The sequence below is a fragment of the Dasypus novemcinctus genome, chromosome 2 (assembly GCF_030445035.2).
Source record: "Dasypus novemcinctus isolate mDasNov1 chromosome 2, mDasNov1.1.hap2, whole genome shotgun sequence".
Classification (NCBI taxonomy): Eukaryota; Metazoa; Chordata; class Mammalia; order Cingulata; family Dasypodidae; genus Dasypus; species Dasypus novemcinctus.
The window spans coordinates 73388071-73676428 of NC_080674.1; the positions used below are offsets into that span (position 1 = coordinate 73388071).

General features: G+C 39.5%; 3 protein-coding genes, 2 long non-coding RNA genes and 3 pseudogenes across 10 annotated transcripts; 6 read left to right on the forward strand and 2 right to left on the reverse strand.

Moving 5' to 3' along the window:
• Window positions 1-4073: 4073 nt before the first annotated feature.
• FCHO2 (FCH and mu domain containing endocytic adaptor 2) lies at window positions 4074-198008 on the forward strand. Of its 2 annotated transcripts, XM_071208560.1 has the most exons (27): window positions 4074-4245; window positions 44788-44879; window positions 51732-51806; window positions 57788-57929; window positions 58021-58173; window positions 80447-80551; window positions 86169-86267; window positions 87059-87155; window positions 109151-109195; window positions 111741-111813; window positions 115051-115075; window positions 143588-143645; window positions 143933-144108; window positions 145012-145023; window positions 145409-145433; window positions 147573-147606; window positions 157711-157802; window positions 163242-163345; window positions 168593-168722; window positions 170289-170348; window positions 177669-177780; window positions 187316-187471; window positions 188223-188355; window positions 191184-191383; window positions 192091-192155; window positions 195043-195207; window positions 195524-198008. In XM_071208560.1, the coding sequence occupies exons 1-27, from the start codon at window positions 4213-4215 to the stop codon at window positions 195544-195546; spliced, it is 2484 nt and encodes an 827-aa protein (XP_071064661.1). In that variant the 5' UTR covers window positions 4074-4212; the 3' UTR covers window positions 195547-198008. The 2 variants fall into 2 exon arrangements, with proteins under 2 accessions (XP_071064661.1, XP_058166061.1); XM_058310078.2 differs by lacking the exon at window positions 170289-170348 and having other exon boundaries at window positions 4075-4245.
• On the forward strand, window positions 66170-66283 carry LOC111761098 (U6 spliceosomal RNA; annotated as a pseudogene).
• Window positions 198009-199297: 1289 nt separating the features above from the next.
• On the reverse strand, window positions 199298-210975 carry LOC105744870 (uncharacterized). Of its 2 annotated transcripts, XR_009188616.1 has the most exons (6): window positions 210614-210975; window positions 208794-208866; window positions 208290-208350; window positions 207256-207385; window positions 202619-202702; window positions 199298-200027 (listed from the first exon to the last, which is right to left on the reverse strand). It is a non-coding gene; the product is annotated as an uncharacterized lncRNA (long non-coding RNA). The 2 variants fall into 2 exon arrangements; XR_002794555.2 differs by lacking the exon at window positions 208290-208350.
• Window positions 210976-211170: 195 nt separating this feature from the next.
• On the forward strand, window positions 211171-217646 carry LOC131280919 (uncharacterized). Of its 2 annotated transcripts, XR_009188624.2 has the most exons (4): window positions 211171-211334; window positions 215305-215354; window positions 215644-215799; window positions 217258-217646. It is a non-coding gene; the product is annotated as an uncharacterized lncRNA (long non-coding RNA). The 2 variants fall into 2 exon arrangements; XR_009188623.1 differs by lacking the exon at window positions 211171-211334 and having other exon boundaries at window positions 215109-215354.
• A 2978-nt stretch (window positions 217647-220624) lies between these two features.
• TMEM171 (transmembrane protein 171) lies at window positions 220625-234261 on the forward strand. Of its 3 annotated transcripts, none has more exons than XM_004480243.5 (4): window positions 220625-220715; window positions 225896-226604; window positions 231221-231362; window positions 233971-234261. In XM_004480243.5, the coding sequence occupies exons 2-4, from the start codon at window positions 225965-225967 to the stop codon at window positions 234116-234118; spliced, it is 930 nt and encodes a 309-aa protein (XP_004480300.2). In that variant the 5' UTR covers window positions 220625-220715; window positions 225896-225964; the 3' UTR covers window positions 234119-234261. The 3 variants fall into 3 exon arrangements, with proteins under 3 accessions (XP_004480300.2, XP_023440908.1, XP_023440909.1); XM_023585140.3 differs by having other exon boundaries at window positions 233974-234261; XM_023585141.3 differs by having other exon boundaries at window positions 225896-226556.
• On the reverse strand, window positions 224800-225966 carry LOC111761096 (riboflavin kinase pseudogene; annotated as a pseudogene).
• Window positions 234262-273501: 39240 nt separating the features above from the next.
• Window positions 273502-274227, forward strand: LOC101418475 (ribosome biogenesis protein NSA2 homolog pseudogene; annotated as a pseudogene).
• Window positions 274228-282136: 7909 nt separating this feature from the next.
• On the forward strand, window positions 282137-284300 carry TMEM174 (transmembrane protein 174). Its single transcript, XM_004480244.3, has 2 exons — window positions 282137-282827; window positions 283007-284300. The coding sequence occupies exons 1-2, from the start codon at window positions 282202-282204 to the stop codon at window positions 283110-283112; spliced, it is 732 nt and encodes a 243-aa protein (XP_004480301.1). The 5' UTR covers window positions 282137-282201; the 3' UTR covers window positions 283113-284300.
• Window positions 284301-288358: the final 4058 nt, after the last annotated feature.

The following is a 288358-nucleotide window of genomic DNA, read 5'->3' on the forward strand; positions in this document are numbered from 1 at the left end:
TCTTTCTGTTTTGCATAAAGTTTTCCCTTTCAATATGTTGCTGTCAAGTAGGGAAAAAGAAGAGAATATCAAACCTCAGGGATCTCCCGGTTTCTCTTCCTTTTAATGGAGCTCGGCTCTTTTATCACTTATCATCAAGTATAAGATGAGTATAGAGAAGGACCATACCATCTGAGAAAGGATGCTTCTCCTTGAAAAAATCAGCAGGCGGAAGTGGATTTGGCCCAATGGATAGGGCGTCCACCTACCACATGGGAGGTCCAAGGTTCAAACCCAGGGCCTCCTGACCTGTGTGATGAGCTGGTCCATGAGCAGTGATGATGCGTGCAAGGACTGCCCTTCCGCGCAGGAGAGCCCCACATGCATGGAGAACTCCAGGAATGGCACTGCATACATGGAGAGCTGACGCAGCAAGATGACGCAACAAAGCGAGACAGATTCCGGGTGCCATTGACAACAATACAAGCGATACAGAAGAATACACAGTGCATGAACACAGAGGGCAGACAACTGGGGGGAGTGTCGGGGAAGGGTAGAGAAATAAATAAATCATAAAAAAAAAATTAGCAGGAAATGATGTTTGTGTGGTGTTTTTTTTTAGTAGGGGATCCTCTGCCAGCCTTATCTAGGAAATAAGTGGAGAAATATTTACAAAATTATATTGGAAATAAATGGGAAAATGTATTTTACTTTATAGCCAACTCTTCTGGAACAGAACTAGTTTCAAATGAGTTATGAGGAAATGGTGCTTGTGACCACATGCTGACTAATAAGCTCTGAGCTGTGAACCCAGGACTGGAAATAGGAGGTCAAACTTAGCAAAGAAAAGGGGAAGTTCTCTAGATGCCTTGCTTCAGAGAATGGGCCCTCAAATCTTTGAAACAAGTCATATTTTGGAAAACAGAGAATCTAGGTTTATGTTATTTTCACTCTCTTAATTGCCACTAGTTGTCAAGTTATGCTTTTACAGTCCAGGTGTGCTTTGGACTGTAATGTACATGCTTGGGCCAGAGTTTAATGGGAAGAAACAACATCCCTTAGAAACCAACATAACGTTGACAGCCATAATTAAAGAGAGCTCCTAAGAGAAAGATAAATCTAGGGAGGTGTCACCCAAAAATTAAAGGCCAGCAATTTTTTAGTGATCCCTTCCTAACAGGAGATCACCTGCTGAGCCAATCTTGAATATTATTATTTCAAATTTATTTTATTGCTATTACAAAAGGTAGCCTATCCTGTAAGAACTATATTCAAGTCCCAAAGAATTCTTTTGAAAGTATTTAAAGTCATATGAGAAAATTAAATCAAATACAATTTAAATAATGGATTTTTAAAAATAGGCTCTAAGATATAGTACCAATTAAGGAATATGGAAAAAAGGAAGAACTAAGTTATTGCATATCTAAAGTTTTATTCAGCTTGATTTTTTTTCTGTGGGAGGCTCAATTGTTAGTCACTTTTTCACTGAACATTTTGTGAGTAACTATTAGGTGCCAGGTATTATAGGTAGATAGTTGAACACTGTTGTCTATGCCAGTTTTTAATAATTCCAAAATGTGTTTGGATAAGCAAAAGCTAAGCATGGCACAAAAACTTTAAGGCATATGGATAGTTACCCACTTAGGGCACCTTACCAGAGAGTATGTGTATCCCTTGAAATCTCAGCAGAGAGGATAGAGGTTGACTGACACCACCTACATTCTTCCTGTATTACACCATCTCATCTGAAATTTAGTCACCTTAAACACTATTTACTATAAAGTTCCACAACTTAAACACAGGACAATTATTGCATATGGTATTTTGGCCTTAATGAGCACTGCAAATACCTGAAATACACAGAGTATTTATCTTCATGGCTGGCCTGTCCTTGATATTTAAGAGATCATGGGTAAGAGTACAAATGGAGGTCAGGGTACCATGTGAAACTATTGTGAATACTATAGTAAATTATAAATGTAACCACAAAGTAGAACACTAAGAGAAGGAAATTCTATGTGTGACAATAGTGGGAAATGATATATCGTTAGGCAAGAATCCATTACATTCAAGCTGAGAGGAAGGATTTGACAAGATAACTAATTTATCATTTTTCTTATCTAAGTGCTTCTGCTTTTCAGCTTCTGCCTGAATTCCAAAGGAGTCTTTTTCTGGTATCAGCAACTGTTTCACCCACAAAGTTTAACTGCAAATAAGTCCACCTTTTGTTTTAAGGACAGAAGGCAAGCAATATGAAAAAGGTTTTTCTTGGGCTGAATGTTATTGGTCATGGGAGAGGATATTTAGGGTTATGGATTATAATGAACCAGTGTTCAGCACCAGATCATGAGTAACAGAGGCACCCAGGTGTTTTTAATAAATTAATGCATGTGTGCTTGATATGTATGGCCCTTTAAAGCATGGAGCCCAAAATAGGAACCTCTTGTGCCCCGTGTAAGGGTGGTTAATGCTTAGTGAATACTAGGAATTTAATGCCAAGTTCATTTGCATGATGCATCTTTTAAGAATTTCTTCAGCTTCAAGAAGAGAGAGCACTAGACTGATGATTTAGCAAGCACTGTAGCATACATATATCTAAGCTTGACTTCCCAAATACTAGGTATGAAGACTTTTTATATAAATAAAATAGCATTTTCCAAGGCAATTCAACAAACATTGAAAAAACACAACCCTTTATCGTGAAAAATTTCAAACATTAAAAGAAAACAGTACAATGAACCACCATGTTTCCAGCATCTAGCTCTAACAGTTTTTAACTAATGGCCAATCTTGTTCCTTCTCTACCCCTACTCTTCTCTCCTTCCTCAATGAATTTTGAAGCAAATTCTCAATGTCTTAGGGTTGCATCCTATTTAGCTCTAAAAGATATTCTTTATCACAATTATTCCCAATTTTCAGCCCTTTTCAGGTTCATCTTTGTGATAGGTACTGCTTGGTTTTCACTTTTGGGGATGAAAATATTTTCCCTTGAAGAAAGTGTTATTTTATAGTGTTCATCATGCTTGAAATCACCAAATCTGAGGAGATGTGGTGTGTATGAATAAAGCTACAGTAAATCTATTTGTGGGGCTTCGCTTCAAGAAATGCAGATTGTATTAGCAATGATGTATTAGCATTTGATAGAACTAGTTTTTCCTTCACCTTTGGCAACAATCAGGTGATAGTTTGAGACCTCTGTAAATTTTTTTTTATTAGAGAAGTTCTAGGTTTACAGAAAGAGCAGGCATAACCCTATTAATAACTTGTTACTGTGGTACACTTGTTACAATTTGTGAAAGGATATTTTATTATACTAGTACTTATAGTCCATCATTTAGTATGTTGTACTATCTTAAGTTTTGTTTTTTTTTTAAATAAATTTTACTTTTAGCCAAGTTTTATACTTACATTTACAGAAACTTTCACCGAAAGTATAAGGAATTCCCATATAATCCCACACCCAATAAACTGCCTGGGTCAGGAAAAATGGTTTGTTTCAGGTCAGTTCCTCCTCTCGGCTGTCCCGGCTGGTTTGCTCCAGCCAGCGGCTCTGGTCCGCCTCAGTGCCTGAGTCACATGCAGTACCAGGGGCTCTCAGGCGTTTCCTCATTTTCCGGCCTTGGAAAGGACTGCTTTGGTTCTTAGTTCCCCGTCAAGGAAAGGCACCCTGTTGACCAAAGTTTCTTAAGCGCAGCTCCGGATGGCCAGCGGCCAAGTTTCCTCCAACCTAGTTTGCCCAGACTTTGGTCCGTTCGGGATCCTCGAAGGCCAGTGCAGCTAGTCTTGTTCAGGAGGCCAAGCTGCCGCCGGCCCCACCCTCTCATCGTTCCGTCCCTAGGCCAGTAACCGTCTCAAGGCCAGAGACTGCGGGCAGTTTCCCCGGTGATCCTTCAGGGACCCGACTTTCCACCATTCCCAAGAGAACCCGGAATCTAGCCGCGCCCGGGCTGGTAACACGGGAAGGCGAGCCAGACCCGAGCAGGCAAGCCAGACCCGGGCAGAGGGCCCGCGGCGCATGCGCCTAGCGAAGCCTTGGAGTCTAAGTCTTCGCTCAGCGGGAGCAGCCGCTAGGTGGCGCATGCGCCCTGGTGGGTGTGGGCCGGTCTCAGGAAAGAAGGCGGCGGCGGCGGCGGCGGCAGCGGCGACAGGCGGGGGCGCCGTAAGGGTCCGGCCGGTGTTTACACAGCGGCGGACGGGCGCGGACGCGGAACCTAGCGCGGCGGCAGCGGCACGATGGTCATGGCGCATTTCGTTGAGAATTTTTGGGTAAGAGGACGATTTTGGAAATTTTGCGGGTTTCGGCGTCGGACACTTTCAGCGCCTGACCTCGGCCTGCGTGCGCTTCGGGCGGTAGCGGCAGCAGCGGCGGTAGCGGCAGCTCCTGGGGTCCAGCGAGTGTCCTCGGACCGCCGCCTGCTGGGTCCCGCCTGGCTGAAGCCGGGTAGGCTGCGGGTCGCTGGTGGACCGGGACGCTCAGGCTTGTAGACTTTGCCGGGGGCGGGGGCTGTCAGCGCGGCCCGGAGCCTGCGACGGGGCCGCCAGGCTAAGGACAAAGCGCCGGATGGGGCGGGAGACGGGATCTGGCCCCACCGGAGGCTTTGGGCGCCGGGCGCGCTCCCCGCGGGGCGTGCGGGGCGGATCGGACGCGAAGGAAGTGCGGGTGGCGCGGCCGCCTCCCACTGTACACTGCCTGGGAGCGCCGACCGGAGCCGAGTGGAGAAGGCTCGCTTGCTTTCCTCGCCGTAGGCCCCCATTTTGCCCCTTTGCCCCCCACCATTTCCACACGGAATCCCGTGCGAGGTTGGGCTGGATAAGCATTTCCTTTCGGCCTCGCAGCTCGCCTCGGTAGTCTGCGCCCAGGACTTTGCCTCTGGGCCTGTTCACAAAGCGTCTAAAAGTTGAATTAAATATATCTGAATTGCTTGGGCTTAAATGCTTCGAGACTTCCCCCTTGTCTCCTGTGCTTTCCCCCCTTCCTCATTCTTTCCACACCCATAGTCTTAATTTAGGATTAGATTTTTCTTTGAGAATGGCCTCTCAGTCTGCCTGTGGAGTATTTTTCTGCAATTATTGTTTGTTGTACTGGGAAGTACAGTTCATCCATGCATCAGAAAGTAGCAGGCTTACTCAGGTATCTTGGGTGAATCTCATGTTTATGTTCTGACAGTTTCAAGTACTACCATTCCATCTTAGTTAAGATTTTTAAATATTTAAAGGGATAATATTTTCATAAGGGATGTTTCCTAAATTCTTAATTCTAAGCGTCTCAAGCATGGACTCGTTTGGTAATCAGATCAGTTCAGAGCTGTTTGCCATTGATTTTCCTTGTTTTCCACAATATGAGACATTAGGGTTTTAAAAGAAGTTATATAGAGATACAATTTACCTGCCATACAATAAACCCATTTAAAATGTAAATTCATTGGCTTTTTGTTTATAGAGTAATGCAATATTAGAACAATTTCATCAACTCAGAAACCTGTATGCATTGGTTTTTACTCGGTGTTCTTTCTTCAGACCCTGGCAACCACTAATCTACATTCGGCCTCTATAGATTTACCTAAGCTGGACATTTCATATAAATGAAGTCATAAATGTTCTTTTGTGACTGGCTTCTTTCACATAGGTTAATGTTTTCAAGATTTATCCATGTTGGAGAATATATCAGTAATTCATTCCTTTTTATTGCTGAGAAATATTTCATTGTATGGCTATACCACACTTCATTCATTCATTGATGGAAATTTGGATTTTCCCACTTTTTCATGTGTAGTGCTGTGACGTACATTTTTGTATAAGTTTTTGAGTGGATAGATGTTTCCAATCCTGTTGGGAGAAGAATTGCCGGGTCATATGGTAACTCCATGATTAACATTTTGAAGAACTGCTAAACTGTATTTCCAAAGTGGCTGCAGCATTTTACAGTTCCACCAGCAATATCTGAGGATTCCAGTTTCTCCACATGCACACCAACACTTATTGTCTGTCTTTGTGTGTGTTTGGTTATATATACATAAAACAAAATTTCTCATTTTAACCACTTGAATTTATATTATTCAGTAATATAGATTATATTCACAATATTGTACTACTATCACCACCATTTATTACTAAAATTTTTTTTCCCCAAACAGAAAGTCTTCCTATGAAGCAATAACTACTGTTCCTTCCTTCTCCCCAGCCTCTGGTAACCTATAATCTAGTTTATCTCTCTGAATCTGCTTGTTCTAGATATTTCAAATAAGTGAAATCATATAACATTCTTTTGTGTCTGGCTTATTTCAATCAGCATGATGTCTTCAAGATATATTCATGTTCTAGCGTGTATCAGAACTTCATTCCTTTTTAGGACTGAATAATATTCAATTGTTTGTATATACCACTTTTTGTTTATCCATTCATCAGTTGGTGGATACATGGGTTGTTAAATAAGCTTTTGGCTCTTGTGAATAATGCTGCTATGAACATTGGTGTACAGATACCTGTTGGAATTCCTGTTTTCAATTCTTTTGGGTATATACCTAGAACTAGAATTGCTTGGTCATATGGTAATTCTATTTTTAACTTTCTGAGGAACCACCAAAGTATTCTCCACAGTGGCTGCACCATTTTTTTTACATTCCTGTCAACGACATGGACATAAGTTCCTCTTTCTCCGCATCCTCTCTAACATATATTTTCTTCATTTTCTGATTTTAAAATAATAGCCATCAAGGTGGGTTTGAAGTAGTACCTCATTGTTATTTTGATTTACATTTCGCTAAGGACTAAGGACCCTGAGCATCTTTTTATGTGTTTATTGGCGTTTTGTATGTCTTCGGAGAAATGTTCATTTTATTTTATAGTGGTATAGTGGATGTACCAGAATTTATTCATCCACTCTTCTGCATATAGGCACTTAGACTGTTTTCAATAGCTTGCCATTACATTTGTGATTGCATTTTATATATATATTTGTATATCTTCTTTGGATAAATGTCTCTTCAGATCCATTGCCCATTTTTAAATTATGTATTCTTTATATTTTTGAGTAGTGTTATTTATATACTCTGGATTCTGGATACAAGCCCCTTATCATATATAGGATTTGCAAATACTCTTTCCCCTTCCCTGCCCCCCCCTGCCCCCACCCCCTTTTTTTTTTTAGCCATATCAGGGTCCATGGATTGAACCCAGGACCTTCCATATGGGAGGTGGGAGTTCATCTGCTTGGGCCACATCTGCTCTGTTTTTTACTTTCTTGATGGTGTCCTTTGAAACACAAATTTTTATTTCAAATCTTGAAGTCCAGGTTATCAATTTTTTTCTTTTATCACTTGTACTTTTGGTGTTGTATCTAAAAAGGCTTGACGTTTGCCTAACTCAAGGTCTCAAAGATTTACTTCTTTGTTTTCCTCTTTAGGTTTTATAGTTTTAGCTTTTATTGGCCTGTGATCTACGTAGAGTTCATTTTTGTTTATGCACCAGGAAGAGTACAACTTATTCTTTAGCATATGAATATCCAGTTGTGCCAGCATCATTTTTCAAAGACTGTTCTTTCCCCTGTTGAATTGTCTTGGTATCTTTGTTGAAAATCAGTTGACCATAAATATGGATTTATTTCTGGACTCTAAATTTTCTCTATGCAAAGATCACACTATTTTGATTACTGTTGCTTTGTATAGTAGGTTTTAGAATCAGGACTTGTGAGTCTTTCAACTTTGTTCTTTTTCAAGATTATTTTTTCTATTAATATTTTGAGTCCCTTGCATTTCCATATAAATTTGAGGAGCAACTTGTTAATTTCAGGCCTTAGGTTTTATAATAGCAATTATGAAAACTTTTGTAAAGACCATTTACTTCAATTAAATTGACATTCTTGTAAATGTTTTACCTCATTTTTTGATTCATGAACATGTTTTTGAAGTTCTCTAACTTAATTCCAAATTGCATCTTAACATTACAAGGTTATATTTTATTTTCTGTTAATTGAGCTTTGAGCATACCTTTGAAGTTTTTGGCTATTATGAATAATGCTTCTGTGAACATTTTTGTACAAGTTTTGTGTGTCTCTTTTTGTCCCTGTTAATAGAGGAACTTGGATATCTGAAATCTGGAAAGAATTTCCAAATCTCATTTATGCTTCAGTTTTTGCCTTTACTCCTATTAAATATTTTATTTGAACTGAAATAGAGTACAGATAGTAAAATAGACTTCATATTATCTTACTTTCCAGTCTGGAATTGGGGCTGAAATCTCTATATTGGAGTGTTGTTTTTAAAAAAAATTTTTTTTTCAGGCAGAGAAGTTGATTAGATTACTGGCATGGTGGGGGTCTGAAGTGAAACTTCAGCCTAAATTGGCATGTACAAATTTCTAAGGGAGGGTTAAATGAGCTAGTAAAGTCTAGGAACTAGTTACTTAACCAGCTTCTGAGAATTTGACAGTTATCTGTTTAAAACAACTTAAAATTTACATACTTAAGGATCATTTATAAAGCAATTACTAAAATAAAAACTTATAATATTAATTTCACATTTTTCCTAATATTTAAGGTGGCACTACCAAAATGAAATAAAACTTATCAAAGTAAGGTAGTAGAAACCCTTAAAATCTCAGGCTTCTAACTGAACAGCCTATGAATTGTCTTTATCCCCCACACATAAAAAGCAAGCTTTTTTGTTGTGGCATTTTGTTTGAGGAAAGTTTAGATCAATCAAACGCTCTTCAAGCTCTTTTAAAACCAAGCCAGCACATCCTGCCTTTTCCTTTAAAGTATAGTTTTACTAGCTAAAACCTAATGCTAAGTTACAAATCCCTTTACTTAATACTGTACTCTGAAGAGAAAAATGTATTAAAAACATCCTATGCCCTGAATGACATTACAATGAGAGATACAGGCCATTATTTATCTTGCCATAACCTACATTATGAGTGGGAGAGAGTGTAAACTATAATCTGTGCTTAATGGCAATGCTCCAAAATGTGTTTTTCAATTACAAAGAATGTACCACACTAATGAAAGATGTTGCTAATGTGGGAAAATGTGGGAGGCATGGGGACCAGGGATATGGGAATTTCCTGTATATTCTATGTAACATTTATGTAATCTAAGTATCTTTAAAAAAAAAAAGGAAAAAAAACCAAAAACGTCCTATGCAGATAGTCGGTTTCTGCCACAAAGCTGAAATGTTTTTCTATTAAAATATGACTGCAAAAATTTATTTATTCAGTTAATTATTGGGGATTGAACATGAGAAGCGAGTGCTCAACCACTGAGCCACATCTGCTCCCCCACAAATATAATTTTGATAGCAGAAATTCCCACCATTGCTTTTAATATGTAAAAACAGTTAGTCAAAAGATGATGTAACTTTAAAAAGGTATCTGCAAGTATTACAGTGAAGTATGTGTATGTGCTGTTTCTCAGAGTTAAGTAGTAGTTTTAATGTCCTTGAGATTATTTATGTCACCATTGCACTATAGTAAAACTAAAATTGCTTTATATTTTTATGTAAGCCTAGATTATTATTTTTTTCTACTTAATGAAGTTTTAGATTATATAAAAGTTACATTGAAAATATAGGGGAGAAGCGGATGTGGCTCAAGCAGTTGGGTGCCCATCTGCCACATGGAAGGTCCTGGGTTTGCTTCCCAGTGCCTCTTAAAGAAACAAGCAAGACGGTGATCTGATGCCGCAAGATGATGCAGTGAAGAGACACAGCAAGGAAACGTATTGAGAGACACAACAAGCAGGGAGTGGAGGTGGCTCGACTGATTGGGTGCCTCCTTCCTACATGGGCAATCCAGAGACAGCATACAGCAAATGCAAGCAATGAAGTGGGGTGGGAGAAATAAATAAATGAAATAAATCTTAAAAAATATGTAAATGTATATAGGGGATTCTCATATACCCCACTCCCTCCCCCATTAAGAACATCTTTCATTAGTGTGGTACATTTGTTAAAATTGAACAAATATTGAAGCATTGCTACTAAGCTTGGTCTGTAGAATATATTATGGTTTACACTTCACACTGCCCAATTTTAAAGTTTTGACAAAATGTATAATGTCCTGTATCCATCATTGTGATATCATGCAGAACAATTCCTATGTCCCAAAAATGCCCCATATTACACCTATTCTTCCCTTTCTCTCCCCTCAGAACCACTGATGACCACTGTGTTTATATCAATGTTACAAGTTCTTCCATTACTATAATAATAATAAGTTTACTTTGGTCTGTAATTTCTCCTTATGTTTGTTCATTCCTTGATCTTGAGCATTTTGGGATGATGATGCCTACTCTGCTTCTGTTTGAGAGGAGGCCTAGATCCCATGGGGCAGATGGATGGAAGTATCTTGCTTGTAGTTGTAGATACTCTTTTTTGGTATGACATTGTCCATCATCATTCTTTGATTGGTTGTCCTGGGTGAGTCTAGTGAACTGGCTGCAACTCTGCTGACATTCGGGGCTCAACCAGCATGTGAAGATACCAAAGATTTAAGTCTTTGGGACATGTTTAAGGCATATAGTGCTAAGTAAAGTTTCAAAAAGAGGGTCAGAAGAGCCATGTGTAGGAAAATTATAGATGAGTCTGTTACATTGGGAGATAGTTTATCATATATTCCAAGCTAAGGCCCATTGACAGGGTACCTATTTCCTGGGGTTGTCTGCCCTGCCTATAGTATCCATATGTCTCTAGAGCCCTCAGGAGTACCTCTGCTTGAGGCATTGTTTACCGTCGCAGTCAGTGAGATCCTCCTGAGAGGAGCGTAAACCTAACCTCTGGAATGACCTTTCGACTCTGAAATCTCTTATCTGTGAAAACATTTGTATTTCATATTCACTTCATTTGGTCAAGGTTTTCTTCCAGATGCATCACTAGTTGGCTCTTGGTGATAATCCTTTGGTGCCAGAGTAGTCCAAATCTGGGATTCATGTCCCATGATGGGTGGGGGGAGGAGAGCAGAGTGTTTATATGCTGAGTTTGGAATAAAAAAATTTTTTTAAGAAATAGATTTCATAGAGGATAGTTATTTAAGAGAAAAGATAAGTGAGCACAGCACACTTGAATACCTTTAAACCTCATTTTATGTAATAATCCCGGTCTCTTTAATCTATGAAACATTTATCCAAAGGCCCCAACTATTCTTTTGCAGTCATATTGTAATGAACTGACTTTTTAATTTAGATGACTTTTTCCAGAGGTCTATCTCTAGTCAGCATGTTAAAAATGAACAAACAACAGTTACGTTAGGTGTTTTTTTTTTAACCTGAAAATTTTCCTTATTTCTCTACTAACCTGTACAAAAGTTTCATTCCGTTTGTGTATTGATTTCACTGGTATTGTTTTACTTTAATATAAATGGAACACTTGCTTATATATCCAAAAATTGATCTTTTATAACATGGATAATATTTTAACATTTAAAATTTTTTTTAAAAATCCAGAATTGCTATTAATAAGAGTTGGGTTGCAGAACATTATTGTATTTTTGCTTAATTATCTAATCTAAATTTAGCATTCTGGACTAGAGATTAACAACTATACACACACACATATTCTTTGGAGTTATTTGTTCATATGAAAATATAAAAAAATAGCTTAAGAAAATTTAGTTTTGGTGATCATAGAGACCCAGAATATAGGCTGTTATTTTGTTACTTGAAATTTCCAAATATTGTAGTTTTGAATATCTGTCAAGAATATGATCCCATCAGATGATATACTAAAATGATAAAAAAATATTAGCAGGTTTGCAAAATTTACATGGTTCAGAACTCAAAAGGCATGAAAGGGAATGCAATATAAAATCGACTTCGGTTTCTCCAGCCATCTTTATTTCCCCAAAGGCAGTCATTGTTATCAGTTTCTCATGGAGTTTTCCAGAGATAACCTATATACATACAAGTAAATAACATATACTAAATTAAAAGATATTATAGTTTAACTGTTAGCCATGCCCAAATTGGTTTTAACTGCAGCAGATTTTGAAAATGTAAATTACAGATTTATCCAACTTGGTTCAAGTAGACATGATAGGTGGACATTATAAAATAATAGTGTGTTAGATTTCATTGAATTTTATTGTGAGGCCCTTTAGGGTTTTTTTGGTAAGGAGAGGTTGTTTGTATGTTTTTTAAATAAGTTTAGTAGGAGAAATATAGAAGTGAAAATTGATACTGATTTAGTCTGCATAAGTTCAAAGGGAGGATTTTAGAGCATTGATATTAAAAGGATAAACATTTGGTGTGTGGATACTTTTTCTTCCCTACACACTTAATCCTTTGAAAATTACTTAAATTACTTAGGCAAAGGAAATGGGAGAACAGTTATGTTTTGTACATCCTCCCTAAGAAATCCACATGGAAATATGGAAAGGGGAAGAGGACTTGGCTTTCAAGTTACTTTGTGTGGAGAAATTGAAGAATTTTAGAGTTGGAAGAACTTTAGTAGCAATTTGGTACACAAAAGAAAGCTTAGCTTGGTCAGGTGTGGGGAGAAACAAAAACAACTGTACTAGAGCAACTGAGACCTGTAATTAGTATCTATTAGCAAAGGTGCTGGGGAATGTTGCTAGAATGGTTGGAGTTAGAGAGAATTAAGTTGTGAAGTGATTAGTGAACTTTGTGATGAAGTTGGGGAGATAGTTGTGCTCTGTGATGGAATTGCAGAAGTAAAAGTCTTGAAAGATAGGACAGGCATGTTTGCAAATCTCGGAAGATAGAACAAACATGTTTGTTTGACTTTAGGGAAAAGATAGAAAGGTACAACGTAAATTAAACAAATTGTTGGTGTTCGGGGCAGAAAACCAAGGAATGTGAGTTTTAATTTGGTTGAAACAAGTCATTGAAGACCATTATTATTTATAGGTAAATGCACAAGCATACAAAAGAAAATTAAAATCATCTATAGCACCACCCCTTAAGATTTTTTTTAGGAATATACAACTCTACAGAAATACACAGATCTGGATTCTATATGGTTCTGAATCTTGATATTTTCTAACAATATTACTATCAAACATTTTTCTCATGTGATTATTCTTCGAAAATATTTTCAGTGCCTGCCTTGGTTTCCAAAGAATGGATAAGACATATATATTTTACCACTCCTCTTTTCCTCCAAGTAGAGAAGTTAGTACTAATGTGAATAAGAAGCCAGTTTAAGAAAGCTTTCTATCTCTTTACAAGAGTAAATTGTAGAGTTATTGAAAAAGCTGAATTTTTTTTTTCGTTTTGAAAGTAAAAAAAAAATATTGCAGAAAATTTGAGAGGTATAAAAACAACAAAAAATTATCCCACCACTGCTTCTGCTCTTTTATTGAGCCTACTTAGAAGGTTTTAATGAAGGTCTTACTGATTTAACCTGTGGAAACTAACTGGAAGAGATGAATTGTAATTGAAAAGATTTGGGAGAGTTATCTGAGTGGTGGGAAAAATGTAATGAGATTTCTTCCCTTCAGTCAACCACCAAATGTGTTTTGGTCTCTGTTGTATCAAATAGTGCTGACTGCCAACAGTGCTCATTCCACATCTTTTTTTTTTCACTTTTATTTATTTTATTTTATTTTATTTTATTTTTTACTGTTTTTTTAAATTCATTTTAAAAAAATATTACATTAAAAAAATATGAGGTCCCCATTCACCCCCACCGCCCCCACCCCACCACTCCCCCCACAGCAACACTCTCCCCCCCATCATCATGACACATCCATTGCATTTGGGGGGTACATCTCTGGGCATCGCTGCACCTCGTGGTCAGTGGTCCACATCATAGCCCATACTCTCCCACGTTCCATCCAGTGGGCCATGGGAGGATCTACAATGTCCGGTAATTGTCCTTGCAGCACCACCCAGGACAACATCAAGTCCCGAAAACGCCTCCACATCTCATCTCTTCCTCCCATTTCCCGCACCCAGCAGCCACCATAGCCACTTTTTCCACACCAATGCCACATTTCTCGATTACTAACCACAATAGTTCACGAATAGAATATCAGTAAGTCCATTCTAATCCTTACTGTATTCCTCCTTCCTGTGGACCTTGGATTGGTTGTGTCCATTCCACATCTATGTCAAGAGGGGGCTTGGATTCCACATGGATACTGGATGCAGTCCTCTTGCTTTCAGTTGTAGGCACTCTTGGCTCCATGGTGTGGTGGTAGACATTCTTCAACTCCATGTTAGCTGAGTGGGGTAAGTCCAATAAACCAGAGTGTAGGAACTGAAGTCTTTTGAGGCTCAGGGCCTGGCTATCATTTGGTCAGTCCAGAGATTCAGATCCCCTAGATATATCTTAAACCCCAGCACCAACTACAATTCCAGTAAAGTAACAGGAAAGGCTTGTGAAAAGAGATCACATCTGAGTCCAGCTCCATCACGCAGAAACACCCAACTCCAAAGAAGGGCCAACTGACATGGCAGTGAACTCCATCTGCCATGACCATAAAACCTGTGGGTCTCTTTAGCCCTCAGAAGAACCAATACCTGGGGTTGTATCTGTTTTATCTGTCTCTAAGACTCTGCTCAGGTGTGCATAAGGGCAATCCTTCTGACAACCTCCAGACTCTTTTTTTAGAGACTCATGGCCATATAAACTCATTTGTCCTTTCCATTTCCCCCTTAATTTAGGTCAAAAAGCATTTTTAACTCCTGTTATTATATGTAGACAGGGATATTCTGCTGGTCCGTGTTGAACCTTTAATTCAAGGTCATTTTCTAGTTACATCATCAGCTGGTACTTGGTAGTGATCCTTTGGCGCCAGGGAGGCTCATCCCCGGGTGTCATGTCCCATGCTGGGGAGAAGGCAGTGCATTTACATGCTGAGTTTGGCTTTGAGACTGGCCACATTTGAGTAACACGGAGGCTGTCAGGAGGGAACTCTTAGGCACATTGCTGCTCTAGGCCTTGTTCTTATTTCAGGTGTATAGGCTCACAAGCATAGTCATTAGTATCAGGGGCTCACTGTTGGACCCTCATTCCTTCCTCGTTCTTGCTGTTGAACCCGGGGGACTGCCGCTGATCCCCTAGGGACCACAACAGAGCCCCCCCCGGCCAGGAACCCAGCACCCCCCCCAAGCTGTTGTTTTTTGCTCATTTCACATCTTTTAATCACTATTCTCCTTTAGCAATATCTTGCCAGTGGTTCTGCAATATAGTTTTAATAATCCTATCTGAAAATCTTAATGTACAAATAGAGCATTGAATAGAAGAGTTTGTAACTTGTGGTCGAACTTGTTTATTTATGGAAAAACTGCTTGCATGTATTTTAATTTTTTCTGGAAATTTTCAAAGTAGAAATGGCAGTAGAGGTCTCTCATTGCATATTTGTTGAACTCTCATCAAAAGTTTCTCTAAACTCTTTTTTTTCTTTAATAATTTTTTATTTCCTGGAGGTACCAGGGACCTTGTACATGGGAAGTGGACACTTAGCCACTGATTTACATCTGCTCCCTATGGTGTTATTTAAAGAGAAGGCAGGATGGAGTGAGACTATAGCAAACATACCTTTTTTCTTTTTTTAAAATTTCTCCCCCTCCCTGGTTCCTCCCCCCCCCCCCCCCCACTTCCCCCTGTTGTCTGCTCTCTCTGTCCATTTGCTGTGTGTTCTTCTGTGTCTGCTCGTATTCTCATTAGGCAGCTCTGGGAACTGATCTTGGGACCATCTGGAGTGGGAGAGAGGTGATTACTCTTTCGTGCCACCTCAGCTTCCCTGTTCTGCTACGTCTTCTTATGTTTTCTCCTCTGTGTCTCTTGTATCATCTTACTGTGCCAGCTTTCCTTGTCGGCTGGCACGCCTGCTCGGGGCAGCTTTCCCATGTGAGGTGGCATTCCCATGCATGGCGGCTCTTCGTGTGGGTAAGCTTGCCATGTGGGCCTGCTTGCTCTCACCAGGAGGCCCTGGGCATCGAACCCTGGACCTTCTATATGGTAGATGGGAGCCCAATTAGCTGAGCCACATCTGTTTCCCCCAAACACATCTTAATGTTACATTTTGTGGTGATTTGTCGAAGTTTGCCGTAAGTGTCAGAGCTAGAGTAAAAGGAAAATGCAGAAAGGTTAGTAAGTTATCTTTGTTTATTTTATTTATTTTTTCATTCATTCATCCATTCATTCCCCCACACCCCCCTCCATGGTTCCCTTGTCTGTCTTCTCATCTTCTTTAGAAGGCACCAGGACATGAACCTGGGACCTCCCATGTGATGGAGGACAGTGCCCAACCACTTGAACCACTTCCACTCCCTTCTGGTTGTATTGTCTGTTAGTTGTGTTGTCTGTTGGTTGTGGTGTCTGCTGGTTGTGGCATCTGCTCCTTGTGGTGTCTGCCTGTCTTCTTGAGGAGGCACTGGGAACTGAACCTGGGACCTCCCGTGTGGGAGGTGGGTGTCCAATTGCTTGAGCCACATCCGCTCTGCTATCTTTATTCATTTATTTAAAGATTCATTTATTTATTTCTCCCCCCTCCTTATTGTTTGCACTCGCTCTCTGCGCTCTCTGTCTGTTCTTTGTGTGCTCTCTGTGTCTTCTTGCCTTCCTTTTAGAAGGTACTGGGAACCCAACCCAGGACCTCCCATGTGGGAGGGAGGCACCAATTGCTTGAGCTACCTTCACTCCCTACTTGTTGTGGCTTTCATTTTGTTTCCTCATTGTGTCTTCTTAATGTGTCATCTGGTTGCATCAGCTTGCTGTCTTGCTTGTCTTATTCAGGTAGCACCAGGAACTGAATCTGAGACCTCCCATGTAGTAGGTGGGCACCCAGGTGCTTGAGTCACATCTGCTTCCTTTTTTTTTTTTTTTTTTTTTTGAGGTAATTTAGAGAGGAAGGTTAGGTATATCATTACTGTTTGCATGACAACCCTTCCTGATCCTTCTCTTCCCCTTCCCCCCACCAAAAAAAAAGAAAAGAAAAAGTAAGGAGAAGCAATTTTTTATTCATAATTTGATTGTATGTTATACATCCATATCTTCTGACAGTTCCAACTTTGGGCTCATGAAAGGTTTTTATTTTTAGTGTTTAACTTATTGTTGTTTTTAAAAGCCTTATTGAAAGAAAAGTTTCAAACATTTGACTAAAAGCTCTAGGGTTTATTTCTTTGTGCTTTCTAGTATATTTGTAAGTCTTAAATCATAAATATTTAACAATTTCTTTTTTTAAACAAATCAGTTTTATTAATAAATATTAATAAAGCATATAGTTCATCCAAAGTGTACAATCAGTGGTATTCAGTATAGTCATAAGTGTGCATTTATCACCTTCATTCATTATTAGAACATTTTCATTATTTTAATAATAATAAAAAACAGACAAAAAAACAAGAAAATTCTTCACCTTGTAATCTGTTGTACATAGCTCCCTGCTGTACAGAGCTGCTATTCCTGCTTTTCTTGCACAATTATTTCTCTATTATACCATTTTATTCATTTTTAAAAAATTTATTGAAGTATATCACTCATACATAAACATATATAAATAAGTGTATAGTAATAGTTATGAACTTACAAAAGCAACATATATAACATCATATAGGACTATCGTACCTCACCCTACTATGAATGCCTGGCATTGTTGTTAAGCATTTTTAACTAATGATTAAAGAGCATTGTCAAGATATTACTACTAACCAAAGTATTTTCCCCCAACCCACCCTATTATTATTATTATCTTTATATATGAACATGCATAAACAATAAGTATATAGTAGAAGTTGTGAACTTAAAGCAAACATGCGTAATGGGTCCTATACATCAACCTCCACCACCTTGCATTGTCTTCAGATGTTTGTTACAAATTATATAACAAGCAAATTATGAAAGAATATTGTCAAAATCTTACTACTAATTATAGTCCTTATCTTATATTTGGTGTGTTTTCCCCCCAACCCTCCCTATTATTATTTTTTAAGTATATTTTTATGACGGAAGTTGTAAACTTATAAAACAGTAATGCGCATATGCAGAATTCCGAAACAACACCCCTCTATCAACACACCACACCGTGGTGGAACATTGGTTATAGATAATATCATCTGATTGTTACCACATCCATATTGTACCTTTGACACACATTTTCCATACTGCCCCATTATCAACGCAATACATCATTGGCATAGATGCAAGAATATTACATTATTACTGCTAACGACAGTCCATAGGTCACTGTGTTTCTGCACATTCCCATCACCCTGTAATAGTGATGTATATTTGCTGTAGCTAAGAAAGGACACTCTTGGATTTCTGCCATCAGCCATATTTCTCATCCACCTCTTGCTTACTGTGCTATTCAGTACCTAGATTATTCTCTAGCATTCTGTCAATTGGCATTTACATACCTAGACTACCATTTTCATCCACATCCCCATTTATAAACTAGCTGTTACTCACTGTGTGTTACCACCCACTGTATATATTTTCATGCTTTTACACACTTCTATGTACATTAAATATCAGTACTCCATCTTAGTCCTCCTCTTATCTCCTTTAAGAATTCACTACCTACCACCACGTCTTGAAGCCATTTTCCTACAATTTCTTTGAGAAGCTTAATGGTTCTTTTATTTTTAGGTTTTTGATCCATTTTGAGTTAACATTTGAATAACGTATGAGGTAGGGGTCCTCTTTCCTTCTTTTGGCTATGGATATCTAGTTCTTTCAGCACCATTTGTTGAATGGACTGTTCTGCCTGAGCTGTGTGGGTTTAACAGGCTAGCCAAAAATCACGTGACCATACATGTGAGGGTCTGTGTCTGAACCATCAATTTGGTTCCATTGGTCTAAGTTTCTGTCTTTGTGCCAGTACCATGCTGTTTTTAACATGATAGCTAGGTAATATGATTAAAAGTCTGGAGATGAGAGTTCACTCTTCCTTTTTAAGATGTTTCTGGCTATTCAGGACCACTTACCCTTCCAAATAAATTTGATAATTGTGTTTTTAATTTTTAAAAATATGCTGGTGGAATTTTTATTGGGATTGCATTGAATCTGTTTATCAAATTGAGTAGAATTGACTTTTTTTTTTTGAGATTTATTTTTTATTTATTTCTCTCCCCTTTCCTGCCACCCCCCTCCCCTAGTTGTCTGCTCTCTGTGTCAATTTGCTGTGTGTTCTGTGTCCGCTTGTATCCTTGTCAGTGGCATCAGGTATCTGTGTCTCTTTTTGTTGCATCATCTTGCTGCATCAGCTCTCTGTGTATGTGGCGCCACCCTAGGCAGCCTGCACTTTTTTTGTACTGGGTGGCTCTCCTTATGGGGCGTGGGGCTCTCTTTGTGCATGGGGCTCCCCTGTGCGGAGGACACCCCTGCATGGCATGGCACTCCTTGTGCGCATCAGCACCGTGCATGGGCCAGCTCATCACACGGGTCAGGAGGCCCTGGGTTTGAACCCTGGACCTCCCATGTAGTAGGCGGACACTCTGTCCTTGAGACAAATCTACTTCCCAAAATTGACATCTTAATGATATTTAGTCTTCCAGTCTGTGAACGTGGAACGTTCTTAGAGTTGTTTAGGCCTTTTTTGATTTCTTTTAACATTGAGTTGCAGTTTTCTGAATACAAGTGCTTTACATTGTTGGGTAAGTTTATTTCTCTTTGAGTTTCATCTGTCATTTTATTTTCACCACTCTTTTGACACTTTGTTACTTTTTTTGTTAGAATCTTCATTTGTAGAATCTTCTAGGCCTCTCCTGTCTCTTCTTTTCAGGTTCTAGCACACTCTTTAGTATTTCCTGAAATTCAGGTCTCTTGGTTAGAAATTCTCTCAGTTTTTGTTTATCTTTGAATATACTAAACTCGCCTTCATTTTTGAAAGACAGTCTTGCAGGATATAAGATTCTTGGCCAGAAGTTTTTCTCATAAAGTATCTTAAATATATCATACCACTGTCTTCTTGCCTCCATGGTTTCTGGTGTGAAATCAGCACTTAATCTTATTGGGTATCCCTTTTATGTTACACGTTGTTATTCTCTTGCTCTTCTCAGAATTCTCTCTTTGTGTTTGGCATTTGACATTCTGATGAGTATGTGTCTCACAGTTGGTCTATTTGAATTTTTTCAGATGGGAGTATGTTGTGCTTCTTGGACATGGATATCTAGGTCCTTCAATAGAGTTGAGAAACTTTCTACCATTATTTCTTCAAATATTCCTTCTGCCCCTTTTCTTTTCTCTTCTCCTTCTGGGACACCCATGACACATGTTTGCATGTCTTTTTCTGTCATTTATTTCCCTGAGACCTTGTTCAATTTTTTCTATTCTTCTGTTCCTTTGTATGTTCACTTTCAGAGGCAATTTCTTCAAGCTCACCAATCCTTTCTTCTGCCTCCTCAAATTTGCTATTATATGATTCCAGTGTTTTTAAAATTTCGTTGATTGCCCCTTTCATTCCCATAAGGTCTGCTGTTTTTCTATGTATGCTTTCAGATTCTTCTTTCTGGTCATGCAGTGTTATCTTAATATCCTTAGTCTCTTTACCCATCTCAAAGAATTTATTAAGGAGATTTGTTTGAACATCTCTGATTAGTTTTCTCGGCTCCTTTGTGTCATCTGGAGGCTTATCTTGTTCCTTTAACTGGGCCATATTTTCCTGTTTCTTCATGTGGATTATAGTTTTTTGTTGGTGTCTTGGCATCTGGCTTACTAGAGTGTTTATCCTGGGTGCATTTTTTCTCTTTAGTTTAGGGCTTCCTGTCCTTTCTACCTTGCTGGTTGTGTAATAGGCACCAAGGATGTAGTTGGTGCTATAAGCTGTGGAGGCTCAAGCTGCCCTCATTGACTCAGGACCAATGTACCTTCTCCCAACTTTCTCCTTTGTCAGGGGTAGGGACAGAGCCACAGCTGTGTGAAGTAATCCAAGTTGTGCAGACCTAGACTATAGTTGCCCAGAAAGACTGATGAAGCTTCATGCCCCTTCCTCCCCTGCCTGGGACAGGGATGGAGGTGCAGATGTGGGCAGCCATCTATGCAGTGCAGGTCCAAGATGACTGCAGTTTCCCCTGTAAACTTCCAAGTATTTAGTCTGTGCCAGCCAAATGTGCCTGCAGTTACCTGGCTAAGCTGGTGCAGGGCCTGCCGGGCTTCTCCCTGCCATAGGTGGGGCTGAAGCCTAGGCTAGGGTTGCAGGCCGATCTGCATGAAAGAAACTGGTTTCTACCATTACTGTGATTTTTGGGCAGGTTTGCTTCTCCTCATGCTAGGTCAGAGTAAAAATGGTGGCCACTGCCTCTTTCCAACTTGGACACGCTCAAACTCCAGCTGTTCCCAGGGCCACACTTCAGCCAGCTGAATTCACCAATCAGTAGCTGAAATTGACAGCCAACCCTCTCCTCCTCCCCTGTTTTTCGGAAGTGAAGCCCCTAAATCCAGCCACAGAACAGCTCCTGGGGCAGCCTGCGCCGCCAAAGTAGGACAAAAATGGGCTTCCGCACCTTGGCTGGTAATTTCCTGGCGAGGCTGGCGCACGTCCCCCCAACTTCCTCCGTGCCGGATGTGGGGTTGGGGCTTAGGCTAGACCTGCAATCTGATCTTTATGGAAAGAAGCCGGTCCCTACCAGCACTGAGATTTTCAGTCCACCCCATTTCCCTCGTGCCAGGTGTGGAATTAAGATGGCGGCTACCAGAAACGGACTTGGCCCAGTGGTTAGGGCGTCCGTCTACCACATGGGAGGTCCGTCCGCGGTTTAAACCCCGGGCCTCCTTGACCCGTGTGGAGCTGGCCCATGCGCAGTGCTGATGCGCGCAAGGAGTGCCCTGCCACGCAGGGGTGTCCCCCGCGTAGGGGAGCCCCACGCGCAAGGAGTGCGCCCCGTAAGGAGAGCTGCCCAGCGCGAAAGAAAGTGCAGCCTGCCCAGGAATGGCGCCACCCACACTTCCCACCGCTGACGACAACAGAAGCGGACAAAGAAACAAGACGCAGCAAATAGACACAAAGAACAGACAACCGGGGGAGGGAGGAGAATTAAATAAATAAATCTTAAAAAAAAAAAAAAGATGGCGGTACTGGCCTCTTTCTGACTTGGACAGATTCAAACTTTAGCTGTTCTTAGGATTATACTTTAGCTCACCAAAGGTACTCAGCAGTAGCTGAAGCTGGTGCTCCACTGTCTCTTCCTCACCTATTTTTGGGAAGTGGAGCTTTCAGTTCTAGCTGTGGAACAGCTCCAGAGGCATCTTGTGCCTCTAGCGGAGGTTGGGCACTGGCCTTATGGCGTGGAGCGCTCTACTTAGTAATCTTCTCTGCAGCTGGGTAGTCTCCTCCTTCGACCCCTTCAGAGACATTGCAGGATGCTCTTCTGGTCTCCTGGAGCTCCCAAACAGGAGCTTCAGCTAGCTCCAGATAGCTCTGGGTGTTTACTAACTGCCCTGTAGCAGGAACCGACTCTAGGAGCACCTTATTCTGTCTCCATCTTGCTGGTTGTCCTTTTTAAGCAATTTAATTGAGATATACCCATACCACATGACCTATCCAAAATGTATAAATAATGACTTTTATTTTCTTTCTCTCTCTTTTTCTTTTTCTCTCTCTCTTGCTTTTAGTATAATCACAATATTGTGCGTTCATCACTAAAAAAATTTTTAGAACAATTTCATTACTCCAAAAAGAAAAACTGCATACCCCATAGCAGTCCTTCCCCAGCTCTACATAACCACTATTCTAATTTCTTTTTATAAATTGATTTATATTTGCATTTTATATAGATGGGGTCATACAATATGTAGTAATTTGTGTCTGGTTTCTTTCACTTAGCATTATTTTTTTTGCCTGATATTATCTTGTAGTATTAGTATTCAGTTGTTCAGTTTCAAAAAAAAGTGTCTTGTATATGCAATTTTACCCATATTCATATTTCACATGTGTTTTTACTGTGCTATACAGACCCATGGTACATGTTTTAGCTTTCCTTTTAGTAATATACATGACTTTAGACGTTCCCTTTCAGACCACTGTCATACTCGTATAATAGCACTGCTAGTTACTAAGACAATGTGCTTTCATGTTTTCTATTCATTTCCAACAATTAACATACAACTTTTTTTTTAAAGATTAATTTTTGTTTATTTCTCTCCCCTTTCCTCACCCTGTTGTCTGCTCTCTGTGTCCATTTGCTGTGTGTTCTTCTGTGACCGCTTCTATATCAGTGGCACCAGGAATCTGTGTCTCTTTTTGTTGTGTCATCTTCTTGTGTCAGCTCTCCGTGTGTGCGGCACCATTCCTGGGCAAGCTGCACTTTCTTTTGTGCTGAGCGGCTCTCCTAATGGGGCACACTCCTTGCGCTTGGGGCTCTCCTATGTGAGGGACACCCCTGCGTGGCACAGCACTCCTTGCACACATTAACACTGCGCATGAGCTAGCTCCACACGGGCCAAGGAGGCCTGGGGTTTGAACTGCCGACCTCCCCATGTGGTAACCGGATGCCCTATCCATTGGGCCAAGTCCGCTTCCCTAACATAACAACCTTTTTTTACCAATTCTGCACAAGTTACCCTTAGCTTTCCATTCTCTAACCTCATTCTATTTTTTGGTGACCCATATTGAAGTTATTAATGCCATGAGATTGCACAGCATATTTAGTTCATAGTAGAGCAGTCATACATTATTTGTCCTTTTGTGTCTGGCTTGCTTCTCTCAACGTAATATACTCCAGCCTCATCCATGTTGTCATATGCTTAATGATGTCATTTCTTCTTACAGCTGCATAATATTCCATTGTGTGGATACACCACAGTTTGTATATCCAGTTCATTGGATGATGGACACCAGGGTTATTTCCAGCTTTTGGCAATCGTAAATAATGCTGTTGTGAACGTCAGTGTGCAGATGTCTGTTCATGTCACTGCTCTCAGTTCTGCTGGGTGTATACCTAGTAGTGGTATTGCTGGGTCAAGTGGCAAATCTATATTCATCATCTTTAGGAACTGCCAAACAGTCCTCCACTGGTGGCTGTATCTTTTTACATTCCCACCAACAGTGAATATGTATTCCTGTCTCTCAACATCCTCCCCAACACTTATAGATCTTTGTCTTTTTATTAGGGACCATTCTAATATGTGTGAAATGATATCTCATTGTAGCTTTGATTTGCATTTCCCTAATCACTTGTGATGTTGAACATTTTTTCATGTGTGGTTTTTTTTTTTTTGGCATTTATATTTCTTCTTTGGATAAATGTCTAATCAAGCCTTTTTCCCTTTTTGAAATGGGGTCATTTGTCTTTTTATTGTTGTGTTAAAGCATCTCTATATATCCTGGATATTAAACCATTATCATATATGTGATTTCCAAATATTTTCTCCCATGGAGTTGGCTGCCTTTTCACCCTTTTGACAAAGTCTTGTGAGATGCAAAAGTGTTTAGTTTTGAGGAGGTCCCATTTATCTGTTTTTCTTTTTGTTGTGTGTGCTTTGGGGGTAAAGGTGAAGAAGTCACCACCCACCACAAGATCTTGAAGATGTTTCACTACGTTTTTTTCCCTAGGAGTTTTATGGTCCTGGCTTTTATATTTAGGTCTTTATTCTATGTTGAGTTGCTTCTTGTATGGGGAGTGAGATAGGGGTCCTCTTTCATTCTTTTGGTTATGGATATCAAGTTTTCATAGCACTATCTGTTGAAGAGACTGATTTGTACTGTTAACATGACTTTGGTAGGTTTGTTGAAAACCAGTTGGCCATAGAGGTGAGGGTTTATTTCTGGAATCTCAATTCTATTCCTCTGATCGATGTGTCTGTCTTTATGCCAAAACCATGCTGATTTTTAAATTTAATTTTATTTATTTAATTTATTTTTATTTATTTCTCTCCCTTTCCCCCCTCCCCGCCCCAGTTGTCTGTTCTCTGTGTCCATTTGCTGCGTGTTCTTCTTGTCTGCTTCTGTTTTTGTCAGCGGCACTGGAATCTGTGTCTCTTTTTGTTCCATCATCTTGCTGCGTCAGTTTTCTGTGTGTGTGGCACCATTCCTGGGCAGGCTGAACTTTCTTTCACGCTGGGCGGTTCTCCTTATGGGGCGCATTCCTTGCGCGTGGAGCTCCCCTATGCGGGGGACACCCCTGCGTGGCACGGCACTCCTTGCACGCATGAGCACTGCGTGGGCCAGCTCCACATGGGTCAAGGAGGCCCGGGGTTTAAACTGCAGACCTCCCATGTGGTAGACAGATGCCCTATCCATTGGACCATGTCCGCTTCCCAATACCATGCTGTTTTGACCACTGTAGCTTTGTAATATGTTTTAAGGTCAGGAGTGAAATTCCTCCCACATCATTTTTCTTTTTTAGAATGCGTTTGGCTATTCGGGTGCACTTTCCCATCCAAATGAATTTGGTAATTTACCTTTTCTATTTCTGTAAAGTATGCTGTTGGAATTTTAATTGATATTGCATTGAATCTATACATCATTTTGGGTAGGAGTGACATCTTCACAGTATTTAATCTTCTAGTCCATGAACATGGAACGTGTACCATTTGTTTAGGTCTTCATTTATTTCTTTTAGTTTCATTTTTGTTATTATAGAGATTGCATGGCATTGTTAATAGAAGCATGCATTTTTTCAAGTGGAAATATGGTTAGATTGCATTTCATGGTTTTTTAAAAAATATAAAGTATTAGAAAATCAGCCAGAGGAAATGCTTTTGAGTTTCCAAACTAGGGTCCATGACTTATTACAGCTTTTTAAAAAATTTCTTTTTTTATTTGAGAAGTTGTAAATTAACAAAACAATCATGCATACCATACAGGATTCTCATACATTGTCCCCACCCCCACCCCCCACCTTACATGGTTGTGACACATTTGTTATAAATGGTCAAAGAACATCTTCATAGTATTACTGCTATCTGTAGTCCATAACTTGTATTTGGTGTATTTTTCCACAAATGTTCCTATTATTAGCACCATGTATTAATATTGTGTATTTGTTATAGTCATGAGAGAATGTTCTGATGTTTGTACTGTCCATCATTCACCACACAGTTCTTTGTGTTATATGGACTCTTGCTTCGTACATTCCATCAATATTGTGCACTCATTGGCTCTCAGTTTCATCATAGAGTTGTGCTGTCATATGCTCAGCCCATGAGAAACCCATACCCCCTCATATTGACCCTTAGCAATGATATAGTACCTTCTTTGTCATTGTTGTGAAAAGATTGGAATATTACTGTTTATTGCTTTAGTCTTTATGTTACACCAGTTATATTTTCCCCATGTTTGTCCATATTCTTAACACTTTGTGATAGAGGACATTTTATATTTGTACTATTGACCACAATTATCATCCACTACTAAAAGTACTATGTTGTACAGTCCCGAGATTGTCCGTCCTCTAGCATTCTTTCAATTGACATTAACCTCCCTAGATGATCCCATTCAGCCACAATCACATTCATAAAAAAGCAGTGTTGATTATATTCACTATGTTACCATCAACTATAACCATTTCCCCACATTTACAATCAGCTTATTAAGCATTCTGCATATGTTCAGTTCCCTCTTCTCAGCCCACATTCTATCTTCTAGTAACCTGTACTCTATAGTTTAGCTCTGTGAATTTACTCATCATATTTAATTCATATTAGTGAGACCATACAGTATTTGTCCTTTTGTGTCTGGCTTATTTCACTCAACATAATGTCCTCAAGTTTCATGGTTGTCATGCATCCCAAGTTCATTTCTTCTTACAGCTGAATAGTATTGTATCATATGTATATATGCCACATTTTGTTTATCTATTCATCAGTTGATGGACACATGGGTTCTATCTTTTAGCAACTCTGAACAATGCCACTGGTAACATTGGTGTGCAAATGTCTGCCTGTGTCCTTGCTCTCAGTTTTCCTGAATGTACTCCTAGTAGAGGGATTGCTGGGTCATATGGCAATTCTGTATTGGCTTCCTGAGGAATGACCAGATTGTCCTCCACAGAGGTTGCACCATTTTACATTCCCACCAACAGTGAAGGAGTGTTCCCATTTCTCTACATTCACTCCAGGACTTGTATTTTTCTGCCCTTTTAATAATGGCCATTCTGTAAGGTGTGAAATAGTATCTCATTGTAGTTTTAATCTGCATTTCCCTAATAGCCAGTTGAGCATCTTTTCATATACTTTTTGGCCACTGGTATTTCTTCTTTGGAAAAAATTCTGTTCGAGTCTTTTGCCCATTTTTAAATGGGGTTGCTTATCTTTTTATTTTTATTTTTATTTTTATTTTTTACCATTGACTTATATGGTCTCCTTATATAACATGGAGCTCAAACCCTTATCTGTGGTTTCCAAAAATTTTCTCGTGGGAAGGAGACTTGGCCCAGTGGATCGGGCATCTGTCCACCACATGGGAGGTCTGCGGTTCAAACCCGGGGTCTCCTCAACTGGTGTGGAGCTGGCCCACACGCAGTGCTGATGCACACAAGTGCCACGCAGGGGTGCCCCCCACATAGGGAAGCCCCATGCGCAAGGAATGCACCCCATAAAGAGAGCCGCCCAGCACGAAAGAAAGTGCAGCCTGCCCAGGAATGGTGCCGCACAACACGGAGAATTAACGCAGGAAGATGACACAACAAAAAGAAACACAGATTCCTGTGCCGCTGAAAACAACAACAGAAGAGCACACAGCAAATGGATACAGAGAACAGACAACAGGGGCGGGGGCGGGGGGGGAAAGGGAGAGAAATAAATAAAATAAATTAAAAAAAAAAAAAGAATGAAAATTTTCTCCCAATGTATAGGCTACCTTTTCACCATGGTCGAAAAGTCACTTGAAGCACAAAAGTGTTTGATATTGAGGAAGTCCCCTTTATTTTTCTTCTACCTACATTTTCTTCTAAGAGTTTTATGGTTCTAGCTTTTGTATATTTAGGTTCTTGATCCATTTTGAGTTACTTTTTTATAAGGTGTTAGGTGGGGGCCTCCTCCTTTCTTTTAGCTATGAACATCCAGTTCTCCTACCACCATTTGTTGAATAGGCTGTTCTGACCCAGCTGGGTGGGTTTGATAGCCTTGTCAAAAATCACTTGACCATAGATGTGAGGATCTATTTCTGAATCTTGAATCTGTTCCACTGGTCAATATGCCTATCTTTATTTCAATATCATGCTGTTTTTTTACCACTGTTAGCTAGAAGTAATATGCTTTAAAGCCAGGAAGTCAGAGTCCTCCAACTTCATTCTTTTTGAAGGCAGTTTGTCTGTTCAAGGCCCCTTACCTTTCCAAATAAATTTGATAATTGGCTTTTCCATTTCTGTAAAAGTTTTTGGAATTTCTTTGGGATTGTGTTGAATCTCTGATTCAGTTTAGGTAGATTGACGTCTTTTTTTTTTTTAAGATTTATTTATTTATTTCCCCTCCCCTCACCCCAGTTCTCTGTTTTCTGTATTTTGCTTCGTGCTCTTCTTTGTCTGCTTCTGTTGCGGTCAGCGGCACAGGAATCTGTGTTTCTTTTTGTTGCGTCATCTTGTTATGTCAGCTCTCTGTGTAGGCGGTGCCATTCCTGGACAGGTTGAACTTCCTTTCTCGCTGGGCGGCTCTCCTTATGGGGCGCTCTCCTTGTGATGGGGCTTCCCTACATGGGGACACCCCTGCATGGCATGGCACTCCTTGCGCGCATCAGCACTGCGCATGGGCCAGCTCCACATGGGTCAAGGAGGCCCCGGGGTTTGAACGGCGACCTCCCATGTGGTAGACAGACGCCCTAACCCCTGGGCCAAGTCTGCTTCCCGAGAATTGACATCTTAATGATATTTATTTATCCAATCCATGAACATGGAATTTCCTTCCATTTATTTGGGTCTTCTTTGGTTTCTTTTAGCAATATTTTGTAGTTTTCTGAGTACAGGTCTTTTCTGTCCTTCGTTATGTTTATTCATAAATGTTTTATTCTTTTATTTGCTATTGTAAATGGAATTTTTTTTTACTTGCTCCTCAGTTGCTTATTTAATAGTATATAGAAATGCTACTGATTTGGTCATCTTGTATATTAGTTCTAGTATTTTTGTTTGGATTTTTCAGGATTTTCTAGGTATAGGGTCATATCATCCACAAATAATAAAATTTTTACATCTTCCTTTCCTATTTGGGTGCCTTTCATTTATTTTTCTAGCCCAATTGCTAGAACTTCTAGCACAATATTGGGTAACAGTAGGGATGGTGGGCATCCTTGTCTTCTTCCTGATCTCAGCAGGAAAGCTTTCAGTCTAAGTAAAATGTTAGCTGTGAGTTTTTCATATATGCACTTTATCATGTTGAGAAAATTTCCTTCTGTTCCTATTTTTCAGAGTGTTTTATTAAGACAGTATGATGTGTTTTGTCTATGCCTTTTCTGTGTCAATCGAGATGATCATGTGATTTTTTTTCTTTAATATTGACGTGGTGTTTTACTTGTGTTGAACCATCCTTGCATACCTGGGATAAAACATTCTTTTAATGTGGTTTTGAATTTGATTAGCAGTATTTTGTTGAGGATTTTTTGCATCTATATTCATTAAGGAAATTGGTCTATAATTTTCTTTTTTCATAGTTTTCTTGGTGTCTTTGTCTCTCTTTGGTATTAGGGTAATGTTGGCTTCATAGATTGAGTTTGGTAGCTTTCTCTCCTGTTCATTTTTTTGGAAGAGGTTGAGCAAGATTTTTATCAAATCTTCTTTGAATGATTGTTAGAATTCACCTGTGAAGCCATCTGATCCTGGGCTTTTTTTCATTTTGGGGAGGTTTTTGATGACAGTTTGAATCTCATTACTTGTGATTGGTTTATTGGGGTCTTCTATTTCTTCTAGGGTCAGTGTATGTTGTTGGTATATTTCTAGGAATTTGTACATTCTATGTTGTCTAGTTTGTCTAGGATACAGTTGTTCATAGTATCCTCTTATAAACTCTGTTTCTGTGGGATCAATGGTAATGTCCTCCCACTCATTTCTGATTTTATTTCTTTGCTTTTTCTCTCTTATTTTCTTTGTCAGTCTGGCTAAGTGTTAGTTTTGTTGAATTTCGTGAAGAACCAACTTTTGGTTTTGTTGAGTCTATTGTTTGTTTGTTTTTACTGTTCTCAATTTTGTTTATTTCTGCTCTATTCCTTCCATTTGCTTTGGGATTAGTGTGCTGTTGTTTTCCTTGTTCCTTCAGGTATGCAGTCAGGTCTTCGATTTTAGGTTGTTTTTTTTAAAAAGATTTATTTTTATATATTTATTTCTCCCCACCCCCTCATTGTTTTGAATTTGCTGTGTCTGTTATGTGCAGGCCTTCTTTTTAGGAGGCACCAGGAACTGAACCTGGGACCTCCCATGTGAGAGAGAGATACCCAAAAACCCAAGCCACCTCTGCTCTCCCTGCTTTTGTTGTATCTCTCACTGTGCTTCCTCACTGTGTGTCCTGTTGCATCATCTTGCTGTGTTAGCTCACCACACCCATCCATCATGCCAGCTTGCTGTCCTGCTCGTCCTCTCCAGGAGTCTCCCGGAACTGAACCTGGTCCACCCCCCCCCCCCCAATGTGGTAGGTGGGAGCTCAATCACTTGAGTCACGTCCACTTCCCCTAGGTCTTCTTTTTTAATGAAAGCATTGAGGGCTACACATTTCCCTATCAGCACTGTTTTTGTTGTATACTGTAGGTTTTGATATATTATATTCTCATTTTCATTCATCTTGAGATACTTACTGATTTCTCTTGCAATTTCTTCTTTGACCCACTGATTATTTAAGAGTGTGTTGTTTAATCTGCATATATTTGTGAATTTCCCCCTTTTCAGCCTGCTGTTGATTTCCACTTCATTCCCTCATGATCAGAGAAAGTGCTCTGTATAATGTCAGTCTTTTTAAATTTATTAAGACCTGTCTTGTGACCCAACATATGGTCTGTCCTGGAGAAGGATCCATGAGCACTTGAAAAGAATGTATATTTTGCTATTTTGGAGTATAATACTTATAAATATCTGTTAGGTATAGTTCATTTATCATATTGTTCAAGCTATTTCCTTATTTATCCTCTGTCCAGATACTCTATCCAATGCTGAGAGTGGTGTATTTGAAGTCTCCAACTATAATTGTAGAGATGTCTGTTTCTTCCTTAAGTTTCACAATGTGTTTCTCATATATTTTGGGGCACCTAGTTTAGGTGCATAAATAATTACGATTGTTATTTCTTCTTGGTGAATTGTCCCTTTTATTAGTATGTAATGGCCTTCTTCATCTAGGAGTTTTGCCTTTAAAATCTGTTTTGTCTGATATTAATGTGGCTACTCCAGAACTTTTTGTTACTATTTGCATGGAATATCTTTTTCCAACCTTTCACTTTCAGCCTGATTGTGTCCTTGTGTCTAAAGTGAGTCTCTTAGCATATAAATAACTTATATATTTTTTAACCATTTGGTCAATCTCTGTCTTTTGGTTGGGGTATTCAGTCCATTAATGTTCAGTGTTATTATTGTAAAGGCATTACTTAGTTTGTCCATTTTATTCTTTGGCTTTACGTTGTCATATCTTAACTATTGTTTGTCTTTATACACTTTAACTTACCCTTACTAATAATCTTTATGTCTATACTCTTCTCCAAGTCTCTCACCCTTTTCTTTTCCTTTCAGGCTCCAGAACTCCCTTTAGTATCTCTTGTAAATGTGGTCTTTGGTATAAACTCTCAATTTTTTTTGTCTGTGAAGACTTTAGACTCACCCTCATTTTTTTTTCCATTTAAGAATTTATTGAAGTGTGTTTTAATCAGCCAAAGGGGTGCTGATGCAAAACACCAGAAACTAGTTGGTTTTTATAAAGGGTATTTATTTGGGGTGGAAGCTTACAGATACCAAGCCATAAAGCATAAGTTACTTCCCTCACCAAAGTCTGTTTGGAGCAAGATGGTTGCCAACGTCTGCGAGGGTTCAGGGTTGCTGGGTTCCTACGTTCCTAGGGCTTGCTTTTCTCTGGGTTCAAGTTTCCTTCCTTCTCAAGCCCCAAGAACATAGGTGGGTTTGACAGGCTTGTCAAAAATTACTTGACCATACATGTGAGGGTCTATTTCTGAACAATCAATTCGGTTCCATTGGTCTATATCTCTGCCTTTATGCCAGTACCATGATGTTTTTACCAGTGAAGCTAGATAGTGTAATTTAAAGTCCAGAAGTGACAGTCCACCAACTTCGCGTTTCCTTTTTAAGATGTTTCTGGCTATTTGGGACCCTTTATCCTTCCGAATAAATTTGATAATTGTGTTTTCCAATTATTTTAAAAATGTGGGTGGAATTTTTATAGGGATTGCATTGAATCTGTATATCAATTTGGGTAGAATTGACATCTTAATGGTAATTAGTCTTCCTATCAATGAGCATGGAATGTTCTTTCAATTCTTTAGGTCTTTTTTATTTCTTTTAATAATGCTTTGTAGTTTTCTGAACACAGGTGCTTTACATCCTTGGTTAAGTTTATTCCTAAATAGTTGATTCTTTTAGTTGCTATTGTAAATGGAATTTTTTTTCCTGACTTCCTTCTCAGATTGTACATTACTACTGTCTTTTAAAGTCTCCTTCATCTGATATAAGTATAGTTACTCCAGCTTTTTTGTTTTTGTTTTTGGTTACTGCATGCATGCATGCATGATCTTTTTCCAGGCTTTCACTTTCCGTCTATTGGTATCCTTGGGTCTAAGGTGAGTCTCTTGCAGATAGCATATAGATGGCTCATATTTTCTTTTCTTCTTCTCTTTTTTTTTTTTTTTTAATTTTTTTATTTTTTATTGACTTTGTAATAATATTACATTAAAAATATATATGTGAGGTCCCATTCAACCCCATCCCCCCACCCCCCCTCTCCCCCCCCAACAACACTCGTTCCCATCATCATGACACATCCATTGGATTTGGTAAGTACATCTTTGGGCACCTCTGCACCTCATATACATTGGTTCACATCATAGCCCATACTCTCCTCCATTCCATCCAGTGGGCCCTGTGAGGATTTACAATGTCCGGTGATTGCCTCTGAAGTACCATCTAGGGCAGCTCCATGTCCCAAAGACGCCTCCACCTCTCATCTCTTCCTGCCTTTCCCCATACCCTTCGTCCACTATGTCCACTTTTCCCATTCCAATGCCACCTCTTCTATGTGGACATTGGATTGGTTGTGTCCATTGCACCTCTATGTCAAGAGGAGGGTCAGATTCCACCTGGATGCTGGATGCAATCCTCCCATTTTCAGTTGTAATCACTCTAGGCTCCATGGTGTGGTGGTTGTCCTTCTTCAACTCCATCTTAGCTGAGTGTGGTAAGTTCAATAAATCAGATTGTAGGTGCTGGAGTCTGTTGAGGCTCAGGATCTGGCTATCACATTGCCAGTCCAGAGATTCAAATCCCCTAAATATATCTTAAACCCCATCATTAACTGCACCTCCAGCACATTGGCATGAAAGTCTTATGAAGGGAGATCCCATCTGAGTCCAGATTCATCACACATGAACACCATTTCCAAAGAGGGGAGATGGCTCATATTTTCTTATCCATTCCACCAGTCTGTGTCCTTTGACTGGGATGTTTATTCCATTAACATGCATTGTTATTACTCTAAAGGCCGTTTTTATTCACCCATTTTGACCTTTGGGTTTTATCTGTCATATTTTATTTTCACCACTCTTTTGCAACTTGTAGTTACTTTTACTGATACGATCTTCATTTCTAGACTCTCTTCCAAGCCTGTTTCTCCTGTCTTTTCTTTTCAGACTATAGCATAACCTTTAGTATTTCCTGCAGGGTCAGTCTCCTTATTATAAACTCTCTGAGTTTATGTTTATCTGTGACTATTCTAAACTTGGCATCATTTTTGAAAGACAGTATTGCTGGATGTAAGATTCTTGACTGGAAGTTTTTCTCTTGCAGTATCTTAAATATATCATACCACTGCCTTCTCGCCTCCATGGTTGCTTATGAGAAATTGGCACTTAATCCCTTATTTATTATGCATTGCTTTTATTTTGTTGTTCTCAGAATTCTCTGTCTTTGGCGTTTTACATTCTGAATAGTACATGTCTCAGAGTTGGTCTATTTGGATTTATTCGGATGGGAGTTCATTGTACTTCTTGGACACAAATATTTACGTCCTTAAATAGGATTGGAGAGTTTTCTTCCATTATTTCTTCCAATATTCCTTTTGCCCCCTTTCCCTTCTTCTCTCCTTCTGGGACAACCATAACACGTAAGTTTGTACGTCTCTTGCTATCATTTACTTCCCTGAGACCTTGTTCAGTTTTTTTTTATTCATTTCTTCAACTGTTCTTTTGTATGTTTGCTTTCGGAGACCATATCTTCAAGCTTACCAGTCCTTTCTTCTCCCTCCTCAAATCTGCTATTATATGGTTCCATTGTATTTTTAATTTCATTTATTTTGTGTTTCATTCCCATAAGATCTGCTATTTTCCTATGTATGCTTTCAAATTCTTCTTTGTGCTCATCCAGGGTTTTCCTTTTTTTGAAAGATTTATTTATTTCTCTCCTCCCCCTACCCCCCCACCCTGTTGTCTGCTCTCTGTGTCCATTCGCTGCGTGTTCTTCTGTGACTGCTTTTATCCTTTTCAGCAGCACCGGGAATCTGTGTCTCTTTTTGTTGTGTCATCTTGCTGTGTCAGCTCTCCATGTGTGCGGTGCCATTCTTGGGCAGGCTGCACTTTCTTTTGTGCTGGGCGGCTCTCCTTACAGGGCGCACTTCCTTTTGCGTAGGGCTCCCCTACATGGGGGACACCCCTGCGTGGCACGGCACTCCTTGCGCGCATCAGCACTGCACATGGGCCAACTCCACATGGGTCAAGGAGGCCTGGGGTTTGAACCTTGGATCTCCCATGTGGTAGGTGGACACCCTATCCATTGGGCCAAGCCTGCTTCCCCCAGTGTTTTCTTAATATCCTTAATCTCTTCAGTCATCTCATTGAATTTATTAAGGAGATTTGTTTGACCATCTATTATTAGTTATCTCAACTCCCATATGTCATCTGGAGGCTTATCTTGTTCCTTTAACTGGACCTTACCTTCCTGTTTCTTGGTATGGATTTTAGTTTTTTATTGGTGTCTTGGCATCTGGGTGCAATTGCCCTCTTTAGTTTAGGGCTTTCCTACCCTTTCTGCCTTGTTGGTTGTGTAGTAGGAGCTGAGGATGAAGTTGGTGCTGTATGCTGTGGAGGCTCAAGCTGCCTGTGTTGCCCCAGCGACTGATAAATCTTCTCCCACCTTTCTCCTTTGTAAGGGGTAGGGACAGAGCCACAGCCATGTGTAATAATCCAAGTCATGCAGGCCAAGACCATATGTAGTTGACACGAGAGACTAATGAAGCTTCACGCCCCTTCCTCCCATCTGGGGTAGTGATGGCACTGCAGGTGTGTGCAGCAGCTATGATGTGTGGTCCTAAATGACCACAGTTGCCCTGGTAGACTCCCGACTATTCAGTCTGTGCCACTTGAATGTACCTGCAGTTACCCGAAGAGACTGGGGCAGGTCCCGCCAGCTTTCTCCCTGCCAGAGGTGTGGCTGAGGTCTAGGCTAGGGCTGCAGTCTGGTGTGTGTGGAAAAGAACCTGGTCCCTACCATCATTGTGATTTTCAGTCAGTCATGCTTCCCCTCATGCCGCAGGCAATGTCAAAATGGTGGCTACTGGCCTCATTCCAACTTTGACAGGTTCAAATTTTAGCTGTTCTTAGGATTATACTTTAGCCAGCCAAATTTACTAATCAGCAGCTGAAGCTGGTGCCCAACTGTCTCTTTCTCCCCCGTTTTTGGGAAATGGAGGTTCCAATTCCAGCCACAGAATAGCTCCTGAGGCACTTGTGCCACTCTGGAGGATGGGCACCAGCCTCTGTGGTGTGGAGTGCTCTACTTAATTAATCTTCTCTGCAGATGAGCAGTTTCCTCCTTCCATTCTTTCAAGGATGTTGCAGGATGCTCTTCTGGTCTCCTGTAGCTCCCAAGCAGGTGCTTTAGATAGCTCTGGGTGATTACTAACAGCCCTGGAGCATGTGCTGACTCTAGGAGCTCTTTACTCTACTGCCATCTTGCTGGTTTTCACTCTTATTTTTGAAGGACAGTTTTGCCAGGTAAAGAATTCCTATGTGCCAGTTTCTGTCTTTCAGAACTTTAAATACACTATACCACTGCCTTCTTGCCTCTAGGGTTTCTGATGAAAAATTGGTACTTCATCTTACTGAGCTTCCTTTGTATGTGATGCTTTGCTTTTGTCTTGCTGCTTTCAGATCCTCTACCTTTGTTATTTGATATTCTGAATAGTAGTTGTCTCATAGTAGGTCTGTTTTGATTTATTGTTTGGGGTGCATTATACTTCTTGGCTATTTATATTTATGTCTTTCATAGGAGTTGGGAAGTTTTTGATCATTATTTCCTCAAATATTCTTTCTTCCCTTTTCCTAGTCTCTTTGCCTTCTGTGAAACCTATAATGGATATATTTGTATGTTTTCCATTGTCATTCAGTTCTCTCCAAGCCTTTTTTTCCATTCTTTTTTTATTCTGTACACTCCTGTTTTCAAATTCAGATGCTTATTCCTCCAATTCACTAATTCTTTCCTCCACCAAATTAAAATCTATAGTTACATGACTATTTTTTTTTTTTTTAGGAAGTGCTGGGGATTGAACCCATGATCTGGTACATGGGAAGTAGGTGCTCAATCCACTGAGCTACACCCACTCTAGTACTTTTTTTTTTTAAGATTTATTTTTTATTTATTTCTCTCCCCTTTCTGCCTTCCTCCCCCATTGTCTGCTCTCTAAGTCCATGTGCTGTGTGTTCTGTGTCTTCTTGCATTCTTGTCAGTGGCACTGGGAATCTATGTCTCTTTTTGTTGCATCATCTTGCTGCATCAGCTCTCCATGTGCGTGGTGCTACTCTGGGCAGGCTATGCTTTTTTCGTGCAGGGTGGCTCTCCTTGCAGGGCACACTCCTTGCACATGGGCTCCCCTACCTGGACAACACCCCTGTGTGGCATGGCACTCCTTGCACACATCAGGCTACGTGTGGGCCAGCTCACCACATGGGTCAGGAGGCCCTGGATTTTTTTTTTTTTTAAGATTTTTATTTATTTATTTCCCCTCCCCTTCCCCCCCCCAGTTGTCTGTTCTCTGTGTCCATTTTGCTGCGTGCTGTTTGTCTGCTTCTGTTGTTGTCAGCGGCATGGGAATCTATGTCTCTTTTTGTTGCATCATCTTGTTGTGTCAGCTCTTCGTGTGTGTGGTGCCATTCTTGGGCACACTGCACTTTGTTTCGCGCTGGGCAGCTCTCCTTATGGGGTGCACTCCTTGTGCGTGGGGCTCCCCTATGCAGGGACACCCCTGCGTGGCATGGTACTCCTTGCATGCATCAGCACTGCGCATGGAGGAGACCCTGGATTTGAACCCTGGACTTCCCATATGGTAGGTGGATGCTCTATCAGTTGAGCCAAATCCACTTCCCTCTAGTACATTTTTAATCCTGTCCATTGTGTTTTTCATTCTCATAAGCTTTATTACTTTCACAGGCTTTCAAATTGTTCTTTATGCTCACCCATTGTCTTAATATCCTTTATCTCATTAGTCATATTTTCCTTAAACCCATGAATTGATTTAATAGATTTGTGTGAACACCTTCTTTTTGGAACGTTTGGTAAAATTATTCTGTGAATCCATTTTTTTCCTGGGCTTTTCTTTGTTGACAAGTTTTAATTACTGATTCAACCTCTACTAGTTTTTTTGTTTGTTGAGATTTATTTCTTCTAGGATCAGTGTAGGTTGTTTGTGTATTATAGGAATTTCATTTGGGTTATCTAGATTGTCAGTATATAGCTCTGTTCATAGTAGTGCCTGATAATCCTTTTCATTTTAGTAGAGTTGGTAATAATGTTCTCCTTTTCATTTCTCATTTAGTCATTTGTGCCCTCTTTCTTTTTTTCTTTGTTAGTCTCGCTAAAGGTTTCTCAATTTTATTGTCTTTTCAAAGAACCAAGTTTTGTTTTGTTTTGTTTTGTTTTTGCTTTTCTCTAATTGTTTATCTCATTTATAATCACTCTAATCCTTTTTATTTACTTCTTTCTGCTTGCTTTTTTATTTAGTTTTTCTTTTTTAGATATTCTGGTTTTCAGGGTAGGTCTCTGATTTGAAATGTTTCTTCTTTTAAATGTAAGCATTTACAGCAACAATCCCCCAAGTACAATGGCAAAGACCAAAAAAGAAGGAAGGTCCAACAAGAGCCCTCGATACTAATGACTATGCTTGTGAGCCTGTGCACCTGAAATAAGAACAAGGCCTAGAGCTGCAGGGTGCCTAAGAGTCACCTCCTGAGAGCCTCCGTGTTGCTCAAATGTCGCCAATCTCGAAGCCAAACTCAGCATGTAAATGCATTGCCTTCCCCCCAGCGTGGGACATGACTCCCGGGGATGAGCCTCCCTGGTGCCAAGGGATTACTACCAAGTACCAGCTGATGATGTAACTAGAAAATGACCTTGAATAAAAGGGTCAATTCAAACCAGCAGAATATCTCAGTCTACATATAATATCAGGGGTTAAAAATGCTCTTCAACCTGAAGAAAAGGGGGAAATGGAAAGGACAAATGAGTTTATATGGCTATGAGTCTCCAAAAAGAGCCAGGAGGTTATCAAAGGGGTCACCCTTATGCACACCTCAGCAGAGTCCCAGATAGATAAAGTAGATACAACCCCAGGTATTGGTTCTCCTGAGAGCTACAGAGACCCACAGGTTCTGTGGTCATGGCATATGGAGTTCAGTGCCATGTCAGTTGGCCCTACTTTGGAGTTTGTGTTTCTGTATGATGGAGCTGGACTCAGATGTGATCTTTGTCCACAAGCCTCTCCTGTTACTTTTAACGGATCTGTAGTTGGTGCTGGGGTTTAGTGTATACTCAGGGGACCTGAATCTCTGAACTGACCATGTGATAACCAGGCCCAGGGCCTCAACAGACTTGCAACTCCTGCACTCTGGTTTATTGGACTTACCCCACTCAGCCTACATGGAGGTGAAGAAGGTCAACCACCACACCAGGGAGCCAAGAGTGCCTACAACTGAAAGCAGGAGAATTGCATCCAGCATCCATGTGGAATCTAAGCCCCCTCTTGATATAGATGTGGAGTGGACACAACCATTCTAAGGTCCACAGGATGGAGGAATAGAGTATGGATTAGAGTGGACTTACTGATATTCTATTCATGAACTATGGTGATTAGTAATCGAAGAAAATGTGGCATTGGTGTGGAGAAAGTGGCCATGGTGGCTGCTGGGGGTAGGGAATGGGAGGAAGAAATGTGATGTGGGGGCATTTTCGGGACTTGGAGTTTTCCTGGGTGGTGCTGTGGGGACAGTTACTGGACATTGTATGTCCTCCCATGGCCCACTGGGTAGACTGTGGGAGAGTGTGGGCTATGGTGTGGACCATTGACCATGAGGTGCAATGGTGCTCAGAGATGAATTCACCAAGTGCAATGAGTGTCTCATGATGATGGAGGAGGTTGTTGTTATGGGCAGAGGAGGGGGGTGGGGGGTATATGGGGACTTCATATTTTTTGAATGTAACATTAAAAAAATAAAAAAAGTGTAAGCAATTTAGAGCTATAAATTTCCCTCTCAGCACTGCCTTTGCTAGATCGATCCCATTTATTTTATGTTGTATTTTCAGTTTCTTCAAGATATTTCCTAGTTTTCCTTGTAATTTCTTCTTTAATCCAATGATTATTTAAGAGTACTTTGTTTAATTTCCACATATCTTTGAATTTTCTATTTCTCCCTCTGTTAATTGATTCTTTCCATCATTCCATTGTGGTAGGAGAAGATACATTGTATGATTTCATTATTTTTTAATTTTTTGAGGTTTGTAAAGTGTTCTCTTTTTTTTTCTTTTTTTTTAGGAGGTACCGGGAATTGAACCCAGGACCTTGTACACGGGAAGCATATGCTCAACCACTGAGCTACATCTGCTCCACTGAACTGTTCTCTTTTATGTCTGTTAGGTCTAATGGATTTAGAGTGTCATTCAATTGTTATATTTTCTTATTGGTCTTCTGTATAGATGTTCTATCCATTATTGAAAATGGTGTATTAAAGTCTTCTGTTAATATAGAAATGTCTAGTTCCCATTCATATCTGTCAGTATTTCCCTCAATAATTTTGGGGACTGCTGTTAGGTGCACATGTTTTATAGTTCTTATGTTGTCTTGTTGAATAGACCCCATTATCAGTACATAATGATAGTCTTTTTTTTTTTTTTTTTTTTTATGGTACAAGGTTGGGGAATGAACCCCAGACCTGGCATGTGTGAATCCAGTGCTCAACTAGTGACCTACTTTGGCACTCCTGAGCTTATTATTTTGTTCATTTTTAGGAGACACCAGGGACTGAATTTGGGACTGCCCATGTGGGAAGAAGCAGGCTCTCAACTGCTTGAGCCATATCTCCTCTCCCCTTATAATTGTTTTTTACTTAAAATCTATTTTATCTGATATTAGTAAAGCTACCCCAGCTTTCTTTTGGTTGTTACTTGCATGGTATATTTTTTCCCCATCCTTTCACCTTCAGCCTACTTATGTCTGTGTAGACAGCATATGGTTGGGTTATGTTTCTTTATCCATTCTGGCAATCTTTGCCTTTTGACTGGAGAGTTTAATTCATTTACATTTGAAGTCATTATTGATAATGCAGGACTATCTTCTGCATTTTTAGTTTAGTCTTTGTAAGTCTTATGCCATTTTTATCTCTCACTTCTTCTATTAATACCTTCTTTCTTCTTTGATTTTTTCCATATTGTACCATGTTGAGTCCCTTCTCATTTCTCTCAGGATATATTTTTCATGTTTTCCTTGGTTACCATGGGGTTAAAATTTAATATCCTAAATACATAAGTCCTATTTGTTACCAACTTGACTTCACTAGCTTACACATACACTGTTTCTATACCCCACTGTGCCCCACAATTTTTGGTACTTGGTACAAATTAAATCTCTGTACATTGTATGTCTAAAACCATACGTTTATCATTACTTTCTTTTTTTGAAAAAAAAAATTTCAAAACACTGAAAATTTTTTGAACCCAGAACCTCATACAGGGGAAGCAGGCACTCAACCACTGAACTACATCCACTCCCCAATGAAGTTGTTTTTTTGTTTTTAGGAGCTACCAGGGATTGAACCCAGGACTCGTACAAGGGAAGCATGCGCTCAACCACTTGAGCTTCATCTACTCACCCATCATTATTTTTTATGTATTTTCATTTTTAGCACATGTATGAAGTAAGAAGTAAAGTTACATACCAAAAAAAAACCCAGTAATACTGGAATTTATAATTACTCAAATGGTTACCTTTACGGGAGGTCTTTCTCTTTTTGTGCCACTTGATGAAACTACTGTCCATTGTGCTTTTCTTTTGGTCAGAATTACTCCCTTTAGCTTTGCTTGTAGAGCAGATGTAGTAGTGATGAACTCCATCTGCTTTTGTTTATTAGGCATGTCTTAATCTCTCCATCATTTTTGAAAAAGTCTTGTCACATACAAAATTCTTGGAGGGCATTTGTTTTCTTTCAGTACTTCACGTATTTCAACCTATTCCCTTTTTGCCTCCATGATTTGAGGTTTATCCTGTTTGGTTTTCCCTGGCCTTCTTGGATGTGCATATTCATATCTTTTGCTAAGTTGGGGGAGTTTTCTGTGATTATTTCTTTGATTATTCCTCCTGCCCTTTTCTCTCTTCTTTCCTTCTGGGATCCTCATAATGCTATTGTTATGTTTGATACTGTTCCAAGAGGTCTCTTAGACTGTTTTTGCTTAAAAAAATATTTTTTTCTTTCTGCTCTTTAGGTTGACTCATTTCAGTTGTCTTGCCTTCAAGTTTGCTGATTCTTCTGCCAATAACAATCTGCTTTTGAAACCCTCCTGAGAAATTTTCATTTTGGTTATTGTGGTCTTCAATTCCAGGAGTTCTATTTGATTCCTTTTAAAATTTCTGTCTTTATTTAGATTCACCTATTTTTAAATTCATAAGTTTCCTCGTATTCTTTAGCTCTTTGTATTTTCTTTCTTCTCTTTGAGAATATTGAAGATTATTTTTTCTGAAGTCTTTGTCCAGTATGTCCAACCTGGTCTTCTTTGTTGGTGCTTTCTGGATTTTTATTCTCTTCCTTTGGATGGACCATCATTTCATATTCCTTATTTGTTTTGTTACCTTTGGTTGTACATGCTACATTTTAATTATTAAAATTTAACTCTGGGATATATTCCCTGACATGGTGTTCCTTAAGTTTGTAACCAGCTGATAGTAATGACAGAGACTTTCTTGAGTGCCAGTTTTCCTATTACTTGTCCGCCCAAGGCAAATGCGAAATGCAGGGTCCTTCACATCTTTTCTGGGCCTGTGTCTTGTCCTTGGTTTTCACTTGTTATTTTCAAGAGCCTGAATGCTTCCTCTACTTTCCAGGAGTCAGACCTTCTCCCTCTCTCAGGCATTCCACTTCTGAACTTAAAGCAGGTGATCCTTTGCCCTAGACCAGCCGCCTGAATTGTTTCTTTTACTATTTGTGTTGTCTCAAGCTGCTTTTGCCTTGAGTACAGATTCTGGGAGGGGGACACATGGGAGAGGAGTTTGCCAAGTCAGTCTTTCCCAGCTTAACAAGGCCAGAGAGAACCATAAAGTCTCCAGACTGCCCTGGAGAGGGGTTGAGGGAGGAGCCAGGAAATATGCCAGGTGCTTCTTCCACAGCTCCCTAAAGCTGTGCTTTCTTGAGCTGCCCAGCATACGCAGCCCTTCAGCTGTCCTCTGCAACTCTGAGGAAGCATACATCTTTAGGTCTCCTCTGCCTATGTCCTGACTAGTTTAGAATAATGGGCATCCTCAGAGCCCAGCCCACAGTGATCCAAAGTTGTTAATCAAAAGCTGTAATCAATGATTGGCTTATGCTTGCCCTGGATCTTGGGGAAGTGGATTTTTATGTCTCTTTCTGGCACCAGCAAGCTGTGCCAGAGGCCAGACCCCACTGTTGCTTGCCATGAGAGTGGGTGCTAGGTGATGGTAACTGCTGAATGGAGAGAGCAGTTTACTGGTACTAACTGTAATTTATCAGCCTCTTCCTCCCAGTCTTTCTTGGATGCTATACAGTGTTCCACTGGAGTGTGGAGTTCCAAAATAGTTGATTCAGACAGTTACTGTCTGTTTGATAATTGTTTTGGTGGAGGGATTGGTCCTTGGAGCTTCTTACCCCACCATCTTCCCACAATCCCTCTATTTCTTTTTTGTTTTTAAAGTACTTTTGCTTATAAACCTAGTAAATATTATTTCTTATAATAGTCTTTGTGCCTGTTTGTAATAGCCTTTCACTCACAACTCTTTCCTAGTTTTCTCTTTAAATATGCATAATGGACATTGGAACCCAGATAATCTGACTTTTAGAATTGTGGGCAAATGAGAACCAGTAGTTACCGGGAAAACCTTGACATATGATAGCTTCAGACTTTGGGATTTTATAGTTTAGGATTTCAGGTTTATTTTCTATTTTATTTGCTTATTTCAAGATTTATGACTTAAATATGGGGGTTGGTAGACAGGACAATCATGTATGTAATTTCTGTAATATATTGAAGTGATGGACTCAGAGGATTCGGACCCTTCATTTTTTGTATATAATTTTATTTACTAATCTGCATTACAATGTTATATTTGCTTACTATTTACTAGTCATAATGGCTACCTTAAATTTAATATACTTACTTTGGTTGGGACAAATTTGCTTGAAAACCCCAGGATAAGTAAAAAACAAAATGGATGTTAGATAAATTTTTTCTTTATCTTAAACATGAAAATTGTAGAAGCTAAAAGGTAATGTTTGGATTCACAGAGAGACTGGTTTTATGTTATAATTCTTGATAAGTGCAAATGGGGATGCTTAAAATACTAAGAATTTTTATTGTTTGTATTTTCTCATGTTAACTATAATATTTTGATTTGATGTATGCTATTTGACAAGTTTATAAGGGATCAATACAGCAAAGTTTCTATTTTCTGTGAGCTGTGAGAATATTAAGTGTCAGATTGCATAGCACTTGTTTACAGTATTGCTTTTATTTCCAGTGAATATATTCAATTTTTGATTATTTTCACTGAAGAAAAATAAAACCAGCTACTCTTATTTTGAGTAGAGAATTGTTAACCATATTATCTTTTATTTCACTTATAAAGATGACATTTTAAACATTTTCTTGGCTGCAGTTTGATACTCTAAGATTTATTGGAAGTGGCAGTAAAGGTTTTCTAGGATTGTGTCTGGTTCTATTCACTTCACATCAGATAAAGGCTAAAATTCTTACAGCCAGTAGTCTGTTACTTTTCTTTTGTTAAAATGTTATCTCTTTTCTTATTTCTCAAGTTTTTAAGTTTACCGAAAACCTTAGATTATAGATTATAAAGCATTTTCTGGTATTCAGGCCTATATATAACTAGAACTTTGCTGTTATAACTCAGAAATCAATATTTTTTTAAAAGATTTTTTTTTGAGTTAAATAATTAGAAATCCCTTAATGCTTGTTAAAGTAATTGAAATGGGGCTTGATAATTTATTTTTAAAAAACTGCCATTTTTCTCTTTTCTAAATTATGTTGACTATTATTCCTTCAAATTTCACTTAATTTTATTAATATTATACTTATGAGTAAATATAGATTATATATACATGTATGTATATATAGACAATTGTAAAATCATACAGTAAGCATCAATATTAATGGTTAAATTAAGGGAAAACAGTTCACCTGAGTATTAGAATTGCACATTAATTAATGTAGGGTTAATTTATTCTCAAGTCATTTGATCTCTTTTTTTTGTTAAACTAAAAATATTTTTGAAATTTTAGGGGGAAAAAAATAGTGGCTTTGATATCCTCTACCATAATATGAAACATGGACAGATATCAACAAAAGAACTAGCAGATTTTGTAAGAGAAAGGTATGTATTTCTTTCTTCATTTTTTATTATTTTTATTTTTTTAAAGAGGTATCAGGAATTGAACCCAGGACCAGTAATTGAAGCAGGCACTCAAGCACTGAGCTACACCTGCTCTGTTGTATTTCTTTAAAAAGTAGCTTGTCTTAACAATTTATTTTCAATTTAATTTTACAATATAAACATTGAGAAAACTTTTAGTTGGATTTAAAGTAATCAAACTTTATAGTATTCATTCTTTAAAAGAAGTATACTATAATTATACTTTAAAGCAGGGGATATCTATTTTCTACACATCTGATGAATATGCAGTGGCTTAGAGTGGCACTGTTAACCCCCTGCTTTGTAAATCATCCTTGAAAGTATTCTGTACATATTTTTCATTGGATCTCCTAGCAAGATAACAAAATAGGAAAATTGGGAAATTTTGTAGGATAAAATACTACCATTTATTTAGATGAGCATGTTATTATACAAACATGCTAAAATAATATGAAAATACTTAAGTTTTCTGAACTTGTAGTTTATTATGTATTGTATGATAACTTTTATTTTTAAAAGAGCCTTAACTATATACTCTTTTAAATCCTGAAAATTTATAAAATGTGGTTGTCTTTAAGATTCTTAGAGGGAAGTGGACTTGGCCCAGTGGTTAGGGCGTCCATCTACCACATGGGAGGTCCGTGGTTCAAACCCTGGGCCTCCTTGACCTGTGTGGAGCTGGCCCACGTGCAGTGCTGATGTGCACAAGGAGTGCCGTGCCACGCAGGGGTGTCCCCTCGCAGGGGAGCCCAAGCGCAAGGAATGTGCCCCATAAGGAGAGCCACCCAGTGCAAAAGAAAGTACAACCTGCCCAGGAATGGCACTGCACACATGGAGAGCTGACACAGCAAGATGATGCAACAAAAAGAAACACAGATTCCTGTGCTGCTGACAACAACAGAAGCGGACAAAGACGCAGCAAATAGACACAGATAACAGACAACTGGGGGGCGGTAAGGGAAGAGGAAAAAAAAAGATTCTTAGAATATAATAGTCAATTTAACATTAAAAATCAATATAATTTAATTATGATCAAAATTATCATACTGTTTTTTTTTTAAGATTTATTTTTAAAATTTATTTCTTTCCCCTTCCCCCCTCTCAGTTGTCTACTCTCTGTGTCCATTCACTGTGTGTTCTTCTGTGTCCGCTTCTATTCTTGTCAGCAGCCCAGGCATCTGTCTCTTTTTGTTGTGGCATCTTGCCGTATCAGCTCTCCATATGTGTGGTGCCACTCTTGGGCAGGCTGAACTTTCTTTCGCAATGGGCGGCTCTCCTTACAGGGTGCACTCCTTGCGCATGGGGCTCCCCTACGCGGGGGACACCCCTGCGTGGCACGGCACTCCTTGCCACATCAGCACTGCGCATGGGCCAGCTCCACACGGGTCAAGGAGGCCCAGGGTTTGAACTGCGGACCTCCCATGTGGTAGATGGATGCCCTAACCACTGGGCCAAGTCCGCCGCCTCAGTTGACTTTTATATACCTAAACAAGCATTTTCAGCCACATCCCCTGTTTATAAACTAGCTGTTACTCACTATATGTTACTATCCCCTCTATACATTTCCACACTTTTACAGTAAATCTAATTAAAACTTCTACATATATTAAACATCAGTAGTCTGTCTTCAGTCCTCCTCTTATCTCTTTTAAGAATCCACCACCTACCACCAGGTCTTGAAGATATTTTCCTACAATTTCTTCTAGATGTTTTATGGTTCTTGCTCTCATTTTTAGGTTTTTCATCCATTTTGAGTTACTTTTTGGATAAGGTGTAAGATAGGGGTTCTCTTTGCTTCTTTTGGCTATGGATATCCAATTCTTTTAGTACCATTTGTTGAGTGCACTGTTCTGCCCAAGCTGTGTGGGTTTGACAGGCTAGTCAAAAATCACTTGACCAGGGAAACGGACTTTGGCCCAGTGGTTAGGGCGTCCGTCTACCACATGGGAGGTCCGCGGTTCAAACCCCGGGCCTCCTTGACGCGTGTGGAGCTGGCCATGCGCAGCGCTGATGCGCGCAAGGAGTGCCGTGCCACGCAAGGGAGTGCCGTGCCACGCAAGGGTGTCCCCCGCGTGGGGGAGCCCCACGCACAAGGAGTGCGCCCGTGAGGAAAGCCGCCCAGCGCGAAAGAAAGAGCAGCCTGCCCAGGAATGGCACTGCCCACACTTCCCGTGCCGCTGATGACAACAGAAGCGGACAAAGAAACAAGACGCAGCAAATAGACACCAAGAACAGACAACCAGGGGAGGGGGAGAAATTAAATAAATAAATAAATCTTAATATATTAAAAAAAAAAAAAAAATCACTTGACCATACATGTGAGGGTCTGTTTCTGAAAACCATCAGTTTAGTTCCATTGGTCTAAGTGTCTGTCTTTATGCCAGTACCATGCTGTTTTTGACACTATAGCTAGGTAATATGATTGAAAGTCTGGAGATGAGAGTTCACTCTTCCTTTTTAAGATATTTCTGGCTACTCAGGACCCCTTACCCTTCCAAACAAATTTGATGATTGTGTTTTCAATTTTTTTTTTAATGGTAGTGGAATTTTTATTGGGATTGCATTGAATCTGTATATTAATTTGAGTAGAATTGACATCTTAATGATATTTAGTCTTCCAGTCCATGAGTATGGAATGTTCTTCCAGTTATTTAGGCTTTTTTTATTTCTTTTAACATTGGGTTGCAGTTTTCTGAATACAAGTGCTTTGTATTGTTGGGTAAGTTTATTCCTGACTATTTGAGTTTTATCTGTCATATTTTATTTTCACCACTCTTTTGACACTTTTAGTTACTTTTATTGATAGAATCTTCGTTTCTAGACTCTCTTCCAAGCTTCTCTCTCCTGTCTTTTCTTTTCAGGCTCTAGCACACTCTTTAGTATTTCCTGAAAATCTGGTCTCTTCCTTAGAAATTCTCTCAATTTCTGTTTATCTGTAAATATTCTAATCTTGCCCTCATTTTTGAAAGACAGTCTTGCTGGATATAAGATTCTTGGCTGGAAGTATCTTGTAGTATCTTAAGCATATCAGACCACTGTCTTCTTGCCTCTATGGTTTCTGGTGAGAAATCAGCACTTAATCTTATTGGGTATCCCTTACATATTATATGTTGCTTTTCTTTTGCTGTACTTAGAATTCTCTCTTTGTCTTTGGTATTTGACATTCGATGAGTATGTGTCTTGGAGTTGGTCTATTCGGATTTTTTCAGATGGGAGTATGTTGTGCTTCTTGGACATGGATATCTGTGTCCTTCAATGGGGTTGAGAAATTCTTCAATTATTTCTTCATTATTTCTTCAAATATTCCTTCTCCCCCTTTTCCCTTCTCTTCTCCTTCTGGGACACCCATGACACATATATTTGCACTCCTTTTGCTGTCATGTAGTTCCCTGAGACCTTGTTCAATTTTTTCCATTCTTCTCTTCAATTGTTCTTTTGTATGTTCACTTTCAGAGGCCTTTTCTTCAAGCTCACCAATCCTTCTTCTGCCTCCTCAAATCTGCTATTATATGATTCCAGTGTTTTTTAAAATTTCATTTATTACACCTTTCATTCCCATAAGATCTGCTATTTTTCTCTGTATGCTTTCAAATTCTTTGTGCTCATGCAGTGTCTTCTTAATATTCTTAATCTCTTCAGTTTTCTCATTGAATTTATTAAGGAAATTTGTTTGATTAGTTGTCTCGACTCCTTTTTGTCATCTGGAAGCTTATTTTGTTCCTTTAACTGAGCCATACCTCCTGTTCCTTGATGTGGCTTATAATTTTTTGTTGGTGTCTTGGCATCTGGCATACTAGAGTTTTTATTCTGGGTGCGGTTTTTCTCTTTAGTTTAGGGCTTCCTGCCCTTTTTCCCTTGCTGGTTGTGCAGTAGGAGCCGAGGTTGTAATTGGTGCTATAAGCTATGGAGGAGAGTCAAGCTGCCCTTATTGCCACAGGAACCAGTGAAGCTTCTCCAAACTTTCTCCTTTGCCAGGGGTAGGGACAGAGTCATAGCTGTGTGGAATAATCTCAGGTTGTGAGGACCTAGATTGTAGTTGCCCAGAGAGACAAATGAAACTTCATGCCCTTTTCTCCCTTGCCTGGGATGAGGATGGAGCTGCAGCTGTGGGCAGCAGTCTATGCATTGTGAGTCTAAGATGACCACAGTTGCTCCGGTAGACTTCTGATTTTCAGTCTGTGCCAGCCAAAGGTACCTGCAATTACCTGGATAGGCTGGTACAGGGCCTGCCATTTTCGTCCCTGCCAGAGGTGGGCTGAAGCCTAGTCTAGGGCTGTAGGCCGATCTGGGTGAAAGATCCTACTGTTGCTGTGATTTTTGGTCCTGGCTCCCACTCACGCTTGGGGCGGAGTCAAAATGCTGGCCAACAGCCTCTTTCAGACTTGGGCAGATTCACATCCCAGCTTTTCCCAGGGTTATATGTTAGCTAGCAGAGTCTACCAATCAGTAGCCGAAATCAGCAGCCAACTGTCTCCTCCTCTCCTGTTTTTGGGAAATGGAGCTTCCAATTCTAGCCACAGAACAGCTCCTGGGGCGACTCCTGCCACGAGAGTGGGATAATCACTGGCCTCTGCAACTTGGCCGGTAATTTCCTGGAGAGACTGGTACAGGTCCCTGCAGCTTCCTCCCTGCTGGAGGTGGAGGGCTAGAGCTGCAATCTGATCTGGATGGAAAGAAGCCGGTCCCTGTTATTTTGAGTCTGTCCTGCTTCCCCTTGTGCCAGGCGTGGTGTTAAAATGGCAGCTACCAGCCTCTTTCTGACTTGGACAGGCTCAAACTGTAGCTGTTCTCAGGACTATACTTTAGCTCGTGGAATTTACTAATCAGTAACTGAAGTTGGTGCCCAACCGTCTCTTCCTCACCTGTTTTTGGGAAGTGGAGCTTTCAATTCTAGCCACGGAACAGCTCCTGAGGTGACTTGTGCCTCCAGTGGAGGATGGGCTCTGTTCTCCCAGTGTGGAGTGCTCTACTTAGAAATCTTCTCTGCAGATGGGTAGTCTCCTCCTTTCAAACCTTCGGGGATGTTGCAGGATGCTCTTCTGGCCTCCTGGAGCCCCCAAACAGGAGCTTCAGCTAGCTCCAGATAGCTCTGGATGTTTATTAACTACCCTGTAGCAGGAGCTGACTTTAGGAGCACCTTATTTTGCCGCCTTCTTGCTGGTTGTCCCTGTCAATACTTTCTCTTTGTTAGAGTTGGATTCTATGGAGATGGGATTGGGAAATAGTTGGAAGAAGAGCTTAGTTTGGATATTCTGAGTTTGAGATGATTAAGATATCCGAATATAGTCTTACTTGAGGCAGTTAGAAATATTGACAGAACATTCAGTTCAAGGAAAGTGTTAGAGACCTAGATTTGGACACTAGAAGCAAAAAGTTGTTAGCTGAACCTCTGAAAGTAAATGGAAGAACAGTGGTAGTTGTAGAGTGTCCCATTGTTAAGATTAGCACAGATCGATAAGGGTCACGATAAGTGTGGGAAAGAACAGTGTAGAACTTAAGTTTTAGAGTATTAAGAATGCCAAAATTCATATTAAGAAAATATTTTTAGGACCAACCAAAAAAAACCACACACAAAAAAAGAATGCCAAGACAGCCTTAGTATTTTGTGTTTGTAGATTATGTATTTATAGGATGATTTGTTTTTTTTTTCATTCCATGTTTCATAGCTTTTTTTTTTTTTTAACTTTATAGGAGGCTCCGATAAGCAAACCCCGGGCCTCCCATGTGGGAGGGAGGTGCCCACTCACTTGAGCCACCTCTACTCCTTAAAGCTTTTTTTTGAATCTTTTAAAAATCTAAACTCCCATGTGCTAAATAGTAGTTATATAAAATACAGTTTTGGAATGTGAGAAACTAATTGGTTAGTATTTTATAGCCAACACAAAATAAATTAAGCTCTGAAATTCAAGATGTCAGACTGGTTAATGATTCATATTTAGTTTTGTGCAAATAACTATCACTTTCTTGTTCTATTAAATGTGTATAATAATGACATCAGAGTGTTGAAGAATAATAAATTGTTAAGTACACCAAGACAATATTAAATTCAAACGAGTTATCAAAGTGAATCAGTTTAAAGAGAATTTTAGCAGCATTATTGCACTTCCTTTTCAAGTAACTATTGGTTTTAAAGAAAAAAAGAGTAATTATTTTAAGTTTTCAGGTGGTATAAACTAAATTCTATATCAGACGATTTAAAGTAGATGTGCAAAAGGGAATTTAAAGATCAAACAAATTCATGACCACATGCCTATTTATTTTTACTATAAAATTTAAGATATTGTTTAGCTTTTTTTTTTTTTTAAGATTTTTATTTTTTATTTATTTCTCTCCCCTTCCCCCCCACCCTGGTTGTCTGCTCTCTGTGTCCATATGCTGTGTGTTCTTCTGTGACTGCTTATATCCTGATCAGCGGCACCGGGAATCTGTGTTTCTTTTTGTTGCGTCATCTTGTTTTGTCATCTCTCCGTGTCTGCGGCGCCATTCTTGGGCAGGCTGCGCTTTCTTTTTTGCTGGGCAGCTCTCCTTATGGGGCTCATTTCTTGCGCATGGGGCTCCCCTATGCGGGGGACACCCCTGCGTGGCAGGGCACTCCTTGTGCGCATCAGCACTGCACATGGGCCAGCTCCACATGGGTCAGGGAGGCCTGGGGTTTGAACTGCAGACCTCTCATGTGGTAGGCAGATGCCCTATCTATTGGGCCAAATCCGCTTCCCCCATTTTGCTTTTACAGTTGTAGTCGTAGTCTGGTAACTTTGTTATGTTTTTGGCTTGTTTAACAAAGAGGTGTTATAATGCATTTTGATTTAACAGAGCTACAATAGAAGAGGCATATTCCCGGTCGATGACAAAACTAGCAAAATCCGCAAGCAATTATTCACAACTTGGGTGAGTTAATTTCTTCCTCTTTTTCAGTATTCATAATAGCAAAGTTCTTGATAATATTAGGTTCCTGTTGAGGATCTGATAATTCATAAATTTAGCAATATATACTTATTTAAAATGTATCTATCTATATAAATATGCTTTTGATGTTTTGAGTGAATAGAAAATAAGATTGAACTTGCTGAATCAGTTCATGCAGGTGAAGTAAATGAAATTTATTTTTTTCTCTTTATTAAACTGTTTAGTCATTCAAAAGTGTTACTTTGAGATTACAAATATTATGTGTTAAATACATGCAAAGTATTTGAGTTTTCTATAAGTTCATTTACATTTCATTGTAATTTAACAGTGATCTATAAAAACTCACTTAAAATAGTAGTTTATTAAAGTAATTAAAACTTATTTAAAACATCTTATGATTTTACAGGCTCATTAAATTTCCCCCCAAAAATTCATGTTGATGAAATTTGTTCTTTGAAAGCTGAAAACTTATGTATTTATAAAAGTGTGTTTAAAATGAGATCTGTATATATAAAAGCCAAGACCATAAAGCTCCTAGAAGATATTGTAGGGAAGCATCAATGAGATCTTGTAGTAGGAAATGATTTCATAAACTTTACACCCAAATCATGAGCAATGAAAGGAAAAATAGATAAATGGGACCTTCTCAAAATTAAAAACTTTTGCATTTCAAAGGATTTTGTCAAGAAAGTAAAAAGACAGCCTACTCAATTGGAGAAAATATTTGGTATCCATCTTTTCTATAGGGGCCTAATATCCAGCATATAAAAAGAAATCCTACATCTCAAAAAGACAACCCAATTTAAAAAATGGCTAAGATATTCGAATAGATACTTCTTCAAAGAAGAAATACAAATGACTGAAAAGCACATGAAAATGTGCTCAACATCACTACCTATTAGGGAAATGCAAATCAAAACTACAGTGAGATATCGTCTTACACCTATTAGACTGTGGCTATTAAAAAAAACAGGACTTCAAGTGTTGGAGAGGATGTGAAGGAAAGGGAACACTTATCCACTGCTGATGGGAATGTAGAATGGTGCGGCCACTGTGGAGAACAGTTTGGCGGTTCCTTAGGAAGCTAACTATAGAACTGCCGTAAAATCCAGTAATCCCACTTCTGGGTATATATCAGAAGAATTGAAAGCAGGGACACAAACAAATATGCACACCAAAGTTCATAGTGGTATTATTCACTATTGCCAAAAGTTGGAAGCAACCCAAATGTCCATCAACAGATGAATGGATGAGCAAACTATGGTATATACATACAATGGAATATTACTTACCTGTAAGAAAAAATGCAGTATTAACACACAGGATAACATGGATGTATCTCGAAGACCTTATGTTGAGTGAAGTAAGCCAGGTACTAAAAGACAAATATTACATGACCTCACTGATATGACTTAAGGCAAATTGAGCAGACTTACAGAGCTAGAGTGTGAAAGATAGGTTTATAGGAGACAGAAAGCAAGTAGAGGGTGACAAGCCGAGGTCCATATCAGTAAAATCTATGATAAGGTTTCAGGATATGGATTGGCAGTGAATGGACATGAGAGTGGTACAGTGATGTGATTGGGTTTGGCAGTGCTGGTCTGTGAGAGGGAGTAGGGTGGGGGGATTGGGTTGGACTAACCATGCAACTGGGGGGAGGGTTGGAAGAAGGAGCATGTTAAGTCTGGGAATTTGCAGTTCTGTGGTTAAAACTACAATGTTGGGAATGCTATATGACAAATATGGCAGGGGAGGGTTACTGGTTTATGGTATCAGTGGGTGTAGTCCCACACAATAAACAAGAAAATATTAAACTCCCATCCTGGGGAGTCCTTCTTTGTTTTCAATTAGAGGGACAAGAATCCTTTGAGAACATAGGCAGGGCCTAATAAAAGAAAACACACTGATGTCAAGCCCTCAATATTATTGCAAGTAACTAGGAATCTTAGGCTTCAAAAATTGAAACTTAATGGTTACCTTAATTTCCAAGGGGAGAGGGAGGAAAGAATAGAATAGATTGAATATGGAGCATTTTTAGGGCATTAGAATTGTTCTGCATGACCTTGCAGTAACGGATATAGGCCATTTTAAATTTTGTCGAAACCTATAAAAGTTTACGGTTCAAAATATAAGCCATAATGTAAACCAATGACCATGGTTAGTAGCAGTGCTTCAATATTTGTACATCATGTACAATCCACATGTAAAATGTTGTTATTAATGGAGAGTGGCAAAGGGGGAGGGTGTTGGGTATATGGGAATCACCTATATTTTCTATGTGACTTTTCTGTAACCTAAAGCTTCTTTGAAGATAAATGAAAAAATACACTGGGGGAATATGTGAAAGAAACTGTCACTGTATATACAAGACAACAGATCTTACAGTGATGAAAGACATGTCTGAAAAATTTTTGTATTTCAAAAAATTTTTATTTCTTTTATATTTCATTATTTTTAAAACTATTATATTTCATTTTCTTAGTAATTTTATTTGGTTATTTTATTGGCATCATTTTTGGTGAGGTTTTGGACCACAGAAGGGTCACATATGTGGCAGCAGAGGATCCCTGGTGTGGAATGTTGGTGATGGGGGGAAGGTGTGTGGAGGCACCTAGGGTATGCCTCCAAGGCATATGAATATATTTAAGTGTTCATGGAGCATTGTCTCAATGGGTGGAGGCTCACACAATAACTGAAAGAATATTGAATTCCCATCCTGGGGAGTGTCCTGCTTCATTCTCTAATAAAATGGCAAAAATCCCCTATGTACACGGACAATGCCTAGTGAAGGAAGGCACACCATTACTCCAGGCCCTTGATATTTATGATTGTATTTATGAAACTTTTCTTATGAAATTGAACCTTAGCCGGGTATTATATATTACCTAAGAGTTACCTCCTGAAAGCCTCCTCGTTGCTGAAATATGGCTTCTCTCTAAGCCAAACTCAGCATATAAATGCACTACTTTCCCCCCAATGTAGGACATGACTCCCTGGAGTAAGCGTCCCTGGCACTGAGGGATTATTACAAAGTGCCAACTAACAATGCATCCAGAAAAAGATCTTGACCAAAAGGGGGAAATATGAAATACAGATGAGTTTTTGTTGCTAAGAGGTTTCAAAGTGAGTTGGGAGGTCATTCCAGAGGTTAACGCTTATGCATATTTCAGCAAGATCTCATTGACTGCCACAGTAAATGGTCCCCCAAACAGTGGAGCTGCTGAGGGCTCTAGAGACATCCAGACACTATAAGCCAGGCAAGGCTCAGAAATTTGGCACCCTGTCATTGGGCTTTACTTTGGAAGTTATGCTCTCCAGTGTAACAGAGTTAGACTCAGTTATAGTTTCCCTACACATGACCCTTCTGTCTCTTTTATTTGAACCTATAATTAGCATTATAGTTGTTAAATATATGTCCCAGAGACTTCACTCTTTGGTCTGTTCATGTGCCATTTGAGCCCTGAGTATCAGCAGAATTGCAACACCTACCCTCCAGTTCATTGGACTCACCTAGGACAACTGACAAGGAGATGATGATGGACAGGGCCCATCCCAAGGAACAGAAAGTATCTGCAACTGCAAGCAAGAGAGTTCCCTCCATCTGCCCCATGGGATCTAAGCCACCTCTCAATTAGAAACAGAGTGGGCATCACCATCCCTAAATCCTCAAGATTGGGGAATGCACAATGGACTAAGTTGACTTATTATTATTCTCTTATAGATGTATTATTATTCTAGCAATGGAAGAACTTTTATCATTGATACAAAGGCAGTGGCTGGGAAGCAGATGTGGCTCAAGTGATTGGGCTCCTGTCCAACATATAGGAGGTCCAGTGTTTGATTCCTGGGGCCTTCTGGTGAAGGCAAGCTGGCCTGTGCAGCAAGCTGGCCCAAGCGGAGATCTGGTGCAGCAAGATGACACAACAAAAAGAGACACATAGGAGAGACAATAGGAGAGACAATAAGAGACGCAGTAGACCAGGGAGCTGAGGAGGTGCAAGAGATTGAGCACTTCTCTCCCATTCTGGAAGGTTCCAGGATTGGTTCCTGGTGCCGCCTAAAGAGAAGACAAGCAGACACAGAAGAACACACAGTGAATGGACACAAAGAGCAGACAGTGAACACACAAACAACGAGGTGGGGAGAAATAAATCTTTAAAAATAAAAAATAAAAGCAGTGACTACCAGGGGTTCTGAGAGGGAAACGGAAGAATAGATATAACAAGGGGGCATTTTTGGGACAATGAAATTTCCTGCATGACATTGCAATGATGGATACAGGACATTATGTATTTTGTTGTAACCTGCAAAATTTTGCAGGACAGAGTATACACTATAATGTAAACTATAGTCCATGATTAGTAGCAGTGCTTCAATATGTGTTCATCAGTTTTAATAAATGTACCACATGAATGAAAGATGTTGTTAATGTGGGAAAGTGTGGGAGGGGTAGGGGGTAGGACATGTGGAATCCCCTGTATTTTTAATGTAACATTTATGTAATCTAAAGTTCCTTTAAAAAATAAAAGGAAATTTTTAAAAAAGTAAACCAGAACAAAAAATTAAATAAAATAAATGAGATCTGCTCATAGCCATAATAACAATGGAAAGAATAATTGTAGAATCTGAACCATAACAAATCTGAAAGGAATAATTGTAGTATGATTTAATTTTCTAAAAATTGGTAAAAAACTGTGTAGATTGAACTTTCGAAATTCCTTTAAGAACCCTATATTTAAAGAAATCTTATTGAACCCTTTGTAGTGTAAAGAATCCTCTGGTAAAGTAAGGGAACGCTCCCATCTTATCTCTTTACGAAGCCCAGGTTTACTTGAAAGTGAAGTACGTGTGTTTTGATGCGATAGTGGATATTTTTCGTGTATCTTATTTTCTCCTGAAATTTGCCATCCAAGTACTTGCCAGATTTAATGCTGATTAGATTTTTAAAACGTGAAACCAGAACAGTCCTATTCTAAGAATTTTAATTACCCTCTTTGAACTTCTTTATTGCATAAAATGTATTGCCAGCTGGCTTTCCTGCTGGGTAGTTAATGTCATAATTGGCATAGACGATGTATTTGAGTACATAATTTCTTTCTCTGACCTCTTGTCTAGTGATCATTGCTATTATTTGTTTTTTATTAGGAATTTTATTATAGAGACCACTTTAAAGCAAGTATGGTTAAAATATCTAAGAAATACCTGAGCAAAGCATGGGGTAAAATTATACTTAGCTGATTGTCTGCTGACTAAATTATAACCATTGGCATGTGGGGTTCTGTGCAAGATCGGATAATGTAGTAATCCTTGGATATACTTGAGTCTGCTGAAATTTTTAAAATCCTCAGTCTTTAGAAAAAGGGTAGGGAATTATGTCTTGTATACCATAACCTTTAGTATGTTTGTATCATTGAAATACACAAATAGATAAAATTATGATGCCCAATCAAAGGTTTCAAGTAATTTGCTCTAAAATATTTCTTATATAATAGTGATGAAGAAATTTTAAAAATCACAAATTTGACTTTTGCATGTTTAAATTCGAAATAAATTTTAATGAAGTAGTTTAACAGCATTAAGTAGTCTAAAATTGGAGTTTTATAATAGAGTTAATTTTTAAAAGTCAGTGATAGAAATGCTGCTTATAAAAATCTGAATAACCAAATTAACAAGAAAATAATACAGTTTGGTTAAATAAAAGGGAGCATGGCCAGACCTATGATAAATATTCAACCCGTTCTATGTACTTGAAGTCCCCAGATATTTTAAATAATTAATCAGGAATCAGGAAATCAGTGTCAATCTGTCAGTCATTCCATTCTTGATTGATGTTAACTTTGTCTTATGCCTAATTAAAACTGCCAGGTATAGCATTATTGTTTCCTTCAGTTCCATCTTGGAGCCTTAAATTTTTTTTCTCCTTTTAGTAAATTATTCACATGTGTTGTTTTTTTTCCCTCTAGAACATTTGCACCAATGTGGGATGTATTCAAAACATCTACAGAGAAATTAGCAAATTGTCACTTGGATCTTGTTAGAAAATTACAAGAATTAATTAAGGAAGTTCAGAAGTATGGAGAAGAACAAGTAAAATCTCATAAAAAGGTATCACTTTTTTCTTGCTAAAGAATTGATTGATCAGATATTGAGTGCTTTATAATTCGGTCATTTTGATGAATCATTTTATACCAAACAGACTAAAGAAGAAGTTGCAGGAACTCTGGAGGCTGTTCAAACCATTCAGAGCATAACTCAGGCCCTTCAGAAATCGAAGGAAAATTACAATGCCAAGTGTGTAGAACAGGAACGTTTGAAAAAGGAAGGAGCTACACAAAGAGAAATAGAAAAGGTAATCATAATAAAAATGGCATTTCTGGCGTGTTGAAGCACTTTCACATATCAGACTTTTCAAAATCTCAAAAATGATCTCATTTTAAAGAGAACACTGATGTCAGAGTGTTTGTGGTTTACTTACGTAACAGTAGGTTTGTAAAGTATGTTGCTATGGTAAATAGGTTAGCGAACATAAAGGAATGATATGTTAATGACATTTGTAGGACATTTTTAAAGTAAGGTAATTGATGAGGATACTACTTGGTAAAAGGTTTTACAATGAGGTGAACTTTTTTTTGAGGTAAGACTTTGGCATGTTTGGAAAGCTATAGATTTGAAGGTAAGCTTTAAATGTATGTTGTGGGTGATTTATCGCTGATGTTGAGCAACATTTTTGTAGTGTTATGGCAAACCTTTTCCCCTACTTACATTTTTTTTTAAAATTTATTTCTCTTTCCTCCCCCCCGCCCCAGTTGTCTGCTCTCTCTGTCCATTTGCTGTGTGTTCTTCTGTGACTGCTTATATCCTTATCAGCGGCACCGGAATCTGTATTTCTTGTTGTTGTGTCATCTTGCTGCGTCAGCTCCATGTATGTGGCACCATTCTTGGGCAGGCTGCACTTTCTTCCGTGCTGGGCGGCTCTCCTTACGGGGTGCACTCTGTGTGTGTGGGGCTCCCCCACGCGGGGGACACCCCTGCATGGCAGGGCACCCCTTGTGCACATATGCAATGTGCATGGGCTCCACATGGGTCCACATGGGTCAAGGAGGCCTGGGGTTTGAACCACGGACTTCCCTGTGGTAGGTGGATGACCTATCCATTGGGCCAAGTCCACTTCTCCCTACTTACATTTTGATTAAAAGTAGTGTTCCTTCCCCTCCTTCAAAACAGTTTAACCACACGCTTGTTTGATATGGTATATCTCATATGCAGTGATAATTTTGAAAGCTTTCTTTTTGAAATATTTGAGTTATCCTGTAAAAAGAAAACTAAATTATACCTATATTTTATTTTATTTTATTTTTTTTAAGATTTATTTATTCCCCCCCCTGCTCCCCTCCCCCATTGTCTGCTCTCTGTGTCCACTTGCTGTGCGTTCTTCTGTGTCTGCTTGCACCCTCGGTGGTACCGGGAAACTGTGTCTGTTTTTTAATTGTGTTATCTTGCTGCGTCAGCTCTCCATGTGTGCAGTGCCACTCCTGGGAGGGCTGCACTTTTTTCACGTGGGGCAGCTCTCCTTTGAGGGCGCACTCCTTGCGCGTGGGATATCCCCATGTGGGTGGTGCACCTATGCGCTCAGCAGCTCTGTGCGTGGGCCAGCTCACCACATGGGTCAGGAGGCCCTGGGTGTCAAACCCTGGACCCTCCCATATTGTAGGCAGACACTCTATCAGGAGAGCCACGTCCGCTTCCCGTGTACCTATATTTTAAATTTAAAGTGTACATACAGGGGCAAAAACTAGAAGAGAATGTGGAAAAATCAAAATAGTTGATGGGGTAATATATTTTCTCTTATGTTTGTGCAGTGAATAAAAATTATGGAGGTGGTGGTGACGATGAGGCATAACAATTTGAAAACACCCTGTTCCAGACACCACAGTTAGAAATAAAAAGGAATAACAAAACAAAATAATAGGGTCCAAAAAAGAATATTATCTCTGTGGGGATGAAATTCAGTGACAATAATCACATTCGTAATATTGTGCTACCATTACCACCATTAAAAACTTTTTCATCACCCCAAACAGAAATTCTACCCGTTAGACAATAATTCTTCATTTCTCCACCCATCCTCCCACTCCTGCCCCTGGTATCCTGAATCCCCTTTCTGTCTTTATGAGTTTGTGTAGCTATTGCTTTTATTATTATTATTATTATTATTATCATCATCATGATTGTCATTATTATTATTTATTAGAGAAGTTGTAGATTTACTGAATAATCAAGCATAAAATACAGGATTCCCGTATACCACCCTATAATTAACACCTTACGTTGGTGTGGAACATTTGTTACAATTGATAAAAGCACATTTTTATAATTGTACTATTAAATATTAATAATAGTCTGGGCTTCAACTCTTTGTCTAGTGTACTTCCATGTATTTAAAAATTTTTTAAATTGTTACCATACATAAAATCTAGCATTTCTCTTTTTAACTATATTCAGATATGTAATTCAGTGCTGTTAATTACACTCAAAATGTGCTATCATCACCACCATCCAGCTATTGCTTTTAAAGCATGATTTTCTCACTTAAGAACAAGTGTTTCAACTTCTCTTTTAATAATGACTTTACAAAAGTGGTCAAGTTTGTTATTACACCAGAATGTTCAGTTTTTATAATTCTACCCTAAAAATTCACAGAAATTACTAAGAATTTATGCTATTTAGAAAGTTGTTTTGACAACATTTTAATATTGCTGTATAATTACTTCCTACGACAGATATTTCTTGCTTTCAGAAATGTAGATGATCCTAGTACAATTACATTCTATTTATATGATACCCTTGGTTTTCTTTAAATCTTTTTTGTCCTTATTTAAACATCTTGTGAAAGGAAAAATTATAGGAAAAATCTATGCCTTCATTAATAAGTGCTTTTTTTGTCAATTTTCCAAAATGCTTCTTAAAGTTGGTATGCAATTTGCTTAAAATTCTAGATTATTATTTTTGCCTTTCAAAAATGAGGGCTGGTATGAAAAATACAAGTTAGAACATAGGGTAAATTTTTTTCTTCTTCCATAGTTTCAAATAAGAGAAATGAAATTTTACTGTTTCCTGGTATCAGAAAGTATTTTTCAAAAACTTATCTGTTCACAGTTGATTTATAACAACCCTTAGCCTTTGAGATGAAGACAGTAATTTTGTGGTCAGAAATAGTGAATAAATAAGTTGATGCTTCTTTAAAAAAATAAAAAAAAAAAAAATATTTAAAAAAATAAGTTGATGTTGTGTTGAACAAATGGCCACACCAAGATTTACAGTTAGAATATTTTAGGACAAAAAAAGCAAGTTATGAAAATGCTGGCTTAAAATTTTTATATTGCTATTTCTGCCCTTCTTTACTTGCTAAAGATGTGACATAGCAAAACTAGTTAGAGAATACTCTAGATGCTCTTTAGTATAGGAAAAAGAAATGATGCTTCAGGAGCTTCCTTCTATCTCGTAAAGCCCTATAATTTTAAGTGTGAAGAATAATGCAAAATACTTTGTTTACATTCCAAATATGTCATAGGTCTTTTATAGGGAGTAAACTGCCTTCAGGCAGCCATCCTTTATTTCTTCTTGATTATAAATTCCTTTTGGATGAGAAACCATTGTTGTATTGTCTACAACACAGCATGTATGTTTGCTTGGAAAATAGTCATTATAGCAAAATATTATTAGAATTTTTTCTGTTTGTATATATAGTAAAAACTAATTCAGACTTCCAGGAAGATGGTGGACTAGAAAGACAGAGGACTCTCTTCTCCTCCTGAAAAATAGCTAGAAGACAGGCTGAACTGCCTAGAAAAAGATCATCTAGGGTTTAGGATACCAGGCAAAGTCTGGACACCACCCAGAGGAGTGAGGGACAAAGGAGGGAAATCGTGACTACAGAACTATGAGTTGAAATGAGCAGCCAGTGCTGCTGGCATCATCTTCCACACTAAAGACACTTTAGAATTCTCAGACCTCTAGGCCTGCGACTACAGACAAAGGGGGTTCCAGGGATCTACAACCCAGGAAGGGGGAGAGAGAGGGACACAGCCTAAGGCTGACCCACCTTCTGACCCACAAATGTTGTCTGCTGTGTCCTTGGAAGGAGACCTTCCAAGCTGAGTGGGGCTGCACCCTTGTTTGCATTGGGAGCAGGCCAGTGGCTAAAGATATACCACCTTCCCAATCTTCTCTACTAATGGGGACTCACTATTGAGGACTTAAAGAAGAGTGGAAATACTTCCTATCCTGGAAAAGGGAGGGTGCTGCCAGAAAAGACTAGAGAACTGTTTCAGATAAAGTTGAAATACAAGGCTCTTCACCTCCAGGCAAAAAACTCTATCACACTGATTCTGTCTGTGTTGCAACAAATACGCACTGATCAGGCATTGAACTGAAAGCTGCCAAAAGGGCCATCTGCTGTCAGACAAAGGAAGCGCACTAAAGAAAATTAAAAATAAGTAGGAGAGGCTTTTTATGGCCTCTATAGTCTCCCACCCCAAGGCCCTAGTAGTGAGTCTACAACTAGTTACTGGGTCCAGTGCCCAGTTTTGAGCAACTAGCAGGGACAATCCTAACAATCCAGGTTGAGCCAAGAATCAAAGAGCATTGTTAATACACATATCCTTCTGCCACTAAATCCCCACAAAAGAGAAAGAGATTGAGTATCTGAGTAAACTACATTCTAATCAGATGCCTAGACATAAGCAAAAAATTACAAGCCATACTAAGAAAAGAGAAGATATGGCCAAAGAAAAGGAATATATCAAAGCCCCCAGAAAGAGACACAAGATTTGAGAGAACTAATCAGCGAGATGCGTACAAAATTCCAAAATCAAATTAATGAATTTAAAGGCAATATGGTTAAAGTAAAAACTGACATCAAGAAGACATTGAGCAAGTGCAAAGAAGAATTAAAAATCCTGAACAGAAAAGTAACAGAGCTCATGGGAATGAAAAACAGAATAGGTGAGATGAAAAACCTATTAGAGGCATGCAACAGCAGACTTGAAATGATAGAAGAAAGAATAAGTAATATAGAAGACAGAATGCTTGAAAATGAAGAGAGAAAAGAAGGAAAAAATTGAGCAGGGGCTCAGAGAGTTGAATGACAACATGAAATGCAACAACATACGTGTCATGAGAGTTCCAGAAGGAGAAGGGAAAAGGGGCAGAAAAAGTATTTTGAAGAAATGATGGCTGAAAATTTCCCAACTCTCATGAAAGAAATAAACTTACACGTCTAAGAAACACAGCATAATCCAATAAGAATAAATCCAAATAGAGCTACTCCAAGGCATATACTACTCAGAATGTCAATTGTCAAAGATAAAGAGAAAATTCTCAGAGCAGTAAGGGAGAAGCAAACCATCACATACAAGGGTTGCCCAGTAAGACTTAGCATGGATTTCTCTTCAGAAATAATGGAGGTGAGAAGACAGTGGTACAATACAATTAGGATACTAAAAGAGAAGAACTGCCTGCTGAAAATTCTTTATCCAGCAAAAATATGAAGGTTAGTATAAAATGTTCACAAACAAAAAGAAACTAAAAGTGTTTGCAAAAAAGAGCCTACCTTTGTAGGAAATATTAAAGGAACCTGAAATAAAAAGACAGGAGAGGACCTATTTGCAGAAAACTACAAAACAACACTAAGAGACATTTTAAAAAACCTAAACAAATGGAAAGACATTCCATGTTCATGGATTGGAAGACTGAATATTGTGAAGATGTCAGTCCTTCCCAACTGATATCGATTCAATGCAATACCAATAAAAATTTGAACTGCCTACTTTACAGAAATAGAAAATGCAATGATCAAATTCATTTGGAAGGTAAAATGCACTCAGATAGCCAGAAAGCATTCTAAAAAAAGAAGAGCTACACGGGAGGAATTTCACTGCTTTAGCTTGAAACATATTACAAAGTTACAGTGGTCAATACAGCATAGTACTGACATAAAAGTAGACACGTTGATCAGTGGAATAGAATTGAAAATCTAGAAATAAAGCCTCACCTGTATAATCAACACAATGGTGTTTGTTTATTTTTTTAAGGAGGCATCAGCGATTGAACCTGGGCCCTCATACACGGGAAGCAGGCACTCACCCGACTGAGCTACACCCACTCCCATATAGTCAACAAGTTTTTGACAAACCTACTAAGTTAATGTTAACCGGTGAAAACATTCTCTTCAACAAATTGTGCTGGGAGAACTGGATATCTATAACCAAAAGAATGAAAGAGTACCCCTTTCTCACTCTGTATACCAATAAACTCAAAATGGATCAAAGACCTAAATATAAAAGCCAGGACCATAAGACTACTAGAAGAAAATGTAGGGAAATATCTTCAAAACCTTGTAGTAGATGGTCATTTCTTGGACCTTACACCCAAAGCACACACACCAAAAGAAAAAATAGATAAATGGGTCCTCCTCAAAATTAAGCACTTTTGCACCTCACATGACTTTGTCAAAAGGGTGAAAAGGCAGCCAAATCAATGGGGAAAATATCTGGAAATCATGTATATGCTAAGGGTTTAATACCCAAGATTTATAAAGAGATATTACAACTCAACAATAAAAAGACAAATGACCCAATTAAAAAAAAAATGGGCAAAAGACTTGAATAGACATTTGTCCAAAGAAAAAATACAAATGGCAAAAAAAAAAAACAACCCACATGAAAAAATGCTCAATGTCACTAATGATTAGGGAGGTGCAAATCAAAACTACAATGAGATATCATTACACACCTATCAGAATGGCCATTTATAAAAGACAGAGAACTGCAAGTGTTGGAGAGGATGTGGAGAGATAGGAACACTTTTTCACTGTTGGTTGGAACGCAGAATGTTATAGTCATTGTGGAGGGCTGTTTAGTATTTCCTAAAGAAGTTGAATATAGAGTTGCCACATGACCCTGCAATACCACTGCTGGGTATATACCCAGAATAACTGAGAGCAGTGACACGAACACAGCTGCACAGTGATGGTCTAGCAGCATTATTCACAGTCGCCAAAAGATGGAAACAACCCAGGTGTCCATCAGTGGATGAATGAATAAACAAACTGGTATATTCACAGTTGCAAGAAGAAATGAAGTCATAAAGCATATGACAACGTGGATGAACCTGGAGGACATTATGTTGTGCGAAGCCATACACAAAAGACAGTATATGATTGCGTTACTATGAACCAAATCTATTTTGTAACATACTGTATGACTGAAAAAAAATTATGTATATTCAGTACATTAAAAAAACTAATTCACAGGTTTCCTTATTTTAAATAAAGGGTACAAAATAAATACTTTACTTTTAAAAATGGCTTATTCAGGTATTTTTTCTGATTTCTTGTATTATGAAGTGATAATTCACATATAATTATAAATAATGTCTTAATTCCTACCATACACCTGTCACTGTGCTTGTTGATATGGAGGTTATTACAGAAAAAAATGTGGTATCACTTTCTGTCTCTTAAGAAGTTTCCTTCTTGTTGAGGAGCCAAGAAATGGTGAAGAGTGGAAAGATTAGAGAAAGGGTTGAGTAATATTTTGAGAAGGGGCCATATCTCATTTTTGTACAGAGCCTGTAAAAAGTATAGGAAAGGGTTGTGAAATAAATTACTTTAAAAAGTATGGACAGTGTCTTAGAGTTATATTTCTTTGGGTATTTTCCATCTTTATGAGTCTCTTTGCAAATAGCAGATATCTCTAGGAGTGATCACACCTTATGTCTTTATCATTAGCTGACAGAAATTATTGGTGGGAAAGAAAGAAAAAGATAAATGTAGGATGAGGAACAAACAAAGGAGAAGGCTCTACCAGTGGAAGTACATAATTTTGTTGGGCTTTGTATTAAAATCACTCCATGGACTGTAGGTTGCTAATCATTCTTATATAGACTGAAAATTTAGGTATTTGGAAGATGAAACTAAAACCTCTAGGCATAAAAGATCTAAAAGGAATGCCAGATAATCATGCTTTTGAATTGTGTCTAAAATACATTTTAGCCAACTTGTTTACAGTATTTGGCTCTGTGAAAGTACTTTGTATACTCTAAATATCCATATCTTCTAATTACATGTTTGAACAGGGGTATGATGTTAGAGGAGGTATAGTAGTACTATATATAATATAAAATAATGTCAAATGACCTGACAGTGGGAAAAGAGTTTTTTTAAAAATCCATATGGAGGCAACTAGAAAATTATTATGGATTTTGCCATTTACTCAGGGACCCTAGTACAATTTAATAACTCTTCGATGTACCTTAGTATAACATAAAAAATATAATGATGTGCTGCTCTCTTCAGCAGCACATATACTAAAATTGAAACAATACAGTGAACTTTAGCATGGGCCCCTGGGCCCCTGTGCAAGGATGACATGCAAATTTGTTTAGTATTCCATATTTTTACTTGGTTCTTTTAGCTTTTCTCAAGATTGCTTTATTCATTAAATATATAAGATTGGAAAAAAAAATAAAAAATACATAATGATGTATGTTCTTGATGATGTTACATATTAGAAACCATAATAGTAGCAGGTAAACTTATTTTGTAGACTTACTCTATGTCAGAACCTGTTTTATTTATTTTTTTATTGTCTTTTTCTTAAAAGATACATAGATCAAAAAAATGTTACATTAAAAAATATAAGAGGTTCCCATATACCCCTACACTCCTCCCCCATCAACAACCTCTTTCATCATTGTGGCACATCCATTGCATTTAATGAATACATTTTGGAGCACTACTGCACTGCATGGATTATTGTTTACATTGTAGTTTACACTCTCCCCCACTACCTTCAGTGGATTATGGCAGGATATATAATGTCCAGCATCTGTCCCTTCAGTATCATTTCAGATAACACCAAGTTCCAAAAATGCCCCCAAATCACATCTCTTCTTCCCTCTCCCTGCCTTCAACAACTACCATGGCCACTGTCTCCACATCAGTGATCAGTTTCTTCCATTGCTGGAATCACAATAGTTCTTTAGTAGAATACCAGTAAGTCCACTCTAATCCATATTTTTTTCCTCCATCCTGTGAACCCTGAGATGGTGATGTCCATTCCACCTTTAAATCGAGATGGGGCTTAGGTACCACACATGGCTAATGGATTTGATGCCCCTGCTTGCAGTTGTACACACTCTCGGTTCCCTGGTGTGGTGTTTGATTATCTTTACCTGCCTGTTAGCTAACCTGGGTAAGTCCCAACAAACGGTAGAGTAGGAGTTGCAACTCTGCTAAGGCTCAGGGCCCAACTGCCACATGGAAAGTCCAGAGATTCAAGTCTCCTGAGTATACACCAGCCCCAGCGCCAACCACAGATTCAATAAAAGTGACAGAAGAGACGTGTAGAAAGGTCACATCTGAGTCCACCTCCACATCACACTCAGGAGCACAAATTCAAAGTTGGACCCAGTGACAAGGCACTGAACTCCAGAGCCATCTGCCATGACCGTAGAACCTGTGTGACTCCATAGCCCTCAGGAGCATTACTACCTGGGGTTTTATCTACTTTGGCTTTCTCTGGGATCCTGCTGAGACGTGCGAAGCACGACCCCTCTGATGACCTCATGACTGATTTTGAAGTCTCTTAGCCGTGGGAACTCATTTGTCTTAACCATTTCCCAAGGTCTTTTTCTAGTGGCATCACCAGCTGCTGATTGGTAGTAATCCCTTGGCGCCAGAGAGGCTCATCCCCGGGAGTCATGTCCCATGCTGAGGGGAAGGCAATGCATTTACATGCTGAGTTTGGCTTAGAGAGTAGCCACATTTGAGCAACATGGAGGCTCTCAGGATGTAACTCTTAGGCACTTTGCAACTCTAGGCCTAGTTGAAATTGCAAGCACATAGGCTCGTAAGCATAGTCATCAGTATTAAGGGCTCATTATTGGACCGTCCTTCTTCACTGGTCTTTGCCCTTGCACTTGGGGGATTGTTGCTGTTCCATTGGGGAATGTGACAGAGCTTCCCTCCCTAGGAACTCCGTACTTCCTGAGTTGTCATTTGTAACAGTAACGACTATGAAAATACTCAACGAATGTCCAAACATTTTTATATACCCTATATACATGCCCTGGAGAACTCCCTCCCAACCATGTGTTCCTCATCAATAACACCCCACACCAGTGTCCCTCCCCTGCCACAGTTGAACCCATCTGTGGCCCAAAACTTCTTAAAAAATGAAACTTAATATATTGCCAAATTAAAATAGTAGGAAAATGAAATAGTAGTGATAGGTTTAAAGATTAGAAATAGAATACATACTAACTTAGAACAACTAAAATAAAGTAAAAAATAAATTGGCATATTAAAAAATGAAAAATATCATAAAACTTTGTTTTTGACATTTTGCCTTTCATCATTGTAATAAGTGTTGCCGTGGATGATGAGTGACAAGGCAGTTTCTTTCATTCCTTTCTCAGTGTCTACATCCTTTTTTTTTTTTTTTTTTAATTTTGTCTTCAAAAAAGTTTTAGATCATAGTAAAGTCACATATACAATATAGGGGACTCTCCTATATTGCATAAACCCTTTTTCCCATTCCCCAGCAATCATCTCTTTACATGTTCATGTTATATTTGCTGCAGCTGATGTACAGATATTGAAATATAGCTACCAAACATGGTTCCATTTTGGTTTATATTATGGTTTATATTTTAGACCGTACCCTTTTCTAAATTTTTAGTTACATTGTGGTTTACAGTATGTTTTACATTTTAGGCTATACACTTTTATAAATTTTTGGTGAAATTTAACACGTCCTGTGTCCATCATTGCATGATCTTGTGGAATACTTTCGTTGCCCCCCAGTTACGCCTGCTTTCATCTATTCTATTTCTCTCTCCCCCTCCCCTCAGGGTCCACAGTGACAACCAAGCTTGACTGCTTGAAGGACCAGATTCACAGATACTTTCAACAATGCTGAGGGTTTCACACACTAGACTGTACTCCCCCATTGGGAGCCACCAATTCTCTCAAGAGACACCCTTCCCTATGTTTGAGAACATCAGGCCTCTCCAGGGTGGGCATACAACTTCCCCTAATTGTATGGATCTCCACCAAATGATACCACACACTATGGCAAGATGAGTACTCACACACTCCCTAGAAACCTTTCCCTATGCCAGATGCCCCCCTTCAGCACCTTAAACAAGTAACCCTTCCTTATTATATTTTCTATAGTTTTCTCAACATTATACTTTTACCACTACCCAACAATCTCCCATGTTCATCTGCTCCCCCTAACCCTCCCCTCAATTCCTTGGGCCATCTGACCCATCCTTCCAACCCTAACCCCCCTCAAAACCTCACCAATAGTATCCCTGTGCCCCCGTCTTACCCCTTCCCTGTACAACTACTTACCTCCACTTTACCATAGATTTCACATGTAGGCATCAGCTGAAAACCTTCCTCTCCCCCCAGTTCCCTATAAGCCTATCATCCAGTCTCTAGCTCTCTGAGACAGCTGAGTTTGCTTATTTCAAATAGAGAGGTCATTGTCCTTCAATGCCTGTCTTGCTTCACTCAACATAAGGTCCTCAAGATTCATCCATGTTATCCCATGTGTTAGTACTGTATTCCTTCTTATAGCTGAGTAGTATTCCATTGTATGTATATACCACATTTTGTTTATCCATTCATCTGTTGATGGGCATTTGGGTTGATTCCAACTTTTGGCAATATGAATAATGCCGCTATCAACATTGGTGTACATATATAGGTTTGTGTCCTTGTTTTTAGGTCTTCTGGGATATACCGTGCAGTGGAATTGCTGGGTCATATGACAAATCTATAGCTAGTTGTTTGAGGAACCACCAAACTGTCCTCCAGAATGGCTGGATCCTTCTGCATTCCCACAAGCAGTGGATGAAGGTTTCCATTCCTCCACATCCTCTCCAACACTTGTAGTCTTCTGGTTTTTTTAATAGCCACCAGTCTAATGGGGGTAAGATGGTATCTCATTGTAGTTTCGATTTGCATTTCTCTAATAGCTAGTGATTTTGAGGCTCTTTTTATGTGCTTTTTAGCCATTTGTATTTCTTCTTTGGAGAAGCATCTGTTCAAATATCTTGCCATTTTTTAAATGGGTTGTTTGTCTTTTTATATTTGAGATGTAGGATTTCTTTATATATGCAGGATATTAGTCTCCTATCAGATATATGGTTACGAAATATTTTCTCCCATTGGGTAGACTGTCTTTTCACTTTCTTGACAAATTCCTTTGAGGTGCAAAAGGCTTTAATTCTGAGGAGGTCCTGTTTATCTATTTGTTTTTTTGCTGCTCATGCTTTGGGTATGAAGTTCATGAAGCCATTTCCTATTACAAGGTCCTGTAGATGCTTCCCTACGTTGTTTTCCAAGGTCTTTATGGTCTTGGCTCTTATATTTAGGTCTTTGATCCATCTTGAGTTGATTTTGTATATGAGATGGTAATCCTCTTTCATTGTTTTGCATATGGATATCCATTTCTCCAAGCACTCTTTGTTGAAGAGGCTATTCTCTCTCAGTTGAGTGTGCTTGGTGGCCTTGTTGAATATCAGATGACTGTGTATGCAAGGATGTTTATCAGAACTCTGAATTCTGTTCCATTGGTCAGTATATCTGTCTTTGTGCCAATACCATGCCGTTTGACCACTGTAGCTTTGTAGTATGTTGTTGGGGTTTTTTTTAAGATTTTTAAAAAAATTTCTCTCCCCTCCTTCCCCCCCCGCCCCAGTTGTCTGCTCTCTGTGTCCATTCACTGTGTGTTCTTCTGTGACTGTTTCTATCCTTATCAGCGGCACCGGGAATCTGTGTTTCTTTTTGTTGTGTCATCTTGTTGTGTCAACTCTCCGTGTGTGCGGCGCCATTCTTGGGCAGGCTGCACTTTCTTTCATGCTGGGCGGCTCTCCTTAATGGGGCACACTCTTTGTGTGTGGGGCTCCCCTACGCGGGGGACATCCCTGCATGGCATGGCACTCCTTGTGCACATCAGTGCTGCGCATGGACCAGCTCCACACAGGTCAAGGAGGCCCGGGGTTTGAACTGCGGACCTCCCATGTGGTAGGCGGATGCCCTATCCCTTGTGCCAAGTTTGCTTCCTTTGTAGTATGTTTTAAAGTCAGATAGTGTAATTCCTCCAATTTCATTTTTTGTTTTTCAATATGTCTTGCTCTATTTGGGGCCTCTTTCCTTTCCAAATGAATTTCATAATTAGTTTTTCTTGGTCAGTGAAAAATGCTGTGTTGATTTCTATTGGGATTGCATTAAATCCATAAATCAGTTTGGGTAGGACAGACATTTTAATGATATTTAGTCTTCCTTTCCATAAACAGGGAATATTCTTCCATTTATTTAAGTCTTCTTTGATTTCCTTGAATAGTGTTGTGTAGTTTTCTGTGTATAAGTCTTTTACAGCTTTAGTTAAATTTATTCTAGGTATTTGATTTTTTAATTTAATATTGTAAGTGGTATTTGTTTCTTGATTTCTCCTTAGATTGCGCATTATTGGTGTACAGAAATGCTACTGATTTTTGCACATTGTTTTTATAACCTGCAACTTTACTGAACTCATTTATAAGTTCTAGAAGCTTTGTTGTAGATTTCTCAGGGCTTTCTAGGTATAGGATCATGAATTCTGCAAATAGTGAAAATTTTACTTCTTCCTTTCCAGCTTGGATGCCTTTTTATATTTGGTTCTTGCCTCAGTGCTCAAGCAAGTACTTCTAACACAATGTTAAATAGGATGTGTGATCACGGGCATCGTTGTCTTTTTCCTGGTCTTAGAGGGAAAGATTTTAGGATTGTACCATCGAAAATGATGTTAGCTGTGGGTTTTTCATATATACCCTTTATCATGTTCAGAAAGTTTCCTCTATTCCTATCTTTTGCAATGTTTTTATTGAGAAAGGGTACTGTATTTTGTCAAACTTTTTTTGTGTGTCTGTAGATATGATCATGTGATATTTTCCCTTCGATTTGTTTATGTGGTGTTTTACATTTATTGCTTTTCTTATGTTGAACCATCCTTGCATACCAAGGATGAAACCCACTTGGTCATGGTATGTAAATTGTTTAATATGTTGTTGAATACTATGAGCAAGTATTTTGTTGAGGATTTTCACATCTAGGTTCATTAGAGAGATTGGTCTGCAATTTTCCTTTCTTGTAGTGTCTTTGGCTTTGGTTTTTGGGTAATGTTGGCATCATAGAATGAGTTAGGCAGTGTTCCTTCTATTTTGATTTTTTTAAAGCAAGATTGGTATTAGTTCTTTCTAGAATGTTTGGTGGAATTCACCTGTGAAGCCATCTGGCCCAGGACTCTTCTTAGTTGGGAGGTTCTTAATGACTGATTCTATTCCTTACTTGTGATTAGTTTATTGACATCATCAATTTCTTCTTTCGTTAATGTAGGTTGTTTATGTGTTTCTCGGAATTTGTCCATTTCATCTAAGTTGTCCTTCTTGTTGGCATGTAGTTTTTCAAAGTATTCTCTTATGATAGTCTTTATTTCTGTGGGGTCAGTGGTGATATCACCTTTCTCATTTCTTATTTTGTGTATTTGCATCTTCTCTCCCTCTCTCTTTTTTTTTCTTTTTGTCTAGGTAAGGGTTTGTCAATTTTATTGATCTTCTCACAGAACCAGCTCTTTGTTTTGCTTATTTTTTTGAGTGCTTTCTTATTTTCTGTTTCATTTAGTTCTGCTCTGACCTTTGTTCTTTCTTTTCTTCTTCTTCTTTTGGGGTTAGTTTGCTGTTTTTTTTTTTTTTTTTTTTTTAACTAATTCCTCCAAGTGTGCAGTTAGGTCTTCGATTTCAGCTCTTCTTGTTTGATATATGAATTTATGGCTATGAATTTCCCTCTCAGTGCAGCTTTTGCTGCATCCTGTAAGTTTTGATATGTTGTGTTGTCATTTTCTTTAATTTCAAGGTAGTTATTGATCTCTTTTGAGATTTCCTCCCTCACCCACTGTTTGTCTAAGAGTGTGTTGCTTAACTTCCATATATTGGTGCCTAATCTGTGTCTCTGACCCTTGCAGATTTCTAGCTTCATTCCACTATGGTCAGAGAAATTATTTTGTATGATTTCAGTCTTTCTGAATTCATTGAGACGTTCTCTGTGGCCTAGCATGTGGTCTATCTTGGAGAGTGATCCTTGTGCACTTCAGGAAAATGTATATCCTGCTGTACTTGGTTGTAGTGTTCTGTGTATGTCTGTTAGGTCCAGTTCTTCTAATATATTGTTCAGAGTCTTTGTTTCTTTATTGATTCTCTGTTGAGATGTTCTGTCCATTGGTGATAGTGGTGTATTAAAGTCCCCCAGTATAATTGTAGCAGCATCTGTTCATTCATTTAATTTTTCCACTGTTTGCCTCATGTATTTGGAGGCACCCTGGTTAGGAGCATAATGTTTATGATTGTTCTTTCTTCTTGAAAGTTTACCCCTTTTACTACTAGTAGTGTCCATCTTTGTCTCACAATAGTTTTGCATTTAAAGTCTATTTTGGCTGATATTAATATAGCTACTACTGTCATTTTTTGGTTATTGTTTGCTTGTAAGATTGTTTTCCAGCTGTTCACTTTCAACCTCCTTGAATTCCTGGGTCTAAGATGGGTTTCCTGTAGACAGCATATAGGTGGGTCATATTTCCTTATCCATTTTTCCAATCTGTCTCTTGACTGGTGAGTTTATTCATTGACATTTAGTGTTATTACTCTCAAGGAATTACTTACATTAGCTATATTTTATTTGGATTTGTGTATGCCATATGTTGTTGTTTTCTCTTTTTGTCTATTTAGTTGTTCTTAGACTCTTCTCCAACTCTTGTCTCTCCTGTTTTTTCTTTCATTCTGCAGAACTTCCTTTAGTATTTCTTGAAGTGCAGGTTTCTTGTTGGCATACTCTCTTAGTTTCTGTTTATCTGTGAATATTTTGAACTCTCTGTCATTTTTGAATGCCAGCTTTGCTGGACAGAGTATTCTTCATTAGAAAATTTTTTCTTTTAGTACCTTGACTAAGTCAAGTCATACCACTGCATTCTTGCCTTCATGGTTTCAGATGAGAAATCAGCACTTATTCTTATTGAGCTTCCCTTGTATGTGATGGTTCTCTTTTCACTTGCTGCCTTCAGTATTTTCTCTTTGTCTTGAGCATTGGATAATTTCACAAGTATATATCTTGGGGTAAGCCTGTTGGGATTTATGCTATTTGTGGTGCGTTGTGCTTTCTGGACATGTACATCCATCTCCCTCAATAGATTTGGGAAATTTTCAGCCATTATTTCCTCCAACACCCCTATTGTCCCCTTTCCCTTCTTTTTTCCTTCTGGGATGCCTATGAGTATGTTTGTGCCTTTTGTATTGTCATTCAGGTTCCTAAGTACCTGCTTGATTTTTTTCCATCTTTTTATTGATCACTTCTACTTGATTTCTGATGTACTGTCTTCCACGTCAGTAATTCTTTCCTCCACCTCTTCAAATCTGCTGTTATTTGCTGAGAGTGTATTTTTTCTTAAAGATTTATTTTTTATTTCCCTCCCCTACCCCGCCAACCTCCCCCCAGTTGTCTGCTCTCTGTGTCCATTAGCTGTGTGGGAATCTGTGTCTCTTTTTGTTGTGTCATCTTGCTGCGTCAGCTCTCCGTGTATGCGCGGTGCCATTCCTGGGCAGGCTGCATTGTTTTTTTTTTTCACACCGGGCCACTCTCCTTACGGGGCGCACTCCTTGCATGTGGGGCTCCCCTGTGTGGGGGACACCCCAGTGTGGCAGGACATTCCTTGTGCGCATTAGTGCTGCACGTGGGCCAGCTCATGGTACGGGTCGGGAGGACCTGGGTTTGAACCTTGGACCTCCCATGCAGTAGGTGGACACCCTATCCATTGGGCCAAATTCACTTCCCGAGAATGTATTTTTGATTTCTTGGATATGCCATTCATCACCATCATTTCAGTTATCTTTTTGTGTATGTTTACAGTTTCTTCTGTATGCTGTTCAAGTGTCTCTTAATATCCTTAATCTCTTCATTTCATTGAATTGGTCCATAATATGTGTTTTGAAAGCTTCAATTAGTTTTTTGATGTATTGCTCCTCTTCCTGGTTGTTAGTTTTTTCATTGGATTGGGCCATGTTTTCCTTATTATTGGTATGTTTTGTAATCTTTTGTTGCTCTCTGGTCATCATTTTATCTCGATAGATTTGTTCAGTTGATTACCTTCTCTATCTATTCTCAGGGTTTATTTAGGTGCTGTTTTTTGTGTGTTTTAAGTCTTTTCTTTGACACTTTGGTCTTCTTATTCTGTTTCCTTGTTGTTGTCTAACATCCCTTGAAGGAAAATATTAGGGCCAGGGAAAGCAAAAGAAGTCAGAAAAGAAAAAGTATAATAGTAGTATTGATAGTAAATGTTAGCAGAAGAACCATGTGAGACTTATGAGAATGAATATTAAACTCATGTAAGCTGTGTATAGTTATAACAATAAAAAATGGGGTACCTACAATGAGATGGGAAACTGAATATGGAGAAGACTATAGTATGAATTAAAAGGCCAATGTGGTAGGAGAGAGGGAAAGAGAAAAGAAAGATAATAACACAAAGAGTGAATAAAAGAAAGCAAAATAGAGGTGTTAAAAATAAAAAGTCAGAAAAATCGGGGTGTAAACAAAGGGAGGTGGAATGTAAGAAAAACAACAGATGATGGAAGATAGAAAGATAGAAAGGAAAGGGGATAGCATTGTTAGCCAAAATCAGTACACACAGAAAATAGGAAACCAAGGATGAGGAAGCACAGCAAACAAGAGTCACTGCCTGCACCACCTAAAAGAAAAAAAAAGCGAAAAAAGTGGGGACAAAGAAAAAAGGTCGGTGGGTGGATAAATAGGAAGGAAAGACAAGAAAATAAACAAAAAAGACCAGACAAGGCCTGGTAAAGTCTCCTCTTTACAATTGAATGAACTGCTTATGAGTCTATCCTTCTCCCTTTCTCCCTTCCTCACTTCCTTCTCTTCCAGGGTATCAGGAAGCCCGTGTAAGAGCTTCCCTCTGAGATTTAAATGGGACCCTGGTGAAACAACTCAACACAGAAAATAATGACTCAGTCTCTTTGAGAAAGAGCACATACACCTTACTGGGAACCCTAAATATGCTATTGGAAGCCTACCAAGCATGTCCTACTGTCCACCTCCCTTACGTGTGTTGCATAGGACTAGTTAATTGCCTGACTTCACCTTCTCCCAGACCAATTTTCCATATCCCAGGACGTTTAGGTAAATTGGACTCTCTCAGCAGGTTCACCTCTCCTCTCTTCCTAGCCTCTCCCCAAGCCAGCTGTCGTGTTCCTCCAAGCTAAAAAAAAAGTGGGCACTAGATAGTTGAACTTGCAGTCCTTGGGCCCCTCTGCACCCCTCACCAGCACCCTTCCATTCTTGGAGTTTGTCTGAATTCAGCAGGCTAAGGGAATCCTGGGGTTTGGGGAGTGCTGGGTTCAGGGCACGTGGGCTTGGGGGAATGTGGGCTCGGGGAACGCGGGTTCAGGGAAGTGGGCAATGGGGATTGCCTTTTTGGGCAACAAGGGGCTCGGGACCACCACCGCCACCGTGTGACCAGGAGTGTTCAGGGAATGCTGTGGCTAGCAGCCCTAGGGGAAGGGTTTAGCCTTCCCACAGCTTTCAGCTGGAGTGGCAGAAACCTGCGGTTTTACCTCGAGCAAGCACTTCTTTTGTCACACTCTCTCCAGATCGATGCCCAGAAACTCCTGCTTTGTGGGTTCTCAAAACAGCTCACTAAATTAGGATTCTGTCCCCACTCAGCCGGTTTTTTGCAGGAGAGGTGACGAGGGTGCACTCACTCCGATGCCATCTTGCCCTGCCTCTCCCAGACCGTTTTAAGCATTTTACGTAATGTCATTTCATCACTACCGCAGTTCTAAAACTTAGGTGGTATTGTTCCCATTTTAGGAGTGGGAGAATGATAAAACTTAAAGACAAGGTCAAATGGGTAGTAGATGATAGACCTAGAATTTGAATCCATTTTCTTCTGCTTCCAAAATCAGTTTTTTTTTTTTTTTTTTTTACTTCAAGGTATAGTGGCATCCTGTATTCTTTATTTTAAAAGCCAGGAATGCATGTAATATGTACACTTAATTTAATATACACAGTTATATTTTAGAGAGAGAGCAGAGTTGCCTTGATATATGAATGCCTGTATCTCTTGCCAAGCCCATCCTCCAGATAAACCCAACTGTCTTTACTATTCTTATTGCTAGATTCCTGAATATAGCTGAAGATTGATGCACATTGAATCTGATTGGTTCTGCTACAAATTCCCTGTTTTCTTGCATTAATTGGCCTTCATTGATGCTTACCAATCTTTTTTGCTTATCTCCTCACGTGTTGCATCCTCCACAACCATGATTTCAATCTTTTTTCATTCTCCTTAAGTCCCCATCCTCTTACTTTACCTTACTCTTCACAGACCATCTCTTACTTCTTCAAGAAAATGGAGATCTGTATACCCTGAAATCCTGCAGCCTTTCTTTGGTTGCTCTTTTTGAAGCTTTCATTTACTCCAACCTTACTCCAATCCAAATTGATCAGTCCTTTGTGGGTAGTCAAATTTCTTGATAGTCACTTGTCTGCCCCAGCCCACAAGCCAGTCATTCCCTTCCCTGAATGTCTGTCTTCCATAGAATTCATCTCAACTTTTATGGCATTGTTTGTTACTTTCTACTAATTTTCTGCTATTAATGTACAGGTTTAAACTCTTCTATGTCGTCCTTGAGGAAAAGAGCTGTATCTAATTTAATTCATGTTCCTCACTGCCTAATACTTAATGTTATTAAGTTTTTATTGAATTAATAACTTTGACAAAATTAGAACTGTAATAATGCAGTAACAGTTTTTAAAAAACAAACTATAAGAAAACAGGCAAAGATTTAAAATAAGTAGATTTTCTGAAGCTTAGTGGAAACTGAGGAACATCAAGGAAAACCAATTTTCTCAACTTATGAGCTAGCTTTATAGTCATTAATCAGACATTAAATGGAATATATGTATGTCTAGGGGAGGAGGGAAGACTGTGTAGAAAGGAGTGCCATGTATGTTTTGATGGTGTTTTTTTTGTACATTGTCTGAAAATTACAGTTCTTGGTAACACTACCATTATAATGTGGTTATAGATCTTACTCTGGATTGTAAAATTAAACTTAATTTTTCAAAGAACCTCCTGTCAAACAGAAAGGAGAATCAGCATAACAACTCATGAGTTACTGTGCAACTGTAACAACAACAAAAAATGGTTGCATCTGACTCCCCTTCTCAGAGCCATTGCAGTATGTTGAGCTCCATAGAGACAGTGCCAGGGCAAGTATGAGTCTTGGTGCTGGGTGACTCTGAGCCTCACGGATGAAAAATAAGTAGACATAGGCAAAGGAGACCCTAAAAAGCTGAGAGGCAAAATGTCATCATATTCATTCTTTTGTGCAGACTTGCTGGGGTGAGTGCAAGAAGAAGCACCCAGATGCTTCAGTCAACTTTTCACAGTTTTCTAAGTAGTGCTCAGAGAAATGGAAGGCTATGTCTGCTAAAGAGAAAGGAAAATTTGAAGACTTGGCCAAGACATGACCTGTTATGAAAGAGAAATGACAACTATGTCCCTATTAAAGGGGAAGCAAAAAAGTTCAAGGATCCCAGTGCCCCCAAGTGGACTCCTTTGGCCTTTTTCTTGTTTTGTTCTGAGTAGTGCCCCAAATCAAAGGCAGGCATCCTGTCCTCTCTATTGGTGGTGTTGCAAAGAAGTTGGAAGAGAGGTGAAATAATGCTGCAGCTGATAAGCAGTCTTTGAAAAGAAGGCTGCTAAGCTGAAGAAGAAATGAGGAAAGGATATTGCTACATAGTGGGCAAAGGAAAGCCTGAAGCAGCAAAAAAGGGAGTTATCGAGGCTGAGAAAAGCAAGAAAGAGGAAAGAGGAGGAGAACAAGATGAAGACGATTATGAGGAGGAAGATGAAGACGATGGTGAATAAGTTGGTTTTAGTGCAGTTTATTTTTCTTGTTTATAAAGCATTTAACCCCCCTGCATGCAACACACTCCTTTTAAAGAAAAATAATTGCAATGTAAGGCTGTGTAAGATTTGTTTTTAAACTGTACAGTGTGTTTTTTTTGTATAGTTAACATACTACAAATGTGTTTTTAGATAGCTCTGTCCTGATGGTGTTTTCAGTAGCCACTAACCTTGTCTGGTACAGTATAGGGTTGTAAATTGGCATGGAAATTTGAGGTTCTTGTTGATGCACAGCACAAATTGATTATATATGGGGATGGTAATTTTTTCATCTTCACTTGTCTCTGATGCATCTTGTCTGAAATCATTGTCATTCTATTAACTGAATACCATTTAATAATTATGAGGAAAAAAAGTTGTAGCTGTTTTATTGACATTCTGAATGCTTCTAAGTGAGTACAAATTTTTAATTAAAAAAGTAATGACTGAGGCAGACTTGGCAAAAAGTATTAAAATTAGTTATATGTCATTGTATTCGGACGCTCCAGAGAAGCAGAAATGAATATTAAGATATTTATTATATTGGGAAGCAGATGTGACTGAAGTGATAGAGCTTCCACCTACCATATGGGAGGACCCGGGTTCGATCCCTGGGGCCTCCTGGTGAAAAAGAAGAAGAGAAAGCATGCCTGTGTGGTGAGCCAGTGCCTGCCTGTGTGGTGAGTGCAATTGCCCATGTGGTGAGCCAGTGGCCACGAGAGTGCTCACGTGGTAAGCCAGTGCCTGCTCAAGTGAGTCATGCAGCAAGATGATGACGCCACAAAAAAGATGAAGGGGAGAGTCAAGGTGAAGCGCAACAGAAAACAGGAACTGAGGTGGTACAATTTGGCAGGGAACTTCTGTCCACATCAGAGGTCCCTAGTATCTAATCCCAGTGAATCCTAGAGGAGAGAAAATGAGAAGAGAAGACAACACAGACAGCAAAAATAGCAGGGCAGGAATAGGGGAAGGGGGAAAAATAAATAAGTCTTTAAAATATATATATATATTTACTACAGGAATTGTCTCATGTGACTGAGGATTGGCAAGTCCAAATTCTGTAGGACAGGTCACAAGTTGGGAAGTTGGTTGACTTTGAATTCCCCAGGAGAAGCCTCAAATTGGGAACTCCAGTGAAGATGATGAATTCTCCAAAGAGAAGCTGGCTGGCTGAAGTATAGAACTTCTTTCTGGCTGCTGAAATTATTTCCCCCTTTAAGGCCTTCTGCTATTTGGATGAGACTTCTCTCATTGCTGAAGGCAGTCTCCTTTGTTGATTGTACGTATAATTATCCATAGATGCAATCAGCTGACTAATGATTTAAATCCATGAAATAGCCTCACAGTAGCTATTGGGCCATTGCTTGCTTGACCAAGCAACTGGCCATCATAACCTAGCCAAGGTGACACATGAAATTAACCATCACAGTTATTTTGAAGTCTGTATTAGCGTTACACCCTTAAAATGTGTTTTAATTTGTTATTTCATATTAACATATATCAAGAAAGAAAAAAGGTCATTGTGCAATTGAAAATGTTTTCATTTTGTTTCAGGCAGCTGTTAAGTCTAAAAAAGCTACAGATGCTTATAAAGTCTATGTGGAAAAATATGCATTAGCAAAAGCTGATTTTGAACAGAAGATGTCAGAAACAGCTCAGGTTGGTATTTTAAGACTTTGAATCTAAATACAGATTTTATCAGTCAGAGAAACAAGTTATTTATATTTGTGTATACTGATTACATAATAGACTTTTGTCATATCATTTTTTTAGTATTAGAAATATTAAAATGCACAGTATCAGTGTTTTTATAATGCTATTAAAATTTATATGTTGTTTTGGAGATTTAGGGCCAAGATGCAATAATTTTGATGCCAATCATCTGTTATTCAAGTGGACAGAAGCTATGATTTAAAGATAATTGGGAAAAATGAGGGTATTGGTATATGATGAAAATTCTGCTAAATGTTAGCCTTATGTGTACATTTTAAAATTCACTTTGCTTAAGAACACTGGAAATAATTCAATAAAACTCATAAGCTTAGGATATATTATATCTGATTTGTTGTCCTTGGAACCTTAATTAAAGGTCTAGGTTTCAAATGTGTACCTTTAATGAGTCATAGTTAAAATCCCTAAATCTTCCTGTTGCTTTATTTTCCCACTTTGCCCTCATCATTGTCTAACATACCATGTATTTTACTAACTATAAGTTAGGAAAGACTAGGTATGCTGAGGTGACAGAAGACCCCCAAATTCTCACTGGCTTACAACATCAAGGGTTTATTTCTTGCTAATGTTACATGTTCATCATGAGTTGACTGCAGCTCTTTCACACCATCTTCACTCGGGAGCTAAGGCTGGTGGAGGAATCTCTCTTTGGATCATTCTTAGTCATCAAGACTGATATGATGTAGTGAGGCACACACAGTTTTTTTTACCCATTTATTTATTTGTCTTCTCCCACTAACATGTAAGTTCTCTGAGGGCACAGATTTTTCCTAAAACTGTTCCCAACTCATGGTAGACACACAGTAAATATTTACTGCATGAAAGAAGGACTTTATGAATTTGGCTTTTGGAGTTTTAAGGAGTCGTCTCTTCTGAAGTTTTCAGGGACTCAGATCTCAGTAAACCAAAAAGCTTATATGCTTGAATGCTAATTGTGCTGAGTCTGTACAGTATATATATAAATAATTCAGTGTCTATATACACTAGATTGAATTTATAGTATAGAAGGGGGAGACAGACATTAAATACTGTATGTATGCATAAACAAATGCTTAAAATATTTAAATTAAATAATGTTTATTAAATACTATATATAAGGCTTAACTATAAAATTATAAATTATCGTAAGTGTTGTAAGAGAAAAGAACATACTTCCATGAGATAGAATAATAGGAGTGACCTAATTTGGATTAGGGAGACTGGGAAAGCCATTTTGGAGAAGTGACATTTAAAACAGATATGAACAATGAGTAAGAGACTAATAGGGAAGAATATTTAAGGCTTTGGGGATCATGGGTGTAAAGGCCCAGAGATGTTAAAGAGCTGTCACAATTCTAGGAAGTAAAAAATATTTATTAAATCTGAGCAAGGGTAGATGGTAGAGAGAAATGAAATTGAAGAGCTAGACAAGGACCAGTGCCATGTAGGCTTCAGTACCGATTTAGGTTTTCTTCTAAGAGCCCTGGGAAGCCACTGAAGGGTTTTAGGTAGGGTGTGACATGATATGATCTGCATTTAAAAATATCCTGGCAGTTTGGGGAAGAACAGATTATAGTGAGGCCAAAGGAAAATCAAGAATCAGTTTGCAAGGTATTATAGTAGTCAGGTGAGAAACAATTAGGGCCAGTGTGGTGACCTTAGAGAAGAAAAGTGAATGCATTTGGAGAGATGTCAGGGCTGGGTTGGGTAAAGGTATGCTGAGGGAGATCAACATCACTTCCATGTATTAACTTTTAAGTCTGTGTAGATAGAGATGAATGGGAAATACTATATGAAGAACCAGTTAGTTGGAGAGGAGGGGGTTAGATGTTCAATTTTGAACATGTTTTTTTTTGAGATTTATCTATAAGATATCTAAGTGGAGACATAAAGTGGGCAATTTCGAGGGGAATCCTGATAGTTTGGGCTGGAAGTACATGCCCACCGTCCCTTAGCCACAATTCTGAATCCTTAAGCTCTGAAAACCTTTTTTCTTTTTTTTTTCCTGTAATTCATTTGGCAACAAAACTTGACCTGAACTGATGTGAAGCTATTTATCGTCTTTATCCTGGTTAACCTGAATGTATGTATGCTTTCCTTCAGAAATATGCTTGATAAACAGGTGCCACTGCTGGTGGTAGTCATATAGAATTTATAGTAACAACACCATATTATCTTTATTTTTAAAATCTAAAAAAATTAAATTCCAAAACACAGTTGGTCCTGCAGGTTTTGCATAAAGGACTGTAAGCCTGTATAAAATAGGGTGTTATCAGCACCCAGAGCCTTGATGAGATCAGATCACCTGTTTATAGAATGTAGGGAAGAAAGGGCCCATGATCAAGCTCCGAGAGACTTATCATTGAGAGTGTGGTAGAGGAAGAGATACAGAGACCTTAGTAGGGGAAGCCGAAGAAGGAAAAAAATGTAATTTCATGGAAACAGAAATAAGATGTTTCAAGAGAAAGAGTTTAATTAGTTATATTTATGGGGTTCCCGGTCTAGAGAGAGAAAGTTTCAATTTCTGTAGTAACTGAGGTCATAGTTCAGCAACTGGTTTTTTTTTTTTGTCCTTTAAGTCTTTAGGTATGCTCATTTATAAGGTAATTACTATTGATTTAAGCATTAAATAATGCTGTCAATGAACATGTGTTGCCTTTCAATTATTTAATTTTGAAAAATTAGAATTTGCTAGTCAGATTTTTTTTTGTTTTTGCTACTTTATAAAAGTATTCTTTAAAAAATCTTTCCTTCTCCTTATTTCTTTCTGCTTACTCGTTACTTCCTACTAAAATGGCATTCCCACTTGTTTATCCTGCCATTTTCAGCATGGAAACGTTAACTTATTTGAGCAGTTATATGAGACCATGCTGCTTTTAAACAAAGATGATGGTTATAGTATGCCTTACTAATGTCTATGTTTTTTCTCTTTCCTGTGTATTCTCCCTCTTTCTCGTCTCCCTGCCCCCAACACACACAGAGCAGAACAGGTTACCTGTTGTTTCTTAACAGAAAATAGATTTCCTTTTGGGTTATTAAGAAGTCAAAAGAATCCCCTTCTCTTTGATGTTGACCCAGGCCGAGTAGGGTGACCTAATCCTAGTGGAAGGGGCTCAGTCTAGTCGCAGGACCTATATTTGCTAGTGGGAAAAGAAATTGGGTCCATAGGTTAGAATTTACTTGGCGTGTTTGTGAGTTTATTACTTATAGATTGGAAATAAAATTGTGACTTTTCTTTGTGCTCATACTTTTGGACCACCATTAGTTAATGAGACATTTGAGAAAAAATTTGAAATAATATAAAGATTTTGTTTTTTTATTTTAATACAGTGAGATGGCTAATTTATAAAAACATTTGAGATTTACTAAATTAGTCCCTCTAATTAAGGAATTTTTGAAGCAGAGAGCTTTTTATGGCTGAAAAGACTGTACTTTAAAAAAAACTAATATAACAATACATATGAACAGAGTGAATTTGAAATTCCAAGAGGAAAAAATGTATATTTGATTTATTCAATAAGGTTCATTTATTTTAAGCACTATAGACTGTACTCATTTCTCATTGCTGAATTGCTCTGGGCTCAAGTTGTCACTAATATTTCAAGAATTCTGATGTTTATTAGAACCCCATCCGTAAAAAAAATTACCGCAATTTCCAAATGGAGTCACAGGTGCATCTGAATCATGCTTACCTCTCTGTGGCTTCATTCTTCAAGATTTTTCTGAATAATTAGGATCTGTTTTATTCAGTATAGCTGTTTCAAAAGGAAATAAGCTTTAAGAGGAAGAAACAGTTTCTTTTGACTTAACATCAACCATTTGAAATTAATTGCTGTCTGGCCAAACTATACTGTATTTTTGTACACCTATGAGAAAATTACTGTTTCATTAAGTTGCAGACCGTTAAACCAAGAGCCAGTTTTAGTGATATGAATTTAGAATGCAGTCATGCTCCTGGTGAGTATTCCTCACTTGAGAATAATTCAGACTTTTAAAATATTGGTATGGTATTCTTATTGACTTGGTCAAATTTAATCAATGACAAGCACTCTCTTTTAACTCTTCAGTTCCTTGTAAGTAAACTGATTTAAGTTTTAGACTATTGTTGCCTTATTCCCAAAACTGTAATTTCACAATTATTGAATTTTTACAAGGTCATATCATTTGCGCAAATGTGGATTTGATAATTTGGCTTAGTGTTCTCTGATACTGTGGTTCAGGGCTGAGAAAAATCAGGCTTAAGTATGGGGTGAAGAAATTTAATTTGATAAAATAACCAGGGAAAAATAACAAGGCATGTTTAGACCTTTTCTTTAAACTGAATTAATTTGGCAAAAAATTGGGTAATCAGGTTTGTGCAGTAGAAATGGCAAATGGATTTTATTTGAAAATGTGCATTTCCCAACCTTGTTTTGAGAGGCATTATTGTTCTGTGAGATATTATATTCAGGGACGAAGAAAAACAAAAAGGGTTGTGTAGTCAAAGTGGAAAACACTATGCAAAGTGAAACAAGTTTTCTCCTTTCAGTATTTCTCAGAGCTTCTATTATGGTTATTGTGAAGCCAAACTAGCAGTGGTTTTCTTCCTGAAGAATAAATATCAGATTAATTAGGGAAATTTTCCCAAACAACCTTCTCACCTTTCTCCAACCCTGTCCCCCTGGTAGTAGAGAAGCTTCTATGTGTTTGATTTTGAAAACATCCCCCTTGTGATTCTTTGGTTGAGAACTACTGAGCCTTCCCAAACTTATTTTAGCATAGACTACCTCTTTTGGCGATTATATTTTAACATTTGAAGGATTAAAAAGACACTTTAGAGTTGTCCTAATTGATATTGCAGAGATAGATGCTGGACATTATATATCCTGCCATATAACCCACTGAATGTACCCGGGGAGAGTGTAAACTACAATGTAAACTCTAATCCAGGCGGTGCAGCAGTGCTCCAAAATGTGTTCACCAAATGCAATGAATGTACCACAATGATGAACGAGGTTGTGGATATGGAAGGAGTGGGAGGGTGGGGGGGTATGTGTATTTTTTAATGTAACATTTTTTGTGATTTATGTATCTTTAAAAAAAAATTTTATAAATAAAAATCAATTAAAAATGAAAAAATAAAGATATAGAATGGAAGTTAAAAAAAGACACTTTGGAAATCTATGGGCTAGATTGTAAAGTTGTCAGAAGTAAACTATAGTTTTTGTTTTGCCAACTAATTGTTTTTCAGTTTTTGAAACACTTCTTCCTTGGCTTTTGTGACACTATTCTCTTCTGGATGTCCTTCTAAATTTCTGCCCATGATTATAGATTTTTGACTTGTGACATCTTTAAACTCTGAGAAAGTTCATATTGGCCTGCCACATGCTATGAAAGTTAATTTTTTTCCACACTGTATTTCAGTATTTCTACTAGACCTATTTGCTTAGAAGCATTGTTAAACATTATGTAATAATAGTAACTTGAAATTTAATTAGCTATATTGAGGCAATGTCTAAAAGTTCTTCTGATATCAGGATGTGTGTATGTGTATATGTATATAAAACTCTTCATATTTGCTATCCAGAAATTTCAAGATATTGAAGAGACTCATCTCATTCACATAAAAGAAATTATAGAATCTTTATCAAATGCTATAAAGGAAATTCATTTGCAAATAGGCCAGGTAAGTTTTTATTTTGTTGATCTGATTCATGAATTTTTAAGTTCATATATGGCTCTTTAAAAATCTCTTAACCTTTTATCGCTATGTCCAAAGCTTATAAAATCATACTAAATAATTTCAGATAAAGAATATGCATTTACATGAATTAAATATAAAATAAACTGTATTTTAAATTTTTGGCCACCCAGGATGGTGATTCAAATTCATTTTTGAAAATTATGCTCAGTTCTCTTTACATTAAAATTCTGAAGTAACCAATTTTTAACTTTCCCCCCCCCAAGTTTTACTATTTCAGTTTAGAGCAACTTCAGTAAGTTGTAGAACTTGTGTTTAGAAACATTCCAGAAATATCAGTGGTTTAATGATGATATTTTGGGTTATACTGAAATACAGTAGAGAATGATGAAGGCTGTTATTCCTTTTTATTAAAAGTCCAAAACTATTTTCACTATCTATATAAGTTTTATTTATTATAAAAATTATGTCTCATAATTCATATTATAAAACACTCAAAGATGGGAAAAGGAAATTGCCTTCACCTCTAAGACTTTGTGGCCATATCATAAGGGGTTAATAAAAGCAAGGGTTGGTTCCCATAGATCTACTAAAATTATATTAATGTTAGGAAACACTATGTTAGATAAACAAAATTTCTTAAAGGTCACTGGGTCAAAAAGTACTTATTTTGTTGTAATGATTTTAATTGAAATGTGGATGTTTTGTATGAGGTTCAGTTTAGTAAGAATATTTGCGGACAAAGAAAAAGTCTGTCTTTATTTCATTTTTAATAGGTCCATGAAGAATTTATAAATAACATGGCTAACACCACAGTTGAAAGTTTGATACAAAAATTTGCTGAGTCAAAAGGCACTGGGAAGGAAAGGCCTGGTAAGATGAGAGACTCTATAAGAAACCATTTTCAAATTTCCTATCCATTAACAAATACGTTTGCCTTTAAATTCTCACATATAGGGGCTCTTTTTTAACTTTATTATCACATGTCTGAACCTATGTTTCCAAAACTTAAATCATACCTAGAACTTAAATCATAACTAAAAGTCAGTGTAAATTCTTAGATATCATTTTCTTCTTCTTTCACATATGTTAAGATTTTGTCTTGACCTTTAGTGGTTAATAATTTAATTACTTAAATGGCTATTATAACCTTTAGGAAATTGTTCTTTTGCAGTTTATTTAATATTTGGAAGTAGAATTAGCAATAGAAAACCATTTATAAATGAAAGATTGGGAGAAAATATTGAGCCTTCAGAGCATTGAAGCCAACGTTGAACCTTTTTTAATATTTAATAATTTTTTCTTTTCTCATTTACATATGTATTCAAGAAATACATTTATTGAGTTTTAATGATATACTGATACTCTTCCAGACACTTGGGGATACACCAATGGGGATACACCAATGAAAAATTGAATACAAGAATCCTGGTTCCTGTTTTTAGGAAAAATTATTATAGCCTCACTTCTACTTTTAATAAGCATGTTCTGATATATCAAATGTAGTAAGATATCCTCTTTCCTGTCCCCTGCCCAGCATACTTATAGTCTTCTAGGTTTCTTCAGTCTATTCATTAGTTACTATACCATGTACTTGCAAGATACATGTTTCACTCCACAGGTTAAAAATATATTCAGTCCAATAAAGAAATTAAAATATGGTGTGAAGTTCAGGAAACTGGATAAATGATCTGTGGAGAAGGCTGGGAGCCATTTTTCTTCAGTACAGTTCACGGAACTGATGCTTAATAACTGAATCATCTTCATTTCCTTCTTCTGCCCCCATTTCACTAATTTGCAAATGTTATTGATTCAGTTGTACTAGTATTCTTCTTTCAGACCTCCCTTCCATGCTTCCTCTACCTGCATGATTAATTGCAGCAAGCTTTTAGTAGGTTTCTCATCCTGGCACAGTAGAGGTTTCTTCTCCAGTCCATTTTATGTGTTTAAAGCACGTTTTATCATTTGATTTTGCAATTATGAACTTAGGATTGCACTGTTCATTGTAGACAGAATGAAATTTTAGATTCTGGACTTGGATTCAAAGCTCTTCATAATCTGACTCTAACCAGTCTTTAGTTTTATTTCCCAGTACCCTACATTGCAGCCAACTGAACTACTAGCTCATTCCCTTACATACCTCTCCTGTCTTTTTTTCTTCCCTTTGTACCTTTGTTTTCTTTATGTTCTTACCCTAGAAGATGTCTTTACTCTAGAAAATGTTACATCCCACTCCTTTCCTACCCCATATTTCCCCATTTATTTGTAGAATGAATGAACTCTTAAAGAACCACGTTATGTGTTACCTCCTCTATCAGAAGTGCCAGAGAAGTTTAACTACTTTTTTTTTCTGGCATTGTTGTTTTTTACCTTAAATTCTAATAACTGTGTACCTGTGAAAAGCAGTTCAGTTTTTGATTCCTATATTTATCTTCTCTATGTATAAACAGTACATTTTTGTTGTTGAATGAATGAACAAATGAAAATATGGTACGGTTAGGATGTTAAGGAGATTGGAACAGATGGCTTTGCTATTTAGAAAGATCTTGGTGAATGAATGCTAATAATTGTAATTAATTATAATTAATGTTTATAATTAATGTACATGTAACACATTCTGTCAGGTTCTATACCACACAATTCATGCACACTCCTTTGATCTTCAGCAACCCTTTGAAGTAGCTACTATTCTTATTTTACAGATGAAGGAAATGTTGAATGATTAAATGATTTATGTCTTAAGCTTGTACATGGCATAGCTGGAATTCACTTCAAGATTCTTGAGCTTTGGAGAATTTAGAATAAAACTAAGTATAGATATAGAGAGAGAGAATGAAGATGTTGAAATACATAGATACAGAATAGCATGAAACCCTAAAACTCCTTGTAAAGAGATTACATTATATGTAAAGACGAAAAGTTTTTTTCTTAGGAGGGACTTAAGTAAAAACAATTTGGGGACAAATAGAATTTTTATACCGAGCATTTAGAGATGTCAATAGAATGGAAACAAAGAGGTTTTGGTTGGTTATTAATGCCTTAGACAGAAATCTGAGTACGGTTAGTGAATTGTATCAATGTCGATATCCTGGTTATGATATTATACTGTAGTTTTGCAAAATGTTACCATTGGCTGTATAAAAAAGTGCGTTACTGTTTTCTTACAACTCTGTGAGTCTATAATTATCTCAATAAAAATTACATTAAAAAATTCCTTATAGCCATGGGACTTGAGCTGAAATGTGGACCTAAACTGATAAACCATGTGTCTTTTTTCTCCCCTGAATTGTGCACAAATGATCCAGAGTATATTTAAGCAAAAAGAAAGGTATGCATACAGAGAATCAGCTTGATGTTGAACTTAATCAGTATTTTTCTTAAACTGTCAAACCAGAGAAAAATTTGAATATTAAAATATATTCTGAATCAAGCCAGTTTTCATTTTATCTGTACACCAGTGTTCATAGCGTCATTGTTCACAATTGCCAAAAGATGGAAACAACCCAAGTGTCCATCCACCAATGAATAGATAAACAAAATGTGGTATATACGTATAATGGAATACTATGCTGCAATAAGAAGAAATGAAATTGGGACATTTGTGATAACATGGATGAGTCTTGAAGACATTATAGTAAGCAAAGTAATCCAGTCACTAAAGGACAAATATTGCATGGGCATTAATATGAACTAAATGCAGATAGTAAACACATGGAATTAGAACCTAGAGTGTAGGTTATAAGGAGATAAGAGGAGGGTTGAGAAGAACTATGGATGTTTAATGTACGTAGAAGTTTTATTACCTTGACTTTAAAAGTGTGGAGATGGATAGAGTTGATAGTAACACATTATAGTGAGTAGCAACTGGTTTATAAATGGAATTGTGAGTGATTGGCATTTTTAAATGACACTTCAGTTCCCTGATGTAACTTTTCCCACTGTACTTTGGCTTCTTGGATTCTTTTACTCCTTTGCCAGTGTCAGTCAAGGACTAACAAGTATGCAGCATGTGTGGTACAAAATTTCTGTTTATTTGCCAATATTGAGAGCTGGTACTCAAATTGAAACCTGTTGCTGATGGCTTAATTCAATACTCTTGCTTGCAAGTGTCAAAAACCCAATTTAAACCAGCTTAAGCAAAAAAGAAACATTTGGAATGGATTCAAGGACCAAATGGATGTCATCAGGGCTTTATCTTATTCTTTTCTCTCATTTCTCCTTGTGTCTCCTTGGTGTTAGTTTCATGAACTCTTACTGTAGACTTTTTCCCCATTATTGGGGAAGGTAGGGATCAATAGTCCCAAGTCTAGGGAAGCAGACTTGGCCCAATGGATTGGGTGTCTGCCTACCACATGGGAGGTCCACAGTTCAAACCTCGGGCCTCCTTGACCCATGTGGAGCTGGCCCATGCGCAGTGCTGATGCGCACAAGGAGTGCCATGCCATGCAGGGGTGTCCTCTGTGTAGGGGAGCCTCATGCGCAAGGAGTGCACCCCCCAAGGAGAGTGGCCCAGCACGAAAGAAAGTGCAGCCTGCCCAAGAATGGCGCCGCACACACAGAGAGCTGACACAACAGGATGATGCAACAAAAAGAGACACAGATTCCCAGTGCTGCTGATAAGGATAGAAGCGGTCACAGAAGAACACACAGCGAATGGACACAGAGAGCAAACAACAGCGGGGGTTGGGGGAGAGAGAGAAAAATAAAAAAATAAATCTTTGAAAAAAACAGTCCCAATCTAAACAATCTAGTTTAGAACCCTAGAAGAAAAAAATCTTTATTTTACCTAGTATCAACATATTAATTTCTAGGAAGGTTCTGCTTTTTGCTACATGCATGTCTTTGAATTATTGTGTTTAGGGTAATGGGGTATTATATTTTAATTGGTCGACTTAGGCCAGATGTCCACTCATGAGGGGGAGCAGGATTTATATTCTGGAAAAGGGATATGGAAATGTTTTCTGTAGACAAAAATAGCTACTGTAGTACACTATTGAATCATTGCACAAAGCCCCCCAAATATAACCTTTTTCGAACTGGGACTAGTTTGTTTATGTTTCAGGTATAGGACTTAACATGTTATTAATATTTAAATAATAAGAAACATAAATTTAGGAGGCAAGGATTTACTTTATTAGCTATAACTAGAAGGAAAATGTTATATAATTCAGTTCGTCTTAAAATCATGAAATTTTATTTTTTGGGGACCTTAAAAACATTCTAGTCCTAATTTCTTTTTTAACACAAAGAAATAGTGGTGGAACTTATCTAACATATGCCACTCATTAATTGTGTCGTTTAATATAAACTTGCATGTGAATTAAAGTTTGTCAATTCTGAGAAATTTTTATTACTCAGCTTATGGCGATCGTTGAACCCTTATTGATCATAGTGTTCACCCTGCCCACATGTTCCTACTTTTTCTATGAAACACATCAACAAATGTACAGTTATTTCATACATTCCCTTCTATTGTTTAGTTATTTAAAATAGCTGTCCATCTGAAATTGGCTTTACACTCATTCCCTGATTTCTTTTAAATTCTAGACATTTAGATCATATTTATTTTCTTTTCTTTGGTATAGTGCAGTAGTTATCTCTGTAGTTGGTCAGCTCTTTATTAGCAGTGAGATAATTAAGCTTCCAGGTCCTCATCCGTAAATGGGAATGATGATGGTACCTATCTCATGGAATTGTTATAATGTCTTCTTGAGATAATTTATAATATTTATTAAATACTCATTAAATGTTATTTGCAAAAATTTATACACTCCTGAATTAGTAGGTAGCTACTAATTTTACCAATCTCAAGATATACCAAGACATGTAAGAATTACTTGTTGCTAAATAGTAGGCAATAAGAAGGAGGCTAAGAATGGTGAAGATATATGCTTTCCTAGAATGACTAAACCCAGAAGTAGCTGCTGTTGGTATTATGTAATAGGTGATTGGCTTTCAAAAAAACGTAGTCATCGTACTTATTATTTAAAAACAGGTAGTATAGGGTGGAGTGGAAGGGATAAATAGTTACTTCTTTGGTCAGCTTGCTGTGCGCAGCTAGTAATGCTCTTGCCTATGTATTTGGTCAGTTTATGTATACATAAAAAAGTGAATGTGAGGTTGCTTTGTAAATAATGAAAATTTTATGTTTGCTTTTCAGAAACATGACGTACAAAAATTTTTGCATGTGATTGTTTAGAATTCATGAACTGAAAAGCATTACATTTTAAAGTAAAAAATTTAAAAAAAGAGGATTACATTTTATAAGCTCTCACCTTTGGATAGGCATACTATTGATTGTTGTTTGCCTTTTATTTCCCCTGGTGGGTGATTTTCTTCGTAAAATACTTTTAATTCTGTAGGATGTGTATTTTAAAAAAGGAAACGAGACACAGTTCATTATAAAATTTATATACCTGAAAGTTAATATATTTCTCTTAGGCCGAGAAATGATACTATTTTCCTTTCTTTTTTCTTTTTTTTTTAAGTCTTTTAAAAAATTTGTTTAAAGATAAAACCTCTAACTTTTTGCTACTCACTTTTAAGATTGCTTTTAGTTCTTCTTTGTAAGCCAGACAGTTTGAGAACATTGTTTTTTCCTTCTCTAACCATTGAAACTTTTATAGTACTTATTAAATACAGCAGCCTTTTTTGTCATTACTTTTTATGTATAGTACTTACAGGTTCCTCCTGATTTTCAATCAATGTACATGGATGCTTTGAGTGTCAAAGCACGTATGCTCTGAAAGTATCACAAAAAAAACAGGCATTTCCTAATTTTGGGTATTTTTAATGTTCTAATGACAGTATCCTAGTTGTACTAAACAATCTCATGTATTTAAGTTACTATGAAAGATTAAAATCCACAGTTTTAATGTTTCCTGTTTTAGTCTATTTTAGTTTTCTGGCTGCTATGACAAGTATCACATACTGAGTTGGTTTAAAAATAGGAATTTATTGGCTTATGGTTTCAGAGTATAGAATGAAGGCTTATTTCTTCCCTGACCAATAGTTTTCATTGCTGGCCAGCACTCCTTGGGTTCCTTGACTTTCCTGTCACATGGTAATGTACTCTTCTCTTGACTTCTGGCTCCTCCCCATGGCTTTCTCTTTTATAAAACACCAGTAATAGGATTAAGACACATCCTGAGAGCAGATGTGGCTCAAGGTGTTGAGTGATTGCTTCCCAAATGGGAGGTCCCAGGTTTGGTTCCCTGTGCCTCCTTAAAAACAATAACAACAAGCAAAGAAACAAAAAAATCAACTCAGGTCTGCCAGATGTGGTTGAGTACCAAAACAACCCATCCTGATTCAGTTGGCCACACCTTAATTTAAAAAACATCTTCAATGGGTCCAATTTACAATGGGTTCACACTCATAGGAAAGGATAAGATTAAGAAAATGTGTTTTTCCAGAGCACATAAGTCAACCTACCACATAACCATCCTGCTAATTTTACTGTATGCTATTTGTATCTCATAAAAGTTCAGCAAGTTTCCATTATAAGAAACAATAAACAATTTAAAGAAAATCAAAAGTAGATAGGCCAATGTGTAACATGTTTAAATAAAAGGATTTGTTGAAAAGATTGTATTTACCCTCTTTATTTGATAATACAGGGTTATAACTTCTATTTGAAGAATTCCAGGGACTCTCCTGTGATAAAGATACAAATAGGGAAAGCCTGAGGAAGGAGCACATGAAAAATAAGCAACAAAGAAAAGGAGGAAAATAGGTTCCTGTGATGAGATTACCTGAATAAGGTTGATTTAATAATTTAGATATTTATGGTATTTTAGCATCTATATTAGGTATATTATTGTAAAGTACAATATGGTAAAGCAAGAAAAAAACCCAAAAAACAAAAAGATAGAATATAATCTAAAGATCATCTTTTCAGACCCCTTAAAGATTTGGAATAATGCCAAACCTGAAAATAGGACCTCCTCCCAATCCCCTCAAATTTTGTTTTGTTTTGTTTTGTTTTTGTTTTTAATCAGGGAAACAGAAAGACTTTGTAGAAAGCTAAATTAAAGATATCTGTGAAGAGGCAAAGACTTCTAGACCACACCAGATATACTATAATTATTTGTTTTTTTTCTGTTAGATAGCAGGGAGAGAACAACAGAGAAAGAGGAAACTGTAATGGATGCTGATAATGGAAGATAATAGTGTAGATTAGTGCTAATGGGAGAGTGAAAGGGAAGAATCCACAAAAAAGATAATATAGGAATAAAAGTAATAGAAAAGCTCTTCCCTGAAGGAGTACACCTCCACCAATTGTATCCCAGCTAACTAGGGCAGAGGCACCAGGTATATATTTGGAGTGACCTCTTAAAAAAATGTCCATTTATACAGAGTTCATTTAAGGTTTATCTCTATGCCATGCCTGAGGCATGCCACCTCAGAGTGGTTCTTTTATATCTTTTAGAGCTGGAGTTGGCAGACTGTGACCATTGGGCCAAATTTAGCCCTTGGCCTGTTTTTATCAGGCCCAAAAGCAAAGATTGGTTTTTACATTTTTAAATGGTTGAAAAATAATCAAAAGAAGAGTAATATTTTGTAACACATGAAAATGATGTGAAGTTCATATGTCAGTGTTTATAAATAAAGTTTTTATTGGAACATTGCTACACTCATTTGTGTATGAGCTACACTCATATTATCTATGACTGCTTTTGCACTACAGTGGCAAAATTGTGACAGAGGGCATGGCCCATAATGCCTAAAATATTTGCTATTAGGTCTTTTACAAGAAAACTTTGCTGACACCTGTATTAGAAAATATATTTCTTTCGTAGTATACTATCAGGTACTTCATAATTCATTAGAATTTTGTCTCTCGTAGAAGTCAAGAGAGGTTCAATTATTTGAGTATAGAAAGGCTAGGACTCAGGAATAATTTTGGGAAGGAAAAAGATTTATTTATGACCAGCCAGACTCCGGAGCTTTCAGTTCCAAACCCGAGCCTCCAACAAGATTTTCAAGTTCCTTTTATACAGGGTGGGGAGTCAAATGGTGCTTTTATGAAAGAAAACGAGTTCTTTGTTAGTTAAGTGTTTGCCTGAGTACTGGATAGGTTTTGAATTGATATATCGCACACATTCTGTCTGGATGCAACCTTGAAAACACATCCTTTCTGACCATTCAGAGTCTAAAGGACCTGTATTACTTAATTGGATTTCTAGGCACACTTGGACACAGAATTAGATAATTTTGAATTCATGCACAGGCTATATTATATTTCCCCATTCGAGGCCAAGTTTAAGTTTAAGCTTTGGCATCACAATTATCAGTCTCTGTGGACTGACTGGTATGTATATATATATTTTGCACTGCTAAAGTGTTTCCTGGGACTGGAGTCATTGCCATGATTACTAAGGGCAGAGCTGCAGCTTCTCACTGGGCTCAGGACATATAGAGTTTAGGTTATCTACGAAGAGATGAACAACCTCCCACCCATAGCCCATATCATTATAACAATACATAATCTTTTTTCAAAAAGGTAATTCTGCTACTCTTTCTGGGTTCAGAAAGCATTTAATCTTATGTCCTGCATCAACTACTTCTGCAGTCTTATCACAGCACAGCAACTGACGTTCATAGTAATAATCTTACATTGAGAAGTAAAGATTAAATTTTACTGAACAGGCTTTGTTTAAGGGAAATAATTACTTTGAGGTAGCCATTAAAAATATTAAGAGATGTACAAACATTCTAGAAAAAAAACCGGAAGTAATAAAATGAAGCGTCTAAGCTGATTACAGTTTTTATATATAAAAATCATATGCATAATTTAACAAGGACAAGGTTTTAGTTTTTACCACAGTATGTAAAAGAAGCTAACTCAATTACTGGAAAGAAACGGGTATCCTAAGGATCTCAAAGCAGGAATCTAGCCAGGACTCAGAAGGAAGTCCAATCCAGTAGGAACCCTTAGTATCATTTCTCCTTCATTCAGTTTTTGCACTTCTATTGCTTTAAAAAAAAAAAACAACAATTTATAGAATAGCTTTCTTTGCTTCTCCAGGCATGTAAGGGTCTCTCCCAGTAATTTCTAGATTTTTATATTTGTTCCTTAATTGCATTGACAGCTCAGAATTAACTCCAGGTTTTGCCCCTTTTCAAATATCTGGGGTAAAGAATCTCCTTGGCTTGGCTTGAGTAAGGTAATCTTATTTCAAATTCAGTCAGTTCTTGTTAGGTCATGTAGTATAAACATGGATTCGGCACCAACCACTTATATAAGAAGGGACCGTTGCAGGGAAAATAGAATTTAGTGAGCTGGGTATAATTCCCCAAATATATCCTGAAGTGCCTCATCTAGTAGACATTAAGATTTCTGGAGGTGGGAATTAGGGGCAGGGTACAATATAGTTTGAAAATGCATATTCGGCATAATTTTCCTCTAAATTTTATTAAAAAATTTAAAACATACAGAATAATTGAAAGCATTTTACAGTGAAGTGATATATCTACTACGTAGGTTCTACCATTAACATTTTACTATTCCTGCTTTATCACATATCTACCTATCCATCCCTCTAACCATCCATCAATCTTTTTTTTTTTGCATTTCAGAGTATTTTGAGAAATCAGTACACATTGCTGAACTACTTTAGCATGCGTGTCATCCCTCATTTTTATCATAAAATTCACATAACATAATTGTCTATTTTATTCATTTTAAAGTGCATAATTCAGTGATAGAGTACATTCACAGTGTTGTGTAACTATCACCGCTGTCTGGTGCCGAACATTTTCTTCAACCCCAAAGAAACCCCATACCCATTATGGAGTTGCTTTCTTTAGCCTCTGACAGTCACTAACGTCTGCTTTCTTTCTCTTTCAGTTTGTCTATTATAGAGCTTTTACGTAGTGGAATACATGATATATGTTCTTTTCAAGTGCTCATGGATCCTTCTGCAGGATAGACCATATGCTGGGTCACAAGAAAGGTTTCAATAAATTTTAAAAGATTGAAATTATACTGTGTACTTTCTCTGATCATAATAGAATGAAGCTAGAAATCAATAATGGACATAAAAGGGGGAAATTCACAAATATATGGAAATTAAACAGTGCACTCTTAAATAATCAGTGGGTTAAAGAAGAAATTGCAAGAGAAATCAGTAAAACTTAATTTTGGAATTTATTCCCTGAGATGTCTGTCTTGATTTTGTAACCAGCTGGTCATATGACATTTTCTTGAGTGCCAGCCCTCCTATCAGGAAGATCCACTGGAGAGGTATGCAAAAGGTTTGTCTTTTTCTGGGCCTTTGTCTAGTCCTGGGCTTGAGCTTCCTAGTGGCCTGAGGAGTTCCCTTGTTGACAGGATTTTGAATAGCCCCTCTACTTCCGAGGAGACACACCTCCTCGCTCTCTTAGGTGGTCCTTTGCTGGTTTAGAGACGATTTAAACCATTGCCCCAGGTCATGGGCTTCAATCTTTTCTTCTACTGCTTTTCTCGGCTCAATCTGCTTTTGCCTGGAGGGCAGATTCTGGGAAATGAACATATGAAAGAGGAGTTTCCCAAGTTGTTATTTTCCTTGCTGATACAAGGGCAAGAACCCTGGCTAGTTCCAAGGTACCCTGGAGAGTAGGTTAGAGGAGCTGCCGGGGAGAGCACCAGGTAGTTCTTCCATGGCTCCCCAACCATGTGCTTTCTTTTTTTTTTTTTTTTTAAAGATTTATTTATTTATTTAATTCTCCCCCCCCCCTCCCCCAGTTGTCTGTTCTCTGTGTCTATTTGCTGTGTCTTGTTTCTTTGTCCGCTTCTGTTGTCGTCAGCGGCACGGGAAGTGTGGGCGGTGCCATTCCTGGGCAGGCTGCACTTTCTTTCGCTCTGGGCAGCTCTCCTTACAGGGCGCACTCCTTGCGCGTGGGGCTCCCCTACGCGGGGGACACCCCTGCATGGCAGGGCACTGCTTGCGCGCATCAGCACTGCGCATGGGCCAGCTCCACACGGGTCAAGGAGGCCCGGGGTTTGAACCGCGGACCTCCCATGTGGTAGACGGATGCCCTAACCACCGGGCCAAGTCCGTTTCCCAACCATGTGCTTTCTTGACTTGTGCAGGAGTTGCAGCCCTTCTGCTGTCCTCCGCCTCCAGTCACCTTTGTCATTGTGGGGTTTGAACAATGGCTGCCCTCAGAGCTGGGCCCTAGCCATCCGAAGTAGCTAATTAAAAGTTATGATTAGCACTCAGATTGTTTGTGCTCTGAATCTTGGGGAATTGGATTTGTATGTTTTTTTCTGGCACCAGCAAGCTGTGTTGGGGGCCAAATCCCACTACTGTCCCCAGCAGCCAGGGCTGGTTGATTGTAACTCCTGTGCTGAGGGAGTTATTTACTGATATTTACCATAATTTACCACACTCTTCCTTCTGCTCTTCCCTGAATTTTATACAGTGTTCTGCTGGTCTCTGGAGCTTCCAAATAGGTGGTTCAGACATTTCTTGCCTGTTTAATAGTTGTTCTGGTTGAGGGAGTAACTCCTGGAGCTTCATACTCTGCCACTTTCCCACAATTCTTGGTATTAGTTTTTAAAACTCCTCAGGTGATTCTAATGTGCATCCAATGTTGAGATCCTATGGTCTGTATTTCACATGATTGCTTGTTAGAAATGCAGAATCTCAAATCCAACCCTAGCCCTATTAAATCAGAGTGTGTATTTTAATAAGATACCAGTGATTTGTCTGCAGAATAAAATTGGAGCAGCATTGTCCATACTTACTGAATGTCTGCTATGATCTCATAGGTCTGTAGTTCTCAAAGCATGACCTCAGAACTATTGACCTCACCTGAGAATTTGTTAGAAATGTAAATTCCTAGGCACTACCACTAGACCTTTCCAACTGGACTCTTTGGGGATAGGGTCCAGCAATCTGTGTTTTAAGCCCTCCAGATGATGCTGAATGTGGTGGTGTTGTAGAATTTGAGAGATTCAATTATTTGCGTATAGAGAGGCCAGGACTCAGCAATGATTTTGAGAAGGAAAAATGGTTTATTGACCGCCGGCCGGACTTGTGAGCTTTCTGTTTCAATCCGGAGCTCGGGAACAAGATTTTTGAGTCCTTTTTATACAGAGAGGAAAGGCCAATTGGTTCTTTTGTTTCAGTTCTCAGTAGGCTTGAATTAGCATATAAATCTTTCACATCCTAGGTAAGCTTTTAGCATGGACTTCAAACATTCTAGATAAGCTTTTCACACATTCGGTTTGCATTTCCCCTGAATATTCAACGTCTATAGAGTTTGCATTGATAAACTGTTTCCTGAGACTGGAGTCGTTGCCATGGTCACCAAGGACAGGACTGCAGTCCCCCATCATCCCACACCCACGAGTCAGGACAGACAGCCTAGGTTAAGGTTATTTCCGAAGAGACAAAGAGCCTCCCACCCATAGCCCACATCGGTGTCATACATTAAGTTTCATTGCTTCCTGCAACTTACTTTCAGATGGTTTAGTAAGAGAAAAAGAAAAAACTGCATGTGTGCGTATTTGTTTATGTTTGTGTACATGCAAAGAGTGGAAGCATATGTAGCAAATTATCAGTAGTTGTTGCATCTAAGTATATGGTGTTATGATATTCATTGTAGTATTCTAACTTTTTTGGAAGCCTCAAAATACTTCAAAATAAAAAGTTGGAGTTAAAATCCCTGAGAAGGATGACAATAAGGTCTGTCAACTTTTAAGACTTCAGGTGCATTAGCATGGTTCTTATCAACAGGGACATGGGGTGTGTCCCAACCACAGGGTAGGGAAGTAAAGGTTAAGTATGAAATCTAAGCTTGCTTTCCTGAGTTTAGTCCAGTGAGATGTCAGTGAAGTGAGTGCACTAGAAAGAGGCATGCCTCAAGGAGTAAGAATGACACAGGATAGGTATAGTATGGAGATGATTATCAATACATTTTGTGTAATTTATACTTGGCAGGCCCACATATGTTTCTGTTTTTGAATGAAAACCAAAGCAAACATTTTTTTTTCTTTTTTTTTTTTCTTTTTTAGGCAAGGGAGTAAAGAGTTTATTAAGAAACAAGAAAATGAGAAAAATACACAGCCAAGGCATAGACTGCTTGTGTGCTGCAGGGTATGACTTTGAAAAGGCTGAGATCAAGCCTATTTAAAGTCTTTCCTCCTCCCCCTTCATAATTATAGGGGAGGGGCCCCAGCTGTTTGCTGTTCTGATTGGTTGCCCCATCCGTCAGTTCTCAGGGGCCAGTGATGAGGCCTTTTGAAGGTATCTGGGGCTTTCCCTTGATGCTGAATGGGATTCTTGTCCCAAATGAGATTCTCACTTCAAATGAGAATCTCATGGCCATGATCTTCATGGGATCTTTCTGGCAGCCTTCTTTTCAGGTTTCCAGGCGGGGTCTCATGGCCATGTTATCTGCCAGGCCTCAGCCACCCTAAGCTAAAATGATTCAACTCTACCCTCAGAAAGTTTACACCCTTTTTTATTTTATTTTATTGAAGTATATCATTCATACACGAACTCACATAAACAATAGGCGTATAGTAAAGATTGTGAACTTAAAAAATAAACATAACATCACACAGGCTCTCATAACATCACCCCTCCACTAACTCTTTGCATTGGTGTGAAACATTTGTTACAAACGATACAAGAGCATCATCAAAATATTGCTACTAACTATATTCCTTATCTTACATTTGGTGTATTTTTCCCCCAACCCATACTGTTTTTTTTTAAAGATCATATTTATTTGTTTCTTTCCCCCCCTGCCCCGGTTGTCTGTTCTCTGTGTCTATTTGCTGTGTTGTCTTCTTTGTCCGCTTCTGTTGTTGTCAGTGGCACGGGAATCTGTGTTTCTTTTTGCTGCATTATCTTGTTGTGTCAGCTCTCCGTGTGTGCGGCACCATTCCTGGGCAGGCCGCACTTTCTTTTGCCCTGGGCGGCTCTCCTTACAGGTCACACTGTTTGCGCGTGGGACTTCTCTAGTGGGGGACACCCCTGCGTGGCACGGCACTCCTTGCGCGCATCAGCACTGCGCATGGGCCAGCTCCACATGGGTCAAGGAGGCCCGGGGTTTGAACCGTGGACCTCCTATGTGGTAGATGGACGCCCTATTCACTGGGCCAAGTCTGCTTCCTGACTATTTTTTTTTTAAATGTATTTTTGTTACAGATGTTGTGAACTTGCAAAACAATCATACAGATGTGTAGATTACCCATACAACTCCACACCCTGGTGGAACATTTGTTACAGATTGTGAGATACCATCATCAGACTATTACCACCAGTCATGGTCCATAGCATACATTTGGTACATTTTTTCCATATACGTCCATTATCAGCACAGTATAGCTTGGCATTAATGCAAGAATATTTTAGTATTGCTATTAACCACAGTCTACAGGTCACACCAATTGTAGTTTTCCTGTTTCTCCATATTCCCATCACCCTGCAATAGTGATGTACATCTGCTCTAGCTAACAGAGGGACTCTCTTGCATTTATACCCTTAACCACAATTCTCAACCGCCTCTGGGTTCACTGTGTTATTCAGTCCCTAGATTATTCTTTAGCTTTCTTTTATTGACATTTACTTCCCCAGACTACCATTTTCAGTCACAATCCCATTTATAAACCAGTTGCTACTCACTATAATGTGTTTCTATCAACTCTATCCATCTCCGCACTTTTAAAGTCAAGTTAATTAAAACTTCTACATACATTAAGCATCCGTAGTTCTTCTCAACCCTCCTCTTATCTCCTTATAACGTATACTCTAGGTTCTAATTCCATGTGTTTACTATTTGCATTTAGTTCATATTAATGAGACCATGCAATATTTGTCCTTTAGTGACTGGATTACTTTGCTTACTATAATGTCTGCAAGACTCATCCATGTTATCACAAATGTCCCAATTTCATTTCTTCTTATTGCAGCTTAGTATTCCATTGTATGTATATACCACATTTTGTTTATCCGTTCATTGGTGGATAGACACTTGGGTTGTTTCCATCTTTTGACAATTGTGAACAATGCTGCTATGAACATTAGTGTGCAGATGTCTGTTTGTGTCATAGTTTTCAGTTCTTCTGGATATATTCCTAATAGAGGAATTGCTGGGTCATATGGCAGTTCTATATTTAGCTTCCTGAGAAACTGCCAAACTGTTAGAAGATAGAGTTTTAATCTGCCACACCTAGCCCCTCCCTTACAGCTCTTACAAAGAGAAGGTCCTGGAGGCTGGGTAGGTCAAAGAATTTAAGAAAATCTTTTTTCCTATTCCTCAAAGTTTCTATATTTAGATTTCTGTATGACCTTTCCATCCTGCTTAGCCTAATTTGGGAATATTCCAGGAATATTCTTACACATATACAAGTGAATATTTAATTTTAAACAATTTGAATAGAGCTCTTTTTTTTTAAGATTTATTTATTTCTCTCCCCTCCCCCCCAATTGTCTGTTCTCTATGTCCATTTGCTACGTGTTCTTCTTTGTCCGCTTCTGTTGTCAGCGGCATAGGAATCTGTGTTTCTTTTTGTTGTGTCATCTTGTGTCAGCTCTCCGTGTGTGCGGCGCCATTCCTGGGCAGGCTGAACTTTCTTTCAAGCTGGGCGGCTCTCCTTACGAGGCGCACTTCTTGCGCGTGGGGCTCCCCTATGCGGGGACACTCCTGTGTGGCACGGCATTCCTTGCACGCATCAGCACTGCACGTGGGCCAGCTCTACACGGGTCAAGGAGGCCCAAGGTTTGATCCGCAGACCTTCCGTATGGTAGACGGACGCCCTAACCACTGGGCCAAGTACACTTCCCATAGAGCTCTTTTAAGAATTTTCATTTCTTAATTTGATATTAATATCCTGGTGTATGAAGATACACACTGAACAATAATAGGCAGCACAAATAGACAGAAACACACAACTCAGTATTGTTAAAAGATCTCTTTGAAGGCTATTTTTAATTAATCTGCACTGTGACCACACAGTTTTGTACAAGAATTTCATTCTTTTTTATTATAAACTTATGACCAAATTGTTTCCAGTGTTTTAGTTTTGCTTATTTTCCGTTTTGACTTTGACAGACCTTAATGAGCAACACTAATTCCAATGTATACTCCATGAGGTCATTGAAGTCTCAGGGAAACTTGGTTTTTCTCATGACTTGCTGCTTTTAGGAACATCAGCACTTGAGGTGGGAGGTCTCCTCCCCAGTCCTTAGAGATAACAGGACTCTGGCGGACACTGGACTGGGAGAGTGTATGTTAAAACTTGAGGGTCTAGAATTCCACCAGGCAGCAATTTAGTCCACACCTTTCACCATTATCCATTTTGTAACAGGATCTGATTTATGTAACAAATCTTTTTATGAGTTCTTAGCTTAGGGAAAGACCTGCCTTTAGAATCACCTTAACTCAAAGCTCCCAGTTTCCATCCACAGCAGAAACCTCACGCAGGACCCTCCAGTTTCATTCCTCCCTGAAAATCCCTGGGCAGCTGCCAGGTATGGTGCTAAGGGGTCCAGAGAAGCCCTGCCCTAGTCTTCATTAGGTGTTGGGGAGTGTTACTTGTCTCCTGTCTCCTGTCTTGGCTCACTAAATAACCTTACTGGATGGCTCTGTGTTCTGGGCTTGTAGGTTCTTGGCTTATATTGCATGAAAGAATTTAAGGACAAGCCACAGGGTACATAAGGGAGTAAAGAGTTTATTAAGAAATTAGAAAATGAGAAAAGTTACACAGTCCGAGGCCTGGACCACAGGTTTGCTACAGAGTGATATGCTCCAACTTTTTATCTTTGATTGTGTACTATCAATCTTTGATTGATAGTATGGTGAGGGAGTGGGTGTGGCTCAAGCAACTGAGCTCCTGCCTATCACATGGGAGGTCGTGGTTTGGTTCCCAGTGCCCCTTGAAGAGGACAGTGAGCTGGCCTGATGGGCAGGCACAGCAACCTGACACAAGATGACGCAACAAGAGATATAAAAAGAAAAATATAACAAGAGACACAACAAAGCAGGGATTGGAAGTGGGTCAAGTGATTAGGAACCTCTTTCCCATATTGAAGGTCCTGGGTTCAGTTCCCAGTGCCTCCTAAAGAAACAAGGAAGATAACAGACACAGCAAGTGCAAACAATGAGGGTATGGGAAGAAATAAATAAAATATAAAAAATATATATATAGTGAAGTTCGTGTGAATATATAATCATGCTCTTCTGAAATACTTCCATGAGTTAAAGCTTCCTTTTAATGTCATCATTGTTATCATTGTCAACATCATTATAGTGATCAGTGTTTGAAATATTTTGAATCAGTATTTCCCTCAGCAAATATAGTTCTACAGCATCTGAATTTTTACTGCTTAGCCATTAGTGTGTGATTCCTTGCTTTATTAGTTCACTTGGAAGGAGGGAAGGCAGATAACAAATGATTAAATTATTAGTATGTTAGAATGTATTAAAACCTATCAGAAAAGGGTTTGGAATTTCTGGGGAGTGAGGGACAGGTTGTATAGTATTAAATATTTACTTACCCTATTTAATCTTTATAACAGTCCTGTCAGGTAGGTATTATTACCCTTTTATAAATGACACCACTTAGGTTCAAAAAGAGTAACTAGTCCAAGGTAATCAGGAAGCAAGTGACAAAACCAGAGCTCGAGTTCAAGCCTTCATGTCCTTTGCACATCGCAGTCTGAAGCTTAGTGCTGTTTTTCTCATTAGCTTGCCTGGTTCATCAGCCTGTGCACCTAGGAATGTGGTTGTGTTGCATTCCATAGACCAAGAGCAAGCTTTCAAATGCAGTCACTGACTTCCATTGTTGTGAGTCATCACCCCTCTACACATACACACACACACCAGATTCACACCTTCATTATCATTGTTCTTATTATTAGATTTTGGGTGTGTGTCTGGGTGTGTTTGTCCTTAGCCATAGTTAGAATCAGCTGTTCTTTGGTTTTAGTTGGGAATATGTTGTAATAGGTTTAATAGCTTACACTTACTAATTTGAATTTTGAGGCCAATTTTTAACTAGACAAAGTTACGAAATTGCCCTGTTGGTGGCCTGCAATTTAGGATTAATTCCAAAGCAATTTGAGCTATTACTACTCTTCCTCATTTCACAAGACATTTGTAGTGATTAAAGATTACTGTTAAATAAGTTTCTTTTTTATTTCCTGTAACTTTTTTTTAAAGTTTTGATCCATATTAGGTTTGAATGAATTATTTAAGTTGTTGAGTTTTTATTTATTTATTAATTTTGGTGGCAATAATTGTTTCCTCCCTAATGATTAAAGCATCTTATTTCAGAATTGTTTGGTTTATGTTAGATGATTGACCTTTTTTTTTTAATCAAATCAATTTTATTGATATGTGTTAATAAAGCATAAATCCATCCAAAGTGTAAAATCAGTGGTATTCGGTGTAATCACTTATTCATGCACTCATCACTTCAATTATTCTTAGAGTACTTTCATTAGTCTAATAATAATTATAATCATAAACAAAAGCAGGCAAAACTCATCACTGTTCATTCTCTCTATGCATTCCCTGCTGTACATAGCTGCTATTCTTTTCCCTTCTCTCTAGTATATTTGTATTTATATTTTGCAAAAACAGCCTTATATCTGTAATATCACCCATATTCATGTTTTACATGAGGTTTTACTATCTTACACAGTTCCATGTTAGTTTTTAGCTTTCCTTCTAGTAATATACATGACCTTAGACTTTCCCTTTCAACCACTGTAATACATATAAAATAACTCTGCTAGTTACAAACACCATGTTGTGCTGTCACCATTTCTACTCATTTCCAAAGATTTACAAACAACATTTTTACCATTTCTGCACAGATTAACCCTCAGCTTCCAATTCTCTACTCTCCTTCCATTTTCTGGTGACCTATATTCTAATTATTACATCCATGAGTTTACACAATATATTTAGTTACTAATAGTGCAATCATACAGTATTTGTTCTTTTGTGTCTGGCTTGCTCTCTCAACATAATGTCCTCCAGGTTCATTCATGTTGTCATATTCTTCACAACTTCATTTCTTCTCTTTTTTTTTTTGTCTTATTTATTTTTTTAACATTACATTAAAAAAATATTAGGTCCCTGTATACCCCCCGCCCCCTTCACCCCACTCCTCCCCCCCATAGCAACAATCTCCTCCATCATCATGAGACATTCATTGCATTTGGTGAATACATCTCTCGGCATCGCTGTACCTCATGGTCAGTGGTCCACATCATAGCCCACACTCTCCCACGTTCCATCCAGTGGGCCATGGGAGGACATACAATGTCCAGTAACTGTCCCTGCAGCATCACCCAGGACAACTTCAAGTCCCGAAAACGCCTCCACATCTCATCTCTTCCTCCCATTCCCCACACCCAGCAGCCACCATAGCCACTTTCTCCACACCAATGCCACATTTTCTTTGATTACTAATCACAATAGTTCATGAATAGAATATCAGTCCACTCTAATCCATACTCTATTCCTCCAACCTGTGGACCTTGGAATGGTTGTGTCCACTTCACATCTATAGATGATTGACCTTTTGGAGTTGTTCTTCTGCCTTTCATTGAACTCGTGGGTTTTTGTTTTTTTTAAATTAAAGTTGATGTGTAAAACAGCAACAGGAGACTGAGAGAAAATGGTCTTATTTGCTTTTATACAAACTAAATAACCCTTTTTACCCAGAATAAAATCTAAGCACAGAGAGCAATTATTTATTTTTATAACAATTAATTGAGGCTACTAAAAGAGTTGAAATTCCAGTTGTAGCAAACTATTCATTAAGACTCACTCTGGCTTTAGTACTGTAAAAAAAAAAAAAAGTTGCGTTATGTTTAAATAGCAGAATGATGGGCAGTGGATTGTGTTAGAGAGATGCTGAATAAACTTTCTGTTTGTGAAACAGTTCAGAAGTGACATGCTACAAAGAATTGGGGGGGGGCAGCGATAAGAATGTGTATTGATATCCAGGTGACCCATCAGCTGGCACTGAGCCAGGCATGCAAAGCCTTGCCATGCGAAGCACCATGTGGAGCATATGCCATTTGAAAAAAAACTTTTCATACGTGATTTAATGTTTTTTAAAAAGGATATATTTAGTTTTATTATACCAGATGCTGTTAGTATTTCTATCTTCAAGAGAAAAGCTATGTGTGCATGGTATACTAAATTAAAATTTTAAATATATGTTTATAATTTGAAAGAATTTAGCACTATGTTTCAAAATGGTTTTCATTTTTAATAGTTTATTGGACATTTTCCTATTTCAAATTGATTGTCAGATGACATTTAGAAAAGATAAAATAGCAATCAAGACATGTCGTATGGGAACAGGTTTTGTGGGGAAAAAATGTAGAATTCTGTTTGAAGGGATTGGTTTTTTAGAGTTAAGAGATATCTTTACTGTCTTCACATATATGTAGTCATCCAAACATCTTTTTTTTTCCTATATTTTTCAGCATTTTTCCTACATGTACTGTACTGAAGCAAGGAGACTTTGCTAAGATGATGTAAAGACCCTTCTAAAGATATTTTAGTTTTAAAGTACTTGTATACAGTCCAGTTTGCACCAAATTCTATTTGAAAATTTTAGTAACACTGTGTCATGGATTGTAAAACATGCGTTCACTGTAGATCTTAGCAATAGTTCACCAGTGTGTGGCACAGTTGTTCGTTTTTGTTTTTTTGTTTTTCCTCTCTAGAATAACTCCATAGCCTGAGTATTAGAAATTAGGTAAATTGTGACTGGGTACAAATTATATGTTGTGTAGCTGAGTTATTTACTACACACATTTCTGATTGCCTTTTTTATAAACCTTTCTTCAGATTTATTTGACAGATGATTATTTTTTCTTAAGATTTATTAGTAAGTGATATAGTTAATAATACATAATAAAAATACATAATAAGCTTTTCATAAGTTAGGTAGAGATTTTTCATTCCTCATAATTTTTAGACCAAATAAAATATTGCTAATTTTCAGATTCACCTATTTTAAATTCTTTATTCTTCTTGATCTTTCAATCTCTTGTCATCTCACTGTAAATTATTAACATAGGTCTCTAATTCTAAAAAAGTTCAGTGCCCTTGAGTTTAATGATCTCTCAGCTTCCAGATTTGCAGAATGAACTTGAATAAAACCCTTAAATTTTTAATTGAATAGTTTTCTGACTCTTTAAGGCTTTTTCACATGTATGTATGATATACTTCCATAAAACTTAAAAACAACAAAACACTCCTCCCATTGCCTGCAGATTGCAGTTCAAATTCCTTGACCTGCTGGTCAAAGTCTTATACCTTATGAGAAAGCATGGACTTTACAGTTAGAGAGATCTAGGTTGTAATCCCACCACCACCACTTAGCTGGTATGTAATTAATTCATTTATTCATTCAACCAAAATTTATTAAAGACCTATTGTTTTGCCTGGCATTATTCTAAGTACTGGGGATATAGTGGTTAACCAAACAGGCAAGATCCCAAGCTTACATTTTAGTAGTATTTACATCTTGACTTCCCTTTGCCTTCTCCTGGCTATAACCAAGGATCAAGCAACTACTACTTAGTATGCTTGTTTTTTCTCATCAACCATTCTGCAAGCCCCTTGAAAGTAGAAAATACATCTTAGATTCTCTGTGTCTCCCTTTCTGTTGTTTCACATATAAAGGGTTTTTATGTAATATTTTATATTAGTAATAGGCTCTTTTTGAATTTTTTTATTGTTCCAATTTCCTAAATTATCAATGATATTTTAAAGAAACACTATTAAATGAGACCGGGGAACATTTCACAACATTTAAAAAGATGTAATGGGATCATATCTGATATTTGCTTACTAAGCTGTTTGTTTTCTACTAGAACTTGTTCCTTTTCTTCCAGGCTTTATTGAATTTGAAGAATGTGACCCTACTAGTGCAGTTGAAGGTAAGTTGACTAGGTTGTAATGTGTTAATGCATGGCAACTAGCTAATATCTTCTGTTTACTGAATAGACAGGGGCTAGTACCCACTGGAGTCAGCATATCTATGCTATGAAATGATTTGAAAATCTGAATGTAGTTTGAAGGCCTGCAGGTACTAGTATTTACTTAATAAACAAACAATAGATTTGCCCAAAGAAATATTAGCTTATTAGAATGTATGTTTTAAAAGATTACATGTAATGTATTTGTTTTCAAATATACATTGAGATTTTCTCCATTGACATCCTTCTTTATACTTATAATGTCATGAGTATAAAACTCACCACTCTGTAAATGTATAAGGCGTATTCTACGCTGGTAGCATTTCAGTAATTAATGAGATTCTGCATTAATATTAATGGGTGATGATTTGACTAGGAAGAAGCATCCATAATCAGCCGGAGTCTTATTTAAATAAGTGTTTTTATAGTATAAAAATATATATATCTCACTTTGTGAGCTACTAGAAATAATTTGACAGCAATCTCCTACTTGTTCTAAGCCCTGTATAAGAATTCTGAGACGTGATCTATTCTAGTGTGTAAGTAAGTTGGAGTAGTCAGGAGCCCTGGGACTTAGACTTCTTATAGTTACTAGCTATTTGACTCAGAGCAGTAATTAAGTTCTCTGTTTTCTATATTGTAAAAAGAGAATAGTCAATAATACCTACTCTGAGAATAAAAATCTGTTTGATTTATTGCGGTCACCCCTTGGGCTGAAGTGTGGTTTGCTGGCCTGGCGGGGGAGCGGCCGCGGCAGGCCAAGCCGCTGCCCCCATAATAGGGTGGCTGGTCGGACTCACCGCCACCCCTGAAGGGAGCTCGGCATGGGCGCAGAGAGCCCTCGGGTCTCCCCTTCTCGGCAGCCATGCTTCCGCGGCCGCCCCTCCTCCCGGATGGCGCCACACGATGCCTGTGGGGCGGCACCCTTCTTCTTCTTTCTCCCTGCGCAGGCGCAGGGCGGAAAATTCCAGTCTGCCCTTTTCCCCTCCCCCGACAGCAGCAACAGCCAGGCGTGGGCGGGAAACTCAAGTCTGCCCTCCACCCCAGCAACAGCAGCCACCAATCCCTAAACCCTGCCCCTTCCCCCAGCAACAGCGACAGCCAATCCCTAACCACCACCCCTCCCCCGTCCGGTACCGCCCACTGACCTTTCGCCGGCAACCAATCAGAACAGGGCGTGGCTTCGACCAATCAGCCTTCCCCAGCCCCTATAAAACTGTTGCCTCTCCCTCAGTAAAGTGGACTTGCGTGTTTACCTTGTCTCCGCGGTAGTTCTTCTGCTGTGCACCCTCCAGTTCTGAGAGCCCCCGACAAGGGCCTGGCCTCCCTTGTCCCCAGTTCGTTGCCTGCTTCTCCGGGCGACCCCTTCGTCGCCGGCTTCTCCGGGCGACCCCTTCGTCGCCGGCTTCGCCGGGCGACCCCATCAGCCGAACCGGGCAACCCCTTGTGAGACCGATCCCTCGTCTGCTGCCGGACCGACCCCTCGTCCCAAGTGGGACCGACCCCTCGTCCCAAGCGGGACCGACCCCTCGTCTAGAGCTGGACTGACCCCTCGTCCGCAGCCAGACCCCACCTCTACCGACCGAGCAAGCCGCCGCAATTTATAAAAATATCGTAACATACTATATAAATATATAGGTTATAGATGCAGCTTTACATTATTCTGGGACACCTGGATTCCTGCCCTACCTGTATTATTTACTAGTTGAATAACTTTGAATAACAAACAAAAAAGCAAGTCAAAAAAGCCCTTGAGTTTTACTTGAGCTTCCTCATCTATATAATGAAGGAGTTAGCCTAGGTGACTTGAGGTCTCTTACTGACTGCTCTATTATTAAGAGTAAGTAGCTAAGCTTTAAGTGCTGAATTCCTTCATCAATTAATACCATTAGCAACCTTAAAAAAATAATTTATCATGCAATAAGAGGATAAATTACTACCCTCTTAGGAAAGACAAAGATGATATTTACTCTTCAGCAAATATGGTAAGACCCGCTTATAAGAGTGTTCAGAGATTAAATATCGACGCTCCATGTTACAAGCTTTCTCTTTATGCTGCTAATGGATCTACTGTGTCATCTTTTTGTTTAAAACAACATTTATATATTGTGATCCTCTAGACTAGGACTCTGACTTGACCTACCTTTTTAACGAAATCTAAATAAGATGCTTTCTTTGAAGTTTTAAGGTATTTGCATAAGCTTATTTTGCCTGAGGTGACTTAGGGGAGATGCAAGAGAAAAAAGAACTTAAGCGATCAACTGAATGTTCTATAATCTTCTGGTGAATAATAGGCTATATTATAATAACATAAGAAAAGTCTGAACAATATTATTTTGATTGAATTATTAGGGTTTTAGCAGTTCGTACTTTTATTTCCATTCATCCATATTTAGCATCACTGGTTATAAAAATTTTCTGTCAAGATATAAGATGTATTCATAAGTTTAATATATTTTGTCAGAAAGAGTTGATGCTTCTGTAACAATATATATTTATTTTAAAGGTATAAAACCAAGGAAAAGGAAGACTTTTGCTTTGCCAGGAATAATTAAAAAGGAAAAAGATGCAGAGTCTGTGTAAGTATGTTAAATTTTGACAAAATCCTTTCCATTTTTATAAGTGATTAGGAATAAGGTGATTGTTTTGAATTTGAAAGAAAAAGTTCTTTTAGAAATAACTCAAAGTTTATATGTTTAGAATGTAAAAAATACAGATCTTTCTAAATAAATACATTTCCTAGTTCTTTGCTTTTAGTTCAAAATATTAGTGTCTGAAAATTGAAAATTTTAAATACTCTTATTTTTATAAAATTATACATGCATACCCTGAAAAATCAAACAAAAGTGCAGCGAATAATCTAAAAATTCTTCAAAATCCTAATGCCTAAAAGAAAACCCATGCCCAACAATTTGTTCATAATCCTTTTATTTTTTTATTTTTAAAGATTTATTTATTTATTTATTTCTCTTCCCTTCCCCCTCCACCCCGGTTGTCTGTTCTCTGTGTCTATTTGTCTTCTTTGTCCGCTTCTGTTGTTGTCAGCAGCACAGGAATCTGTGTTTCTTTTTGTTGTGTCAGCTCTCCGTGTGTGCGGCACCATTCCTGGGCAGGCTGCACTTTATTTTGCGCTGGGCGGCTCTCCTTAACGGGGCGCACTCCTTGCGTGTGGGGTCCCCTAAGCGGGGACACCCCTGCATGGCATGGCACTCCTTGTGCACATCAGCACTGTGCATGGGCCAGCTCCACACGGGTCAAGGAGGCCCAGGGTTTGAACCGCGAACCTCCCATGTGGTAGACAGAAGCCCTAACCAATGGCCTAAGTCTGCCGCCCTGTTCATAATCCTTTTAGACAACTCTAAATATATGGGCGCATAGTGATAATGTATCCATAAACAGAAAGTGTTTTAAGTATAAGAAGATAAAAGTCCTAACATGTTTTACTATTTATACTAGGTCATCATTTTTAGATGTAGTATTTGGTCCTTTTATAAATCTAATATACCTTTGTCAAATATTAAAAATTAGTATATAAAGAATATATAATTAGCATATAAGAAATTGAACTATTATTATTTAAGCAGAGTTTTTACCTCGACGGTGCATTAAAATTTCATGGGAAATTACAAAACTAAACCTATGCCCAGGCTTCACCTCAGACCTTTTAAATCAGAGTCTTTGAAGTGAAGAGCCAGTATAATTTTTGCTTTGTTTTAAGTAGCCCATGTGACTCCTAATATGCACCCAGGGTTGAGAATCATTGTGTTACACTCTCTCAGAGACAAATTACAATGAAAGGAATTGTATCATAATTACTCAACCTGTTTAGACTATAGAGTTACTAATCGAAAGTCTTAAGTGATATGCTAACCCAGTAACATTGGCTAAAAATTAAATTCCCTACTTCTCTAGCATAATCAGTGGAACTCTCATTAGACTTAATATTTTGATTAGTCTTTTTATGGTCAATGTAAGAGAACAACTTTTACTTTGTTGTTGCCTCCTGCCGAGTTATATCTCTGTTACCTGAGTTTCTCCCATTCTAATTGAATCTTCTCTACTCCCAAGTATTTGGTTAACAAACTGAAACCAATTACAAAATGATTTGTGTTTACATTCACCATCTCTGGAAATACCTTTTTTGAGCATTTAAGAAGGGGGTATTTTCCTAAGGGAATAGCATCTTTGCTTTTTATAACATTGGATGTACATGTTGAAGTCTAAACATTTGATTTTTAAGTGAATTTTTAAAATGTAGCTGGTTCATGTGTTAGTGGTTATACTGTAAAAGATGATGGACTTAAATTAAAATATCTATAATGTATAACCTTTACAACTCTTCATTCAGGGAGCTTATGATATCTTCATATATTCCATGTTTTGAAAATAGTTTTTCATAATCAGTCATTCCCCAGTGTGATCCCTAAGCCACTTAGATATTGGGATTTTTTTACCAATGAGAAAACTAGTGCAGATGGCTAGAGCTTAAACCACTGGATCACTATCACCTACTTTTGACACTTTTTGGCAGGAAAAAATGTTAGGATTCACTTTGCTTGAAATGCCAGAGGCTCTTGGCATGCCTCTTCTCAGCCCTGAAGGCATTTGAAATCACTTGTGGCTGAAGAGTTCTGTTCAGAGCCTCCAGGTCTCACACAGCTTACTGTCAAGGCATACAGATATGTGCTTTACCACAAAGAGTGGAGCGTTCTAGCTATTTGGAACTTCAACAGTTTTATATAAAACTTGAAATATGTTTTTTTAAAAAGAAATGTTCTAATATTTTAAATGATTTGACTCTCTAGGGGGATTAAATTTAATATTATAATGCCTTTTGTCGAACATTTTCTCAGTATGCATGTGTGTTTGATTTAATATTCTTCATCTGCTAGTGGTAAGGAAGTTGTATTTCAAAATTTGCAATTTTAGGTGACTTTTAAGTGGATAGAAAGACACATGGGCTTTGCATTTACCCTTAGGTCTTTGGTGCCTCAGTTTAGAGATCAGTGTAGTCATTTCCCTCCTTTTTCATTTTTCCAGTCTATTATATTTGACTAGAAAATTATTCCAACTTGAAGTCTAATTAACTCTTTGACATATTGGAGAAAACTGGTTTTGACTTCCATATATAATGGGTTATGGAAGCACTTCAAATGAAACAATTTTTAAAGTTTTTGATTTAAAATGTTATTTACCATATTTACCAATAAAAATAAATTTATCCACTGGTGTTGAATTTTAAGACTTCTTGCCACTTAAAATAGATTTTTTAAAGCCGTACTTTCTTCTTTGAGGAATTTGTTTTTCACTTTTTCTACTTAAAGAATTAAAAGCCACTACAAATCCTTTTAGAACTGTCAACTTCCTTAATATGGTGCATGATTATGTTCATGGAACAGAAGTGTTTTTGAAAATAGCTTTTAGAGTACTTGTAAGCTATTTATGTTTTATTTTGTCATCTTTTATGGAGATAGGAGTGCCTTCTCATACATTTTAAAATAACTTGGTAAATTTTAATGTTTATGTTTTGGTTTCTTTAAATACTTCTTTAGAGTTTAATAAGAACATTCTGTACCACACTAATGAAAGTTGTTGATGTGGGAGGAGTGGGGGGTGTGGGGAGTGGGGTATATGGGAACCTCTTATATTTTTTAATGTAACATTTTGTGTGATCTTTGTATCTTAAAAAAAAAAAGAAAAAATTAAAAAAGTTAATAGTATCAAAATAAGAACATTCTGTTTAAATACAGAGAAAAATAAGCATAATTAGCAGGCATTTCTAATAACTGAATATATCTAATACTTTGTTTTAATAGGGAATGCCCTGATTCAGATTCACTTGTAAGTAGATGTTAATTTTTTTTTTAAGATTTATTTTATTTCTTTGTCGTCACCCCCCCCTCGTTGTTTGCAGTTGCTTTCTGCTCTCTGTGTCCATTTGCTGTGTGTGCTCATCTTCTCTTTAGAAGGTACCAGGATCCAAATCTGGGACCTCCCATGTGGGAGAGAGGTCCTCAGTCACTTGAGCCACCTGCTTTGTTCTGTCTCTCATTGTCTTTCCTCTTTGTGTCTCCTTGTTACATCCATCTTTTTGCATCAGCTCTCCACTCCTGCCTATTTCGCCAGCTCTCTGTCTTGCTTGTCTTCTCCAGGAGGCACTGGGAACTGAACCAGGGTCTCCCATGTGGTAGGCAGGAGCTCAATTACTTGAGCCACATCCGCTTCCCTAGATTTAACTTTGATATAATACATGAGCTGTTTTTCATTAGGAAAAACCCAGCAGAGTTTGGTGAATTTATTTTACCAGTCTTTCAAAGAGAAACACGAACCATGCTATTGTAAATTCAGATTAAAATTATTCTACTGATGCATTTTTGACTTTACATTGCCAGTTCCTTTCCTATTGAATAGAAGACATTTCTAATACTTTATTTGGAAAGTGGGGGCATTTTACTTTTAAAATTGGAATGGTGCTATATTATATTGCCTTTTCTTGGGAAACATGCTGGAGCTCAAATCTGCATACTACATTCTAAAATACAGTGTTTTTACTAATTTACTCATATCTATTAAAATATGACCATATCTGTTCATGCATTTAAGTTTTGTTTAAGAGATTGTCATTTTAGAAACACTAGCAACAATAACCATGGTCATTATTTTCTGTGCTTTCTGTGTTTTAAAAATTGAAGGTTTGTTTGTATTTCTTGTTTAAACCTATTTCTTTAATTCATTAAGATATTAAATGGAACTCCCTGTGATTACATTGGGAGACTGGATTTATCAAATGCTGTAAGTAATGGGTAGACTGATAGTTTCCAGACTGATTATTAGACACTGTACATGTTGAAAGTATAAGAAGGTAAAACTGTGTTGCTTATTATTTTTGTGTACATAATTGTTGTTTTCTTTGGCCCAAAATACTTTGACCTTTTACAGAATAATGGTATACCAAAAAAGAACTTAAAGATATTAATATTTTGCGAACCATTGTGCTTTATGTTACTTAACCAAAATAAAACTAGTATTTTTGTTTAAATTTTCAACTTTAAAATAAGGAAGTTATAATTTATGAAAAAGTTTATAGTGAAAGTAAAGAAATGGCTTCTAATGTGTTCTGTGATTAAAGTGTTTGAGTTATTGTGTTTACCTTACCACTTGCATATTTTGATACCTGGAGTTTACTAATTGAAGAAAAAGTCCCCAAATGTATTTGGCATTTACGTGGGTATTCATTATGCATTTTATTTCTGAATTATTTATTGTATTATATTTGATCATTGCAACAGTGAACAAGGTCCTTTAGTAATTCATGTTTGGTTTTATATATACTCCGTTTAAATAAAACATTTTTATACTCTCAGTTACACTATTCTGTAAAGATCAGTATTACCAGTTTTGAACTTTAGTTGGTACTTATCTGGAATTAGGAAAGAGTTTTTGAAGTGGACATAAACTTCTAATGTCAATAGGAAATAATTGATAAATTTGTGTAAAAGGAGAAATTTATTTATATATGTATTTAAAATAATACCAGAAAAAAGGGAATCACCAAAGACCCCTTGGAAGAGCATATTTGCAACATGTTTCACAAATGTTTATAAATGTTTTCATTTATAAAGGTTTTATACAAATCAGTACAAAAGGAAAGTAAGGGCCCAGTAGGAAAAGAACATAGGATTAAAACAAGCAGTTTTCATAAAACCTATTATTAAATGGTCAAATAGCATAATGAATATTGCTCCAAATATTAGTGTCATTCTGATGCCAATCAGATTGAAATCACTAGTTTATTTTCTCCTATCATATTGGCCAATATTTATAAGTTTGATGCACTCATACTTTTGGTAGGAATGTGAATTGGTATAGTCTGTCTTGAGGATAGTTTGGCAATAGCTCCTCAAATAAGAAATGCTCATTCTTTTTGATCAATTGCTTCACTAGGAATTTGCTATTAGAAATATATTTGCAAAACTCTTTAAAGATATATACAGAAAGAGAGAAAGAGATGCTTTTTCAGCATTATTTATATTAGCAAAAATTGGAAACACCAAAGCATCCATCAAAATGAGTACTGATTAAATAAATTACTTTTTAAAGTATTTACTTGATGGTAATAGATGTTATACAGAATTGGTTCATCTGTACTGATGTGGAAAGAACTTACTAAACAAAAATTAGTATGATCTCAAGTATTTGCTGTTTTAAAAATAAAAGTTTGTAGGTATATGTTGTCTTATTATTATTTTAGAATAAATTACACAACTTAATCGTGGTTACCTGTGGGAAGAGAGATTATAATAGTGGTCAGCAGGGCAGGGAAGCTTTCATTTTTCTGTTGTTCTCTTATTTATGACCTATATATGTCTTAATAATTGCTTAAAAATTTCAGTAGGCTATCTTGGTAGGGAAATTATTCATTTTTTGTTCCTTTTTTTTTAAGGTCTGTGTAATTAAAAAAATATATTTATATATATATATATATTAATTGGAAGGGACCACGTCTTTCAAATGTTGACCAGGGAAGTGTGAATTATGTTTTTTTTCCTTTTTTTCAATTTCCCCATTCCAAACAAAGATTAAAAACCATCCCAATGCTTTCTTCTTCTTTATACTGCTTTTGGCTTAATGGTTTGTTCCAGTAGTATGGGGCCCTAATATGGAAACAATGGATTGAATTGGAGCAAAGATGTAAACAAGTAAAGTGTAAGGTTTTATTAATAGCAAGTTTCTAGCATTGAAAAACTAGAAAATTGCAAAGATAGCACAGAGAAGTCCCATGAATCCTTCATCCAGTTTTTCCCAATGGTAACATCTCTTAGAACCATATAATAGTTTCACAACTAAAAACTGATATTAATACAGTCAAAAACAGAGTAATTCCATTACCTCAAGGATCCTTCTTGTTAATTGCCCTTTTACCAACCATAACTATTTCCCTCTAATCCTTCCTTTATCTTCTGGCAACTACTAATCTCTTCTCCATTACTATAATTATATAATTTCAAGACTGTTATATAAATGGAATCATACAGTATGCAACCCTTTGAGATTGACTTTTTTCATTCAGCACAGTTCTTTCGATATTCATCCAGATTGTTGTGTTGTTTGAATAGTTTGTTCCTTTTTATTGCTCAGAAGTATTTCATGGTATGGATGTACTGAAGTTTGTTTAATTATTCACCTGCTGTAGGACATTTTGGTTTCCAGTTTTGGGTCATATTACAAATAAAGTTCCTATGAACAACAGTGTGTAGGTTTTTGTGTAGCCATAGTGTCCTTCTCTGTCCTTGGTAATTTCTTTCTGAGGTTTACTTTATCTAATATTAAGAAAACCACTGTTGTTTTTTAAAAATGATTAATGTGACTTATCTTTTTCTATTCTTTTACTTACAAACTGCCTATATATTATATTGGAAGTGAGTTTCCTGTAGGTAGCATATAGTTGGGTCATGTTTTTTAATCCACTCTGCTTATCTTTGTCTTTTGATAGATATATTTAGATCACTTGCATTTCATTATTTTTTTTAAGATTTATTTCTATGCCCCCCCTCCCCCCATTGTCTGCCCTCTGTGTCCATTCGCTGTGTGTTCTTCTGTGTCTGCTTATCTTCTTTTTAGGCAGCACTGGGAACCGATCCCAGGACCTTCCAGAGTGGAAGAGACATGCTCAATCTCTTGTGCCACTTCAGCTCCCTGGTCTACTTCATCTTTTATTGTCTCTCTTCTGTATCTCTTTTTGTTGCATCATCTTGCCTTGCCAGCTCTTGGCTCAGGCCAACTTGCCACGCGGGCCAGCACTCCACTTGGGCCATCACTCTGCATGGGCCAGCACTCCTTTGTGGGCTTGCACTCCACTTGGGCCAGCACTCTGTGTGGGCCAGCATACTGCATGGGCCAGTTTGCCTTCACCAGGAGGCCCTGGGAATCAAACCCTGGACCTCCCATATTTTAGACAGGAACCCAATCACTTGAGCCACATCCACTTCCCTTTTTAATGTAATTGTTGATATATTAGGGCTTAAGTCTGCTATTTTACTTTTTGTTTGCAGTTTGTTCCATTGTTTCTTTTTTTCCTGCCTTTGTTTAGGTTATTTTAACCTTTTTTAGAACTCCATTTTGATTTATATGTATAGTTTTCTTTTAAAAATTGTGGTAGCATACATATATATACACACACATAAATATAAAACATGAAATTTGCCCTTTTAATCATTTTTAAAGTTGCACTTAGGTAGCATTAATTACACTTTCAATGTCATGCTGCTGCCAACATACCATCTATTAACAAAAACTTTTTCATTGCCCTGAACAGAAATTCTGTACCCATTAAGCCCCACATTCCACTATCCATAGCCTCTGATAACCCCTAGTCTGCTTTATGTCTCTATGGATTTGCTTATTCTAGATATTTCACTTATGGGTAATTATACAATTTATGTGGCCTTTTGTGTCTGGCTTTTTTCAGTTAACATGTTTTCAAGGTCCAAAACCAGTTTACTCTCCCATATAGAAAGCAACTTAATATTACTCTAAATTATTACGTAATTACTAATTATACAAGTATTCCATTGTAAGATGTAAAGCATTTTGTTTATCCATTCATCTCTTGATGGATACTAGGGTTATTTCTGCCTTTTGGCTATTGTGAATAATGCTTCTGTGAACACCAGTGTGCAAGAATCTTTTTGAGTCCTTGCTTTCAGTTCTTTTGGGTATATACCTAGGAGTGGAATTACCAAGTAATATGGCAATTCTCTTTTTTAACTTTTTGTATGGTGTTTTTGAGTTTATCTTCTTGTGTAGCTTTAGGTATTATACATACATTACAGTCTACTAGTATTAACCTTTACCAGTTCAAGTGAAGAGTAGAAACATATCTTCTCTTTATGTCCTCTTATCCTCCTTTTTTTTAGAATTGGTCATATTTTCCCATTTCTTCCTATGTGGAGTAATTTTGGACTGTATCTGAACATTGTGAATATATCTTATGAACACTTTATTTTCTATTTTACTCCTTTGTAAAGTATTAACTATTTTGATTTTTAGGAGGTACCGGAGATTGAACCTGGGACCTCGTATATGTGAAGTAGGCACTCAAACTACTGTGCTACAACCTCTCCCCTTAATTTTTTCGTTAGGCAGTTAACTTGAATTTAAACTGCCAACTCTGTTTATTTGTCTGTAGCTCAAATCTTAGTTTAGTTCTTTTAACTTTAGCTGTATTGCATGCAGTCTGCCCTGAGTAGTCATGGTTCAGAGCTTAGCCGGAGATTTGGGCAGAGTTTTTGCATGGAATCTGGGACTCTCCCTTTCTGGGAATACCCCTTCAGTTTCCAACATCTGTGTTGCCCTCAACTCTGTTTCCTGGTTCTTCAGGCTAGAAAGGCTTCAAGTTTCTATTAGTTGCAGCCTTCTCTAAGGCTAGAATCTGAAAAAAGGAAACTCATCCTTCTTCCAAATGTCAGCTTCCCTCCAAAATCTGCTTTGCCTCCTCTCCATTATCTTCAGATAGGTTGTTTTGTTTTGATATTTTGACAGAGATTTATAGTTGTAATCTATAAGAAGTTGGTCTAAAAAACCAGTTTACTCAACTATATAGAACGCAATTCAGTATTACTCTAAATTATTATGTAATTACTTGTAATGCTATGTAGTGAATTGTAAACACATTTTAAGATAGCATTAATTATCAAATCCCAAGTAAAACCTATGGGACACTAAATACCTGCTAAGTTTTTAGGATTAGGATGGAAATAAAATATTTTGAAAATATTTCTTTGTTGTTAAAGTATTTTTAAGTATTATTTGCATATTAGCAGGCACTATGTAGACCTCAAAGAAAGTGCTCTACTTCTAGGGTACTAATACATGATTTGTTGTCTTTTTACCTGTGAAATCTGCTCTTTACCCTATAGTCGATTTTTTTATGTCTAGACTTTAATTTGGTCCTTCTTCACTGATGTCTGCATTAGACTGTTTATCCAGCCATATTAGACTGTTTATCCAGCCTAGGGTATAGCCACATAAATATTGCTCTCATTTCTCCTTAGCCTTTTGCCATCCCTGCCATTCAGTCTGTAAGGTTTTATAGCCCTCTTGCTGAGTCTTAGAAGGTAATTGGAGGAAGAAAAGCAAAATTAACAGTAGAAGGATTTTTGCTACCCAATTTCAACTTACATTCCTTGACATTCTCTTTTTTTCCCCTTTTTTTTCCTTAGAGAAGTTGTAAGCTTAAGAAACAGTCGTGCATAATGTACAAAATTCCTGTACATCACCCCTCCACCAAAACCTTACTTTGTTGTGGAACATTTGTTACAGATTATGAAAGGACATGATCAGATGTTACCACTAATATGGTCCATAGCATACATCTGGTGGTTTTTTCCCCATACAACCCTTATTATTAACACTGTATTTGTGTTGCTCATGTGTTATAATTCAGGAGAGACCACTGTCATATTTGTACTAACCACTGTCCATCTTTCACCAAATGGTTCACTGTGTTACACAGTCCCATGCTTTGTACATTCTATCCAAAGTATATACTCCGTGGCTTTCACTTTCATCACAGAGTTTTACAGTCATCACCCAAGTAAATCTTTGAACATTTCCTTAGTCCAATAGAAAAAGTTCCTTTACCCCAGTTATAGACCCTTAGCATTAATATAATACCTTCATTGAGTACTATATTACTCAAATAATAGTAATACAATACTGAATATTACAATATTGTTAACTGTAGTGCATGCATCACTATATTCTTACCACCTTGTAATAGTGACATACATTTGTTCTTGTTCATAGAAGAACATTCTTGTATTTATATTAACCACAGTCCTCATCCACCTCCAGGTTCACTATTTATTCAGTCCCTAGATTATTCTCTAGCTTACTTTTTTTTGACATTTACATCTCTAGACTACCCCCTTTCAGCCACAATCCCATTTATAAACCTGCCATGTTAGTTATACTCACTGTAATGTGATACTATCAGCTCTATCCATTTCCACACTTTTACAGTCAAGCTAATTGAAAATTCTACATACATTTGTCCCTTCTCAGTTCTCATTCTGTCTCCTAGCAACCTGTAATCTAGGGTTTAACTCCATGTGTTTATTCTTCATATTTAGTTCATATTAGCAAAACCATATTAGCAAAATTTGTCCTTTGTATCTAGCTTATTTCACTTAGCATAACGTCCTCAGGATTCACCCGTGTTATTATATGTGCTACAATTTCTTCTTACAGCGGAATAGTATTCCATTATATATATACCACATTTTGTTTATCCATTCATTGGTTGTTGGACATTTGGGTTGTTTCTATCTTTTGGTAATTGTGAATAATGCTGTTGTGAACATCGGTGTGCCAGTGTCTATTCTGTTCACTGTTTTCAGTTCTCCTTTATATAGAGGGATTACTGGATCATTTGGCAGTTTTATATTTAGCTTCCTGAGGAACTGCCAAGTTTTCTTCCACAGAGGCTGCACCATTTAACATTCCCACCAACAGTGAAGGAGTGTTCTGATTTCTCCATATCCTCTCCAGCACTTGTTGTTTTCTGGTTTTTCAATAATGACCATTCTATGAGGTGCGAGATGATATCTCATATAGTTTTTTTTTTTTACCTCCCCCTCCCCCGCCCCCAAGATGGTTTGCTCATTGTTTGTGCTCATTGTTTGTGCTTGTTGTCTGCTCATTGCCTTTCTTCTCTTTAGTAGGCACCAGATACCGATCTTGGGACCTCCCATATAGGAGGCAGGCACCCAACTGCTTGAGCCACATCTACTCTCAATTGTTTTTGCTCATTGTCTGCTTGTTGATTTTGCTTGTTTTCTGCTTGTTGTTTGTCTTTTTTAGGAGGCACTGGGAACCGAACCCAGGACCTCCCATGTAAGAGGTGGGCGCCCAACTGCTTGAACCACATCTGCTCCCTCTAATGTAGTTTTGATTTGGATTTCCCTAATAGTTAGTGATTCTGACCTTGTTTTGTGTGCTTTTTAGCTATTTGTTTTTCCTCCTGGGAGAAATATCTATTTAAATCTTTTGACCTTTTAAAATTGGATTGCTTGCTCTTTTATTGTTCTATTGTATTATCTCTTTACATAGCATGGAAATCAAGCCCTTATCGGATATGTGGTTTCCAAATATTTTCTCCTATTGAGTGAGTTGCCTTTTCACCTTCTTGACAAAGTCCTTTGAAGCACAAATGTGTTTAAATTTGAGGAAGTCCCATTTATCCATCTTTACTTTGGTTGGTTTTGGTGTAAGGTTTAAGAAACCACTACCTACCACCGGATTTTGAAGATAGTTCCCTACATTTTCTTCTATGAGTTTTATGGTTCTCACTTTTATAATTTAGGTCTTTGATCCATTTGGAGTTAATTTTTGTGTAAGATGTGAGGTAGGGGTCCTCTTCCTTTCTTTTGGATATGGCTATCCAGTTCTCCCAGCACCATTTGTTGAATAGAGTATTATGCCCCAGCTGGGTGGGTTTGACAGCCTTGTAAAAAATCAGTAGACCATAGATGTGAGGGTCTGTTCTGAACCATCAATTCAGTTCCATTGGTGTACATGTCTATCTTTATGGCAGTACTATGCTGCTTTTTCCACTGTAGGTAGGTAATACGATTGAGGTCCAGAAGTGAGAGTCTTCCAACTTCACTTTTTTTTTTTTAAAGATTTATTTTTTATTTATCCGCCCCTTCCCCCACCCTCCGTTGTCTACTCTCTGTGTCCATTCACTGTGTGTTCTTCTGGGTTTGCTTGTATCCTTGTCAGTGGCACTGGGAATCTGTGTCTCTTTTTGTTGCATCATCTCTCCATGTGTGTGGCCCCACTCCTGGGCAGGCAGCACTTTTATCGTGCAGGGCGGCTCTCCTTACAGGATGTACTCCTTGCGCTTGGGTTCCCCTATACAGGGAACACCCCTGTATGGCATGGCACCATTTGCGCACATCAGCACTGTGCATGGGCCAGCTTCACCACATGGGTCAGGAAGCCCTGTGTTTGAACCTTGGACCTCCCATGTGGTAGGTGGATGCTCTATCCATTGAGCCAAATCTGCTTCCCAACCTTTCTTTTTTAAGATGTTTTTGACTCTTTGAGGGCCCTTACTGTTCCAAATAAGTTTGATAATTGTGTTTTCCATTTTTTTAAAAAAGGTTGTTGGAATTTTTATCAGAATTGCTTTGAATTTGTATATTAATTTGAGTAGAATTGACATCCTAATGATATTTAGTCTTTTTATCCATGAACATGTATGTTAATCCATTTATTTAGGTCTTGGATTTCTTTTAGCAATGCATTGTTTCCTGAATACAAGTGCTTTACGTCCTTGGTTAATTTATTCCTAAATGTTTGATTCTTTTTATTGCTGTTATAAGTGGAATTTTTTTCCTATATTCCTTTTCAGATGGCTCATTACTGGTGTATAGAAACACTACTAATTTTTGTATAGTAATCTTGTATTCTGCCACTCTGCTGGATTTATTAGCTCTAGTAGCTTTGTTGTAGGTTTTTTGAGATTTTCTAGGTATAGGATCATATCTGCAAATAGCAAAAGGTTTACTTTTTCCTTTCTAATTTGGACACCTTTTATTTCTTTTTCTTGGCTGATTGCTTCTAGCTAGAACCTCTGGCACTATATTGAACAACAGTGGTGACAGTGAGCATCCTAGTCTTGTTTCCAGTCTCAACGGGAAAGCTTTCAATATTTCACCATTGAGTACAGTGTTTACTGTGGAGTTTTCATATATGCACTTTATCATGTTGAGAAAGTTTCCTTTGATTCCTATCTTTTGGAGTATTTTTATCAAGAAAGGATGCTAGATTTTGGCGAATGCCTTTTCCGCATCAATCAAGATGATCATATGATTTTACTTCTTTGGGTTATTAATGTGGTGTGTTATGTGGATTGGTTTTCTTGTGTTGAACCACCCTTGCAAACCTGGGATAAACCTTGCTTGATTGTGATGAATAATTCTTTTAATATGTTGTTGAATTTGATCACTGAGTATTTGTTGAGGATTTTTGCATCCGTATTCATTAGGGAAATGGGTCTTTAATTTTCTTTTTTGTAATATCTTTATTTGGCATTGGTATTTGGGTGATATTGGCTTCATAGAATTAATTTGGGAGTATTTCGTCCTGTTCAATTTTTGGGGGAGACTGCGAATAGGATTGGTATTCTAAATTCTGGTAGAATTGTCCCGTGAAATCATCTGGTCCTGGGCTTTTCTTTTTGGGGAGTTTTTTTATGACTGTTTGAGTCTCGTTGCTTGTGGTTGGTTTGCTGGGGTCTTCTGGTTCTTCTAGGGTCAGTGTAGGTTGTTCATATGTTTCCAGTTCATCTGCATTGTCTAGTTTCTTGGCATACATTTGTTCATAGTATTCTCTTATCTCTCTTATTTTTGTGGGATCAGTAGTAATGTCCCTTTTTTTTTTCTGATTTTATTTGCATCTTCTCTTTTTTTTTTTTTTTTGTCAGTCTAGCTAAGAGTTTGTCAATTTTGTTGATCATTTCTGTATTAGTCAGCCAAAAGGGTGCTGGTGCAAAATACCTGAAATCTGTTGGCTTTTTAAAAAAAATTTCTCCCCCCATCCCATCATTATCTGCTCTCTGTGTCCATTCACTGTGCATTCTTCTGTGTCTGCTTGTATTTTCATTAGGTGGCTCTGGGAACCAATCCTGCAACCTTCTGGAGTGGGAGAGAAGCAATCATTCTCTTGCGGCACCTCAGCTCCGTGTTCTGCTGTGTCTCTTATTGTCTCTCCTCTGTGTCTCTCTTTGTTGCGTCATCTTGCTGCATCAGCTCTCCACATTGGCTGGCACTCTTGGGCGGGGCAGCACTCCATGTGGACCAGCTTGCCACCTGGGCCAGCTTGCATTCACCAGGAGGCCCTGGGTATTGAACCCTAGGCCTCCTATATGGTAAACAGGAGCCCAGTTGCTTGAGCCACATCTGCTTCAAAGCCCCATTGGCTTTTATAAAGTGTATTTCTTTGGGGTAGAGGCTTACAGTTACTGCCATAAAGCCTACTTTACTTTTACTCACAAAAATATGTTGCCTTGTGTTGGAGCAAGATGGCTGCCAACATCTACAAGGGTTCAGGCTTCCTGGGTTCCTCTCTTCCCAGGGCTTGTTTCTCTTTGGGCTCAGCTACTCTGCTCTCTCCACAAGGCCAGCTGTAGATTATCAGGCAAACAGCTGTCTCTTTTTGAGGTCTCTGTCTTGTTTAATGGAGACTTCTCTCCTTCATCATGTATCTGCTTTTCTTTATATTTACATTCCAGCTCCAGGATCAAAACTCCAACCTCCCTTCTCTGTGGTGTAGTTTTTCTGTGAGTGCCTACCTATCAAGGGGGCAAGGGACTCAACATAGTCCAATCAAAACCTTAATTATTATTTAATCAAATAAAAGTGAAACCTCTGACTCCAATATAATCTAATATGCCCAAAGGAACAGAACAATTTAAAGATATAATCCAGTATCTCTTTTTGGAATTCATAAATAATATCACACTGCTGTAATCTCAAAGAACCACCTTTTGGAATTGTTGACTATTATTTTTTGTCTGTTTGTTTTTTTAAACAATTTCATTATTTTTGCTCTGATTTTATTTCATTCATTCTGTTTGCTTTAGGCATAGCTTGCTGTTCGTTTTCTAGTTCCTCCAACTGTGTAATTAGGTTAATTTTAGTTCTTTCTTCTTTTTTAATGTAAGTATTGAGGGCTATAAATTTCCCTCTAAGAACTGCATTTACTCTGTATTAGTCAGCCAAAGGCGTGCTGATGCAAAGTAACAGAAATCTGTTGGCTTTTATAAAAACCACCCTGTAAAGCTTACAGTTATAAGGCCCTAAGGAGTCCACCTCAAGTCTGCTTTCTCACCAAAGTCTGTTGCCATGTGTTGAAGCAAGATGGCAGGTGATCGCTGCCTGGTTTCTCCTTCCTTCTTCTTCTTAAGACTTCTTGGGCCTAGCTTCTGATCCCAGCTGTAGGCTGGCATAGGGCTTGTCTCTCTTCCTGGGACTTGAGCTGTTTGAGCCTTCTCCTTTCTGTCACATGGCAGGACCTAAATGACCAAGTACTCTTCTCTGCCATGTCTGTTGACCCCCCTCTCTTCCTGTGTGTCTTCTTGCATGAGTGTCCATTTATATCAGCCCCCCAAGGGAATGAGGACTCAACCCTGAGTCATTACCTACTGACATGGTCAAATGAAAACTCTAATCTTTTATTAAGTAAACTTAAAACCATTGAATTTAATACAATCAAAGGATATCACACTCAGAGGAACAGACCAGTTTATAAACATGATTTTTCTCTTTTTTGGGGATTCATAAATAATATCAAACTGACACACACTGTATCCCATAAATTATGATATCTTGTGTTTTCATTTTATTTGTCTTGAAATATTATTGATTTCTCTTGCAATTTCTTCTTTGATCTACTGATTATTTGATAGTATATTGTTTAATCTCCACAAATTTGTGAATTTTTCATTTTTCTGCCTGTTGTTGATTTTCATCTTTATTCCATTATGATCAGGGAAAGTGCTTTGCATAATAGCAATATTTTGAAATTTATCGAAATCTGCTTTGTGACCCACCATATGGTCTATCCTGGAGAAAGAGCCATGGAGCACTTGAGAAGAATGTATATCCTACTGTTTTGGAGTACAGTGTTCTGTGTGTCTCTATTAGGTTTAGTTTGTTTATCATATTATTCAAGCTCTCTGTTTCCTTATTGATTCTTTGCTGAGATGATCTATCCAGTGACAAGAGTGGTGTATTGAAGTCTCTAATTGTACTAGTTGGCCAAAAGGGTGCTGATGCAAAGTACCAGAAATCTGTTGGCTTTTATAAAGTGTATTTATTTGGGATAAAAGCTTACAGTTACAAGGCCCTGAAGAGTCCAACTCAAGGTATCATAAGAGGTACTTTCTCGCCAAGTCATTTGCCATGTTTTGAAACAAGATGGCAGGTGGTCTATGACTGGTGTCTTAGGCCTTAGCTGCTCAGCTGCTCCATTCTCTTTGACCACAAACTATCAGGCAAAGGGCTTATCTCTTCCCAGAGTCGCAGAATCAGAGTTCTTTCCTTTTCTATGTCTATGGAGCTCTCTCTCTCTCTTTTTGTACCTTCTTCTGTGTCTTCTTGAGTGAGTGTCCATTCATATCAGCCAAGGGGGTGGGGACTTAACCTGAGTTATACCCTACTGATGTTGTGGAATGAAAACCCTAATCTTAACATAATTTAATTAAAGACATCTCAGCTGAATCTTTTTTTTTAACATTTATTTATTTCTCTTTCTCCCCCCCCCCCGTTTGTCTGTTCTCTGTATCTATTTCCTGCGTCGTCTTTGTCCGCTTCTGTTGTCAGCAGCACAGGAATCTGTGTTTCTTTTTGTTGCGTCATCTTGCTGTGTCAGCTCTCCATGTATGCGGCGCCATTCTTAGGCAGGCTGCACTTTCTTTCGCGCTGGGCGGCTCTCCTTTTGGGGTGCACTCCTTGCGTGTGGGGCTCCCCTACACGGGGACACCCCTGCGTGGCAGGGCACTCCTTGCGCGCATCAGCACTGCACATGGGCCAGCTCCACACAGGTCAAGGAAGCCCCGGGTTTGAACCCCGAACCTCCCATGTGGTACATGGATGCCCTAACCACTGGGCCAAGTCTGCCCCCTCAGCTGAATCTGATACAGTCGAAAGGTGTCACACCCAGAGGAAGAGACCAGTTTACAAACATAATCCCACATTTTGGAATTCATATTAATAAATAATCTCAAACTGCCATACTCCACCCCCTGAATTCCAGAAAGACATTACAACATAGAAAAAACCTTAAATCCTTACAGTTAGCAATGCTAAGCACAAAATTACATTCATATTTTTTATAAAAATACAATTTTGTCTTGGGGCAAAGTCCCCTCTGGCTTTAGACCTGTGGATCTTAAAAACAATTTATCCACTTCCAATATACAAAGGGTCAGACATAGGAAAAATTTGTATTACCATAAGGAAAATTTGGGAGGGAAATGAGCCACTGATCCCCAACAGTTCTTAAAACCTGCAGGTCATACCATTAGATTTCAAAGTCTGAGAAGCATTCTTTTTTGTTTGTTTTTTTTTTTTTTTGGAGATACCAGGGGCTGGGCTGGGGATTGAACACCCCAGACCTTGTATGTGAGAAGCTGGTGCTCAACCACTGAGCCACATCAGCTTCCCTGAGTTGGTTTTATCATTTGTTTTCCTTGTTGTTTATTTGTTTTTTTAGGAGGCACCATGAACCGAACCTGGGACTTACCATATGGGAGGCTTGAGCCACATCTGCTTCCCTGAGAGTCATTCTTGTCAGCAGCACCGGCAATCTGTGTCTCTTTTTGTTGTGTCATATTGCTGCATCAGCTCTCCATGTGTGCGGCACCACTCCTGGGCAAACTGCAATTTTTTCATGCTGGGTGGCTCTCCTTACAGGGTGCACTCCTTGTGCGTGGGGCTCCCCTACGTGGGGGACACCCTGTATGGCATGGCACTCCTTGTGTGCATCAGCACTGCGTGTGGGCCAGCTCATCACATGGGTCAGGAGGCCCTGGGTTTGAACCCTGGATCTCCCATGTGGTAGGCGGATGCTCTATTTGTTGAGCCAAATCCACTTCCCGAGAGAGAGAGTCATTCTTAAGATGATGGGTTCTTCTTCTCCTTGGGGCCTCATGGGAGCCCACCCGTTCCACGTGCTTACCCAACCACCTTTTTCTTGGTCCCACCCTCATCAAGCATCTGGGTGGCAACCAAGCTCCAGACCTCACCCTCTAAGAACATTGGGGTGATGGCCACACTTTATCCAATCTCTGAGGTAGAGTCTCAACCCTCTTAATACAGTGAGGTGGTGGCAGTATTCTTCCTAATCTCTGGCACATAGACCCAATCTCCTCAGAAGAGTGAGGTGGTGACCTGGCATTCTGTAATCTATGGGGAACAGATCCACCCCTTTTAGAGCACTGGGGTGTTGACCTCACTCTCCCCAACCCTTGCAAAATGTGCTCCACCCTCTCTATAGCCTGGGGCAGCAACACTCTCCCTGAACGCTGGTCTGGAATATCTATCCGCTTCAAATGTTGGGGCAAACTAACCCTGTCTGTACACACGGGTGGGGCTCCTCTCTTGGCCCAAGGAGATGTCTTAATTCCAGACCTCAGCTTCTTTGGTTTTCCTCTTAAAGCTGTTTTCCCTTCCCTCTTTCTCCTCCATGTTTTTTAGTACAGGCTGACAGTGGTTTTGTTCATGCAGAGCTCACAAAAAACTTGTTGGTTTAGCATGCAGGAAGCAGGGCTTGTAAGCCATCAGACAGTAACACTTTCCACAGGTCTCTCTTGGATAACTTCATTTTCAGTTCTGACAAGTTCCATGTTTAGTTAATTCCTCATTCTGTCATTTGGGGACTCGATTTCCAGAGGCTTTGAATTTCCAGAATCAATTCTGTGTTTCTTTGTGCCCATTTAATTCCATTATCAGGTCATTTCTCCTCTAACATTTTTTCTGTAAGCTGCAAGGTGAAACCAGGCTGCATTTTCCACATTTAATTTGGAAATCTCCTTGTCTAAATGTCCAAGTTTGTAATTTTCAAATTCTGCCTTGTGTATAACATCAGGAGTGAATCTCGCTAAGTTCTCTGCAACTTTAAAACACCAATAAATTGCCTTTCCTTCAGTTTCCAATAACATTTTCATCATTTCCTTTGAAGGCCTTATCAGAAATAACTTGAGGCTCCATATTCCTACCAGCAGTCTTTTCAAAGCAATCTAGGCCTTTTCCATTAAGCCTCTGACAATTTCTAAAAAAAAAATACACCTTACCCATTTATAAAACCATTCGAGCATTTTTGGTATATGCGTTAGACTGTACCCTGCTGCTACACCCAGCTCCACTTCTTTTCCAACACTATTTTCCATTTTTTAAATAGTCATTCTAGTGGGTGTGAAGTGATATCACATTGTGGTTTTGCTTTGCATTGTCCAAATGGCTAATGATGTTGAGCATCTGTATTATTCAGGGTTCTCTAGGGAAACAGAATCAAATGGAAATAATCTGTAAATAGTATGAGATTTTATAAAATTCTCTTATGTGACACTGGGGATGCATAAGTTCAAATTCCACAGGCAGGGTCCAAACCAGGGGCTGCGATGAAGGTCTTTGATGAGTTCCCAGGAGACATTGGCTGGCTGAAGTCAAACTGGAAAATTCTCTTGGAATGCTATAACCATTTCCACTTTTAATGCATTCAACAGATTGGATAAACTGTCACTCATTGCTGTCAGTAATCTCCTTGGTTGATTGTAGATGTAATCAGTCATCTATGCAATCAGCTCACTGATGATTGAAGTCCATAAATGTCCTTGTGTTATAATTAGCCCAGTGCTTGCTTCACCAAACTACTGGGCACAGTTTCCTGGCAAAAATGACACATTTGCCTAACCATCACACCAACTATTATTGTAGAGACATCTATTTCTCCCTTTAATTTTGCCAGTATTTGTCTTGTAATTTGGGGCATCCTGGTTGGGTGCATATACACTTATAATTGTTATTTCCCCCTGGTGAATTTCCCCCTTTATTAGTATATTATAGCCTTCCTTCTGTCTAATAACAGCTTTGCTTTTTTTTTTTTTTTTTTTTTTTTTAATTTTTTTATTTTTTATTGACTTTGTAATAATATTACATTAAAAATATATATGTGAGGTCCCATTCAACCCCACCCCCCCACCCCCCCCTCTCCCCCCCCCCCCAACAACACTCGTTCCCATCATCATGACACATCCATTGGATTTGGTAAGTACATCTTTGGGCACCTCTGCACCTCATATACATTGGTTCACATCATGGCCCATACTCTCCTCTATTCCATCAAGTAGGCCCTGTGAGGATTTACAATGTCCGGTGATTACCTCTGAAGCACCATCCAGGGCAGCTCCATGTCCCGAAGACGCCTCCACCTCTCATCTCTTCCTGCCTTTCCCCATACCCTTTGTCCATTATGTCCACTTTTCCCAATCCAATGCCACCTCTTCTATGTGGACACTGGATTGGTTGTGTCCATTGCACCTTTATGTCAAGAGGAGGCTCAGATTCCACCTGGATGCTGGATGCAATCCTCCCATTTTCAGTTGTAATCACTCTAGGCTCCATGGTGTGGTGGTTGTCCTTCTTCACCTCCATCTTAACAGCTTTGCTTTTAAAGTCTATTTTATCTGATATTGTTATGGCTACTCCAACTTTTTTTTGTTTGTTTTTTGGATACTGCATGCATGGAATATCTTTTTCTAGCTTTTAATTTTGAATCTGTTTGTATCCTTGGGTCTAAGTTGAGTCTCTTGTAGACAGCATATAAATGGCTTATATTTTCTTATCATTCCTGCCAGTCTGTGTCTTTTGATTTGGAAGTTTAATCCATTAATATGCAATACTGTTACTGTAAAGGCAGTACTTATTTCATCCATTTTGGTCTTTGGGTTTTATCTGTCATATCTTGCTTTCACTACTCCTTTTGCACTTTCAGTTACTTTTATGGATATAATAATCATTTCTAGATTCTCTTCTAAACTTCTCTCTCCTGTCTTTTCAAGATATAGTACTCCCTTTAGTATTTCCTAAAAAGCTGGTCTCTTTGTTACAAGCTTTCTCAGTTTCTTTTTATCAGCAAATATTCTAAACCTGCCCTCATTTCTTAAAGACAATCTTGCTGGATATAAAATTCTTGTTTGGCAGTTTTTCTCTTGCAGTTTATATATCACACTGTCTTCCTGTTTCTTAGTTTCTGATGAGAAATCTTATTGGGCATCCCTTGTTTGTGATGTATCTCTTTTCTCTTGCTACTCTCAGATTCTCTTTATTTCTGGAAATTTACATTCTGATTAGTATGTGTCACAGAGTTGTCTATTCAGATTTATTTGGATGGGAGTACATTGTGCTTCTTAGACATGGATATCTATGTCCTTCAGTAGGGTTGGGAAATTTTCTACCTATATTTCCTGACACATCTCTTCTGCCCCCTTTCCCTTCTCTTCTCCTACTGGAACAGCCATGACACATACATTCTCACCTGTCTTGCTGTCATTGAGTTACTGAGACCCTGTTCAATGTTTCCCATTCTTCATCTGTTCTTTTGTATGTTCACTTTCAGAGGTCCTGTCTTCAAGCTCACTGATCATTTCTTCTGCCTCTTCAATTCTCTTATATGCCTCCAGTGTATTTTTTAAATTTATTGAAATATATCACTCAAACATAAACATACATTAACAATAAGTGTATAATAGTTGTGAACTTACAAACCAAACATATATAACATCAAACAAACATATATAACATTTCACCCTACCACCAATAACTTACATTGTTTTTAAACTTTTTAAACTAATGATTAAAGGGCATTGTCAAAATATTACTACTAAACAAAGTAGTTTTCCCCTAACCAATCTGATTGTTATCTTTATGTCATTTATATATGAACATATATAAACAGTTAAGTGTATAGTAAAAGTTGTGAACTTAGAAAGCAAACATGCATAATATCATACAGGGGTCCCATACATCAACCCTCCACCAACACCTTGCATTGTCACGAGAAGTTTGTTACAAACTATGAAAGAACACTGTCAAAATCTTACTATTAATCATAGTCCTTATCTTACATTTGGTGAGTTTTTCCCCCAACCCACCTATTATTACTTTTTAAATATATTTTTTATGACAGAAATTATAAAACAATCATGCACACGTGCAGAATTCCCAAACAACATCCCTCCGTCAACACACCACAATGTCATGTGTCATTTGCTACAGATAGAATAATATCATCTGATTGTTACCATGCCCATGATGTACATTTGGCTCACATTTTCCATACTGCCTCAGTATCAACACAGTATATCTTTTGCATAGATGCAAGAATATTATATTATTACTACTAACCACAGTCCATAGGTCACTCCAGCTGTATTTTTCCCTTGCTTCTCCATATTCCCATCACCCGGCAGTAGTGATATACATTTGTTCTAGCTAACAGGATACTCTTGCATCTGTACCATCAACCTCAATTCACAGCCCCCTCTTGGTTTACTGTGCTATCCAGTTCCTAGATTATTCTCAGGCATTCTATCAATTGGCATTTACATAACTAGACTACCATTTTCAGTCACATCCTCATTTATAAACTAGCTGTTACTCACTGTGTATTACCATCCTCTCTATACATTTCCACACTTTTACAGTAAAGCTAATTAAAACTTCTACATACATTAAACATCAGTAGTCTACTCAGTCCTTCTCTTATCTCCTTTAAGAATCCGCCACCTACCACCAGGTCTTGGAGATGTTTTCCAATAATTTCTCCTAGAAGTTTTATGGTTCTTGCTTTTATTTTTAGTTTTTTTTTATCCATTTTGAGTTAAGTTTTGGAAAAGGTGTGAGATAGGAGTTCTCTTTCCTTCTTTCAGCTATGGATGTCCAATTTTTTCAGCACCATTTGTTGAATGGATTGTTCTACCTGAGTTGTGTGAGTTTGACACGCTAGTCAAAAATCACTTGACCATACCTGTGAGGGTCTGTTTCTGAACCATAAATTTGGTTCCATTGGTCTATTGTGTCTGTCTTTAGGCCAGTACCATGTTGTTTTTACCACTATAGGTAGGTATTATGATTTAAAGTCTGGAGATAAGGGTTCACTTTTCCTTTTTATGATGTTTCTGCCTATTTAGGACCCCTTACCCTTCCAAATAAATTTAATGATCATGTTTTCAATTTTTTCTTTAATGCCGGTGTTATTTTTATCAGGGCTGCATTAAATGTGTGTATCAATTTGAGTAGCATTGACATCTTAATGATATTTAGTCTTCCAGTCCATGAGCATGGAATGTTCTTCCGGTTATTTAGCCTTTTTTTATTTGTTTTAACATTGAGTTTCATTTTTCTGAATACAGGTGCTTTATATCCTTGGTTAAGTTTATTCCTGACTGTTTGAGTTTTATCTGTCATATTTTATTTTCACCACTCTTTTGACAGTTTTAGTTACTTTTATTGATAGACTCTTCATTTCTAGATTCTCTTCCAGGCCTCTCTCTCCAGTCTTTTCTTTTCAGGCTCTAGCACACCCTTTAGTATTTCCTGAAATTCTGGTCTCTTGCTTAGAAATTCTCTCAGTTTCTGTTTATCTGTGAATATTCTAATTTCGCCCTCATTTTTGAAAGACAGTCTTGCTGAATATAAGATTCTTGGCTGAAAGTTTTTCACTTGTAGTATCTTAAATATATTGTACCACTGTCGTCTTACCTCTGTGGTTTCTGGTGAGAAATCAGCACTTAATCTTATTGGATATCCCTTATATGTTATGCATTGCTTTTTTCTTGCTGTTCTCACAATTCTCTCTTTGTCTTTGGCCTTTCACATTCTGATGAGTATGTGTCTTGGAGTTGGTCTATTCAGATTTTTTTGGATGGGAGTACATTGTCCTTCTTGGACAGGGATATCTATGTCCTTCAATAGGGTTGGGAAGTTTTCTACCACTATTTCTTTAAATATTCCTTCTGCCCCTTTTCCCTTCTCTTCTCCTTGTGGGACACCCATGACGCATATATTTGCATGTCTTTTGTTGTCATTTAGTTCCCTGAGACCTTGTTCAATTTTTTCCATTCTTTTCTCCATCTGTTCTTTTGTATGTTCACTTTCAGAGGTGATTTCTTCAAGCTCACCAATTCTTTCTGCTTCCTTAAATCTGCTATTATATGATTCCCAGTGTTTTTAAAATTTCATTGATTGCGCCTTTCATTCCCATAAGATCTGCTATTTTTCTTTGTATGCTTTCAAATTCTTCTTTGTGCTCATCCAGTGTCTTCTTAATATCCTTAGTCTCTTTAGCCATCTCACTGAATTTATTAAGGAGATTTGTTTGAACAGCTGTAATTAGTTGTCTCAACTCCTTTATTTCATCTGCAGGCTTATCATCTTCCTTGAACTAGGCCATAGCTTCCTGTTTCTTGGTGTGGATTTTAATTTTTTTTGTTGGTGTCTTGGCATCTGGCTTCCTAAAGTATTTATTCCGGGTGCAGTTTTTCTCTTTAGTTTAGGGCTTCCTATCGTTTCTCCCTTGCTGGTTGTACAGTAGGAGCCAAGTATGTAGTTGGTGCTGTAAGCTGTGGAGGCTCAAGCTGCCCTCATTGCACCAGGGACCAATGAAACTTCTTCCAACTTTCTCCTTTGCCAGGAGTAGGGACAGAGTCACAGCTATGTGAAAGAATCTATGTGCAGGCCTAGACTGTAGGTGCCCAGAAAGACAGCTACTGGTGAAGCTTCACATCCCTTTCTCCCCTTCCTGGGGCTCAATGGAGCTGCAGGTGTGGGCAGCAGTCTGTTCAGTGCAGGTCCAAGATGACCGCAGTTACCCTGGTAGACTTCTGGTTTTCAATCTATGGTAGCCAAAGGTACCTGCAGTTACCTATATTGGCTGGTGCAGGGCCCTTCCCGCCAGAGGTGGGGCTGAAGCCTAGGCAGGCTGCAGGCTGGTCTGCATGAAAGAAACTGGTTCCTGCTGACACTGTTTCTGTCAGCCCAGCTTCCCCTCAGGCTGGGGGTGGAGTCACAATGGTGGCTGCTGGCCTCTTTCTGACTTCAGCTGGTTCACACCCCCCTGTTCCCAGGGATATCTCTTAGCCAGCCAAGTCTACCTATCAGTAGCTGAAATTGACAGCCAATTGTCTCCTCCTCCCCTGTTTCTATGAAATGGAGCTTCCAATTCCAGTCACAGAGCAGCTCCTGGGGCGGCACCAGAGTAGGACAATCACGGGGCCTCCGCAGCTTTCCCAGAAAGGCTGGTGCAGGTCCCCATAGCTTCTTCCCTGCTGATAGTGGCCCTGGGACCTAGGCTAGACCTGCAATATGATCGGGATGGGAAGAAGCTGGTGGCGCAGAGTTAAGATGGCAGCTCCTAGACTCTTTCTGACCTGGACAAGCTCAGGCTTTCACTTTTCTCAGGATCATACTGTTGCTCACTGAGTTTCCTCATCAATAGCTGAAATTAGTGCCCAACCGTCTCTTCCTCCCCCGTTTTGGGGAAGTGGAGCTTTCGATTTCAGCCGTGGAACAGCTCCCAAGGTGGCTTGTACCTCCAGTGGAGGATGGGCACCAGCCTCCGGGATGTGGAGCACTCTACTCACGAGTCTTCTCTGCAATGGGCAGTCTTCTCCTTCTACTCCTTCATGGTCATTGCAGGATGCTCTTCTGGTCTCCTGGAGCCCCCAACAGGTGCTTCAGCTAACTCCAGAGAGCTCTGGGTGTTTGCTAACTGCCCTGTAGCAGGAGCTCACTCTAGGAGCTCCTTACTCTGCTGCCATCTTGCTGGTTCTCTCTCCAGTGTGTTTTTTATTTCATTTTTTCTGACTTTTATTCCCATAAGATCTGCTATTTTTCTGTGTATTCCTTTAAATTCTTCTTTGTACTTACTCATTATCCACTTGATGTCCTTAATCTCTTTAGGCATCTCATTGAATTAAGATTTGCTTGAACAACTACGATTAGTTGTCTCAACTACTTTATGTCATCTTAAGGCTTAGTTTTTTTCCTTTGGGCTATATCTTCCTGTTTCTTGGTATGGATTGCAATTCTTTGTTGCTCTCTCCACATCTGATTTACTAGATGTATTTATTCTTGGCCCCTTTTGTCTCTTTGTTTTAAGGGCTTTCTATTTTGTTGGCTTTGTGCTATAGCCTCTCTTTGAATCTTGGTTTAACTTTATGGTGGCTCATGTTTAGCCAATATGAAGCTTTTCAGCTGTATTTCATGGTTTCCTGCCCCTTTTCCTTTGCTGGTTACAGAATAGGAGCTGAGGGTGTGGTTGGTACTGTAAACCATGGAGGCTGACACTGCCCACATTACCCCCAAAACTATTGGAACCTCTCCCACCTTTCTCCCCTGCCAGGGCTAGGAAAGAATTACAGCTTGTGCAGTAATCCTAGCCGTGCAGGCCACGACCATCTTCGTTGCCCAGAGAGACTGATGATGCTCCCCATCCCTTCCTCCCCTGCCTGGGCGGCAGTAGAGCCGTAGGTATGGGCAGCAAACTAAGCCATGCAAGTCAAAACTGACCGTGCTCCCCATGTAGACTGATAAAAGCACCTTTCCCCCTCCTCCCCTGACATGTGTGGGAATGGAACCTCCACTATGCCCAGCAGTCTAGTATCTGCAGGCCCAAAGTGGTTGCAGTTGTCCAGAGAGGGTAAGGGACCACTGTCCTCCTGTTCTGTTAGGGGCTAGGACGGAGCCACAGATATGTCCAATAATCTAATTCCTGTGGGCTGAAAGCAGCTGCAGTTCCCCAAAGAGGGTGAGGGCACACTATTCCTCCTCCTGCCCTGTTGGGTGGTGACAGAGCCAGATATGTGTCCAGCAGCTTAGTCCATGCAGGCTGAAAGTGGCTGCAGTTGCCTGGAGCGGCTCAGGGAGCACTGTCTCTTCTGCCCTGTCAAGGGTAGAGATGGATCCACAGGAGTGCCCAACAGTCTAGTCTCTGCAGCTGAAAGCACTTGCAGTTGCCTGGAGAGGTTGAGGCCTCTGTCCTATCCTGTTTGGGGCAAAGATGCATCCACAGGTTTGCCTGCCAGTCTAGGTTCATGCAGGCCAAAAGCAACTTCAGTTGACTGGAGAGGATGGCACAGGTCCCTCTAGCATACTCCCTGCCAGAGGCGAGGCTGGAGCCTAGGCTAGGGCTGCAATCTGACTTGGATGGAAAGAAGCCGGTCCATATAGTCATTGTGATTTTCAGTCAGCCCTCCTTCTCCTCATGCTGAGGGCGGAGTTAGAATGGAGCCTACCAGACTCTGACTTGAATAGGTTCAAACTTTTGCGGTTCTTAGGGTTGGACTTAGGCCGCTGAATTTCCTAATCAGTACTTGAAATCAGTACCCAACCTTCTCTTCTTCTCCCATTTTTGGAAATGGAGCTTTGCACTCCAGCCAGTGAAGTTTCCAGGGCAGCTTGTTCCACCAGGGGAGAATGGACACTGGCCTCTGTGGTGTGCTACTCATAAATATTTACTGCAGATGGGCAGTCTCCTTCTTCCATTCTTCCAAGGATGTTGCCGGGTGCTTTTCTGGTTTCGTGGGCCCCTCAAACAGGTGATTTAGATAGTCCTAGCTGATTACTAGCTGTCCTCTAGGACGAGCTGACTCTTTGAGCTCCTTATTCTGCCCCCTGCGAGTCTGACGTTCTTTTTAAATTTCTATATTTATTTATTTTTATTTTAATCCTTTTACTTTGGAAATAATTTCTAATTTACAAAAAACGAAAGAATAAAATAGAAAATAGCATGCCCTTTACTTTTAACATACTTGCTTTAACTTTTGTTTTTCCTATACATGTTTATGTGCATGTGTTTATGTATGTGTGTACAATAAACAATTTTATGCAAGTAATTTGATCAGAATAGTCAAACTTCTTTGTACATATGGCCCCATAATCTATATATATGTATGTGCATGTGTTAGTGTGTACAGTATTTCCTATCTATTTGAGCATAAATTATATACAGTATGACCCTAAAAACTTAAGTGTGTATTTCCTAAATATGGTAATATTATCTTGCCTAATCACAGTAGCAGTCAGCTTGTGCCAATGTTACATCAATCCAGTATTTTCATGTAATCGGCCACCTGTATTCCAGTTTGTCATTTTATTCAGTGATGCTCTTTATAGCCTTTTCCCCTCCTATACAAGAATGTAGGGTCATATATGGGTTTAGTTGTCATGTCTCTTTATCCACTTTTTATCTCTATTTCTGCATTTTTTCCTTAATCTTTTATGACCTCAACATTTTTAAAGAATACAGTCTTTTCCCCTCCACCTTTTTAAAAGTAGAATATTCCTCATGGTATTTTTCTGCTGCCTTATGATTAGATTCAAGCAGTGAATCCTCATTTGTAATACTTCATTATTGTTGTATTCTTCTAAGGGTGTCACATTTGGAGGGTCACAATGTCATCTGTCCCTCATTGGTGATGTTAATTTTGATAATCGGGATCAGGTGTTTTCTGATTTATCCCTGCCATATAATTACTGTATTTTTTTCTTCTGCAGCTAATAAACAGCCTGAGGGGAGATATTATAAGACCTGAAAATATCCTAATCTTAATAAAAATTTCCCCCAATATTTACCCTCCATTGATGATTCTTGCCTGATTCAGTTTTTACTATGATCATTGCAAATGATCATTTCATGTCCAGCACTCCCTCTGTATTTATCAGTCAGTACTTGGCATTTTACTATAACAAGAGCCCTTCCTTCCATTTGTTTTTATGTTTTCTATCTATTTATTGGCCTATCCATCCATTTATTAACAGTTTGGATTCATGAATTTCTTTTTTTATTCAGTAGTTATTCATTACTGTATTTAATTATTTTGGTGTTTTAGTTGTCCCATATTTGGCTGACTTCTATCTCCTTATGACATGCTCTCATCATTTTTTGAGTGCTTCCTTACTTTCCATCATAACAATATGCTCCAGATTCTTTTTTTTTAAATCTACTTTCTCTTAGCCTTAGAAGCATCAGTTTTTCTGAGAAACCCTTTTTCCTTTTAGTGGAGAATGATATTAGAGACCAAGATTTGAACACTGAGTATGCTTTTATACTGGATATCTCTCCTTGGTCCTTTCTGCTGACAGAGCTAGGAAGCATACATACATATAAATGCATACACAAACATACAAATATACATATGTATATATGTACACATATATATGCATCTATATGTATCTAAACATATTTTAGAAAATATGAGTTCATGCCAGTACTTTCAATTCTGATCTGTCTCCGAGGATTATTTCTTGCTGTCCTCAATTCCATATTTGTGAGTCCCTTTCTTTCTTGTTGAGAACCACCCATTTTACTTATTTGCTTGATCCTATTATACGTACCACTACAAAAATAAATAAGCTGCTAAAAAAGAGTTCAGGGTTTTGTTTGTTTGTTTGCAGTTCATTTCCTTTGTTCCTACCCTGCCAAGTCTGAGACTACTTAGTTATTACTGTGTTCATAAGTTACTTGATTACTTTCTCTCTATTCCCCTCCCCCTCTCTTTGTTGTCACTTTCACTGTAGTTAGAGCATTTGTTTAAAATATAATTTGTTTTGTTTCCATTTGCTTTCAGTTTTAGATTCCCCCTTTTCATTGTTGTTGACTCAATTTTATTTTCTGAATATGCAGCAGAACATGCTTCTAAAAATAAAAATATTATATATAAAAAACATACTTAGAGACGTGTTCTTTACTCCTGCTTCTCTTCTACCCTACTAACTCCCTTCTTGATAACCACCTTTATGTGTTGTGGTTTATTTTCACTGTTTCTTTTCCTAAACATAAGCAGTTCTGTATGTTTTCCTATTTTTCTTCTTTCTTACTCGAAAGGTATCTTACTATATATGTTCTGTTATACTTTTTTCACTTAAGAGTTTTCCTGGAAGTCATATCCATGTCAGTTCATAGAAACCTTTTCCATTCCTTTTAAATAGCTGTATAGTACTCCATCTTCTATATGTACTGTATTCAACTGTGCTTGGGCATTAGATGCTTTTCAATATTCTTGAATTATAAATAATCTTTGATAAATAACCCTGTGCATATGTATTTTCACATCTGGTATTTTGCATCAGCATTCTTTAATACAACAAATCTGTAATATTTATTTGTTCTTCTCTGCTTTCCTAGTTTCCTTTAGCTTCAAAACACCCTTTTCTAAGCACCTGAATTGCGTATTTACTCCTCTTTCTTTGTCTTTGTGCTATTTTCCCTCATTTGCAATGACCTTTCCTATTCATTCCACCTATTGGAATTTTATATTGTAGACAGAAAACCTCCTCTTGAAACTGTTTAAAAAATACCTTCATTCTGAATCATGGTATTTAGTAACTTCTTCTGTTTTATGTGGTTTTGATTTCCAAGCTGCATACTTTTTAACATTTTATTATGGAGAATTTGAACATACACAAAAGTACACAGAATAGTATCATAATCCTTCATGCATCCAACAATCAGCCCTAACAACTACCACCATATTTAATCCTGTCCATCCGTTTTCCCTGCCCAAATTCTTAGAATAATATAATTTCATCTGAATATACTTCATTGTATTTCTCTAAGACATAATTACCATACTATGTCACACCAAGAAATAGTTTACTGTAATTCCTTAGTATTTTCAGATATCCATTCAGTGTTCAAATTTTTCATTATTGCTTTCTTTTTTAATTTACAACCGCCCCCTAGATGGCTCCCTCATCTGTCTGCTGTTTGGTTTCTCATCGTCTTTAGAGGCACCAGGAATCAAACCTGGGACCGCCCATGTGAGAGGCAGGTGCCCAATTGTTTGTGCCACATCCGTTCCCCTCATTATCTCTTAATGTGAATGTTTTTATACTTTGTTTGAATTTGTTGATCTGTTGTTTAATTCTCTCTTCATCTATAAGTTTCTCCTCCCTCCCTCTCTCTCACTTTAGGTTTCTCTTTATTTGTTGATGAGTCCAGGTGCTTTGTATTGTAGCTCCCTTCCGTGTGGATTTTGCTGATTGTATTCCCATAGTATATTTAGGATAGTCTGCTTAATGTTCTATAAATTGGTATTTGGATCTAGATGCTTGATCAGACTCAGGTTCTCATGTTTTGATGTTTTGCTTACTTGTTTTGTTTGTCAAGGCCATTTCTCTTAGGAGGCATGTAATGACTAGTTGTCTTTCTTTATGGGATAGTAAAAGCCATTGATAGTCATGCCAAGATTTGTACATTGCTCCCCCAGATTTTAAGCTGCTTAAAAGGAGAAACTACGTGTTATATTTCCGTAGGGTTTCTTACAGTATCAAAAATATCTCTTGGTTGATTTATGGAAAGCAAATGTAACTTGATAGTACTTTTATTTTTTTTAACATCAGTTACGCTTCCTGATTCAGAACAGGAAATTCATTGTTCCTGCCATTTGTTTCATTTTATAATCAGTGCCACACTTCTCAGGCAGAATTTTGTTAAGTGGCAGTGTAAATTTCGAGTACTTTGAATTTGTTTTGACCTTAGAGATTTCTTGCCCTGAAATTATGGTGCTACCCTCTTACAGACATCTGAAGCATAAAGTGCTATTTGAGGCTACTTAACTATAAAATGTAATTTTCCCACAGCATGAATAAATTTATTCATCAATTGATATTTGATAATTGTTATAGTTCCTAAGTAATAGTTAAGGCTCTTTGTCAGTCTTTATTATTTTTATACATTGCAGTTTTATTACAGTAAAGATTTTTAAAATTCTTTTTCTCATAGAACATTCCAGATGTAGATGAAGAAGGCTATAGTATTAAACCAGAAGCAAATCAGAATGATATCCTTTCATCATCAGGATATTCTTATGGTTTATATTGGCATATAAGTAGTTAATTTTAACAAAGTAATCTATTACTTAAGCTGAGCCTCTTCAAATTTGTAGTTAGTTGTAATAAAATATGACTCCTTGTTCTTCATTTGACATGTTTTTATTGATAAAAGTTAATAGTATTTCTGTAACGTTTATCTTACCTCTTAAAGTTTTTTGTTCTTTTTTAAAAATATATGAAAAACTGGTTATGCATTAAGGTAGTCTAAAAACTAATTTCTTTAACTGATACTCACATACCAAAGAGAACCATTTCTACTCATCTAGTGATTCTGACTCTGAAGAGGAAGAACCAAAAAAGTACCGGATAGAAATCAAACCTATGCATCCAGATAATTCACAGCACACAATGGCTTCTTTGGATGAATTAAAACTATCCATAGGGAATATATCACTCTCCCCAGCAATATCTGTAAGTTATAAAATGCTCAAGATTGTATTTGTTATATAGAAGACTTTATTTTTTACTTCTTTATTATGGGCTAGTTTGGCAGTAATTAAGTGCATTGGGTGAGGAAATGTTTATAGGTTTTATTCAAGCAAATCAACTTGGAAGATTGGCTTAGTTTTATTTGTTTTTGAAAGTATTTCACAATAAAGCAAAATCTAGAAAATTCACTATTCCTGCCGTTTGTTTCATTTTATAATCAGTGGTATACTTCTCAGGCAGCATTTTGTGAAGTGGCTGTGTAAATTTTTTCCTCATGTAATTTTTAAGTTTTTCTTCCATATTTTGTGAACCAGGGAATTTTAGAATATTTCTTCCACCAGAAAAAGATTTCTGAAGTGAGATCTTGTACCATTGGACAATGGTACCATTGTGCCATTACAGTTTTACCATTAAGATTAATGTTGAATTATAAATATAGCTGCCTAAATTTTGGTATATGTATATGAAATAGGAGGTCATGAAACCATTAAACAATTTTATTGTGAAAGATCATACCTAGTTAAAAATACATATCTATATGAAGTAAAAACCTAGATAAATGTTTATTATTTTGTATATTAAACATTTATCTCTGGGTAGTGAGATCATTAGATGATTTTAAATTTTCTCCTTTTATTCTTCTAATTTTAGAAAGTATTAATTTGATTCTCAGAAAATAATAATAAGAAAAATTTTAATAGTTAATATTGGATTCAAAAAGAGGATTTTTTTGTGTATTTTGTTGCCCAGTTGCTTATCTAATTTAAGTCCCCCCCCAACAATGATATATAAAGGGACTAGACAAATTCCCTTTATAGACAAATATCGTATTTTAAATTGTAAACTGAACATTATTTCTTTCTTTTTCCTTCCATATACTACCAGAGACATAGCCCAGTAAGTGCAAGATTTTATATTTTTTATTGACTTAAAAAAAAATTGTAATATTTGAACATTGATTTTCAAAATATTTGTTTTAAATGAGCAAGTTACAGTATTCTGTAGATATTAATATTTTTAAAGCATTTTATTGGGTATTAAGCATTTATGTATTATCATTTTTTACTATAAAACAAAAACTATTCAAAACTTTTTTCTGTACATCTTTTTGTGTAAATACAGTTCATGATTGAGCAGCTGTACAAAAAACAACATAAATTAGTTGTATTTACTTAAATGTAAATTTTAAGTAACCCAGTATTACCATATTATTTACCAACTATTTCATTATTAAATTAAATTATTTACTTAATGGCACTTAGTTCTCACATTTCTGTTTTAGGTGCAAATGAATCGGAATTCATCTAGTAAGTTTGACATTTAAATTGGTTATTTTGTATCTGTTAAACTTATTACACAGTTTGATAATCATCTTAACCTTATATAGCTGTGGAGATAGTCTTATCATGGGCTTTATTTATTTTTTTAAAGATTTATTTATTTCTCTCCACTTCTCCCCCATTGTCTGCTCTTTGTGTGTTCTTCTGTGTCTGCTTGCATTGTCAGGCGGCACTGGGAAACTGTTTCTCTTTTTTTTGTTGCATCATCTTGCTGCGTCAGCTTTCCATATGTGTGGTGCCACTCTTGGGCAGGCTGTGCTTTTTTCATGCGGGGCGGCTCTCCTTGCAGAGCACACTCCTTGCATGTGGGGCTCCCCTACACAGGGGCACCCCTGCATGGCACAGCACTCCTTGTGCACAGCAGCACTGCTCGTGGGCCAGCTTACCACACAGGTCAGGAGGCCCTGGGTATCGAACCCTGGACCCTCCATATGGTAGGTGGATGCTCTAATCAGTTGAACCATGTCCGTTTCCCTTATCATGGGCTTTAAAGACAGAATAGAAGGATACTTATTTTAAATAGAAGACAACTTATCTTTATTATTTCTTGTAACATTAAGAGACATGTCTTAAACTTTAATATGTGGTTACATTTTTCAGAAATCAGCAAAGCCAGAGAGTAACTTCTGATTAAAAATGTTAAACTTTTTGTTTGGCATAACTGCTTCATTAGCTGAAAGGTGTTTGTAAAAAGAATAATCTTTAGCCTTACTCATTTTTAAGTCATTTCACACTTGCAATTTCTATTATATAGTGTTTAGTATAGTAAGTTAATTATGCTAAAAATTTTTTTTAGGAATATAACACCTTTTGCAGAATCATACATTAAGAATAACAAGGTTTATGGGAAGAAAGGGTTGAAGCAGCCTCCTCAAGACCTGTGCAACTTTGTAAATGGAACACTAAACAAAAAAATGTAACATCCATCCTATTTCTTCTAGCACAATTATAAAAGGCCTATTTAAATTCATAATAAATATCAAAAGTAGAATTTAACCCTTAAAAAAGAAATGGTGGGAGCAGATGTGGCTCAAGCCATTGGCCACCTCCCTTTCACATGGGAGGGTCCTGGGTTTGGTTCCCAGTGCTTCCTGAAAAGAAGATGAGCATACAACAGACAGACACAGGGAGTAGACAGCAAGTACAAACAGCCAGGGGCGGGAGGTGGGGGTAGTAAATAAAATAAATCTTTTTTAAAAAATGGTTAAGGTATTTTGATGGTAAGGGATATGAGGAAATGAAGATAAAAGGAGACTGGTGAGTTATGGAGATGAGAGCAAAGTGTACAAAGATGAAGAACAGCATACAACAAGCACTTTGAGGCAGAACAAATGGCCACATTTTGCCAAAGGGAAGAATATAGTGTGACTGGGTCTTGTGTATAGTATGGATATTTTCTATAGTTTGTTGCAGTTATTTGTATTGGTGTACTTTGCATTGGTGATGTAAAACAAGGAAGTACAGGGAAAATTGCTGCTGAACCAACATGATTTTCATATTACGGATACCATTCCCTTTTTATCAGTATTATGAAATAATACACATTCCATATCTAAAGGTAGCAAGACAGACTTCCTTATAAAAAGACTGGCTCTGGATAGCTATAAAAATATGAATTTTTCAATTTGGTATTTCCTTAAAGAGCTAATAGCTACTTTGGGTCAATATAATAATCGCTAGTATTTTTAGAACTTGAAGACTGCTTCTGTGGTTCATATCAATAAAAAATCTTTGAGTCAAATTTACATAAATTACCAGACATTTCTAATTTTTAAGTTGCCACATATTTTCCTCTTTAACATAAAACAGCAATTTTATTTTAATGAATACCCTAGGTTAGTTGATATTAGTCATTTCTTACCAAAAATGTTAGAAGACAAGTTTTAGCAGAAATTCAGCTATTATTTTAATATTGTCCAACATGATAGTTAACTTGTTAGTAATTTCTCTTTTCTTCATAATGGTTTTAAATTTTATTTACATTCGCTATTCCAGAATTTTTTATTGTTCCTAATATTTAGGGTATGTGTATAGTGTTTTCTATTTACAGTAAAATATTTTATTACTCATATTATTTTTTCTATACTATTTTAATTTTTTAATTAGGTGAAGAGTTAACAAGATCAAAGCCATCCAGTGAGTAAGTACCACATTTCAATTTTAAGTGTCCTTCTTTTGTTTTGTCTTTTTAAGAATTTTTATTACTTACATAGTTTCATTTCGAGAGTGTTGATAGTCATATTTTCTAAGCATGTTGGAATTTTTGGATATTTTAAATTCTTCTCACTAAACAACAGTCCATTCTCATTATTCATGAATTCTGTATTTACAAGTTCTTTGCTTACGCAACTAAATTTTATTTGTACCCCCTAAAATTTCCCCTATTGGCTACTAAATATGTAATTTAGTGCTGTTAGTTACATTCACAGTGATGTGCTACCATCACCGCCATCCATTACCAAAACTTCTCATCACCCCAAATAGAAACGCTATATAATTTAAAAATTTACTCCCCCTTTGCTATCCCTCCCCAGCCTGTATAACCTATAACTTGTATAGCTGGTAACCTGTATTATAATTCCTGACTCTGTGAATTTATTTATTCTAATTATTTCATATCAGTGAGATCATTTAATAATTGTCTTTTTGTGTCTGGTTTGTTTCACTCAACATAATGTCTTCAAGGTTCACTATGTTAACACAGGTATGAGAACTTAATTCCTTTTTACAGCTGAATAATATTTATGTGTGTGTGCATATGTGTGTGTACACAGCACATTTTGTTCATTCATTAGTGACAGACACTTCAGTTGCCTTTGGGTACTTGTGAATAATGTTGCTATGAGCACTAGTGTGTACATAGTCTTGGGTATATGCCTAAAGGTTGCTTTGCCAGGTAATATGGTAATTTTGTACTTAACTTTTTGAGGGACCGCCAACCTGTCTTCCACAGCGGCTGCATCATTTTACATTCCCACCAATAATGGAGTGTTCCTGTTTCTTCACAACCTCTCCAACACTTGCTTTTTAAAAAAAATAGTAACCATTTTGGTGGGTGTGAGGTGTTATCTTATTGTGGTTTTGATTTGTATTCTCTAATGGCTAATGATGTCAAGCAACTTCCCATGTGTTTTTTAGCCTTTTGTATATCTTCTTTAGGGAAATATCTGTTCAAGTCTTTTGCCTATTTTTAAATAGGGTTATTTGTCTTTTTTGTTGTTGAGGTGTAGGAGTTCTTTATATATTCTGGATATTAAACCTTTATCAAAAATGTGGTTTCCATATCTTTTCCCCAATCTATAGGTTATTTTTTTACTTTCATGATAAAGTCCTTTGAGGCACAGAAGTTTTAATTTTGCTGAGGTCTCTTTTTTTTCTTTTTTTGCTCATGTTTTGAGTGTAAAGTCTAAGAAACTGTTGTCTAACACAGGTCTCAAGATGCTTCCCTATGTTTTCTTCTAGGAGTTTAATAGTTGTTGTTCTTATATTTAGGTCTTTGATCCATTTTGAGTTGATTTTTGTATATGTCATGAGGTAGGATTCTAACTATTTTTTTGCATATAGACATCCAGTTTTCCTAGCTCCATTTGTTAAAGAGACTGTTCTTTCCTAATTGAGTAGACTTGACACCCTTGACAAAAAAAGTTGGCCATATTTGTGAGGGTCTATTTCTGAACTCTCAGTTTAATTCCATTGGTCTATATGTCTGTCAGTGTGCCAGCACTATGTTTTTTTGTTTACTGCGGCTCCAGTAATAAGTTTTAAGATGCATTTATGTGAGTCCTCCATCTTTGTTCTTTTTTTTTAAAAGAATGTTTTGGTGTTTTTGGGTCTCCTTACTGGAGATTGGCTTTTCCACTTCTGTAGAGAAGGTTGTGGAATTTTGATTGGGATTGCCTTGAATCTATAACTGGCTTTGAGTCAGCATCTTAACAATATTTAGTCTTTCTAATCTGTGAGCATGGAAATATCCTTCCATTTTTTTTTAGGTCTTCTTTGGTTTCTTTTAGCAAAGTTTTGTGGTTTCCCCGTAAAAGTGCTGCATTCAGCTCACAATAGGTTGGCTCAAAGGGAAGGCAATGCAGAAATAAAGGTAGAGAGACATAAGAGGGGAGACAAACCTGGGACCAGGGGACTCACAGCTTCTGAAACTGAGAGCCTCAACCCTAGTTTTCCCATCGCATTTATTGGGAAACTACCAAGCAGCTGTTTGCTCTCTGAACTGCAACATCATTTACAAGAACAGGGGAACAACTGCAACATCTAACAACTGCTACATTTAACAGATATAACATTTACAATAACAAACAGGTAAGCTAGTTTCCCACAACATATAAGTCCTTTACATCCTTGGTTAAATTTCTTCCTAATATTTGATTCTTTTAGCTATAGCAGAGTTTTTTCTTGATTTCCTCCTCAGATTGTTCATTACTAGTATATAGAAACACTACTGATTTTTGGATGTTGCTCTTACACCACTTCCACTTTGCTGAATTTGTTTATTACCTCTAGTAGCTTTGTTGTAGATTTTTCAGACTTAATATATATAGGATGATGTTGTCTGCAACAATGAAAGTTTTACTTCTTCCTTTCCAAATTGGATACCCTTTATTTATTTTTCTTGTCTAATTGCTCTGGCTAGAACTTCCAGTGCAGAGTTGAACAACAGTGGTGACAGTGGGCATCCTTGCCTTGTTTCTGGTCTTATAGGGAAATCTTTCAGTCTTTCACCTTTGAGTATGATGTTAGCTGTGGGCTTTTCATATACTCCCTTTATCACTGTGAGGAAGTTTCCTTTTATTCCTGGTTTTCTAAGTGTTTTAAAGAAGGGGTGCTGGATTTTGTCAAATGCCTTTTTTAGCATCAGTTGAAATGATCATGTTTTTTTTTCTTTTATTTTGTTTGTTGTTAGAATATTGATTAATTTTCTTATATACAACAACTCTTGCATACTTAGAATAAAGCCCACTTGATCATGGTGTATAATTCTTTTTTGATTCATTGAATGTTTAGGAGTGTTTAGTCTTCACACATTTGCTAATTTTTACCTTTCCTGTCTCTTTCTGATTTCCACCTTCATTCCATTATGATCTGAAAAGGTGCTTTGTATAATTCCAGTCTTTTTATGTTAATGAGAACTGCTTTGTGACCCAACATGTGGTCTATTCTAGAATGAGATCCACGAACACTTGAGAAGAATGTATAACATGTGGATTGAGGAATGCAGCATTCTGCATATGTCTGTTAGCTCTAGCTTGTTTCTCATATTGTTCAGGTTCTCTATTTCCTTGTTGTTCTTCTGTCTAGTTGTTCTCTCTGATGATGTGAGTGGTGTGTCCAACTATTATTTCTGGCAAAAACTTCAGTTTTGTTAAAGTTTGCTTCATGTGTTTTGTGGCACCCTAGTTAGGTACATTGATATTTATGACTGTCACTCCTTTCTGGTGGATTGTTCCTTTATTAATATGTAATGGCCTTTTGCATCTCTCATAACTTTTTTGCATTTAATGTCTGTTTTATCCAATATTAGTATAGCTACCCCTGCTCTCTTTTGGTTACTGTTTGCATGGAATATCTTTTTCCAGCCTTTCACTTTAAGCAGATTTGTATCCCTGAATCTAAGGTGAGTCTCATGGTAGACAGCATATCAATTGCTTAATTTGTTTTTATCCGTTCTCTCAGTCTATATTTTTTGATTAGGGAGTTTAATCCATTAACATTCAGTGATATTACTGTAAATGAATTATTTACTTCCTCCATTTTATTCTTTGCTTTCATATGCTATATTTTATTTTCGTCTGTCTTTTGGTTATTCTTTCTGATAGTCTTCCATTCTACATGCTCCTCCAGGCCTCTCCTGTCTTTTTCTTTTGCTCCGTAAGATTCCCTTCAATGCTTCCTTCAAAGCTGGATACTTTTTTACACACTTTCTTAGTTTCTCTTTATTTGTGAATTTAAAAACAAAAATTTGTGAATAGATCACATAGAATATTACATTAAAAAATACATGAGGTTCTCATATAAAGCACACCACACCCCCATTCATTTTTGTAAATTGTTTGAAGATATATACATCACAAAAAAGGTTACATTATAAAAAACATAAGAGGGAAACAGACTTTGGCCCAGTGGTTAGGGCGTCCGTCTACCATATGGGAGGTCCGCGGTTCGGACCCCAGGCCTCCTTGACCTGTGTGGAGCTGGCCATGCGCAGTGCTGATGCGCGCAAGGAGTGCCCTGCCACGCAAGGGTGTCCCCCGCGTGGGGGAGCCCCCACGCGCAAGGAGTGCGCCCGTGAGGAGAGCCGCCCAGCGTGAAAAGAAGGAGCAGCCTGCCCAGGAATGGCTCCGCCCACACTTCCTGTGCCGCTGACGACAACAGAAGCGGACAAAGAAACAAAAACAGACAAAGAAACAAGACGCAACAAATAGACACCAAGAACAGACAACCAGGGGAGGGGGGGAAATTAAATAAAATAAATAAATCTTTAAAAAAAAAAATAAAAATAAAAAAATAAAAAACATAAGAGGTTCCCATATACCCCGCATCCCCCACCCCACTCCTCCCACACTAACAACCTCTCCCATCATTGTGGCACACTCATCACACTTGGCAAACACATTTTGGAGCACTGCTGTACCATGTGGATAATAATTTACTATCTACTTCACACTCTCCCCCAGTACATTCAGTGGGTTATGGCAGGATATATAATGTCCAGCATCTGACCCTGCAGTATCATTTAAGACAACTCCAAAGTCCCAAAAATGCCCCCTCATCACATCTCTTTTTCCCTCTCCCTGCCCTCAGCAGCTGCTGTGGTCACTTTGTCCCCGTCAATGAACAATTTCTTCTATTAGTAGTCACAAAAGGTTTATAGTAGAATATCAATAAGTCCACTCTAATCGATATTTTATTCCTCTTTCTGTGGGCCCTGGGATGGTGATGTCCACTCTACCTCTATTTTGAGAGGGGGCTTTCACTTTCATATTGCAGGACAGTTTTGGTGCTTAGAGAATTCTTGGCTGGCAGTTTTTCTCTTCAGTATCCTAATTATATCATACTACTGTCTTCTTGCCTCCATGGTTTCTGAGGAGAAATCCACACTAAGTCTTACTGGGTGTCCCATGTATGTGATGGTTTGCTTCTCCCTTGCTGCTCTCAGAATTTTCTCTTTATCTTTGGCATTTGAGTTTCTGAGTAGCATGTGTCTTGGAGTAGGTCTGTTAGATTTATTCTGATTGGGGTATGCTGTGCTTCTAGGATGTGTAAATTCATTTCCCTTGTAAGAGTTGGAAAATTTTCAGCCATTATTTCCTCAGATATTCTTTCTGCCTCTTTTCCTTGTGGAACTCCCATGACATATGTATATGTTGTTGTGTTTCATCTTATCATTCAACTCCCTAAGCCCTTGCTCAATTTTTCCCATTTTTTTCTCTCTCCCATTTCAGCCATTCTGTCTTCTGCATCACTTATTATTTCTTCTATCATTCAAACCTGATGTTATATGCGACTGTGTTTTTTATCTACCTATTATTATATCTTTCATTCCCATAAGCTATGTTATTTTGTTGTTGTTATTGTTATTTTTCTGTTCAGGTTTTCAAATTCTTCTTTGTTCTCACTGAATGTCAGCTTGATGTCCTTTTTCTCTTTAGCCATATTATTTTTCACCTTGTTAATTTGATTTAGGAGATTTGTATGAACTTCATTGATTAGCTGTCACAAATTCCGTGTCTCCCCTGGGGCTTTGATATATTCCTTTGTTTGGGCCATGTCTTCAATTTCTTTGTATGGCTTGTAATTTTTTCCTGATGTCTAGGCATCTGATAATGATGGTGAGTTTACTCTGATGTGCAGTTTCAAATCTCTTGTATAGGGATTTATTGGCAGGAGGGCAGTGTGTTAACTGCAGTTCTTTGATTCTTTGTTGAACCTATTCTAGCTCTTTAGGATTATACCTAAATCCAGGCCATGGACCCAGTAATGGGTTGCAGACCCACTTCTGAAAGCACTGAGAAGGGAGACTGTAAAGGCCAGAAAAAACTTCTCTTACTTGTTGATTTTTAATTTCCTTTCATGTACCGTTGGTCCTCCAGTAAATGGCAGTCTTCAGCAGCCCTCTCAGTTCAAACCCCGATCAAAATGTGTTCGCTGCAACCCTGACTGGAACAGTGTGACAGAGGATCCTGCCTTAGGGCTATTCAGAGCTTCATAGATCATACTTTCTAATAGGCTGTCCTCCAACCTTTGCTGGCAGCCCATCCCTTCTCCCTGATAGGAAATAATTCCATTCCCCTCTATATCCTTTACAACAATTCCAGTCAGTAGGAAGGATATTTGAGAGGATTGGATCTTGTCAGTCCTCTGCTGGCTCCCAGACCAAACAGTGGCATGGCCCCACCTGGCCTGGACTTGTGGAACATAGCAGATCAAATTTGTTGGTCACAAGCTGAATCAGCCTTGAGCTGCATCCCTCCCTCTCCCTTTTCCTGGGAAAGTGTAAACCTATGACCCCTTAAGTCCATAGCCCATCAGCCAGACATTGGAGAATTCAAAGTTCTCTCCTTTCAGGGTGGGGGTATGGGCACCAGCAGCTGCAGCTTCTACCCACAGTTTTCCCATTGGAATCCTTTTCCTTTGCCTCTCTCTCTTCTGGGTTGTATCCAACCTTCCCCTGGTGGTATAAACCCTAGAACATTTTTTTCCAGACCATTTCTGCCTGTCTTCTAGCTCTTTTTCTGGGAGAGAAGTGAGTCCTGTGTTTCTCTAATTTCCCATCTTCGCAGAAGAAGTCCTTGGATAATTCTTTCAATATGCTATAGGATTCATTTTGCTGTATTTTGTTCAGAATTTTTACATCTATATTCATAAGAAATAATGGTGGGAAGAGGATGTGGTTCAAGCAATTGGGCATCTACCAACTACATGGAGGTCCAGGGTTCAGTTCCTAGTGCTTCCTAAAGAAGTCGAGCAAGACAGTGAGCTGACGCAGCGGGCTGGCATGGTAAGCTGACATGAGATGACACAACGAGGAAACACTGTGAGAGACACAACAAGCAGGGAGTGGAGGTGGCTCAAGTGGTTGGGCACCTCCCTTCTACATGGGGGGTTCCAGATTCGGTTTCTGGGGCCTCCTAAAAAGAAGGCAAGCAGACAGCGAGAAAAAAACAACAGAGGGTGGGGGGAGAAATAAATAAATCTTTAAAAACAAAAGAAATATTGGTCTTTAATTTTCTTTTCTTGTAGTATCTGGCTTTGGCATTAGGGTGATGGTGGCCTGATAGAATGAGCTGAGAATGTTCTCTCCCCTTCAATTTTTTAGAAGCAGAATTGTTAATTCTCTGGAATGTTTAGTGAAATTCACCAGTGAAGCCATGTGGTCCTGGGCTTGTCTTGGTTGGGAGTTTTTGATTACTGTTAAAGTCTCTTTACTAGTTATTGGTCTATTGAGGTTTTCTATTTCTTCTTGAATCAGTATAGCTAGTTTGCATGTTTCTAGAATCTGTGCATTTCATCTAGGTTATCTTATTGGTGTATAGTTCATAGTATCCTATTAAAATCCATTTTATTTCTATGTGCTTTTTTAAAAATATTGTAGAAATATATATATAACATAAACTTTCCTATCTCAGCTACTCCCAAGCATTCCATTAAGTCAGATTCACATTCACAGTGTTGTGCTACCCTTACCACCATCCATTATCTGAACTTTCCTATCACCCCAAACAAAACTCTATGCTCATTATGCTCTAACTCCACATTTCTCTTTCTCCCCATTCCTGGCAATCTGTACTCTTCTTTCTGTCTCTGTGAGTTTGCAAATTCTTGGCATTAAAGTGTCTTTAAATAGAAGCACACATAAAACAAGATGATGTATTGTTAATTGATGAAAATGTTGTGACCCAAAGGTTCACAGGAATCTAATTTTATATTTCCATGTAGTAGCAATAGTTTATTATTCCTTAACTTAGTTTTTTAGTTTCCTAGGGCTGTTTTAATGAAGTACCACAAACTGAGTTAAAACAACAAACTTATTCTCTCAATTCTGGAAGCTGGCTGTCCAAAATCAAGGTGTGAGAAGGGCCATGCATGATCCCTCTGAAGTCTGTGGAATAATGTGTTCCATGCCTCCCTCTTTCCTGGCCTCTGTCAGTAGCTGGCAATCCTTGGCATTCTTTGTGTTATGCTATAACTCAGTCTCTGCCTCAGTTGTCATATGGCCCCCTTCTGCCATCTTCTCCCTATGTATCTCCCTTCCTCTTCTTATAAAGACACTAGTTACATTGAATTAAAGACAGAGAACTACAAGTGTTGGAAAGGATGTGAACAGATAGGAACACTTACTCACTTTTGGTGGGAATGTAAAACGGTACAGCCACTGTGGAGAACTGTTTGGCAGTTATGAAAGAAGTTGAATATAGACTTGCTGCATGATCCTGCACTACCACTATTGGGTATATACCCAGAAGAACTAAGAGCAGTGACAAAAATAGACATCTGCCCACCTATGTTCACAGTGGCATTATTCACGATTGCCAAAAGTTGGAAACAACCCAGGTGTCCATCAACTGTTGAATAGATAAACTGTGGTGTATTCACATGATGGAATACTGTGTAGCTGTAAGAAATGAAGTCATAAACCATGTGACAACATGGATGAACCTGGAGGACATTACGTTGAGCTAAGCGAGCCAGACACAAAAGGACAAATAGTGTATGATTGCGTTACTATGAACCAAATATATTTTGTAAAAAACATATTGTATGATTTTTAAAAAATTTGTATGTATCCAGTACATTAAATTGAGAAATATGTTTTTATTCAACTGTATTTTATTTTCTAATTATTTATATTTCCAATTATTAAATGTACAAAATAAAGTTTAAAAAATATTACAGTATGACTATAACTTTGAAAAATGTTAATATGTATACTGATAGAATGATAAAATGAAGACATATATTCCTGAATAGTTGTGTTGGTTTTATGGTTATCTTTGGATGATGATAATGAGTAATTTTTATTATAATTTCTTCGCTTTTCTCTATTTTATGACAATTCTACCTTAGCTTACAACCCTCCTTCTTATATCTACAACTCCAGTGATCTCTCTCTCTCTCTCTCTCTCTCACACACACACAAATGTTAGTACTTCAGTTTTTTTCCAACATCAAATCTTTACTCTGCTAAGCAGATAGGAAAAAAAAATGTTTATAATACCCAATTAGAAACAATTCTGAAGTATATTGAATTAAAGGCCCACCCTAACTCCTGTATGACTTCATTTTAACTTGCATGGTTTCTTTTTCACTAATCTATAAATAAGAATAATAGTTCCAGCTAATGTGTTTTACACAAGTAAAAGTAGGTTTAATTAAATGCATAGTTGAAAATTGTTTGATAGTTTTGAAGTTATGCCATAATTGGGCACTGTGATGGTATTTATCTTTTTTAAAGATCTGTTATTTAGTGTTTAACAACTGTTTTGAGGAATCATTTATATGACTATAATGCTATCCTTTATCATCCTAGGTATAGTGTGCTTCCATTTAGGTGCATGTTGAGATCCTAGACATGCATTTATGGATAATTGTAACATTATCATTTTAGTGAGTCTGCTATCTTATGTTTTTAAAAATATTTTTAAAAATAATAATTTGATGCATTAAAATATTTAAGCTGTCCTTCTCTACTAGAGAAGTAGTAAAAAATATATATATCTTCTGAACTTTTTCTCATCTTTGAAAATAAGTGTGACCTTATAGAATTTCCACCCTATTTCATATCACATAAGAAATTTTCTGTCCATGACTAGGTGCTAGCCTGTGAATTAGCAGGCCTGAAACTATTCTAGAACCAAGTAGCTGTGTATCTTGGGGCAGCTTTTTTAGACTTTTTGTGTTGTATTTCTTCATTTGTATAGCTGAAATCATTATTTCTTTTCTGACAGCCTCCAAGTTTATTAGACAAAGTGGGATAAATGGGGATTAATATTCCCTACTCTTCCCTACCAACTTCACATAATGCTATTGTAGGTCTGCTTCAATAATAGCAATTTATTAATATGTGTTTATTAAATCTGTTAAATAGGTTTCTTTACATATGCTATTGGCAGAGTATCCAGCTTTTTAATCATGTATATTGAGCTGTTATAATTCTATGAAATAAAAATAGGTGGCTAGATTTTATACTACTAAATGATTCCTTTGTAAAAATCCTCATTTTTTTACGTTATGATAGGAAAGGGACCAGTGATTTACTTGCTTGGGACCCCCTGTTTGGACCATCTCTTGATTCTTCTGCTACATCTTCACTAACTACATCATCATCAGGTAAATGTGTGTGTGTGTGTGTGTGTGTGTGTGTGTATACATACATTATTTTTAACTGAGGAATGTAATGGGTTTTTAAAAAATTGATTTATTCACCAGCGTATATTGTACTTGATCAAAATATTTTTAACGTGTCCTTTCATCATATTGCCAGTTAAAAGTGATTTTTTACTGGTTTTGTTAACTTAGTATAAAGACCCTATGACATAAACAATAAAAACTTATCAAATACCAAGAGATTTTTTTCATTTTCTAGGCATCATTCATATTAATATCCATATAATAATTTTGTAGAAAATTCATCTCTCTAGATCTGCATTAATGTATCCAGTCCTTTCTTGATGGATAGTCATGTTGCTTCTGATTTTTTAATATTATGAACATCCATGGACATAACAATTTTGTTCACATGTCTTACAGTGTCTCTATAATGATTTATAAGTAAAAATTTTCTTCATCATGCCCATTAGTTCTTATTGCCAAACTGCTTTCCAGAAAGGCATTAGCACCTTCTAAGCCAAGGGTTCTTAACCAGGGGTCTGTGGAAAGATTTCAGGGGGTCTGTGACCTTGAATTGAAAAAATCAGCTTGTTATCTCTATTTTCTCTGACCTCTAACTGAAATCTAGCATTCCCTTCACTTATGAATGTATGCAATAAATAAATTGCAGTAGTATTCATTTCACCTGACAGGCCTAAGGGTCTGTGGAACAAAAAAGATGAAGAACCCCTCTTCTAAGCAATATATGAAAAAACTTGTTAAATTATTTGAACTGTTGTTTTAGCAAGAACATTTAAGGTTCCCCTTTTCTTCACAATGTAAAATTCACTGTTAGCCAAAAATCAAAACAGGCATTAAAAATGAATGTTAATAAAACTGGTGCTTCTTCAAATTAAGAAAATGAAATCACCTTAAGTTGATCTTCATCTCTCTTCTTTGGGATTTTAGAATTGCCATGTAGTATTGGGGTTAAGGGAGTGCTGGAATGGGAGGAGAGGTACAGAGAACTTAATCTATTGAGTTCCTAATGTTTCACTCTGTTAGGAGCTTCCCATATCCTATGTAATTTCATCTCATTAACAGCTGCATGTAGTCCTTAATTATTGTCCCAGTTTTATAAGTGAAAAATCTAAAGCTCAGAGTAGCTAAAGAACTTCTCCAAGATTCCATAACCAGGAGCTAAGATTCAAACTTGGGTCTTAATAAATCTAACATCCAAAATCTTAGTTCTATCCATTATACCCTTGACAAATTAACAAAAAAAATAATATGTATTAAAATGTTTTACCATTAATAATAATAATAAACTTGAGTATTTAAAGTTAGGCTATTTTAATACCTAATTTAATATTTTAAATTAAAAAGAAATTATAAATGGATTATGGCAACTTAAACCCTGAACAGTATTGGAAATTTTGAAGGGAGGATGATCTGTACCTCATGCTTGTAAAACAATAAGAAACAGGTCAGAAGATAGATGAACATTTTCTGAGCTACAGCATAGCCATTCTCAGTAGGCATTTGTTAGTATAGCAAATTTGTTTTATAAAGCTAAACTTATAAAACAAAAACAATTATGTAAGGAAGTAATTGTACAGAAAAAACTGAGGTTGCCAAGGTCTTTGTTTAGTAAAAATGTCAAAATGGTGTTTTATATTTAAAATGAAGAGGGTTCTGAGTATTTTAAATTTTTAATATCCACTTATGAATTATTCAAATAATTAATAAAATTTTTCAAACTGGTAGCGCAGACTTTGGTTATTTAAAAATTTTCTTCATAATTCTGTGCTTTCTTTCTTGCTATTTTCTCTAGCATAGTCTCTTCCTTTTCAAAAAAGTTCTCTGGCTCTTCCTCTTCCTACCTGTCTAAAGAATGTTTTGCCCATATCAATTCGAATCATGTAAAAAAAATGATACATTTTAATTCAGTGTTCATTTGATTTTTAGCAGCTAGAAAGTGATAAAGCATTTATTAAGCCTTCACTATATTTCACATTTACTTTACTTCAGTATGCATTTTTAAATTTTCCTACTTATCTGAAAAATAATATAAATTATTTTACCCTTTAAAAGAACAGATGATTAATTAAACTTTCAGTTGAGCAGAATATAATTATTATTGATCAAATTGCAATACATTATTGAAGATTTTTCATTTTGCAGACTGGCCCTAAGTGAAATTGTGAAATAGACATTTTACGTTATATTTTATTCCACATCTTTCTGCAATGCACCCCTTCCTCATCTTCTCATCCTCTACACACATACCCATTTTTACGTTTTAGCAAGTCTCAGGCAGTCAGCTTTCTTACCTTTATTTGCCCCTCTCTAAATCTTTATTCAGCAGTGACCTCATTTCAGCTAAATTATTGGAAAGCAGTCTAAAAATAATTCCAATCAGTGAGTTAATAACATATATTAAGCCTCCTAGCATTGTATGTTTAAAGAGGATGCTTAGAGCTTGACAGAGAAGTAGTTTCAATTGCCTCATCTACCATGTAGACTAGTATTTCTGAACAATTTTTAATCCATGTACCCTTTAAATGGAAATATCTTTTACCTCCCTCTCTTTGGTAAGCGCAGCATAGACTATTTCCTTCTTTGCCAGTGGATTTAAACGAGCTCTTTTGCTGTACAAAAACACTAACTTTTGAAAAAACATGTGTTTTTGGACCTTCGGTTTTATTCAAATGTATTTTAAATTTCTTTGTTTATATTTGTTTTCCTTCCTTAGTTAATGTAAAGTTTGAGCTCATGCTTTTGTTCTATGTATTTATTAAATATTTCAAGTTTAAGTAATAAAAGTGACATTAAGCTGAAACAACTATTTGGCCATATAGATTTATATTTCTGTTCTAGAATTTTCTGGTTGCTTCTGGTTTCCAATTGTTTTCTTTTCCTCCAGCTGTCCTTAAAGAGCAGAAATAGGAAATCCTTTTCCTCTCTTTGCCTTGGTGTATGATAACTCAATCTTTACTTGGAACCAGGTCAGAGGCTAAGTCTAGAAACCCATCACCAGACTTTTCCACTAACCCTCTATGCTATTCCGCTGTTAACAGGGCCACCAGAGAGCACAGATAAGTGCTTTTGCTTCAGGGTCACATCAGTGGATTTCCTTTACTGATGAACTTATTACAGTTTTATCACTCCAGGGCAGGTCAGAAGGCATTCCAGAGATTGCACTGTAAAGCTGAAATTGCTTTAGGTTCTTTGATGCTTTGGATGGGAGGTCTTTCAACAACTCAATCTCTGAGAATCAAAGTGCCTTTTGCCATAATATTACATGTCCTGAAAAATAACTAACTGAAGAAGCAAACAGTGCTGCTATTTCTTTTGCATCATCACCACTTCTTCTAGATTCTAGATTAGTTTCTGCCTTTGTTCAGATAAACAATGGTATGGCGAACATGTTTATTCTTCTTAGGTAACATCAGAGGGAAGGTATAGGTTAGCCCCTATCTTTCTTTTTTTTACTTTACGGGTCACTTCCTGTTCTTGAAACTCTGCATATAATTGAATTTTTTTTTTTTTGCTTTGAGCAGCTCCATGCCTCCAAAAGAAAAGAAACATAGTGCTCTAAAGAATGTAAACACCTGTGGCATATGCACATATTATATAAATTCAGTGTGATCTTTACAAGTACTGTTGTTAGATTACTCTCAAAAAGCAAATTCTGATTAATTGAAGAAGCTGAATTTAACACTTCTAAATGAGGAGAGGGCAACTTGATACATAATGAAGCTCCAGGTGTAAATGCTGTTTGAAACTCTCACAGACTTGAGTATAAGTCAGAGCTGGTTTCATTGATAATAAACACATCTTTAAAGCAGACATATCATGGCACAGGGAAGTGTTTTTGGTGCACATTTCTTCCAATGTACAGAAAAAAGTATGATTACAGCAATAAGTAGTGCTCACTGGAAGAAAGCAGCAACTTTAGAATCTAACCTTGATTTCTTAGCTTTTTACTGTTTTCCTCAAACAACTTGAACTGTGCTTGCAGCTTGCATCTTATATTCCCTTGTGATATTCTTTATAATCAACTCCCACCCCCACCTTCCTGCATTTACTTCATTTACTTTAGTTTGTTTTTTGTTTGTTTGTTTAGAAAATGTTGGGGATTGAACCCAGGACCTTGTACATGTGAAGTACTCAACCACTGAGCTACACCCACTCCCCTTCATTTACTTTTATTCCTGTGATTACCCGTTGTTTTAGGTCTCTTCCTATCACCTACAGGCCCCTTCCTTTCATGCTTCCATTCTTTCATCAATGATCCTATGACCCTCATCTTTCCTGTTTGTTTTCCCATGTATATACTTAGGCTCATTCATATATTTTAACTTTGCATATCTGTGAACTTTACAGAACTTGCTGAATGTATTTTTCTTATTCTTATATTCTTTAGTCTCTGAATTATAGTCCTACTTTTTGGAAGGACCAGAGGGATTTGAAAATCATTCTAGGTTAATTTATGTAAAGATGATTTAAACATATTTGCTTTCATTCTGCTTTATTATGTATTTTTGACTTTTGATGTGCACTTGAATTTCATTCAGTAATTTATGGTAAGAGTTAAATTAGGAATGCTCATTTTAGTATTGGCATTAAAAAGCAATGAACACTAAATTTGTATAAGATTTAGGAAGAGTTAAGATACTATGTAGAACACTTAACAAAAATTAATTGTATTGTTTGGAGGAAATTTTGGGGGTAAACTAATAGGTGTTTTTGTTTGTTTGTTTTTAGGAGGTACCAGGGATTGAACCCAGGGCCTCATGTATGGGATGGAGGCGCTCAACCACTTGAGCTACATCCGCTCCCCAAAGAGAGTTGGTTTTTTCATTTGTTTTTTGTTTTTTTGTTAAAAGTTACTGGGATTGAACCCGGGACCTCATGCATGGGAAGCAGGCACTCAACCACTTGAGCTAGACCTGCTCCCAATAGATTTTTTATTCTTTGCTTATCCCAATAATGTTACTGTATGATTTTTAAAGTCCAAGTAACAAGTTTAAGGTAAGTGTTGTATTACTGAGGGTACTGCTTCAAAGACTTTGTTCTTGCAGTACTTTCTGTAAAGTAGATGTATTGGCAATAAGCGTCTGACCTTAGGCCTTAAATTTGTTTATTTTTACCAGTTAATTTATCAGATTTAACTTTTTATGTGTAAATATTTGAAACAGGAAATAAAATTTACATTGTTTACCAGTTTTATTGAAAAAATTAATGATTTTAAGGAATATCATTGACAGCTTTGAATAAAAGCATATTTGATAGCTATGTCCTATTATTTCAACAAATATTTATAATTAGATTTTTTTTAAAACTTATGAAAAAAAAGCTTTGAATCCCAACAGTTCCTATATAATAGAATGTCTTTATGTAAGGATTGCTACATACTAATGATTTTCTTCAAATTCTCTTTTTCCCCCCCACCAGCCAGGCCCACAACTCCTCTTTCTGTAGGCACCATTGTCCCACCTCCAAGGCCAGCTTCCAGACCAAAGCTTACTTCAGGCAAACTCAGTGGGATTAATGAAATAGTATGTACTCAGGTTTTTTGGTTTTTTTTCCAATTAACTGTTTTGATGTAAGATGCAAATGATACTTTTCTCTATGCCCCATTACAATTAAATGCTTGAAGTTTTCTACTCAAGGCAGCAAAGTATAGAAAAATTGCCCCAATTCCTACCCCCTGTACTCTCTCTTATTACCTCAGTGGTCCAACCTGTGGAGCAAGACATTGTTTAGAAGGGATGAGATTTCCTGAGAAAGTTGGCACATTACAAAAATACCATTCAGGATCCATTGCTTCACATTAAAGAAGCAATTTTCATGTAATTCCTCTCAAAATAAAATATTAAGGAAGAAATGGTAGCCTGTTATTAGGCTTTAGAAAGCATACTGTCAGGAGGCTTCTAGAGGGTATCTAGTCCTACTTCCTTTATTTTATTCATATGGAAACCAGAGTTCTCATCAGTTAAGTGACTTGTAAAAGTACATTTTGTTTTTAAAAAAAAAACGAAAGCAAAAAGCAGAAAAAAAATCATTGATCTTCAGAAATCATCAGATGAAAGAAAATATATGGATTCTTTTTAAAGTGAGGAAGCCTTCCCAAACCAGGCTTCTTGCCTTCAATCTGTGCTGTTTTGCTCCATCATCTACACTGTTGCCAGAATTAAATTTCTAAAAGTCAAACTTAATCTTGTTTTTTTTTTCTCTTGATATACATCTCCATTGGTTCCAATAATCTATGTGGTTGAATATTTTAGCTCAATGTACAGTGTTCTTTCTAAAGTTGCCTCAACAACTTGCATTGTCAGATTAACCACACAACTTTGTACTCTTTGCAGTCTAGGTTCCTGTGTTCCTTTCCTGTGTTCACCAAATACATCATGCTCTTTTATACATCCATGTCTTTTATCCTGTTCCCTCTATCTGAAACATCCCTCAGTTTTCTCTGTTACAAACTGACATCTTTCTTTAAGACCCAAGTAAAAATTACTGCCTTTTTTGATCATTCTGCTACTCTTCCCCCAAAAGATTTAATCATTCCCTTCCCTATGTCCCATAATACTTTACACATATTTCTGTTAGTGCACATATCACATTGTATGTACTTCACTTGTGTGTGTTCCCCTTTCTCAGCCACATCATAGCAAGTTTCATTTCCTCAGTACTTTGCATAATGCTTGCCCCACAGTACAGTTAGGAAATATTCAGTGAATAAATAAAAAGGCTTGAGCACCAAATTTAGTGACATCTTTCTCTCTATCCCAGTGAATAAACATAGTAGAAGTGAAATGAAATACTAGGTACAAGTGGCCAAGGAGATGGCAAAAATTACTGCATCTTCATAACATTTTTTCCTGATATCAAAAGCAATGCATGATCATATAAAATTTAGAAAATAGAGAAAATAAAAATTCCTTTATATGTCAGATATATACCCAAAGATAACCACTGTTAACAGTTATATATTTCCTCTCATTTTTTTAGTGCATAAATGTTATCCAGAGGCAGTGAAATGTAATGGGTAAAAGTACAGACTTACGAGCTGAGCAACCTTGGGCTTGGATTCTCAGTTTTATCATGGGTAAAATGGGGATAATGATACTATGATGTTATGAGACTCTGAGTTATGAGTTAATATAATATATAAAACACTATAACATTGTCAGGTGCAAAGTAATTGCTTGGAAAAGTCAGTTATTAGGACTGTGAAATGTGTATGTTTTTAAGTAAAACACATTTTTATTTTATTTTATTTTATTTTATTTTATTTTATTTTATTTTATTATTTTTTTTTTAAAGATTTATTTATTTTATTTAATTTCCCCCCCTCCGCTGGTTGTCTGTTCTTGGTGTCTATTTGTTGCGTCTTGTTTCTTTGTCTGCTTTTGTTTCTTTGTCCGCTTCTGTTGTCGTCAGCGGCACAGGAAGTGTGGGCGGCGCCATTCCTGGGCAGGCTGCACTTTCTTTTCACGCTGGGCAGCTTTCCTCACGGGCGCACTCCTTGCGCGTGGGGCTCCCCCACGCGGGGGACACCCTTGCGTGGCACGGCACTCTTTGCGCGCATCAGCACTGCGCATGGCCAGCTCCACACGGGTCGAGGAGGCCCGGGGTTTGAACCGCGGACCTCCCATATGGTAGACGGACGCCCTAACCACTGGGCCAAAGTCCGTTTCCCCATTTTTATTTTAAATAAAGCAAATTATATTATAAATAAAATTAAAAATACATTTTAAATTAAAGGTTTAAAAACATTTTCAATTTGTTTTTCACTTGAAATTATTTTAGAAAATGTCTTTCTATATCATGAGTTATTCTTTTTCTATAGTTTTAAACTTCTTTGAAGTGGTAGAATCCTTTGTCAAATCTTAAATTATAAGTCTATTAAATAAAAGTATGGCTGTTATGTTACAGTAAAATCCTTCACATACCCCCTTCAATACCCCCACCCACTCCACCCTTATCTTGCAGGACATTTAGAAACCACCCTCTGAGAACTTCAGGGAACACTATTTGAAGTGACTTCAGAGTATGTCGAAGTGTAAATGCTTTATTTTCTATACTGTTGCCAAAATTAATTTTCTAAAAGTTTTTATTAGAAATTTTTTAATTTTACATTTATTCCAAAGTTTGATTTTTATGAAGTGTCTTAATAAGTATGCTTATGCATACTTCTTTGCAGACATTCATTGTTTCCTTTGTAAAAAATTTTTTAAAAGGTGAAATTCATGAACTAGAGGGAAAACATTTTTTAAGGCTCTTGATAATTATTGTTGTTTTGCCCACCAGAAAAGTCATACTGAACTGAATTCTCTCCAGCTCTACATTGAAGTGCCTTTTTTCTTGCATGCTTATAAATGAGCTTTTCTGGAGAGAGGGCTCATAGCTTTCACTAGACATTGAAAGGGACCTAAATCCTCCCCCCATCTCACAAAGAACCCTATTGTTCTAGAGCAGTGGTTCTCAAAACTTGGTCCCTAGACCAGCAGCATTAGCATCACATAGGAACTAGGTAGAAATTCAGTTTCACTGGATCCACCACAGACAAATCAGAAATTCTGGGGAGGGGTTCAGCAATTTTGTGTTTTAACAAGCCCTCCTGGTGATTCTGATGCACTAATATTTGATAACCACTGTCTTAAAAGAGTCCTGTCCAAAAGAAATACAATGCAAGCAACATATATAATTTTTAATATTTTAATTGCCATATTAAAAATAATATAAGACAAGAAATAAAATTTAATAATACTTTTATTTTACCTAGTATATCACAATATTATTTTAACAATATATATTTTATAATATATTTTATAATATTTCAGTACATAAAATTATTGAGATATTTTCCTCCTTTTTTGCACTTTTTGAAATCAGAATTTTATGCTTAGTGCTCATCTCAGTTTAAACTAGCCACATTTCAAGTGTTCAACCACTTGCAGTAAGTGACTGCTATACTAGATAGCACAGTTCTAGAAAATGAGACACTTAGAAAAAAAGTTGTTTTTATCTTTTCATAAAAAATTTTTGAAATGAACTGTGAAAATGTAGCCACATTTTATTGGCCATGAGATCATGTTGCCACAGAAGAAATGTCCCCCAAGTATCTGATCTCAAGACTTCCAAGCATGTAAGTTTCAGATCAGCTGTTGAATTCACTATCTATTCAGTCCCATGTCCTGCACCACCTTTATCTACATACACAGCTTCATTTTTAGCACATTGGTGTATTTTTTCAGCCTGTTGTCCATGTGACATCATCCAAACGCTATTAAATTGGGAGAGGGTGGTGTGCTAATTGTCAAACTCTATTATAGTATGATTGTTTTTATAAAAATGTATGTCTGTAAGCTTTTATTCATATAATGAGTGATTATAGAATTTTGTCTTCCTTTTTTTTTTTTTTAAATATTCCTCAAATAAATGAGGATAGGAACAATGTCTCTTTTCTTCCCTGCTCTGTCTCTAGTATAAAACTCAGGGCCTGACACATAGTACATACTAAATAAATATTCATATTCACCAATACTTCTGTAAGCAGGAAAAAGTTATTTTAAACTAAGTGTGCCTTATTTTTTAAAGTGAAATATTTCCAAAAGTGTTGCTAATGGATTATTGGAACAATTAGGAGTTTGCAAGGAAAAAAAATCCATGCACCAAAATAACAGATAAACTAATTGGAACTTTAGCTTTCCATAATTGTTTTTATGTCTAATTAGAAAAATGGGAAAATAAGAGAAGTAAAATTTTTTAGACTTCTGTATGGGGTGAACGTTTTCAATTAGGAAGCCTTATAAGGAATTATGAAGGAAAATGTCGACAGAGTTGTAAACACCAAAAATAGAGGGAAGCACTATTTAGAGAAAAGTGTTTGCAGCAAATAAAGCAGAGGGTTAGTTAAAGCTCAAGTAATATGAATATCTCCCAAAACTAAATCAGATAAAGCTAATATGGACAGGTTATAAAAGAGAAAATCCAAATCCTGTTTTTATCTATCAAATTAGGTGTTTTTGTTTTGTTTTGTTTTATATAAGGTATGAAATAATATCTCAGTGTAGTGGTCTATTTTTTTTATTTTTATTTTTAATTTTTAGTTTCATACCCCCCCTCCAGGAGGGCTTCCTTATCTGTTTACTCATTGTTTGCACTTGTTGTCTGTTCATTGTTTGTACTTGTTGTCTTCTTGTTGTTTTTGCTCGTTATCTGCTTGTTGTCTATTTTTTCTTTAGGAGGCACTGGGAATGAGCCTGGGACCTTCCATGGGGGAGGCAGGCGCTCAACTGCGTGAGCCAATTCTGCTCCCCAGGTTTTTTGTTGTTTTTTTTTAATTGTTATTTTTCCTTATTCTGGAAAAATAATAATTATCCATTGATTGCTGGCAAAGGTTCAGAGAAATAGGTATTCTCAGATATTTGTGGGTAGTAGGGTAAAGTAAATAACCTTTTTGGGAAGCAGTTTGGTAGTATGTACGAAGAGCCTTCATACTTTTTAAACTAATATTTTAATTTCTGAGCATCTGTATTAAACATAATTTTGGCAATACAGAAATTTTTTTATGCAGAAAAACCCTCGTGATAGCATTATTTTAAAATAACCTTTTCAGCTTTTAGTATATTCTCAAAAAAGAATTTGATCTATGTTTATCTGTGATTTTGAGTTATATGAAACTGACACAATTTGGTTTGGTATATTAAAATTAAACTTACCTGATACCTAAAAATCTTTTCTAACAATGGAGGAGTTGTTTTAACATTTTGATAAGTAACTTTTTGTTATTTAAGCCCAGGCCATTCAGCCCACCTGTAACTTCTAACACCAGCCCACCTCCTGCCGCCCCTTTAGCCCGGGCAGAAAGTTCTTCCTCTATCTCATCATCTGCTTCACTGAGTGCTGCCAATACTCCAACAGTAGGTAAGTGATAATTAGCAACTGCATGTGAAATTTAACATTCCAAAGTATGATCAAGCTTATTGTTTTTTTAAATAGGCTGGTGAAATATTTAACATGAAAAGTTTTGTTTTTCTGTTATCATACTGTATAGCCACATTTTCCTTTACTCTTTGACAGTCTATTATCTGGATAGGAGACTTTTAACCATGATTAGCAGTTTTAAGAAGCAACAAATTTATAAACTGCTGATCGATATAAATAGTGGGAGGCAAAATATAATGCACTTCTTTCTGTTATGAATTGATAGTTTCATTCCTAAGAAATTTTGTTTTAAAAACAATTGTTTTTAAAATAATTGATTCAATGAAAAAAAGGAGTTTTATGCTTGCAATTAATTTTTTTTTTTCCAGAAGAATTTAAAAGTGAAGATTTTAAAATGGCTCCTAGGCATAACTATATAAGCCTAAACTTCACCAAACAAGTCCAGTATTTTTCTTACCTCTAGCTTTTGCTCAAGGGTTTTTCTTGTCTTCACCATTATCCAGTTCTTCAAGCAAATTCTTAATACAAAGCACAAAGCCAGCTTAAAACAAAGCAACTTTATTTTGGAGCAGCAGCTTCTCATCAAAACTATAACTCATTGTCCTTTTTTCTGCTCATTTTAATGATGGGGTCATCCTTGATAATACAAATCACTGATTTCCACTAATTGAGCATTAATTCATTATCAAAGTATGGTCCTTGGACGTGCAGCATCTGCATTACCTGGGAACTTATTAGAAATGTAGACATTTTAAAATCAGAAACTCTGAGGGTAGAGCTAGCAATCTGTTTTTTAACAGGTCATTCAGGTGATACTGATACATGGTGAGTTTGAGAACTATTGCTCTCATTATTTGATTTGTCAAAACTCATATGAGAAATGTATCTTGTGTGTGTGGCAATTGTAAAAATGGAATAAGAAGGCATAAAAATGGCATAATTGTAAAAATGGTTTGATTTCTAAATGTTCTAACATTTAGACATTTAAACGTAACCATCCTATTTTTATGGCTTCATGAGCAAAGCATTTTTTTCATTTTTAAACTTTTATAAATTGAATATACCTAAGATTTTTACTTAGTTGTTTAATGAGCACTTCATTCTTATTCTTTGTGCATGTTATTTTGTTAATTTTTGTTTCCACAGAATCTGTATTTCAGTCATAAGAAACATTGATGGGTCCTACTAGAAATCAGGCAGGTGATCTGGGTAACTAAAATAAGCTTGAGTTCTTCTCCACTATCTTTAGATTTTTCAGGTTTTCTGTTTGTCATGGAAACTTTAATTTTGATTGGGTTGGTACATATTTATTCACAGTTTAAGGCAGTGCTAGCAATAATTAGAACCAAAAGTAGGTGACAATGATACAGGCAGGCAAGATGTATGTGGGTTTTGTACAACAAAGGTTCTTTAAATCTACCTAAAAAGTTCTCTTTCTCTATCATCATGCTTAACTTTCTGTTTAAGTTTAAAATTTTGATTCTTCTTGGTTCTTGAAAATGTTTTTTTTCCCCTGCAATATTTTGTTTTATTTAAATATAATAGAAGATGATAATTTGATTGGGACACTCTCTGAAATTGAAAAGCACTGTGAGACATCACCAGGTATAGTATCAGAAGGAAATGTATGTGTTTGACTAATAATTCTAAAGTGTATCTAAAATACTTTGTGACCTAACTTTTCCTTTTCCAGCAATAAATGGTATCTCAGAAATCAAGAATAACTAAGGTTTAACTGTCTCAATTTTGTACTAATTATGTCCAGTTGCTATACAAGGATCCATTGGAATCAAATTCCTAATTATAGAGAACTAATATTTTTGCATTTTGTTCTCTGTCCCTGCTCTCCTCTGCTCAACATTAAGAAGTATCAGTAAATCTTAACTCTAAAGCTATCAAAATCGGGAAAAAATTATCAGAAAGAAACAGAAAGAATGAGTCCATTTTTTTAAAAAATCCTAATAACTATACACCTGAGCAAAGGCTGTCATGAAAACTGTGCATATAATGAGCTGAAGCTAAAAGCACAAATATAGGAAATAATTGTGGATGAACCTGTTTTTTACTCCTGAGCTAGAAAGAATTCTACGTAAATACCCATTAATTGTTACAGTGAAATTTTTCCAGTGCACAAACATATTTTGCATTGTAATTAAATTTCTTTTCAGTCTGCCTTTTTCACTTAACATTTTGCAGTACATCCCCACAGCTATGCCTCTTGTTCAGACTCTTACCATCTTTCACATAATCATCCCTCACCTGGTCCAAATTTGAATCCCTGACAACAGTCAGTTTTTCCTTCAGTCCAGGCTCCACTGTATATTCAGAATGATCTTATTAAGTGAACCACATAATGTTTTTCTTAAACATTTTCAGTATTTCTTAGTGCCAAAAGGATAAAATCAAAGGTCCTCCACATCCTGATCTGGAACATAAACACTTCTCCAGCCTCTTTATATCCTTTCATCATTCCAGCCCATGCATCACCCATAAAGCATGCTCCCACTTTGTAAAACTACTAGTTTTCAAAAAGGCACTTGGTGAGTGTGTGTGCCTCCTTAGCAAAATACATAGCACATATTAATGGTTAGCAGCTTTATGATTTAGTGAATGAATTTTCATATTCTTGAGTTCCTCACTTTCATATGAAATTTTAAATTGTCTTCTTTGGGCTGCGGGGTACTTTTCCCAGGAGCCAAGAAGCAGGAATTCTTGTTTCTATGTATATTTAAACACTGAGCTGTTTTCTAGCTATAAAGAACCTTCAAAATCTAGTACTGCAAAATCTTCTGGGTCTCAAAGCCAGCATAATATTTTTTCTAATGTAGGAACTCAGATTTAGTAGTGAGGCAGAGAAATTTAATACTTTAAAAAAAAATCAATTTTATTGATACATATTCATAAAGCATACAATCCATTCAAAGTATATACTCAGTGGTATTTGGAATAATCACAGAGTTGTGCATTCATCACTTCAGTCATATTAGAGCATTTTCATTACTCAAATAATAATAATAAACAAAAAACAAACAAAAAAACTCTGCTCCTTAATAATCACCTCTCAATCTCTTTCCTTCCCTTGCCATACATAGCTGCTATTCTGTTTCTGTCTCTCTAATTTGTTTGTAATTATAATTGTACAGATGGAGTCAAACTATATGTAATATCTTTTGTCTAGTTTCTTTCACTTAGTGTATTTCCTGATTTTTTTTTTACCCTTAATGGAAGATTGTTAATATATTACTATACACTACTGCCCATAGTTTGCTTTGGTTACATCTTTTAACATCTTTTATCATTAATGTATGTTCGTTCAGTTTCAAAGAAAAAGTTGTATTTATGCAATGTTACCCACACTCATATGCCACATGAGATTTTGTTATGCTATGTAACATGTTACATTTTTTAGCTTTCCTTCTAGTAATATACATGACCTTAGACTTTCCCTTTTAACCACTATCATACTCATATATTATTAGCGCTGATAGTTACTAACACTATGACATGCTTTTTCACCATTTCTATGGATTTCCAAAGATTTATGAAGAACATTTTAACCAATTTTGCACAGATTTTTATTACAATTAGTACATCTAGGTATCTCAAAAGTAACTCAGTCTTGCACTATAAAGAATTACATATAAAATAAAAGTACATGGGTGGCTATAAACATTGTGAAACATTCATATAACAAAGATATACAAATAGATACATGAAGACCTAGCTTATTCATTTTTTCCCTTAAATATATATGAATAAGTGTGATTAAACATTCTCTTGGCCTATTTTATCAAATTGCATCATATATTGTATAGTAAATAAAATTGTGCCCCTTTGGAAAATCAGTAGCAGTAGTGGTAAGGCTTAAATAGAAATAGTACAATTGTAAAGAAAACAAAGATAATACATTAGTTTGAGGGGGGTTTCTATTTTGAAATAAACCAGTTAATTTGTTTAAATTGAGAAAATCAGCCAAGAAAGGTGGCCCCACCCTGCTAAAATGACAGAGTAAGACACTTCAGGAATCCATAACCCCAAAGAAGTTTTGTACAGCAAAAACTGGCAGAAACATCTTTATCAGCGCTTCAGAAAAAGTTAAAGGCTTGCAGTAACAGGACAAGTGCCAAACCAAGAAAAAGGCTACTTAGAAGCAGTAGGCTCTTGTGGCATCCTGCCTGGCCTCTCTCCAGCCCCTTACCAACTCGTGTGGAGCCGGCCCACATTCTCAGTATGGCCCCCTGTTCCAGGTTCCAGAAGGAGCAGAGTAACTCGTATATACATACTGAGAGCATGTATGTCCTACCTTCCTGTCAGGTGGTATCCTGAGGGGTTCGCCATCCAAGAACTTGCCCTGCATGTGGAAGGCAGCTCACCAAGCTCTCCTACAGAATGCTGTGGGACAAGTGTCACTGTGCTACCTGGAGCAAGGGATTGTAAGACAGTCGTTACAATGCTTGGGACTGTGAGGAATCAGTTTCCTAGGGAAGAGGGTATATTTCTATCCATGTAAATGGGGAAATTCCTAAGGACATAAAACATATAATGCAGGCAAGACATTTACCCTGGGCAAGACACATATGCAGAAAGGATCAGGGAGAACCCTATACTTTGGCCTGGAGCTATTCTCTAAACTTGTATGGATAAGCCCTGAAGGAGAGCACTTGCACTGGTCAATATGCAAAGATTGGGAACCCTATTTTCTCTTTTTCCTTTGTTTAAAATTGTTGTTGTTGTTAGTTCCTGGCATTCAAGGAAAGCTATATCATAACACTAGCTGGATTTGAGCTTAAGGAACAGATGCCTCAGAGTCTAAACTCTAGCAAGCACATCAAAGTATCAACATGTCCAGGTTTCAACCAAAAACTAGAAAACATACAAAGAACCAGAAAGTGATGGCCCAGGCAAAGGAGATTAAAGCATTAGAAACTGTCAAAGAGGAGACCCAGACCTGGGACATACCAGAAAAAATCTTCCAAAAAATCATCCTAAATATGTTTAAAGAGCTAAAGGAAAACATGGATAAAGAACTAAAGGAAATCAGGAAAGCAATAGGTGAACACAAAGAGAGCATCAATAAAGATGGAAATTATGAAAAGGAACCAAATGGAGCTGAAGACCACAATAACAGAAATGAAAAATTCCCTAGAAGGGGTTCAACAACAGCTTGGAGTTAGAAGAAGAAAGAATCAGTGAACTTGAAAATTAGGCAATTTGAAATCATCCAGTCTGAGAAGCAGAAAGGAAAGAATGAAGAAAAGTGAAGAGAGTGAGGAAACTGGGATACCATCAAGTATACTAATATACTTGTTGTGGGAGTCACATAAAGAGAAAAAAGAGGAGCAGAGAGAATATTCAAAGCAATAATGGCTGAAAACTTCACAAATTTTAACAAAGGACGTGAATATATATGAATATTGTGGCAGTTTGGTATTGTTTATGAATTCCAAACATAGATATTGGATTGTGTTTATAAACTGGTCTGTTCCTTTGGGCATATTAGATTGTATTAGATTCAGAGGTTTCACTTTTACTTTATTAAATCAAGGTTAGGGCTTTTTTTGGATCATGTCATTAGGGTGACTTGGTTTGAGTCGCCATCCCCACCCCCACCCCCCATCCCTACTTGTGGGCTATATAAACAGATGCTCAATCAAAGACAGGGAAGTAAATGCACAGAGAAGGAGAATACAGAGAAGCAGGTACACGAGGAAAGAGAGGAGGTTCTGTTAGGCACAGCAGAGGCCCCAGGAAGAGAGATGAACCTGATCATCTACAGCTGACTTTGTGGAGAGACCAGAGCAGCTGAGCCTGGAAAAAAACAAGCCCCTGGGAGAGTGATGAGCCTTAAGCCAGCCTATGGCTGAGATTGGAAAGAAGCTGGGACCACAGACGCTTAAGAGGAAGGAGGAAGGCTGAACCCTCACAGATATTGCCCACCATCTTGCACCAACACATGGCAACACACAATTCTGAAAGACGCAAGAGAGAAGCACAGTGTCAGCTGCAGTAAGATTAAGTGCCGATTTCTCATCGGAAACCATGGAGGCAAGAAGGCGGTAAGATAACATGTTTAAAATGCTGAAAGCTAAAAACTGCCCACCAAGAATGCTATATCTGGGCAGCAGACTTGGCCCAGTGGTTAGGGTGTCCATCTACCTCATGGGAGGTCCGCGGTTCAAACCCTGGGCCTCCTTGATCCGCGTGGAGCTGGCCCATGCGCAGTGCTGATGCGCGCAAGGAGTGCTGAGCCATGCAGGGGTGTCCCCTGCGTAGGGCAGCCCTATGCGCAAGGAGTGCACCCCGTAAGGAGAGCCGCCCAGCGCAAAAGAAAGTGCAGCCTTCCCAGGAATGGCACCGCACACACGGAGAGCTGACACACAAGATGATGCAACAAAAAGAAACACAGATTCCCATGCTGCTGACAACAACAGAAGCAGACAAAGAAGAAGACGCAACAAATAGACACAGAGAACAGACAACGGGGCGGAGGGGAGAGGGGAGAGAAATAAATCTTTAAAAAAAAAAAAAGAATGCTATATCTGAGAAAAGGGGTAGAGTAAAACATTCCCAGATAAACAAAAACTGAGGGTGTTTGTCACCACTAGACAGAGCAGCCCTACAAAAGATGTTTCAGAGAGTCTGCAGGTTGAAAGAAAAGGGCAGTAGACAATAGATCAAAGCCAAATGAAAAAATAAAGATCCCTGGTAAGGGTAAGTACAGGGGTAAATATTAAATGCCAGTACTGTTGTATTTTTGGTTGTAACTCCACCTTTTACTTCCTATAGATTCTAAAAGGCAAATGCATAACATGTAACAAGAAATCAGTAGTTTTGGACTCATAATCTATAAACATGTAATTAGGGGTAAGGATTCCATAAAAGTTTGGGATGGAGGGGTATAGGAACCTAGTTTGTTGTATACTATTGAAGTTAAGTTGGTATCAAAGAAAACAAGATTGTTACAGATTTAAGATGTTAAGTGTAAGTCTCATGGTAACTACAAAGAAAATATCAGAGAGTATGCATGCTCATAAAGATAGAAAGTAGAGTGCAGGTTGCCAAGGACAGGAAGAATAGGGAGTTAATGCAAAATGGGTGTATGGTTTCTCTTTGGGGAAACAGGAATGTTTTAGTGATGGAGCATGGTGAGAGTACCATAACCTAGTGAATGTGATTGATCCCATTGAATAGTATGATTGGTAGTAGTTGAAATGTTAAAATTCATGTTATATATATGTTTCCATAATTAAAAAAAAAAAGAGCACCTAAAGAGACAGTGACAAAGGTAATAAGTGATCCTGAATAAGATATAATAAAGAAGGAGAGAAGGCTCGAAAGGACATTATTGGGACATATGAAAAAATTTGAATATACACTGTAAACTTTATATCATTGTTGAATATCTTGAACTTAATAACTGCACTTAAGGTGGCTACATAAGTAAATATCCTTAGGAAATGTACATAGCAATATTAAGTATTCAGGGAGTATACAACTTAATCTCAAGTATTCAGAAAATGGATTGATAAATATCAGTAGTAGATGGATAGGTGGATTGATAGATTGATGGGTAGATAGAATGATATGGCAAATGTGAGAAAATGTTGAAACTGGTGGATCTGGGTATCTGAGGGGAGAGGTGTTCTTTGTATTATATTCCAATTTGTTTTATAGTACACTTCTTTTTTAAAAAATTTTTCCTTCTTATGTAGTATATATATTTCTTAACCTCTAGATGTATACTTTAAGCATCATTGAAATGAATAATGGGATTGTTTGTGACAACCTAACATTGTGAATCTACCTGTTGTAGTCTTTTTTTTTTTTAAGATTTATTTATTTATTTATTTCTCTCCCTGCCCTAGTTGTCTGTTCTCTGTGTCTATTTGCTGCGTCGTCTTCTTTGTCCGCTTCTCTTGTTGTCAGCGGCATAGGAATCTGTGTTTCTTTTTGTTGCGTCATCTTGCTGTGTCAGCTCTCCGTGTGTGCAGTGCCATTCCTGGGCAGGCTGCACTTTCTTTCGCTCTTGGCGGCTCTCCATATGGGGTGCATTCCTTGTGCGTGGGGCTCCCCTACGCGGGGTCACCCCTGCGTGGCAGGGCACTCCTTGCGTGCATCAGCACTGCACATGGGCCAGCTCCACACGGGTCAAGGAGGCCCGGGGTTTGAACCACGGACCTCCCATGTGGTAGATGGACGCCCTAACCACTGGGCCAAGTCCGCTTCCCTGTTGTAGTCTTTAATAATTACGTTCTCTGAATAGGATATGTATTATTTTTGTAACTGTCCTGTAACTTTGAAAGTGTTTAATAAGTGTTACACTTTTTATGAGTTTAAAAATAAATCTTTGTATGATATGACTATTAAGTTGTTTTATCTGAGTGAGCTTTATGTCAAGAATATTATTAAAAAGGTAATAAGTCACATTTATTGAGGCAAAGTAATGTGAGAATATAATACAAGCATTAGACAAAGAAGAGGCAAAAGTCATTATAATTGTAATAATGAGTAGTATATAAAACATTACTGCTTGGATAAATAGCTTAAACAAAGAAATCTAGTTTCATGCCCTGAAGTATGTGATTATTAGAACCTAAATTTAGTAATTGAATGTTTTTGAAGCCATATTTTAGTGATTTTAGAACTTCAAGTCAAATATGCTTACCTTCTGACCTTCCTTAACCTTTCTATGTCATTCCATTTAAAATAGAAGTCAGTGTGACGTTTTCCTCATTTTTTGTCCTTTGTATTATATTCCAATTTGTTTAATAGTTTGTTACTTAACCTCCAGATTTATACTTTTAAGCATTATTGAAAAGAATAATAGCATCATTTGTGACTACCTAACATTGTGAATTTACTTGTAGTCTTTAATAATATATGTCTTTCTGAAGGATTTAACCAAAAAAACTATATGTATTTTAGGTGTGTCACGGGGTCCCAGCCCTGTCAGCCTTGGAAATCAGGACACCTTACCTGTGGCAGTAGCCCTTACAGAATCTGTTAATGCCTACTTTAAAGGAGCAGATCCTACCAAGTTAGTTTCTAAAATATACTTACACACATGGGGAAGGGGGAGAGAGGTGTTTAGGGGGGCGTTAATGGAATTTGGGTTTTATTTTTATTTTATGTAGGGTGGGGGTATCTATTATTTGTTTACCTGCTATTTGCTCTTTAATATAGTCATTTGGGGGTTGTCTTTCAAATTAAGAAATCATGCTGTAATCAGCAGTAATGGTGCCTTCTTCTCCAGTTTATCTACATTATGTCCAGACTTTATGGCAGATGTCTGTAGAGCAAGATGATGGAATTTGGCCTAGATGGGGATGGAACTCTGAATTTTGGCATAATGTATATTATTGGTGAGAGTGTGATGTTTCCAAGAGAGAACTAGAATGCATGTTTAATATTTAAGAGTCTTGCAGGAATCAGTTTGGCCTCTTTCTTTAAAGAGAATTATATTTGGGCAAATGATCATCCTACCTTTCTTGTGTAATATTGTTCATTAAACATTCATTCATCAAATGTTTAAGTGCTTACTATGTGTCAGACTTTGTTACAGGCTCTGGGACTACTTTAGTGAACAAAACAAAGTTTTTTTAACTGAACTTGCATTATAGGTAAGACTAATAATCAAAGAAATATATAGCTATGTGTACCAAGTATCAGTGTATGCTATGAAGGAAAATAAAGTGGGACATGTATTTTACCACAATATGTTTTTTTTTAAAGGCAGGATAAGGGAATAGAGAATAACTTGAGAGGACTGTTATTCTTCACAGAATGGTAAGGCTAATTTAAGCAAAGATTGGAAAGACATGGAGGAGCCATGCGATACCTCAGGGAAGAACATTCCAGGAAGTGGGAAATGTAAGGGTCTAAGGTAAAAAGCATGTTTAGCATTTTCAAGGAACAGCAAGGAGACTCATGTCACTGGGTAGGGATAAACAAGGGAGAAATAGATGAATCTAGAATAGTACCAGATAAGGTTGGCATTGTAGACCATGATAAGGAGTTTGGAATTTATTTTTGAGTGAAGTAGAAAACCGTGGGGGAGAAAAATAGCTAGAGGATAGGCTAAAACAGCTTAGAAAAAGATCTTCTAGGGTTCAGGATACCAGGCGAAGGCTGAACACCTCCCAGAGGAGAGTGGGACAAAGGAGGGAAGTCACGACAACAGAACTGTCAGTTGAAACCTGTGTCTGCTGCTGCTAGCACCATGCCCCACGCTAAAGACATTTTAGAACTCTCAGGCCCCTGGGCCTGTGACTATAGACAAAGGGGGTCCAGAGATCTACCATCTCAGGAAAGGGGAGAGAGAAGGACATAGCCTAAGGCTCACTTAGCTTCTGACCCATATATTTGGTCTGCTATGTCCCAGGAACCCTTCCAGGCCCAGTGGAACTGCACCATTGTTTGTCTAGGGAAAGGCAAGGGGCTAAAGATGTACAACATTCCCAGTCTCCTCGTCTCCTAACAGGGACTGATTGCTGAGGACTCAGAGGGGAGTGGAAATATTTCCAACCTGGGAAAAGGGAGGGAGCTACCAGAGAAGGCTGTAGAACTGTCTCAGAGAAAGTTTGAATGACAAGGCTCATAGCCTCCAGACAGGAAGCTCTATCAAATTGATCCCGTGTGTTGCAACAAATACTCTCTGACCAGGCATTGAACTGAGAGCTGTCAAAGAGCACTATATACTGGCAGACAAAGGAAGTGCACTCAAGAAAATTAAAAATAAGTAGGAGAGACTTTTTCTGGCCTCTATAGCTTCCCTCCCCAAAGCCCTAAGAAGCGACTCTACAGCCAATTATGTCCAATACTGGGACCAGGGCTCAGTTTTGAGCAACCAGCAGGACAATCCTAACAATCCAGGTTGAGCCAAGAATCAAAGGGCAGTGGTAACACACAGCCTCCTGCCACTAAATCCCTACAAAAGAAGATTGAGCATCTGAGTAAACTACATCCTAATCAGATGCCTAGATATCAGCAAAAAAATTATAAGCCATACTAAGAAAATAGAAGACTTGGCCCAAGAAAAGAAATATATCAAAGCCCCCAGAAGAGATACAGATTTTGAGAGAACTCCTCCGTGAGAGGCACACAAATTTCCAAAATCAAATTAATGAGTTGAAAAACAATATGGTTAAAGATATAAATGACATCAAGAAGACATTGAGTGAACCCAAAGAAGAATTTGAAATCCTGAACAGAAAAGTAACAGGGCTCATGGGAATGAAGAACATAATAAGTGAGATCAAAAACACGTTTGAGGCATACAACAGCAGGCTAGAAATCATAGAAGAAAGAATAAGTGATACTGAAGACAGAACAGTTAAAAGAGATGTGAGAAAGGAACAGACAGGGAAGTGGATGTGGCTCAACTGATAGAACATCCACCTACCATATAGGAGGTCCAGGGTTCAGTACCCAGGGCCTCCTGACCCATGTGGTGAGCTGGCCTATGTGCAGTGGTGAGCTGGCCCATGCACGGTGCTACTACACATGCAAGGAATGCCGTGCCATGCTGGGGTGTCCCCCATGTAGGGGAGCCCCATGCATAAGGAACGAGCCCTATAAGGAGAGTAGCCCCATGCAATAAAAGGAGAGACCACCCAGGAGTGGCACTGCACAAACGGAGAGCTGATGCAGCAAGATGATGCAACAAAAAGAGACAGATTTGCATTGCCTCCTGACAAAAATGCAAGCAGACACAGAAGAAAACACAGCAAATGGACACAGCAGACAATGGGGACGGGAGGGGAGAGAAATAAAAATAAATAAATCCTTAAAAAGAGCAGAGAGAAAAGAATGGGAAAAATTGAGCATGGGCTCAGAGAGTTGAATGACAACACAAAATGCAACAAGGTATGTGTTATGAGAGTTCCAGAAGGAGGAGAAAAGGGAAAAGTGGCAGAAAGAGTATTTGAGGGAATAATAGCCAAAAATTTCCCAATTCTCACAAAAGAAATGAACTTTCATGTCCAAGAAGCATACTGTACCCCAATCAGAATAAATCCAAATAGACCTACTCCAAGACACATACTATTCAGAATGTCAAATGCCAAAGATAAAGAGAAAATTCTTAGAGCAGCATGGGAGAGGCAAACCATCACATATAAGGGATGTCCAGTGAGACTTAGTGCAGATTTCTCTTTAGAAACTATAGAGGCAAGAAGACAGTGGTATGATACAATCAGGATACTGAAAGAAAAACTGCCAGCTGAGAATTCTTTATCCAACAAAATTGTCTTTCAAATGTGAAGGTAAGTATTAAATATTCACAATCAGAAACTAAGAGAGTTTGCAAAAAAGAATCCACCTTTGCAGGAAATATTAAAGGAAGCCTTAGAACCTGAAAGAAAAAGACAGGAGAGACAGGCTTGGAAGAGAGTATAAAAGAAAGAATAACCAAAAGAGTAAAAAGACAAAAATAATAAATGACATATGAAAACCAGAGAATAAAATGGTGTAAGTAAATAGTGTATTTACAGTAATATCATTGAATGTAAATGTATTAAACTCGCCAATCAGAAGATACAGGCTGACAGAATGGATTAAAAAAAACAGGAGCCATCCATATGCAGCTTATAAGAAGCTCACCTTAGACCCAAGGATACAAACTAGCTGAAAGTGAAAGGCTGGAAAAAGATGCTTCATGTGAATAATAACCAGAAAAGAGCAGGGGTAGCTATACTAATACCAGACAAAACAGATTTTAAATGCAAAAAAGTAATAAGAGATACAGAAGACCATTATATATTAATAAAAGGGACAATCCATCAGGAAGATATAACAATCATAAATATCTATGCACCTTAACCAGGGTGCCCCAAAATACATGAGACAAATTGGGAAAACTAAAGGGAGGAATAGACATCTCTGCAATAATCATTGGAGACTTCAACACTCCACTCACATTAGATAGAACAACTAGACAGAAGATAAGTGAGAGAACAGAGACTTTGAACAATATGATAAACCAATTACACCTAACAGACATATACAGAAAACTGCATCCAAACTGTGTTCTTTCTCCAGGATAAGCCATACATTAGGGCACAATGTAGCTCTCAATAAATACAAAAAGATTGAAATTACACAGAGCACCTTCTCTGATCATAATGGAATGGAACTGGAAATTAGTAGACAGGAAAAAAGTAAATCTGCAAATGTGTGGAGGCTGAACAACACACTCCTAAGTAATCAGTGGGTCAAAGAAGAAATTGCAAGTAATCAGTAAATATATTGAGACAAATGAAAACAAACACAGCTTATCAAAACCTATGAGATACAGCGAAGGCAGTCCTGAGAAGGAAATGTATAGTCCTAAATGCCTATATTAGAAAAGAAGAAAGACCTAAACTCAAAGATTTAACTGAACAAATACAGAAACTAGAAAAAGAAGAGCAAGCCAATACCAAATGAGCAGAAAGAAAGAAAGATTAGAGCAGAAATAATTGAAATTGAGAACAAAAAACAATAGACAAAATCATCAAAACCAAAGCTCATTCTTTGAGAAGATTAATAAAATTGACAACCCCCTAGCTAGACTAACAAAGAAAAAGAGAGAGACTATACAAATAAATACAATCAGAAATGAAAGGGGGGAAGTTACAATTGACCCCGCAGAAATAAAAAAGAATCTTAAGAGGATATTATGAGAAACTGTATCCAAACAAACTAGACAACCTAGATGAAACAAATTCCTAGAAATGCACAACCAGCCTACACTGACGCTACAAGAAATACAAAAACTTAACAAACCAATCACATTTAAGGAGATTGAATCTGTCATCAAAAATCTCCCAGCAAAGAAAAGTCCAGGGCCAGATGGCTTCACAGGTGAATTCTACCAAGCATTTCTAAAAGAATTAACACCAATCCTGTTTAAACTCTTCCAAAAAATTGAAGAGGAGGGAAAATTACCCAACACATTTTATGAAGCCAACATCACCCTGTACCAAAGCCACATAAAGGTACTACAAGAAAATTACAGATCAATCTCTCTAGTGAACATAGATGTAAAAATTCTCAATAAAATAAAGTAAAATCCAACAGCATATCAAAAGACTTATACATCACAACCAAGTGGGCTTTATTTCTGGTGTGCAAGGCTGGCTCAAAATAAAATCAGTGTAATATAGCACATTAACAAAATGGAGGGAAAAAACCACATGATCATCTCGATGCAGAAAAGGCTTTCAACAAAATCCAGCATCCTTTTTTGATAAAAACACAGATAGAAATAGAAGGAAAATTACTCAGTATAATAAAAGATAATATGAAAAACCTCAGCCAACATCAACCTCAGCCAACATCATACACAATGGGGAAAGTTTGAAAGCTTTCCCTTAAGATTGGGAACAAGACAAATATGCCCACTGTCAACCATTGTTATTCAGTATTGTACTAGAAGTTCTAGCTAGGAGAATTAGACAAGAAAAAAAAAATGAAAGGCATCCAAATAGAAGAAGTAAAACTCTCACTGTTTGTGGATGACATGATCCTGTACATAGAAAATCCTGAAGTATCCACAGCAAAGCTAGTTGAACTAATAAATGAGTTCAGCAAAGTGGTAGGATACAGGATCAACACACAAAAATCAGTAATGTTTTTGTACACTAGTACTGAACAATCTGAGGAGAAAATCGGGAAAAATTCCATTTTCAATAGCAACAAAAAGACTCAAATACCTAGGAATTAATTTAACCAAAGAAGTACAGGACCTATATGCAGGAAACTACAAAACAATGCTCTTTAGAAATTAAAAAGACTTAAACAAATGGAAAGACATTCCATGTTCATGGATTTGAAGAATAAATATTGTGAAAATGTCAATCTTACCCAGACTGATTTCTAGATTCAATGCAATACCAATCAAAATCCCAACACCTTACTTTACAGAATTAGAAAAGCAATTACCAAATTCATTTGAAAGGGAGAGTTCACCTGAATAGCCAAAAGCATTCTTAAAAAAAAAAAGCTGTGTGGAAAGAATTTCACTGCCTGACCTTGAAACATATTACAAAGCTACAGCGGTCAAAACAGCATGAAACTGGCATAAAGATAGATATATTGATCAGTGGAACAGAATTGAGAACCCAGAAATAAACCTTCACCTATACTGTCAACTGATTTTTGACAAACCTACCAAGTCAGTGTTAATGGGACAAAACAGTCTTTTCAACAAGTGATACTGGGACAACAGGATATTTATAATCAAAAGAATGGAAGAGGATCCCTATCTTACTCCCTATAAACAAATCATCTTGAAATGGATCAAAGACCTAAGTGTCAAAGTCAGGACCATAAAACTATTAGAAGAAAATGTAGGGAAACATCTTCAAGACCTTGTAGTAGGTGGTGGTTTCTTGGATCTTACACCCAAAGCATGTGCAACAAAAGAAAAAATAGGTATATGGGACCTCCTCAAAATTAAACCCTTTTGCACCTCCATAGGACTTTGTCAAAAGGGTGAAAAGGCAGCCTACTCAATGGGAGAAAATATTTGGAAATTGCATATCCGATAAGGATATATATCCAGTATATATAAAGAGATGTTACAACTCAACAATGAAAAGACAAACGACCCAAATAAACAATGGGCAAAAACTTGAATAGACATTAGTCCAAATGGCAAAAAAACACATGAAGAAATGCCAAACATCACCAGTGTTTAGGGAAATTCAAATCAAAACTACAATGAGATATCATTTCACACCTATCAGAATGGCCACTATTAAAAAGACAGAGAACTACAAGTGTTAGAGAGGATGTGGAGAGATAGGAACTCTTACTCACTATTGGTGGGAATGCAGAATGGTCTAGCCACTGTGGAGGACTGTTTGGCAGTTCCTAAAGAAATTGCATATCCACTTGCCACGTGACCCTGCAGTACCACCACTGGGTATGTACCTAGAAGAACTGAGAGCAATGACGTGAACAGACATCTACATACCAATGTTCATAGCAACATTATTCATGATTGGCAAAAGCTGGAAACATCCCAGGTATCCATCAACAGATGAATGGATAAACAAACTGGTCTGTTCACATGATGGAATATTATGCAGCTGTAAGAAGAAATGAAATCATAAAGCATATGACAACATGGACGAACCTGGAGGACATTATGTTGAGCAAAGCAAGCCAAACACAAAAAGAAAAATACTGTATGACTGTTACTATGAACCAAATATGTTGTGTCACATTGTATGATTTAAAAATTTTTTATATACAGTACATTTAAATGAGAAATGTTTTTATTCAACTGTTTTCATTTTTTTAATTTTTTGTATTTTCAATTATAAAATGTACAAAATTTTAAAAATTAAAAAAAATAAAACCATGGGAGACTTGTGAGCAGATGAGTGATGAGCTTAACTTAGGTTTTTGAAGGAGCACACTGGCTACTATGCAGAAAATAAATTGGAGGAGGCCAGAGTAGATGTAGAGAGAGTTAAAAGGTAACTATAGAAGTCTGAGCAAGAAATGATGGTGGCTTTGATAAGGGTATTAGCAGAGGGTGTGGTTTATAATTGTGAGATTCTGATTATATTTTGAAAACAGGAGAGTTGTCAAGATCTGAGGGATTAGAATGCTAAATTTAAAGTACTTATTAAGACATCTTAGTGGAGATGTTGAGTTGATAGTTGAGGACATGATTCTCGGGTTTAGGGAATAGGATTAGGCAAGAGATAAAAATTTCGGTAGTCATTACTTTGTGAAAGCCATGAGACTTAGGGAGTAAAGATCCAACAACTAAGCCTTGAGCTCTTCCAACATTTAGAAAATAAAGATTGGAATGATCAGCAAAGGAATTTGAGACAGCAAACAGCAAGACATGTGAGAAAAAAACAGAGTAGGACCAGGAACTAAGTGAACAATCTACTTCAAAAAGGAAGTCATGAGGCTATATATGATGCTGCTGACAAGCCAGGAAAAACTGACCATTGAAAATATAGAGGTCACTGGCGAATTCTACAAGTGCAGTTTCAGTGGAGTGGTGGAGATGTAAGCCTGAGAGGAGGGAGTTCAAGAGCAGATGATGATAAAAATATAGACAACTATATTTGAAGAGAGCAAATATAGAGACAACTCTTTTCGAGATGATTTGTTCTAAGTGAGAGCATAGAAATAAAGCAGTAGCAGGATTGAGATGGTAGAATCAGAAGGTTTTAAATTATTGTGTTTATTGTTAAGATGGTAATATATTTCAGCATGCCTGTATGCTGATGGGAAAGATTTAGTATTTAGAGGAAATTTTGGTGCTGCAGGAAAGAGGAGACAGTTGCAAAAGTGAAGTCATTTGGTATGTAAGAGGAAGTTTGGCCTTGAGTAGACCTGATCATCTATTGAAACAGGCAGAAAGACAGAGGCCATGGATACACAGTTAGGTATTTTAGGAGTTAGATAGGAAAAACAGCAGAAGAGTGAGTAGAGTAGGATTGCCAGGTAATACTAAGGGGACCCAGTTAAGGGTTTTGGATACACACACACACACAGACCAGTTAAGGTGATTATATGTTTTTCTCTACTTCGGTACAGCTCTATAGATAGGGGTAGGTAACTGGCTTTAGCAGCAAATAGACATAGAAAACAGACAACCAGGGTGGGGGGGGGGGGAGAGAAATAAATAAATCTTTAAAATTAAAAAAAAAGTATGGTGATAGACCAGGCAATCTGAGGATAGGAAGAAAATGAGGATGTGAAGGGTGAGTAAAGATTAGTGAAAAAGGTGATAGGAACAATGGATTATGGAGGTTCTGATAGAGTTGGAGAATTGTTGGAGATGGGATAGTAGACAGAATGAGTTGGTAAATGGGAAGTGACATTTAGATGAGTGAAGAGTTTGAAATTGAGATTTTGGAGTGGGTACAGCATGCCTGAGGTGGGCTAGAAGACAATATGATTGGAAGTATCGGGGCGAAGAACTAGATTACCAAGGTCTTAAAAGATTATCTATGTAGATACTGAAATTACTAAAAATTGTGATAGGAGTTGTGGTGCAGAGACAGACTGATAGTGAGCTAGGAGCTCAAAATTTCAGGAAATAGAAGAGTTGTTGAAAATAACTTGTTAACAGGGATGGGTCAGCAAGTAGTATCATCCAATGATACAGAAAAGAAGCTGGTAGTTTTTAGGAAGAGAGAATAAATAGAAGGTTGAAAGAGGCAATGAAGAGCAAGAAGGACATCTCCCATCACCATTAGGCCTAATGCTTTGTGAGATTTGGGAGGGAGAAATACCTGCCACTAGGGATAGTGTGGTACTAGGGTGGCAGTATCTTTAGGGAACAGCCAAGGAATGGTTACCACAAGGCAGTAAAGTGACATTATTTTTGCCTTTGCATTTATATTTGGAGTTTAAATTCAGGAAAAAATAAAGCTAGATGAGTATTATATTTCATGTAGAATCATTTTTTATAATTAAATTGAAAAAATACATCCACAATTATGATAAAAAGCATGTTTATATATAAAATATACACATATTTCTTTTTAAACCAAATATGACTTAAATGGAGATTAAAGCATCTTATTTTAAACACTTTTCAAAATCCCCAATTTCAGGTGTATTGTGAAGATCACTGGTGACATGACAATATCATTTCCAAGTGGAATTATTAAAGTCTTCACTAACAACCCATCTCCATCTGTGCTGTGCTTCAGGGTGAAAAATATTAGCAGACTAGAGCAAATTCTTCCAAATGCACAACTTGTGTTCAGGTTTGTGTGCTTTTAATTACCATACAGTGTTTTAAAGTTGAAACTTCCATTTAAGAAATAAGTTCCTTCTTTGAAACAGTAATATTCAATTTGAAAACAGTACCAAAATTATTTATTATCACTTAACAGTGTTTCTACAGCCTTCTGTTTTACTTTGTTTTAATTTTGGTAGTGGTGGTAGTTAAATCTTTCTTCATCTCTTAATCTTCTCATCTTTCTGGTAAGCTTCAGCTGTGTTCCTTTTTTTTTTTTTAACTGCTTTTATTTTTTTTTAATTTTCCCTTCCCCCCCCACACAGCTGTTTTGCTGATCTTCTGTGTCTGTTTCTTTTTGTCTTCTCTTCTCATTTTCTCCTCTAGGCTTCACTAGGATTCAATCCCTCTGATGTAGTAGAGAGGTTCCTTGTTGATTGCGTCACCTCAGTTCCTGGTTTTGTTGTATCTCTCTTTGACTCTCCCTTGTGACTCACTTTTGTTGCATCATCATCTTGCTGGGTCACTTGCAGCCGCACAGGCAAGCCTTTACCAGGAGGCCCTGGAGATTGAACCCAGGTCCTCCCATATGGTAGACAGAAACCAAATCACTGGAGCCACATCCGCTTCCCTATGTTCCATTCTTTATGCCCTAGCCTTACATCTCCCTTATCCCACCTTTTGGTTCTTTTCTACTAGTCTTTGCCAGGTCACCAGATTACCACACCAGAGGCAAAGGATAAAGATAAGTAAAATTAAAATATTTCTTTTACATATAGTGATCCATCACAGTGTGATTCCAACACAAAAGATTTTTGGATGAACATGCAAGCTGTTACTGTCTACCTCAAGAAGCTATCAGAGCAAAATCCAGCTGCTTCCTATTATAATGTAGATGTATTAAAGTATCAGGTGAGTGTCACGTCTTTGTAAAAACCATAAATTAAAATATTAACAAATAGAATCTGTTCATGCCACTAAATTAAATAAAATGTTACAGCCAAATGAGACTCATTCTCGGAATGTAAAGATGTTTCAAAATTAGAAGATGTGTTAACCAATAGGTACTTTGACCAGTTTTATAAAATTCACTGTCTATTCCTGATTAAAATACTGAATAAATGTAAAATACTGAGTAAATACTAATAAATGAATGCTTCCTTAACCTGAAAATATGTATTCATCTGAAACTAAAACAGCCTCATCAGGCTTAATAGTGAAGTACCTAAAGCAATAAATTAAAGCCAGGAATGGCAGATACCCATATTCTTGTTTGTATATAAGAATTTTCTGAATGTGCTATTAGCCAGTATAATTAGACACACAATTAGACACAAACCTAAAATAATCAGTGATAAATATTAGAAAGGGAGAACCAAAATTATTATTTACAAGTGATATATACCTGGACAACTCAAGAGAATCAACTGAAAAGCTATTGGATAAAGGAGAATTTAGTAAGGTGTAAGTTTAAAGATTAATATAAAAATTAATAGTTTTCAAAATAACCATTTAGAAAAACTAATGGGAAAAAATATTCACAATAAAAAAAAGCAATTAGGAGTAAATATAACAAAATCTCTTCTGACTTGAATATAGTTAAAAGGTATACTTTGTTCATTGAGAGGAAGGCTTAATGTTGTAAAAAAGTTAGGTGTTTCTAAATAAACCTATAAATACTGATCAGAAACCCAGTAGAGCTGTGCGTGTGTTTTTGTTTTGAGAGTTGACATTTATTTTCAAGTTCTCTGAAAGCAAGTTTAGAAGAATAAATCAGGTCTTACAGAGTAATGAGGAGTAATGTTTTACTCTAATGGGAAAATTTATTAGAAGGCTATAGATTTAAAATAGTTTAGAACTGGCACATCAGTAGATGGCCAGATGAATGGAACAGATTAGAGTATCCAGAAATAGATCTAAGAATAAATGGAAAATTGTTTATATGAAAAAGTAGCATTTCAGGGCAATGAGGAAAACCTGAATTTTTCAGTAAATGGTCTTAGGGCAGCAGGCTAGACATTAGGGGAAAAAATAAGCTGAGTCTCTAACTCATATTTTTAACCTAAATAAAATGCACATTTATCAAAGATTTAATAACAAATTAAACTGTAAAAGTACTCAAATAATGGGTGAATATATATGTATGTGTATTATATTGTGTATTTTAATATCTAGAATGTGTGGAAAACCTTTTAAAGTATGATACAAAACCCGGAAGCTATGCAAGAAGAGTTTGAGATATTTGACACATAAAAATAAATAAATGTATGTATGTATAAAATATTTAGTTAAAACAAATAAAGCCTTAAACAATCAATATTTAATCTGAGGGAAAGTTTTTGCAACACTTTAGACCAAAGGACTTACCCCAAAGAGCTTTTATAGATCATTAAGTAAAAGGCACATAACTCAGTGACAGATAACATGTGGAAAGATGCTCCATGTCAGTAGTAATCAGAGCAGTGCTTATTAAGACAAAAATAATATTATCAGTTTTAGCCCACCAGATTGACAAAAATGAAAAAGATAGCTATATCCAATATTAAGAGGGGTGTGACCACTGTTAATAAAATTACAAATTAATAGAACTTTTCAGAAGGCAATTCTACTAGTTTATTAAATAGATGTAACTTTTAATTAAAAAATTCCACTTCCAGAAATATATTCTTCAGAAAACCCACAAGTGGGTAAAGATAAAGGTACGAAGGATAATCACTGAGGAATTGTTTGGAAACCACCTAAGTACACATCAATGAAGGAGGAGATTGATTAAATAATTTATTATAGCCATTAAAAAGGAGGAGGTGGATCCGTATTTGAATATGCCTAAGAGGTTTGGAAGAATATGTACCATGATGTTAACAGATAACAGAATAAGCTTGTGAAGGGATCAATTTTCTATTTTATATACATTGTATTGTTTTAATAGGGTAATTATATTAAAATGGCTTATGTTTCTAGACAATAAATGCTTCGAGTAAAAAGTGTTCCTACTTAAATTGGCCTAGAGTTTATTCAAAGTATTCATTTATTTATTTATCCAGCAAATATTTTTCAGTGCCAGTTAATTGCCAGGAGTAGAGCAGGGAGACAGACATTACCAATAAATAATTTTGTTTGTTAGAAAATAAGTGGCGGTATGGAGAAGAGAAAAAGTGTAGAATAAGGTAAGGAAGACCAAAAATACTATTTTCAATGTAATATAAACAGTATGGTCAGAGTAGATGTCATTAAGAAGGAGTCATTAATAAGAGCTAAAGAATTTGAAGGAATTGCACATTTACTATATGGGTTCTGTGATTAAAGTTAAAAATATGAAGTTGGAAGTATTCTAACTGCAGACTTGTAGAACTACATGCATGGTGACCCATCCTTTTTTTCTTACTGTTTCAAATCTAAATTCTTATAATTCATAAAAAATCATAGAATTCTCTTTTGAATGATTCTCACATTTCTGGTCCTGTCCCTAAGCAGTTGAATCACATTTTCTGCAGTTGAAGCCATGGGAATGTCTATTTTTAACAAACACCATGGAAATTTTATATAGGTAGTTCCAGTCCACACTTTGAGAGTGATCCTTACTCTTTTGATAAGAGTCTGCTTTACCCACCCTTCCAACAGACAGCTCCCTCATTAGCTATTTTTGATTCTGTGAACTTATGTTCAAATATAAATGTCATTAACATGGCTTGTTATTTTTCAAGCTAAAGACAATGATTCCTTTGTTTGTTTCTTTAAAGGTATCGTCAAATGGTATTCAATCAACTCCTCTGAATCTTGCAACATACTGGAAATGTAGTGCTGGCACCACAGATCTCAGAGTGGATTACAAGTACAACCCAGAAGCTATGGTGGCACCAAGTGTGCTTTCCAATATACAGGTGGTGGTACCAGTGGATGGAGGAGTCACAAACATGCAGTCTCTTCCCCCTGCAATATGGTAAATTTAAAATCTGTTTCTGAATTCCTGCTAAATTTCTGGTGCAATTCCCAACTTTTAGAACCCAAGTTCTGAAAGTTGTCTTAAAAGTTTGCAAGATTTTAGTATATTTTCCCATAGAAACTGTGCTATAAAAGATGCTGCTCATTTACTAGTCAAGCTACAATAGCCTCAGTCCAAAATAAGCCAAAAACTAGCTTTGCTGTCAATACCCATACTTGAATAATTCCATACTAACTTAACCCTCAGGCAAAAAAGAAAAAATGGCTTAAGCATGCTAAACTCTTTTTTCCCATCTTTAAAATAAGGATAATAACGCTTGTTTTACAGGGTTAAATATATCATCTGGCATATGAGTAAGTGTTCAATAGTTATTACTCTCATTCCTTAACTCACCTCTTTGGCCCCTCTAGTAATATTAGTATATACTCTAACCAACCATTTTTTAATAACTCTGTTTTCCTTGAATAATGAAGGGTACTGAGCCACTTACATACATTGTTTTCCTGTTTCTGACCAGTAGAAATGAGAGTAATTACATAATTTAGTAAAATTCCATTAGCTGAGAAACATACATTATTTAAAGCAAATTTAGCATGACGGTTGTTCTAGTGAAAATATTTTAAATGCATTCATTTATTGAGTACCCATCTGTGTGTAAGGTACTAAACTAGGCACACTTAATCTAAAGATATTTGTTCTTACAGGAATGCAGAACAAATGAAAGCTTTTTGGAAACTGTCGAGTATTTCAGAAAAATCAGAAAATGGAGGCAAGTGTGTGCATGCTTTTTTTTTTTTTTTTTTAATAATATGATACCACTTAAATTGGGTATTTAAGGCACATTTATTTAGTTTCCTTCTGGAATTTCATGCCTTCAGTTCTAGTATTGGCCACTAGGTGGAAGTATATACCTTAAATAAGAGTGGACTTGATGAGAGTCATATTTTTTCTTCTAGATTGAATATGCTTTTCCTGTAAGAAAAATAATTTGTTTTGCTATAACTTTGCAAGTACTAGATAAATACTTCTTCTTATTACATGCCGACATTAAGAGGAAATACCTAATTACCTAATACATTTAAAGAAACAGAGCCATCTATTTCAGCGAGGGAAACCAATTTAGCACATTTTAGTTCATTCTGTTAATGGGGTCTTCCTGGCCTTCCAGAAATCAAAAAGAATCTTCCAGGTCTTTGCCTACTCTATATTCCTAAAACAACCCTTCCTTGTCATTTTACCCTACTAAAGCTAACTATCAGCAGCCTTAAAATCTGATGATTATTTTAATAAGTAAGTTAATTGCCTCTTCCCAACAAGTCTGTATCTTTCTGTGTTCACAAGGAAAAGGAAAAGTCTCTGCTAGCTGATCACTCTTAGTATCTCCTTTACTAACTCAGTTTATAATAGGCATAGTTCCCAAGACAGTCAAGCCTTTAACATTAGATATTCTCATTTTCTCTTAATCTATGTAGACTTCCCTTCCTCTCTTTTGAATGCCTAATTAACTTCCAGTCACTTTTGTTGCCTGGGTTCTTTGGTTTTCAAGTTTCGCTTAGCTTTCTCTTTTTGAGCATTTTAAGCATAATGTGTTGAAAACATAAAATTATATCAGTAGTTTTCCTCATAGATATTTATGTGTAAAGGACCGTGAACACATCTGGATTGTCTCTTCATTTGTACCTTCTATACAGAATCAGACTTTTGCCAGAGAACCATAGAATGGGTGAAATAGCCAAGCTAATCTGTGATTTCCTTGTTGATATTTGGTACTTAAAGTTTACCTATTTTCAGGTGGCCAGCTGTATCAAGTCTTATCCTAGCTATGTAGCTTTCTTGGCAGATGGAAGTGGGGAGGTAGGATGCAAACTGAAATTCCTAACTTAATTTGGAAGTAACCCAGAAATCCTACTTGAATTCAGGGCTTATAGTTAGCAAGGAAGAGTGTGTTTTGCCCTTATCTAGTGGAACTATACTATTGCAAATACCAGAAAGGATATTGTTCTCTCAAAAATAAGACAAATTTTCTTAACTAGATAACTTAATATTTTCCTTCTGCTTTTTAAGTATCAGAGTGTCTATGAGGAAATGGAAAAATCTTATAAGTGTGGTTCTGATTTGGTGTTAGTCAAGCCTTTAAAAAGAAATTTCCAAATTAGAATGCTGTAAAATAGAAATCTGTTTCTACTTCTGGTTCTATGCCCAGTAGAGGGACAGGAAATAAATCTAAAGTTTAAGGACTTTCAAGGTGGTTGTTCTTTGACCTATGATGGAACTTTCACAGAATTGGTTTGCATACCAATAATTGTCAAAGTTTAAGGAAGGCTTGGACAATGGTTAAGAATTAGGCAGCTATTTTCTCTGCTATGGATCTGCACCACCAGACACAATAGTAGGATATATCATTGTTGTCACATCTTCTTCCAGACTTCTCTATATTGTGTTAAACATCAGTGCAGGAAATTATAGAATATCACTCTTATTATCCAGCATTTCTCTCTACTTGTCCTAACCAAAAACCTTGGAATCCTCCTAGACTCTTCTTTTTTCTCACCTCTTGATTCTAACTCTTAAATGTCTTTCAGTTGCAATCTCTTGTTTACTTTCCCTCAGCCCTAGGTCAGATCCCCTTTTTCTGTCATCTAGGGTCCTAGACTATTATATTGACTTTCAGTTGGTTTCTCTACCTTGCATTTTGTTCCCCTCTTTCCTAAGACACTAATCTGAAGTGTTCTTGTCTTTCCTATCTTTGGCGGCTCTCCAGTGATTATGTAATAAACTTCTTATTATGACATGTAAAGATATATATGGATTCTGGTCCTTGGTATACTCTAGTCTCATCTTCTGTCACTCTTCTCCACTTGTATCCTATTCTCCAGCTACTCTGGTATGTACGTAGCTCCCTAAATGCATCATGCTCTCTCAGGTCTCCTGTCCCTGTACCTGTAGTTACCTCTGCCTAAAATACGTATCATTATCTCCACCACCACCATCCATAATTTCAGGCAGAGACATGAGCTTATGTGCTCATTGCTTCTGAGAGCCTCTTCACATAAATCATTTATCATATTCATTTAAAATTATTAATTTACTGTTTCTGCAATACCATTAGAATGAGGTGTGTTGAGTAAGCGATTGCATAGAAAATAAAGTAACTCAAATATATATTTGGCATGGTGTGAAATCAGTAAAATATTAAAAAGGCAATGAATTAAAAATTTTAATGTTGATATAACTCTTCTCAATCCTAGCTACTTTTCCCTCTTTACTCCTTTCCTGCCTCTAAGATATGGGCATTCAGCTGTCAGTTCCTTTTGACTTTATCCCACCCACATCCCTCCTAGGGCTTCACTCTGAGCTGCTTTCAATGACTGACTTCTCTTTTGGTTCACTTCAACATGCTTGTAGCTTAAGAATCTCGGTAGTATACATATCTGAACATTAGTGTTAAATAGAGAAGTATAAGTTAAAATTATCTACTTAGCGAAAGTGCAGATTCATGGAGTAAAATCTGATTTGGAAACAGGACAGTGATTCATTTATTGTACACATTTTATAATTTGGCAAGGACTGATGTAGTTTAGTGTACTTGCTGATTGAATTTTATTTGGTGTGAAATGTGTTTACCCTTTATAAGCTCTTTATTCTTTTTCTTGTAGGTTCTGGGTCCCTTAGAGCAAAATTTGATCTTTCAGAGGGACCCAGTAAACCCACAACACTTGCAGTGCAATTCCTCAGTGAGGGAAATACCCTTTCAGGAGTGGATATTGAACTTGTAGGCACTGGTTATAGACTTTCCTTAGTAAAGAAGCGGTTTGCCACTGGTAAGTTGGGAGATTTCAAGTTTTTTAATGTACATGGGAAGCATTTCTTTTCTGTTACTAAATAACCATCAAAACAGTTTATAATCTAAAGATGGAAGTTTTTTCTATGATGTTTGGTACAAGATGCCAGCTACAAACATACCTGGGAGAGGCACACTGGTGGTCAGTATAGCTGATGAACACCTGTGATTTGATTCTAATGTATTATAAACAGAAGATGGGAACTGGAGTTTTGTATCTGTAACCACAATGAAAAATGTCCTCCTCTGAGTTCATGTGTGATTGTACTTACTAAGGTCTGTTTGGTGTTTTACAGGACGATATCTGGCGGATTGTTGATGGACCTGGGAAAATGGTTGGCTTGTGGGAGTAGTACATACCTGCCATTCAGCATTATTTGTTCTTTCCAAACACTATTCTAGCTTGTATTATGTCTTTTAAACTTAGACATATTCAAGAGCTGACTACATACATTAAGTTGCACTTTTAAAGCGAGTCATTGAAAGAAATAGCACTGAAATGATTTTCAACGCTGTAAATGATCAACTACAATATTCAGGAAGCACATTTATTCAGATTCTCAGTAAAATGAAATTTTTATAGACTGAAATTTAAAATTATCTTCATTATCTATATTGGAAAAAGGGGTTATGGTATAAACGTCAGGCATAAAGTTTCAAGAGCACAAGCACAAAATACTTTAGCTTTCTATAAATTTTTATTTAGAGTCAGAGTTAGCTTTGAAATTTCCTAAGTTTAATATTGAATGGATACAAATAGAAGGTGAATTCTAAGTTTGAGATAATGTTAACTGAGAATACTCAATTAGATTGAGTTATGTGCCATACAATAGTCAGACTGGAGTCCTTGTTGTGTGCAAAAAATCGATAATTTGAATCTCATATAAGCATTAATAAAGCATAAATTGTGTTCTATGTGATTTTTTTAAATCTTCAAGTGCAATGTGTTTTAAAATAAGCTTGCAAAAGACAGCAGATAAATTTACTTCTGCAGTTAGTTAACTTTATAGTTGTGATTGTTTTGATGAATTAATGCTGTAGATTTAATTTATTTTTATATGGATTATATAATGTGTGCCTTTTAAAACAATAACAAAAACCAGAAATGTGCCTATCCAATTTGTATTCATTAATGTGCCTCACATTTTTTTACACAGTCTGGGTCTTCTATTTAGAATCTTATGGTGGTCAAGCATTTTTACAAGATATTTGCATCACTTGCAAATGGCTGCACTTGGCAAGGGAATTCAGAGTGATTAAAAGATAATTTTTACTTGAGAATCCTGGCTCACTTCTTTAGTGATACACCATAGCCACTAGAAAGACCAATAAACCTAATGCCATATGTTTACAGGAGAAAAAAAAAATTAACTTCAACATTCTATCTTAACCTCATCAAATGCATATGAATTTTAAAACAGATAAATTCTGAAAAAGTATAGATTGTTAAATTGGTAACTGGTATTTTAACTCTCGATTTAGCATTTTCTTTACCCTGTTTATCATTGAAAATTTACACATTTACTCACTGTGTTTGTGACCATGATTTTTGTAGACTTTGTGAGGGAATAGCATTTTAGAAAAGATTCATTTTGGCAAGAGGGAGATGCATATCATTTGTTTTCATTTCAACAATTAGAAAAATTATCAATTTGTACATTTTTGTTATTTTATTACCATTTTAATTAATAGGGAAATTATTTGAAGTAATGGATTGGGTTAAGCATTTCTTAAAAAAATAACTAATGTTAAATAGCAAAAAAGAAACTAACTTTATAACAAATCCTGATTAATTACAGAAATGAAATATTTTGGACAAGCCTTCATAATTTACAAATGGGAATTTTATTTATAATGATAAATACCAGTGTCCTTCATTTTGCATAGTAGAAGTGATAAATTGTATTATATATAATAATTTATATAAAGCCACTAATTGTTCTGTTAAGCTTTACAGAAAATCAAATCCCTGTTACTAGACATTTATGTAAAGTCTTGCTACTCTAAATATAGCAGAAAATCTATACTCTAGCAATATATAGCATAGTATGTGCTTTTTTATATATTCAGTGTAATCCCAGTTCTCAATTTAGATTTTACTAAAACAAAATATGACATTTTGCTAAAAATGTTAACCTTTATTAAATAGTGAGCAAAACTAGAATTTTAACTCTTATATTGTTTTCTTTTAAATGCCAATGACATTCCCTTACTAGATCTTAATTGTAATCTGCTTTATAATCAAACTACTTTTATTGGGCAGTTGATGTTTTATTATTGGAATCTGGACACGCCTATACTCACTGTTTGCTTTTAATCAAGTATTACTTAAAAATGCATAAATTAGTGAAATGGTTAAACTTTTGCACTTTCTTAATTATCACAGTCTTCATACCAAGTGTTGATAAATTTATATTGAGTTCAGGTTACAATTTTGAAGCCATATGAATTTATATATATATGTAAATTTTTTTCATTAAAAAAAAAAATCCACTAACAGTATAAGACAGACCAGTCGATTTTCAATGGAAAATGTGTTTAGCAAGCTGGTTCTTGCTTATGTATAGTGATAAACTTTGTAGCTGTCTCTTTATTGAAGAATTTGTAAACACAGAACTCTAACAAATGTGAGTTTTAAAGGATTGTTATTTACTACTTTGGGTTGTAATTAGAACAATGCAAATCTATCTTACAAAGTTTTGTAAATATTTTTGATTTTTTCATAAATTGTAAATTTTACATAAAAGTTGTGCCCTTAATAAACATGTAATATATAATTTATTCATTGTTTTACGTGTCTTTGTACTCCTTTTGAAAGCAGTAGCTGTCATAGGTGTTAAGACAAGGCAAAACAACCAAGAAATGAATAATTGGTTTTGAACTTTGTACCACCATTTGAGCAAGCATACAAATTTGGTTGTATTAGTTTTCATTGATCATAAAGGAAAGCTTTATTCGGAGCATGTCCCAAAACTATAGAAATTTTTTTTTAATGTTTATTTTCTTGTCGTCCCACCCCAGCCGTTGTTTGTGCTCACTGTCTGCCCTTGTGTCTGTTTGTTGTGTGCTCTCTGTGTCTGCTCATCTTTTTAAGAGGCACCAAGAACCAACCTGGGACCTCCCATGTGGAAGAAAGGCTCTCAATTGCTTGAGCCACTTCAGCTCCCCGCTACATTGTGTCTCTCATTGTCTTTCCTCTTTGTGTCTCCTTGATGCATCATCTTCTTGTGCCAGCTCGCCCCACCCACCCATTGTGCCTGCTCACTGTCCTGTTCGTCCTCTCCAGGAGTCACCAGGAATCAAACCTGGGCCTCCCGTGTGGTAGGCGGGAGCTCAATTGCTTGAGCAACATCCACTTAACCTAGAAATTCATTTAAAAGGAGTTCTTTTTGTATGTTTCTAAATATATTTAATTGTTGTTAAGCTTTATTGAAGACTTGCCTCCTGACCAGTTGCTCAGGAATACAATCTAACACAATTTTAAAATCATATTGTTCAGAAGGAATAATCAGGAAAAACTGGATTTAGAGAGAGGCAAAAAAAAGTGAAAAAGGAAAGGGAAGAATTCATCCTAAATATTGATGTTTTTGCCAAATCTGTATTATAAGAAGGTGCAGTTTGGTTAATCCAGGTCAAAGCTGGGGAACCTGTGGAAAGAGTAGTTGGCACTCTTACCATTAATACCATGTGCCCATCTTGTTTTCCCTTCGTTATTTGCTCTTTTTCTTCTTACCCCACTTCCACCTCTATCAGGGTAAGTGATACTAGCTGTTGTAATTAACAACTGCATGATCTCCAGGCTTACACTATAAAATACTATGTTGCTCATGTCACAATCCTTTGCAAGTTTAAGAAGCTTTGCTCCATACAGTATTTCAGAGTCACAGCCTCTTATTTTGTGATTCTGTATAGAATCTTCTCCATTTGACCAGTAGATCTAAAAAAGAGAATCAAGATTACATGAGGGGAATCGGAGGTAGCCCAAGTGGCTGAGCACCTGCTTCCCATGTACAAGGTCCCAGGTTTGATCCTGGTACCTCTAAACAAACAAGCCAGCTCTCATTGGGGTGTGAATGTAACTCAGTGCTTAAGCACCTAATTCCCATGTACAAGGTCCTGGGTTCAATCCCCAGTACCTCCAAAAAAAATAAAAGATTACATGGGAGTTTTTTATGGACCAAGTCCAGAACTGGCGTTGCTACTGTCCACCTTCCATTAGCAGGAGCCTGATCGTGTGGCTCCAGCCAACTGCAAAGGAAGCTCAGAAATGTAGGTTGGTTGTGTGCACAGGAAGAAAAGGAAATAAGATTCTGCCTCACTCTCCACCCCTTCTCCATTTTGTTACTTTCCCTATTCTTATCTCACAAATGTATATAAATAATAGCGGCTGTGGCTATCTGAACTATAGGTTTGTTCCCTGATATCTTACTACAGATATTTTATCCCCACTTTAAAGTATGTCTGATTATTTCCATACTTCCATTAATGATTGTGATTACTCAGAAACTATTGCTTATCTTTAGCACAAAAGTTTTGTCTGTCAGTAAGGTCTTTAACTGCAAGTAACAAAATATGAGACAAATTTTTTCATTTCATAAACTGCAGGTTTATGTTGCTGGCTTTGGTCAGAACAAGTGATTGTCTTGGCTCTTCCTTATGGCTATGACAGCTGCAGACTGTATGTCCACATCCAAAGCTCAGAGAAAGAGCAGCTCAGGGGATGTCAGTTCTTTTGACAGGAGAGTAAAAGCTTTTCCGGAAGCTCCCAGCACACTTCTGCTTATATCCTATTGGCCAAAACTGTGTAAGAAAGAAAACAGTAACCTTGATGTTGAAACTGGGTGAAGAAGGGGTTGGGAATGGCTGAAGGTAAGCTGGCCAACAGTGATCAGTCACAGAATTTCTGACTCTTACAGGCATGTTTCCTGATAGCATGTTTCCAGTCAAATTTGTACCTATCCCAACTTTTTGTTTTTTTGTTTCAGTTTTTTTTATTATTTTAAAATTTATAATTGTTTTTCTTTCTTTTAATCTGTTTGTTAACAGTGTGAACCTCAGCAATAAGCAGGGTGAACCTGAAAATGAGTATTCTCATTTTTTGCTTTGAGGAAGAGTAAATTGGTGTTAACATTCCGGGAGAGCAATTTGAAACCAAAGCCTTAAAAAACCAATAACAACAACAACTGAAAAATACCTATGTATCATTAAAACCAGTAATTCATCACTTTTGAGAATTTGTCCTAGGAAATAATAAGCAAAAATATTTATTACAGCATTGTTTATAATATTGAAGAAGATGGGACGGTTGTTAAATGAATTGATGACTCATGTTGGAATACTGTGTAACTATAGAAAATAATCATAAAAATCTGTAGTCATTGACACAGAAATATTGCCCTAATATTGTTAAATGGTAAAAAGTAATATACCATTTTTGTTTTTAAATGTGCATAAAGTAATTATCTTTGGAAAAGTATATACCAAGCAGTTTCAATCCTGGTGATGGGATTTTTACTTTCTGCAAAATGTTTGATGGTGTCTAAATTGCATTTTATTTTTTACAGTGAATAGATATTATATTTATAATATATTCATTTTGAAAAATAATTTTGGAAATAGAGTACAAATTAAACTTTATGTTGATGTAAATAATATACAAGGATCTCCTCACAAAAGAACCTGCCTGCTTTGGTAATTGCCCTAGCCTTCTACTTGGTCCTACAATATAGCCATGTTTTTGTTTGTTCACTTACTTGTTTTGTTTATTAATGTATGGGAGCAGATTCTTGCTCTACTTTATTATGTTATCTCAAAACTAAATGTCATGATTTCTCTTGCCTAAATGAACAGGGCATCAACTCTTCTTTCTGGGAATACATTTTGCCCAGATTAATCTCTTAAAGTATAATTCAGGTAAAGGGCAGGAAATGTGTAAGTATCAATGGTCTGGTTCAGGTTAAGCTTTTAACAAAATTGAGAGATTTTTTAAGTTCAGAAACTTGATGTTCTCATCTGTGGTAGTTTGAAGCTGGGTGGACCCCAGAAGATCATGTCTTTAGAGCTAATTCCTTCCTGCATGTAAACCTATTATAGATGGAACCTTTTGATTAGATCTCTTCAGAAGGGCACGACCCAGGTGGGTCTTAATCCTTAAACTGGGGTCCTTTATAAATGGAGGAATAAAAGCTGTACACAGGAAAAATGTCACAGAGACAGAGAGAAGGGAAGGGACCCAGGAGCTCAGGAAGGAACGCAGGAGAAAGGAAGCCACAGGTGGAGTAGCCAGAAACTGAAGCATTGAGACCTGGAAGAGATGCAGATGCCTCCATGTGCCTTGCCATGTGATAGAGGACTCCAGGACCACTGGCGGCCAGTCTTCTCATGATGCCTTGATTTGGACACTTCCATGGTCTCAGAACTGTAGGCGTTTAACCTAATAAATTCCCATTATAAAAGCCAACCCATTTCTGGTATACAGCTTTGGTAGCATTGAGCAAACTAAAACATCATCTTAGTGAATTGTGGCTAATTTATACCAATGAAATTTCCAAGAGATTGGTAAGAGTGATGAACCTTACCAAAGATTAGGTTATTTGGCATATGAGATCCAGCGGTGGATGATGGACTGTGGTTACCAGGACAAAGTATGACAGCATTTTCTCCTGAACAGTAACAAATACATAATACTAATATAGGGTGTTAACAATAGGGTAAGTTGAGGGAAAAATACACCAAATGTAAAATATGGGCTATAGTTAGTAATATTTTGATGATACTCTTTTATAGTATGTAACATGTTTCACAACAATGCAAGGTGGTGGTGGTAGGAGATGTATGGGACCCTTGTGTGATATGCATGTTTGTTTTGTGCAGTCACAAATTTTGCTGTATATTTATTATGTTTGTGTATGAATGATCTACTTCAATAAAATTTTATTTAAAAAAGTTATTTGGCTTTCTACCTTTTGTTAATGAAATGAAATTAGCTAGAAAACGAGTAATTTGTAACCCTAGAAAGTGTGAAAGACATACATCAAAACCATCTTTATATTAATTTGTATGGTCCACTGAAGCATATTTTAAAATGACATTGAAACCAGAGTACCAAAATCATATTTGCTGTTTGAGATAAAATGGCCTTTAGGATTCTTTATGATTTGAGTGTGTACTTCATAATCTTATCGTTGCATAACAAAGCTACTTGCTTTGCTTGCTTTACTTCCTTGTGATCCCATTTGTTGGCACCACAATATTTGGTAGTCCTGGAATCCTTGACCCCACGGTCACAGATGGGTGTTTTTTTTTCAGGCAAAATCCCCTCAAAGTGCAAGTGTCAGTGAGCAATTAAGCATACACATGTTACATCTGCAAAGTAACTAATCAGGAATTACCTCTTTCCAGCCCAGTTTTTCAGAAATTGAGGGTCTTGGAAGTTGTAGTGGATATCGGTTAAACGTGGAAGGACAACTTCTTTTCTTTAAGAGAACAATACAAACTTAATTTGTATGTATGAATAATCATTTTTTCCTGGAAGAAAACAAGTCATGAAATATGTAAAACATGAAGGATTGCTATTAACTATTGAAAAATAGAAGTTTGGTTTGCAGGTAAACTGAGAAAGGTAGATGGCACACCTTTCCTGAAATCTGTTGACAATATTATATGGGAATTTTTAAATATAAATATTTTAAAATTCAGTAATTAGCCAGAACTAACACTGTAGCCTGTCAAACATTCCAAAGCATACATATTTTATATGGCTTTAATGAATTTTCCAGATAATACCTACTTTGCTATGAGTCCTAAAAATGTCAACTTCCGTTTGCTTTTTTTCACGTGAATAACCACGAAACTTCTGTATCATCTAGAATTGCTTAGAGCAGTCAAAGAAAAATATCTAGATAACCTGCTTTATCATCAGTATCTCTGAGGTCAACTTCCCAAAAGAAACCCTGGAGAATATCTATTTCCTAATGAGGTGTTAAATTGCCAGCTGCCAGTGGGACTGATAAGCTTCGCCTCTAAAGCACTAAAGTTGTGGGTGATAGGCACCACAGCAGTCCCCCAGGGAGATTTTTAACTGAGAAATAGTTACGGTGAACTATTATGCAAGCATACTCTGCCTTCATAGCTAGGAATGCTGTTCATATCCTTTGTTAATTTACAACTTTAAACCCATCACTAATTTTTATTTTTTTATTTCAAGAAATGCTACTTCCTTGTCCAGGAACTCAGGTGACATGAACATTCTTTGTTATTTGACTATGGCCTTTTAGTTCTAGAAATGTGACTTTGTGAACGATTATCTGAAAGCGCAGGCCTCTTGTAAGCCATAGGGTTGAAGCCAGCACATATTCCATCATTACGAGGTATGGTTGAAGGACATCTGCTTTTTTTTTTTTTTTTGAGAAGTGGGTGTACAGAAAAATCATGCATAACATACAGAGTTCCCCCATATCACCCTATAATTAATACCTTGCATTGGTGTGGTACATTTGTTAGAATTGATAGAAGCATGTTTTTATAATTGTACTATTTACTCTATGGTTTAACTTAGGGTTCACTGTGCTATGCAGTTTTGTGACTTTTAAAAAAAATTATAGTAGTATATACAACGTGAAATTTCCCCTTTTAACCACATCAAATATAAAATTCAGTGCAGTTGATTACTTTCACAATGTTGTGCCACCATCCCCACCATCCATTACCAAAACTTTTCCATTGTCCCAGATAGAAGTTTTGTTACCTTTTAAGCCTTAACTTAATGACTACTTAGTAAAGTGGCTATTAGAGGAAGAAACATGGCAGCACTCATCCCTGGTCATTTTAGGTCTGGTTGGTAAGAATTAGGAAATGATCAGCTCTGACATGTGAGCCTATTGTTAAGTCATTCACAGTTTGGATATGTGAACACCTTCGCTTACCCTGTATGTTTCATGCTGACTAAAATTAGTTCGTAAGTGCTAAATTGTATAGATACACCTTTTGTGACTCTCCTATCCTAGGAAAGTCAGAGCAGAGTGTTCCCAGAGGAAGCTGCTCCCAGAGGAAGCTGCTCCCAGAGGCCCCCTCTCTGTGGGTGAGCTCCATCAAAAACTCTGAGAACGGGTATGTCAGAGTCCTTTCCATGACTCGCTCCACATGTAAATTTGGGTAATTTGTTTTGATTGATCTGTTTCCTATCCTCCAGAACTAATCCTGTCTTTAAATTGATGGGGTTTTTTTTTCCCTCCAGTCCAGAAAGAGTTGCTTTTTGTTACTAATTTTAGTGGATTAGAAAGAGAAATTATCGGACATATAATGAAATTCCAAGAAAGTTTAGCAACATATTGCAAGTGAACAGGGAGATCATGTGCAGCTTTTAGAATTTTTAGCAGCTGAAAAAAGAAGGAGCAGCAGAAGAAAAGCTAGAGTACGTACAGTATGATTCCGTTTTGTTTTTTAGAATTACCTATAGAGGAGTGGGGTGATTATCATTACTGTTCATTTCATTTTGCTTATCCTCAGTTAAATTTTCCAACAATGAAATGTTATTTTTAGATACATAAATATAAGAAATAATATTAGGAATCAGAAGACTGGGAAGGCTGTTTGGAGAAAAAGATAAGTAATGAGAACAATTTGCCAGCACATTGGCCTCTCAATTCCATGATTTCTTCACTTCAACAGCTACCCACTCTCAAATCATATCCTAAATCTTGTTATTACAACACCAGCCCTTTCATAATTTCAAATTTATCCATCTAGGACCCCATTTCTGAAAATTCTCTGCCCCCAACGATGCTCTCACCATTTACTGATTCCCACTCCCTGTGGTCCTCATTTCCGTTATGCAGAGCCAACGCTGTGGTCACCCACCAGAAGCCTGCCTGTGCAAACATTCTCAACTCCCCCGCCCCTTGAAATGGGCTGGGAGAACACCGACTTTGCTTAAACCCAACTCTCTTAATGTTCTTATCTGCTGCCAAGCAGCTAACCCTGGCCTTAGCTGGCTATTTTTTTTTTCATTGTGCTCGTTTCTGCTAGAAATTAAATTATATGTTAATGTATTTGCTTGTTTATGTTCTGTCTCTCCCATTGAGAATATATGTTCCCTGTGGGCAGAGACTATCTTTGCCAACTTCGTGTCCTCAGCACCTAGAGCAGGCTATAGCATTCAGTTAGTGGCAAATAGAATAAATAAATATTGCTTGGCTGAAAACAAGAAAACTATTTCTTTTTAAATGATCCTTAATTCAGCCTTCTTAGGAACAGATTTGCCTTTCTGCAATTAGTGAGTTTTTATTTATAAAACTGAGAGTACAAGTCCTTGTGCTCTCCTCAGAGGCTCATGGTTTAATACTCACTAACATCGCTTAGAATATCTGAGAATTGAATATACAACTTAATGTCCAACTACTGTATCTCTAAGAATTTATCTTATGAAGAACCCACCTCAGATATACATACTTTCTCTCTTACTGTGGCCATATCTATATTTAATTCATTTATGGTTTGTGTTTTGAGTGGGTAGTTTTCTCTGGTATATTTCAATTGTTGGGTGTGGAGAGGAATGGGTTTGATTACAAAGATTATTGAGTATTAGGGGTAGATTTTTTTTTTTTAAAGAACAATCCAAGCTTGGATAAAAATAAAATTCATGTTACAACTCTGGGGTTTTTAATGGGAAGACAGGTTTGCTAAAGTCCTGAGAAATTGTATAGTTATTTCCCAGATGCTTTTTTCCATCTTTCAGTCCTCCTTGTTGGAGCTATAAACTGTGCAGTTGGCCAGGGAGGAAGATCAGAAACATGAGCTGGTTTTATTTTTGTTTCCAGACGAATGGGATAGCCGTGTCTGATAGTCACAAATCCAGCCTATTAGCATATTGTATCTATTAATATATTGTATTCTTAGTGGTAGCCATTATATTTTCTACTAGTTAAATCTCCTAGCTGAGCCAGGAGAAGGCTGACTGAGACACTAGATCCCCCAGAGGCAATGGGGACATGTAGACACAGTCCAGCAGCATCGAGAGACCCTGTTTGCAGAAAAGCTGGTGAAGCCAACTGCCTGGGAGACTGCGGACTTTGGGGCTGGCACTTCCCCTAATTTTCCTGGACTGCAGGAAACACACAATCTCCCAGACAGCTCCATCCCATCAAGCTCTCAACACCTGCAGCAACCGGAATCCTAGGCTTACTCAAACGCTTTGTAGCAGACTGCACCTTCTGCTACAGGACTGTGTGGAAAAAAGAGCTGGCATGCAGCTTCCTGTAAGACAAATTCTCCCTTTCCTCCATTCATTCTTCTGCATCCTCCCTTTATACAGGAGGACAAAGACATGCAAAATACAATGTTCTGACCTTCAAAGAACTCAAGATCGGGGAAACAGGATTCTATTATAGCTTGGTGTTTATTTCACTTTACACAGTTGGAATGTACACATTTTGTTAACCAGCTTAAATCTGTTCTGAACTCTATGGTGTGTGAATAAATCAGTTAAGCTATATGAGTGGGTGTGTATGATAATTCAAATGGTGGGGAGAAACCAAGAGCAGGCAGAAGGGACACGTGACCCAGCTAGAATGGGGAGGGATGCGGAGGCAGTGGGTGTCAGGGCAGGCTAACTTTAGGAGAGGTCTAGGTCATGAAGAAATAACAATAGCTGCATTATTGAATTTTAATGGCTATAGGTAGGAAGCGAAGCAGCAGCAGGGCAGGAACAAGGGTGAGGTCAGCGAGGTATTTAGGGCACCCTGGGAGGCCCCCACTCTCAGCAGCTGATCTTATACTTGCAGGGACTGAGAGTAAGGGCCTTCTTAAATTTTGCTCCCCAGGTGCCTCACTTTACTCACCCTAATCCAAAGCCTTTCACAGCAGAACCAGTTTCTTGATGCCACCAGATTGTAAAACCAGCTTCATCTCTGCAGCTCTTACCCTTGGTACCATGTGCACTTCCACCTGGAAAGTCCCCATCCATGGCTCTCCTCTGCTTCACCCTTATCCAATCTCTGTAAAATTTCTGGCATCTCTTGATCCCACTCACCTCATCTCATTCTTCATCCAGCACCTCCCATGGGCCAGCGAGCCACTCTCCAGGCACTGGGGATAAGGTGGTAGGCAAGGTAGACATATCCCTGCTCTCATGGCGCCTTCAGTTTATAAGGGACTCAAATCTTTTAAAAAAAATGTACAAGTAAGTGTAGAATTACAAGTAAAGGAAAACAATTTTTGTTTTACGAGGGAAGCTGCTATTTAAGGAACAAGTGCTTCTGAGTTTTGGTGGAGTGAGCTGGTCACTTTGGATCTTGTTTATGTGGAAGAGTATCTTGATGACCCCTCTTAGCTAGGAATCTGTGAGGTGAGAAGGCCCTCTGCCTGGGGGAAGGTGGCACAGGAACTTGTCCTAAGGCTGTTCTCCCTAAGCCTTAAATATGCAGAGACCGGAGGGGTGTGGGAAGAGGGTAAGCAAATCTGCATGAAGCCCAAGGAAACACATTCCCCCCATCCCCAAAGGGACCAAGAGCCCTGAATGGTTTCAGTTTTTGGTTTTAACTTTTGAAATAATTTTTAAAAGATATACCTTCCTTGCTCACTTTAAAGTTGACATGTAAATTCTTCATCATAAATTTAAATAGGAAGGATTTAAAACATTAATGTATAGTTGTGGCATGTTAATACTAACATGTTAAAGCAGTACATCACTTTTATAGACAGTGTAATATAAACACATCAGTGGTTTGACACTCACTTCACTGTTAAGGGTCTTAACTTTAAAATTCTGCAGCCTAAGGGTGATATTTTGTGTTGCTACGAGAACCCAGGCCAGCGAGTATGCTATCAACACTACAAAGTCCTGGAAGTCCAGAAAGACCACAGTCCAGAGGCAGCTTCCACAAGTATCTCTGCTGGAAGTATCTTAATCCACACCTGCAGCTCTGCTAATAAGCACATTAAATGTCAAAAGTGTGTTTTTCTTGGTGAAAGCAGTGGCCTGTTAAATACTACAATGAATGTAACGATGGGTTGTAATTAGGGAATTACCAGTATTCACCCCTTGCGTTGGGGGAGCAGATGTACCTCAAGCAGCTGGACACCTGCCTCCCACATGGAAGGTCCCAGGTTCAGTTCCTGATGCCTCCTAAAGACAAGCAGTAAATGAGCAGAGACAAAGAGCAGGCACAACAAGCAGACACAGCAAGCAGACAACGAGCAGACAGAAGGAGCCACGGGGCGGGTGGGGGGGCATTGGGGATAAATAATAAAATGAGACATTAAAGCAAATAAATGCACACTAAAAAAAAAAACAACTTGTGGATTGACTAAAAGATTTTAGCCAATCACCTACCCTCGCACTAACAGGGTGGGAGCTTGGGGCCTTACTCCTAAGGAAAGCACCTGAGGTTTCAGGCCCAAGCAGGCCAGTTGGATGCCTCATGCACACTGAGTGTAACCTGGTCTGTCAGTGTCGTCAAGCTCATGGAACAGGGCAGCTGAATAAACTGCATTATGCCTGGTGATAAATGTTTAGTAAATGTCTGTATGTTTAGCAGAATTTGCTCTGAGATATTTGAGACATCTCACCTGTTAGTGAGGCTGTAGGGGAGTAGCAAACCTTCACTCTCTTCAGACTTCTTTGGTGGCTACTGAAAATGACCTGAGAGGTGCATATAATTAAATTTATTTAGCACAGACACAAACTATAATCTATTTTTTAAATTAGCCTACTATTCTTTAACAGTAACAAAATTTACATATTTTTTGTTATACTATATATTACATGGTATTCGAGTCTGGCCTCCATTCGGATATATTACATGCTATTTGTACTTTGCTTTCCATAAATTCCCCCCACATATACACACACAGAATTTTATCCTAAATGTAATAATATGACACTAGAAAATTTCTTATTAATCACCCTCTATTTCTTTGAGGTAATATTTCTGTGCAAAAACTATATATAATTTTTTTTTAGTTTCCTCTTGAAGGAAGACCCCACAGAGGTCCCCCAGGGTCCTTGCTTGGAACAGATTAATTGGAGCCCACACAGAGAGAAAGCAGGTTTATAAACGCTGGCAGAAGACAGGAGATGGGTTCTCTCAAATCTGCCGTCCCCAAACAACAGGAGTAGGGGTCTTTTATTAGGTGCAGACAAAAGGAGGAGAAAAGAGAGATGTTACTGGTAGGCCCACTTTCAAATTATGGCTTGGAAAGATGCCCAGTAGTAAGGACAGCTGAGTATTGTCATCAGAGGAGGGGAAGAGGGCGGGCTCTTTGCTGCATGCCAAAGCTTTGAGCCAAAACTTCCTGTTTCCATTCGAGTCCATCTAAGGGGCTGTCTAGTGATCTTAAGATCTTAAAGTGATGAAACATGGTAAGGGGTGAGTCACAAGGTCATTACAATCACAAGATAAATGTTACTGTTTTATCATCATCAGAGATCAAGGCATCTGGGAATAAGGGGTACAAGGGGAGTGGGGTTCAGTTAAAAGGTTTTTCTTATGTATTTCAAACGGGAGGGTGGAGTGGTTCCCATTTCAATATACAAAGGTTAAGATCAGTGAAATAATCATCACAATGGCCGATTTTAGGAATGACGCTATTACAAGGGCGAGGGCAGTTAGCCAGTTTCAATAATTTCAGGTATTAACTTTTGGCTATTCTATAATACTGGAAAAGTAAGAAAAAGCATCTATATAATGAATCAGCTGTTAATGCTTAACCCTCGGATACACTCTGACCATAAGTTTCTGAGTATTAAAATATTTTTGGAGAACACACTACAAAAAAATACAAAAAAGGACAACAACAAGCAAAAAATATGTATATTTGGATTGAATCATCAGTACAATTATTATTAGCATTGACTATAAATATAAATATTGATAATCATTAAACACAAAAGCACTCTTGTTAGAAATTCACCTGTTAATGGAATGGGTGAGCATCATCAGGGGGTAACTAACACTTTCTACTAGCACTGTTGCCCGGGTGGGTTTCCAGGTTCTTAGCCACATGGCAAGAAAGAATTCACGATGTGCCATATTTAAACAAGCAAGTGAAGAGTTGAATGAAAAGTGAAAGAAAGCGAGAGTACCCTGGACAGGAGTGCGGGGCGTGCGGGGCGTGCACGACGTGGGCCGCGGCTGCGCCTTGTTAAGGCTGGCCTCCCGGCTCCCGTCTTCCTTCCTCTTGTAAATGAAGACTTGTGAGGGGCAACATTCTCCTTGGTTCTGAGTGTGCAAAAGCAGGACTGGAAACCACATTCTCCTAGGTTCGGACAGCTGAGGGGTTTCATCTATAGTCTATTGGCCTTGGGCGTTGACTCCTCCCTCGTCGGAGGGACTCCCCCCAGCCCAGCAGGCAAAGGTGGAAGCCGAGAGCTGGAGTTTCACACAGACCTGTTCTGTCTTTCTGCTCCAGGGCTTCCTACTGCGCGTTTTCTCCCTCGGGTGGGTCCCTGTTGCAGCTGCCTCAGCACAAGGCAGTTCCTGTTTTTCGTAGTTGTGGATGTACGTACTGACAGTCCCTGCTCACATCAGTAGATAGAAATTGAGAGCGTTTTGTCACCACAAGGCCACTCACTTCTTTGGATTTATTCCAAGGTTTTGCGTTTGTTTTGTTTAAGACTTTTCCTGAAAATTACTTCTAATGATCTCTCAGCTGACTGCTTGGGACTACTTGCTCTTCCTCTGATTGTCTGTGACTTACGGCTGCTTTTGTACTAGGCGAGAAGGAGTTGACTGGTTGCAACACAGACCAAATGGCCTGCAAAGCCTAAAATATTTACTCTATGGTCCTTTACAGAAAAAGCTTGCCACTCAGCTGAGGCAGGCTAGAACACGGGCCTGAGGGAGAAAAGAGTGCGGTAGGAAAGCACTAGCGTGGTAAGTACAGAGCATTCCGAGTCAGTCTCCCGGTCTCTGCGTCCATCGTTACCTGTGCCTGAGGGCGGAAAGTCTCGCCCACGCGGAGCCGTCAACCCCCCAGGGCCAAATACCTGAAGACAACAGATAACGGGGAGCCCATCCCAGTACCCCTCCCCTCACACGCCGGCCGACAGAACCAATGAAGCCGCCGGGTTTCCAGTCCTCCTTCTGCCTACTCAGAACCGAGGAGAAGGTGGTGACTCGCATGTCCTCCTTCTCGGGGGCGGGAGGCAGAGGCGGCGGGGAGGCCGGAGGCGGCGGGGAGGCCCGAGGCGGCGGGAGGCCCGAGGCGGCGGGAGGCCGGAGGCGGCGGGAGGCCGGAGGCGGCGGGGAGGCCGGAGGCGGCGGGGAGGCCCGAGGCGGCGGGAGGCAGGAGGCGGCGCGGAGGCCGGAGGCGGCGGGGAGGCCCGAGGCGGCGGGGAGGCCCGAGGCAGCGGGGAGGCCCGAGGCGGCGGGGAGGCCCGAGGCGGCGGGGAGGCCCGAGGCGGCGGGGAGGCCGGAGGCGGCGGGAGGCCGGAGGCGGCGGGAGGCCGGAGGCGGCGGGGAGGCCGGAGGCGGCGGGGAGGCAGAGGCGGCGGGAGGCAGGAGGCGGCGGGGAGGCCGGAGGCGGCGGGAGGCCCGAGGCGGCGGGAGGCCCGCCTGAAGAGGCCGCGGGCAGCGCCGGCGCCAGGCCTGTCTCTCCCTGGAGCACACCCGCGCCCCTGGCTTGGGTGTGTACTTTCGCTTTCTTTTCTTTACAATAAATTCTCTGCTGGCCTGTTGGAGGTGGGGCACGTCTCTGAATTCTTCCTCGCAGAGATGCGCCCAAGACCCTGGAAGCCCCCGGGCCGCGCAGGTGTGGATCGCTGCTGAGGCGCAGGGGTGTTTCTGACTCAGGCCTCGGGCTTAAATAGCCTGTCTGAAGTAAGAGCTCACCGTGAGGGAAGGGAAGCCTAGCATGGCGACCTGGACCCCATGTCAGAGCAAAATCGCCATGAAGGGAGAACTGGCCTTGGCCTTGCAGAAGGCAAAGGCTTAAAGCCCTCGTCTCCAGGCCAGGAGCCATGAGGCTTTGGGAACTGAGCACTAAAAAGTTGTAACCTTGCACCGAAGCCAGGGGCATTATGGTAACTCAGTTGTGTCCCCTTAGAGAACCACGGTGACCGGGAAGGGATCTGGGCCATCGGAGCAGGGGAAAGGGGCTCAGTGAACTTTGGAACCAGCTGCTAAAATAGTCATGTGGCGAGTGAGTCTAGGAGCGAAATGGCATTGGCTTGCAGGCATCGCTGAGGGGTCTCTTCATTTTGGTGATCATGATTCTTACATAGCAGCCGATTCTATGTAAAACTGTTTTCCTCTAGAAGCACTCACCTTCTGGGGTATAGGCTCAGAGAAGTGGGTAATGGCAGTATTGCCAGATGGGTGTGATGAGGAGACATGGGTTTGGAAACAGTATTGGAAAGAGTGCTACTGAACTAATGGACCAGAGAACCTAAACTCCATAAGGAAAGAAACAAAGAAAGAAAAAGGGAGCTGACGATGGGCAAGTCAACGTCCATTCAAGAGTGAAGGACAGCCACAGGAGGAGTGGTTGGAAAAGAGATGCAAGGAGATTCCCCAATCCCTGCATTTGGAAGAGGAGCTGACAGGTGGCGGCTGAGGTGGACGGGAGAGGAAGGATTTGGAAGGGAGAAGGGAGGGATATGGGATGGGTCATCCACATGGAGGTTAAAAGTATCCAGAATTGGGAGCAGATGTAGCTTAAGTGGTTGAGTGCCTGCTTCCCATGTACGAGGTCCTGGGTTCAACATCTGGTACTTGCTAAAAAAGAAAAAGTACCCAGAATTAAAGCAGGATCTGAAGTGCCAAACCTGAGCTGAACAAAGAAGGATCTGGGAAGACAATAGATGATGGTGATAGGAGGGGCAGAGCATTTAGACAGCAAAGGGTGGGGAAGCAATGGTCGGAAAGGGATAATATATAAATACCTCCAGGGCCCTGCGTGGAAAACCCTAGCCGCTGTGGGAATAACAAGGGGGTGGAGGGGGGCTCTGGGGAAACGATATTTAATTGGAGATTTACAGAATCTATGTATTTTTTAGCTTGCCCACAAATGATTCAAAATTGGCATTGAATGATAGCCATAGCCACCTCCGATGGGGGTAGAAAATGGTCAGAGTGCTGTGGCCCTCCACTGGCTCCACCTGTGGGTCTCCCCATCTGAGAACAGGCTTGCAACTGCTTGCTTCCTTGGGTTGTTATTAAGCACAAAGGAGTGAACACGTACATAAATCACTAAAAACACACAGTAGGCCTTACCGAGGGATTAGCTATCCTTATCGGTTAAGAGAAAATCTTTCTCCTGGAATTACATCTGAGCACAAATCACAGCAGGCCTTTCTCTTGGTACTAATTTAATCCTTTCAACAACCCTATGAGGTAGGTTACAGAGAAAAAAAACCCTGAAGGGCACTTTTCTTTTCCTCCTCCCTTCTGGATCAGCTCCGCCTCAAGCCCTCGCTTTCCCTGCATTCTGTGGCAACAAGGGGCCTTTTGTTAAAATCTGGGGCATTTGGAGGTGGTTTCCTGCCAAACTGCCTTTTGCTTTATCAAAGAGTCCCAGTGCTCAGGTGTTCAGATTCTTATTGCTTAATTCTTTAGGTCAGAAGTTGCTGAGGAGAGAAGCCGACGGGTTCACTTGTGTGCCTGTGAGATGACCAGCTGGGCATACGGGCATGTTGGAGGGCCAGCTGAAGGGCTCCTGGGTCAGGCGTCTCAGACAAGGGTCCACATCGGGCCCCGACACAGCCAGGCTAGCTGTCGGGATCCCATCTTGCACGTTACCAGCAAGCTATTTGAAAGAGGCAAGAAATACAGCAAACGTGTTCTTTTTGGTTCCTTGCTTTCTTTTTCTCATCTGTTTGCATATTTACTTCGTCTTGTTATGTTTTTGGAGCATTATAAGCGGATCTGAATCTTTTCTAGAATCATCAGTGGCAACTCAGAGGTGGAGGGGCCAGAACAAGGGATGGAGTGGTGGCATGGATGGACCCAGCAGATGCTGGGGGTGGAATCCTGAGTCCTGGCACTGGTGGCTGGAGGCTCATCCTGGGCAGGGCCACCACACTGCAGGGACACCACCAGCAGCCTGGCGTCTTGGGCGGCTGCAGACTTTGGATGGGAAGCCAGAGCAGAGGTAGAACAACATGTAGGTACGACAGTGTGACCAGCTGGGCCACTAGTTGGTGAAAGTACGCAATTCACTTTTTTTTCTTTTTTTTTTTTAACTTTATTTTGTACATTTGATAATTGAAAATATAAACAATCAAAAACTAAAAAGAAAACACAGTTGAATAAAAACATAACATTCCTCAATTAAGTTAAGTATATTGGATACCTATAAATTTTTTTCATCATACAATATGTTACACAGTCTATTTGGTTCATAATATAATGCAATCTTTCAGTATTTGTCCTTTTGTGTCTGGCTTGCTTCGCTCAACATAATGTCCTCCAGGTTCATCCATGTTGTCATATGCTTTATGATTTCATTTCTTCTTACAGCTGTATAATATTCCATCGTGTGAATAGATCACAGTTTGTGATGGACACCTAGGTTGTTTCCTATCTTTGGCAATCATGAATAACGCTGCTATGAACACTGGTGTGCAGATGTCTGTTCGTGTCACCGCTCTCAGTTCTGAGTATATGCCCAGTAGGGGTATTGCAGGGTCACATAGCAAGTTTATATTCAACTTCTTTAGGAACTGCCAAACAGTCCTCCACAGTGGCTGTACCATTCTGCATTCCCACCAACAGTGAATAAATGTTCCTATCTCTCCACATCCTCTCCAACACTTGTAGTTCTATGTCTTTTTAATAGTGGCCATTCTGATAGGTGTGAAATGATATCTCATTGTAGTTTTATTTGCATTTCTCTAATCATTAGTGATGTTGAGCATTTCTTCATGTGTTTTTTTTTTTCCATTTGCGATTCAGTCTTTTGAGAACTCTCAGAAATAAGTGAGGGGTGCACTGCAGGGAAAAGTGGGGTGAGCAGGCAGGAGCGCAAATGCTGCAGCCGTGGGCATTAGAAGTCAATGAGATCTCATTTTGTTCTGACAGAACAGTGAACTCTGCGCATCTGGATCTCTCCCTTTTCTCTCTATTCATTGTCTCCACAGAGTGTTTGTTTTTGAAAGTCGAGAGGAAGGAGCCACTGGTAGAAGATGAGGTGAGTAGCTAGAGATGTGGAAGAGAAATACATTTATTGAGGGCCTACCATGTGCCAGATATTTACTTTCCACGATATCCTAGGAAGTACATCTGCTTATTCCCAAACAGCAGATGAGGGAAACACGGCACAAAAGAAAGTGGCAAAGCCACTCAGATCTGACTTATCCCCTTTTAATATGCCGAGGATAAATAATTCACGCTGCTGGTGGTGGGTGTTTGGTAGAGACCACTACTTTCCATAAAATGCTTGCTATTAACACACCCGTCTCCTCTGACTTGCTTCCCAGATGCCGCCGCCACTGTTGAAGTGATCCACTGCTGTGCTCCAGGCAAATTCTCACTCTTCCTGCAGCAGCATCTTGCATTCTCCATGCCTGGCTCAGGCCAGCGGGCACTCAGGCTGAGCTATTATCACCCATGCAAAATCAACAGGGCCATCCCAGGTAATAAAGTGACCACAAAAGATTAGCCTTTGCACTGGGGGTCAGGTAAGGGGCTGGATCTAAACCCTCAACTTAAGCTTGCCAGTTCATCCAGTTCCACCCTGGACAGCACTCTTTCAGGCCCCTGGGCCTGAAATTATATATAGTTTCTAACTATAGGGAGGAGAAAATGCCCCAGAAAAGCTGGCCTCCACTGACTGCTGCAACCTTGCCGGGCTGGGCAACTGAGTGGGGTCCAGGTAGATTCGGAGGAGTCACTGGCAATCCTGGGACTAGTAGTGGAAACAGGGACTCATGACTGAGCCCTAGAGAACTCCTATAAGCCAACTCCAGCAGAGACCCAGACATGTCAGGATTTGGAAGGGGATAAGGCATGCTTCTGGGTGCTGAAATTAATTTGGGCAGAACCAGGGAGAGAACAAAAGGCACTAGAACGTCATGGCTCAGGGTGGAAGTTATTATTATTATTAGTCTCTCTGCGATCTTCTGAGATCTGCAAAATGGTAATACTGAACTCTGCAAGCCAAGTCATGCCACTTGCTTCCAGAAATATCTGAAATCCACACATTTGTTGGAACTTGCCTGTCCCTTGCTTTGTGAATGTTTGGGGCACTTGGCCAGGACTGAAGTGTTAACAGGCACGCATAGCCACATACCCACACCAGTTCTTCTAGAGAATGGATGTGGCCTTCTTTATTTCACAATAAATATTGCTGACAGAACACAGGAAGGTATTCCTTTCAGAATTTACAAATTCCAGACCTGTATATCCCACTGCCTGCTGAACTTCTCCATTTGGATGTCTAATGGACATCTCCAAGTTGGCATGCCCCAAATTGAACTATGAATCTTCCCATTTAAATTTGTTCTTCCCACAGTCTTCCCCAACTTGGTCAATTCCAGAACCATCCTCCCAGTTTTGCAGGGCAAAATCCTTGGAATCATAACTCATATCCAATCCATATCCAATCCAAGCTAAATCCTGTTGGCTCTATCTTCAAACTATATCCAGAATCTGGTCACTTTTTATCACCTCCAAAACCAAGCCACTGTCAGCTCTTTCCTGGGGTATTACTGTATCTTTCTAGCTGGTCTCCTCCCTTCTACCCAAGTATTCTTACCACAGCAGCCACAATTTTCATTCCATGAAGTAAGTCACATCACACTCAGCTCAAAAATGCTCCCGAGGTTTCCCATCTCATGGAAGGTATTCACAGTGGCCCACCGGGCCCTCCATAAGCTGAAGCACCTGGCCACACACACCTCCTCCTCCCACTCCTCTCCCCTTTGCCCTCCTCCTTAAATACACTACACATGCTCCCACCACAGGGCCTTTGCACTAGCTGTTTCCTCTGCATGAAGTGCTCCCCTCTTCTTTCCCAAGATCTCACCACAGCCTTCTGTGATGGTTTTAAAATACATTTACAAATTCTTTGTTATTCATTCCTCCCTTCAAAGATGGGTCCTAATCCTCACCGCCCCCACCCCCACCTTGAGCATGGGCTGGACTTAGAGATTTACTTCTAATAAACTGAATGAAGGATGAGTGAAGTATGGGACTTTGAAGATGTCTTCAAAGGCACAGCAGCCCTCTCTTGGGTCACTCACGAGGACACTCGGGCAGCTCTGTAGAAAGGTTTACATGGTGAGAGACTGAGGCCTCCTGCCTACAGCCCTGTGAGAGAGCCCCACGTGGATCCTCCAGCCCCGAGCCCACTGCTTGGTTGCAGCCTCCGGAGAGACCCTGAGCCAGAACCACCCAGCTAAGCCACTTCCAGATTCCTGCTCTCAGAAAATGGAAGAAGCAATAAAACTTCATTGCTTTAAGCAGCTAAGTTTTGCGGTGATTGGTTATGCAGTACTGGTTAAAATGCTTACTTCTTCATTCCCTTTAAGTTTTTGCTCCAATGTCACCTTCTCACTGGTACCTTCCTTAACTGCCCTATTTAAATTGGAATCCCCCCTGCACTTCCGGTCTCCCTTCTTTGATTTATTTTTCTCCATAGCACATATTGCTTACCAGTACTCTATATAATTTAAGTATTTCTTTTATTGCCTTTCTTCTCAGTAAAACCTAAGTTCCATGAGGGTGAATAAGTCTGTTTTGTTTACTTACACATGGTAAGCACCCAATAAATATTCTCTGAATGAGAAAAGGGATGCATACCTCAGCTTTACCTGTCTACATTCACTTCCTGAATTTAAAGTCCATCCATTTTAAAAGTATTTATTTTTGTTTTCATCCATTTTTTTGTCTTGTTCTGATGCTGCATTTTCTAAGAATTTAGCCTAGGCTTTTTTCACTGCCCCACAGGTTGGAAAAAACCACCTGGTTTTGGACAGTGATGAGGTCATCCGGTCCCCTTCCTAAGAACAGGTCTGCTACAGAGACAAGCACCTCAAAGGCTGGCAAGGATGTCTTTCATACTTGACCGATGATAAGGTTCCAAGGAGTTTAATTTAGTCTAACAGGCTCTAAAAGATACAAACAGCCCAAAAGCAGATACCCCGAGTGGAGCTAATCTGATTGTCCTTGGTGCCAGCACATTCAAATCTGTCATGTGTGGCAAGCCTGCAGTCAGGTGGCACCAGGGCACCTGAGGGACAGCTGTATCAACAGGTCCCTGGCAGATCTGCACACGATGTGGCCCAAGACTTAACTCCAAATAAGGGAGAAGGAAGGAGTAGGAAACGGGGGCCCCTTGCCCAAGGCAGAGTGGTGAGCAGGTCTCCTCCTGGGAGGACGCATCCTACGGGAGGGCCCGTGTTCCTGGAAAGCAAGCTCAGGTGGCCTTGCGTCTCCTCCCGTGCCTGGTGCAGGCACTGCTGTTGTGCTGTTGGTTATCTGCTCTTTAGCTGGGTGTGCTTTGGTGCCCTTCCAGAAGGCGGTATATCTTGACACTTTGCCCCAGGCATGGATTACTGCAATGTCCTTGGGATACAGCCTCTCTATCATTAGGATAATCTAGGTTCTCTGGGCCTGGCTTGGAAAACACAGGGACTCAGAAGGGGTTTTCCAAATTCCCAGCATGGTGAACAGCAAGGAACAGTCAGCAGGCCTGGTTCAGGCCCTTGCTCTACATTAACCAGCTCTGGAAGCCACTCGACCTCTTTGGACCTCAGTTTCCCCAATGGACACATGGCACTTCTAGGTCCCCTGTCTACCTGTGGTTCCAACCTTCATGAGTGGTGGAGACACACAGGAAAAAAAACCCACAAACATTGGCAGCAGATAAAGTGCATAACGTGGGGCCTGGCACAGAGCAAGGGGCCCTGAAGGTTAGTACTGGCCCCTCAGTAGCCAGGACAGGGATTCACAGAGGTCGGGGCACCCAGGACATGAGAAAGTCCACATTTGGCCAAGGGATAAGTGCCCCACCAAATTCCAACAGCTGGAAGTGGTCCAGCAGGCATCCTTGCTGTACCTACCCACCCCTTCCCCCAGCTGCCAGATAACCACCTTTTCCTCGCAGCCTCCTTCTCACTCCTTGAAGTCTTACTCCCACCTCTGATCATCAGCTAAGCCGAATTCACACTTCACTGTCAGTGAGAAGGAATGTGAACAGCTTCTCTATTAGGTAGGGTACTTGCACGTTACCAGGGTTAATCCATTAGCCTTTTAACTCTTGACTGGGTTTCAGGCCGGGTGGACAGGAAGCCAGAGAGAAGGGCGTGTGTGAGGAAGTCCCCACGGGCTCACTGAGCCCCTGACTCACCTTCCACAGCGCCCTGACCTCTGGGGTGGAAACCGGCACAGCTGGATCCCAGTCACGTGTCACGGGGTAGGTTACAAATAGCACTGGGATTAGCATCCTGAAACTCCTGGTTCAAGGGCAGGGAAAGTTACCAGCTTAAATTCAGCAGATTTAGTAGTTAAAAACGAGGAAGGGGGCGGGGGGGGGGGGGGGGGGGGGGAGTCCTATGGCAAAGGTCGTGTGCGTATGAGTGAATGCGGAAAGCACCAAGCTGACCCTGCTGACCCTGTCGCAGGCACTCAGCTTTGAACGGCTCGGGTACGCTGGACACGTGTCTCACATTCTCATGGAGCACACGTTTCTATGCCCTGGCGTCTCCTACTCTGTTTATCGCGGAACTCGCAGCGAAGCCCTTGCTCCAGGGACCAGTCTTCTGGGAGGCAAGAGGACCACACGGTCACTCAGACACCCGGGTGTACCCGCCCCAGTTCGCGCTTTGGCGCAGGGCGCAGCGGAGGGAACGCGGGGACTTCATTCCGCTTCAGCCGCGGCCGCGCCCGAGGAGGGGCAGGCGCGCCCCCTGGCACCACCTCCCTGCCTCCCTCTCACGCCTCCCCCGGAATTCTTGGTTCTAGGTTCCGAAAGGAATCTGCTCCCCTTCCCGATGCCCGGATCTCGGCCGGGGCAGCGGACAGTTCGGGCAGCCAGAAGGAGAACCTCGACTTGTCCCCACCTCCAGGGCTGCGGGACAGGGAAACGGCCGGGGCGCCCACTCTCCCCGGATTCCTCGCGCGCAGTCCCGGGCACGGAAGCGGCCAAGTTCGCCAGCTCTGGACTCTGAAGTCGCCCACCGCTCTCCACTCCCGCGCGGGGCTCGCTTCCGGCTCCCGAAGGGCAGCGCCGGGTGGCGGCCAGCTCCCGCCGGTCTGCCCCGCCTCGCCAGCCGCCCGCGGGGCCCCAGCCCGCCGCGCTCGCCCGGCACCGCCTCCTTGCCTAAATCCAGTCGCGGCCCGCCCTCGCCGGGGCGCGCAGGTGCTAGGGTGCAGACGCGCGGGTGCCGGGGTGCTAAGCGAGGCCGGCGCAGGTGGGGCCGCCGTCCGGAGGCGGAGGCCGGGCAGGACGGCGCGCGCAGCCCCGGCTTTACTCCAGCGCTTGGCTCGGCGCAGGCTCCAGGACCGCGCGCCCGGGCGCGGGCAGCGCGCAAGCCGGACGCCGCCTCGGGTAAGTGGCGCCGGGCTTCGTGCTTCTCGGCGCTTGCGCTCGTTTAGCTGGAACGGCGGGAGGGCCGCTCTGGCTTTGCTGTCAAAGTTTGGTGCACGGAGGGGGTCCAGCGCGGAGGCCCCGGCGCTAAGCCGGCCCCAGATCTGTCCGCTCTCCCGCCTCTGGGAGCTGGAAGGCTATTGGTGGCTCTCAGGCTCCCTAAAATCCACGAACCGATTTCCCATAAAAAACCTTTGCCTCTTGTTGCCTCCATCCCCAAACTCACCAGGTTTTGGATGCAGTGTTGGGGAGGTGGATTTGGCTTTGGGGAAATTTAGATCGGTATTTGGAAAAGATTTGATTTTCTGTTAGTGTTGGGGTCTAGCGTATCCTTTTGTGAGTGCGTGTGTGGGTGTGAGGGAGACCTATCGCCTGTGCGCACACACTGTTTTGGATGAGAGATTAATACCTATGCCAGGTGCTTGCTAAGTCCACTGAAAAAGAAGCCACATACCCAGCTTTGGGCTGCTTCTATTTACTTTACTGTTTGGGTATTTGACATGATTCAGAGGTTTGTTTTGTTTCTTTTAAATGATGCAATACTCTCTTTAAGTCTTTGATTTCAGCTTAGCTACACGTTCCTAAAGTATAGTTTTTCCAAGTTTGAAATGAAAGCTTATTCCCCTCCTATATTTCCTTTTTTTTCCCCAACTTCCTTCCAATTCTATCATACTCTGGAGAAGTACTTCCTAGTATAAGACTAGCTGTTTGCTTTCTTTACCTAAATTCACTTCACTTGAATATGATTTTGGTTTGCCAAGATGACCTTGCTTTAGAGCCTCAGGCTTGAGTTCCTTCCTGTTACCATGGATATGAATGGCACAAAATATTTTAAAAGTTTTCTCCCCTTGAGCAAATGTAAATGGTCTTCACTTCTCATTGTCATCAGCAGTGCCCTGACTTAAAAGGTCCTGGTAAAATCTTCCATTCATGAGAGTACTTCAAGATAACTGGATAATAAAGTCAGCTCTGCATAGACTGGACAACTCTTCAATAACTGCTGGGATTCCTTTAATACAGAACACTCCCATAGTAAAGGGTGGTTTAGTGGAAGGAGTCTCCCCCTTGGTATCATTTATACTTTTCTTTCAAAGTCGAGTTCTGTTGGTGCTTAGTGCCTTATAACTGGCCGTTGAGTTTATCATCTGCTCGTTTTTAAGTGAGCCTCATCCGCTTGGTGGAAGCAGGTGGCACCATGGAGGAGGCTGACCCAAAGGCTGATGCGGTAGGTAGCCCTCCCGCCGTGGCACAGGGCTGCGCTTGGTCTGCTGTGCCAGACTCTCCAATTGGGTCATCCCAGGCTGGGCCAAGCTAGGCTGCCTGACTGCAGGCCAGGGCAGCCCCAGGTGTGCCCGTTGAGGACCTCAGAACACGTTTTCACAGAAAACCCCTGTTGCTGAACTGCCTTCCCATTCTCTTGAAACGGCTGAACTTGGGTCTCCTGTAGGTGGAGAGCATAGTAAAGCACAAAATGGAAAGTTGCCTCAGACTAATGTTAATTACGGAATGAATACTTGCATACTTGGAAATGCTCAGAATGGTTGTAATGAAATACGGTCACCCGTAAACCAGAAGTAATCCTTCTTTTTTTTTTAAGATTTATTTTTATTTATTTAACCCCCCCCCCCCCCCCCCCCCCGTTGTCTGTTTTCTGTGTCTTTTTGCTGCGTCTTGTTTCTTTGTCCGCTTCTGTTGTCGTCAGCGGCATGGGAAGTGTGGGCGGCGCCATTCCTCGGCAGGCTGCTCCCTCCTTCGCACTGGGCGGCTCTCCTTATGGGTGCACTCCTTGCGCGTGGGGCTCCCCTACGGGGGACACCCCTGCGTGGCAGGGCACTCCTTGCGCATCAGCACTGCGCATGGGCCAGCTCCACACGGGTCAAGGAGGCCCGGGGCTTGAACGGCGGACCTCCCATGTGGTAGGTGGATGCCCTAACCACTGGGCCAAAGTCCGTTTCCCCAGAAGTAATCCTTGTAGGTCTTCCCGCAGTCACCTTTGACCTTTGCCCCGGGGAAATGAGTTGTAAGACTCATAACAGGAAAAGCTACCCGCCCCGCAAAAGGTACTTTTGCTGTTCTGTTTTGTTTTGTTTTGGTTTGGTTCTGTTTTGTTTTGTTTACAGATATTCTTTTTTAAAAATTATTTAAGTAGAACTTTATCATTTTAGGTCCCCTCCCCCAGGTATAGGCATTCTTTAGGCTGGCATTAAACATACATAACTACAAAGTTCAGATTTTCTCAGGAATATAATTACATGAAAAATATCTTTCTGGCTCTTTCACAGTTTAATTGGCTCTTAAAATATTTTTAGGGAGGGGAATCCCAAGAATTTTGTGTTCTTTAGGAAACTGGTATATATAATGAACTGCTGTGTATACGATTAAATCTTGAAGAAACCTAAAGAGGTGATTTTTCCCGCCTACAAGTGCACTGCAGTTATGCATGACAGTCATTCTTCATATAGTGAAGGTTAGAATGGTAAAGCCAGGTTCAATCTCCTGTAAGTGTACTATTGTAAGCTATTCTAAATGGAAACAAATAAAAATAAAAAACTTGACACTGACAGTCTTTTAAAGGAAGAATCAAGAAGAATGTTGAACAAGAATATCTCCTTGTAAAAAGGAGAAAATTTGTTATCCAATGCAAACATGAAAACTACGGATTTGAAAAACACTTTTGTGTCTTCAAATACAAACAAAAAAATGGAAGCAGGGAGTCAAGACCATTTAGAATTGAGGCAGGTCTGCACAAATCTGGGACAGAGTACAATGATTTCACCTCATGAAGGAAATGACAAATGAAATTTCCCAAGTCTTCATGTCTATAATAAAATATATTCATGCAAAAAATTAATGCACAATTATAAAAAATATAAAGTACAGACTTTTCCTCTTAGATTTATAATAAACTACCAAACATCTGTTTAATAATGTACTTCTGAAGGCTTTCTCTGCTAAGCAGCACATGCTATACAAGTACATGCAAACTGACATTTTACCATGAAAATCATGTCTCATCACAAACTAGTTATGTGCTTTTTATACATTTTATTCCCATCAAAAGATATTTAAGACCTTTCTAGTGGTACATTTTAGAAAGCTTTGAGTTTTTAATCAAAACATTACATAAAAAGGAATCTTGATTTTTATTTTTTTATTTAGATTTATTTTTATTTATTATTATTTATTTCTCTTTCCCCCCATTGTCTGCCTTCTGTGTCCATTCACTGTGTGTTCTTCTGTGTCCACTTGCATTCTCGGCAGCACTGGGAATCTGTGTCTCTTTTTGTTGTATCATCTTGCTGTGTCAGTTCTCCATGTGTGTGGCGCCACTCCTGGGCAGGCTACGCTTTTTTCGTGTGGGGCAGCTCAGTGCGGGGCGCACTCCTTGTGCATGGGGCTTCCCTACGCAGGGACACACCTGCGTAGCACAGTACTCCTTGTGTGCGGCAGTGCCACGTGTGGGCCAGCTCACCACACAGGCCAGGAGGCCCTAGGTTTGAACCCTGGACCACCCATATGGTAGGTGGATGCTCTATCAGTTGAGCCATGTTCACTTCCCTATTTTTATTTATTTCTCTCCCCTTCCTCCCCTGTCTGCTCTCTGTGTCCATTCACTGTGTGTTCTTCTGTGTCCACTTGCATTCTTGTCAGCAGCACCAGGAATCTGTCTCTTTTTGTTGCATCATCTTGCTGTGTCAGCTCTCCGTGTCTGCAGTGCTATTCCTGGGCAGGCTGCACTTTTTTCGCACTGGGTGGCTCTCCTTACAGAGCGCACTCCTTGTGCATGGGGCTCCCCTGTGTGGGGGACACCCCTGCGTGGCACGGCACTCCTTGTGTGTATCAGCATTGCATGGGCCAGCTCCACATGGGTCAGGAGGCCGGGGGTTTGAACCCTGTACCTCCCATATGGTAGGCAGAGGCTCTATCAGTTGAACCAAATCCACTTCCCAGAATCTTGATTTTTAAATGAATCTTTTAAATGATGAGTTTAATATCAGTTAAAGTATAATATAGTGATTACACTGTACTGTTTATACTAATTCACAGCGGCAGAAAAATGGTTGATTTTTAAAAATATAGCCAATTGAGACTATAAGTTATGAGCAGTGAAATACTGGAAAACAGTGAACGAATAAATAAGATGGTTTTTTACCATTCATTATTTTGCTTTTAGGGACCTAAAAGAGATTGTCTTTTCTGAGTTTCAAATGTTCTGGTAATTGTAGTCATTTCTTACCTTTTTCAATATCACCTTGAATTGCTGAAATAAGTGACTCTGAAGAATCAAAGTTCTTTTCCAGTCTGAGGTAGCCAATATGGCCACCTTGAGGACTTCCCCAAGAAGTCCTCTTGAAGGTATGCATAATGTGCGTTTCCATGGACTTTTTCATATTCTTGTAGTATGGGTCCCATCCTATGCTCACCACCATCTCACCGACATCTCTGCTTCCACTTCCAACACTGGCCCAACCATAATAAATGCCAGTGGGTATATCCGCTGGAAGATTATCTACTACTTGTTCAGGAAGGTTAGCAGTGGGGATACCCAGATGCTTGGAGCCACGACTGATGCCCCATACCACCTGGCCGTGGCAGAAGTAGGGCACGTATCTCAGGACGTCACCCGCTTGTGGCACGAGTCTGGCCCAGTGTGCATATCCTTTGGGGTCGTGGTCTAGGGGGTACCCAGACCCCCCTGGATCAGCCAGGGTTTACGGATGGGAGCTCGGCTGGTCAGCGGGGTACACAGCAGCCCGGGTTCCTCCAATAACATGCTGCTATCTTAGAGGCATATGTGTTTCCTCATCTTGAATATCTTCATGAAATTACATATTCAGGAGTTTCTGAGTGCCAGTTCTTCTGACTCATAAACCAACTCATTGTTCTAAAGAATATCATTTAAAAAAATAATAACAAATAAAGAATCTGAAAAAAAAGAAAAGACCAAACCAACCAAAAAAAGAAAAAGAAAAAAGAAATAAAAAAGACAAAAAATTTTAAAAAATAAAGTGTATTATTTGCACGAAGTGCTGTTCCCCTGTGCTTTCATCCTAGCATGGTTCCAAAATGACCAGCCAAGGAACAGGGCGGGTGGAGAACACCTGTACCCACTTTAATTTGGTGTTTGGTTATGTTTGCAGAGCTGTTGAGACCATCCGAGAGAAGGAAACACATCCCACCCCCCTTTGGGGAAGGCACCTTCTCTGGCCATGTCTCCCACTGCTGCTGCTGAGCCAGATGGGGAGGAGCAAGACAGACACGTCAGCAAGCTCATCTTCTTCCTCTTTGTCTTTGGCGCCGTCCTGCTGTGTGTGGGAGTCCTGCTGTCCATCTTTGGGTTCCAGGCGTGCCAGCAGGAAACCCTCCCAGACTGCAGCATGGTGCTGAAGGTGGCCGGGCCCGCGTGTGCTGCGGTTGGGCTTGGGGCTGTGGTGCTGGCCCGCTCCCGCGCTCGGCTTCAGCTCCGCGCCCGGCGGCGGGGAGGCCACCTGGGCGACTCGGACCAAGCCTTCCTCTGCGGGGAGAGCCGCCAGTTTGCCCAGTGCCTCATCTTTGGGTTTCTGTTCTTGACCAGCGGCATGCTGATCAGTATCCTGGGCATTTGGGTCCCTGGCTGCGGCCCAGACTGGACGCAGGAGTCGCTAAATGAGACGGACACTGCCGACGCCGAGCCCCAGATCTGTGGGTTCCTGTCTCTGCAGATCATCGGGCCCTTGATCGTGCTGGTGGGATTATGCTTCTTCGTGGTCGCCCACATTAAGAAAAGAAACAACTTGACTTCTGGCCAGGATGCGTCTGAAGGTGAAGAGGGGCAGACCCAGAGCGTGGAGCCGGTCCAGGTCACTGTAGGTGGGTGGCTGTCATTCGAGTCCTTGCTCATAGCCCAGGATCTGTTGCATCAAGTCTTCACTGGGCTGCCCTCGGGTCTGGCCTTCCCCCCGCCCGCCCCTTGCCCACACACAGGCAGTGCTGCTGCTGGGGTGAGCCGGCTAGGAATCTTTGTCCTTATCATTTCCCCCCAAGAAGCTCTTTACATTAAGTAGTGACTTTGACTGAGGTCACATAGCAAATTAAGAGGAAAGCAAGAAGAACTGTGAGGACAGCCTTGGAGCCTTCTGTCACCTTAGGTACCTGCCAACTTCCCCTGTAAGTCTCACACTGTGACCTCGTGGTGTGCTGGGAGTTGGGCATGTGAGCTCTCATCCCTGGCGGTCACTGCTAGGTCCTCAATCTCTCCTGGCCTTAGTTTATACATCTGCAAAAAGAGAATTGAATTCCCAATAGTCCTTCCAGCATTAACATCCTACAATTCTGAGGCTGCCCCAAGTCCACCGGTCTTCAGATGTTTTGAGGGGGCCTTCTGCGCCATTTTCCATCTAGTTGTTCGTTTTCTGTAACTTCAGCCTTGGCTGCAGGGTTGGTGTGAAGTTTGGAAGTTAGGGCACAGACCGAGATGACATGCAACAACACCTGTCACTTCTTTCCCCCATGGAATGCCTAGAAATTCCTTCTGGAACCCCCACATTCTGCAGAAGAGATGGATTACCATTTCCCAGAGTGGGCTGCCTGCACAGCAACCTTAGTAAGCTTTAGCCTCGGGGTATCGCACACCCAAGAAAGAACCCCGGTGCTACTCACTTGCAAATCACTGTGGTTGTTTCCTTCCCTGGTATCCTACTTTAGTAAGGTAAAGCTCTGAAGCTACAAATTCAACATCTAAAAAGCTAGGCAGAGAGGATTACAAAGCAGAAGCCTGTGGGTACTGAGAAGGAGTGTGACAGTGAGACGTTTCTCGTGTTCGGGGCTGTTTGGGGCTTGCAGACTGGGCAACAATAGCCTGGACCGCTGGCCTTGCATGGGGCCAGCCTTGAAGAGGAAGGAGAGCTGGATTTATCGACGTACCTTGTGTTGCGCCAAGGTTGATGCTTGCGGTTTGCTTATTTGTGCATTTGTATGTTTATATGTGACAGCATAAGTAATAATCACATTTTAATAATAGCCACCATTTATATAGGGCTTATTCTTCTGCCAGGCACCCTCCTAAGTGCTTTTGCATGTGTTCTTCAAGGGCCTGCTTGTGTGAAGTTCATTCACTCCTGCAGCAACCCAGTGAGGCGGGTACATTTATCTCTGTTTAAGAGAGTTGGGGTACAGGGATTTCAAATAACTTGCCCAAGGTCACAAACTTGCAAGTGGAATAGCTGGGATCCAAACCCAGGCCGGGGGCACACGTGCAGCTCGCATAGCACCCTCCTTGTAGCATTTGGGTATGATTATGTTTCTGCCAGTTTCATCCTTCACCAAGGGTTCTGGGTAGGTGTTATATGACAGAAGGCTTTACAATGTTTGATATATCTTCAGTCCTCTGGGGAGCAAGATATGGGGTACAATTCAGTTAAAATAAGTGAAACATTTCAAGGAATGCTCATACTCTTCCTCTTAGTTGGGAACATTTCAAGGTGTGCTCTGGTTTTACTAGCAAGGGCAATTCTGGGCCAGCCTCTGCCCTGATGGAACTGTCGGGAATCAGGATGGAGGCAGGGAGCAGAGCTGTGGCCTTGGAACACGGGATGGCCCGTACCCTTAGTGATGTTGGTGCTGTGTGGTTTAAACCCTTTTCCATGAAGCCCTTTAAGTCCCATCAACCCTGTGAAAACATGGCATCCCTAATGCCTTGTTTTTCTCTGTTCTGATATTTTAGGATGAAGTTTAAAGTTTTAAAAATCATGCCTTCTTTTTAGCACAATTGATTATAAAAATCTAGACGTCTATCACTTATCACTTCTGACCGTCTTCAGAAGTTGGGGTGGTAAGAGGCAGTCCTGGGCTAATTTATCTGTTCCCAGAATGGAAAATAAACCAGGAAGTAGCTCTCCATCGTGCATACACTGCCCATGGGCTCGTGCTAGGGCCTGGATGTGCAAGATTGGCATGTGACAGAGAGCTGTCCTAGGGGTGTCTTGTCAACTCACAGGGACAAATTTTGAAGGATGGTGTGAAAGGGACACACAACCCTCTCACAAGGATCCCTCTTTCTGGGAGAACAGGTTGTAGGTGAGAAGCCATGGAGCTGATTGGGCAGAGGATTGAACATGCCATGGAGATAACTGTGGTTGCTTTGAGCATTTCCTTGTTTTCACAGGCAATTGGCTTGCTTTGAGGCTTTCACAGGTACTTTATTCGACAATGCACAATCAAAAATGAACAGTCAACCTCCATTCCTGTAAGTTCTTCTAAAGAATTAAATAAGAATCCAGGTTTAGGTTAGCAATATATATTTTAAGATTAATTCACCATCTCCTCTCTGCAGGAGAAGTGGAGTTCATGGATTTTCTTCATTAACTTAGGGAAAGTGATTGAGGCTTCAGGGTGCAAAGAGAAGACACTGGCTGGTCCAGCTGGACATGTTTCTTCACACATGCAGATAAGTGCCGTTTGCTGGTGGAGTACACACAAAGTACCTTTGCTGGTGTGTGAACTGCTCTGTGCCCAGTTTTAACTGTTGGGCACAAATCCTCTCATCTGTTCCTCGTCCCTGTTCCAGCCGCAAGTATAGACATGGTCTATAGCTTACAGCTGCGGCAGCTGAGGTTCGGAGAGGCCAAATAGTTGTTTACCATGCAGGGGAAGGAATTGGCTAACGGAATCCCAGGGGCTTTAAAGACTCCTGTACCTACCTATGCAGGTGTCAGCTTTGCCGCCAGTACAAACCAGGCTCCTCCCTGCAGGGAAGTGAAGTCCTCTCTCCTTCTTCATTTGTTCCTGCACTGTCATTTCCTGCCATAGAGGTGCTGTGCATGTCTAGAATGTTCTTGGCAACTTGGGTGGTGCATTTTGTATTGGAATTGGAATATAAATTAGAGCCTATCTGGTCCTTCACCTCACAGGTGGATATGTTCTGGAGTGAACAGTAGTAGCAGAAATGCAAAGCCAAGGTTTTCTTTGAGTTTGACCTTCATTTATAAAGCTGGGATGAAATTTTGGTAGATAAAAATTTATAAAAGAGCTTAAGCCTTTTGTGTGATCTTTTTTTAAAAAAGACAATAAAAATATTTTTTAAAAATTTGAAAAAGAGCTTAAGCCACAGGTATGGCAGTAATGGTAGTGACTTGTGGCACAACTTGTTTGTCATTTGCTTAGAGGTGAAATTTCATTTGAGAAACAAGGTACTTTATCCAATAGCTAACTTGTGGGACGAATTAAAATTATAAGTTTAAATCAAGAAAAGATGTGTCAAGAAGCAGACTTGGCCCAGTGGTTAGGGCGTCCGTCTACCACATGGGAGGTCCGCGGTTCAAACCCTGGGCCTCCTTGACCCGTGTGGAGCTGGCCCACTCACAGTGCTGATGTGCGCATGGAGTGCTGTGCCACGCAGGGGTGGCCCCCGCGTAGGGGAGCCCCACGCGCAAGGAGTGCACCCTGTAAGGAGAGCCACCCAGCACGAAAGAAAGTGCAGCCTGCCCAGGAATGGCGCCACCCACACGGAGAGCTGACACAACAAGATGACACAACAAAAAGAAACACAGATTCCCGTGCTGCTGACAACAACAGAAGCGGACAAAGAAGACGCAGCAAATAGACACAGAAAACAGACAACCGGGGTGCGGGGGAAGGGGGGAGAATTAAACAAGCAAATAAATCTTTAAAAAAAAGAAAAGAAACACAGATTCCCATGCTGCTGACAACTATAGAAGCGGACAAAGAAGATGCAGCAAGTAGACACAGAGAACAGACAACTGGGGCAGGGGCAGGAGGGGAGTGAAATAAATAAATCTTGAAAAAAAACAGAAAAGATTTGTCAGCAGGAGACAAACCGGGGAAGGTAAGGAAACTTATTAGGAAAGGATTCACAGAAATACTTTAACTCAGACTTGTGATGAAATGTTTTTTTTAAAGCTTTTCTTGTAGTAGTGTATATACAACTCAAAATTTCTCATTTTAACCACTTTCAAATGTACAATTCAATGATATTAACTATATTGATGCTATTGTACTACCATCAGCCACGTCGATTACCCAAATTTATCACCTCAAACAAAAACTACCCATTAAGCAAATATTCTCCATTGCCTTTACCCTCCAGCGCCTTGTAACCTGTAATCTATTATCTGCTTTTATGAATTTACTTATTCTAGGTATACATATAAGCAAGATCATAAAATATTTTTCCTTTTGCTTCTGGCTTATTCCATTCAATGTGATGTCTTCAGGTTTCATCCTTTTTGTCACATGTCTCAGAACTTCGTTCCTTTTCATGGATGAATAATATTCCACTCTGTGTATACCACATTTTGTTTATCCATTCATCTTTTGAACTCTTGAGTAGGCCCACTTTTTAATTTGAGACAGTGGTAAATGTTTGGATCTTCTATACAGATGGGCCAGATACAGAATTAATTTCATTTGCCCTTGCTGTTTTGCTTCTAGTTAGTACCCATTTCTCTTTAAATATTGTTTTTCCTTAGGTGATGCAGTGATTATATTTCCACCCCCTCCACCACCTTACTTTTCTGAGTCTTCGCCTTCTGCAGTAACTCGAAGTCCTGGAGCTAACAGTTTGCTTCCGAATGAAAATCCACCTTCATATTACAGTATTTTCAACTACAGGTAAGACTTTCCACTGGAACACGTTTAACATTTTCAGGCCTGTCCAAGGCCAAGTTAGCTTTGATAAGGCTTACCAAGGAAGGTTGTTTACAAGCGGAAGCCTTCGAGTGCAGCTATCATTTATGGTGACGTTTTGCCAGAATTATTGCCTTAACAGCACCTTTCGAGAAACTTTGGGCAGCACATAAGTTAAACATTGTAGAAGTGGCTATTCTGGGTTAACAGGGAGACTTCTCTAGGCATCTTTATGAGCTCCTAGCAGGGGTGATACTCAAAAATGTTTACCAACCCATGAGTCACACTGGGTGCCAGGGCAGCGTGCAGGAGGACATCTGCCACGATCACCTTGCTGCTTTAGATTGCGGAGAGGGGCAGGGCTCAGGGATCCCAGCAGCTACTGAAGTGTTTGATATTCTAGTGGAGGAGCTTGTATGACGCTGATGTCAGTCCTGTGCCCTGACTTGACCAAGCCAGGCCACCTCAGATTGGTCGAAGAGAAATAGAAGTTCCCCCTCCTGGCCCTGTACAAATTAGGATGCGCACATGGGGTCAGGGCAGTGGTTAGCACAGCTTACAGCAGGAACGGCGGAAGGAGGGAGACTGGTTAGGAGGTTGCCTCTCATGGGACCGCCTGAGGAAGCAAGCCTGAGCTGAGGGATCTGGATCTGGAATGGAGGATGGCATCGAGGAGGAGGCAGAGGTGAAGAGTTCACGGGTGAGCGACAGGGACGGTGGAGTGTCACTGAGAAGAAGGTGGGAGGCGAGCCCCGTTTACGTGGGAGAAGGGGGTGCTCTGACTTGGGGAGGGAGAGCGAGAAGGAGGGTGGCACTTTGAGGTAGGCGGGATGGGGCGGGATCCTGGGTGAGACAGTTGCTGGGGATGGAACTGCAGAGCACGGCGGGAGCCAGGAGGGCAAAGAGCGGAGCCTGGAGGCCTGCTGGTAAATCCTGGGAGGGAAGGAGTGGGAGGAAGGAAATAGGGAAGTGTCCTGAAGGACGGCAAGGACAGAGCGAGCAGGGAATGGGGCAGGGACAGGCTTTGGGCCCCTAACTGAATGGGAAACCAGGGTTAGGAAAGGAAGGAAGGATTGCTGGGAAGTTTCACTGGGCAATGTGGGAGGGAAAGCAGCAGGAAGCGGCTCCTGAGTGACGGTAATGGGCCGCTGCTGCCTGACTTTGTCATTTGTGCTCCAAGGCGGGCGTTGGTGTGCCCTCAGGGTTGGGACTTCACTGCCTTCAGGGAGCAGACAGGGGTGCACTGTCCCAGGAGAAGAGACCAGTGGACACTGGCCTGCTCCTTTGAGGCCTGGAGAGCACGATGTCATTGTAGAGACTTGCATTTTTCCACCAAAGTAGGACAGGGTCATCTGAGGAGACAGGGAAACTGGTGGCTGAAAGGGCGGAGGAGGTGGGTTTAAGGTGAGCTGGGGACGCCCCCTGACGAATGCAGGCAATGCTGCACAGATAAAGGACAGGATAAAGTGATGTGTGTATAATTCTCTTACTGAATTTCTGTATATATATTTTTGCCAGCAACAAACTTTGCCAAGCCCTAAAAGAAATGTCTGTGAACTCAAAATAAACTATTGCTGCTGCTTCTACTGCTAGGATTTCTGTGTGCTAGGGTCTGGGCCAAGGGCATTTCTTGCACTCCCTCACTGAGTTCTCACAACTACTCTAGGAGGTAGACCCTGCACTGGTGTCTTCCCCATTTGACAGATGAAGAAATTGAGGCTTGGAGAGGTGAATTAACTTGCCCAAGATCACCCAGCTAGAAAGCAGCAGAGTAGAAGTTCCAACGCAGGCCTGCAGTTGCTGCAGCCCACTCCCTTAGCCAGTATGCCTTCCCGCCTCCTTTCGAGTTCTTGGCTTAATGCTTTTATTTTCTATTTGCGATCTCAGAAGACAACATAGCAGAGAGCAGTAACTGTGAGTGCTCTCTCTCTTTTTAAAAAAGATTTATTTTATTTATTTCTCTCCCCGTCCCCCTTGTTGTCTGCTCTCTGTGTCCATTTGCTGTGTGTCCTTCTGCATTACACTTTCATTGTCAGGCGGTACCGGGAAACTGCATCTCTTTTTTGTTGCATCAGCTCTACATTTGTGCGGCGCCACTCCTGGGTGGGCTGTGCTTTCTTCTTGCAGGGCAGCTCTCCTTGTGGGGCGCACTCCTTGCGCATGGGGCACCCCTGTATGGCATGGCACTCCTTGCGTGCAGCAGTACCGCACTTGGGCCAGCTTGCCACATGGGTCAGGAGGCCCTGGGTTTTGAACTCTGGACCCTCCATATGGTAGGCGGACGCTCTATCAGTTGAGCCATGTCCACTTCCCTGTGTGTGCTCTCTTTGGCTCACATCTGTGCACCTATCCTCTGTGTCTTTTCAGTGACAAAGGGAATGACAACATAAGACTGTCTTAAAGTTATGATCAGCTCTAAGAAAAGTAGTAAGGAACCAAAATATTCCTATGAAAAATAGAATATGGAAGAAATTCTTCCTTAGATCTTTATAATTATCTCTAAATGCATGTGATAAAAATTTGAAAAGAATCCAACACTTACGGTGTTTTCCTCTTTTCCTCCCCTCCCCTTCCTGTTCTCTCTCCTTTTTAGCAGGTCCCGAGCTCCTGAGGGCCAAGGCACGAGCTCCAGTAGAGATCCTGAATCTATATACACTATTTATGGGACTAATTCATCCTCCGAGATCTCACGCACTCCACATCTTTTATCCGAACCACCTCCTAGGTACGAAGAAAAATAAAACACTGCCACTCCATCCTTTTCTCCATCTTCTGAGCCTTCCCCACCATGAACTCTGGACTCCAGTTCAGTTTTATATGTAATCAAATACTATTTAATCTGTTTTGTTTTTGTTTTTTTTTAAAATAAAAAAGCCCAGCAGCACTGGCTGTGTTGTCTTTTTCCTGTATGGCATCAACAGAAACCAAGCTTCCAGGTAGGTTCCCGCCCTTGGTGCTTCAAACGTGGGAGAGCTGGAAACCCCAGTGAGTGTGTCCTCCCGGGCAGGCCTCGGTGTAGTCCCCTCCTGGAGACCCGCAGCTCTGGGAGGTAGGTGGATTGTTCCCCTTGCTGGACGAAGAAATAAGGGCTCCGAGAAGGTAATTGACTTCCTCAAGGTCACAAAGCTGCTAAATGGTGAGGTTGGGATTTAAACCCATTTAGCCAGTTTCTGAAGCCAGTTCATATCACTGCTCTGTGCTGCCCAAAGGTCAACCAGAAGCCGCTGTTAATGTTTAGCTTGGTCTATCGCGAGGGTTAGTTGTTTCTGGGCCAGGGAAACAAGATTACTCACCTGATTTCTTCTTTCTTCTTCTACTTCTTTCCCTTTCTCTCCTTCTCCTCTTCCTTTTTCCTCCTCTTCCCATTTCCTTTTTTCTCTTTTCTTCTGAAAAAAACAGAATTAGATGGCTTTTATGCTGGGGAAATTACAAGTACACTGATACCCTGGAGCCTCCTTAGAGTCTACAGGGATACTTTAGTAAGTAGATTCCCCTTGCTAGGCCCTGCAAGGATTTGCCCTTTTGTGTGGTAACATAGTCGCTCAAAATGTCTTTACTGACTTTTTTATTGTTTTGAGGCTCCAGGGTGGGGATTGAACCCGGGACCTCGTATGTGGGAAGCTGGCACTCAGCCACTGAGCCACATCAGCTTCCCTGAGTAGGTTTTTTTTTTTAAGATTTATTTTTTATTTATTTCTCTTCCCTTCCCCCCCCCCCCCAGTTGTCTGCTCTCTCTGTCCATTTGCTGCGTGTTCTTCAGTAACTGCTTCTGTTCTTATCAGCGGCACTGGGAATCTGTGTTTCTTTTTGGTGCGTCATCTTGCTGCATCAGCTCTCTGTGTGTGCTGCGCCATTCTTGGGCAGGCTGCATTTTCTTTCGCGCTCTCCTTATGGGGCGCACGTGGGGCTCCCCTACGCGGGGGACACCCCTGCGTGGCAGGGCACTCCTTGCGCACATCAGCGCTGTGCGTGGGCCAGCTCCACACGGGTCAAGGAGGCCTGGGGTTTGAACTGTGGACCTCCCATGTGGTAGGCGGATGCCCTAACCACTGGGCCAAGTCTGCGTCCCCTGAGTTGGTTTTTTGCTTGTTTTGCTTGTTATTTGCTTCTGTTCTTTCAGGAGGCACTAGGAACCAAACCTGGGACCTTCCATGTGGGAGCCAGGCGCTCAATTGCTTGAGCCACATTTACTCCTTGATTTTATTTATTTTATAAGGATACTGGTGAACAAGAGCTTAGTTGGTATTATAATGTATTCATTTAATTTTTGATATAAGCTTTAAGAAATAATGGCTAATTATTAACAATTCTGCCAGGAAAAATCTAACTTTAGAATATGAAATCTATAGCAACTTAACTGTTTTTGGTAACAACAAAATTTGGTGTATCAAAAATGTGAACTTTTTATAAAACCTTTTACACAAAGCATAATCCCCATAAAATCAGTATTATCAGCATTTAAGTGCCTGAAAGTAGAGCTTAAGGGCATTAGTGCTCCAAGAGTTTAGCAGAAGTAATGACTGATTTCGTGGGAATTGCCACCACAATAAATCAGGTGTGGCAGTCCATACCAGCAGAACAGATCTATTTTTAAATTGGGCGTTTATTGGATTGAACTGCTTTTAAACTTCTTTCTTTTTTCCTGGAAGGTTAATTATTCACATTTAAAAATTAGAACTGAAGGTAGATTATCATTACTTCCTTCTACTGTTTTTTGTTTGTTTAAAATGATTAAGCTGAAACTTCTAGGCAGAATTAATTTTAAACATTTATGCATTCTTTTATATACAACCAAGAGCCTTTTTTAATGACCCTGAGTTTAAGTATTTTATTTTTATATACCAAAAAATGTAAACATGCTGTTAGAAACGCTTATGTATAAGTTTGACCTTCTGCTTGTAGAAGTCTATTCCTATTCCGCTCCATTGGTCTCCTTGGTATTCAGAAAAGCAGGGACTGAAGCCAGAGCCTGTAAACCCCCCAGCACTGCAAGGATTTTCTAGATGTGTGTTTATTTCATGACTGAAATCACAGGCGCCAGAGCTGGGGTGAATCATCCAGTCATAAGATGTGTCTTTTGAAAACCAAGGTGCTGGCAGGGGATGGCAGCTTCTGAAAACTCACCTGGTAGACTGTTACCTGTTTGTTTCTTATATGTGTTGACTTTTAAATTTTATTTTTTTATTGAGGTAGAATTCAAATACATAAGATGAACCATTTTAAAGTGAATAATCCAGTGGCATTTAGTACATTCATAATGTTGAGCACCCATCACCTCTGTCTAGTTCCAAAACATTTTCATCACTCCAAAAGAAAACCCCATACCCGTTAAGCAGGTGTTCCTCATTCTTTCTCCCCAGCCCCTGAGACCACTAATCTGTTTTCTGTCTCTCTGGATTTGCCTATTGTGGATAGTTCATATAAATGGAATCCTACAATATGTGACCTTTTGTGTCTCACTGCTTTCACTTAGCATAATGTTTTTGAGGTTCACGCCCATTGTACCGTGTGTCAGTATTTCATTCCTTTTAATGGCTGAATAATATTCCATTGTATGAATATACCACATTTTTTTAATCCATTTGTCAACGGGCTCTTGGGATATTTCCACCTTTTGCTAATGTGAATAATGTTGCTATGAACATGGGTGTTTCTGTTTGAGTCTCTGCTTTTAATTCTTTGGGGTATGTACCTGAGTGGAATTGCCAGATCACATGATAATTCTACATTTAACCTTTTGGAGAACTGTCAAACTTTTTTCCATAGTGGGAAAATCATTTTACATTCCTACCAGCAATGCATGAGAATCCCAGTTTCTCTTCATCCTCATCAATACTTCTTATGTTCTGATTTTTTAAAAAAAAATAATAGCTATTCTAGTGAGTGTCAAGTAGTCGATCTCACTGTAGTTTGATTTGCATTTCCCTGATGACCAGTGATGTTGGGCATTTTTTTATGTGCTTATTGGTCATTTGTATATCTTATTTGAAGAAATGTCTATTCAAGTCCTTTGCTCATTTATTAATTGGTTTGCTGAGTTTTTGTTGTTGAGTTGTAGTTTTTCAGTATTTTCTGGATATGAAGCCCTTTTCAGATATGTGATTCCTAAATATTCTCTCCCATTCTTTAGATTGTCTTTTTAGTTTCTAATGTCCTTGATTGCACAATAGTTTTTAATTTTGATTAAGTCCAACTTCTCTGTTTTCTTTTGTTGCTCATGCTTTTGGTTGTCATCTCTAAGAATTCACTTTGTCCCTCTGTGGCATCAGGTAAGTGGACCAACCCAACCACCCAACTCTACTGAAACGAAAGCAGTGTTTGACTAGGTGTAGTCCCTTTGGTATTTCCTTTTTTTCTTTTTCTTCCATCCCCATCCCATCCCCATCCATCGCATTTTACCCCAGTATACCTGTACTGGAAGATTCAGACAAAAAGGCATAAGCATATTAAATAAATAAGGTATTCTAATCAATTCTACAAAATGTATTTTGTAAAAGAAGTATCACTAGGAACCAACCAAAAAAGCCAGGGAGTCCTGACAGGGACTGTGAGAGAACTTGGGAAGATAAACACAGACCCCAAATCCTGCCCCTGCCCCTGACCTCTCTCCATGAGATGCCTGAGCCCAGCACTCCTCCTACAGAGGCACTGCTCTTCCAATTGGGACCATGTCTTTGGAAATCTAGTGGAAGCAGCTGGTAAGAGAAGGGGTATGGCGCATTCTCAGGGACAACCTTGGAGCCAAGATCTCTTGAGTGCTACTCAGTTTGGGGGGGCAAATGACCCAGCCTGGGGTACTTAAAAGAAGCCAACACTGTTGTCCAGCAGCAACACCATCCATGGGGTGAAATGGACCAGAGTCCTTCCTCCTCTATATTTATGAACTTTTCCAGTCAAATGCTACTAGCAGTTGTGATATGAATAATCAGCTGAAATGCCCCAGGTCTGTAGCTTATGGACCATACTAGATGAGGAGACAAGAAAGAGAAAGATATCTGTAAAAGGACATCTCCTGGTCCCAAAGGGCTTCAATGGAGACCAAATCTGACCAGCCCGAGGGCTCTGAGCCTGTCTACCCATACTCCAGGAGGACCAGAGGGAAGCTTCCATCAGGTGTCACAGGTGCAATCCTGTCAGACGCTCCCTTATTGCACTTATTGACAGAAAATGAGTAAGGCAAAGCAAACTACAAAAGCATGAGGATAACTCATCCCATCCTGCTTCTTGGTCCCCTAACAGAAATTCGGTCTCTCATTAGCAGTGGCTTCCACTCTAGCATGGGCCTGGATCAGCACACATACTTCCTGAGGCTTGGCAGAGAAATGTCAGGGGCATCACAGCCATCTTAAGAGTCTCCCACCAGAAAGACACACTCAGGTTCTGCCAGGTCATGGGGAATTATGGTTCCCTGGCAGGTTCCATCCGCCCTGAGCCAGGACTTCCTCACCTGCCTGGCTGCCGTTCTCCCTGTGGCCCAGCCCGGCTGCCCCGGTGCCCTCGTCGTGGGCTGCTCCAGCCGCCTCACCGCCTCTGGTCCTGCAGTGCTGCCCCTTTGGCATTTCTTCAGTATGTGGGCCTAGGAGAAATGGGGCAAGCCAAAGCCATGTTATGGTCACTCGCTTTCTACCTGAGTGGTAGGTGGGGTGGGGAGAGGAGCACAAGGAGTAGGGGTGGCCCCTGTGACAAAAATGTCCCCTTGCTTGGTCTGCGTGCCTCAGTTAGTTTTGTGATATGGTTGTTTTGTAGAGGATGGAAGGTGGTCATCATTCCAGCGTATAAGGTAAAGGTAAAAGGAAAGCGGTGAGTCCAGAGACGGCAGCTAGACCTCAGGAGGCGACCTTAGGCAGGCAGAGGAGGGAACCCGCAGTTCCATGGGATCTGTGAGGATTTCCCTAAGGCGGTGCTCAGGTGGAGGCAGCCCTTGGTGTTTCCTAAGCATCCGTTCTGATAGCACCTGGGAAAACATGAAAAAGCGGAAATTCCCATCCCAAATCCTTCCAGTGAGTCAGAACCTCCAGGGAGATGGCCGGTGAATCTGGGATGAGTGCGTCACAAGCACACCAGGGAATTTTTATCACACAGGAGTCTAGAAAGTTAGAAGCAACACCTTGCGTGTTAACTGGGTTTGCCACCTCCCTGTGGCTGCAGCCCTTCTGAAGAGACCTGTTTCTGTGACCCAGCCTGGGGCAAACAGACGTGAGAGGAGGGATGTGGGCATGTTGATAGGGGGCTTCACACAGTCCCCCTGCTTCAGCCTGCCTTTTGGGCAGTTCCGTCAGTCATTCGTGAGAGAGTTCCAAGGGAGTGGGGCAACAAAGCCAGGGCACGTCGCCTGCCCTTTCCTCTCCACTTCTGGGCTTGAGGGTGTTGGACTCGTTTCTTTTTTTTTTTTTCATTTTCTTTTAAATGTTATATTCATTGGACTCATTTCTTAAGGAAGGTGTGTGTGGGGTTCAACTGGAACACCAATTACGTTTATCATGATGAGTCAGAGATGGAAGAAAATGCTAGTTGGGTTGAAAGGCAAATGCTTGAGACTGTCCAAGTGGCGCGGCGCAGTGTGGAAATGGCCCCTGCCAGGGCTCCTCCCTCTCCGTGCTCTGGCTCCTGCTCGTCCCCACAGGCTGGCTGAGCTCTGCTGGCTTCCACCCTGGGCACAGGGTCCGGGGCTCCTTGGGCCTCAGGTGTAGGGGCGTCTCCAGGGGAGTGAGAAACCAGGCAGTGCACTGCAGGGGTAGCGGGCCTGAGGGGAGAAAGGGCCTGCCTGGGGAGGGAGCCAGGCGTGGTGGTCCCGCTGCAGGCCCTCGCGTCCTCCTGCGCTCTCGCATACTTGGGATTCCTGGAGCACCATGCGTGCTGCCACCAGCCCTAGCAGCCCAAGAGGGTCCAAGTGGAGGACGGCGACGCCGCTTTTCCTAAAGAGGAATGCCTTGTTGGGGGTAGATTCTGGCTCCGTGTAGCGTGAGGCATTCTTTTCTACAGAAACGCCGACATCTAGGCCCAAGGAGGCAGGGTCCCTGTGCCCAGGGTGGAAGCTGAAAACGCTGTCTGCGGGGGCCCGGGGCCTGAGTCGCTGGGAGGGGCTGTCTCGCTCTCGGAAGGGCAGGCAGGCTGGAGGAGGGAGAGCGCAGGAACGGCCCTGAGTCCTCCTGGAGGCTGCCCGGGGCCTGAGGCGGCCGGAAGTGGGCGAGGTGGCTTGGTGCGGGTGGAGGAGCCGCTGCAGCTAATCTGTGCCAAACCACCCACAGGACGTTTCCTTAACGACCTTCGGACGACCGAGCGAATCACGCCCACCCGGACTGTGTACACCAAGTGGATTCTTTATTTGGGGTTTTCACAAAGGAGGGGGGGCAGCCTCTTCTTGGCAAGGTCCGTTTGCCCAGACCCAGGATGAGGGAGAGGCATGGGGAGGTCCTGGCAGCCCCTCCAGGGGCTGTGGTTCTTCCTGAAACTCAGTCTTCCAGGTGCCCAGGCCTTGCCCCGGAAGGAGCCGGTTCTCGCAGTCCCTCAGGTCTCTTGGGCTGTCTGTCTGCTTGTCTTTGTTCAGGCACTCTGGCCTAAGTTGCCTCCAAGATTTCCTCCCTGAGGCCCTGCCGCTCTGCTCCTCCCCTGGCACTCAGGGCAGAAGGGCTGCTAGGAAGCCCTGGTTCCTCAGCCTTTTCTGTCAAGCTGGAGTTTGTTCCCAAGAAGCCTGCACCGTGGGGTTGGACTCACTGCTCCTCGGAGGTGGAAGGTGCTGATCATGCAGATAGAATCTGGCCAGAGCCTGAACTTGAACCAAGGCCTGTCTGGCTCCGAGGCCGGTGTCCCCCACAGCCGTGGCCTGGGAAGGGATCTCGGTGCGCAAAAGTCTGGCAATGTGTGACCGTGGGCAGGTCACTGCTCCTCTCACCCTGGCTGATGTCTGAGGTGCCCTTTAGCTGTGGAAGGAACTAGAATTGCGGCCCAGCCCCTATCAGGGTCTCCCCATCCCATTCCATAGTTGGCCACTGGCTTTGGAATCCTGCCGGGTTGGAAGGGGCTAGAATAGTGTGTGCAGTTTCATTATAAGGCCAGAAAATGAACCAGAGCAAGGCGTGCTCTGCTCTTAATATTGCCTAGGCAATGTGGAGATCCCACCAGCCTGGGGAAGAGAAATCCCTTTCCCTGTCCTTCCCACTGGAATACCTTTAGCACTGGTCCCCAGTGGAGCAGCAAAAGGGCCCAGGCAGATAGCAGCAGCAGCTCCTAAAGGAAGCAGGTGGCCCAATGTGTGGGGAGGTGGGACAGAGAGAATGGCCTGCGGCTGGACGTGTGTGTGTCTCGGTGTGTGCGCATATGTGTGAAAGAACACACAGAATGGTGTTGCTACCAGGCTGTTCCTGGTGTTAACTGGGAAATCTTCAGTGACAGTAGTCCCCAGGCAATGTGCTCCTCCTCCTCTCCTACCTGCAGCTGAGGGCAGGGGGTTGACACAGGGCTGTATGCAAGCCAGGCCAGGGTGGGATTTGGTGTAGGGACAGCCCCCAGGTCAACCCTGGACTTTGTGGGCCCTGGCTTTTTGCCAGAGTCAGGAAGGAGCAAAGTTTCATTAAAATGCTGTTAAATTAGGATTTTAAAAAAGCAATGCTCAAACAAGAAACACACATGTAGATCCATGGCATTTCAAATTATGGATAAGTAGTAATTTTTTTAATCATACACCAATTGATGAACATTTAGGTCATTGCCAATAAGTGTTTTTTCTGAACAGTAAAAGGAAAGTGTGAGTTTCCACTGCTGCCTGGGTCCAGAGGATTCTTCAGATATTGGAACTCAACCCACTGTTCCTCTCATCCTGACCTCATAACTTGCTCTTGGAGCAAATTAGAAAATACTCATAGCATTCAGAATCAGAGATCAGCAAGATCCACTTGTAGGAGAAGCATTAACCACAGGATTTCAAAAAGCACAAGGATTCAGAGAGCAATAATAAGAAACAAAGGACATTTTATGGAGTGACTAAAGGAAATGGAATACCCAAGGGGAATCCTGCCCAGAAATAAGCCACTTTCTTTTAATTAATTAAATAATTTCTAATTAGAAAAGTTGTAGGTTTACAGAAAAATCATGTAAAAAGTATAACATTCCAATATACCTGCTATTGTTGATACTTTGCATTGGAGTTGTACCTTTGTTATAATTGATGAAGGAATATTAAAATTGTACTATTAACTATAGTTCATAGTGAAGGAATATTAAAATTGTACTATTAACTATAGTTCATAGTTTACATAAGTGTGTATTTTTCCATATACTACCCTATGTATTAGTGTGATACATTTATTATAATTCGTGAAAAAACATTTTTATACTTGTACTATTAACTATAGTCCATTGTTTTCAGGTTTTTGTTTGTTTTTTAGTCCAGTGTTTAAAATAGGGTTCACTGTGTTATAGTCCTATGTTTAATATTTTAATTTTTATTCTAGTAACATTTATACAGCCTAAAATTTCCTCTTTGAACCACATTCACATACATAATTCAGTGCTGTTAACTATATTTTCAATAATGTGCTACCATCACCACCATCCATTTCCAGAACTTTACAATTAATCTAAATAGAAATTCTGTACAAATTAAGCATTAACTTCCCATTCTCTACTTCCAACCCAGCCCCTGAGAACCAATATTCTAGAATTTAACTCTAGAAGTTTGCTTATTCAAATTATTTTATATCAGTGAAATCATACAATATTTATCCTTTTGTGTCTGGCTTATTTCACTCAGTATAATGTCTTCAAGTTTCATTCATGTTGTCATATGTGTTGGGACTTCATTCCTTCTTATAGCTGAATAATATTCCATCGTATGTATTATATATACCACATTTTATTTATCTTTCATGGGTTGATGAACACTTGGGTTGCTTCCATCTTTCAGCAATTATGATTAATACCACTATGAACATTGGTGTGCACTATCTGTTTGAGTCCCTGCTCTCAATTCTTTTAGGTATATACTAGGAGAGGGATTGCTGGGTCACATGGTAGCTCATACTTAGGTTTCTGAGGAACTGCAAAACTGTCTTCCATAGTGGCTATACCATTTTACATTCCCACCAGTAACAAATGAGTGTTCCTATTTCTCCACAGCCTCTCCAAAACTTAATTTTCTGGTTTTTTAATAGCAGTTCTAATGGGTGTGAAATGGTATCTCATTGTGGTTTCCCTAATAGCTAGTGATGTTGCGCATTCTTTCATGTGCTTTTTAGCCATTCATATATCCTCTTCGGAGAAATGGCTATTCAAGTCTTTTATATGTTTCTTCTTCTTCTTCCTCTTCTTCCTCTTCTTCCCCTTCCCCTTCCCCTTCCTCTTCTTCTTCATATTTTTTTGAAGATACATAGATTAAAAAAAAAGTTACATTCAAAAAATATAAGAGGTTCCCATTTACCCCACACCCCCCTCACCCCACTCCTCCCACATCAACAACCTCTTTCATCGCTGTGGCGCATTCACTGCATTGGTGAATGCATTTTGGAGCACTGCCGCACCACGTGGATAATAGCTTACATTGTAGTTTACACTCTCCCAGTACATTCAGTGGGTTATGGCAGGATATATAATGTCCAGCATCTGTCCCTGCAATATCACTTAGGACAACTCCAAGTCCCGAAAATGTCCCCACATCACATCTCTTCTTCCCTCTCCCTGCCCTCAGCAACTACTGTGGGCACTTTCTTCCATTTATGTTCCATTATGTATTTACAATGCTACAATTTCTTCCATTACTAGTCACAATAGTTCCATAGTAGAATATCAGTAAGTCCATTCTCTTTTGTCTGTTTTTAATGGGTTCTTTGTCTTTTTTAAAATGAATTGTAGGATTTCTTTATATATTCTGAATATGAAACGATTATCGGATATGTTGTTTCCAAATATCTTCTCCCTTTGAGTAGGTTGTCTTTTCACTTTCAAGATAAAATTCTTTGACGCACAATATTTTAAAAATTTGATGTGTTCCCATTTGTCTATTTTTTCTTTTGTTGCTTGTGCTTTGAGTGTAAAGTCTAAGAAACCATTGCCTAATACAAGATCCTGGAGATGCTTCTCTACAATTTCTTCCAAGTTTTATTGTATTGGCTCTTATATTTAGGTATTTTATCTATTTTGAATTAACTTTTGTATATGGTATAAGTAAGAGTCCTCCACACTTTTGTATATGGATAGCCAGTTCTCCCAGGATCATCTGTTGAAGAGACTGTTCATTCCCAATTGGCTGGATTTGTCACCTTGTCAAAAATCAATTGGTGGAGCAGATGTGGAGCCGAATGCCTGCTTCCCACATGAGAGGTCCTGGGTTGAGTTACCAGTGCCTCCTGGAAAATAAAACAAAAACAAACAACAAGCAAAACAAATAAACAAAAACCAACTCAGGGAAGCCAATGTGGCAATATGGCTCAGTGGTTGAGCACTGCCTTCCCATATACAAGGTCCTGGGTTCAATCCCTGGCTTCTGGTGCCTAAAAAAATGAAAATAAAAAATAAAAAAATCAATTGGCAATAGAAGTAAGGATCTATATCTTAACTTTCCACTCAATTTCATTTGTCAGTGTATCCATCATTGTGCCAGTACCATGCTCTTTTGGCCACTACTTCTGTATTTAACTTTAAAGTTAGGAAGGTGTGAGTCCCCCAACTTCATTCTTCTTTTTTCAAGGTATTTTTAGCTATTTGTGGTCCCATACTCTTCCAAATAAATCTGATAATTTGCTTTTCCATTTATGTAAAAAAGGCTTTTGGAATTTTGATTGGGATTGTGCTGCATCTGTAAATAATTTTGGGAAGAATATTTAGTCTTCCAATCCATATACATGGAATGTCCTTCCATTTACTTATGTCTTTAATTTCTTTCAGCAATATTTTCTAGTTTTCTATGTATGAGGCCTTTGGAACCTTGGTTAAATTTACTCCTAAATATTTTCTTACTTTAGTTGCTACTATGAATGGAATTCTTTTCTTAATTTTCTCCTCAGAATGCTCATTACCAGTGTATAAAAACTGCTGATTTTTGCATGTCGATCTTGTACCCCTCCATTTTACTGAATTTGTTTATTAGCACTACTTTGTTGCAGATTTTTCAGAACTTTTTATATATAGGATCATGTCATCTGCAAATAGTGAAAGTTTTACTTCTTCCTTTCCAATTTGAATGCCTTTTATTTCTTTTTCTTTTTCTTGCCTAACTGTACTGGCTAGGACTTCCAATACAATGTTGCATAATAGTGGTGACAGTGGGCATCCTTGTCTTGTTTCAAACATTAAAGGGAAAGCTTTCAGTCTTTCACCACTGAGTATGTTGTTATCTGTGGGGTTTTCATATATGCCCGTTATGTTGAAGAAGTTTCCTTCTATTCTTATTTTTCTAAGTGTTTTGATCAAGAAAGGATGCCGCATTTTGTCAAAAGCCTTTTCTGTGTCAATTGAGATGATCATGAGTTTTTTTTCCCTTCATTATGTTAATGTGGCATATCACATTAATAGATTTTCTTATGTTGAACCATCCTTGCATACCTGGGAAAAAACCCACTTGATTGTGGTGTATAAATATTTTATCATGCTGTTGGATTTGATCTGCAAGTATTTTGTTGGGGATTTTTGCATCTATACTCATAAGAGAAATTGGTCTGTAATTTTCTTTTCTTTAGTATCTTTATCTGGCTTTGGTATTAATATTAGGGTGATGGCCTAATAGAACAAGTTAGATAATGTACCCTCCTCTTCAATTTTTTGAAAGAGTTTGAGCAGGATTGGTATTAATTCTTCTTGCAATGCTTGGTATAATGCATCTGGGAAGCCACCTGGTCCTAGTTTTTTCTTTGTTGGGAGGTTTTTGATGACTGATTCCATCTCTTTACTTGTAATTTGTCTCTTAAGATCTATTTCTTTTAGAGTCAGTGTAGCTTGTTCATGTGTTTCTAGAAATCTGTCCATTTCATCTACATTGTCTAATTTGTGGGCATACAGTTGTTCATAGTATCCTCTTCTTTCTTTCTTTTTTTTCCCTGTGGAATCAATAGTAATGTGCCCCCTCTCATTTCTGATTTTACTTATTTGCATCTTCTCTCTTATATTCTTTGACTGTCTAGCTAAGGGCTTGTCTATTTTATTGAGCTTTCAAATAACCAATTTTTGGTTTTGTTAATGTTCTCTATTTTTTAAATTCTCAATTTCATTTCTTTTTGCTCTAGTATTTGGTATTTCTTTTTTCTTGCTTTGGTTTAGTTTTCTCTTCTTTTTCTAGTTCTTCCAGGTGTGCAGTTAGGTCTCTGATTTTAGCTCTTTCTTCTTTTTAAAATGTAAGCATTTAGGGCTATAAATTTCCCTCTCAACACTGCCTTTGCTGAGTCCCATAAATTTTGATGTCTTGTTTCTTGTTTTCACTCACTTCAATATTTTATTGATTTCCCTTGAAATTTCTTCTTTGACCTGCTGATTGTTTGACTGTGTTATTTAACTTCCATGTATTTGTGGATTTTCCAGTTCTCTGCCTGTTGTTGATTTCCAACCTCATTCTATTATGGTTAAAGAAGATGTTTTATAAATATCAATCTTTTAAAATTTATTGAGACTTGTTTTGTGACCCAACATGTGGTCTAACCTGGAGAATGATCCATGTGCACTTGAGAAGAATGAACATCTTGCTGTTTTGGGGTGCAATGTTCTTTATATGTCTGTTAGGTCTGGTTCATTTGTAATGTTATTTAATTTCTCTCTTTCCTTGTTGATCTATCTAAATGTTCTATCTATTGATGAGACAGTAGTGTATTTAAGTCTCCAATTATTATAGTGGGGGTGTCTGTTTCTCCCTTCAGTTTTGCCATTGTTTGCTTCATGTATTTTGGGGAACCATGGTTGTTGCATAAATATTTATGATTATTAATTCTTCTTGGTGGACAGCCCCTTTTGTTAATATATAGTGTCCTTTGTCTCTTATAATTCAAGCTTTTATTTAAAGTCTATTTTGTCTGATATTAATATAGCTAATAGTTCCTTTTTGGTTAGTATTTGCATGGATTATTTTTTTCCATCCTTTACTTTCAGCCTATTTGTATCTTGGGTCTAAAGTGAGTCTCTTGAAAACAACATATAGATGGATCATGCTCTTCTCCATTCAGCCAATCTGTGTCTTTTGATTGGGAAGTTTAATCCATTAACATTTAATGTTATTACTCTAAGGGCAATACTTCAGCTATATTGTCCTTTGGTTTCTATATGTCATATACATTTTCTGTCTCCCTTTTCCTTTATTGCAACCTCATTTTCTGTATCATTGATGTTTTCTGATGTATCTAATGGATCCCTTTCTCATTTCTGATTTTGTATATTTTTAAAATACTATGTCATTTATTTTACACAACCTACATCTATAACCTACTAATTTGAAAAGATGTCAACTTAGCTTCAATAACATACATGTACTCTGCAACCAAATTCCTCTGTTTCCATTCTTTATATTCTGTTTCCCACTGTACCAGTTTATATTTTGTGTGTCCATCATTAGGAAATTCACCTTTTTCTTGTTCAGTTGTATTCTGACTCTTATAGGAATTAAAGAGTAGAGTTGTATATTGAGGATGCAGTACTATTGGATTTTGCATTTACCCTTTTATTTACCCTTACTGATTGATATTCTTCATTTCTTCACATTACTCCAAGCCACTCTCCTGTCTTTTCCTTTCAACCTGAAGAACTCCCTTTAGTAATTCTTATAGGGCAGGTCTGTTGTTGATGAACTCTCAGTTCCTGTTTATCTGTGAACATTTTAAATTCCATTCATTTTTGAAGGGCAGTTTTGTTGGATAAATAATTTGGACTGAGAGTTTTTCTCTTTCAGGACCTTAAATATATCATACCAATGCCTTCTTGCCTTCATGGTCTCTGATGTGAAATGGGCACTTAATCTTATTGAGGATCCCTTGTATGTGATGAATCACTTTTCTCTTTCTGCTTTCAGAATTCTCTTTTTATCTTTGGCATTTGACATTCTGATTAGTATGTGGCTTACAGAAGGTATATTAAGATTTATTCTGTTTGGAGTACACTGAACTTCTTAGACATGTATGTCTTTCATAAGTGCTGGGAAGTTTTGGGTTATTATTTCCTCAAATATTCTTTCTGCCCCCTTTCCTTTCTCTTCTCTTTCTGGGATACCCATGGCACATATGTTTGTGTACTTTGTGCTGTCACTCAAATCCCTGAGACACTGCTTAATTTCTAAATTTTCTTTTTTCTGTCTATTCTTTTGATGGTATGATTTTTATTATCCTGTCTTCCAGATCACTAATTCTTTCTTCTGCCTGTTCAAATCTGCTGTTGTATGCCTCTAACATATTTTTTTAAACTTTATTTCAACTTCAAAAAATGAAATAACAGACAAAAGGCAGCTTAACAAATCATGGAAACATTATTTTATAAAATTTTTTCCAGGTATATTTTTCTTATTTAATCCTAAAAGAAACTCAATTGTTTTCTAGTGTTCTGAAAGATGAATAAATGAGCACAGATTGGTTAAATGACAAGGTCAAGGTCTCCTTGCTAATGAAGAAAATGAAAAAAAAAAAAGCTTGATCATATTCACATTTCATAAAACTAAATCCCATATTTTTTACTTTTAGCATTGATAAAATACCTTCTTTGCCTTTCCTACAAAAATATTACATTATTGCTAACTTTGCTAACTATAGTTTATAAATTACATTAGTTGTATTTTCCTATGTATCACCATATTCTAAACATTTGGTAATAGAGGAACATTCTTGTATTATTAATCATCATCCTTATCTACCACCAAGAGCACTGTTATGTAGTCCCTAGGTTATCCTCTAGCTTTCAATTACCATTAACCATCCTAGACTGCCCATTTCAGCCACAATCACATCCATAAATCAGCAGTGTTAATCATTCTAATTATAATGTGTTACCATCACCTCTATCCATTTCCATATATTTACAATCAACCCCATCAATATTCTACATACATTTAGCACTAGCTCCCTGTCTCAATCCACATTCTGTCTCCTATTAACCATACTCTATAATTTAACTCCATAAGTTTAGTCATCATTTTTAGTTCATATCATTGAGACCGTACAACATTTGTCCTTTTGTTTCTAGCTTATTTCAGTCAACATAATATCTTCAAAGTTCATCCATGTTGTCATGCATCCCAAGTTCTATTTCTTCTTACAGCAGGATAGTACTCCATCATATGTATATACCACATTTTATTTATCCATTCAGTGGTTGATGGGCACTTTGGTTGTTCTCATCTTTTAGCAATTATGAATAAGGCTGCTATGAATATCAGTGTGCAAATATCTGTTTGTGTACCTGCCTTCAGTTCCTCTGAATATATTCCTAGTGGTGATACTGCTGGATCATATGGCAGTTCTATATTTATCTTCCTGAGGAGTGAACAAACTGTCTTCCACAGAAGCTGTACCATTTTACATTCCCACCAACAGTGAAGGACTGTTCCCATTTCTCCACATCCTCTCTAGCATTTGTTTTCTGTTTTTTTTTTTTTAAATAAATGCCATTCTGTAAGGTGTGAAATGATAAATCATTGTAGTTTTGATCTGCATTTCCCTAATAGCCAGTGATGTTGAGCATCTTCTCATGTATTTTTTTGTCATTTGTATTTCCTCTTTAGAAAAAATGTTTATTCAAGTCTTTGGCCCATTTTTTATTGTTTTGCTTATCTTTTACTGTTGAGTTGTATGATGGTCTCTTTTTTTTTTTTTAAGATTTTTAAAATTTTTATTTATTTCTCTCCCCGCCCCAGTTATCTGTTCTCTGTGTCCATTCGCTGTGTGTTCTTCTGTGTCCGCTTCTATTCTTGTCAGCGGCACCAGGATTCTGTGTCTCTTTTTGTTGCGTCATCTTGCTGCATCAACTCTCTGTGTGTGCAGCGCCATTCCTGGGCAGGCTGGATTCTCTTTTGCACTGGCAGCTTTCCTTACAGGGCACACTCCTTGTGCGTCGGGCTCCCCTATGCGGGGGACACCCCTGCGTGGCACGGAACTCCTTGTGCGCATCAGCACTGCGCGTAAGCCAGCTCCACATGGGCCAAGGAGGCCTGGGGTTTGAACCGCGGACCTCTCATGTGGTAGACGGACGCCCCATCCATTGGGCCAAGTCTGCTTCCCTGATGGTCTCTTTATATAACACAGAGATCAAATCTTTATTGGATATGTGGTTTCCAAAAATTTTCTCCCATCGAGTAGGCTGTCTTTTCATGTTCTTAACAAAGACTTACGAAGCACAAAAATGTTTAATTTTGAGGAGGTTCCATTTATCTATTTTTTCCTTCATTGCTCAAGCTTTGGGTGTAATGTTTAACAAACTACCACCTGCCTCAAGATCTTGAAGATATTTTTATGGTACTAGCTTTTATATTTAGGACCTTAATCCATTTTGAGTTAATTTTTATATAAGATGTGAGATAGGGGTTCTCTTTCTTTTAACTGTTCAGATTTTTCTCAGCTTTTCTTCACCTGCTTCTTGCCCTGGATCTGTGGTTCAATTTTAAAAATTGTCCTTTTTGTACAATTGTTTCACCCCCAGGAGATAGCTTCCTTTCCTCTGTTCCTTGGCTGGGGATCTTGATCTGTTCTGGCTGTTTCCTGCAGAATTTTCTCCCCAGCTCCTGTGATTTGTTTAAATTCTCCCTCTCACTCAGTGCTCCCTTTTCCTTACAGGACGCTCCTGGCCTACAGCTTAACGATCTCCCCCCTCCTCATCCTCCCACCCCACTTTTCTTTCTGAGGTTTTTCTGCCTCTGGTTTCTTCCCCATTAGGATATCCTGCCCTGGAGAGCCAGATGGGGTCACTCTAGAAAAGTCCATTTTGTATTCAGGCGGTCCACCCAACGGACACTGGATTTAGTAAGCAAACCCTTTGCCAACAGTTCTGCCACAGTCTCCCTCTTTTCCTGGCTGGGGGCCCCTTGGTATGCAGCATGGTTTCGTGGCTTGTGCTCAGCCCTGGGCTCTGCGGGCTTGACTGCCTGGAGCTGTGTGGACTTCCAGCTTGCTGCTGTGAGTGTCTCTACAGGCTGTGTCCGCAGCCGGAGGGACCCCGGCTGGGCTGCGTCTGTGCAACTCCCAACTCCGGAGCCGGGCAGGCGAAGTGAGGGGACGGGGTAAGGGACTGCAGGTCCAGGATGGAAATTTCCTACCTGCTCTTATAGCTTATTCCTCTTTTTCTTTAAATGTTTGTGAAGTCCTTCTCTAGTCTCTATCATTCTCCAAGTTCTAAGCAAGTTGGATTTGCCCTTTTACTAGCTGATTCTGAGGGAAGATTTTTCCATGTTGATGACGTCACTCCATGATCCATATTCTCGCACCAAGAAGTTCCTTAACAAGTGAGTGCTCTCCTTTTTCCAGTCCCCTACTATTAGACATTTATATAATTTCCAGTAGTTTTTGCTACTATAAAAAAAATGCTGCAATGAGTGTTTGTACTTTCCTCTGAAAATTATTTTTCAGTTGTAGTTATTTTAATGCATATATGTAATATAATGTGCAGTATAGTATATAATAAATATGCCTATGTCATCATCATTAATATCAAATTATTTGAGAGTCAACTGTTAACTTCATAATTCTTTATTTCTAAATACTTAAGTATTTATTTCCTAAAAATAAGGGATATTCTCTTAAAAATCCACACTACAATTATGCAATTGTAAAATTCAAGAAACTTAACACTGAGAAAATATTATCTACTATACAGTCCATACTTAAATCTTTCTTTTTTTTTTTTTTTTTTTGGCCAGTGTTATTTCATTAATACAGACTACTACTTTGGTCAATTTTTCTTTTTGTTTCACTGACGAGGGAATTGTACTGTATAATTTCTTACATTCTCATTTGCACATGGTGTCAGTTAACATGGTCTTTGTGTTTTCTTTGTTCCTGTAAAATAGAAGTTAGAACTAAAAGCCTGAATAGATTATTGTTCAACATTTTTGGCAATACCGCAGAGGGAATGCTGTATGCTTCATACTTGACCACCCCAGAAAGCAACTGATGGAAGGTTGAACTTCTGGTTAAGGAGACAGCTACCAGATTGTGGGTGATACTTTGGCATGGTTTAAATATCCCATTTCCCCAACGCCTTCACCTAATGCTTTTAGCCTTCAGAGAGCGTTCTTACCTGATCCAATGAGTTCATGGCACCCTTCTGAAAGAAGGAGCGAGCATTCACTCTTTTTATAGGCAACTCTAGTCCATTCCCAACTGAAGAGGAATTATTGTAAAGGATTATTTCTTTATCTTTAATTAACAATTTCCTGAGTAAGGCGTTGGTGTGACAACCTCCTCCAGCAGTGGCAAAAGAAACCCTCTCCTCCTCTCTCTCTGTCTTTCTTATCACTATTAATGTGAGGATTTAATTTATTCAGGTTTATTTTTATGCTCAAATTCTTCCAAATTGGCTAGTCAGAGCTCCTTTGACATACTCCCATTTGTCTTTAAGAGCATCATTGCTTTCTGGTAAGAGCTATCCCAACATCATTTTGTACTTGCCCTGCCTCAGACCTGAAAACAGCTATTTCTCCTTCCCTGGTTCCTTTTGTGAAAAATAGATTTAGAAACCAAGATCTGGACTCAGAATTTGCTCATTGCTACTTGAGTATAATTGACTCTAACCTTTTCAAGGAATAAGAGATGAGTTTTTTTTTTTTTTTAAATCTTAAGTTCATATTAACAGTTCCAACACAAATTTAACATAACACTTTTTTCTTAACTCTGATTTTATCTTTGTATTTCTTTTCCCTTTCTCTGAAAATGTTGATTTCTCATACTTGGTTTCTAATAAAATCTATGTATTTGCCATTTGATTTTTTATCCAATGTATAAAACAATTTCAATGTGACAATTCAATAGTACTATTTACAATAAGTCAAGGGTAAATTATAAGATTGTTTTGAAATTTTTTAACTTCTAAAACTTATCTCACTAAGCACATACAGTTAGTGAAGTTTATTGAAAATCATTTAAAGAATCCTTTTTTCTTTGTTTTTACATCACCAATTTGATATACAGTTACGACCCTTAACTCCAGTTTATTTTCAATATTAAGGTTAATTTTTAAAATTTACTTTTACTTTTTTCTTCTTCTTTATTTTCTTTTAAATGTTACATTCAAAAAATATGAGGTCCCCATATACCCCCCACCCACCCAACCCACCCTTCCCACATCAACAACCTCTTCCATCATTGTGGCACATTCACTGCACCTGGCAAATACATTCTGGAGAACTGCTGCAGCACATGGACAGTGGTCCACACTGTAGTCCACACTCTCCCCCAGTCCACCCAGTGGGCCACAGCAGGACACACAACATCCAGCATCCATCCCTACAGCACCACCCAGGACAACTCCAAATCCTGAAAATGCCCCACACCATATCTCTTCTTCCATCTCCCTACCAACAGCAGCCACTCTGGCCACCCTCTCCATGTCACTATTACAATTTCTTCCCTTACTAATTACAATAGTTCCACAGCAGAACACCAGTAAGTCTACTCTAATCCATACTCTATTCCTCCATCTTGTGGACCTGGGATGGTTATGTCCAGTCCCCCTCTACATCTAGAGGGGGATTAAATTCCACGTGGAAGATGGATGCAATTCTCCTGCTTGCAGCTGTAGGCACTCTTGGCTCCCTGGTATGGTGGTTGATCTTCTTCACCTCCCTGTCAGCTGGCCAGGGTAAGTCCAACAAACTAGAGGGTAGGAGCCACAAATCCGCTGAAGCCCAGAGCCTGGCTGTCACATGGACAGTCCAGAGATTCAGGTTTCCTGAGTGTACACCAACCCAAATGCCAACCACAGGTCTGGTAAAAGTAACAGAAGAGGCATGTATAGAAAGGTCATATCTGAGACCAACTCCGTCACACTCAGGAATAATTTTACTTTTTGAACACAAAAAATAGATATTATATGAGAAGGTGTGCTAAGAGAAGTCTTGGTTCCATCCCTTTTTCTTCTACCCTGGTCCATGTCTCCCTCTAAGTGATCATTATTTATATTAGTTTCAGGTCTATCCTTCTAGTCTTCCTTTTTGCTGTATATTTGTATTAATACAATATTTATACAATGTTTATATGGGTATAAGCATCTTAGTTTGCTAGTGCTGCTATGACAAACAACAGAACTGACTGGGCTGGCTTAAACAGCAGGAATTTACAGTCTCAATGTTTTGAAGATTTGAAATCCCAAATCTCAGTCTCAACAAGCCTTGCTTTCCCCTGGAATCTGTAGGTTTGGTGCTGGCTTGCTGCAATCCTTGGGGTTCCTTGACTTGCATCTCTGCCTCTATCACATGGAGGTCTGCCTCAGTTTCTGGCTTCTTCTGGTTTCTGGCTTCTATTTCTGTGTCCAATTTCCTTTGCTTATAAGAACTTCAGCCATACTGAATTAAGGCCCAGCCTGGTTCAATTTAGCCTCATCTAAACAGGATCTTCAAAGGTCTATTCACAAATGAGACCACACCCTCATTAATAATAAACTCTCCAAAGGTTCTTCTTACAAATGGCTTCACACCCATGAACTGGAGGTTAGGACTTGAACTAGTTTTTATGGGGTTTATGATTCAATCCCCAACAGTGTATTTTTAAAATATATATACTACTCTGCTCCTTGATTTTTTTCATCTAATAATATCTCCTGGGGATCATTCCATGTTTTTGTTTGCTAGGCTGCGGAAAGCAAGTACCATAAAATGGGTTGGCTTTTAACAATAGGAATTTATTAGCGTGTGGTTTTGAGGCTGAGAAGAATGTCCAAATCAAGGCATCATCAAGGTGAAGACTGGCTGCCGGCAATCCTTGGCTGCTCTATTATACGGCACGCACATGGTGGTGTCTGCTCGTCTCTTCCTTCTCTTCATTGCTTTCAGCTTTTGCTTCCAGGTATTTTTCTCTCTCTGTCTGGACTTCCTTTTGTTAAAAAGGGCTCCAGGAGGAGGATTAAGACCCATCCTGAATGAAATGGGTTACATCTTAACTAAAGTAGCATCATCACAAAATCCTACTTACAATGGGTACGCCCTCACAGGAATGGATTAAATTTAAGAACATGCTTTTCTTGTGTACATACAGCTTCAAACCACCATGCTCCATATATGAGATCTTCCTCATTCTTCTGTATGGCTGCATAGTGCTCCACTGTGTGTATGTACTGTAGTTTATTCAGCCAGTTTTCTAAAAATAGACATTTAGGCCCTTTCTGACCTTTCAATAGTCTAACTAATGTTATAATGAAGAAACTTTTGCTTCTGTTGTTTTGATTTGTGAATGTGTATCAGGAGTGTAAATTCCTGGAAGTGACATTGTTGCTCTAAAATGCAATTGTAATTTTATTTATTGACAAATTCTCCTCCATTGGAGTTGTATCTTTTGCATGACCATTAGTAATATCTAAAAGTGGCTATTTCCTTAGCTTTGTCAACAGAGTGTTTTATCCAAATCCAGCTTTTGGATTTTTACCAATCTGATTAATAAAAATCAGTGCATTTTTTTCCCCAGCATTGCTTAGAAACTTTAAATCCTTTTTTTTTGTCTTAATTTTTTTAATGTTACATTCAAAAAATATGAGGTCTGCATATACCCCCCACCCTCCTCACCCCAGTCCTCTCCCCATAACAACAACCTCTTCTATCATCATGAGACATTCATTGCACTTGGTGAATACATCTCTAACATTTTTAATTTATATTTTCTAACTTTGAGTGAGATTGAGTATCTTTGGAAAAATTAAGAACCTTTTGAATTTTTTTATTGTATAGATCCTTTGCCCATTATCTACTGGGCTGCAGTCTAATTTCTTTTTAAATGTAACCCAAACCTCTAAAATACAAAAACAAACAAGGGAACAGCACAATACTATATTTTGCTTTTACCCGTAAACTCACTCTAACCCGAAAAGTATCAGCGATTCCTTACATGGTGACCTTTCTTCAGAGGCCCTATTCCATTTACTAGACTCTTTTGGCACCAAAGCATCATTTTGTTATTTTTCTAAATCTTGGCCAGTCGGCTAGAACATGGTGTTAATGAAACCAAGTTTGCCGTTTTGATACCCATATGGGCCATTGGCTCTACACTGAGAAAAGCTGTACCATTAGCCAGAAATGGGGTTGCCCAGTGCCTTACATTTAGAGAGAAATCTCAAAAGAATCCCCCACGGGTAAGGAAGGAGCTATGGTGTCATCTCCAACCAGTTTGCCTGGCAGGTGGGTGTTCCGCTCCTGATCCCTTGGGGCCTGGTGTGGGCGTCAGCCCAGGCATATCGCCATGAGGTCAGCAGCCAGTCGAGAAGAACCGTGTGTCCCATGGCAGAGCACGCAGAGCCGTGAGGTGCGTGGTTGTCAAGCTGGCTGCCCCAAGGGGAACGGCAGCTGGGCTCCCTGGTGCAATTCCAGCAGCCGCTGGACGATGTGCAAGGTCCCTGTTAGTTATGTTGCTGCATAATAGATTACCCCGAAGTAAGGGCTTAGAACAACAACAAACATACATTATCGCACATGTGTTCGTGGGTTGGGAATTCAGGAGCAGCTTAGCTTAGTGTCTCAAGAGTCACGGTCGAGATACTAGCCAGGGCGACAGCCCTCTGAAGGCTTGACCGGGGCTGGAGGATCCTCTGCCAGTAAGTCCTGCAAGCCCAAAATATTTTCTTTCTGGCCCTTTTAAGAAAAGCTTGCTGACTTCTGTACTAGATTAAAAGAGACTAATGACTCTTCTGCTTCCACCCATGACGGAGTAAGTAGTACCAGCTTGCCATCTTGCCATAAACAACTAGGAAACTGGATAAAACACAGTAAATACCTTTCCAGACATGAGATCGTTGGTATATAGACATAGATTTCCATTGTACTTTCAACTTCTCTGACTCTTCAACATTTCCCACTAACTTTTCATAATAATAATACCAAGTGGGGGAAGAAAAGCTAATGTTGAGATGGTGTGGCTTACCCTGCAGTCTACAAATTCTTGGTTAGAAGATGATACTTCTGAAGCCATAGCTCAGGTCATGGTTTTCTCCAAATTCCTCTACGTGCTTGTGTGGAACCGAGTTCCAGCATGAGCAGCGCCTGGATGCGTGCGGTGGTTTAATGCTGACACAAGTCCCCTGGCCGGGGTCTGGCTGGTCGCTGGAGCAGGAAGGCGCCAACGGGCCGGGTCAGGAGCACCAGCTGACGGGGCCCCAGGGCTGGGGCGGTGGACGGGGACTGGGGCCATTCTCTGCTGCCCTTCCCGGAGGGAGGTGAGTGGTTGACCAGCTGCCCACCCCCTGCCTTCTCCAGCCTGCGCAGGGCACCCCTGCCCAAATCCTGCCAGCTAAGCACCTCAAAGCAACAGGCACAGGAGGGACCAGGCCCCGGGGACCCTGTCTGGTGGATGGAGAAAGCCAGGTTCCCACAGGTTCTACACACGTGTGCCGGGTACCTCCCCCCAGCCCTCACACTCACTGCCACTCTGAGACACTGCCCAGAACCTGGGGTGCATGGGGTCTTGGGTAGGTGACGTCTTGGAGATAATAAAGGGAGGTTAAGAAATCCCTTAAAGGGAAAACGGACTTTGGCCCAGTGGTTAGGGCGTCCATCTACCATATGGGAGGTCCGCGGTTCAAACCCCGGGCCTCCTTGACCCGTGTGGAGCTGGCCCATGCACAGTGCTGATGCGCGCAAGGAGTGCCGTGCCACGCAAGGGTGTCCCCCGCGTGGGGGAGCCCCACGTGCAAGGAGTGCGCCCGTGAGGAAAGCCGCCCAGCGTGAAAAGAAAGAGCAGCCTGCCCAGGAATGGCGCGGCCCACACTTCCTGTGCCGCTGACGACAACAGAAGCGGACAAAGAAACAAGACGCAGCAAATAGACACAGAGAACAGACAACCAGGGGAGGGGGGAAATTAAATAAATAAATAAATCTTAAAAAAAAAAAATCCCTTAAGAATGTGCATCTGTGGGGGCGGGGGGGGGGGGCCAGGGAGAGGGAGGGGAGCTGGGTGTGGGGGGCAAGGAGAGGGAGAAGCAGTGGGGTCCGGGAACTGAGTTCAAGGAGAGTGTGTGGTAGATGGTTTGAAGTGCCACAGAAATGTTGTGGAGGATAAGGACTGAAAACAAAATCACTGGGGGGAGCCGACGTGGCTCAGTGGCTGAGCACCGGCTTCCCACATATGAGGTCCTGGGTTCAATCCCCGGCCCCGGTACCTCAAAAAAAAACTTGCTGGGTCAGGCAGCTTGGTGGGTGCTGGGGGTTGGGCCTGAGTAATTCCCTGGGTGTGGGAAGGCAGGAGGGGAGGGAGGAAATGGGGACATAGGTTCAAACTGGTGTTTCCAAGAGGTTAAGTGTGGTACTGTGGTGGCTACAGAAGAGGGCAAAGGTTGGGCACGGGGAGGGTTTTGTTTTTCATTGTCCACAGATCTGATTGTGCTGGAAGGCTGAGTGGAGAGTCAGTGAAGGAGGCGACAGGACAATAAAGAGAGCGAGGAGGGAGTGATGAGAGCCTCACTCAGGTGCAGGGCAGCTGAGTGAGGAGAGCCAGCTCCGGGAGACGAGGCAAGGGGAAGAGGTGGGGCGGAGATGCGGAGGGCCCTCACGAGCAGGCACCCGCACACACCGCTGGCTTGTCAGCAGTGCACACTCCTCACACAGCTTTAGAAAAGATCAGAAAACACAAGCCTCAGGTTAGGTGTCGATGTACATCCAGACCTACCTCAACAAGTTAACTCAGGAAGAAAGTCCAGAGGGAGAGGGGGAAATAAGGCGGTGGACGGGTATATGGGCAGCCTGAGATGATGAGAAAAGCAAAGACATGGGGTGAATGAAAGAAATGGAAAAATTAGCAAAGCAGAGAAAGCTACAAAGAAGAAAACACCAAAGCACACCGAGAGATGGACAGACGGTCACGCACACAGGTCCTACTTGGGGCAAAACAGGCTCAGAGTGTCCCTCTGGGGAGTCAGTGACTTTCATGGGGTGACACCCCACCCCCTTTTAGAGTCTTTTTAGTTTTTTGCTGCTTTTGCCTTTTAAAGTCACATTGCCTTCTTGCATCTCTTGGGCAAAAAAAAGTCACAAAAGACATTATAACAGACTCATGTGTTTAAATTCTATATATTTGGTTTAAAATGTTTTTCTAACTTGACTGGGATCTATTCCCATTGGAAGGGACTAGCAATACAGGTGGATCTCAGGAGCAGATGTGGCTCAAGCACTTGGGCACCCACCTTCCACATGGGAGGTCCAGAGTTGGGTTCCATTGCCTCCTGAAGAAAAAACAAACAGACTGAGAAAAGAAAAAAAGGCAACGAGCTGACAACAAGCGAAAAAACAACCCAATAAGCAAACGGATAGGGAGCCACCTCGGGCGTGGCGGGGTGGGAACAGGTGGACTGAAGGAGCCAGTGAAGGTTTATTGACCTCCCAGATGCCAGACATCGTCTTCATGCCCATACTAAGCAAACACAAATAAGATGAGGCTCCATCCCCATTTCAAGACGGTTCGGGACCCGGGCTGTGAACTGGGTGGCAGGAGGGAGCCTGTTCTGAGGAGGAGTGGACAACAGGCTCCAAGGCAGGTTGCTAAGCTGTGACTGCCAGAAGGGAAGTGCCTCCGACTGTGGCTTTCCTGTCTGAAGTTGGTGCTGACTTGAGCCTAAACAGGCCGGGCACAAGCTCTTGTCATTCCTACAGCCATTTACCATTCGCAGGTCCCTGTGTGGCTGCCACAGGCAATGCAATGGGTCCTGCCTCTTGAACCACATGAGAAGAAGTTATTACCAATGCATGGGGCTGTGTTCAGACTTCCAAAAATATGCAACAAGAGAAATAATATTGCCCCCTGAGAATTCAACCTGGAAAATCACACGTTATGAACAGAAGGGAGAGAAGCAGGCAGGGATGTCAGGGAACACGCCTGCCTCCCCGGAGCTGTGCCCTCTGCGTGCTATTCCCTCTTCTGGAATGCCCTTCCCTTCCTCCTCCACCTGCCAAGTCCTACCAAATCCTTCTGAGGCTCAGTTCAAATGCTGCCTCCCATTTTATTCTGATCCTCTCAATCAAAATCAATCGCTCCTTTCTCTAGGCTCTAAAAGCACTGTGTTTAACTTCGTTGTTGGTGTTTTATTCTGTCCTGAAGCAGTCTGTGGTGACTGGTGAGTCCCCCGCTAATCAGTTGTTTAAGCGTGCTCGACATTTTTTTCCTCTCACAAAACGGTCTGGAGGTCGCCGGCGGAAGCTTGGAGATGAGGCTCCTCCAGGCCCAGGCCCGGGGCCCACCTCACTGCTGCGTCGCCGTCCTCAGTAAGCAAGTCCGCGTCACTGGCTCCAAGCTCGCACCATGCCAGCACTGCAGCCAGGGAGTGCTGCAGAGGCGCCCATTTCCTTTTTAGTTAGTTTGTTTAAAAAAAGTTATTGAAGCATATCACTCATCCATGAGCATACATAAACGATAAGTATATAGGAAAAGTTGTGAACTTACAGAGCAAACATGCATGTCTTCATATCGGCCTCCTCTACATCACCCCACCACCTACACCTGCATTGTTGTGAAACGGTTGTAACAAATTATGAAAGAGCATCATCAAAGCATTACTACAACCATATCTTACATTTGGGGTATTTTTTCCCCAACCCCCCTATATATATTTTTTTTGTTTATAAACCGTACAGTGTATCTAAATTGTACTATCAATGGCATATGTTATAATCACAGAGTTATGCATTCATCACTTTAATCAGCAGGAGAGCATTTTCATTACTCCAAAAGAAAAGAAAAGAAAAACAACAAAAAACAAACTACTATCATACCCATATGTTAGTGCTGTTAATTACAAATCCGATGATGTGCTTTCACCATTTCTATTCATTTCCAAACATTTCCAAACAACTTTTTGCCAATTCTGCACAGATTAAACCTCAGCTTTCCATTCTCTAACCACATTCTATTCTCTGGTGACTTATATTCTAGTTATTAACTCCATGAGTTTGCTCATTATATTGAGTTCATAATAGCAAACCATGCAGTATTTGTCCTTTTGTGCCTGGCTTGCTTCACTCAACATAATGTCCTCCAGGTTCATCCATGTTGTCACATGCTTCACAACTTCATTTCTTCTTACAGCTGCATAATAGTCATCATGTACATATAGCACAGTTTGTTTATCCATTCAACAGTTGATGGACATGTGTGCTGTTTCCATCTTTTGACAACTGTGAATAATGTTCCTATGAACATCAGTGTGCGGATGCCTGTTCATGTCACTTCTCTCAGTTCTTCTGAATATATACCTAGGAGTGGTACTGCCAGGTCACATGGCAAATCTATATCCAACTTCCTTAGGAACCACTTACCAGACTTCCTCAGTGGCTGTACCATTCATTCCACATTCCCACCAACAGTGAACAAATGTTCCTATCTCTCCACATCCTCTCTAACACTTGTAGTTTTATGTTTTTTTAAATCGTGGCCATTCTAATAGGTATCAAATGATATCTAATTGTAGTTTAGATTTGCATTTCTCTAATACCCAGTGAAGTTGAACATTTTTTCATGTGTTTTTTCAACATTTGTATTTCTTCTTTAGAAAACTGTCTATTCAGGCCTTTTGCCGTTTTTAAGTGAGGTCATTTGTCTTTTTATTGTTGTGTTGTAGGTAGAGGTACCCATTTCTTTAATGGGCACAATCTAGAAGTGACATATATAACTTCCTCTCACAGTCCATTAGTCAAAAGTGAGTCACATGCAATAACCAGCTGCAAGGAGATTGGGAAATGTCATCTCTACCCAGGCAATTGTGTGCCCAGCTGAAACGGTAAGGTCTCCTGTAAAAGGAGAAATGGGCAGCCCTGGTATCGCCCGCTCTACCCGCCCTTCTCCAATAGGTGCTGCTGCTTTGCTGTCTCTACAGGCTTGTGTTTGTTCCGTTGACTGTTATCACCGTCTATGCCGGTTGCCATCAGGGCTGGCTGACTGAGGCTCTGAGTGCCTAGAAGACAGAACACAGCCATTGAAATTGCTTGTGGTGGGTCATGCAGGAGACGAGCTTAGCGGGCATTGATATGATCCTGAAACATTGAGTCCAAATCAATTTTTGTCAATAAAAATAATTCTCTATAACTTATTTGAGACACATACATACATAAAATAATATTTTGTGAATTCTTGGGTAAAATGAATAACTCATTGTAAGAGATTAGTCACTCCTTAATCCGTTTTTCTTGTAAATATGAAATTATATTCTTAGCTTGGTGTGGAGCAGCCTACTGCATTTCGCTAGTTCCATCTCTTCCTGTAGACACCAGCTATGGTCCCAAAGAGAGGCTAGGTCACGGGTCTTATCCCTGCCCCAAGGCCAGCTATTCCAGGTATGCAGTGCCGTATAAACAGATCACCCAAAACTTAGTGGTTTAAAACAACAATCATTTGGTTCTCAGTCCTTTGGGATTTAAGGACAGGCTTGACTGATCACTCACTTCCAGCCCAGGGTCTCATGCAGTTGTAACCAAGAATAGAGAGGAGCTGAAGCAGCTGGGGGCTGGCGGGGCACTTCTCCTTCCCTCCTTTTCTCCCTCCCTCCCTCTTTCCCTCTCTTCCTCACCCTCTCTCTTTTTATGTAGTCTCTGGACCTCTCTGTCTGTTTCCTCCTTGTGGGTCTCATGGCACGGCAGCCCCAGGGCAGTCAGACACCTCTCCTGGTGACTGAAGTCTTCCAGAGTGATTGTTTCAATGAAGAAGTGGAAGTTGTGTTTTCTGACTTAGCCTCGGATGTCACATAGTGCTGCTTCCACCCTACTTGAGGGAACCATCACAAAAGCCCACCAGTTTCAAGGGCAGGGCACGTAGACACCACCTCTTGGTGAGAGGTGTGTCAAAGTAATAGTGTAAGACGAGCATGTGAAATGAGAGATACGGTTGCAGCCACTGTGCTTTTGGGAAAAACAATCCGCTGCATCAGCTTTGGTCAATTAAGACTTCACAAGCTCCAGAAAAGGTAAGGTAGGGATCAGTATGGGCACTCTTTCATTTCCCAACTTGAAATTTCTAAGTGTACTGGGCTTTGCTCATTTCTTTTTGGTTTGGGAAGAAGCAACATTGATCTGGAGAAAACTAGATTTAATACAGAAGGGAAGAGCCTTCTAATGTGGCCACCTCCTTGGCAATAAAAGTAAAAACAGCAGCAACAGCAAACGGGAGCATCTGGAAAGAGTCTTTGCAAGTCTCTGAAATTGGCCATGGTGCTTTTTAAGGAGGAAGCTACTGTAAGCCAGTTTTCCTAAAATGTAGTCATGCTGGCCAGACTCATTTGGCCACAAGAAACAGAAAGCCAACAAAGGTAGTTCCAAAGAAAAGGAGTTTATTGTAAGGTGTGCATATATGGAGCATAGATTGAGACCTCAGGTTATTTAAAGACTGATTGGAGAGCTTTTGCCCATTAGCCACATGGTCATTTTCCTTGGGGGCAGTTCTCTGCTTTTCTCTGAACAAAGATAGATCCTTTTCTCTTCTCTTGACTGACCAGTGTCCTCTATTTCCTCAGACTGTCTGCTCTTAAGTTTTGTTTACATACATCCAATATGGCAGCTCCTCAACTTTCCTTATCCTCTTCCTGATCATGCACCTTCTATTTCAGCAAACTGCCTCAATCCCTTGTTTCCCAGTTTCTAACCAAGCATCTGATTTCCCCGTTATATTTTTGAACCTGTCCACACATATCATAAGTCTCTTCTAGCTAGGGTGATCAATTTATCCCAGTTGGCCCAGGATTTTCTGATTTTAGAGTTGAAAGCCTTGTGTCCTGGGAACCCCCCAGCCAATAAGGAGAGTTGGTCCTTGTCTATGGAAGGGTGGCCCTTGGGTCACTTGCCCACTTCAGGACAAGAGAAAGAGAGCTGGGTCACCTGGTGTTCGGCAAAGCCATTGACCTTCAGCAGGTGTGGGTTGGGTAGCTTCTCTGAGGAGGGGGTATGAGTTGGGCTGGCAATAATCAACCTCCCCAGTTCAATCTATAACTAGATGAATTACTCATTAGAAGGGAAGGAATCAACGTATTATAAGTACATGTACAACAGGCTCTGCCATTGAGTGACAACAAAATCCAGGAGCCAAAACTCATCTTTCTTAGCCTCACTTTCTCCATCTGTAAAATGAAAGGATTAAACTAGGGCTTGCTTCCTTTTTTAATGTTTATTCTAGAACTTCAGGTACAGAGGGTTGAGTTATTCATATTCCTCAATACATGGTTCACTGTCTTCATTGTTAAAGTAAGTTTCCTCTTTTCCCCTCCCCTTCCTTCTTTCTTGATACCCAACACTAGTCACTTTTTCCCTAATAGACAACCAGATCAATGGAAATGATTTTCTTTTAAGGAGGCACTGGGGATTGAACCTGGGACTTCATACGTGAGAAGTAGGCACTCAACTACTGAGCTACATCCATTCCCAGTGGAAATGATTTTTATCTTTGAATTGGTGTGTAGTTTCTTAAGATATGAGTATTGCATTAGGTATGTATTTTTAATTTACATGCGTTATATTATGCTGTAGAACTCATTCGGTTCCTAACACTTTTTTCTCAGCACCATTTAAAAAATATTTCCTTGGTGCTGCCTGTTGGTCTCTAAGCGTCCTTCCCTGATGACATTTTATGAGCATTATCAGTATTGCAGGATGCTCTATTATCAGAGTTCTTAACTTGAATCAAATTATTGGTGAGCTTCCTAGAATTACAGAGAGGAGAAAAAAGCATCTTTAACCACCCCAAAGTTGTACCACTTTGGTCTGAATGAAGGGAACCAAATGGATTTGTGTAGAGGACATTAATGGGGAATAAATGAAGTATTGGATGGTAAGAGCAGTTGGGAAGGCATCTATGGGCCTCTAACTCTCTGTGTTCTGAGGCCTTCCGGAAATCTACTAGATCCACAGCTCTGTGAGATCTCTCTGGGGGAACTCCCCTCCATGTGAAGCTGGTAGACATCCTCCCAGGGGAGGCAGGAGGAAGAATTTCCTGGCTCTTGCTCGTGTTTACCAGACATAGAAAAGGGTGGCTGTGGCCTGACATCCCAGCCAGTAACCCGTGTCAAATAATGCTTATGCCCTCAAGCTCTGACTCTTCTCCGCATCACTGCTAAGAGGCTCAGCCAAGGTGGAGGAGACACAGATGGCCTCCTGCCCATAGAGTCCCTGCGGTTATTAGCAGAGCAGTGTCTTGTTGGCTGAGTAACTCTCTTGGTGGCAATGGGGCTACAGAAGCCACGTGGTGCCTGGGAGTGTAGCCGCAGGTGGGAAGCAGCTGTGGGGACCAGCTCCTTATGTCACTGCCTGGCTACAGCTGGGAGAATGGATTCCATTTCAGGCAGCAGCGATTCTCGCTGGGTGGCCTTGGCCTTCTCCTCCCACGTCAGCACCATGAAGAACACGGCCCTCTGGGAGCCAGCACCGGAAGGCGGAGAAGCATGTAACTGCCCTTGGAGGAAATGGGTCTGGCCAAGGGAGGCTTTTCTCTTCTCACCCATGTTTCTGGCTCAACAGTGTCTTATCTCCATTCATACCCTCAATAAACTCTGGCAATATCCTTCGCAACTTCACTGGTGAGACCCATGATATCAAGGCAGGGGAGAAGAGCTTTATGTTCTCCCAAGTGACAAACTTCCTCACATAAACTTTATTCAGAGGTACACCTTGACTTGATTCTAAGCCATAACCAAGTCTGTTCCTTTGAAGATGCAATAACAAGCAAACAAACAAAAACACACTCACACAGCAAAGGCGTGCTGTGTTTTCCAGTTGCACTCTGCACCTCTTGCCTATTTTCAGCATTCACATGCATGGTTTCAATCTTGTGTTTATGAGCTTCCCAGAGGAGGGGATAAATGAGCTATAGGATTACGCACACACGTCCACCTAAATGACTCCTTTGCAATGTCTGGATTTAAGCTGACCCTCAGAGTCAGAAACGGTTCACCTTTGCTTTTGGGCCTAGAAACAGCTCATCCACAGGACCTAGGCAGTGCCTTGCCAGGGCTCCTTCAGGTGCTCCAGCTCCTCAAGTATCCAAGTAGAAAGGTTAAAAGAAACATAGCAAGATAAAATTGTTATAGCTGATAGCCAGAGTTTACTCTGCTAAGTGCCCTCTCTGTATTATTTTACTTGATCCTCATAACTTTATGAAGTAGGTACCATTATTAGTTCCCTTATAAAAGAGGAAACTGAGGCTCAGAAAGTCTAAGCAATAGAATCAGGTTACACAACTAGTAACTGGTGGAGCTAGAATCATTCTTTTTTTTTTTTTAAGATTTATTTTCCTTTCTTTCTTCCTTTCTCCCCACCCCCTTGTTGTTGTTGTTGTTTTTTACTTGCTGTGTCTGTTCATCTTCCTTATTTCTTTAGGAGGCACTGGAAGCCAAACCTGGGACCTCTGATGTGGGAGGGAGGTGCCTAACTGCTTGAGCCACCTCTGCTCCCTGCTTTGTTGTATCTCTCATTATGTTTTTTCTTCCCTGTGTCTCTTGTTGTGTCAGCTCGCCATGCCTGCACATTGCATCAGCTTGCTGTCTTCTTTTAGGAGGCACTGGGAAACTCTGCTCTCTGCTTTGTTGGGTCTCTCATTATGTTTTTTCTTCTTGTGTCTCTTGTTGTGTCAGCTAGCCATCCCTGCCTGTCACCTTCTTTAGGAGGCACCAGGATGTGAACCAGTGACCTCCCATATGGTAGGCGGGAGCCCAGTCGCCTAAGCCACATCCGCTTCCCAGAACATGCATTCCTAACAGCCACATGGGTGTAAGTTCTCACACACATGTACACACACAAATGAGATATGTGTACCTTCTGGTTATACAGTGTGCTGGTTTGAGTCTTTTGTGGACCCCAGAAAATTATGTTCTTAAGCTAACCCATTCCTGTGCACATAAACCTATTTTATGTGGGCCCTTTTGGTTAGATTCAAATAAGGCACCTTTTGATTAGATCACTACAGCTAAGGGCCTTTGATTAGATTGCTGGACCCAGGGTGGGCCCTAATCCTCTTACTACAGTCCTTTATAAACAGAGGAATAAAAGCAGAGACACAGAGAAAGAAGTGGCAGAGAAGAACCCAAAAGCTGGAATCAATAGAACACAGCAGCTAAGAGAATCCACTTTAGCTGGAAACTGAAAGGGATGAGGCCTGGAGGAGAAGAGGGAGATGATGCATGTGCCTGATTGCCCAGAGCTGAGCTTGAAGAGAAAGTGAGGCTGGAGGAGGCAGAGACCAGCTGCCATTTTACCTTGCCAGGTGGCTGGAGTCCAGGATCTGCCAGCAGCTGACCTTTGGTGAAACAGCATCTGTGATGATGCCTTAATTTGGACATTTTCACAGCCTCAGAACTGTAAGCTTTTAACCTAATAAATTTCTGTTACAAAGCCAACCCGTTTCTGATATTTTGCATTGGCAGCCTTTGGCAAACTAAGACATAGAGTATAACAATTTTTATAGTATTCACAGAACCTAGATTGTTTAAGTAGATGTCACCTGAGAGGCTCTCTATCTGTCTACTCTACTCCTCCTCTACTTTTGATTTTCACAAAAAAGGAAAAGGGGGACTTGCCTTAGAGAAATAGTTCTCAAACTTTAGCAAGCAACAGAATCACCTGGAGGAATCGTGACCACACAGACTTCTGGACCCCACCGTCAGATGTTCTAATTCAGTAGGTCCGCAGTGGCCCCCAAATTTGCATTCCTAACAGTGATGCTGATGTGCGGGTCCCAGGGCCACCCTCTGAGAACCCGCCACTAGCACAGAATGGTCAGGCTAAGGCCCAGCAGACCCGGGCAGTGTTGTTCCTTCAACTTTCTTAGACATGTTGGTGAATTCTGGCCAGACACATCCCCAGAAGCATCTCATGAGAGTCACGCTTGTTCTTCAATTGCTCTCTTTGGCTCCTGGTAATAGAATCAGGTTGTGGTAGGTAGAATTCTAAAAAATGCACGCCATCACCACCACCACCGCTGCTCCAAAAATTTTCATGCACCCTGACCCCTAGAGCCTGTGAATGTGATGAAATACCATTTGTGCTTGTGCCATGTGAAGCGGTAGAGTGGACCTTATTAACGGATTTTCTGGGTGGGCATAATTGAATCACACGAACCCTTAAGAGCAGAGAACTTTCAAAGGCTGGTGGTGGCAGAAGAGAAAGGCAGAATGGGAAGTCAGAGAGATTCCGAGCCTCAGAAGGACTTGGAGAGCTGTTGTTTGTTGGGAGATAGAGCCAGCCATGTGAGAGGTAGGGATGACAGGACTGAAGTCAACCAGAATCAGCATGGAAGCAGATTCTTCCCCAGCGCCTTGGATGACGTTCCAGCTTGGTGACATCTTGATCTCGCTTTGAGAGGTCCTTAGCAGAGAATCCATTTGAACCATGGCAGACTTCCAACCGCAGAACTGTGAGCTGATAAGTGAGTGCTGTTGTCACTAAAGTTTGTTATGCAGGAACAGAAAATGAATATGCAAGTACATAGATTCTGAGTTCAGCATGCAGCTACCGCCCAAGGCTGGCCTCGCCCTATCCAGAAAATCACAAGACAAAGAGCAGGGTCCCTGGGAGGCTCACCTCAGCATTTGCTGAAAATATCAGTGGCTTTGACCTAGATTCCAGCCCCAAGGTAACTTTCAGTCCTTTGGGGCGGGTGGGGTGGTGGAATTGAAGTATTATCAGGGCAAACACATTGAGAACTGCCTGCCCTGGCCCCAGCAGACACCAGCATGGCTGAGGAACACGGGCGGATCACTCGCCCCCAACCGCATGCCCTTCATGGAAGAACAGTTTGAAAACAGTTTAGGGAAACAGATTGTCCTCCTGCACTGCTACTCAGTCAAATCACATATTTTCCTGTTCCTGAGATTAATCATCTATAAAACGGAGGCAGTGTACCTCACCAGGACACTGGGAAGCTGGAGCAAGAGGATGGATAGATGCACAGAGCCCAGATAGCAACGATCCCACCCCAAATAGTCTTGTAACAAAGAAAAACCCGAAACATGAGGGGACAGTTTTGATGTCAAAGTGACCACAGACCAGCTATGATAACACAGCTATGATTCAACCACCCTATGTTTTCATTGTAAAAGGCAAATACAGCATCTGCCACCATAGCCAAGTACAATTCAAGTGAACATAACAGGTCCACAGCAGATAGTTCCTGCTATTGAGTTTCTCCTTAAATATCTCTCCTTGACTGACTTTTCCAGTAGATATTTGTCTCTTAGAGTGGAGGACCTGCATTTCTTCCACCCTGGGCTCTTACTGTTCTTTTATTTTTTTAAAGTAGTATAACATACTAGCATACCACTCTATTGCTTTTTTATTTTTATTTGTTTATTTTTTCTCTTCCCTTCCTCTCCACCCCTGTCTGCTCTCTGTGTCCATTCTTTGTGTGTTCTTCAGTGTCTGCTTGTATTCTTGTCAGCAGCACCAGGAATCTGTTTCTCTTTTTTGTTGCATATCTTTCTGTATCAGCTCTCCATGTGTGTGGTGCCACTCCTGCAGGCTGTGCTTTTTTCACATGGAGCAGCTCTCCTTATGGAGGGCACTCCTTGCATGTGGGGCTCTCCTATGCAGGGGATACCCCTCCATGGCATGACACTCCTTGCACTCATCAGCACTGCACATGGGCCACCTCACCACATGGGTCAGGAGGCCCTGGGTTTGAACCCTGGACCTCCCATGTGGTAGGCAGATGCTCTATCAGTTGAGCTAAATCTGCTTCCCTTTCACTGGGTTTTGATGCTCCTGCCTCCCACTGAGTGGCCCACATGGCCTGCCCTCCCATCCTTGCTAATGTTCTGCCCTGAAAGCCTACAGCCTTGGGCTCCTGAAACCCATGGGCATCTGCCTGTTCTCCCTGCCCCTGGCACAAAGGACCATGTCTTAGAGGAAGTACCTGTCTTGTGCAGGATGCCAGGACCCATCTAGCTCCTGGATTTCTGATCAAGGTCAGGAGCTGTGCTGTGCTCTGATGCAGTTTTCCCCTCACATCAACCGGGATGAAAGGTCCTCAAGAGTCCAATCATGCCATCCAGATGTTTTCTGAGTTTGTTGATCTTCTCACAATTTGATCTTCTCACGATTGAGGGGTGATGTGTCCTGAGATGGAGTGTCCTACCTCGAAGAGTGGGACCTCCAGCTGCCTTCCTGCTGCACCTTTTCTTCCCTATTCCCTGCTATTGGCCTTCTACCCCAAAGAGTGCTAGGGGTAGAGGAAGCCACCCAGTGTCATTTTAACCCAAATGTTTGGGAAGAAATTCTTTTTTTGACTTTTAGAACACTTTAAGGGTTTCTTTTTTTTTTTTTTTTAGATTTATTTATTTCTCTCCCCTTCCCCCCCACCCCGGTTGTCTGTTCTCTGTGTCTATTTGCTGCATCTTCTTTGTCCACTTCTGTTGTTGTCGGCGGCATGGGAATCTGTGTTTCTTTTTGTTGTGTCATCTTGTTGTGTCAGCTCTCCATGTGGGCGGCGCTATTCTTGCACAGGCTGCACTCTCTTTCGCGCTGGGCAGCTCTCCTTACAGGGTGCACTCCTTGCGCGTGGGGCTCCCCTACGCCGGGGACACCCCTGCGTGGCATGGCACTCCTTGCGCGCATCAGCACTGTGCGTGGGCCAGCTGCACACGCGTCAAGGAGGCCAGGAGTTTGAACCGCAGACCTCCCATGTGGTGGATGGACGCCCTAACCACTGGGCCAAGTCTGCTTCTCTGCTTTAAGGGTTTTGAGACACAAATTTGCAAGCAAAACTAGCAGATTTCTGATTTTCCATTTCATCCAAGCTAATGGTTTTGTTTTTGCTTAATTTTGCTTTTCATGTGCCAAGAGTGGTTGAAAATTTTGGTACCTTTGTATTATTAGAGAACGTGGTGGTATTTAGTCTGTAATCAAATCAAAGTGAAAATGGCCCACATTGCTGTGAAGCAGATTATACTGCAAGATCATGTTCTGAGCAGCTAGATTTTTGAAAAATGAATTTGTCACTTTACCAGACTTTTTTTTGTTTTACCACATTTGATTCCCTCCCCCCCGACACACACACACAATTGACTTCCACAAAACAATTTCCTGCCACAAGGTATTCAACCAAATGCTTTGTTCACAACATACTATCATGCTTAGTTGTACTTCCCACCACAGGTCTATGATAACCTCTGTAAAGTTTGTTTTTGTGGTTTCTAAAGTCATTCTCCATTCATCTTTCTGAACTATGATTATTTCAAAATTACAGTTTTTAACTGAGCATGTGGATTGGTGGTTAAAAACAGGGAGTTTGATGTGTAAGTCTGAAAAACTGTGAAAATATGCAAGAAACTTGGGAAAATTCGGAACAAATCTGGCATTCTTCACAACCATGACAGAGTATTGGCCCCATGGCTTCCATCAGGAGCTTGGCAGTAAAGAGGATGAGGTTACCAACCAATTACAAGGAAACGATTTACAAACATGGTTGGTCTAAAATCTTGGGATGCAGTTGGATGTCCACATGAACAAAAATTCAAGGAGTTTCAGTGTCTAAACAGTGAAAAGTAATTATTCCTCCATGGAAGATTGTATTTTTCCAAGGATAGTGGCAATAACATCTCCTACCCCACATGCTCCTCTAAAGGGTGACCTTGGCATTCCTCCCCTTGACAAATAGAATCTATTATCCTTCCTTTGCATCTGGGTTGGCTGAGTGACTTGCTTGAACAAGAGAATGAAGTAGAAGTGATACTCTGGGACTTCTGGGTGATATCTCTGAGATACTTGGCAGCTTCTACCTGGGACTCTTGGAATTTGGGGTCTTGGCAGTCTTCCTCTTGAAGTCAGTTGCCAGTCTGGCCTTTGGGCAAATTTCTGAAGTAGATATACTCAGTGCAATAGCATCTCATCATTACCCACGGTGGTTCTCACACTTCAATCTGCCTAAGAATCAACTGGGGAGCTTAGAAACAATTTCAGATTTATGGACCCCACCCCAGAATTTCTGCTGGTTTCTACTGGGCCTGGGAATTGCATCTTTAACAAAAATCCCAAGTTATTATAATAGAGAAAACACTGCTCCATGCTGGACAGATAGGAAACTTCCCTCTTTTTTTTTACTTGGTATTAAATAATTTTAATATTTAGAAATAAAAAAGAGTTCCCACATATCATGGTGTAGAATGAAAAGTTCAAATAAGCTTTCAGGGTAGAAAACAAGACTGCAAACTATTAGTGGGTAATCCATTCAGACTCCCAACATCTTCAGAAATGTCAGGTTTCTGGGAGGAGCACACAGGAGAAGCCATTCTCTTTTAGAGAACACAGTTATCATGGGACTCCAGTATGCTACCTGGATTTCATCTTAACTCCACCACTTACTAACTCTGCCTCCATTTCTGCTTCAGATAGGATCCACTCAAGAGAACAGAGACATGCCTATGATTTTAAGGGAGAGAAATTAATATAGAGAATTGGTTAAGCCAATATCAGAGGATTGAATTCAAATGGGAAACAATGGGGTAATAGAAAGCATCTACCACTTCTAGGGCTGAGAATCACTGGGGAGCAGTCAAGGCTATCAAAACCTAGGGCTTGGAGGCAGCTGGGACCTAGACTTCTCAGGAGTGGTTACTGTCCTGCTGGTGTTTGTAAGGAAGCTAGTTCTGGATGTGTGAGAAAAAACTGGAAACTGGAACCAACTATCATCACCAGAAGAACCCTTGCTGGTGTGACCCTGATAGGAACAGCCAGCAGAACAGGGCGGAGCCAATCCCTTCTCCCTCTTCCTATTTGCAGGCTCCCATTAGTGCCTCTGGTGGCAGAGCCTAACAGGGAACCAGCTGGCAGAAGAGCAATGTGTTTTGCAACATCCCAGCACCATAACCACAGAGCACATAGAGAAGAGTGGAGTTAGCTTAATAACCAGTACAGTCCACCCCTCTGGGGACTCAGCATCCACAGATACCTTTCCATATGTATGTGTACTTGTACACAAAAGCAAAAGCAACTTCCTGCTTTTGTCTAACAAGAATGTAATGATCCCTCAAAAACTGAAAGCTTCTTTGGGCCCTGGCGCCTGCGACTGATGTATCTGCAGCATTCGCCATGCTGCAAAATAAATACATTGGTTTACACCATAAATTCTGTGGCTATCATTTGGGTTACCATGAGAAAAAGAGAAAGAAAAAGAAAGCCAAGAGGTTCATGAACGTTCAAAGAAGACATAAAAAATGATTGGTCTGAAGGTTATATTCTACCATAAACAGGCCATGCTGAGAAAATACAAATGAAAAAGACTATCAAAATGCATGAATAGAGAATACCAAATAAAAGAATGATGAGATGACTCTACAGGGTGCAGTACATGCCTATCTTCTGGACAGAGAGGAATAGAGCTGAGCTAAAGTACTTTTCATTATGACTAAACAAAAACAAAAAGAGAAAGCAGGAAAATGGAAAGTTCTCTGCCCAAAGTGCATTCCCAGGGAGAAACAGAAGTATTAAAAGTTATTCAAACAGGAAAGAGAAAGAAAAAAGTGTGGAAGAGCATGGTTATTAAGGTCTGCTTTGTTGGAAATGGCTTTACACAGGCTAACATAATACATCTTTAACTTAAGGCCACTTTTGCCTGCCAAAACTCAGTATAAAAAAGAATACTTCATCTCCGCTATATATAACTTGTGTGTTATTACCAACAGTACTTTCATTGAAGTGAATGTGAGTGAGCTGGGACTTGTAACTCAAGGAGGCAAAGTTATTTGGGGGAAATATACCCAGGTTACCAACAATCCTGAACATGATAGATGCATAAATGCAGTCTTACTGGTTTGACAGCAGTTCCATATAAGTAACTACTTATAATTATGGCTACACACCAATCAAGAAAACCACTATTACTGTGATGTTTGTGAATAGTATAAAAATAGCCTTACATATCTGCAGTCATCAAGAAAACTATTAGGGGGAAGCAGATGTGGCTCAAGCAATTGAGCTCCCTCCTATCACATGGGAGGTCCCTGGTTTGGTTCCCCGTGCCTCCTAAAGAAGACAATGAGCTGGACTGATGGGCAGGCATGGCAGGCTGACACAACAAGAGACACAAGAAGAAAAGAAAAACATAGTGAGAGACACAGCAAGGCAAAAGAGCAAAGGTTCCCAGTGCCTCCTTAAGAGGACAAGCAAGACAGTGAGTTGACACAATGGGCAGGTGCAGCAAGCTGATGCAACAAGATGAGGCAACAAGAGATACAAAAAGAAAAACACAATGAGAGACACAACAAAGCTGGGAAAAGAGGTGGCTCAAGTAATTAGGTGCCTCCCTCCCATACTGGAGGTCCCAGGTTCAGTTCCTGGTGCCTCCTAAAGAAATAAGGAAGCTGAACAGACACAGCAGGTACAAACAATGCAGGTGGGAAAAAATAAATAAATAAAATAAACCTTAAAAAAAAACTACTAGGGAGCAGACATGGCTCAAACGGTTGAGCACCTGCTTCCCACATGGGAGGTCCCAGGTTTGGTTCCCATTGCCTCCTAAAAACAAACCAAAACAAAAACAAACAAGGAAACAAGTGGAAAAAAAACAACTCAAGGGAGCCAATATGGCTCAGTGGTTGAGTGCTGGCTTCCCACATTCAAAGTCCAGTTTCAATCCCCAGCCCCGGGACCTCAAAAAACAAAACGAACAACCTTTATCTTGTAAAAAACATTAAAATGGCCCAGTTTTATAAACTGTTCTTTATTTTTGACTCTGTTTACAGTTTAGATCCTTAAAATATTGAATAATTTAAAAATTAAAAAGTAAAAATAAGAAAGAATGCCAAGTGTGATCAATGGGAGAAAGAATAGCCTCTTCAACAAATTGCTGGAAAAACTGGATGTCCATATGCAAAAGAGTGGAGGTGGACTCCTGCCTGTCTAAAGATTGAGAACATGCTATTCGTCATACCAGCGAAGAGCACACAGCTGTTGGTTCTCACAAATTGATGAAGAGAAAAAGTTGGTCCTTATAAATTGACATAAAGAAGAGATCATTTGCCAGATCTATAAATGCATAATGGTACCAAGGCTATAATTGTTTGCTCCAGTTAAGACCTACATCTGGGAAAAACATCACCTACAAATAGACTCACCACCTGGTTAAAATTTACGACAATCATTCTTCAAGATGTATCTGCTTTCTTCACAGGCCTAACAGTTGAGTTAAATAGGGATGTGATAGTTATCACCACTCCTGTATCTTTCAAGGCCCTGATGGTGACACTGATCCCTGGTATTACTTTTGTTTTTCCATTTTGATAAGGAGGGACTTCTTGGCTCTTCCTATTGTAATAATCCTCAGCCAGTGTGGGGATTTGCCAGTTGCCAAATGTATGTATTTGATTTTACATTCAGGAACTGGGAAACAAACACAGCATGAGTTCACAGATCCCCTGGACTCCCTGGATTCAAACAAGACAAAACTCCATTTACCACCTGACCACCATAACCCCACTTTCACTTACTGACCTTGGTAGCATTTTGGGTCCCCAGAAATTAGTCAATTCAGTCAGTGTATATCAATCCCCAAAATGTTAGGCCAAATGGCAGTATGCCCTTTTTAGAAGGTGTGGAAGTTTGATACTATTTATGAATTCCAAAAAGAGATATTGATTATGCTTGTAAACCAGTCTGTTCCTTTGGGCATGATACCCCTTTGATTGTATTAAATTGAGAGGTTTTACTTTTACTTTATTAAATTAGGATTAGGGCTTTGATTCGACCACGTCATTAGGGTGTGCAGGGTTAAGTTGCCGCCCCCTTGGTGGGCTACATAAATGGATGCTCAATCAAGAACAAGGAAGTAGATACATGGAGAAGAACACAGAGGGAGAGAGACAGCTCCATAGACACAGCAGAGGCCCTGGGAAAAGAGATGAGCCTGACAGTCTGCACCCAACCTTGTGAAGAGACCAGAGAAGCTGAACCTGGAAAGAAATGAACCCTCCAGCCTACAGCTAAGATGGGAAGAAGCTAGGCCCATGGGGCCCTAAGAGGAAGAGATAGGCTGAACCCTTGCAGACATCGCCCGCCATCTTGCTTCAACACATGGCAACAGAGTTTGGTGAGGAAGTAACTTTGAGTTGGACTCTTTAGAGCCTTATAACTATAAGCTTTTACCTCAAATAAATACCCTTTATAAAAACCAACAAATTTCTGATACTTTGCATCAGCACCCCTTTTGGCTGACTAATACAGAAGGCATGGAGGAAGATTTAAAGTATATTTTTGTGGTGGTGTCACAGGCTTCTTTCTCTAAGGGAACCAGACATTCCTCTAATCAGGCTTAGGTCTGAAAACTTGGTGAGAGACCTTGATCCTCTGTTGTGACAACCCAAGTCATGTTTCTGGTCACCAGACCTGGGGTTTATCCTGTTATATAGATCAAGTAAGATTTTAGTGGCTGCTCATCCTTTTCATTCCTAGGAGCATTATGATCAATTAGCCATACCCAGAGATTCCTTTGGGTCAAAATATTCTGATTACCCTACTTCATCCCTGTTGCCCATTACGATAAATGCATCCATCTTGTCTCTGGCTATTAATTGCTGCCATTTGGCCCCTACTCGTCTGCGATTCTCCCATCATCTCCATTAAAACCAGGGAGCCCACCTCAATGGCTGTGTCTCTTACCATCACACCTGCCTTATAGATGGTCATCAGAAAGCTTTTCAAGGAAACTGGTGCTTTCTGTACTAGCGTGTGTCTCAATGCCTTAGTGAAGGGATTACAGGGTGGGAAATAAGAGTTCATGGTAAAGCCATTCCAACATCCATAAGCCTTTGAATTCCTCAGCATTATGCTAGGGAAGTTCTGGTGTCTCAACCTCACTGAATATAGGCCTCTGTTGAGTCCAAGTCTCAAACAACCAAGAAAATTTTTTTTTCTGTGCTCCAAATATTATTTATTTATTTAATGTTATATTAAAAAAATATGAGGTCCCCATATACCCCCCCACTCCCCTCACCCCACTCCTCCCCCCGTAACAACAACCTCCTCCACCCTCATGAGACATTCATTGCACTTGGTGAATACATCTCTGAGCACCGCTGCACCTCATGGTCAATGGTCCACACCAAAACCCACACTCTCCCACGTTCCATCCAGTGGGCCATGGGAGGACATACAATGTCTGGTAACTGTCCCCACAGCATCACCCAGGACAATTCCAACCCCTGAAAATGCCCCCACATCACATCTCTTTCTCCCGTCCCTACCCCCAGCAGCCACTGTGGCCACTTTCTCCACACCATGCCACATTTTCTTCAATTACTAATCACAATAGTTCATGAATAGAATATCAGTAAGTCCACTCTAATTCCTCCATCCTGTGGACCCTGGAATGGTTGTATCCACTCCACATCTATATCAAGAGGGGGCTTAGATTCCACATGGATGCAGGATGCAATTATCCTGCTTTTAGTTGTAGGCACTCTTGGCTCCCTGGTGTGGTGGTTGACCTTCTTCACCTCCATGTTAGCTGAGTGGGGTAAGTCCAATAAACCAGAGGGTAGGAGTTGCAAGTCTGTTGAGGCTCAGGGCCTGGCTATCACATGGTCAGTCCAGAGATTCAGGTCTCCTGGGTATACCCTAAACCCCAGCGCCAACTACAGATCCGGTAAAAGTAACAGGAGAGGCTTGTGAACAAAGATCACATCTGAGTCCAACTCCATCACACAGAAACACAAACTCCAAAGTAGGGCCAACTGACATGGCACTGAACTCCATCTGCCATGACCATAGAACCTGTGGTTCTCTGTAGCCCTCAGAAGAACCAATACCTGAGGTTGTATCTACTTTATCTGTCTCTGGGACTCTGCTCAGGTGTGCATAAGGGCAACCCCTCTGATAACCTCCCGGCTCTTTTTGGAGACTCATAGCTATATAAACTCATTTGTCCTTTCCATTTCCCCCTTTTTAGCAGGCAGGCTTCTAGGGAGTGTGTGAGTGCTCATTTTATCATAGTGGGTTATATCATTGGATAGAGACCCATATAATGAGAGTGAAGGTATACCCACATCCTGGGGAGGACTGATGTTCTCAAATAGAGGGAATTGTATCTCTCGAGGGAAATGGTGGCTCCCAGTGCATTAGGGCAGGTGAGCACGTCAAGCCCTCAACATTGTTGCAAGTATCTCTGAACATGGCCCTTCAAGCAATGAAGATTGACTGTCACTGTGGGCCCTGAAGGGAGGGGGAAAGAGGTATTGAGTAGATGGAATCAGTGTAACTGTGTGGGCAATAGAAGTGTTCCACAAGATTATGCAAGGATGGATAAAAGATATGCTAAATTACACCAAAAATGTGTAGGGGCCTATAGGCTAAAATGTAAATCATAATGTAAAACATAAGATAACTGAAAATTTAGAAAATTGTATAGTCTAAAATATAAACCACAATGTAAACCCAAGTGTAACCTTGTTTGAAAGCTATTGTCTCAATAGCTGTACATCATTTTCAGTAAATATAGTATGAATATGTAAAAAGATTATTGCTGTGGAAGGGAAAAGGGTTTTATGTTGGATATGTGGGAGTACTGTATATTGTATATATGAATTACTGTGATCTAAAACTTTTGTGAAGACAAGCTGAATAATTAGGAAAAGAAAAAGAAAAAGAAAGGACGGAGACACTGAGGAAAAGATGGAAGAAGTTACCTTGCCAATTTGCATACAGGGCAACACTTATTGCAGTGATGGAAGGCAAAACATCAAAAACAAAGCTTTTGCATTTTTAAATTTTTTGATACCCCAATTTATTTTTACCTGAATTTTTCTAAATTAATATGTATTCTGTATCTAACCTTTAAACTCATCACTATATTCCATTTTACCATTAATGGAACCTGGCAATATATTGGGCTTCATTTTTGAAGAAGTTCTGGATCACAGAGAGGTTCAACAATGGCAGGGGAGGAATACTGGTGTGGGGTGTTATTGACAGGGGACACATGGTTGGCAGGGAGTTCTCCAGGGCATATATCCAGGGTACATAAAAATGTTTGGATATTTTCATAGTGGTTACAATTAAAAGCAACTGAGGGAGTGCTGAGTTCCTAGCCAGGGGAGCTCTATCACATTCCCCAATGGAACTGCAACAATCCTCCAAGTGCGATGACAAAGACCAAAAAAGAAGGGAGGTCCAACAATGAGCTCTTGATACTAATGACTATGCTTGTGAACCTGTGCACCAGAAATAACAAGGCCTAGAGCTGCAGGGTGCCTAAGAATTACCTCCTGAGAGCCTCCATGTTGCTCAAATGTGGCCAATCTTGAAGCCAAACTCAGCATGTAAATGCATTGCCTTCCCCCCAGCATGGGACATGACTCCCAGGGATGAGCCTCCCTGGTGCCAAGGGATTACTACCAAGTACCAGCTGATGATGTAACTAGAAAATGACCTTGAATAAAAGGGTCAACTCAGACCAGCAGAATATCTCAGTCTACATATAATACCAGGAGTTAAAAATGCTTTTTGACCAAGAAAACTATTAAACTTACTTCCAGCTAGGCATATTAAATACAGAATATCTGTTAAATGCACCTATATAAATATGTGTTGATCCAATGTTATGATGCATTTTCCTTGGGTCCAATAACCAACCGTTATTGCCGGGAGGAAGAACTGTTGCTGGAGTGACAGGATAGTAACAACACACAAAATAGGAACTGGTTAAGTGCCTTCTCCTTTCTCCCACTTGCAGTCTTCTTTCATATCTCCTTATTAGCAAAGTGTACCCCAGAGCCAGCTGGCACAGGAAGAATGTGGGTAGTTTGCAGAGCCCCAGCCAAAGCAGCATATAGAAGGGTATCCTTGGAGCTGAGTCACAATAGCTTAATAATCCACCATGGTGTTCTTGACTACAGGATGGAGTATTTATGTCTGAACGTGGCAGGAGAAGGAAATGATGTCATGTATATTAAATGTCTAGTATTGTGTCTGGCCCATTGTGTTCAATAAATGTTCGTTTTTTAAAAAATGGCTATTTACCATATAGGCAGGATTTGAGTTTTTGGAAGGAGAGTCTGAGTCAAGGGGACCTTGAAAATATAAGTGAATTTCCTGATCTTTCTGTTTGGCATTCATGGGCTGTTTACAGGAAGGTGAGCTCTCTCCCTTGCTCTCTCGGTGTTCCCAGTTATTCTCCTAATTGCTAAAGACAAATGGAAAGCACAAAGTGAATTATTTAGGAGAACAGATTTGAGAGTCTAGCATTTTATTCTAAATGCCAGGGACTGTTTTAACTAACTCAGGGGACAAGAGCCTAAAAAGCATGTCGGGCAAGCTTTCCCAAATGTTTATGGTTAAAGAGCAGGTTCCGCTTGATCTCCGATCAAGCTCAGTGGGAAAAAGAGCTGGCCAATCCTATTGCCACACCTCGTCAGCCTGGGCACTCAAGGGCACCACAGGCAAGATGCCTGAGGGGGCCACCTGCTTGCTTTCCCACCACAAACTTAATCCTATATCAGGGAGTCACATTTTGGTGGAGGGAAAAAAATCCCCTGTTCACCAAGAAGACTTTGCAATTGATCTTGAGGCCAGATTTCCTAAATTTCCCTAATGTTGAGTCACCTGGGAACACTTACTAATCCTTTCCCTTGGAAATTTTGGTTCTGTTGACCTGAGTCAGGAATGATGATTACACCTTTTAAAAAAGTGGCCCAGGTGATTTTGGGAAGATTGGGAAGTCCTAGGGCAAAAGGGTGCCTCTTTCCTTGGACCATCTACTTAATTTTGCAAAAGGGAGCTGATATAATATTTAACCACTGAAGAGAGACCTCTCCTTGGATGAAATCTGGCTGGGAAAGGAAATGGGCTAGCGTCCCTCTTCTGTGGAGTCGGAAATTCACGGGGCTGTTTTGAAGTTCTGTGTTGGTGAACCACAGACACTGTCATGGAAGATTGAGCTGCCTTGCCCGAATCAGCTGGGGTCTGGCTGCAAACAGTAGCAGGTTTCCAGAAAAGCAGCTGTTTGCTTTACCTTGGAGACCGGGGGCTGCGGCCATGGTGGAGGAAAGGCCTGTGTCCCCGGGACACCAGTTTCCACCTCATGTTTACTCAACTTCTGCCAATGCTGCAGCACATGGAAAGGTTTTCTCTGGCATCTTCCCTCTTTTTCCACAGCAGGAAGTGTGCCCCAAATGCTGAAAGCAAAAGGCACATGGGCATGGGGCTGGCCAGAAAAGAGCAGGACCTCAGGGCTTTGCAAAAGCGGCTATTGAAGTTTAAGTGTCATTCTAACTAGAGACTCCTGAAGGAGGAAGAAATGCACACACATCAAGAGATAGGCATCTGCCAGGAGCAAAATCAGATTGGGTTCCCAGGTTCCTATGGCAGATACCTCAGGGGTTCCCTTCACTGCTCGGGGCCCTGCAGATGGCTCTGCCATTTCTTCAAACCTGATCTTGCTAAGATGAGATAGGGCCTTGGAGCAGAGTCTTCAATGTCCAGAAAAGCACCTCCTAGCACATTAGAGGAACTCTTGTGAATATTTTTCGAATGAACGAATGAATGAAAGTGAATTAGAGAAACAGTCAGCCACTGAATTGCAAAGCAGCTTTCTCCAGTTGTTGACAGCACATGAGAAAATGTCAAGCTTCATTTCTCAGACCTTTATTCTTCTAAACAAGGTTGGCCCTCTGCATGTTATACTCTGTTAACCACAGAAGCCCAAAGTTCTTCTATAACTAATCTGACCCTGAGGCTCCCCTTCTCTGCCTCTTAGACGCTCTCACAACCCCTTTGCCGTCTAATAAGTGGGGTGACAGCATGAGAGGAGCATTGGAGCAGGGCAGCAGCTGCATGGAGGAATTCCCTCTCAATGTGTTTTCTGTCACCCCTTACACACCCAGCACCGCTGACATCCAGGTGTCCGATGACGACAAAGCAGGTGCCACCTTGCTCTTCTCGGGCATCTTTCTGGGACTGGTGGGCATCACGTTCACTGTCATAGGCTGGATTAAATACCAAGGCGTGTCCCACTTTGAATGGACCCAGCTCCTCGGGCCCATTCTGCTGTCAGTTGGGGTGACATTCATCCTGATTGCCGTGTGCAAGTTCAAAATGCTCTCCTGCCAGTTGTGCAAAGAAAGCGAGGAAAGGGTCCTGGACTCGGAACAGACACCAAGTGGACAGTCGTTTGTCTTCACTGGCATCAACCAACCCATCACCTTCCACGGGGCCACCGTGGTACAGTACATCCCTCCTCCTTCGGGTTCTCCAGAGCCTCTTGGGATGAGCACCTCCTACCTGCAGCCAGTGATGAACCCTTGTGGTCTCTTACCCTCTGGAGGGGCAGTGGCCGCGATGCCAAGCCCCCCTCAGTACTGCACCATCTACCCTCAAGAAAACGTTGCGTTTGTCGATGATGAGGACTACCCTCCTTACCTGGACAGGTACGGTGTGTGCCTCGGGAGATGCCCCCCTTCTAGCCCTCAGTCCCTGACTGTGTTTGGCCGGGAAGGAAGGGTTGGGGAAGGCTCACGTCCACACAGCCTGCTGCCAGGAGGGTGGCCTGGTCCCGCGAGTGGTACTTCGGGCTGTAACGCCTCTGTGTTTTCTGCTCATGCTTTAGGTCAAGCCTCGGTGCTGACCAGTTCGAAGCGACACAGCTGGAAGATGAGGACTGTGCCTGTTTCTCTCCTCCCCCATACGAGGAAATATATTCTGTCCCTCGCTAGAGACTGAAAAGCTAAGGGAACAAGCCCTGAAGTCATCATTACCTGACAACTGAATTGTTCTGCGTGTGGACCTTCCCGGGGCAGCAGGGCCGCCTGGCCCACCTGGCCCACCTCCAGGCGTTGGGGTGGGAGGTGGAGCCCTCAGCACAGCTGAAATCAGGCAGGGGCAGGGAAATGCCCTTCCGGAGGGTTTCTACTTCTCTCATGAAAGAAATCCCCTGGATAAGCTGCAGGGGCAGGAATTTCACCTGGTTGTCTACAATCCCTCCCCTTCCCTAAAGCTGAGGGCACCAGCATCTCCGTTTTAATTCCAACAGCCAAGAGAAAAATCACTACTTGTGAGACTTCAGGCGCTTCCACAGTGATGAGAGTAGGTATATGGGGAAGCAGAGAAGAAAAAAACATGCCCACCTCAGCCCCAACAGGGACCGGGGGCTATCTGGTGTCCCTGTAGGACTCTGGGTCTCTTAAAAGCTGTGAAAACCTGGAGAAAAATAAAATAAGTAACGTTTCTTGTTAGAATAGTTATCTGGTAGTGTTAGACAGCTGGCTAAGCCACACAAAATAAAATACATTGGGATGACGATGATGTGAAAAATTCCTCGAGTTACCACCGTGTCACAAGGACTCCTGTCTGCGATGTTCTCTTCCACGACGGTGAAGCTGGTGTGCGGTGAGCAGGGCGGGGCGTGGTGGGAGCTCTCGGTCACCCCGGGCTGGGATCTGTGCTGGGCCTGAGCTAACTGGGCCCGGAGGCCCCACAGCACACGCTTCTCCCTGCATCGTAGACGAGCTCTGTTGAGGCAGTGTCAAGCCGCCTTATCGCTGCCTGTTAGGTCATGAATCACGGGCACAATCTTTACGGCACGACAAGCTCTAGCTAATAAAACAGTCTTCAGGGACACCCAGGGAGGCCCTAATCCCCCTGACTCTCCACAGTATAATAAACAACCAGAATAGTCTCACAAAACTCTAGAAGTAGTTTAAAACCATCAGGTTTTAAAAGAAAAGATTTTCTTTGGACTATAGGCAAGGCCATTCCAGGTAAGAGAAGCCAGAAGGAAGAGAGGATTCAGCAGTTCCTTTAGGTTTTGGTCTGGAGTTATTATTTGGAGTGGCTTTTACTAATTTTTACCAGAAGTACCTAGGTTTTCAAGGATATGATTACAATAAACTTGGTATATTATTGTTGTGATCTGTGTTATTTCTTAGGGACCAAAGCTTTTTTTATATGAGAATTCATTTTCATGTTCAGTGACTGATAGAAGTTGATGGAAAAACGTGATGCAGGTTACAGAAACAAGCTTTATTCTCAATATCATCACGAAAATGCTGGATTCCTAGCCAAGGGCCATTGGTCTGGAGAGGAAGAGGGTCAAGCATCCCCAGGGGCTGGCCGGCAAACGGCCCCTCAGGGCCTCGAGCCTTCCTCCCTGGCCCCTGTTCCCTCCCTGTTCTCGCTCTCCCCCACCGCTCTGTAATTCCATATTCATGGATTTGGATCACAATGAACATAGGGGTAATTCAAAAAAGAAACACATGCTAGGAAAGGGCATCCGTGTGGGAGAGGCAGGGCAGCCAGTTTATCTGGAGGATGCCAGGGGCTAGATATGCAGGGAAGGGGCCTTGGAGAGTTTTCTGTTCCAGGCAGCACTCATTCAGCACCGTTTTCATAGAGGGAGACTTTCCAAGACAGAGAAAAAGTGCTCACCTAGAGGTAATTTATGCTTCCCAAGACAGCGCTTCAGGGCTAAAGGCTTTAAGGGCCCAAGTAGAGAGGCTGGGTTGTGATAGACAAGGGGGTTAGAAAATGGGAATTTGGTCACTCTTTCGACATTTGTTTATTGAGAATCTACTCTGTGCCGGGCCCAGGGCCATCAGGTAGGGACATAACTGAAGAAAACAAACCAATGAAAGACTGGATATGTCCCTGCCTTCAAGTCTTCTGGAAGACTAGTTGAGGAGACAGATGTTGATCAATTATTCTCTGAAAGCAGTGAGGAGTCCTGGAGCTCTAAGAGGGCTTTGGGCTTGTCAGGAAGGTCAGCAAAACTGGCCTGGAGACTGAAGCCCAGGCTGTTGCCTTGCACAACTCCAGGGAGCACTGAGCACATTGTTGACCTGGGGAGGACTCAGCTGGGAACTAAAGGAACAGTAGGTGCCAATTAGACAAAGGGAAAGGGGCAGCAGCTCTTCGCATGAGGGTAGAACCTGGCAGAGGTTCTGTGTGGGCAGCAGTTGGCTAGAAGACTGAAGGCTGTGTAGACCTAGTTCCCTGCTTCTATAATCTCACACAGAGCAGTCTTCTGGAACCCGAGCCAGCACACCCACCAGCTTTCTTGCTTTGAGATGATCCCACCGTGCTCTTTATTTGGGAGTTGCCAGGGCCAATGTGATGGGACTCTGGCTACCACATCCTCGTTTGGTCCCCTTGACCAGCGAGTTCACGCTCCTGGTGGTGTTTGTGGCTGGTTGTCCTGACATTTGCCCTTGATTGCTCTCTCTCTCCCTGCACCTTATCAGTGGGTGCCTGGCAGGCAGTCATCTGTCCTTGGATTATCGGTGGGGAAGGGGTCCTGGTCTTGGGCACGTGCTCAAAGGTTCAGAATGCAAGCCAGAGCTCGGGCCTGTGAGCCTCATAACTTGTAGTCTTTCTCTGGAGAGACTGAAGCGTTTTAAAGAGGAAGGAGCTGAGATCAGGTTCCAAACACTCTCTGGTGAGGGCAAGGCCTGGAAGGCACCTATGACGTACTGTACACCTTGCTGGCAAAGCTCAGCTCTAAGTAGCCACAGGCTGGGAGGCAGCCCTACTCTCTTCACCTCCTACAACCCTCCAGGGCCATGTGGATGGGCAAGTGCTCGGGATCCACATGGAACTCAAATAAAGCTCAAAGGTCGTGGTAGCCAAAGGAAACAGGTTTCTTAAGAATTTAACATTATCTGGAAACATCTCTGTGAACTGATTTGGACTGGGCCTTTCAGCTTGGAAAGAATGATAGCTAACCATCTTTTAAAAAAATTTTTATTGAAGTATATCATTCATACATCAACACACATAAGCAATAAGTGTATAGTAAAGATTGTGAACTTACAAAATAAAAATATATACATAACATCACACAGGGGTTTCATTGGTGTGAAACATTTGCTAACCATCTTTTTTTAAAATTAATTAATTTATTTTTAATGTTACATTAAAAAAAATGAGGTCCCCATATACCCGCCCACCCCCCTCACCCCACTCCTCCCATAACCACAACCTCCTCCATCATCATGGGACATTCATTGCACTTGGTGAATACATCTCTGAGCACTGCTGCACCCCATGGTCAATGGTCCACATTACAGTTTACACTCTCCCCTAGTCCACCCAGTGGGCCATGAGAGGACATACAGTGTCCAGTAACTGTCCCTACAGTACCACCCAAGACACCTCCAAGTCCTGAAAATGCCCCCACATCACATCTCTTCTTCCCATTTCCACCCTCAGCAGCTACCATGTCTACTTTCTCCATCTCAGTGTTACATTTACTTCCACTACTAACCCCATTAGTTCCAGAATAGAGTATCAGTAAGTCCACTCTAATCCATACTCTATTCCTCCATTCTGTGAACCTTGGGATGGCTATGCCACTCCACCCCTCTATCAAGAGGATGCCTCCATCCACTTGGACGATGGCTGCAATTCTCCTGTTTGCAGTTGTAGGCATTCTTGTCTCCCTGCTAACCATCTTTTAAAAAAATGTTTTATTTGGAAAAACCTACAGGAAAGTTGCAAAAATAATACAAAACAGTACATTGAATTTAACATACCCCCACCCAGATACCCAGATTTACATTTTGCTTGAACATTTTACCACATTTGCCTTATCAGCCAGTCTGTCTGTCTCTATTTATCTATCTACCTACCTACCTATCTATCTATCTATATCCATCTTCTGAACACTTGAGAGTAGATTGCAAAAATCATGCTTCTTTAAGCCTTAATACTTCAAGCATATTTCCTAAGAACAAGATTTTTTATTTAGGTAAGCACATTAAGTGCAGCTATCAAGTTCAAGAAATTTGACATTGATATAAAGCATGTGGTCTATATTCCAGTTATTTCAAGTGTCCCAATAATGTCCCTCTGGGCATTTTCTCCTACATTATTAGATCCAGTCCAGGATCATGAATGTTAATGTAATTGTCATGTCTCTTTAGTCTCTCTCTCTTTGTAAAATTGTATTAACAAACATATAACCCAAAATTTCCCATCTCATCCACTCCCGAGCATACAATTCAGTGGCATTAATCACATTCACAATGTTGTGCTACCATTTCTACCATCCATTACCAAAATTTTCCATCACCCCAAACCCTGCACTCATCATACATCAACTCCCCATTCCCCCACCAAACTGTACTCTGCTTTCTCTCTCTGTGAGGTTCCATATTCTAGTTATTTCATATAAGTGGAATCATAAAATATCTGTGCTTTTGTGTATGACTAATTTCACTCACTATGCTGTCTTCAAGGTTCATCCATGTCGCATGTATCATTTTGGGTATATACCTTGAAATGTGATTGCTGGGTTATACAGTGTTTCTATGTTTAACTTTTTGAGAGCACCAAATTGTTTTACATGTTGACTGTACAGTTTTACATTCCCACAAACAATGTATGAGGGTTTCTGTTTCTCTGCATCCTCATCAGCACTTGCTATTTTCTCCCCTTTTAAAAAATTTAATAGTAGCCCTAATAGGGGATGGGAGGTGGACAGTTAAAGATCTAATGGGAGAGGAAATAGAACCGAGCCCAGAGACCAAGCTCTTGTGACCTTTTCTTTCCCCCTTTGGGGCTACCAAGGGGCTGAGCTATTGTGTGGCTATATATCCATTATATGTATATATGTATGTATTATATATGCATATATGTGTATGTGTGTATATGTGTAAGTATGTGTATTATATGTGCATTTTCTTGTATGTATGTGTATGTGCATGTGCATGTATGTGGAGACGTTTGGAAGTGGAGCACTTTCCAGAGATTCCAGTTGCTTTCCCTTTTATGCCATAGGTATTAGTTCCAAATTCACCAAGTAACTCCACTACAAAACCAGCCCTAAAATTCATTATTATGTAAAAATGCCCTCCTTGATTTTTTTTTAACTGTATAAAATAAAGCCTCTTGTTTGTGAAAAACTGGGCCTTGGTGTCGATTTCCAGCTTCTCACCTTTCAGGCTCCTCCTCTGCCTTGTTTGCG

What these genes read in the sequence shown, in the direction of transcription:
- FCHO2 (XM_071208560.1), top strand. Translation starts at nt 4,213, where the DNA reads ATGGTCATGGCGCATTTCGTTGAGAATTTTTGG. An exon ending in CACAAAGAGAAATAGAAAAG is followed by an intron (nt 58,174 to 80,446) that starts GTAATCATAATA and finishes ATTTTGTTTCAG; the next exon opens with GCAGCTGTTAAGTCTAAAAA. An exon ending in AAAGAAGCGGTTTGCCACTG is followed by an intron (nt 195,208 to 195,523) that starts GTAAGTTGGGAG and finishes GGTGTTTTACAG; the next exon opens with GACGATATCTGGCGGATTGT.
- TMEM171 (XM_004480243.5), top strand. Translation starts at nt 225,965, where the DNA reads ATGTCTCCCACTGCTGCTGCTGAGCCAGATGGGGAGGAGCAAGACAGA. An exon ending in GCCGGTCCAGGTCACTGTAG is followed by an intron (nt 226,605 to 231,220) that starts GTGGGTGGCTGT and finishes GTTTTTCCTTAG; the next exon opens with GTGATGCAGTGATTATATTT. An exon ending in TACAGTATTTTCAACTACAG is followed by an intron (nt 231,363 to 233,970) that starts GTAAGACTTTCC and finishes TCTCCTTTTTAG; the next exon opens with CAGGTCCCGAGCTCCTGAGG.
- TMEM174 (XM_004480244.3), top strand. Translation starts at nt 282,202, where the DNA reads ATGAGAGGAGCATTGGAGCAGGGCAGCAGCTGCATGGAGGAATTCCCT. An exon ending in TACCCTCCTTACCTGGACAG is followed by an intron (nt 282,828 to 283,006) that starts GTACGGTGTGTG and finishes CTCATGCTTTAG; the next exon opens with GTCAAGCCTCGGTGCTGACC.